This window comes from Ceratotherium simum, chromosome Y (genome assembly GCF_057802395.1).
Source record: "Ceratotherium simum simum isolate JZ-2026a chromosome Y, ASM5780239v1, whole genome shotgun sequence".
In the NCBI taxonomy this organism is placed as follows: Eukaryota; Metazoa; Chordata; class Mammalia; order Perissodactyla; family Rhinocerotidae; genus Ceratotherium; species Ceratotherium simum.
Genome location: NC_141941.1, coordinates 1,486,494 through 1,773,842, shown reverse-complemented (window position 1 = coordinate 1,773,842; position 287,349 = coordinate 1,486,494). Strand labels below are relative to the sequence as shown.

At 46.9% G+C, this 287,349-nt stretch overlaps 2 protein-coding genes and 1 long non-coding RNA gene across 7 annotated transcripts; 2 read left to right on the top strand and 1 right to left on the bottom strand.

Annotated features, from left to right (window-relative positions):
- Nucleotides 1-21,366: 21,366 nt before the first annotated feature.
- Nucleotides 21,367-24,851, bottom strand: LOC147911601 (uncharacterized). The gene is made up of 3 exons (XR_015550805.1): nucleotides 24,396-24,851; nucleotides 21,707-21,793; nucleotides 21,367-21,585 (listed from the first exon to the last, which is right to left on the bottom strand). It is a non-coding gene; the product is annotated as an uncharacterized LOC147911601 (long non-coding RNA).
- Nucleotides 24,852-100,789: 75,938 nt separating this feature from the next.
- Nucleotides 100,790-279,005, top strand: DHRSX (polyprenol dehydrogenase). The gene is made up of 8 exons (XM_087427830.1): nucleotides 100,790-100,800; nucleotides 107,282-107,967; nucleotides 144,944-145,051; nucleotides 152,835-152,903; nucleotides 233,305-233,406; nucleotides 245,304-245,511; nucleotides 259,710-259,917; nucleotides 278,393-279,005. The coding sequence occupies exons 1-8, from the start codon at nucleotides 100,790-100,792 to the stop codon at nucleotides 278,687-278,689; spliced, it is 1,689 nt and encodes a 562-aa protein (XP_087283956.1). The 3' UTR covers nucleotides 278,690-279,005.
- LOC147911600 (E3 SUMO-protein ligase ZBED1) lies at nucleotides 107,868-117,964 on the top strand. 5 transcript variants are annotated; one of them, XM_087427809.1, is made up of 3 exons: nucleotides 108,442-108,475; nucleotides 112,433-112,544; nucleotides 114,159-117,964. In XM_087427809.1, exon 3 carries the CDS (start codon nucleotides 114,209-114,211, stop codon nucleotides 116,297-116,299), a length of 2,091 nt encoding a protein of 696 aa, XP_087283935.1. In that variant the 5' UTR covers nucleotides 108,442-108,475; nucleotides 112,433-112,544; nucleotides 114,159-114,208; the 3' UTR covers nucleotides 116,300-117,964. The 5 variants fall into 5 exon arrangements, with proteins under 5 accessions (XP_087283933.1, XP_087283936.1, XP_087283934.1 ...); XM_087427806.1 differs by having other exon boundaries at nucleotides 108,443-108,475; nucleotides 114,156-117,964; XM_087427807.1 differs by lacking the exons at nucleotides 108,442-108,475; nucleotides 112,433-112,544 and adding an exon at nucleotides 107,868-107,967 and having other exon boundaries at nucleotides 114,156-117,964.
- Nucleotides 279,006-287,349: the final 8,344 nt, after the last annotated feature.

Genomic DNA, 287,349 nt, shown 5'->3' with positions numbered 1-287,349 from the left:
GAAGCTTGGAAATATATGAGCAAAGCCTCCTCCAGGAGTTGGCAGAAAATATTAAGCATTGCTCATGAGAAGGAAGGAGCTCAAGTTGGGTTCCGCAGAAGCAGAACCTGGGATGCGGATTCTTGGGCAAATGGGTTATTGAAGGAGAGTCCCAGGAGGAGAAATGAGAGGGAGCCAGGGCAGGGCTAGGGAGACAGCTGAGACAGCAGGTGGTGTCAGCTGGGCATGATGCTCAGCCCGACCCCGCCAGGCACTCGGGGGCGTGCCCCAGGAGGCAAGAGACACAGGAGCCTTTTGTCCACCCTTGATGGCCAGTCGTTGGCCATGGCCTGCCTGCCATGAAGGGGATATGAGTATACTCTTTAGGGTGAGGTGGCCCAGTTTCAGGCCAGCACAATTCTGTGGAGAAGGGACAGCTGTGAGTTGTTAACAGCCAACACGCAGAGCAGTTGGTGGATGAGTGCCCAGCCTCGGTGAGCAACAACAATGTCCACTTCAAGACACCAAGGGACATCTGATTGGCCACCAAGAAGCTTGGCTTCTTTGGAGGCAAGGATTGCTTGTCAGGCCTTGCCATGCTGTTAGGTAATTCATCTTCAGACTTTTCTTACCCTTTGAGCTGATGTCATCTGTTATGGGTTAATTGTGTCCCTCAAAAAGATATGTTGAAATTCTAAGCCCCACTACCTGTGAATATGACCTTATTTGGAAATAGGGTCTTTGCAGATGTGATTAAGTGAAGGATCTGAGATGAGGTCATCCTGGATGAGGGTGGCCCCAAATCCAATGACAGTGGCCTCATCAGAGACAGAAGAGCAGAGACACAGACACAGAGGAGAAGCCACGGGAAGACAGAGGCAGAGATGGGAGGGAGGCGGCCACCGGCCAAGGGATATCTGGAGCCCCAGAAGCTGGAAGAGGCAGGAAGGACCCTCCCCTGGAGCCCGCAGAGGGAGCTTGGCCCTGCGACACGTTGATCTCAGATTTCTGGTCTCCAGGACCGGGGGAGGATGAATTTCCATTGTTTTAAGCCACCGAGTTTATTGTACTTTGTTACAGCCACTGCAGGAAAGTGACATACCATCCTGACCACACTAACTTTTAATTAATATTTTTGTCCCAATGACATTGAAGGAACTGGAGAGAGATTTCTTTAATTGCAAGTTGCTAGATGGACATTTTGTTGGTAAATGCAGTCGTGGAAGTGGACTTCATTCAAGAGAAGAAGGTTTGAATGCAGTTCTATTCTTATCAGAGCCTTAGTTGTTTTAGCCAGCACAATGGCATCCCCAGTACAATCAAAGACCCCTTACTATGGAAGAAGGTAGAAGGGATATAGAATGGGCAACCTGCAGTCTCACATGTACGCAAAATGGATGGATGCATGGATGAGTTGGTGGGTGGCTGGGTGGACGGGTGAGTGAGTGGATGAATGGATGGAAGGATGCATGGACAGAAGGATGGATGGATGGATGGATGGATGGATGGATGGATGGATGGAAGGATGGAAGGAATGAAGGACGGCTAGATGGGTAGGTGGGTGGATGGACAGATGGATGGAAGGATGGGTGGATGAGTGGGTGAGTGGGTGGATGGATGGATGGATAGAAGGGAGGACAGAAGGATGGCCAGATGGGTGGGTGGATGGATGGATGGAGGGATAGGTGGATGGATGCATGCATGGATGGTTGGGTGTATGGATGAATGGAAGGATGCATGGTGGATGGCCAGATGGGTTGGTGAATGATGGATGGATGGGTGGATGGATGAATGGAAGGATGCGCAGTGGATGGCCAGATGGGTTGGTGAATGATGGATGGATGGGTGGATGGATGAATGGAAGGATGCGCAGTGGATGGCCAGATGGGTTGGTGAATGATGGATGGATGGGTGGATGGATGGATGCAAGGATGGGTAGATGGATGGTTGGACGGATGTTCTGAGCCCCGTGGTCACACCAAATCATGTCCACCAGACTTTCTCCTGATGTCTAAATTATTCTTGGCTAGTCAGTCAAAATGGACAAATTTGTAATCTGATATGTGTATAGCTAGTCCATTAGCTTAAAGTTTTGATCTTCAAGTCTGGGCCGCACCAGACCTTGTGGTCAGGTGCATCCACCAGGGCAAAGCCCACCAGCATTTCCCTCCTCCACGTCCCCACCCACCCAGCTCCTGCTCCCTCTCCTCAGTCTTGTCTCCCCAAGTTCCTTGGGTGCTGTCTTCTCAGTGATTCCTTAGCACACTCAGTCACTCAACAACTTCACCTGCTCTGTGGGATACAGTAGTGAAATCAAACAGCCATGACCCTGCCTCTGAGAGCAGTAAGGGTTTATTTTAATAACCTTTGGTTTACGTTTATTTATTTGTGCTTATCTGGGTCTCCCCAGAGTCTTTGAGCAGTATTATCTTTGTTTCTACTTCAGCACCTGGCTGAGAGCCCAACATAGAGACTGCCTTTCGGCTGCTTAATTACTCAACTGAATGCATACAAAACAAAAATGAACTCCCCACAAAAGTCTAAGCATTTAGATAATGAAGTTTCTTACCTTTTCCTTTGTCCTACAAGGATACACACACACACACACACACACACACACACACAGAGTATATATGTATATAAATGTCTACACCTACATTTACACGTATATCCCTATCCATCCATCCACTCACCCATTCATTCATCATGTGTACATGTGAGATTACAAGTTGCCCATCCCATATATTTGTTCTACCTGGTTCCATACTAAGAGACCTTGATTTTATTGATGTTGGCAGTATGTTAGCTAAAAGACTATTTCCTCGGTCTCCTTTGTAGATAGGTATAAACAAAAAGTAAGTTCTGGTCAATAAAATAAATGTAAGAAAAATTGCTGGGTAAAACTTCTGAAAAGTTCCTTGAAAGGTAGATAGGTGGCTCGCAAGGGCCACTTTGAGCCTCCCCACTTCATCTTATGCTTGCCTGGAATACCAAGACGATGCCTGGTGTGGGGGATCAGAATTGTGTCTCCCACCCCAAAATATGTCTCTTTGCCTTGATTATTTTTAAGAACAAAAGACTCTGAAAGAAACTTTGACCTTCCCCCTAACCGCCTAAAAGAATTTAAAATAAAAGACCTGTTCCGGAGGAAGCTAAAACCATGAGATAACTGTAGTATAATATGAACTAGGTGTGGTAGACACAAAGGCACTAGCAAGCCCATTTTATCAAAGTTCTCTCTTTTGGGTCTCATTGTCTATAGATGGCCCAGCAAACACTTGTTTACCAAATATTTGCTTTTCCATCTCCCCGTGAATTGCCTTCATCCCCTTTCAAGTCCCAAACCACTACCCCTAACATCCTCCTTTGTCTTTAGTTGAAGGTGATATTTAAGGTGGTGGCTTCCTCCATTTTGGTGAGTTACTCAGTTTTCCTGGATTTCTTCTGTGTGTACATGCTATTAAACTTTGTCTGATTTTCTCGTGTTATTCTATCTCATGTCGATATAATTTTTAGATTAGCCAGAAGGACCGAGAGGATAGAAGAATAGTTCTTCCTCTCCAACACAGGTGTCCTGGCAGCTAGCCTGGAGCAGGAAGTAACATAGAGGATGGAAGCCAGCCTTGAAGGATGAGAGAACATAAAGAGAAAAGAAGCCATGATTGTTGAGAACACTGCAGAACAGCTGTACCAGCCCCTAGATTGACTCTCTTGACTTCTTTTATGGGAGAGAAGCAAGCTTTTATGTTACCTTTTCTTTTTAAAATCAGGTTTGCTTCAGTCTTACTTAAACCACTTTTATTTCTGGTTTTTGTTACCAGAGGTTGGGCCCAATTTATGATAGAGACCTGCTGCGAGGTCCTTGGGGGCAGCCAAAGCAGCTAAGAGGTGTCTGGGCACCACACATGATGCCTGTTGTACAGATGCTTGAGAGAAATTTCTTGAGTCAGTAGAATGGTAGGTGGTTGGTTGTGTGGATGGATGGGTGGGTAGATGGATGGACAGATGGGTAGTCAAATGAATCAGTGGGTGGATGAATGGATTGATGGATGGATGGATGGATGCATGGATGCATGAATGCATGGAGAGATGGATGCGTGGAGAGATGGGTGGGTGGGTAAGTGGATGAGTGAATGGATGACAAATGGGTGGATGGATGGATGAACGATGAATGGATGATGGGTGGGTGGATGGATTGGCCAATGGAAGGACAGATGGGTGGGTGGATGGGTGGATGGATGGATGGCTAGATAAAGAAACAAACAAGTGAATCTTTTACCAGACATCTGTGTACTATTTTATAACTAACTGAGTGTTCATACACTGCGAAACAACTATGAAGGAGGGATATTGGATTCATTAGCCCACTTCTGCTGATGAGGAAACTGCTGGGGGCCACAGAGCTCGTGAGTGGCGGGCTGGGATTAGAACCAAGAGTCCTTTGATTCTGAATCGAGGCTGTTTCTACCTCATTGCCTCTTAACTGCTTCCAAACCACTGACATTTTCCTGAGAGTGTTCACGGAGGCCAAAGATAAAGAACATGTTGTAACCTAGAGTTTATATATTGGAAATTTCATGGTTTATGCCCCTCAATAGTCCAACCCATTTTAAAAACAGTAATTTAATTAATTTAGCAAAAACTTGACATGTGAGGCTTATATGTGTGTTTTTTTTCCCCTTTTAAACATAGCATAGAGTGGGTCTTCTGCAGAAATTAAGAGATGTAGGAAGCTACATAATATACAAACAATGACTTTGTTGATGGACCTAAAGCTTGCGGTGAGTCTGGCTCAGAATCAAGAACCAACTTCCCAGAATCCTGCATTTCAAACACGAATCCTGTTGGTCTCTAAATCTGCTTAAGTGATAAACAACCTTGTGTGTTAGAACGGTGTGTCCGGGACCTGGGGTGGAGTCGCACCCATGACAAGTGTTGGCCCTGGTGGTCATGATGATGAGCCAGAGGGAGCCGTCCTACAGTGGGATGAAACACAAAATGTACAGAAGAGCTGTTTGGATTTATGTCTGTTTATTTGTGTTTATCTGTGTCTCCTAATAGGCTGTGAGCAGTCTTAACTTCGTTTCTGCCTCAGCACCTGGCTGCAAGCCGGCCACAGAGAAACACAGAACTTGAGATGCATAATTACTCAACCAAATGCATGCAAAGCAAAAGTGAGCTCATTAGACAAAGCTATGCATTGGGATAATGAAGCTCCTTATCTTTTTCTTTGTTGTACAAGGACATACACATGGTATACATGTATATATATGAAAATATGTGGCAAAAGTTAACACTCATATCAATTCTATAATTTCTAATTGCTCCAATGACTATGTGCAACAAATTACCCCAAACCTTAGTGTTTTAAGGCAGCCACTCACATATTTGGTCACAAATCTGTAACTTGGACTGGGGCCCCTTGTCCAAACTTTATTCAGAATTTCAAGGGGCACACAGATATGGTGATGGATAAAAACTAGACTGTTGGTGGTGAACACGATGTAGTCTATACAGAAACTGAAATATAATAATGTACACCTGAAATTTACACAATGTTATAAGCCAATATAACCTCAATAAAATAATTTAAAAAAAAAAAGGAATTTCAAGATGGCGGCAGTGGGGCAATAAACCAAGAATGGTGCCCCCTTCTGAGCACAGGTCCAACTGCACAGATTGTGAACCCACAAAATCAGCCCTGTGAGATGTTTGGGGAGGCTGTCACACAGACATCTGTATGCGGCCTCTCCACGTGGCTTGGGCTCCCTCACAGCACGGTGGCTGGGTTCCAAAGACGAGCCTCTGGAAAGAGAGAGAGAAAACCAGGTGAAAACAGTATCTCCTTTTATAATCTCATCTCTCAGGTCATGTTGCATCACTTATGCAGTATCTCTTCATCAGAGGCAGCCACAAATACGTGCCCAATTTCAAGAGGTTGGAAATTAGATTTCCCGCCTTGATGGGGAATGGCAAGGATCTGGAAGGGCATGTGCACAGACATAGCCCTGTAGTCATTTTCAGAAAAATATAATCTGCTCTACCAACAACAGGTGCACCATTGCTGCAGAGCTGGCTTGAGCATGGTCTAGCATCCTAACGCCATACCATGTGAAAATTATGTTCATTTATCCAGCACGCTCTTATTTAGCATATGGCTCGTAGAAGATCTCATTCTAGGTACTGACCATGCAAAGGCAAATAAGTCATTTTTTCTGTTATCAAGTAGCCGTTCGGTCTATGAAGGAATACTAAAAAACTGTTATATCCTACACAATAAAATCTGTTCTACAAATGAGGAGCACAGAATACTGTGAGAGGGAACCCCTACGTCAGAGGCTTCAGAAGTGTTTCACTAGCGAGACAAGATTGAAGCCAGGTCTTGGAGAACACTTAGGAGTTTCCAGATAGGGAATGGGTAGGGATCCATTCCAGAAAGCATACCTGAATAAGCAAGGACATGGATGTTGGGGAAAAAAAATCCATGACATGCACAAGTAGAGAACAGGCTGGGAGGTGACAATGGGAAGGTAGCCTGGGACCAGATGGGGATGGCCATTGCATGACTTACAAAGTAGAGTCGCCTTCTTCCTTAGGGAGGTGGGGAACCCTAGAAAGATTTTAAGGTGGATGACTGCAGGCAGAGATTTGGTTCCAAAATGTGGCTCTGAAGGCCGAATAAAGTGTGGTTTCATGGAAGGAAAGAGGAACAGGGGAAAATCTGGGATGTGCCTGTGTCTCTTCAGAGAGATTCTGAGATCCCTAACTACAGGCGTGGTGGGCAAGGTGGTGAGAAGGCGATCATTTCCAGAGACTGCTGGAAGGAATGAATTTATGATTATTTTTTTTTTGCTCAGATCATGGTTCTTTATGAGCAAAGTAAACGACGTGAGATTGTAAAGACACAGAGGCTGTTTTCTCCATTTTCCAGCTCTTTAGAACTTTCACTTCCTCCTCCAAAAAGTAAAACCCTCATTTGTTACTGCCACTTCTTCTGGTTTTTCTAGAACTCACCAAAGCAGTCGACCTGGGCTTGATGCATGTCCTCGTTGGGATGCTGGCTGGTTGGAGCCTGGAGTTGGTTGGTTGGAAGATCCTTCTACACCCCAGGATGGTCATAAATCATTTACAAGGGTGGATGGTTTCCTGAGATATGCCCTGTGAGCAGAAAGGGTTTGCCAGGAATGTGCCACAGGAAACACAATCCTCTTTCTTCATAACTGTCTTCCTCTGAGGTCTTCCTGGCTCAGGAGTACCAACCACACTCTACCCTTTGTGGTCACAGCCACTGGACCAGAACCGAGGGTTTTGAAATCGGTCCGTTCACACCATTGGATCCCCCTTCTCACCCAGGTCTCCTGGATCCCAAAAGACTGGCCTTTTTTTTAAATTTTTTTTGTGTGTGTGTGAGAGGAAGATCAGCCCTGAGCTAACATCCGTGCCAATCCTCCTCTTTTTGCTGAGCAAGACTGGCCCTGAGCTAACATCCACACCCATCTTCCTCCACTTCATATGGGATGCCGCCACAGCATGGCCTGACAAGCGGTGCATCGGTGCACGCCCGGGATCCGAACCCGGGCCACCAGCAGCGGAGTGCGTGCACTTAACCGCTAAGCCATGGGGCCAGCCCCCAGACTGACAAAATTCATTATAATAAAGCTTCAACTTGAGAAGTATCTCAGCTTGGGCTGCTGTAACAGAATGCCATAGGCTGGGTGGCTTATGAACAACAGACATTTATTTCTCCCAGTTCTGGAGGCTGGAGGTCCAAGATCAAGGTGCTGGCAGACTTTGGGTCTGGTGAGAGACTGCTTCCTGGTTCATAGGTGCCGTCTTTTTGCTGTGTCCTCACGAGGTGGAAGGGGCAAGGGAGCTCTCTGGGGTGTCTTTTTTAAGGGCACTAATCCCATTCATAATATGAGGGATCTACCATCATGACCTGATCACTTCCCACTGACCCCACTTCCTAATAGCATCACACTGGGGGTTAGGATTCCACATATGGATTTTGAGAGGACACAAACATTCAGGACATAACAGTACGATTCCTTGATGGAGTTGTTACTGTCCATCTCGCCGACAAATGCACAAGCGTAAATCCACCAGCTTACACTAGATAAAGCTTATGCCAGCGCACAAGACTGATCCTATGCTGAGAAGTTGGATGCCATTCAGAAGTTAACAGAGAGCTATACGAAGATCATTTACCTAAGTGAGCACAATTAACTCCCATCCTGTATCAGCATTTTTCGCAGAGTAGCTTTCTGGCTTCTCCCGTTGACAAGTGGGGTCCATGTGTCCACCTCTTCCATCTGCATCATTGCTGTCATGTGCTTTGGCAAGTGGAATGCATCAGAACACCAACATTGCTGACCTTCTGAGCTCCCTGTCTTGGAAATCTGCGTGGCCGCCATATGCATAAGACTGAGCTGTCCTGCTGAAGGCTGAGAGCCAAGAAGAGCTGTCTCAGCTGAGCCATGAAACCAGCCTTCCTCATACACCCAGCAGCTGACTACTGACTCGTGAGTGAGTCCAGCTGACACCAGAAGGACCGCCCATTGACCTCAACCCAAATAGCCAAGCCACAGAACTGTGAGTGAAATCCGTGGTTATTGTTTGAAGACACCAAGTTTTGAAGTGGTTTGTCCTGCTGCAAAAGCTAACAGCTGCACACAGAACGAGTTGCTCAGGTGTCCTAACTCTGCCTTCCAAGAGTGACCTTACTGAGAATTTACCAAGATGTCGATGCTCTTGGGGGACTCAAAATAAACTTGTCCTCAAGGAGTTTTCAATCCCTTTGGGTTTGGAGGAAGGGGAGGTGTACTGTATGTTCAATTCATCATTGTGAACCGTCTCCTTGGCTTTCATTTCCATGTTTAATCATCTGCTGGAAGCCAACATCACATGAGCTGCTCTGTGATTTATGGGTTCTTCCTAGATTTGAGGAATATTCCTCTGGTTGGTCTATGCTGGCCATATCCATGCAGAAAAAAATCCAAGAGGATCCAGTAAATGGTTGCTAGGACCAGAAGCCACATAGTTCTCTTCGTCTCTTGCACTAGCTCTTTAAATGTGGGTGGTATAGAGCGATAACATTTACAATGCATTTTACATCCTCTATCCCTTTGATCCTTTGAGGAAATTATTAACATCCTTATCATAACAACAAGGAAATGAATCCAGGGCAGAGGACTTGCAACTTGACATGGAAAGAGCTCATTTTTGAAGGCACATCTTCCCTTCTGGGGTCAGATACTGACCCTGGGACATTCTACGTGCATGTTGTTTTGATCCAAAAGTAAACAAATGGGAGTTCTGTCAATGTGCTCTGGTGTGTGTGTGTGTGTACATATCCATTACTTTATTCTATTCTCGTTATGGATTCTAGTAAATGATTAACCCTCATTCCAAAGAAGCCAGGAAGTTCAGAACTCAACACAATAAAATTGCCCCTCCTTCACAGAGAATCTTGCTACATCAACTTCAAAGACGAGCAGGTGACACCTTTTTGGTTACAGACACGTTACTTCAAGATTCCCAGGGGAATTTAGATTTTGAAATAGACCGTGAAATGTAACTGTTTGCAGTATGATTTTACAAACCGTGATTTTTGGAAAAAACTTTTCGTTTTGAAATAATTATAGACTCACGGAAAGTTGCAAGGGCACAAGATCAGAACCTGGAGTCCCATTCACCCATAGCCCAGCTTCCCTTCATAGGAACATTTTACCTGATGGCTGTAGGAAAACATCAAATCCAGGACATCAACACTGGTACACTCCTGTTTATGTAACTACAGACCTTAGTCACCTGAAAATTTCACCAAATCAATCATCTTAAGTCAACCCATTTCCATCATCTTCTACATGCACAAAACATTGCAAAGAGTTTATCGTTTATCAGCCAACCAAGAAATAGTTTTGGAATGCCAGCTGTCTACGAAGTTCTGGGAGAAATTCTCAACAAACATCTAATACGTTCATGGTCCCAAATCCTCCATCTTGCTGGATTAATGAGCCTTTTAGATTTATGATAAGGGTCTTTTTCTCTGTACCACATGAAGTGGGAATCCTGTGCTGTATTTACAGGAATGCTTGAGAGAGGAAAAGGGCTTACATTGTTTTGAATCCCTTTTGGCTGGTAGTCCTGGTTTGTTTGTAGAGTCACAAACTCAACTTGGATGTGAAAGTGTTGAAGGCCTCAAATTGGCCCCATCAACACCATCCCACATCTGGGAATGTATGAGGAAAGACATTCAGGATGTGAGTCCCTGAGAAGGAGAAGGGGCCAGCCCAGGTGGCAGGGAGTCTATCAGGCATCATCTGGGTGGAAACAAGAGATGAAGGGAGCACAGCAAAGACTCCCGGGGTAAGCAGAGCTAAGAGATGCCATCCGAGGATGGGGAATCAGGGATGGACACCCGAGGGCTGATCCCTGGAGCTGAAGAGAGCTGAGCTGGGGTGGCTGCAGGGGTCTGGGCTCAAGTCAGGAGCTGTGGCCACTGGTAGGAAGGATATTAGCAACCTGAGGACCCCAGGAATGGAAAAAGGTGTATGCATGAATTTCCTGTGGCTGCCATTAACAAAGGACCACAAACTGGGGTCTTAAAACAATGGAAATTCATCCTCCCCAAGTCCTGGAGACCAGAAGTCTGAGACGAAGGTGTCTCAAGGCCGCGATCCCTCCAGAGGCTCCAGGGGAGGGTCCTTCCTGTCTCTTCCAGCTTCTGGGGCTCCAGGCGTCCTTGGGCTGGTGGCCACCTCCCTCCCATCTCTGCCTCCGTCTCCACGTGGCTTCTCCTCTGTGTCTGTGTCTCTCCTCTTCCCTCTCTGATAAGGATGTTTCTCATTGGATTTATGGCCACCGTCATCCAGGATGAGCTCATCTTGAGCTTCTTAACTAATTACATCTGCAAAGACCCTTTTCCAAATAAGATCTCATTCTGAGGTTGTGGTGGACACGAATACTGGGAGGATGCTATTCAACCAGCAATATGGCATGTTGCCCAAACTATCTCCCCAAGGTCGGCCAACACTGCCCAGAAGCCAGCAGGTCCGGGGACTTTTAACACAATCCTAACAGTTGACTCCTAGGGTAGAAGGTATGGTGTGGATGGTTGGAAAAAGGATCCAAAGACCCAGGACCAAGACTCAGCACAAAAATTAAACATGCTGAGTGAGACTGGCCAGGCTTGAAATTCATAGGAGTAATGAAAAGTCCTTCACCTGAGGTTTACCCTGAAGGATCGTCAGGCCAGAAAAATTCAACTCCTAAAAACGGATGACTCTAAAAATGCATTTATTTCTTGTGCTGATTCATAGAATGTTGCAATTTGTTTTGAAAGCCCAACTAAAACCATTCCTTCTGAAAGCCTTCACAAATGCTTTGTGGAATAAATAGAGTAAGAATAACAACGTGAATAAATAAAACATTATTCTAGCAGAGGGAAGACTCTACTTCAAGTTATCCTCAAGAAGAGTGGAAACAAAATATCAAGGTGAATTTGGAGGAGTATTTTCTTCCCGTGTGGTTTCAGTGGTTGTGTGTTCAATTTTAAACTGGACTAGAATTAGATGTAAAAATATGCAACTTTATTTCTCATAGTCAGCATTTCCTGTTGATAGGAATCATTTTCCTCCCAGTCTATCTGTACTGGAGCTGCCCTGGTGCCAGTTCCTTCTGGAAAATCGAGATTTTAAAACAACGTACATAAGAGTGTTTGAAATATTCTTTAATTATATCTGAAATATTGGTTTTTCTTCATGTAAAGAGAGTGTAGGGAGGGAAAGAAAAAAAATGAGAAAAAAAGCATCAGTAGCCAAAAGTCAAAGGAAACATTTTTGAGTTAGAACTGTACTTTTTTCCTGTTTAAATGCCACTGAGTGGAAATGATGATGCGTCAAAAAGATTTCATTTTTAGTTCAACGAATTAAAAAACAAAGGGCAGCGAGAGAGTTCATGTGGCTTTAATTTTACATCCGAGGCCACTTCGGGAATGGAAAGTTGTTGACTGACTTTTCAAGAGAGCTGGAAGCCAAAAGAATGAGGCCAAACCCCAGTGACGACAGACCTGGGTGACAGCCTTGGCTGGGCCCGGCTCTCCCTGGAGTCTCCAGCAGGGCTGCCTGTGAACCTGGAAGGGACACAGTGGTCCCCCCATCATGAATCGGTGGACTGAGTAAAGCAGATGGCCCTCCCCAATGTCATGGGCCCCATCCCATCCACTGAGTGCCAGAGGAGAAACACAAAGGTGGAGGAAGGAGGAATTCGCTCTCCCTGCGTGAGCTGGGACATCCATCTTCTCCTGCCTCGGACATGGGAGCTCCCGGTCCTCAGATCTTTGGCCTCAGACTGAATACCCACCAGCTGTCCTGGGTCTCCAGCTTGCAGAAGGCAGATTGTTGGCCTTCTCAGCCTCCATAACCCCATGAGCCAACTCCTGTAATACTTCTCCTCTTACATATATCTCTGTGTATCCTGTTGGTTCTATTTCTCTGGAGAACCTTGTTGAATACAGAGGGCAATGGATACAGCAGGTGATGGGGGTAGAAGATGATGGGCAGGAGGTGCCCCAAGATGACTTCTCTGAAGACAGGGGTGGCCTCTGAGGCCACGTGAATAAACTGGGGGCTGCAGCCTGGAACAGGTCTTCCCCTAGAGCCTCCAGAGGGACTCAGCCTTGCTGATCCCTTGATTTCAGAGTTCTGGTCTCTAAAACCATGAGAAAATACACGTCTGTGGTACTTAGTTATGGCAGCCCCAGGAAACCCATACAAGAAGGATGGCACACCTTCTAATTGTCTTTCCTGTAAAACAATTGTGAATCTCTGCTCTTGATGAAAACCACTCTGCACCCACATATTTTTCTTCATGTCATGGGTCCCTTGGTGCAGGAGGGTGGGGAGACACGTGAGAGTCAGGGGCAGGAATGAGTAAGGCACACAAGTGTAGTTTTGGGTCAGTCTGCTGCAGTGTTGATCTGCTCTCTGTCAATGAAGTTTCTTAGGAGGAAGCAACAGAATAGAATTCTGAATGATTCTGCAAAAAGAAAAGGAACTTGTTAAAAGGATATTGGATACTTGAAGAATCGCTAAAAGAGCTGATGTGGGGCACGAGATCAAAAGTGCCCACAGTCTTGCAGAATCATCTTCCCTGGAGTGTGGGCAGGATCTGAGACTTGCTTCTCACCAAGAGAATATGGCAAAGGTGGTGGGCTGTCACCCCCCTGATTATGTTGGGGAAGAGGGAGAATCCCCCTCTGCCCTTTCCTTTAAGGTTTTTATGGCTGGCAAAATAATTAAAACACAGGTTAGCAGGAGAAAATAATACCAAGTTTAATAACATGTATACATGGGAGAAACCAGGGAAACTGAGTTTCTCAACAAAATGACAGAGATTCTCATCTTAAATACTATCTTCTGCTAAAGACAAAGGAGGATGTTGGGGGTAGGGAGACTTAGTTACAGGAGATTATCAGAAAAGCTCATAAACAAGAGTAAGGTTATTATGCAGATTTAAGTCCTCACCTTCCACATTCATAAGATTCTAGAGATGAGGTCATCCTCCCTCTTCCGAGCACACAGAGGGAGATACCTTTACAAATGGAGATTTCCCTTATAAATGTAAATATTTGTCTGGCAACCCTTTGTAGGGTCACCTAGAGAATGTGGCCTGGGAGAGACAGAATTTTTGATAAGATGGGCTTGTTGGTGCCTTTCCTATTGTAACATCTATTTTACATTATATTACAGCCATCATATGATAGTGGCTCCTTCCTGAAACAGGTCTTCTATGTTAAATTCTTCAGGCAGTTTGCAGGAGGTCAAATGTCTGTCAGAGAAAATAATCAAGGCAAAGAGACAGATTTTGGGGTGGCCAAATATTGATCTCCCACAATTACATTACATTGGGCATAGTTTTGTTAGCAGAAACCCTCTAGTCTCCCTTTCTCTCTCCATTGCTGGCTTTGACAAAGCATCTTCTACAAGGTAAGTGGCCAAATTGCAGGAGCTGACACAACACAGAGCATTGGGTGCCCTCTAGGAGCTGAGGGCTAGTTCCAGCCAGAAACCAAAACCTCAATCCTGCAGCTGCAAGGAGATCAATTCCGCCAACAACCTCAAGAAGCTCGGAAGTGGATCTTCCCCCCGTGGAGCTTTCGATGAGCACACAGCCCCAGCTGACACCTGGGTGGCTCCCTGGGGAGACCCCGATGCCAAGAACCCAGCTCAGCTGCGCTGGGACTCCTGGCCCATGGAAACAGTGAGATTATAAAAGGGTGTTTATTTAAGATGCTAAATTTGTGGTAATTTGTTAGGCAGCAACAGAAAACTAGTGCAGCTGGAGAACCAGTTTTGGAACTCTGCAGCCAGGAAAATGCCCCAAACCAAACCATAGGGCTGGTCTATGAGGATACCTCTCTGGCCACTGCAAGTGCTGGAAGTGGAGTGTGCTCTCCTCACACCACCTAAGAACTCAGCCTTGCAGTCCCATCACAACCTCCAGACAGAATTGCTTGCAGTCTCCACTCAGCTGTCTCCTGAGCTCCCCATGAAAAGCTGGGGGCAGACGCCTCTGGTCATGGATCCCAGGACTCAGATCCTCACCTGGCTGCAAGAGAATCTAGAAAATGAGCTTCTGAGGTTGCTTCTACAGTCGGGCTCATGGCGGGGGGAACACCCAACCCATGGGAAGCTTGTCCACATCATCTTCAGCCCCCAATGAGCAATGGGCTTTATGAACTACTTCATAATGGTCCTAAAGTCATTAGGACTTGTGAAGGCATCGCCGAGCCAACTCGCCCTTGTGACTTGGCCATAGAATCTCTTTTTCAATATTTCACTTAAAACAGAAGGTTCTTCATGTCCTGGGACAGGCGAATCTGCTCTTTGAATGTTTTCAACACACAGCCAGTCAGGAAACATTTGTGAATAATCAGGCAGGGAGAATACTCAAGGCGTCTTTCTTCTTTGCCTTGAAATTCCATGTCCTTTCTCAACACTCCCTCTGCTTAAAACACTGAGAGGCATCACCCTCGTCTTTGAAGGTTCACAACGTTTCAACCAATTAAGGACCAAAAATTCATGTAAGCAAAGGCGACTTTTACTCAATAGAAATGAAAAAGCACCCATATACATCTTTATTTTCTAAGGACAAATTAGATTTCAAAAAAATGGAGTCACACTGGGATGAGTCATTCAACATCTGGAACACATTTGGACTCAGCAATTACATAATAATCATGCATCCTTCATACTTTGTAGCAGTATGTACAACCCATATAATGCAATAAGAATGACACCCGTCCATTACACCCCCTGAGAGAAAATATTTGCAAAGTTGAGGAGGTGAGGGGAATTTCAGATTTTATGTATTTATAGTGATGACAAAGACAACGGAACATGATGACTTCTTTTCTTTCCATTTGCAGTTCTGTCTTGATGTGAACACAGCACGTACAGGTAACCAACAGGAGGGAAACCAGTCGGGGGTGGGTCATTCGAAAATAGGAAAAATGAGGATGGCAGAAGCCATTGTCTATGGCTCCAGGTAGGAAACTCCGCCATCACTAACATTTTAACTCATCCTCTGGACCTCCCTGCTCCTGACCAGGCTCAGGCCCTCACCACCTGGGCTCCTGGGCTCCATCTTCCCAGCTTTGCTACGCAAGGTGTGGTCCATGGACCAGCAGCATCCACATCCCTTGGCTTCTCGTTGGAGATGCCATATCTTGGGCCCCATGCCCCGGATGTAATAAATCAGGGTATGCATTCGAGCAATCTCGCCCGATGATCTTTGAACACATCAAAGGTTGGCCACCCTGAGATTCATCCTGGCAACCCATTGGATCCCCTACTGACAGGCTGAGCCTTCAAAAACAGGGGCTCCATGGCTTTCGGGATATAGTCTATGCATGGTTCAGCACATCACTCATAACTCTGGACCTATGCACTACTTCATCTTCCCCCTTGCCTTGTCTCTGTCTGCCTTCTGCATTCTGCATCCCCAACACTGTCTCTGCCATCCCAATGCCCTTACCTCTGACCCACTTTCTCCCCTGGCTAACCTTTGATCCTTGACCCACCTCCCATCACCTGAGACAAGGTTACAGCTTCTAATTTTTTCCAATGTACCTTGATCGTACTGGAGGGAACCAGACACACCACCCCCACATATGTCTCTTTGGCATATGGATTATCTTGAGCTAAAGGACATTGAGAACCAGCAGATGTAGGAAACAATCTAAGAACAGGGTACAAGTGTTCCTTTTGTAAAGGAAATTCACACTGGTAGACGAAATGTCCGTCTGCAAGAGAAGGCCTCTTTGCAACTCTTGTCAATGGAGAAGGTGCTTACTTGAGTCTGCATAACAAACCCTACTAATCACCCTTGTTCACCATCCTTTCCTGGTCACCTTCCATAACTTGCCTCCCCTGCCCAGAAGCCCAAACCCCTTTCCTTTGTTGGTATTTAAACCCAAGTTCTAACCACCTCTTTAGGTTCTCATCTCTGGGAGCTCCCATGTGTCACATCCGTGTTAATAAATGTCTGGTTGTGTTTTCCTTGTTGATCCAGCTTCGGCCAGTGTCACTTATGGGCCCCAGCTGGAGAACCTAAGATGGGCAGAGGAAAAGACTTTTTCCTTCTCTACAATTTCCTGGATGAATTGTTAGTCTGTCCTCACTGATGTCACCTTCTTTCTGTATCTCAAGGACTCAGATGGCCTTGATGGCCACCAAGCAGGCACCAAAAATAAGATCTCTGAGTGAATGAAAGAATCCATCAATGACACTTCAGGGGTCTTTACAGTCAACACTAAGCTACATGCAGGGTCAGCAAACTAGGGTCAGCCAGTGAAATCCAGCCCACTGCCTATTTTGCACACCCCCTGAGCTGTACAAAGTGGTTTTCACATTTTCAAATGGGGGAAAACAAAATGCAAAGAACGACATTTCATGACCTGATAGGAATATTATATACAATTCAAAGTGCAGGTCCATAAGGAAAGTTTGAGTGGAACGCAGCCACCCCCGTTCATTTTCCTGCTATCCATGGCTGTGTGGGGGATCAGAATTGGCTGCCCCAAAATGTGTCTCTTTGGCTTGATAATTTTTAAGGACAAAAGACACAGAAAAAAAACTTTGACCTTCTCCTAACTGCCTAAAGGAATTTAAGATAGAAGGCCTGTTCCAGGAAGGAGTTAATCCCATAAGATAACTGTAGTACTATGTAAACTAGGTGTGGTAGACAGGGAGGAACCTAACCAGGCCCATTTGATCAAAGTCCTCTCCACCTCTCATTGTCTTCACAAGGCCTGTCAACATTTGTTTACCAAACAGTCCATCTCCATGGGAATTTCCCTCCTCCCCGTTCAAGTCCCAAACCACCCCCGGCAACATCCTCCTTTGTCTTTAGCTGAAGATGGTATTTAAAGTGGTGGCTTCAGCCATTTTGGTGAGTTACTCAGTTTTCCTGGGTTTCTCCCTTGTAAACATGTTAGTAAATATGTTTGACTTTCTCCTCTTATCCTGTCTCATGTCAATTTAATTCTTAGAACAGCCAGAAGGACTTAGAGGGTAGATGAATAGTTCTTCCTCTCATACAGCGGCTGAGGTGACTTAGTTGCAAAAGAGACCAGATGTCCTGCACATCCTGAAATATTTACCCCTCAGCCCTTTACAGAATTGGCCCTTTACAGAATTGGCCCAACTAGGACCTGCGTGAGCACATCTCATCTTCCCACTCACTGACACGGGTGGGAGGCATTGTGCTGAATCTTTTCAATGGAAAGAAACAGACAAGTCGAAAGCCTTGCAGCTGATCCCTTGTCAAACCAGCAGAGCAACTTGGGGCAGGCGCGATTGGCTGTCTATGGTATTGTGATTTATAATAAGAAATATATGCTTGGTCTTCCTCCCTCTGTCTGGCACAGAGCTCTTAAAACCCTTGGAATTTCCTAAGTGAGAGAGCCATAAAGGTGTTTGGTTGTTATGTTAATGAGGAGACTTTGGACAACCCCTACGGATGGGGGCTGGTTGCCAGGGGAACCAACTGTGATTAGAGGGTTGGAGCTCTCAGCCCCACCCCTGACCCCGGAGAGGGGTGAGGGGCTGCAGATTGAGTTCAGTCACCAATGACCAAAGATTTCTGCCTGTAAGTGCCAGTCAAGCCTATGTAATGGAACCTCCATAAAAATCCGAAAGAACAGGGTTCAGAGAGCCTCCTGGTTGGTGAACACGTGGAGACTTGGGGAGAGTGGTGCACCCAGAGAGAGAGCGGAAGCTCCATGCCGTTTCTCCACACCTTGCCCTGTGCATCTCTTTCATCTGGCTGTTCCCCTGAGTTACATCCTTTTGTAATAAACCACTAACCTAGTAAGTAAGAGGTTTCTCTGGGTTCCGTGAGCTGTTCTAGCAAATTAATCGAACCCGAGGAGGGGTCGTGGGTACCTCCCATCTGTAGCGGGTGGGTCAGAAGCACAGGTGACAACCTGGAGTTGCGGTGGGCGCCTGAAGTGGGGGACAGTCTTGTGGGACGGAGCCCTTCACCTGTGGGATCAGCCCAACCAGCTACCATCCACTGCAGTACATCGGCTCCCCCCGGATCCTAGTCACCTTCTGAGCTCCCATCTTCCTGGCTTCTGGCTGCTTTGCTTCCTGAAACCTGAGACTCTCTCCAGAGGCTGGCATTACTGGAACCATTGAGTCCACTGAGGCGGTGAGCTGGACGTGCCTGGGATCTTGCGACCTGCTCTCAGAGGGCCCTTAGCGGCTGACTGACTGTAGGTTCTGCTGTCAGCATGTCTGATGAGCTCCAGGGTGGATTTGTCCCCCAGAGCCCCCTGCTGCCACACTTAGGGCCACACCTCAGGGTCTGCTTCTAGGCCCAACCCCACACACATCCTTTCCTCCTCACTTGGAGAGGTCCAATTTTGGGAGATGTACGCAGCCCTCGTCAGCGCCCACGCAACTGGTCTTCACTCCAAGGTAACTGAAGTTATGTGGGTCCCTTCCTGTCACCCAGGGTGGCAGCTCTGATGAGTCAGAGGGTGTGCCCCACACAGAGACCACTGCCCTCCCCAATTCCAAATCCCGTTTTCCTCTTTCTTCTTTCTCAGAGCTTGCCGTAAGTCCCATGGAAACATCCCAACTACATCATTCTGAAAACACACAAGTACATCTTCAAGTCGTAAAATCAGTGGTTGTTTCTGGGGGACACCCCTACTGCTTCCTCTTCATCTCTAAACATGGTGTGAAAATAACCTATTTCCTGGTAGAGGGCCAGCAGCTCTCTCTTAGGGTCGGAACAAATGAAGGTGATTCTGCAAGATTTTCTTTGCTTGACTACCAACTGGAAAACAAACAAGACGGCTGGTGAATTTACAAAAGCAGCAGGAGAAACCCAGCCCAGGAAGTGTCCCCAGGATGTCCCCCAGCTACGACGTGGCTCAGCTCACGGATTTTTGCTGGCGCCTCTTCTGTTGTTGTGTTTCAGCTTCTCCAGGGAGACGGGCTGCCGTTCTCTGCAACCGCCTTGCACCAACCACAAAGAACGAGGTGCTGAAGCTTAGCAAGATTTACTGCCCTGTTTGAGGTTTATAAAAAACAATGAGGAACTGAAAAGTTTTAGAGCGAATAGCAGATTTCTATTTTCAAAGCGATTTGCCATGGCAATGGCTATTTTTAAAGACTTAACACGGAATCAGGCACGAGAGTAAAAGGAGAAAGAAAAACAGTGTGTATCTACCCCGATCCAGCTGCCACGGTGGGGCAATTCCATCTTTCTTGGGCGTTCATTCCATCTTTACCCCTCTGCCCAGAGTTCTCAACAATGCACAAGTCGTTCATGTTCCTGAGTGCACGTTCCTCAAACAGATGAGACGTGTTTCCCGTCTTAACACTCTGAGTCTTCATGTGCACATCTCAGACCTAAAGAAAGTCGGGTACAGGCCGGGACTATGTGCGCTGTGACATAGACAAACACCCCGCCTGTAAGCCTGGTGCTTCTTCCCCTCGGCATAGAAGAGATTGTGTGCACGATGCTTTCTTCAAGATGCAGGAAGAGAATATCCCTTTATTCCTCATCTTCACAACCCTCCATATGACTCCAGGTACAGGGGGGCCAGGATGGCTCTGTCCAGTGGACACCAGCACGGCCTCCATCATACATATGGTACCCACTGGGCGCCTCCATCATACATATGGTACCCACTGGGTGCCTCCGTCACACACGCGGTACCCACTGGGCGCCTGCGTCACACACGCGGTACCCACTGGGCATCTCTGACACACACGTGGTACCCACTGGGCGCTATGGTACCCACTGGGCGCCTCCGTCACACACGCGGTACCCACTGGGCACCTCCGTCACACACGCGGTACCCACTGGGCACCTCCGTCACACGTATGGTACCCACTGGGCATCTCCATCACACACGCGGTACCCACCGGGCACCTCCGTCACATACGCGGTACCCACTGGGCATCTCCATCCAGGCCAGATCCTTTACATAGACCCCAAGTTATAAAATTCACACGACGGCAACCTTCTTCCCTCCCCCAAGAAGGAAATCTGCCTTCCCTCTCACATCCTGACAAATGTCCCCTCTCACGCCTCTCTCTCTCCATCTCTCTCAATTTCTCTTTCTCCCTCTTCTCTCCATCTTCTGTGTCTTTCCTCTCTCCTCCTTCTCTTGCTCTCTGCCTAGACTCCCACATCTTTAAGCCCATCCCCTGTCCTTCCATGCACACACACACAGACACACACACACATGCACACTGACTGCCTGCTGCTCACACAGGGCCACCAGCTAAGACTCCACTCCCCCTGCACAGCTTTTTCCAAACCTCAAAACCTGCAGTACACCCAAGCCCTTCAAAAACGTTTGCCCATGTTCCTCCAAACAAATTTCAAAAGCGCCCCTCGTGCATTTTAAAACATCCATCTACATGTCTTAACCGTGAATTAAAATACATTTATTGTTAATATGAGCTAGAAAATCCTAAATATCTTATAACATGAAACAGGAATGTTGACTGTAATTTGAATACAAATGTCATCATATACTTTTATTAGGAGGATCTTAACTACCTAATTGAATAAAGAATGCTGAATCTGGAAAAAAAAAAAAACCTACAAGTTTTACCCATGGATTTCATCCAGTGAGTCTGGAAAAATCAGGTCATCTGGCCCAATATTGTAGCTCCCTTGAAAAGAGTCACTGTGTTAGCCTAGACTGTTTTGGTGGGTTTGGATACAGAACATCCCAATATAGTCAAAACACACCATTTCTCAAGCCCAGCTGCGTATCATCAGAAATACGGGTCAACCCTGATGGGCTGAGGGTACCTCGAGTGACCGCTCATGGAGACACCCCAAAACCAGTATTTCATTTTATTCTTTTATTTGGGGGGAGGGGCTCATGACAGTAGGGGAAGGAATGGGTGTCCAGGATGAGTCTCAGGGTGACCAAACTTTGATGGGTTCAAGAATCATTCGGCGTGCTGGCTCAAATGCAGACCCTGATTTATTACATCTACGGCTTGAGATTCAGCATCTCCAACGAGCACCCAGGGGATCCAGATGCTGCTGGTCCATGGACCACACCTTGGGGAGCAAGATTGAGAAGATGGAGCCCAGGAGCCCAGGTGATGGGGGTCTGAGCCTGGTTAAGAGCAGGGAGGTCCAGAGGATGAGTTAAAATGTTAATGATGGCGGAGTTACCCACCTGGAGCCGTAGACAATGGCTTCTGCTGTCCTCATCGTTCCTATTTTTGAGCGAACCACTCCCAATGATCTCCCTCCTGTGGGTTACCTGTGCGTGGCGTGTTCACGTCAAGGCAGAATTGCAAATGGAAAGAAAAAAGGTCATCACGTTTAGTTGTCTTTGTCATCGCGATAAATAACTTCTCCCACCTCCAGACTAGTAAGCCACCTCTGCAAGCCATGGAGCACAGATGGTCTCAGGTGCTGATAACCTGAAAGTTCACACTGGTGAGGTTGTCCGTGGGAGTGCCAGCCTGGAGCACCTCAGCAGACCTGTGTGCCAAGCCTGCTCCTGTGTGTAGACCCCGCCTGGGCAGACGTCCCATGCCATCCAGCTGCACCCGACTATTGACTTGTGGCCGGGCTGTGAGCTCCTTCAGGGCTAAGACTTGCCTGCCAGGTGCCCAGCCCAGGTGGGGTCTCCGTGCTCACCTCCAGGTGAAGCTATGAATGAGTTGATAACGGTGACCCTCGGTTATCTTTTACACTTTCCATTGGGTCTCATCAACTCTGTCACCATTGTGACCTTGTCACCTTCACACTCTTCCCCTCCCCCATCCTTCAGACCCCATGGCCTTCTGGACACACTGTTGCAACCCCAATGTGGCCCTCCTCAAACCCATCCTTTGTCCCCAAAGCAAACTTTCTGAAATGAAAATCCACCCCTTCCTCCCTGATCACATCCCTTGGGTGGCACCCACTGACATGACTCATGAGGATTTGTCTCCTCCTGTGGCCCCAGTCAGCCCCTTTTCTTCTGCCCCAGCAGCTCTGGGTCACTTCTCTGAAGAGAGATTTCTCAGTTGCTATTTGTTCAATGCGTCATTGTAAAACAGAGGAGGACAAAGAGGTTAAAAATCGTCCCAGGGCTAGAGGAAGACTACAAAAACTCTGAGATAAGCTTTGCTAACTGCAGCTGTGCATATTCAAGATAATCAGCTGTTGTTCAAAACTAACCGGGTCTCTCTGTCCCTCCTTAGTATACCGTTGCGCTGTCTTTCCCAGAAAGTCCAGGGGTGGACTTCAGGGTCAGACTCACAAGGTCAAATGCAGCGTGAAGATGAAAACTAACCAGCAAAGTCCAGACAGTCAGGGGAAAAGAAATTCAGTCTTCAAGGCCAAACACAGGCTGGTGGGAAGGTGCCAACCAGCAAGGTCACGTGATGCCCCTCCCAAGCCTAAAACCCCAGCACACTCTCCCCCTTCCCTCGCTAAAACCCTAGCAGACACTCCCCCTTCCCCACCTAAACCCCAGCACACGCTCCCATCCACCACCTAAAACCCCAGCACACCGTCCCCTCCGCAACCTAAAACCCCAGCACATGCTCTCCCTCCCCCACCTAAACCCCAGCACAGGCTCCCCAACCCCACCTAAAACCCCAGCACAGGCTCCCCAACCCCACCTAAAACCCCAGCACACCGTCCCCTCCGCCACATAAAACCCGAGCACATGCTCCCCGTCCCCACCTAAAACCCCATCACATGCTCTCCCTCCCCACCTAAAGCCCAGCACAGGCTCCCCTCCCCACGTAAAACCCCAGCACATGCTCCCCTCCCCACCTAAAACCCCAGCAGACGCTCCCTCCCCACCTAAAACCCAGCACACGCTCCCCTCCCTCCCTAAAACCTCAGCACAGGTTCCCCTCCCTCCCTAAAACACCAGCACATGCTCCCTCCGCCAGCTAAAACGCCAGCACACTCTTCCCTCCCCACCTAAAACCCCAGCACACGGTCCCTCCCCACCTAAAACACCAGCACACGGTCCCTCCCCACCTAAAACCCCAGCACACTCTCCCTCCCCACCTAAAACCCAAGCACACTCTCCCTCCCCACCTAAAACCTCAGCACAGCCTCCCCTCCCCACCTAAAAGCCAGCACAGGCTCCCCTCCCCACCTAAAAGCCAGCACATGCTCCCTCCCGTACCTAAAGCCCAGCACATGCTCCCTCCCTACCTAAAACCCCAGCACATGCTCCCCTCCCTACCTAAACCCCAGCACATGCTCCCTCCCCACCTAAACCCCAGCACATGCTCCCCTCCCCACCTAAACCCCAGCACATGCTCCCTCCTACCTAAAACACCAGCACATGCTCCCTCCCCACCTAAACACCAGCACATGCTCCCTCCCTACCTAAAACCCCAGCACATGCTCCCCTCCCTACCTAACACCCCAGCACATGCTCCCCTCCCCACCTAAACCCCAGCACATGCTCCCCTCCCTACCTAAAACCCCAGCACATGCTCCCCTCCCTACCTAAAACCCCAGCACACGCTCCCTCCCCCACCTAAACCCCAGCACATGCTCCCCTCTCCTACCTAAAACCCCAGCACATGCTCCCCTCCCTACCTAAAACCCCAGCACATGCTCCCCTCCCTACCTAAAACCCCAGCACACGCTCCCCTCCCCACCTAAACCCCAGCACATGCTCCCCTCCCCACCTAACACCCCAGCACATGCCCCCTGCCCCACCTAAAACCCCAGCACATGCTCCCCTTCCCCACCTAAAACCCCAGCACACGCTCCCCTCCCCCACCTAAACCCCAGCACATGCTCCCCTCCCCACCTAACCCCCAGCACATGCTCCCTCCCCTCCCTAATACCCCAACACATGCTCCCCTTCCCTACCCAAAACCCAGGATAAAAACCTCTACCTTTTTCCTTTCAGGAATGTGGATCTGAGTCCTAACTCCCATCTTCTCACACAGCTGCCTTTTCATAACAGTAAATCTCTTTCCTTGCCACAAGTCTGGTGTTTCAGTTTTTTTCTTTTTGGCCCTACTCTGCAGTGGGTAAAGGAACCTGTGTTTGGTTCAGTAACAATTGGATGAGTGAGGCCATCCCTCATAGCCAGCCCCTCAAAGAATTAGCAGAAACCAGCTGCCTGAGACGTTCTGCAGTCTTCCTCTGTGGGTGGGTCCAGGGCCTGACCTTCGCTCTCTCAGCAGAGCTTGCTTCCTCCAGGGTCTTCTTCCCTCTCCGGTTCTGCACCATGACCAAAGTAGATTGTTCTGCACCATGACCAAAGTAGATCGGCGTAGGATTTCAACGTAAACGTCTTTGGTAGATGCTCCTGGTTGCCTCCCCATCCCTCCACCCTCTGGTGACAAGACTCTGGTTTTGTGCAGGTGTCCGCGGCTCCACCTCCAACACAGGAAGTAAAACCCCTGCTTCTCACAAACGTTTCTCACCCCCAGGAAGTCAGCTAAAATGGTTCAAATGACAACAAAACTCTACACTCAGCAAAACTCTGTACTCTTGGGGAGACCGGAACTGTTAATGGTACCCTTGCAAAATGAGTGACCCGCAGGCTCCATCTGTGGGCAAAACTGAGTTTGACCATCCATCTCTGAAGTCCACAGTGACTGACAGAGTCAGTCTCTAGACAGTCTCTAGACAGTCTCTGGACAGAGGTCTAGAGAACAACAGATCATCCTCAGAATCTGGAAAATTCTCATTCTCACTGTGCATCACCACCAACCTAAAGATAAACCTTTGGGAGGATCAAAGACGCTCCAGAAAAGCGGAATGCCCACATTCAGGACATGGAAGCTTTCTGGTTAAACAGAGATGAGCTCAGTAATGGGCTCACATCTTCTTCCGGCTCTTTATCGTTAGGTTTGCACAGAAAGTGGAGACACAACTGTGAACAGAGAGAAAATGGAATGTGTTTGGAGTAGGGTTTATACAGTTCTTTTTCTGGCTAAGCCTGTATTTCTGAATCACAGGGAATTGACAGCATTTTTTCATAATTATGGGTATCCTATGTGAAGCAGAACTTCAGATACTTTGGTAGATGTCTAATTTCTGGAAAGTGGTCCATTTGAGAACACAGTTTCAAGAACATCATCCTCATGTTTATTCTGGGGTAAAGCAGCTCTTCAAAAAGCAATTCAGTTTTCAATACATTTTAATCCGCACTTAAATTCAGGCTGCACGTGCCCCATTGGGTCTAGCCAAGATGGTCCCAGGTCAGCTCGGACCTTGGATCTCTTAGAAACTGATGTCAGAATAAAGCAGAAATTGCAAAAGAAGCACACTCTATTTCCATATCCCTTCCTTTTTAGGTGAAGATAGAAAAGAATTGCAAATTTTCATACGCGCCCAAGCTAACTGACGCTAACTACTGAGAAGACCATACGGTTCTGTCCCAACCTAAGATCCATCTGCTGCCAGACACCTATTTGGTATTTTACAACCAATTCTACAGTCAAGAGTTCCCCATAAAATCAGACAGCAAATCCTACCAGATTAACTCCCACGTGTAAAATCCCAATATGTAGGGGATTTTTTGAGATCCTGAATGATCCCTGTTCAGAAGTGGTCCAATTCACCTGGGCAATTGCTAAATCATTGCTTCATTTGGTGCCATGGAAACACTGTTGTGGCCAGCCCTGGGGGTCTAGTGGTTAAGATTTGGTGTTCTCTCCATTGCCTAGGTTCGTTTCCTGGTCAGGGAACCACACCACCCATCTGTCATTGTCATACTGTGGTGGCTGCATGTTGCTGTGATGCTTAAAGCTGTGCCACCAGGATTTCAAATACCAGCAGGTCATCCACGGTGGACAGGTGTCAGCAGAGCTTCCAGGCTAAGGCAGACTAGGAAGAAAGACCTGGCCACCAACTTCCGAAAAAATTGGCCATGAAAACCCTGTGAATAGCAGCCGAGCATTGTCTGATAGAGCACAGGAAGGGCAGAGAGTGATGCAAAAAGACCGGGCGGGGTTCCGCTCTGTTGCCACCTGGGGCTCTAGGAGTCACAATCATTGACCATACTAACAACAACAACAACAAAACAGTTATGCATTTAGATAGTCATTAAATTAAAAGTTCCAGAGGCAGATCTAATGACCATGGTGACTTTAAAGTGATGACGGGCATAAAGGATCATTTAAAATATCGTCCCCTCCAGTAGGGTAATATGAAAATACAAAATATCTTGTGGTTATAATTGGTGACAAAACCACAGGAGATGCTGTTTCTGCTGTGGCTTGTTGCCTGCGTCCACAAGGTAATGCCAAATTTAGAAGTCAGTGAATGTGGAGATGTAGATATTCTCCCGTCCAATTTGCAGACTCCTTGGAGTCTCCATGCATAGCAGTGCAATGATCAAGACCTCAAATACAGCATGATGGAAGGGAAGTGCTGTTAATCCTTTTCTTCCTGAAACACCGTTTAAATCCCGCACTTACAACGGAGATGATTAACGTGAAACTGGTTGTTTGACTACGCTCTGATTCAGCCTAAAGTTTGTTTTTCCAGAATAGCCTGACGTATGGCCCGCCAAATATGCATTGTGCATCTCCTTCAAGCATTTTCCCAAAGCAAAGAATGCTCTCTATAAAGACAGGGATGAATATCTCCCTTTCTCTGACACTGATACCAGTGCTTCTTTGAAGATACCCTTTTCTTCCCAGAGAACCAAGGTCAAGTTGCCTGCTGTGTATGTGCTAAACTGTGGCAAAACATCTCCCGTGGCCTTGGAAAAGAAATGGTCTTCCCATCATGCTTGCTGTATGTTCTTTGTTCTGGAACAGTGCATAACCATATTGTCAGCCACACTTCCCCGAGTGCTTTCTTCCTTGCTGAAGAGAGTGCTTCTCGGCTAGTCCTCACCTTAGGCTCAATAAATATCACTCCATCTTTCTTATCTATAGATTGGTTATTGATGATTTGCATCGACACAACCTTGGATGAACATGGCTATCAGACAATGAGCAAATAGCTGTACCTTCCAGGTAAAAAAGACCATGATCTGTTCTGAGCTGAGGAACACCTCTGTCTATGCTGGACCCAGACCTAGACACCCATCCCTCTTATGGCTCATCTGGAACCCAGATTCTTTCAGAGTTCAGCATTGTCTTTCTGTAAGAAGCTCTTTGTCCGCATGGATGGTGGGATAATCTGCTCCATCTCGGCTCTGTCAGTCCAGCTGAACTTGGCTCAACTTCTTTCTTGTTAGAGCCCTGTTGCGTGTGCATCAAAGGGCAGATTTGAAATGAAATTGATTGCAGAGAGGGCACAGATGGGGGACTGTGTGGTGTCTCCCATTGCATTAGAACCACAAACACTTCCAGGGAAGGCACATGGAAGAAATATCTGCAGATTGTTCTACGCGGAATATGATTGTGAATGACGTTTGCAAATGTAGTCCGTGCATGTTCTTTAAGTTATCTGCATAACGACGTGTCATCAGTCAAAACAGTCAAAATCGTAGAGTTTGGGATGTGAAAAAGAGGAATACACAGCCCAGGGCCTTGGGGAAGCTCCCAGTTCCAATGTCAACTCTATGCTTTTCCCGCTCACTGCCGGCCCTCCGCCCTCTGACTTATCCACCCCAGTAGAGAGAGAGAGATACAATTAGGGAAGTCTTTAATGTTTGTTGAATGACTAAACAAACAAATGAATGAAAGAATGAATGGGTTCCTGTCTGTGGCCACATGGCTCTCTATCAAAATCCATTTCCTCCAACATAGCTTCTGTCCAGACATCTCTGTTCAGTCTCCATCACTAGGACACATCAGCAAAATTCTAACTCCTACAATAATCCATCATTTCACCAGTCATCCCAAATCCTCTCTTTTCCAGATTCACCCTCATCGCCCATGGGCGGCCCCCTGGAAACTCTCAGAAACTGCATTTCGATTGGGGAGACCCAGAGGAAGGGGTTGCTGAGAGCTGGACCTGAGCCACAGAAGTAACATCTCCTCCATTGCTCCCTTCTCCCTCGCTCATCATCCATGCTCACCTCTTCCTCCCCCCACACCCCTTCTCCACTTCTCAACCCCTCTTTCCCCCTGCGTTGAGTGTTTTCTGACATCTTCCCCCCAAAGCTGGGCTCGTATGAAGGGCAGTCTCTCTGCTCTACTAGGACTGATTTCGCCCCTTGTATCTGAGTCATCACCCAACCCTCAAGGCTTAAGAATTCCCATGAAAGTGTCGATTTTTCCAAAAATAAGCAAATCCTTGCATTTCACCCCATTTCCAGAAGTAGGAAGAGTGTGGGAGCTGGATTCAGCCGGACCTGCGCTCACCCCCCGTTCCCAGCAGTGTGAGCTGTGGGTGGCCCTGAAGGAAGGCAGATGCAGCCAGCCTCCCCATGCACAGATATTTCCAGAAACAGGGGGCCTTCCTTGGGCAAAGTGTCTCTGATGGCCATGGGGAAGCCCCAGGTGACAGGCTTAGAGTAAAGAAAACACCTTCAGAGGGAACTGGAAGGGAGGGTTATGACACAGAGAAGGGAGTGGAGAGTGGTAGTAGGGAGCCATGGTGCTACATTCAAGAGGAGGGTTAGAGACAGCATCTTCCAGAAGTTTCTAGAAGGTTCTGGAAGGTGATGTGCGAGAGATGTGGCTGGGGGCTTTTGGTACAGGATAATTTCCTGGAGATGCTTCTAGGAAAGACAGGGGCAGAAAGAACCCGTAGATGGCTCTGGGGCTCTGGGGACTGAGGCAGGATCTGGACAGGATGGAGGCAGTGGGGGCGACGGGGCCGGCAGCCACAGGACAGTCAGAGATCAATGTTCCATGAGCAAACAGTGGTCTACTAGGCCTGTGGCCAATGAAGAGGACAGCTCTGTGGGGCTAAGGAAGGGCTGGGTCCACCACGCACCCAACATGTAAGTGGAGATTTCCACACGTCAGAATTTTTTCTTTATTGGGGTAAAATTCACATAATATGAAATTCAACATTTTAAAGTGTGTAACTCAGAGGCACTGAGCACATTCACAGTGTTGTGCAACCACTACCTCTATGTAGTTCCAGAACATTCTCTTCACCCAAAAGGAGACCCTGTAGGCATCAGCAGTCACTCCCCATCCGCCTCTCCAGCCCCTGACAACCACTAATCCATCTTCTGTCTCTGTGGATTCATCTGTTCTGGACATTTTATATAAACGGAATCACACACGATGTAGCCTTTTGTGTCTGGCTTCTCTCACTGAGCATCAAGTTTGCAAGGTCCATCTACGTTGTAGCCTGTGTCAGTGCTTCACTCCTGTTCATGGCTAAGTAGTATTCCACTGTGCAGGTGGACCACCTTCTGTCTATCCATTCATCTGTCCACGGATTTGGGGGTTGTTTCCACCTTTCAGCTACTTTGGATAGTGTTTCTGTGAACCTTCATGTACAAGTTTTTGTTTGAACACCTGTTTTCCATTCCTTTGGGTCTATACACCTGTGAGTGGAATCACGGGATCATTGGGTAATTCTACGTTAAATTGTTTGAGGAACCACCAAACCCTTTTCCACAATGGGTGCACCATTTTACCTACCCTGCAGCCACGTGGGAGGGTTCTAACTTCTCCACACCCTCGTCAACAATTCTTACTTTCCAGCTTTTAAAAAAATTATAACCATCCTATTGATATGTTGGAGTCTTAAAAGTTGCTCAGAACTCTGGTCCTGAGCATCTGAAGGTGTAGAAGACAAAAGCTTAGTTTTTATTTCTATTTTTTGTTCTATGACCCGAACTCAAAACCTTGGACGGCAGATGGATAGAATTTATTTTTCTTGCTAATTTTACAGATCTTGCTCATCTGAAACCCAATCTACTTGAAGGGCACATGAAGACTCTAGTACCCTGAGTTGGCACAACTAGCCTGAAGAAAGGCTGTTTCATATATAACAAGAAAGAACCCATAGTTTGCAATTTATGTTTTATCACACTTTTGTAAGTCAGGTCACAGATGGTGCATCCTGAAATAACAAACCAGAAAAGTAGATGAATCCAGTAATGAGGACACGATTTCTGCAGCCACCTCTGCAGCGAAATCCTTATCGCCCGTTGATCCCATCGCTCTCATTAGGCTAGTTTCCATTGTAGGCACCGCCGGGGAAAAGAACACACACCTTCCCCAAGGAATCTGGGTCTCCTGGTCCGCGTACTGTCTTTCTTATTGAGTGATGGGTTGACATCTGGGGGGCCAGCCAGAAGCAAATACATCCATTGCCCATCAGGGATGAGAAAAGACCTGGAACCCTCCAGGAGAACCCGGACATGAAAAATGCAATCTAATGAGGCAGGAAAATGGCACCCTAGCCCGCCAACTCTCCCAGCACCTCATTTCATTGCTTGCCAGCTCAGTTTCCACACTGGTCACTCCAAAAATCAGCTGGCTGTGCCCCCGCGCGCCAAATGCCTGGCTTCTGGGAGACACCAAAGCCCCAACCCCTCCTTTGGAGGGTGGCATGTCTTCAACCACCGCGTAGGCAGCATAAACAGCCCCCCCCCAGTTTGGGAAAGGGCAAGAAGGCATGTGCCCAGTGGAGAGAAGAGAATGTGCAAATGTGTTTGCAGACAGGATGTAAAAGACCAAGAATTTGAATGACTTTTGAAACAATGTCCTACAGTCAGTTGTGCCTGTCTGGGTGCCCACTCAGGAGACAGCGCCTACTCAGCAAGCCCCAAACAATGGTCCCTGTGTCAGGAAGCTGCCAGCAGGGGCAGCTGGCTGGGCAGAAAGGAGAAGGTGAATGGGCAAGGGAAGGCATTTGTGGGTGGGGGCTCACAAAAATGGCCCCGACAGAGGAAACTGAGCCCATTCTGGGGTTTCAAGTGTGGCCCAATGGGGCAGGAGGGAGGAAGAAGGGAGCCCTGAGAGGCTGGGCCTGCCCTGCCAGATGCTGGAGAACCACACGTCACAGAGAAGGAGAAGCCCAGAAGCCACTGGTTGGCAAAGGAGGAGAAGGAGACCCAGGACATTTCAAGGATCTGGCGAAGGTCACCCTGCAGAGGAGGTGGCCGTGTCTCAATGCCTAGGGCTACTCTACGTCTGCATTGGGTTTTTCTCTGGACACCAGGAGACTGGGAGGAGAGCCCCACTATCACTCAAATCCGACTCAAATAACACAGGGCTGGGGTTTTAATTCTCCCTTTCTGACCCAAAGAGGGAAATCCTAGGTGTCATTTTCATAAACCTACCTTTCTCTCTCTGTCCGTTCATTCACCCATCCAGCCATCCAGCCATCCAGCCATCCACTGAAACACTCATCCATCCATCCACCCAGCCAGCCACCCTTCCACTCAAACATCCATCCATCCATTCACCCATCCATCCACCCGTCCATCCATCCATCCATCCAACCATCCATCCACTCAAACTCACCCATCCATCCATTCCTCCATCCCTCCCTCCCTCCTTCCCTTCTCCTAGCATCTCTGTGTGCGTTCTGTTCAACTTGCTGATGCTGAAACCATTTTCTTTCTAAGGAAAATCCTGGGTTACCTCTCATTGCAATCACGAGACCCCATCTGGTCACACATCCTTCACCTGGCACCTGTCACACCCACTCTGCCCCCAGCCTTTGGGGCCCCTAATTCCGGAGACCTTGGACACTGATACAGGGAGTATCTCATTAAGTGGGGGGCAGGAAGGGTTTGCAAGATTAAATGGTCAGAGTTCCATGACAGCTGTGGTAGGCAGACTAATGGAAGTCATAATAGTGATGGAAGTCGCCATGTAGAAATAAACAGTGCTTGCTAAACCTAATTAAGGGAGTGGAAGACAGCATAACCCCACATAGGGTGTGGCAGGCTGAATAATGTCACCCCCAAGAGTCCACATCCTAATCTCCAGAACCTCTGGATATGTTACATGATGTGGCAAATGGGAAATATCATGGCAGAAGGAATTGCAGCTGCTGATCAGCTGGCCCTGAGATGGGAAGATGATCCTGGACGATCCAGGTTGACCCAGTGGAATCACAGGGGTCCTTAGAAGCAAAAGTGGGAAGCAGGTGCATCAGAGTCAGAGTGAGAATTCAAGATGCTTCCTTGCTGGCTTTGAAGACAGAAGAAGCAGCCACCACAAGCCAAGGAATACAGGAACGTCTGGACACGAGAAAAAGGAAGAAAAGGAATTCTCTCCTGGAGCCTCCAGAAGGAACCAACCCAGCTGACACCTGGGCTTTAGCCCAGGGAGACCCAATTTGGACGTCCGACCGCCAGAACCATCAGAGAATAAATCTGCGTAGTTTTAAGTCCCTATAGATAGCGGCAGCTGCAGGCAACGTGCATTTACAAGAGGGAGAGGGCACGGCCGTGAACGCCTGCGGTCCAGCACGGCTTCCAGGAAGCCTGGGGGCTGCATGAGGTGATGAAGGGATGGAAGGGGTTGTAGAAATGTCAGGGGAGGCATTCCAGGTGAGAGGAGAGAAGAGAGGAAAACATTGTGGCCAGAAGAACAGGCCCCCACCCGGGGCACAGGTGTACCCAGGGGTGTCGGTCCAGCTGAGGACACCACCGAACGCCCAGGGGCCGCACGGGTCAGCAAAACTCAGCCAGACACCCAGCCTCATGCTGATTCAATGTCTACAGGAGAGACTGCTGTGAACCAAACCTCCAACAGAGTATATATGTGCCTCTGTCTGACCAGCACCAATGGGCAGCTGGGGCTCTAGGTGCTTCCAAAGTGGACACCTGGGGGCCTGATCAGGGCCCAGGTGGGAATCAGAGGGGTTCCTCAGGAGGAGAAGTGACAGGTGAGCTGACAGCTGAAGAATGAGGTGTCACTAAATGCTCAAAGAGGGGACAGAAGGGAGTTTGGGGAGGTGCGAGTTGCATGTGCAAAGGTCCTGTGTAGATGGGACTGAGGATACCTGTGGGGCTAAGTGGAGAGAAGAAGAGGCAGTATATGGTGAAGTTGAGCCGACTGAGGCCATCCTTGCTTTCCATTCTATCGTCTTTCTCTCTGCCTGCTCCCAAGAGTCCCCTCCTGCCACCCAGATGCCCAGCCACACAGCTCTCTGCTCTTGGCTTGAGCTGTCACACTTCTGTTCCTGCCCCCATTGCTAACGTCCTTCCCCTGAGCATTTCAGTGCACAGTTCATTTTCCCATCAGAAAAGCGGACGCTCCTGACAGACAACCAGGAAAACCAGAAGAATACAAGAAAAGGAGAACAATCACTCAAATTTGCCCTTGGAAGGAAACCACGAATCTTCTGGCAACCGTCTCCTTGACGGTCAACTTCTCCACTCGTGTGTAAGTTGCTTAGACCGGATCCCATTGTAGCTTTCCCTTTGTATGGAGATGGCGCCCTCTCTCGGTTGGAGGCTCCCAGAGCCTGTCCACAAATCTCTCCACTGTGCCCCCACTGCAAGGGCACCTCACTTCTGAGAACATCGTGCCCTTGGGAGTAACCACCTTCCTGGACCACCTCTTCCAGCAACGTCTTTCTTGTGGACCCAGCCCCACAGGGGAGTCCCTCCTCTCCAGGATCTGGATCCCATCAATGATCCAGATCTCATGTGGTGGGCTGAAGACTGGCCCCCAAAGATGCCCACTTCCTTATCCCTGGAGCCTGTGAAGGGGTTACCTTCCATGACAAAGGGGGACTTTGCAGACGGGATTAAGTTAAGGATCTTGAGATGGGGAGATGATCCTAGATTTTCTTCTGTGGAATCACAAGATTCCTTATAAGAGGGAGATTCGACCACAGGAAAAGGGGGCTGTGCTGATGGAAGCAGAGGTCAGCCTGATGCCTTTTGAAGATGGAGGAAGGGGCCGTGAGCCAAGGAATGCAGGTGGCTTCCGGAAGCTGGAAAAGGCAAAGGATGCATCCTTCTCTAGCAATTCTGGAGAGAACATGGCCCTGCCAACATCTTGATTGTAATCTGTGAAACCCATTTCAGACTTCTGAAATGCAGACATGTAAGACGGTCCATTTGTCTTATTTAAACTATGGGTGATGGTTACAGCAGCAACAGGAATCAGATACTCACTTCCTCCCTCATCCTTCTTCCTCTGCCTGCTCTATCCTGAGGCTCCCTCCACTTTCAAAGGGGTCTCCGGTCCATGAGCAGTACGGACACAGCCACCTTGAGGTGTGGGCTTAGGAATGAAAGATTTGTTTGAACCTGTTGTTAACCAATATTTAGTCGTTACGTACTACATGACAATTCAGCCCGAATGCCAGTCTGCTCAGGACACTGATCATCGTCGGAGTTTCATGCACACCTGGGGATTTGATGACAAGGCTAAACCAAATACATCAGAATCTCAGGGCAGGGGGACAGCCCAGCGTTGTTTTTTTTTTTTTTTTAATTTCGAAAATGAATTTATCTTTTTTTAAATTTTATTGAGGTCATGATAGTTTATAACATTGTGAAATTTCAGTTGTACATTATTATTTGTCCCTCACCATACACATGTGCCCCTTTACCCCTTATGCCCACCCCCCAATGCCCTTTCCCTCTGGTAACCACTAATCTGTTCTCTTTGTCTGTGTGTTTGTTTATCTTCCACATATGAGTGAAATCATGCGGTGTTTGTCTTTCTCTGTCTGGCTTATTTCACTTAACATAATACCCTCCAGGTCCATCCATGTTGTTGCAAATGGGACGATTTTGTCTTTTTTTTATGGCTGAGTAGTATTCCATTGTGTGTATATACCACATCTTCTTTATCCAATCATCACTTGATGGACACTTGGGTTGTTTCCATGTCTCGGCTATTGTGAATAATGCTGCAATGAACATAGGGGTGCATAAGCCTCTCTGAATTGTCGATTTCAAGTTCTTTGGATAAATACCCAATAGTGGGATAGCTGGGTCGTATGGTATTTCTATTTTTAATTTTTTGAGAAATCCCCATACTGTTTCCATAGTGGCTGCACTTTGCTAGCTTTTAAGCTCCCCATTGAGCAAGCAGGGCTGGGAGTGACCATGGACAAGTTGATGTGTGTCTGAAGAATCACCCTCAGGTTTGAAAGAATAATAGGAACAGCAGAGCCCAGCCCTGACCTGGGAGCCAGAAATAAGTCCTGCGTGCAATCATCTTTGCTGCTTTCCAGGTGGACGCATCACTTGTCGTTATGCGAGGGCGGGTGCCTGGGGCGGGGCTGCCCAGGGCGTTCCGGTTTCACTAGGAATCAGCTGTCACTTCTGATGAGCCTCCCTCTGACCTCAGGAGACTCAGAGCATCTGCAGAAGCAGAGGAGAAAGAACATGGTTCCTTCACCTTCGGGATTCCAGCACGGATGGGATACATATCCGAATTCTCATAGCTTTCCTTATTCCAAAAGGGAGTGTGGGTTCTTTAAAAAGTGCAAAAAAAAAAAAAAAGAATTGCTTAAATAGATGAAAAAAGAAAGGTGAAGGGATATGATATAGAAAATAAAGGTGGAGTGAGGATGAGGTTAGCATCTTCATGAATGCCGTAGGATGCTGCACGTTGTTGTCCAGAAACAGGTGATGTACACAAATGTATGGTTTCTAGCAGCCAAAGCAGAGAGGGAGTGTTTTCCATAATTCACTGTGACTCTGGGGCACACAAGCCGATGGCTTGGGAAATGCATATTGATCCATGGTCCTGGGAGAAGACATTTCTTCTAAGGGCCGTCACTGGGCAGGGACATAAACACCATCTCCCCACCCACCTCCTCCAGTGCAATTTTTAAATATTGTTCCCATTTCTCATCTCTCCAGAAATCGAGATGTTTGACCCACCCCCCACAATGTGATTATTCATTTTAAGTGTTCATAAATGAATAAAATTGGAGGGGTCTCATTTGAGCTGCAGGACAGTGACAAAAGATTTCTTCTCGAGCTGATAAAAAAAAATGCGTTACAATAAGAGGATTGTGTCGTCAACTAAATTAGATGCTCCCCAAGAGAGTGACTTATTAATCCCCCCCATGCTGGACCCAGGCGGTAAAAAGCCACAGATGTGGCCCATTGCTGAGTCACAAGGAGCGGCCCCGGGCTGTGATGATATTCAAGGCATCCTCCAACCTCACAAGGACTCGGCAGGTAGAACTTCCTTGGCAAGGGACTCACACGAAACCTGAGACTCCAGCTCAAAGAAACCGTCCCAATTACAGTGGCATGCCAGCCTCTCCTGGGAGCATCTCAGAGTGTCCACAGATGAACGGTGAGAGTTGGGACCTCCTAAATGAACAGCTGCACTGTTATTTCCTTCAGTGAATCGACTAATCGGATGTCTTCGGGTGAGAAAGTTTGCCAATCCCTGCTAACACACAACACACACCAGAGCACAGAACAAATGATTCCGTGTGCATCTGATACAAAGGGCTTTTTCTTTTTCCTTTTGAAATGGACCTCAAAGTACAAGCAGATGCATATCATTAAGGGGACTGGGATGGAGAATTGTGAGGAAAATAAAACAAAAAATGAATATCCAAGGGCACATATTTCCCCATTCATCCCTGCTCTCCAGAGCCAGCTGATAGCCCAACGCAGCAAACCCAACTCAACTATGCGGAGATGAAGGAAAACACATGAGCCACACACATTAGGGCTCCAGGAAATCTTATTCTATATCTGTCTGAATTCCAGAACAATGCTCACAGCACACCAATCCCTTACACTTAATGGGCGGCAGCTTTACCTCTGATTCTTTGTTTCTACGTATTTCTATGACGTTTATGTTATGTTTGATTTTGGACCTTCATGGCTGAGAGTAGATGCCTCATGGTCTATAGTCGAATCCAAAGCAAAATTATCAAATTTCCATTACTCTCAAGTTGTGCGTTTGTGTGTGTGTGTGTGTATTAAACCCTATGGCAAGAATTTAAAACACCTTGCAATAGAACTTTGCAAATAACCATGGGTTAACATACTTGCACTTTCTACTGGCAATGGATGGGGGAAGGGAAGAGTATTTTAGGAAAGGCTATTTTGTTTGTTTGTTTGTTTTAATGCTACAATGATGGGAAGGAATACGGCTTGAAGGATAAACAATTTTATATGTGTTCCACAAAGTTTTATCCACCCAGAAAAAAAACAATAACAACTAGGCAGGCATTTAATGCTCAATTCACCCGAGAATCAGGCATTGGCCAAAGAAGGATAAGCTTAATAATTTTATAAGGTAGTCTGTGCATTTCTAGTATATATTAAAGCTTTTAATGTGTTTTGGGTCAATTTTCCTGCTACCAAAACTGCCATAGATATAATTTTATGGATACCACTTTTAGTAACCAATCATGTCTTTTGCAAACAATCTGATGAACATCTTGTACAATAAGGATTTTATAAGGAAAATAGAGATATCGATAGATGAAGAAACACACAGAGGCCGGAATCCTAGTTTGACCAAAACTAGGTAGACACCTCTTCTCCCCTCCCCAGTCTCTCTCTGCAGTCAGATTCGTCTGCCCGGAATCTCAAGGAACCTGGATGACTCTGCCAGCTAATAGCCCCTCCCAGTGGGCCATGTCTTCTAACTCAATGAGTCTGAAGAGCTCTGCTTAACTTCCCCAACCTTTGACGCTTCTGACAAGGGATGTGGTTGTGGCCATCTCATTGGGTTTGGGGAAGATTCAAAGAAATCTATGCAAACAGCCCAGTGCTCAGAGGGTTCTGTATGAATGTTAAGTATGCTTCTTCTCTGAGTGCCATGTATGAGCCCAGTTAGTTCCGGAGGACGCCAGGAGCCTTCGCCACCTGAGGAGCTGGCCTGGCTCTTGGCTCCCAGGCAGCCGGCCTTTGGGTTGGGATTCTTTGTTGGTGAATACCACTTCAGCCTTCCCAGTGTGGTCCTCTTTCCCTCCATCTATCTGTCTATCTATCAGTCTATCTATCCATCCCATCTGTGTATCATCTGTTTATTCATCCAACCATGCATCCATCCATCCATCCATCCATCCATCCATCCATCCATCCATCTACCCATTCATGCATCTATCTCTTTCTATCTATTTATTTATCACCTATCCATCTATCACCTATCTCTGCATACCACCCTCCCTCCATTCATCTATCCATCTATCCATCCATCCATGCATCTATACCTATCTATCTATCTATCCATCCATCCCATTATCTATCATCTATTTATCCATCCATCCATCCATCCATCCATCCACCCATTCATGCATCTATCTCTCCATACCTCCCACTCTCTAATCCTCCATCCATCCATCCACCTTTCCATCCCTCTCTCTCTGTCTATCTATCTATCTATCTATCTATCTATCTATCTATCTATCTATCTAACCATCCATCCATCCATCCATCTATGCATCCCACGTATCTATCATCTATTTATCCATCCATCCATCTACCCATCCACCCATCCATGTATCTATCTATCATCTGTCTCTCCATATCTCCCTCCCTCCATTCACCCATCCATCCACCCCTCCATGCATATCTATCTATCTATCTAAACATCTATCTATATTTATTACTTTATTGACCACAAATAACACAGATGAGATTAATTCTCAAATTTTCTGGCAGCAGACCTCAAGTTGTTCCCAGGAGATGGCAACCAGAAAGAGAAAGAGGGTCTTAAACCCACATGAGGAGGAACTTGTCTCCTTTGATGAAAGACCACAGGGTGTGCCTTGCAAGTCAAATTGTCTTGCAGGATAAGGACCAGAGGGAAGAAAAAAGTTCCCTTGCCTGAGATGGGAGGCAGCAAGAGCACTTGCTTACAAGGAGATTTTTAAATCCTTTAAATGAGTGTGTGGTCTTTTCTGCCCAATGTTCTCCCTACCTCTTAATTTAAATTGACTTCTAGACTAATGGAACAAGGAAGCTCTGTGAAGCTCCTTTCACTTGCGAGCCATCCTGGGAGAGGTGTCCTGTTTAACCGCATTCTTCACTGGAAGAGAAGACAGAGCCAGCCCCAAAGTCAACGCTCAATGTGAGTCATACCATTTAGTTAATATATGATTTGAATAATTAAAAAATAAAATTTAACCAATAGCCAGCCATCCTGGCCAGAGGCAAGCTAAGCCACTGCCCCCTCTCTGCTCCTCAGTTGGTGTCTCTTGAAAGTTCCCATTTTTAATACAATGGAAATCACCACAATGTTTTTAGGGGCTAATGAGAAGTCAAGAGTTTCTTTATATTTTTAATATAAAAGAGAACATCTTCTGCCCCTGGGAAAATATTTATGAGAAACATAACTGAACGAAGAACCAGGTTTCCTTTTCATGTGCCTTCTGAGTAGCAGATTTTCCCATTAGTCCCCAGCGCCGACTCATTAAATATTTAAAGCCGTCGTCCTGTAGAGATTTACCTGCCTGAAATGTTTCAAGAAGCTGGAAAAAGGGGAGGGTAGGTTGCTCCCTCCCACACAGCCGTGGAATTAGGAATTCTGCCTGAATTAGAGGCTTGTGGGACTTGGCTGATTCCACACGGACTGGTAACGTCGCTGAGAACATTTCCAACTCTGAAGGTTTATTTTCCAACTCCACCTTTCCACAGGCTTCCGGGGTGTCCTGGTCCCTTAGGGAGCTGGCCTTAGCAGGTCCTGTTGATTGTAGATGACCAAGTTGGCCATCTACTGTGCACGGAGGAAAGGACTGGCTCCTTGGGGTGTTTTAAAAGGGAGGCAGTCGTAAATACGAACTCCAACAAGCCAGCCAAAGAAACCACCATGAAACTGTGCAGTTTTCCTAGTTTTTGACCACAGGTTTGTGCCTCAGAGAGCAACAGACAGATGACAGGGAAATCCTAAGTCTTCTTCCCAGGAACACAGACGGTAAAATTCCATAGATGCTGACTCAGAGTCAGGTGGAGTCCAGCCTCTCTGCAGAGCTTCCCTGTAAAGAGACAATGAGGAATTTCTTATTGGAACGGACCAGGTAAAATGAAACTTGAGTTTTTTGAGCTCACTTAAAACCCCTATTGTAAGAAACGCTCGGTGTTTCTCGCTGTTGGTGGCCAAACCTTGTAACCGTCAATCTGTCCAAACCCGTTGATGTCACGTAGCCACAGTAGACCTTGAAGACGGGCTCGGCTGTTGAGCGTCTTCCCTTTTCTCCATCCCTTTCATCCTCTCAGCAGAGCCAAGAGTTGAGGCAAAGTCCGGATGGGAGGAGAAAAGCAGAGACCAAGAGGCTAGTGTGTGTCAGACAGGCAGGCGTTGACATCTTCCCCTAACACATGTGACGGAGTTGAACTTTTAGACCTGCTGTGCCCACCTGAAGACCAAGAACTCAGAATAAATTAGTAGCCCGGATAAATGCTACCTGTATGCCTTGTCCTGATGACAGCCAGGGGAAGCAGAAGAGGGAAGAAAGGATTTGGGAGAGGGGAGGTGGGGATATAACCAATGGGGAGATTGTGTGGTCAACTGCATCCCTGTAGGTGCTTTCCACAAAAGAATAGTCTAGAATTTCTCACACTAAACAACCTCATTGACTCTCTAAAAGAAATCCAGTTCATTCCTTCATTTATCGTTTCTCTCACATTCTCCTCCCTCTGACCATGGCCGCATTGAACAAAGAGGAGACCCCTCCCTCCCCCACCCTGCAGCACGAGGGGAGAGGACGTTGTCAACACTGGGAACAGAGAGGATGGCTGAGGGGGCATACTTTGCTCCTGGAAGGATGCAGCCAGCACAGGGCAAGACTGGAGACATTCCAGAACCTTCCACAGAGGGAATGCCTTTGGGAGCAGGGCTCAGAGGGGCTTATTCTATTGGATCTAAACCCAGCTGCCCTTGGAGCACATGACCTGGAATGTCTGAGACAGTCTCCACTTCAGGGACTTGTTAAATCATGTGTGCACCGATCAGGTAATTTTATAAGTCATTTTCTTGTAGACCAAAGTCGGAAGGGAAGAGGAAGGTGTAAGGGTATCCTGGGGCTGTAAGGACACTGTCATTGGATTTAGGGCCACCCCCATCCAGGATGACCTCCTCTCCATCCTTCACTTAATCACATCTGCAAAGACCCTGTTTCCAAATGAGGGCTCATTCCCAATCACTCCCCACATAAACTCCTTGGCACTTGAATCCTGGTCTCAGAGTCTGCTTCCGGCCGAAGCCAAACTATGACACACGTCTTCTGGAAAGGTCTGCCGGGTAGTCACCATGAAGAGGCATGGAGTGACTAAAAACGTGTCTTGGCAACATCTCCTCTTTCCCAGCTGTGGTCTTTGCTGTCGGGCACCATGGAGGCGTGACTAAGAAGGAAGTTCGCGAAGACAGTGTGTTTCTTCTTCCCTGCCATCCTCCCGCCTCCCCAGCTGTGCAGCACACAGGAGAGTCACCCACAGCCCTTGATCTCACGCTGCAGGCGACTCCCAGCAGAGTCCAGCCAAGGGCATCCCCGCCGGACACATCACTCTGCCCTCAAACCCCAGAAAGGAATCAGCTCCTTGTAATTGCAGAAAAAAAAATCTGAAAGGTTACTTGTAAACGAAGTTCTGGGAAGCCCTGCCCATCACATTTTGAATCTCACGGCAAAGTGCACAGAGATGGCGAACTTCGTTCACACTTTACAGTCCCTCTCGTTCCTAAATCCAACCCCTACATTCTCATGAGTTAGTTTCCATTCCCTAAGGTACAGTCACGGAAAAATAAAAGAGAGGGAGATGAGGAACGCACACACAGCTTTGCATTTCTATTTCAGAGGTTCTGAATGGGGGCCCAGATAACGCGCTTAGCATCCATGAATTATGAAAGAGGGTATTTCCCATCTTCTTAACACATTCCACACTACCAAGGGGCTTCTAGGAACCTGAGCAGCATTTGAACAATCCCACAGCTTAGCACACATAAATATTTACATCTCCCTCAACAGGGAATAATATGTATGTGTGCCCTTTTGAAAATGGAGTTAATTCACTTCTTTCTGTTAGATGTTCAGAATGATTTGTTAAACAGAGAGGGACTGTTAATCCTTTTTTTTTTTTTTTTTTTGGTGAGGAAGATTGGCCCTGTGCTAACATCTGTGCCCATCTTCCTCTATTTTATATGTGGGATGCCACCACAGCATGGCTTGATGAATGGCGTGTAGGTCTGCACCCAGGATCGGAAACTGCAGACCTCAGGCAGCCAAAGCCAAGTGCGTGAACTCAACCACTATGCCACCGGGCTGGCCCCTACTGTTACTCCTTTTAATTCCTTTTGGGAAGAGGGAAGTAAGGGTGGTGACAAATAGTCACCATAAAATCAGAACATCTCAGGACGATGGGGATTATTCGGCACGCGTGGGCCAATAATCCCCAACGTCGCCTCATGAAGTTTCCTCACGCCTGGAAGGAACAGAACACCTGCCTCGCGTCCTTGCTTCCTGATGGAACCCGCAGGAATTTCCCACCTCAGGAAGATGGGCATATCTGAAGGAATGAGCAGATGAAGACTCTGAAGCTTCCTTGCTTGGAGACATGGAAGTAAGGACCAGATTTCAGACAGCGTGGGGCAGAACGCCAAAGAGGATGTGGAGATGGAAGATGGCGCCAGAAACCATCCCAGGTGGCGGCACCTGCTGGTGGAGGAGGGAGCCTGGAGGCAGAAGGTGCTCCAGGAACTCAGCCCCAGAAGCAGAAGAAGAGCAAGCACAGGGGACCAAAGATGTGTGGTCCCACAGCTGCCAGAAGCACAGAGTCAGGGAACAAGCAGTGTGGCCGAGACTGGTGGGCGACAGACACAGCAGGACCACGTGGGAACCCCACATCGGGAAATCCTGATCCCTTTGGGAATGTGCCAATGGACTCCCGAATTCCAGCTGATTGTCAGGGAGCCTGAGGGGCAGAGCCACCGAGCAGAGATTCTAAATTCGGGATTGGCAGGAGACAGAGAGTGGTGGATGGAAGTGCCAGATGGAAAACGGACATGGGCGCACCAACACAGAGAGCCGAACATCTGTGGTGCCCCAGGAAGGCAGCATCGTTTATTTTCTGCAGTCCTGTGCTGTGTCCGTGGGCATTTGGCCAATGATGTCAGCAGTGTGGAAATAAATTAGATTAGGACCCTTTCTGTGCTTGGAGACGTCCTGCAGGGGGACTACAGTTTCTTTAAAGCCACCAAGAAAAGACTTCTCTTGTTCCAGGGTATGGATACTCTAATGGAGGGCAGAGAAGGAGCCCTCTCACTTTTCATGTTGGCTAGAAGATAGGTCAAGATAGGGTCAAATAAGGAAGCAGTCAACCAAACAAATGGGGTGTGCTGGGGGCACTGTCTTTAGGGGCAAGTGGAAATGCTGCAGAAGATGGTCCAGAAATTTCCAAGAGCATATGAGCAACCTGAAGTGGACATAACAAAATACCAAAACTTAGTGGCTTAAAACCACGATTTGATCCTCCCCCAGTCCTGGAGACCAGACGTCTGAGATGAAGGGGTCGCAGGGCCACGCTCCCTCTGGAGGCTCCAGGGGAGGGTCCTTCCTGCCTCCTCCAGCTTCTGGGAATCCAGGCGTCCCTGGGCTGGTGGCCGCCTCCCTCCCATCTCTGCCTCCGTCTTCAAATGGCTTCTCCTCCGCGTCTCCCTCAAAATTCCCTCTGCTCCTCTTTTATAAGGATACATATGAGGGCATTGAGGGTCCATGAAGAAAATTCAAGATACAGTCATCCTTTCAAGATCCTTAACTGAAGGGCATCTTTTGCCACATAAGGTAATAGTCACTTTCTCCTCATGTAAGATCATATTCACAGGTTCCAGGGATGAAGATGGGGACACATCTTTGAGGGAGCCACTGTCCAGCCTACTACAATTGCTTTTGACCTGTAGGAGGAATCAAACCTATTATCACATCATTTTATTATTTCCTATGGGAACAGTCAATTATTAACACTAATGATGGTTAACATTTACGGCATTGTTATAAGCACCGGGTACTAAGCCTTGTACATGATCTTATTTCATTTCTACTACAACCCTATGAAGTTCATCCCTTATCTCCATGATATAGACTGTTTTTCCCTACAAATTCATATGTTGAAATCCTAACCTGCAGTGAGATGGTATAAGAAGGTGGGGTCTTTGGGAGGTGATTGGGTCATGAGGGTGGAGCCCCCATGGATGGAATCAGTACCCTGATAAAGAGACCCCAGAGAGCCCCCTCGTCCCTTCCACCATGTGAGGACACAGCGAGAAGATGGCATCTATGAACCAGGAAGAGTGTCCTCACCAGTCACCAAATCTGCAAACCCATTGATCTTGGGACTTCCAGCCTCCAGAACTGGGAGTAATAAATGTCTACTGTTTAAGTGCCCCAGTCTGTGGCATTTTTGTTATAGTAGCCCGAAAGTACTAAGACACTGCATTTTATAGGTAGGGATATGAGGCTGGGAACTCCCTAGGTCATCCAGCCTGGAGATGGAAGTTGGGTCATCTCCCAAGCACACAAACTTAACCTTCCTGGGATTGTTCTGCCCTCCTCCCAAGATGCAGATATGCATTTACGGGGCTCATGGCACACCCACCTCTTGGAGTTATCTCAAGGACCACGAAGACACTGACTCTACGGTCATCACATTCCTTATTAATTAACTTGAGCTGTCCCCATTCTAAACGCCACTTTACTATCATAATTGTCAGTCTCACCCAATTTAAAATCATTTGAACATCACCAATTAGTTTATTTTTCCCCCATGAAAACTCTTCTTGAAAAATAAATGAGCAGTTCCGGAAAACCCATCAGAGAGCAGCAAGCCTCCAAAAACATACGTTTTCCCCCCAGGCTAGACCCAGTTTGGAGATGTTAACGTCGTTAATGATTTTTACTATTTTGCTGTGAGTAACGAGCCTTGTTTTCCCTGCTGGGCTCATGCGCAAAGTGAATGATGCTGGGGTGGGGGGGTGCAAGGTTATTCTGGGGGACAAACCGTCAAACCTCAACAATCTCGGAGGAACCACCGGAAGCCAAGCAGAAGCCAGGTTGGGAACGCATTCATCATTTTGATGGGGGCACCATTGCACTCACTGTAGCACAAATAATAGACATGAGACTCCTCACGCTGCTGTTGGAAGTTGCAAAGAGCAAGCTGTGGGAATATTCTGGTCCTCTGCCCAACGCTAGAACGAGCAGTTGAAAAACCCAGATGCTACGCCATCTCCCAGTGGTGGAGACCCTGCACAAGCCACTTAGTTTTCCTGGTCCTCAAGTTTCTCATGTGCACAGTAAAGACAGACTCAAACGTCTCTAAGGTCCTTTTCCAACAGACCAGATGGACACAGGGTCTGCATCTCACCTGCATGGCCAAGGAGACTTGGGCAGCCACGGATGCCGCCAGAAGTGAAGTCCTTCATCCACCACTGGAACCTGGTTTTCATTCACAATGTGAAATGTGGGCTGGTTCATGACCATCCTCAAAGTAAGACACACCAACCTGGACACACAGCTTTGCTTCAAGTATCATCACGACGAATAAAAACCAAGATTGATCATAGAATCTTAGAAAAGATCCTTAACGCCCAAGACTATATAGATATCACCTAATGTCCATCAGTGGAGGAATGGGTAAAGAAAGGGTGGTCTATACCTACGATGGAATATTCTTCAGCCGTAAAACAGAAGGAAATCCTGCTGTTTACAACAAGGTGGAGGAACCTGGAGGACATTATGCTCAGTGAAATAAGCCAGACACGGAAAGACAGATTCTGCCTGATCTCACTTATATGTGAAATCAAAAATAGTCAAACTCATAGAAGCAGAGAGTAGAATGGTGGTGGCCAGGGGTCGGGGGAGGGAGAAATGGGGAGCTGATGGTGAAAGGGTACAAAGTTCCAGTTATAAGATGAATAACTTTTGGAGATCCACTATTCAACACAGTCACCACAGCCAACAATACTGTATGGCATGCTTGTAATCTGCTAAGAGCGTAGATCTTAAGTGTTGTCACAAAAAAAAGAAAGAAATTGCTAACTGTGTGATGAGATGGATATGTTAATTAGCTCGTGATCATTTAACATTGTGTATCAAAACATCACATTGCATACCTTAAATATTTACAAGTTCTATTTGTCAATTATCCCTCAATAAAGCTGAAAAAAGGGCAAAGAAAACAGCTTCCTTCACTCTGATGCACTAGGAACCGAGCCTTTTTATCGATGGAATGCCATCTGGACTCCACACACTGTGACTGGCCATTTTAAGTGTGCCATTCAAGAGTCTGTAGTATATTTGCAGAGCTGTGCCACCATCATCACAATTTAAAAAGAAACCCCATTCTCATTAAGCCACCCCTCCCAGCCCGTGGCAACCACTAACCTGCTTTCTGTCTATGGATCTGCCTGTGCTAGACATTTCATATAAACGGAATCACACACTAGGTGTCCTTTTCTGTCTGTCTTCTCTCACCAAGCATCATGTTTTCAAGGTTCATCCACATTGTAGCCTGTGTCAATGCTTCACTCCTTTTCATGGCTGAGTAATATTCCACTATGTGGATGCACCACATTGCATTTATCCATTCATCCATCAGTGGACACTTGGCTTGCTTCCACTTTTTGGCTGTTGTGAATAATGCTGCTCTGAACATTAAGTACACAAGTGCACACGTTTTTGGGCGGACATGTTTTCATTTCACTTGGGTCTATACCGAGGGCCCGAATTGCTGGGTCATGTGGTAAGTCTACGATTAACCTTTTGAGGAACCATCAGATTGTTACATACCTGTATCATTTTAATTTCGATTTAAATGGGCTTAAATCTGACTCCCACACTCCACCCCACTGGGAAATGTAATCCTGGCTATCATCATGCTTCTCTTTCCTCCCTAGAGTCTCAAGAATTTGGGTCATGCTCCATTTTTAGGCGACTTGGAAACAGGTCCATCAGAGTCCACACCGAGGGCTTCACTCTCCCCTCACCCCCTCCACCTGCAACCAGCATCCCTGATACCCTGGGGATGCCGTAATCTATACCCACACTGGGAACCCGGACGCCAGCCTCCCTGGGCATGCACGGCAGAGCCAGCTGTCTGTGCACAAAATCCCTGCAGGATTTCATGCTGCTGAGCCGTCGGCACTGGGAGATGGCCAGCTTGTCAGGGTCCTCAGTCACTGTGGTGTCCCTGTCATCCATGAGCCCCTGCATTGGACCATTAGAGGAGTGAGAAATAAACATTCAACACGCTAAGCCACTGAAGCTTATATGTTACAAGTGGTCATTTCACAGTAACGAATACGGTAGACAGCTTGGAGCAAATGGGGCTGCTGCTCTTTTCCTTTTGGGGGAAAAGAATCTCCATTGGTTTCTCTCTCCCTCCCCCTTTCCTCGAGCCCTCCATCTCCTTTCTACCTCTCTAAGCTACCCAGCACATCATTAAAAAGTTTACATTATTATAGAAGCTTAAATGTAACACTTTCCCACAGGGAGCAACCTCTAAAATCCTAAACCCCACCGGAACACAGAGGGCACGTCCTCCTTTGCACTCTCCCAGCCCCGAAGGAGGAGCCAGGTGGCCACAGCGCACAGCCCCCCAGGTGCAGGTACACAGGTGTGCACACTCTGCTTCTCCCCGGATGCACACCTCCGGGACAGGCAGCACGTGCCCTCGAGGACCAGCAGGTGGCGCGAGCAGACAGGCGTTAATTTGGCTCCAGGCTCGGCGCCGCCTGCTGCAAACACGACCCTCCCCATCACGGCTCTCCATCATCCAGAGCAGAACCTCCACCTGGGAGCTTGGTCAGCTCCAAACGCACCTGTGATGATTCCGCGGCAGCATCTTCCCAGGATCTTCCCCCTCCCCGAAGGAAACCAAGCTGTGGCGTTACAAACCAGCCGGAGGAAAACTCGGTGAGGTAGGCATCCTAAAAACATCAGAGGACCATCAAAGAATTAAGATTCGAGGACGCACATCATGGAGAACGTGAAACACTTTGCATTTCATCATTGAGGAGTTCAAGGACACCCCACATGAGCCCCCAAATCTGCCTTGCTACTCGCAAATTTAGGATTTGTGTTGAAGATGGGGGAGATCTCAAAAGTCACACTTCTGTTTGACCCATATCTTGCACCTTTTTAGAAACAGAACATATTTCTCTACTAATATTGAATTATTTCTACAATTCTCCCCCGAGTAATGGCTGGGTTCAAACGCCACAGGTGACTTTGGCTCACTGCCCCCAGCTGTCTCATTTGAAAAGGGGGCATAATAATTCCTACCTCAAAGGGATCAGATTTATGTAAAATATTTTAACACACAGGAAACACCATCCAGGGGAGTTGGTTAATCCACGTTGTCTGTCTGAACCCCCCAAATCCTGCAATCCCACATTGTTCATAGTGGGACCCTCTCACCTCACCTTACATTCACTGTGACAGTCAAGGATGTTGGCCACTTGGGGATTCCTACATCAAAGGATATGATTTTTACAAGGAATACAAAATTGCTTGTCAAATACCCAATTGACAAAACCACGAGACTCTCTTTGCCCACCTCGGTTTTCCCCAAATCTTTGGAAGAATGGGGGGTGGTGAGATTGTCACAAAAGTGGGCACCTTTTACTTTGATTTTCCAACTCACCATTTTCATACAAACTGACCCAGGACAAGGATGTCACCCTATTTTTGCAGGATTTCTCCTGATTTTCAGCATGTCGGAGACCCATCCCATATAATCATTGTAGAAAGTCACGTGATTCTTCCTAGACATAGAGACCTCCTCTCCTTCCTCCCACGACTCAGAAACGGGTCGTAAATTTTTATCAAGCACCCACTCACTGGGAGGCGAGGACCCCCGTCTACATAAAGGACAACGCTGTAAAATATGAAGTCGGTTTTTGACATCTTGTATTGAAGAGTGTTTCAGATGTGAATGGAGAAACTACAGAGCTGCATGCAAATTGCAGGAGATTCCACGTTCTGTAAACAGTGTCCTGATGAATGAAACATGATCGATTATTACATAGATCTTATAGCAGTTTTTAAGGCAGAGAATATAAATTTAACCAGCAGGACAGCCAGATCAGAAAACACGAATCCTAAACAGCACGTGGATGCTCATGAGCCCAATGACAAGAGGGTGTTTTGCACGGCTTCAGTCAAATCCCTCAACATGTTTTCTAGATTCTCAATGTAGCATAAAGAAATTGCTGATAATAATTCATCCTCCCCAAAGCGGAGGGCTTTCCATGTCCAACACATGGAGGCAGGGAGAAACTAACTTATTTGAGGTGAACATTTAAATAACATGCCACTTGCAAAACGCACCCCACAGCCACCCTTAACAAAATGTCAAAAAAGAGACACCGATGTAGTTTCAAAACTTTAACATCTCAATTAGAATGCACGGTCAACTTTGTTCCTTTTCCCCAGCTGTCTGGACTTCCAGATTTTTTTCCCATGAACCAAATGAAAACGAAAACAAAGTTTAAAATAGAGACAGACCAGCGTCGACCGTCTAGAGTACATAAGAGCTGTCCTACGACCACCCTCATGGGAATAATGCCGAGAGAGTTTGCCCGCGTGTTTGGGTATTTTCATGATCCTGATGCCATGGTGGACTGGCCACTGTCATCTTAAAAAGTCGTATGCTCCTTTCTCTATAGTTCCTATAGTTGTGTCACCAACCCACAGTTGCTGAAATAAAATTTTAATAGAAATATGCGCTCAAGTCTGAACTTGCCATGCGCTCTGCTAATTTATTACCACTTTTCCAAGGCAACAGAATTTAATGAACCTGTTTTTTGGAGCAAAGCAATTCCTCCCAGAATTTGAGGAAGTCTTCCTTTTAAAACCACCCCATTCTAAAAAGCAGATGGGGTCTCTCTGCTTCCTTTAAACAGAAGTCTTTCTCTTGTAAATGCTTCTGTTCACAGACAAAAGTGTGATAAATCTAAAGTATTACTTTAAATTTATTAAGGGCATCTCCATACAACCTCAGCGATTTTCCACTGGGCTGCCCCATATCAATTTCGAAATGACATGAACGAATAACAAAAAGGCGTATCCTAAAGCTGTCAAAGCCAAGAAACTCAAGAAAAGCGGGAACCATCAATGGAGAAGGTGAGATGGTATCCAAGCCTGATGGTGTCATCCTACTGCTATGGGAACATCCAAGTTTTAGTTCATTGACTTTTGCTGGTTTTTATCATTTGCTTTATTTTTTGCCAAAATGAGCAAGTCTGTTTTTGCCTAAGTCAACACGTAGACTTAACCAACCCAACCATCATCATCATCACAAAAAACCATCAAGAAGGAAAATAACCAACCTCTCAATACTCCCACCTCCACCCCAACACACAAACACGCTTCAAGACACACGGACCGGCCACAGATTCAGACGGCAGACTGATGGTTTGCAAATCGAGTTTTATGAAAATGAATCGTGGAACCTAGAAACCGGAACGCCTGACCACGCTTCAAGGGTGCTGGATGCTGGGTGGAGATTCAGGAGATGAGGCCCCAAGATCCACAGTCCTCCAAAGGAGATCAACCTCGTGGAGAGTTTGGGCAAGCTTCCTATGATAAAAATATATGTTTTAGCGTTCAAAGCAAAGCAGAGGGACAAGCAATTATTATTGGATTACTTTAGGCAATTGAGTCAAGCCAGAGAAAGACGCCGTCCAAAAACTCGCAGGAAGGATGTGCAATCTTCTATATAAAACGCTGGATCCATCCCAACTTCCTCTAGGATTACCCTGAAGTCTTACAATCCATTCAGGAAAATACATTTCTTCCACAAACTGACCTAGACATAGCTGTTTGCCTGGGGTCCACACCAGACTCTGGTTGGTCCACAGCCAACTCTTGGTCAGCCAGACATTGAGCCAGACGATCAGAAATTTAAGGAAATCCTATTCCCGTTTCTCACAGTTATGCAGAAGAATCTGGTCATGGGGGGCCCTTCCCTGCTCTCACCTGCCTGCCCCAAAGCCCCTGGGTCTCCTTGCACATGAGTTTCTAAACGCTACCCCGAGCTCAAACGAAAACCAACGCACTGGGCTCACCTGGTTTCTTGTCTCGCTTAAAGACATTCTGGGACCACTTTGCTTGACCAAGAACATTTGTTCATTCCCTTCTATCTAGACTATAGTAAGTGGACCAGCTCTCCCCAGCTCTTAACTTCTGCACCTTTCAGTGCCTCAGCTGCACAGAGCGGTCTCCTTCCAACCCTTTTGACATACTGTTTACACTGGCAGGGAGCACATGTGTGTGCAGGCATGCACACACGTGCAGATGAAATGAAAACTTCCTCATGCAATACTGAGGCGCGTTGCACACAGCGCTCCCTGGTATTTTAAAATCCACTGGATTTTTTAAAATGCTCATTGCATCCACTCAATCGACTTTATGATCCTTAATTGATCGTGACACCACCAAAGCAGGGATGGCGGTGCATCAATTTATCGACACCGGCTTTCCAAAGTTCAAATTCCCCGGCAGGGTCCGACCTGGAGTTTCAGGTTGCTTTACATCCTTAGGAGGAATAAAAGGCTCTGGCCAAGAGTTCACAGGTTACAAAGGGGAACCCCTAATCGCTCAGAGCGGATCCACAGATTCCCATCCCTGTCCAGAGCCCTGCCGTTCGGGGCCAACAACGTCGAGCCACACATAGAAAGAGGTTTTAGTAGCTCCTGAGTTTTGACTAGGAACCAACCATTTGTCTGGTTCCAAAATAACTCACTCCAGGGAGAGCAGATTCATTGGTGTGTTGCCAGCCTGGAGGACTCAGTTCAAGAAGTAACCAATGATGGAGGAGGAAAAGGAAGAGTGGGTACCCCAATGCAGGATTAAACAGCAATGACAACATTCCATGAGAAGTGATGGATGAGCGGGGGCCTCCATGGGAACGAGGATTTCAGATGAAGCCAGGGGGTGTGCAGAACAAGGGCTGAGTGCCCAGGAGGCCTGGGTGCAGTTAGGTGACCCAGAAGAGGGGTCAGACAGCCGGCTGGATCTGAGGGGTCAGAGCCAGGGCCACATTGTGAATTTTACTTTAGGACAGCAGCCAATAACAACTGGTCTTCTTTACATTGCATCCTCTTCCTCACTAAGGCGACTACGGGAATTCGATTAAATTAAACCTGTGCACAACACGTCAGCACACGGTAACCAACCTGAGTGCACAAAAGCTGACAACGATGGGGATCTGGAAACCGCCCCGTGGACTGAGTTCACCTAACATTAAACATTAAATTCCACTTGGTGAGCAAAGAATCATGACGCCTCTCTTCTGACGCCTGTCTATACCTTCACACCTGGATGCTCTTTCCTGCTCTGGGCTCCGTGGTGGGCGTCCGACAGATTTGGCAGACAAAATGAGGTTTTAATGAACTATGTCAGAAACTGGCTCTCCTCTCTAGCGTACTCCTGAGGAACAGAAACTCTTTATATGCATGTGATGGGGGAAGCGGGTGTATAAATTCGGTTATCCTTCGTGTTTCAGCCAATGAACAGCTAGAGGCTGGTCATGCAGACGCATTTCAGAATCGGAAGCTGCAGCCGTGGAAAAATGCACAGCATTGCTGCCAATCAGATACTTCAGGAGTGAGACCCACAGTTCACTGTGCATGTGTGTGTGTGTGTGTGTGTGTGTGTGTACACTTAGCATCCTTCCCCAAGTAGCATTGAGAAGCCCCCTGTCTGCAAGTCCTGCTGAGCTGGGTTGTCTCACCTGCAAGGACCCCGCTTCAGCCCCCTGGCCTGATGGCCGCCCCTTTCGCAGACTGCAGACTCACAGGAAAACCACTGCAGCCTCCTCCTGGCGGCTGGGAGCCCCTGATGTGGGGCTCCCTCTCTGCCCCCAGCAGGAAGGGGTCCCATCCCTCCCGCCTGTGCCATCCTCGGGGGAAGCCGACTCTGGGGTGAAAGCATTGGGCAGCAGGATGAGGACCCGTGACTCCAGCACAACTCTGCTGCCTGGTTCCTTCCTCCAGGCCTGCAGCGCATTCCCCTAACGGCATGGCACACCCTCTCCCTGCGTCCTCACTCAGCTGCGGCCTGACGGGATGCTGTTTCCACCTGGGTCTTGATTGCGCCAAGCTCCAGAAGTCAGGGATGCCCGTACCTGTGGGGAGCCAGGACAAAGACTCTCCAATCTCCCCTGCTTCTCCTGCCCTCCAAGGCACCAGAGAATCAGAGACGGGGCCGCTGTGTGCTGCGTGCATTTACACAGTCTCCCTCCCGCAGCTCCTCACCCTGCACACGTGAGGGCTTATGTCAGGCATGGTGGGCCACCCCCCCGTTACTGGTGTCAGGGGCCACAGTGGTGGACGCAGGAATCAGAGCATGCTGGGCCTGAACTCTGTGTCCTCTGGGAGTGGGGTTGTTCTGGTTCCTGGGTGGCACGGATTCCTAGTCTAGGCCCCAGTACCCCTGTCCTGCACCCCCAACTCACTCCATCCCAGACTCGTTCCATCTGCAGGGTACTCAGCTGGGTGGAGACCACCTCCTTGCCCACCAGGCATCAGCCTTAAACACAGCCCAGCCGGCAGGAAAGGTATGTGTGTGTGAGGGTGGGAGTAAGATCTCTCCCCTCATCCACATGGCCCAGCCAGCCAGGGAGGGTGAGAGACACGTGCATATGGGGGGCTTCCTGTCATGCAGGGCAGAGCCTGGGCCTCTGTTCCAGGAGGTCCACTGCCGCCTGGCTCTTCATCTATTTACCCCATAACTGTGAGCCCCCCCTCCGCCTTATGTAAGGCCTGACTCTGCCACTCCAGGTCTGAACCTTCCCTCTGCCTCGCCCCCCCCCCCCCCCCCCCGCCGGAGATCAGCAGCGAGTTGGATGCAACCTGCAGCCCCTTCCCTCGGAAAGAGCAGGAACGGGCTGCCCCTCTCTCGATGGGCATGCCCCCTCCTCCATTTCCCTGTAATTACAGCGCAGCAGCGCACCAGCAGCGGGGTGAGGGCTGGGGGCTCCGGAAAGAGGACAGCAAGGGGACCCCTAAGAGGGGCCGGCATGGGGGAGAGGGACGAGCCAAGGCTGAGATGGAGCGAGGGGACCCGGAGGAGCGCAGAGGCGGGAGGGGTCGCGCGCAGGGGTGCGAATGGGGACGCCGCTCCCCCTCCTCCCCCCGGGTCTGCGGCGGGAGCCCCCCCAACCCCACGCCGCAGCCCCTCCCGCGCTCGCCGCCGCGCCTCCCTCCGCGCCCCCCGCCGCCCGCGGACGGCTGCGCGCTGCGCCCCGCGGGGCCGGGCTTCCACCTGTCACCGCGCGCCCGCCGCCAGCCCGCCGCCGCCGCCCAAGTTTGCGGGGACTTGCCGGGCGCGCCGCCTCCTCGCGCTCCGTCCGCGTCCGCGTCCTCGCCCATGGCCGCCGCCCCCGCCCGCCCGCCGCCCGCGCCCCCGCGCCGCCCGCCCAGCCCCGCGGCCGCCGGGCCCGGTGAGCGCCAGGAGCGGGCGCAGTCCCCGGCACGGAGCACTGCGGATGCGGCGCGGGGCCGGCGCGGGGCTCCGGGCGCGCTCGGGGGTCGTGAGCGCCGCGCCCCGCGCCCCCGCGCGCCCCCCGCCCGCCCGCGCGCCCCGCCGGGGCCATGCAGTCGCTCATCTCGCCGGTGACCAAGGCGATCCTGGTGGCCCTCTTCATCTTCGCCATCCTCCTCATCTTGTACGTGATTCTCTGGTACATCTGCCGCGATGTGGACTGCGACCACGGCATCTGAGCACCGCGGGCCCCGGGGACCGCCGCGCTGAGGGCGCCCCCGCGCCGGGCATGGGGGCTGGGCGGCCCGGCGGCGCCCCCCGCCCCGGGCCCCGCCGCGCGCCCGCCGCCCCCTCGCCTTGACCTTCAGGGACGCACCGGGGAGAGCCGGTGAGTGCACTCTGGCGGCCGCCCTGCGGGGCGAGGGGGGGGCAGCCACAACTTCGCGGAGGGCGCGGGATCCGGGCACGGGACCGTCCCTGGGGTCGGCGCTGCGCCCTGGACTCCCCGCGCGGGCGCACGCGGCGGCGGGCTGCGGCAGGTGGGCGTGCAGGGGGCCGGCCCGCTGGGCCCCTCCGGGCCAGTCCCGCCGGGCGCCTTGGGTCGGAGGACGCCAGGCGCTCCCGCCTTCGGTCGCCACCTGCGCAGTGGCCCGGGGCCGAGTGGGACCGAGTGGGACCCCAGTACCCGCTGCGTGCCGCTCGCAGCGGGTCCCCAGCCCTTTGCCCGAGGGCTGAGGTCCCTCGGCAGCCCCGCCTGTCTGTACAAGGTGAGCGCGGCGCGGGGGGCCGAGCGCATCCGCCGCAAAGGGACACCTCCAGCGAGCAGTTGAAAACAGGTCGGGAGGCTGGTGCGCCCTCCTCGTACTCCCAGGCGCCCCCCGCCCCCCAGTGGCGCAAAAGCTCGGGCAGGGGGCTTCCTTCCAAGCCCCCTGACCCCTGCCCCAGAAGACAGAGGGAAAGATGGAACCAGAATGAAGCTTCGCCGCCCTCCACCGAGTGTGCCGAGCAAGTTTGTGACTTAAATAAATATCTTGTTAGCAAGAAAAATGCCTCCCTCTGAACATTCCTCTGCGAAAAGAACCTGTGAAGAAAAACACCGAGTTTAAATAGGCTGCCAATTTATGCATCTGCAGATCGCTGGGTTGTCTTCCTGCCGTAATGAGGGCAGACAGGGGATGTTCGGTCCCGGCTGGCTCGCCTCTGGTCTGGCTGAGCCCTGCTTTCTGCAATTCATGTTCATTTATTCCCCTCCCATCCACCGTTACCAGCCGCTTGAGGGTTAAGGAGGCAGGAAACGCAGGGACTCCTCATCCCCAGGAATCTTCGGAAACCCAAGGGGACCGAGGCTGTCTGATGTGGGGTGATTAGGGTTTGCATGTGTGTGGTTTTCCTTCTGTAGTTAAAATTCGGGTTGACACAGTGAGTGATTCCTGCAGCATGAAATGCACGTCCCCAGGATCTGTGAGTGACCAGGAGGGCAAAGAGGAGGGGACCCGTTTTGATGATGATCAACATGATCTGAGAGAATAAAGAAAATTTGGAGGAGCCCCCCATATTCTCAGTGGAAATGCATTTTAGGGCATTCTGTGGTGCCCGGGCCATAGATGCTCTCCCCAGATGTAATGTGCATCTTCAGAAGGCCCTGCCCACCCCAACCTTCCCCCCAAACTCAAGTCCCAAAAGCCTAAGATTTGCCCTAAAAAAAACCCTCTGACAACAGAAAGGACAAATATTCCTGATGAATTTCTGAAGCCCTGAGCGCCAGGTCTTAGCAGGTGAATTAGCTGAGCAGAAACAGGATGAGAGCTCCATGGTCACATGCAGAAATGTGATGCCTTGAAAACTAGTCCCACAGAGGAGAAAAGGCCACCCGAGCCTCCCACATCAGTACCCCACGCACAGCACGTGAATTAGCATCCAAAATTATACCAAACACATACCCTGCCGGCTGGGCCATCAGGAACTGGGAGATGCCTGGTTCTTGGGTGAGCATTTGGGAAGACATTGGTCACTAGTGGGACACGTCTGAGAGGGAGAGGAAAATACGGTTACAATGAAAATAGTCAAAAATTACATAACTGACACCATCCAGGATACTTGCATACGGCCGGATGGTCGGGCCACACAAAGAATGATGCTAACCATACACACAGTAGCTGAGGCCTCATTCAAATCTGGTGATTTCCTCAATGTGTGCATTCTTGGTCTCCCTCTGATTATTTTTCTCACACGTGATTTCAATCCCAATAGAGCAATGTTTATTGAATTTCCCAGAGAATGTCTTCCTGTCATTTAGCAGCTAGCCCTATGCATGTGGGTTCTATGAATGATTAAATTTCATCCCTGTTTAATAGTCATCACCACATCGGCTGAAATGTTGGTGACAAAATCAGAACAAAACGTGGGGTCCAGAATTCAGATTTTGCAAGGCACACATGAAGTGGACAGCTCATTAACGCTCATGCTGAGAAACAGTAACCTCCGGAAATAGATAGACCCCCAAATAGGACCAGCACCCTTTAGACAAAATGAATCACAAGCACTCACGTTCACGCTGCTCTCTGTGATCTACAAAAGACCTCCCCAAATCTAGATTCTCCTAGATCTATGCCACCATCCTGGGGAGAGGCCAGGTCATCGCTCACATCCTCAATTCAGGTACAGAAACCAAGGCAGGGAGAGGCGGTTTCTGGCCCAAGGTCACACAGCTGGTCAGAGCAGAGTCGTCCCTGGAAATGACAGACTCACACCTGGAGTTTCGGGCTGGAGAGGGGGCATGTTTCTCTCCCACGGGAGACCTCTCTCTGCTTCCGTGAAAGGAACGCCCGGTTCCCCTTTCTGCCCATCCTTGCATGTCTTGGTCCATCAGCTCCCCAAATGGGCCACAAGAGCGTGGTGACCATTTGGGTATTTCCTACCTAAAGACAAAGTTCTTCTATGTCAGGACAGTGCTGTCCACTTAGAATCATGCTCTGGGGTCCAGTAAGATGAACCCGGAATCAAAGGAGAAGGAAGTCTCAAAAATCTTGAAAGGTGTGACGAGACAGAAATATCTGTCTTATCACCTTCGTCATTCTCCACGGGCAGCAAGAAGTACAGAGTGGGGTGGACAGCTGCCAGAGGAACCGTGGTTTCTTATAAACAACAATTACATCTGAGATTTGCAGAGCGTGCTACTAAGTATCAGACACGAAGATAAAATGATATTATTTACATTGCATTGTATCCTCCAAACAGGAACATGGATATAATTATTATCCCAATCTTATACAGAACAGAAAAATGAGGCTGAGAGAGAAAGGTTATGTAACTTTACCAAGATCACAAGGAAAGAAACTCCATCAGCAACCGTCTCTGAGCTCAGACCCACAGACCTGCGTGCATGCATGCGTGTGTTTATGTTGTGTGTGTGTGTGTGTGTGTGTGTAAGTAAAAACTCACATCCATTGCATTTCCATTCAAAAAAGTTTAAAGTTGCATTTCTAGCTTCAGCTCTCTCTTAGAGTTTAGGAATAATATTTTTCTTTTAAGTTTTTTTTAAAATATATAACAGCTTAATATATATTTCTAAGCACTGCCCACACAGGTCTCAATTGAAAAAGAATTTGGACCTATTTCATTCAGTTTGATAATGAATATTGACATTAGTTTATTTGTATTCAGAATCAGCCATACAAATTGAAAAAGAGTGAATTCAAGAATGTGTCTATATTTTGGAAGTTATCAGTTATGTTCCTAGTGTAAGGAAAACACATGACCGTGTCGTAATAGACTTTCTGTCTTTGAATCTGAGAATATTTTTATAAGTCCTGAATGGATGGTGGTTTGGATCCCATGTCGTGTAAAGACCCTCCCAGAAGCTCCCTCATGTGGCCCCCGCATCCTTCCCAGACTGGAGGGTCTCCAAAGCGGCAAAGAGGCTGGGAACTTCAGCTTCTTTTGAAGAATAGTTGAGAGAATTGAGTAAATTCGACCTGCACAGAAGCCTCAGACGTAGGGAAACAGAACAGCCAGAGCCCAGAAGGAGAGGAAGTAGACGACGCTTACAAGGAGGCCGGTCGTCAATCAGATAAGAGAGAACTTCCTAAAACTTACAATTCAGCAGCAAAGGAGCAGGCGGCAGCCGAAGTGGCCAGAGGTGTTTGCTTGGTTGGCAGTTTGTTTTTGCTCAAGAGGGATGTGTAAGCCGGGGGACGAGGGGACGAAGAAGAAAGTGTGGATCACAGGGCTTAACTACTACTCGATGATGCACCAGCCTCCGTATCCCCCTCAATCCACATCCCTGAAGAACAAGATCCTGGGACAGAAGTGCACATTTTAAAATTCAAGATCCGTGATGCTGGGAAAAAGAATAGGCTGGGGCGTCTTATTCTTGTTTCCAAAGCTATTTGCAGTTAAAAAAAAAAAAAAAACAGAACAAAACAGAGACAGAGGATGCTTGTCAGATGAGCATGATGCCTCTTACAATGGCAACAGCCTTTTGTTTCTAAGTTTTTTAAGGCCCACTCCACAGATGTTCGTATTTAAACGTGTCTGCACCGCAGGGGCCTCCGAAAACACGTGGGCACGAAGAAAGAGGGGAGAAAGCTCGGAGATGGTGGCAGATGGAGAAAAGCCAGTCCCACTCTGACCGGCTGGTTGCAGGATGTCCCAGGCGGAGGCCCGGTCGAGCTCCGTCACGTTGACAGAATGAGATGGGAAATAGATGTGAATTTAACCTGGAAGGGGCGGTGGTGACACAGATGAGATGGAGGGCACTCCAGGGGAAGGGGAGGCTGTGCTCTATCCCCGTGCTCCGTGCCTCCAAAGCTGGTCCCCAGGCTGGGATGCTAACAAAACGGCGCATACACAGAGGAAAACAATCCCGTGGAAGCAGCCAAACACCTTCTGTGCCTTCTGAGTCATTCCATTTCTGAAAAGATCGTGTTTCTATAAGTTATTCTCTCCACCCCCCCCCCAACAGATTTGGTCCAGCAACCTGCAACGCGTAAATATAAAGGAAGCATGAATGGATATGGGGCGTGACCTTATGGTCAGGCGCAGACTACGTGTGCTCTGAGTGTCTTCCAGAGGGGCCTTCCAGAGAGGGGCGTTGTCCCCTGACGGCTGGCGTGCGTGTTCCCTGTGGTCTGTGCACCTGCCTGTCTGACCCGGCCCCGGCGCCTGGGAAAGAGCGGCCTGTCTTTCAAGTAATGCCAGCCCCGCTGGTGAGCCTGGTGCCTTCCAGGCGGAGCCCGGGACTTTTGAAAACACCGAAACCTCCTTTGGAGCCAAGTCGGGGGAATGACTTTAGGAGCCAATTTAATAAATGCGGCTTTCAGCTCGATATAGTGTGAGCGTAAGGTGAGGGCCAGACGGGCACTTGGAGACAATTCCAGAAGAGTTCCGAAAAGAGTTTAAAGCCGACAGAATGCTCCGAATTGGTGGGTGGCCTTCCGAAGCGCGAGGTCCGGCACACTTGTGTGCATAAGGCCCGCGCCATTTCTTTTGGGAACTCATCCTCACCTACCTCCCAAATAGCATCTTTAGAGCCTGGGAGCAAGCACCATGCATTTATTAAGCACCTCCTGTGGGGTTAAGATGGTTTCACGTGATTTTTACAAAACCCTGGAGGGTGCTGCTGTTTTCCTCTGCACCAGTGAACACCGGGTCCAATCGCGTGGCTAAGAAACCGTGCACTTGGGATCTGAAGGCCAGGCTACCAGGGGGTCAACAGTGGCTGTTTGCAGGTCATTTTTCTCTCTCTCACCATCTGACCAGACCAAACCTTCCATTCCATCTGCCTTCACCTCCTGTAATTCATTAGATGTCTAAGGACTTGCATGCAATGGTGGTGTTTGCATGGATACGGTGATGGGAGCCACAGGTGGACCAGTCATCCAAGATGATCACAGGACAGTCACCGGGGGAAATTGGCTGATGCAATTAGAAAAACAGAGTCCTTGAAGTCTACCAATCCTCGAGGGTCCGAACAGAAGGTCTTGGTGCTTCACTCTTCATTGCTGCGTTATTACCACCTTTGTGATGCGTGAATACCATTACGTTGAAAACAAAATAATCCTTTTCCCAATATCTCATCTTTTAATGTTTGGATACCAATGGGGCCAGTCTCATGGGGATGAAGACAACGTGGACCTTGGACGTTATCAACTGTTAGCAAAAAGTTCCAAGACAAAAAATGAGTGTCCAACTGAATAAAATGGTAGAGGCGGATATAAAGAGACATGAGAATGAATGTTGCCCCAAATGGACGCCTAAAACAGGGTGTATTGCATAAACTTTTCTTCTAGGGAAAAAAATTATATAACAAATAAACAGGAGTTTGCATTTAACAATCATGAGTCGATGAGTTGAACTGGAGGCTCCCGGAAAGTCAGTTCTGCTAGAACGCTTGTGTTGAAAATGTCAGCTTGTTCCAACGCGATTGATGGAGGGAATAATCTGATCATAGTGCGGGGTTGTGTTTTCTTGTGTGTGGTTTCATCTGCAAGAAATTCTACGTGAACCCAGAAAACGACACCCAGCAGGACTGAGCCCTGCACCAAACACGCGCTAGCACCCCCTCCAAAATCTGCCAGCCCCTCAATTCACACGTGGGGTGCATGAGTAATACTCACCCACATCTGTTATTACAACTTCCCCTTAGATTCTCAGTTTACCATCACCCACAAGCTGAAACACTTCCGACGTCCAATTCCACAAGTAAACTTCTCCAGGTCGATGGCCATATTCATTTCAGAACTTGTGTATACCTTAGCCATTAACACTTGTCACTCTTTGCTACCACTTGACTATAACCATATCTCTTCTTTACTATAAGTAAGTTCTCCAGTGACATGACCTTAATCCTGGTTTTCCCCTAGACTCTGATTTTTGTTCTTGATTTGCACAGCTCCGTGATTTCCAGCAACAGGCATGTCACCTTGTCGAAGAGCTGACTGTAATTAAACCCCTTCCCCGTTTTCATTTATTTTTTAATGGTCTGTGTTTCCTTCAGGCAGGTTTCGAGGGCTTGGCATCTTGATGCTGCAGAGAACCTAAAATCGTATTGTGAAGAAAAGAAATTAGGAGTTTGAGGTTTTACTCTGTGTTTTTTCTTCTTCTTCTTTGCCATCTTTTTTTCTTTCTCTCTCCAAGTGTTTCTAGGGTGCAGAGCCATGAGGAGGGACCATCTTTTACCAAAGGAATTATATTTAGGAAATAATTATCCTTCGCCTGGAAGAAAAAAAGTCCCCCAGGCCTATTCTAGGTGCTCAGGGTTTTATTTAGTGCCGTGTGCTATAAAGAGAGTCTGCTTTCTGTCCGAGCCGGGTGACCTGTTTCGGGGCCTATATTTCCCCGTCCTCGGTGGCATCCCCAGCACCGGAAACTTCACTCAGCTGTTTTCCAGCCAACCACGTCTCTGTTTGGGAATAAAGCAAAAACAAGGAAGGCCCAGATATCAACCTTGAAATCCTCCCAGATGTCACCTTTAGCCCTTAGTTAGATTCCAGAACGATGATTTCTTTTTATCCCAGGGAACATGTCCAGGGTTATATTTTTTGACTAGTGGTTTCGTGGGCTCAGGGAGTAAGACACAGGATGCCAGGCTTCCACAAAAGCTTCAGGAACTGGATGCATCCGGATCATTTCCACACAGTGGAATTTTTTGTGGCTCCCTGTGCTTGCAAATTTGGAGATGTGTTCATTAAACCCGGAAAACGAAACAAAATGAAAATCTCGTGTTGGTCAGAAGTATGGGTATAATTTTCAACTTTCTCACCTGGTTTCGTTGGATAGTTATCGAAGAAAGAACCGTATGCAAAAACGCATGGGATCTTTTCTCAAAAAAGAAAATCCATTTAGAGAAAAAAGGGCAGGGCTGGAAATTAGGCAGGAAGGTTGCCTGCTCCCATGTTTTGGGGCAGTGAGAAATCATGTCATCTCACCCCTGTGGTCTGGAGGGTTCGAGACTGGCACAGCACGGCCACAGGGGGAGCCCCCTGCCCACACACATCACACGTCTCCTCAGTAGGACGAATTTGCCCCAATTTGAAAGGCTGCTCCAATTCTGAGATGGTGCGGTGGTGACAAAGAGCTCGGAGGGATAGTTCTATTACAGAACACCCAACTGAATTATAAAAGAGAGGCATGGACCAAAATTTGATCCTTCCCATCACATCATTCCGATGTTCCAGAGGGTACCGGCAGTGCCAGGCCAGGGTCTGAAATTATATCATCTGCATTCATTTCCCGTGGCTGCCGTGACATATTGCCACAGTGGAAGTTCTAGGAGAGCATCCTTTCAGGCTTCTTCCAGCTTCTAGAGGCGGCCACACCCCTTGGCTGGTGGCCACACGTCACTCTGAGCTCCGCTTCCATGAGCACATCATCTGCTCTTCGTCCTGCCTCCATCTTATAAGGACCTGTGTGAAGTCATTGGGTCCACCCAACGATCCAGGATCATCTCCTGTGATGCTGCATTTTGAGGAGTTCTATCAAGTTAATCCTGTAACGATGTCTATCAAGGGACATCATTTCAAGCTGGCGACACCCGCCAAGGGCCTCCATCTGGGGACAGCTGGGAGGGGAACACGCCTTCTGAAGTGCAGACCAGACCAGCAGTGCTTCCTTCAGGGTCAGAGGAGAGGAATCCCACCAAGAACAGGATGGGCAAGCATTGAGAAGACTCTGGACCTGCTCTGTCCAGGACAGGAGCCACCAGCCACACATGGCTTCTGATTATTTGCATGTGGCTAGATTCAGTGAGGGCCTGGACTTTTCGTTGTTTTGAGTTTTAATTATTTAAACTTAAGTAGCCACATGGCTAGTGGCTACCATATTGGACAGTGCAGCTAGAATTTTAATTCGCGTACTATTTGATTCATTCATTGTGTTAAGTTGCTAGAGGTGCTGTGACAAATTACCCCAGTCTGGGTGACTTAAACGTTTATTTATTGTCTCACAATTCTGGAAACCAGAAGTCCGAGATCCGGGTGTGGGCAGAGCTGGTTTCTCCTGAGGCCTCTCTCCTCGTCGTGTAGACGCCGTCTTCTCCCCGTGTCCTCACATGGTCGTCCCTCTGTGTGTGTCTGTGTCCTCATCTCCTCTTCTCATAAGGACACCAGTCCTGTTGGATCAGGACCCACCCTCACGACCTCATGTTACCTTCATCACCTCTTTAAAGACCCATCTCCACATACAGCCCCATTCTGAGGTCCTGGGGATCAGGACTCCAACATACGAATTTTGGGGAGGACACAGCTCAGCCCAGAACACTCAATTACCAAATCTCTCCTGAGCGTCCTCCATGCTCCAGGAGCTGCAGTATTTACCAGATGTGCGTCGTCTTCTCTGAGAGTGTAAATTCCCGGCCGGGGAGACGGCAAGGTTATTTGATAATCGTGGTACATTTCGATCCGGGCTGGAACAGAAGTCTGGGCAGGATGCCACGGCACACCTGGTGTACAGACCGCTCCGTCTCCGTGCTGCAGAAACACGGAGGAGGAACCCAGGCCCCACTGGGGTGGGAGGCAGGAGGAGGTTTCTCAGGGGCCATACCCTTGACTGAGCTCCGAAGGGCAAAGAGGAGTTCTCCAGGGGAAGTTGGGGAGAAAGTGTGTTCCAGGCAGAGACAGAGCCCACGTGCTTGCACACAGGCCCACACACATTTCCATACCCCAGGACAGGAAACTCTGCAATAGAGGTTGTATTCCAGAGCCCCCCACGGATGGGGTCCACATGTGACTTGAGACTTCATTATCACTCAGCAACTGCACCTTCCTGATGGGTCCTCCCTCCCTCCCTCTGTCAATGCTACGCCCCTGAGTCCCACCTGTGGGGTCTGCTTCTCGGGACCCCACCCTCAGGTGGCACCTGCTCCGCACCAGGTGGGTACCATTACCGTCGCTATCTTAGAGATGCCAAAGTCTCCAGACTGAGATCCACAGCTGCCGTACGTGCGTCATGATTCTCCCCCCTCGGGCTTCCGCCTCGGGGATTCAAGAAGGGAGAAGGAGAGTAAGGAACCGATGAAGGTCGTGGTTCATAAGTCTCGCAGATCTGGAAACAGCCTAAAAACCACGCCTGGCACATGATCAGTCAAGGTTGAGAGCCAACCCACGGTCCTGGCTCCTGTTCCCTGGGGCTCGTCTTCCTGCTCCTGCAGGGAGCTGTGCTGGGGGCAGACGAGACCGTGTGGATGGGTGTATTTACCCCTCCTTTGCCTATTTTCCTAGAATCTTCCAGAATTGCTGCGTCTGAAAGCCGGGATGACTTTGCAGTGGTGGAAAGCCAGGCTCCAAAGCCAATCAGAAAGGACACCCTTTGTGCCCCTCACATTCCCCCAGCAAATTACCCACCTGACTCAGCCCTGTTGGGAATGTCAGCCTCCTAGGGAGACACAGTAATGGGCAGCAGATATCCACCCGTTCTTCAGGGTAAGACTTAGGAATTCCGGGCTGGAAAGAACAGATATAAACCTGGAGCATGTGTTTTGGACCAACACGGATCAGATTCCCTGCAAAAGTGAGATTCAGCAGTGCCCGGTACAGGGGCTGGGGAGCGTGACCATCCTTGTACGGTGTGGGGATGGTGCCTAGGATGGTCACCCATCAAATGCAGTAACTGAGAAGGTGCTCCATGGAGTTTCCAGCTGGAAACTGGAGTAACTCAAGAGGGGGAAAGCCCTTTTCAGTAGATATTCATTGACAAAGGATGAGGGACACCCCCACACACCCCAAGCTCCATCCCTCAGCTCAGAATGACCGGCCACCCACTTCCAAGTGGCCCCACCTAGAGCAAGGTGGGACCCCCAGGCACTGGGTCTGCTTTGGTCCCAGAGAATCCCCACTGGAAAAGACTTGGTGCCACTTTCTGCCAAAGGTGGAGGGGCTGGTGGTCATCGGGGATGGGAGTGGGCAGCCACCTACCTGGCCGGGTGTCCTGGGAGAGCACAGGCCATGTGGATACAGCCCTACCTAGCACTCCGCTGAGGTGCTGGGGACCCCAATTCTGCATTTTCCCTGGAAACCCCATTTTTCCAGCGTCTAGAACAACTGCCGTCCAACAGAGATACAGCACGAGCTGTATACCTAATTTAAAATTTCCTGGGAGCCACATGACAAAGTGAAATGAAAGAGGTGACATCAACTTTAATAATACATTTTATTTAATCACTATATCAAAATGGTATCATTTCAACAGGTGTATGTATGTGTGTGTGTGTGTGTATACATGCATATATAAATTTATATATTAATAGAAATGTGTACTTTATGTTTTTAAATTTATAAAATTTGTACAATTTTTATAAAAACTTGTATTTATACGTGTAAATATAGTTACAAAGTTTATAAATGTGTATGTCAATTTTATAGGTATATAAATAAATGTATGCATATATAATTTGTTAAAATTATATATTAAAATTATATACATATATACATGCATTTGGAATTGTCTATATATTCATATGGCACATGGTGGACATGCTGTTTTTCAGACTAGGTCTTCGGATCTGGCGTGGATTGTATGCTTACAGTGTATCTGAATGCAGACAAGCCATATTCAAGTGCTCTGAAGCCTCTTGTGGCTGGCGGCCCCCGTGTTGGGCTGCACAGGTGCCCAACTGCCTCTCTGCTCACCTGTCCTGTTCTTGGCAGGATTCCTCTCCCTGGAAGGAAGCATCCGCTCTCCCATCGGCACTCTCAACCATTCCTTGTTTTCTAAACGTAGGATTATTCAGCCAGAACTATCCCTGGTTGGGGGAACATGCCCACACAACCCGGGCAGGTTTACGTAAGACCAAGAGTCTGCTTCTTTGATAGATGTTGCCTTTTGGGGTGGCTTGAGAGTGGCAGGGACCCGGAACTCCCCCCGATGCAATGCCGAGCATCTCCTCGGGCTTCAGGCACCCCAGATGCCTGGGTCTTGCCTTGTTCCACTCGGTTCAGCCATACGCAGAATAGAAATAATCCATGAATGGAAATTTTTATTCATGCAGGCACATTCGTGAAGACCCTCCTGCTCTTTTTTTTTTTTTAAAGTTAAACTCTAAACTTTATTTTTATTTCAGTAGTTCTTCTCTAATGACCTTTTTCTGTCCCAGGACCCCATCTAAGACCCCACATTACTTCGTCATCACATCTTGGAGTCCTCTGGACTGTGACAGTGTCTCAGACTTCCCTTGTTTTGGATGACCTTGAGAACTTTGAGGAGGACTGGTCAGGCATTTTGTAGGATGCCGCTCTGTTGGGATTTCCCTGATGTTTTTCTCATGCTTAGTCTGGGATGGTTGGTTTTTGAATGGAAGACCATGCAGATGAAATGCCCTTCTCATCATGATTTATCAAAGGTGTATCCTTAGGCACATTTTATCACAGGGACACATACTATCAACATGACTTACCATTATGGGCATTGACCTTGGTCACCTGGCTGAGGTGGCATTGGTCAGATTCCTCCACTGTCAAGTTACTTTTCCCTCTTTCCATACTCGATGGAAGGAAGTCACTGTGCACAGCTCACACTTAAGGAGTGGGGACTTAACTTCCACCTCCTTGAGTGTCTACACAGATCATTTGGAATTCTTATGCTTGGGTGATTAATTTCTCTTACTTCATTTAATTATCCAATCATGAATTTCTGTCAATGTGGACTCATGGATATTTATTTTATATTTGGGGTTCCAATCCACCACTATTTTATTTCCTTGCTCAAATCGTTTGGCCATTGAGATCTCTTCCAGTTTGCCTTCTTCATCCCTCTGACATGCCCCAATCATTTTGTATTTTGAACATTCCCCACTTTCTGGAACTACAAGATGCTCCAGGAACATCCTGTGTCTTCCAAGCCCTGGTCCTAGAATCAGCCATTTCTCTAGGAAGCCCTGGCTCCTTCTGCTTAAGTGTGTTAATAGGGTCCAAGATCTGGGTTCTGGGTGAAGTGGCTTCTCAGTGGTATTGAAGAGTATTAGCTTTCTTCAGGTCACCATTGATTTTTCTTCTCCTTATGCTCCTTTTTTCTTTCCTTCTCTTTACATCTATGTAGGGTTCCCCAAGGGTCAGAGAACTCCGGCAGCTGTGGACCCCTCCATTCACCTCTTCTCCAGGTACAAGCCGAGATGTTGTGAGACCATCCCCCTCGTGGGCCACCGGCGGGCCAGGACTCCAATGTGGAGGGTCGGATCCCTGGAGGTCACTGCTCAGCCCTTCTCTGGAGACTGCTGACCAGCATGCCATCCCAGCCGCACTGTGGGGGTGAAGGGTGGGGTGACCACCCATGAGGATTAAGGCCATTCCCCATCACCCATCTTGCCAAGCCATCACAAGGCAGTCAGGACCCATGGGCAGTGTCACCTCCGGGGCCATGCTGGCATCTGTAACCTCCATCCACCCTCGTGGTCCCATCCAGCCATCCCTGCCCACCCGCCTGGCCCACTCTCGTTGTGAAGTTCCCATCAGCCTTTTCCTTGTGTGTAGTCGTAACCCACAGAGGTTCAAACGCCCATGGGGCAGCCCAGCGGAAGTGTTTACTCTTATTCCCGGCTAGAGAAGTCCAGAGGACAATCAGCTTCAGAGTATACCATTGTTAAGGTAGGTGCAGATGGGACCTGACCCATTTAATCTCAGATGCAGTCCATGCCGTAAAACTCACACAAACCACGCCCAGTGCTTTATGGCTTCCTCCCGTGTGCTGAGCAGATGCACTCAGGAAGAGACACAGGGGACTCCCCATCATTCTTGTCGCCAAATTACCCCCAATGTTTTTATCCGTCTGTTGCCAGGAGAAGGCACCGTGCTCTGGAAGAAAGAAATAACTCTATCCAATACAGACTAGAGACTTTGCACATGGAATAAGAGAGTTCTGGAAAATTCTAGACACAGATCTAGCGTGAGCGACATTGGAACTCTAAACAAAGCATCGGGCACTTTCTAAATTGCATCACGTGTGAGAGTCGCACTGCCGGGTCCGGCAGCCACCGAAGACTTTGCGCTGTTTTTCCTCTGTTTAACAATCGAGGGGGCCAGGGTGAGAATTCCGGGGGGCCCTGTGGTGTGGGGCGTGTACGTCTCGGTGAATGTACTAGGCAGTGTGCAACCCGGCCACACCCACCCCCGTCCTGTCAGTTTGCACCCTGGTGAGCCTTTTATACACTGTCCTAAATGCTACTGTCATTCTGTTTCGCGGGTGTGATGTATGGCGCCTCGGTCTTGTCTCGTCACGGCTTCTGCCTCCCCACGTGGAGACAGGCAATCAAGACAAAGCTGAGACATTATGGCTATCCCAGAAAATAAAATATTTTTGAAACTGCATGACATGGGTACAGCTCTTTGTCTCATGGCAGGAACAGAACACCGGCAAATACGTAGCTGGCATAGTAGCACTTCAGGACACAGAGAATTCACCGACGCTGAGGATGTGGAGGGCGGGAATGCGTTTATCACATGAGGTTGGCATAGTGTGGTCTCTGTGTGTCCTGTAGAATGAGACTCGCAAAAGCTTTCGATGTGTATTAATGGGTGTTGTTTCTATGAAAACAACGACAACAACCAAGCAATGGTAAAACTTGATTATGATTTAACACCTGAGTGATTTTGAGGTCATTTCCCTGTATCTCAGAAGGATTCAGGAAGGTCCCCACCCCTGCCCTGGAGAATGGTCTTCTCCAGGCCCACTGATCTCAGTTTTCGTGGGGCACATGCCTAATTTGGGGGCTGCCCCACTAGGCAGGTAAGCCTACCATAAGATGCAGGGTAGTCACTGAACCCAGCCCAGAACAGTGTGGAAGGAGTAAGGAACAGAGTGGGAAAAGGCATATTTAATAAGTACAATTTCAATGGGATAAAAGAAAAAAATTCTTGTGCTTATAATGCACTTACTTTAATATTAACCCAAAGAAGGAAAATATGGGAAAATCTGGGCTAATAGATAGTTTTGGTATCTACACTCATTCCCAACAAAAGGATTCAGTGTGTGAAGGGGCTGGGCGGGGGGTGGCATGTCCCCTGGGGAAAAGGCTTCAGAATCTTGGGGTGGGGGATGGCTGGTCCAAGAAAGCAGAGGGAGATGGTTGAGAAGCAGCTGCCTTGGTGGTGATGTAGGGGATTTGTTAGGGACCCAGAGCCCAAACATTGGCAGGGGAGGACCTGTGAGGCGGCCAGCCCCTTCCCCATGTTATAGGAGTACATTATACTGAGACACCAGGGAGGGAAGCCTGAACACAGAGTCCTGGGTGTGTCTCCTTCATATCACTACCATGATGCAGACCAGATCCCTCTACTTTCCATGAGTATGGGAGAAGATAAGAATCCCCCTCAGTGGACAGGCTTAGGTCATCTCAGCATAGATTCCTGGCTAAGATTATGGTTTCGACTCAGGATGCCTTGGCTTGAACCCCGGTTTGGCCATCTCATCAGTGAGACATCCTATGGTGCCCAATTTGAAAAATGAAGCCAATAATAATGCAATGCCTCTTGTACGAGGCCATTGTGATGACTATGTTAGTAGATGTAGATTGTATTTAACAATTAGGGCATAATATAAAAGTCCTTGACACATGCCAGTTACCAAGATGCTGAATATTTTCAGTTCCCCAAGGAACAAACTTAGAAAAAATTGGACATGCATGATATTAAGCGAGAAACTTGTTGCATTAAGAGGGCAGGATTGACTAATTAAGTCATAGGCTATAAATTTATCCTGGAATGCCAGCTGACAAGATAAGAATTGACACTCTTCTTTTAAACCTTATGTTAAAAAAAAGAAAAGATCGTGGACCTTGTCTGAGACTCTGAATGGCAAAGGCATGTTTCTCTTTTTAAGTGGAAAAGGCTCGGTTAGAGGTTGGAGCTGTGTCTGCTGTGGCAGCTGTGATAAAATGGGAAGACAGTTATCTTTGAGATTCACGTGAAAACTCTGCACAGGGATGAAAAATGCACACACTCACACCAACACCAAATCCTTCACGGGTTATCAGATCAGTGGATTCTCAGAAACTCTACCTTCATCCACACGCAACCCCTCTGTTTTGGGGACCCCCACATCCACTTGGCTACAGCATACTCCACATTCTTGCTAAAATTTCAGAAACGACCAAAGGAAAAAACTTGTTAAGGGGTTGCTGTTAAGTGTTCGGTAGCTTGGAGAAAAATGTTACATGTCAAGAGTATTAGTACATTTGGAAAACGCTCAGTGTTATGGGAAAACATGCCAACACACTCCTCGCTTACTTTAGAAATGAAGGAATAGAGGAATCCACCTTCTGGAATCGATTCTAGGAGAGTCAAGCAAGGCATCAATCTGGCATAAACATTTCCGCTTAGCACAGGCTCTGTTGTAAGGCAAAGCCAAATAAAGATATATCATCAACACAGCGGAATAGTCAGCACTGCCAGGCTGGACATCACCTTATTCAATCCTTCTCGCCCCCGCGAATGAGGGAGGAAGGTTGTTGATCTTTCACAGATCGAGCAGCTGATGAATGTACGGCATTTGGCCCAGGTTAGCACAAGCAAGGGGCAGGCGTGAGCCAAACTCTTGGGAATCTAAATGCAGGTCCCATGTGCTAACCCCTACGACATTCTCACTTGCTTTTCCCTTTGTTCTGTTCATCAGTCTGAGCGGGGATAGCTCATTGTTCTTCTCATGTTTTGTGCAGGGTTCTCCATCGTCCCCTTGTTGATTGACATGCCCGCATTTCTGTGACACGTCTTATCGTTCCAGATCACCGTGGGCTCCAGTTTTTCTTCCTGGAAGAGCTGCAAACTTAACGCTGAGGTCATCTAGTTTAAAACTATAACCCATCTTACCGAGTTTTCAGTTGGAAAATGACTGTTTTTGAGCTACTCAGGAGTAATGGCCTCAAGTACGTTTGGGAGGACACATGTAATGATCACTCTCTCACTTGTCGTATCATGTATGGAACTCCCACTATGCCATCTGGACCTGGATTTTCTCACAAAATCCTCATGATGACCCTGTGAGGTAGACACTGTGGATATCTCTGCTTTAAAGACATGACAGTGCAAGAGCAGAGGTTGAGTTGCATGCCAAAGATAACACTGCTAGTGCCTGGGGCTGCTGACAAGAGCATACCCCCTCATACCTCTGCATGGGACCACTCACTCTGCCCTCTCGGACCAGGAAACAGCCTGACGGATGGAAAGGGGTTGGCAGTAAGCCAGGAATTTGAGACTCTTCCGTATATCCATCCATTTGTCTATCTACCCAACTATCTATCCATTCACTCATCCATCCATTCATTTATCCATCCACCCATTCATCATCCATGCATCCATCCATCCATCCATCTGCCTGTCCATCCTTCCATCCATCCATCTATCTTCCCAACTATCTAACCATTCACTTATCTGTCTAACCATCCATCCATCCATCCATCCATCCGTCCATCCATCCATCCATCCATCCTTCCATCTATCCACCCATCTACCCAACTGTTCATCCATCCATCCAACGTCCATCCATTCATCTATCCATCCATCTATCTATTCATCCATCTATCCATCCAATCACCTATCCACTCATCCATCCATCTATTTATCCATCCACCATCCACCCATCTATTACTTTCTGAGATCAGTTGTTTACACTCACATATACACAGGCCTCCTTCAACACTTGGCATAGTCTAGGCAATCAGTATTCATTAAATGAATGAATGCACCCAAGAATGAATGAATTGGCTTAGTCTAGATAATTCTGCAGACTCTTTACAGGGCTATTCTTAGTTTTACCAAGGAGTAAATCCAGAGGATGAGAACAAGTTGAGTGGAAGAGGCCTGTGTTCCCCGTGTCATTGGGGGAATCACATTCCCCTGGAAGAGAGACAAGCTCACCACGCAAAGAAATCACAAAACACATTCTGAGGAATAGGTGTAGATCTCTTTACAGTTCTCTCTGCTTAGCTATTTGTTCCAAAGAAAAACAATTCTATTCCAAGGAGTTTCCATGACTTTCTATAGAAGACATTAAATGCTGGGCACGCGTAATTGTAATATTGATTCAAAAGTTACAGTTCACCAATAACACTGAACAGAGGGATGATATTCTCCTGATGGTTCAGGAAATTGGAAACGGCGGGTTCCAATACTGAATGTTACTCACTGTTTCTTCTCGGCCCAGTTCCCAAGAATTGCAACACAGTCTACTCTAGAAATTTGGAAAATGGAGGAAAAATTCATCTACTCCCATGTTGACAAACATTTGAAGGAGGCTGGGATACTTTCTATTCTAAACATTGCTCATTTGATAATTCCTGGGAGATCTTGTGTCTTTTCTTTTTTTAAATAAAAGACATCTTTATATGATAATATCTTTATTTTTAGAATCTCCACCTTGATTAGATCTACAGGGCTAGCTATATAAGTTTAAGTAGCCAATTATCTCAGATTAAATTAATCATTCCACACCACCGAGGTTGACAGATGCTAGGAAGATGGTGAAAGGTAGCTTTTGAGCATCCATTTAGCTAGAGAATTCCAGCCTCACCTACTGGCGCTGGTGAGCACTGGCCTTCTGACTTCCATTTTTAAAGCTGAGCCCTGAGCCCACTGGGCAAATGCACTTTGCTCCGTGCAGAGCGGAGCTTTGAATATCCTCTGCAGAGGTCCGGAGGGAGCTCCCCACACAGACTCGGCCTCTTTCAACCATGAGTTCTAAAAGCATCAACTTAGCGAGACTCATTTTAAAATGCAATGACATTTTTAAAAAATCCCTTTGTGTCTTCATTTGCTGTTTACACAACAAATTACTTAAAACTGGTTGGGGACTTCATCAAAGGTCCTTTTCCCCCCTTCTTGGCTAAACCACATTTGTAACTTCTCCCTCTGGCTTGCTTGAGTCTGCCCTCAGTCAGATGAGCTGTTTCTGCCTCGGGAACATGCCATACACGAGCACAGAGGAAGGTCATGGAATCGCACAAGTAGACCGATGGTTGTTTTTGGTTGTACTGGTGCCTTCAAGCTGACCCATCTGGGGAGTTCACCCCATCTTCTCTGTGATAAATTGCCTGGACGTGTACAATTCCTACAGAAGGTCAGGGAAGTGGCTTCCCCAAGCCCCATCCCCATCTCCTGAGTTAAGCAGACCCAGGGACCTCCAAATTTCATTCCGCCACCATTTCCAGCCTGGGGTGTTTCCTGCAGCATGTTTAGATAAATAGCCACCTGTGTCATCAAACCTTGAGACTCTGCGTGGGTCCACGGACCAGCAGTTTCAGCATTGCCGCAGAGCCAGTTAGACTTGCAGAGTCTCAGACCCCACCCAGACCTGCTGAACCAAAATCTGCTTTTTAGTACATTCCAGGAAGTTCACAGACAAGACACTCTAGGAAGCACTGTGAACCCAGAAACAGAAAAAAGCGGGTAAAAGCATTGTTGCTTCCTTATGAAGATACGCATGCAGAATTTTACAGGTCAACCCAAAGCCATCATTATCTCTTCTGCCCCAGACCACATTGGGGATGCAGGAGGAGAGATAATAAAGACAGAACTGAGGATAAGGAACACGCATTAGGTGAAGATCAAAAAGTACCCCTTGGACGTGCATGGCAAAATAGCACCCCCAGCTGTTTTTGATCTTGGGCTTAGAATGAATTAGCCTCATGTCACCTCTGAAGAAGGTTCTAGAAGGACCTAGATGAAGAGTGACCAAAGGAAGTCCATTCCAGGTCCGGGGAGGAGACGTTTGGGTGGTGTATGCCGCAAGACCTCAGTCATTTGCAGAGAGCGGATGTATTCATTAATACTTGGCTCCCTACTGCCCTTGACTACTTGCACTAGGCAGGGATCCACTCTTCACAGGTGTGTGCAAGTTACACACCCTGAGCCCAGTGGCAGCTTTAGGTTCAGATCCAAGACTTGGCTGACCTACACCCTTCTCCCTGACAACCGCAGCCTGAGTCTTCCATCCTAGACTGGATGGGTGGATTCCCTAATCCGAGACATCTTGTAATAATGTTTACATGTGGAACAGAAATATCTGAGATCAAAGGGGCTTAACTTTGTGGTTGGAAAGTAAATTAGGTAGTCATTGAGCCCGTTGAGGAAAAAAATCCACTCTGGACAGAATTGGCGTAATGAATGAACACAGCTATTGAGTCAATTCTACATGGGGTTGGGTTTGGCTTTTTTTTTTTTTTTTTTTTTTTTTTGATCTGGAGCCTTGAGAGTTGTGTTTTGTTTGGCCAAGAGTTCTAGTCTAAAAGGCAATGTGGCAGATGTAATTCCAGGCCGTGCCTGAAGTTTGCCTCCCAAAGCTAGGGAAATGGGTGCATTTAAGATGATCATCGGTTTTCGGAAAAGAATATTGGAACCCTATCATGTTTACATGTTGGTTCCCCTCCATGCTGACCCAGCTCTTTCTTATTAACATCAATTGCCCACTGATATTATTGATGCTAAACAATTAAAATGCAGACTGGGGTGAAAGACAGTTAACTGCATGACTTTCAATGGGGAGAGACCGAAATAAAGGCTTTGCTCCAGGAACTCAGTCAAGAATTCATCCAACTCTCCTTCCCCTTTATTTCTAGTGAGGTCACAGATGGCTGGCCCTAGTTGTTGAAGCTTAAGGATATTATGAAGTGCTTTTCAGTGATGGAGCAATGGTTCTACTAGAAAGCGGTAAGGTATGGATGAAGAAGACTGGACCATCTTCCAAAGATCCAGGTTGTTATCCAGCCCAACACCATGAGACTTTGGGCAAGATGCTCCATCACAAGTGTTTTCTTAATTTGTTTAGTATTTTGTTTTTTTTTATTTTGTTAGATCAGGACACACGATGTTTGCCTGACACTTCACAGCTTTCCACATGGGGCTCTTGATCTGAGCTCCCCACTAATCTTATCTGCTAGACAAAGTATCGTGTCCCCATCTTCAGTTCAAAGCATTGTGGCTGAGAGTTCATCACTCTCACAAGGCCAGTAGGTAAGCCGCTGAGTTAGGGGGATTCTCTACCATGATGAGTCCCGAATACACTCCAGATTCTGAATTTGCGGGATGGTTCCTAGAGACGATTGATTATTCCCATGAAACACATGTAGAAACCAAGGACCAGGACGTCAGGTCCTTGGTCCAGTGTGATTAGCTACCAAGTGGTGGTGCTGAGACCAGATATCTCTGACCCTTCCCCCAATGCTGTTTACTCTTGTGGTAGAAGAATAATGTCCCCAAAGATGTCCACATCCTAATCCCCGTGTGGTAGAGAGAATAATGTCCCCAAAGACGTCCACATCCTAATCCCCGTGTGTAGACAGAATAATGTCCCCAAAGATGTCCACATCCTAATCCCCGTGTGTTAGACAGAATAATGTCCCCAAAAATGTCCACGTCCTAATCCTGGTGTGGTAGACAGAATAATGGCCCCAAAGATGTCCACATCCTAATCCTCATGCCATAGACAGAATAATGTCCCCAAAGATGTCCACATCATAATTCCAACATGGTAGACAGAATAATGGTCCCCAAAGATGTTCACACCCTAATCTCTAGAACCTATGAATATATTACCTTACATGGCCAAAGTGACCTTGTGGGTATGATTAAGTTAAGGATCTTGAGGTGGGAGATGATCCTGGATCATCTGGATGGGTGCAGTGTCATCACAAGGGTTCTGGTAAGAGGGAGAGTGTCAGAGTCGGAGATGGAGATGTGATGATGGAAACAGACGTCCGAGAGGGGAGAAGGTGCTGCACTGATGGCTTTGAAGCTGGAGAAAGGGGCCATGGGCCAAGGAATTCAACAGCCACTAGAAGCTGGAAAGGGGAAGGGAACAGCTTCTCCCCTGCACCCTCCAGAAGGAACCAGCCCTGACAACACTTGGATTTTAACCCAGTGGGGCTGATTTCAAACTTCTGACCTCCAGAATTGTAAGACAATACATCTGCATTGTTTTAAGCCACAACCTTGGCGGTAATTGGTGACAGCAGCCTTAGGAGCTGAATACACCTCTTTTAAAATATGACAGGTCAGAACAAAGATCCTTCTAGAGTCTTCCTTTTCACATAGTAATGTGCATGTGAGTCACCCAGGGGTCTTGTTAACCACAGAGTCAGCTTCTGCAGGTCAGGCTGGGACCAAGACACTGCATTTCTAACCAGCTCCCAGGCAATGCCCGTGCAGCTGGTCCAGGGACCACACTTTGAGCTACAAAGTCAAAGATGCTTTTCGACATTGTGTTTTTTCTTTTGTAAAAAGTGTCCCCGGTTCTCCAGGATTTCATGTCCGGGGACCTCGATGGTGGACTCTGAGCTCATTCATCGAGAACAAGGAGTTTCTCAAGTCTCTAGAAAACACTCATCATTTTCCCCAACTACTTGAACAATTTACACATAAGAGGGTGTGCCGCCTCTTCATTCGTGAATCGTTCGTGAATTCATGAATCATTCCCTCTTCATCGAAATTGTACATATGTCCAGACAAGTGGAACGATTAGAACACTAATCATTGGAGGTTTTCCTTGGCTGAAGTCTAAAACCCTCAGAGCGTGTCATACATACCCAAATTTAGTCTATCACAAAAACGGGGCTGCTGTGGGATTTTCAACATCACCTGTGTCCTTTTCAGAAATGCCACAGTTCAGAGGAGTATTTAAAGGAATGTTTATTGAATGTATCATTTCTCGGATCCGAACACGGAGAAAGAGAAGCCCCTGAGCCTCTTGTGTTCATTCTCCTGTTAATTTATTGATCAAACATATCTGAATGAAGGGCTGGGCTCTTTCTTGCAGGGAATTCAAGTAGTAAATATTTTAGTCGCAGGCTCTCGGGTGACCAAGCATTGGGACTTTCCCGGGATTCTCTGAATTTCAGCACCACGCATGCAGAAAGTTAGTGGAAACCTCAGTGTCACTTTCTTAAATATTTTAGGCATAGGCAGAACTTCTGGAGAGTTATAAAGACCTTGATCTAGACTAGAGACAGGGTTTTCTTGGAGGAATAAAAGAAAGCCATGGGTCAGGGGAAAATGTCAGTCTCCGATAACATAAGCTTTTAGCATGTGAAAAAGTTCATATATGTATATATTTATACGCCGCCTGCCACTTCCTGGGAAAATGCATTCTACTCCTGTCAACGTTGCTGCAATAACATCTGTTTAACGCTATTTGAACGCTCTTCTTAGTCTACCAGGTAACAAGTTTAGGATTTTAATGGTTATATTTCCTGGAATGTGACTTGATTGAAATGTTAGTAAATGACCTTAGCAAAAAAGAGTTCTGTGGTTAAGTAAGTTGAAGAAGGTGGTGAGCTTGCCCCAGCTACATCCTCCTAGGATGCCAACAAGACTCCTAAGACTGCATTCCACAAATACGCATTTTTATTTACAAAAGTTCTATGTGACAGCTGTCAAATAAATAGATATTAAAATATTTGATAGACAAACATCCCTCCCCTTTGAAAACATCACACGTACCATGCGCTTAATTGTGACTCCTTCCTATGCACATGACCCATTGTCTTAGAACTGTGGAAACACAATTTGTTTTCCGAGTTTATTTTTTTACAATCTTGTAGAGTGTCTGAATCCCCTAATCAAAATGAGTGCCACATTTTTTTTTTTTTATCTTGCACAAACCTTTCCTGTGACTCTACAACTAAAAGTAATTTCTGTTTTGACAGAGTTTTCTTGTATGGCTAGCGTCTTCGTCTGGTTGACCAGATATCCGTGTTATACACCAAGGATGACACACTTTCCTCCAAGGAGAATAGCGTGACAAGGCAGCTGAGAAAGTGTCACAGATCCAGACATCCAGTGCACGGTGACGGTTGTGGATGGAGCTTATCTGTGAGTTTACCATGAGGCGGGACACAGGGAGAGGTCAGCTGTCACTCGCCCAAGTCTTTTGCTTCAACTTAGTTGCACACACTCTTAAACATCCCTCAGAACCCCTCAAGGGCCACCACCTCCTCGGTCTTGCAGAACTTTTCCAGGCAATGTTGAACCTCCCTCCAACATCCCCACAGTATTTTGTGTGCATAGCCAGCCCCTGGCCACAGCACGTCCACTGAATTACCTGTGCTTGTGTGGGGGTTGGGACACGGGACGGCTGCTCTGTCCAGCCCAGGTGGGGCCTCCATCCAGCCCAAGGAGCAGGCCCTGTTCGCACTTTCTCCCTCTCATCTCCTAACACGGCCATGACACTCAACCCAATGGGCACCCGAGGGAGTCTGTTATGCCGAGGGCCACACGCGAGCTGGAGGGGAGCAGATGGAATCTGCCTCTTTCATAGACCCTGAGGATCTTCATTCCAGAGCATAGGGGAGAGGAGGGACTTAGACACTGCAGGATGATTCTGTAGAGTCACTGACCACTCTCTCTCACTCAGGCAGTTTTGTTTGCAAACATAAAGGTTCCAGTCTTCCAACTACTCTAAAAAAAAATGTTGATGGAAAAAAAAAAGAAAACCTCACCCCCGTACATACAGAGAAAACTCTGATCAGGAAAGAGATGCTAGGATCATTGGGATCTGAGAACATTCCTATAGAATCATACTCTTTACTATTATCGAAGGACTTCATGGTAACCATCCCAAAGAAGAAGGACGCACACCAAGAGGCTATGAACAGCTTGATTTCTTACATAACGGCGCTTTCTGGGGAGAGTACACAGGCTTCCCACACCAATTCAAAAATGTGCCAAGCGACCAAAGAAAAGGGACCAGCTTGGGTGTCTATTGTGGTTACGGGGTGGACAGGGCTGAGGTTCCCATATATCCGGGCGGGGGCTTCCATGGTTCCATGGAGGGAACACAGTCCTTTCTTGCCATCTTGTCAGGACTGGGGCACAGAAGGAAGAGAGGGACATGTGGCTTCAAAGTAGTCAGCAGTCAAGCATCTAAAGATAGGGTCAGAGTCTTCATTACAGACGCTCGCTCTTGTGCATCCCCATCTGATTCCTTCAACAAGCCCAAGAAGAAGGCCAGGAGGGTGGTGTTCATAACGTGTGGATCAATGAGGTGAAAGGAGTCCCGAGAGCTAGAGGGGGACGTCTCCCATCTCAGTGGGAGATGAGGAAGGTCGACACCCATCTTCCCAGGGGCATCGAACTCGGCCTCATCTGGCGTTCCGAACTCCGTTGTGCCTTTGAACAAACAGCCCATGGGGATGAACTGTGTCCCCTCCTGAGGTCCACTTGGGTTCCTCATCTGTGCCCACCGTGGACAGCTTCCTGTAGAGGTGCTCTGGAGCAGCCCATGAGACCCAACAAGGCTTATCTCTTCCCGGTGCACGGCCCATGACTGCACCTCGGCAGTCACCCATAGTGGGAGCGTTTACAGCACAGAAACTGGCACGAGAGACGGACCAGTGTTTCTTTTTGTTTCTGGAGAGTCAGTGGTTACACTTTCACCAGTATGCCGCTGTTTTAGCAGTATGAGTCCTCCAAGGGGAAAAGGGAACATGGGGTTGAATGCATGCGTGTAAGAAAAAAGAAACTTATTAAAAGGATGAACAACTATTCGAAGGGGAATATACTTACGAAAACCTAAATGGTACTGCTGGTGGGAATGCAAACTGGTGCAGCCTCTATGGAAAACAGTATGGAGATGTCTCAAAACATTAAAAATAGGAACTCCATATGACCCAGCAATCCCACCACTGGGTATTTACCCAAAGAACTTGAAATCAACGATCCAAAGAGCCTTATGCACCACTGTGTTCATTGCAGCATTATTCACAGCAGCCAAGATGTGGAAGCAACCCAAGTGCTCTTCTACGGATGAATGGATAAAGATGCGGTGTATATATGCAATGGAATACTACTCACCCATAAAAAAAGACAAAGTCATCCCATTTGTGACAACATGAATGGACCTCGAGGGTATTATGTTAAGTGGAATAAGCCAGACAGAGAAAGACAAACACCATATGATTTCACTCACATGTGGAAGATAAACACACACAAGGACAAAGAGAACAGATGAGTGGTTACCACAGGGGAAGGGAGTTGGGGAGGGTGAAAGGGGTGAAGTGGTACATACATATGGTGACTGACTAATAATAATGTACAACTGAAATTTCACAATGTTATAAAGTTATGACCTCAATAAAATGATAAAAATAAATAAAAATAAATAAAATATGCTTTATAATGAAAAAAACAAAGAAACAAAAAAGAAAACACTAACTGATAAGCAGCCTAGGTAACCGTGCAAGATGCACTGGACGGCTTTCCATGGAGTTCCCAACATCCTGGCGGGGTGTTTGTGAAGACCAGCCCAGCACTATATGGGGACGCAGAAGAAGATCTCCAGCTGGGATCTCATCCATGCCAGGCGGCTTCAACTGAGAAAATTCCCGTGTGCAAAAACGTCATGCCAGCACACTCGCCAGTTTCCCCGTCGCTGAAAGGATGGAACTGTTTTGCAAACACCTGAAGGCCTTATCGAGCTGAAACAGCTTTTGCAGTGCATGGAAGGATAGGTCTATTTCCAAGTTTTTTTGGCCACCAAAAATCTTCCAGCCAAAAATGAATGCATTTGAGTAAATGTTTGTAGTAAGAGTACAATTTTGATTCCAAACTATTTTGGGGGTAATGGAGGAATGGACACTTCACGGACAACATATTTAAGTTTGATAAAATTGGGTGTCACATTATGAGTTCATTTCAAAACTTAGGCTGGAAAGAAAGTAAACCATTAGTGACAAACACGGGTTGGAGATTATTTTTAAGTGTTTAAAATGAGGAAACATGCTCAGAATAGACATTCAGGCACTGAAGTATTCCCATTGGTTGATTTTTATTGATTTTCTATATGAAGGAACGCTAGGAGGTTGTATAATTAATAGATGGTGATTAAAATTGGTAAATGGGGTGCAGGAAATAAAATACACCTGTTTGGGGACAGTCATTCACCAATGAAATTAGAGTTCCGTAAACCCAGAAACAGGTGAAAGATATTACAGCTGGATAGACTACAAAGTAAAGCACAGAAAGAAAAGGAGGATTTTAGGGGAAAAAATGATGGCAACTCCATTGTCACTGAAGCCTGGCTTTCAATGAACCATGAGGAACACAGCTCAAAAACCAAGAAAAAAGCCCCGAGGAAAAGGTGCATCCATTCTTCAGTAGTTTATTAGTAGTAAAACAACTCAGATGGATAAATCATTCTTCAAATATATCTGGAAGCCTTCATTTAAACGTCGCTTAAACGTGGTTGGAGGGTGTGAGAAGAAGAGCCTGGCGTAGTTTACTCTTGAACCAAGAAAGATACAGATTACTTTTGGCTCCCACTTTCATGTAGTTTATGGCACAGACATCTGAATCAATCTAAAAGGTCATCCTTCCATTCTAATTAAAGGAAGTAGCAAGTCATTTGAAACAATGACTAATAAAATGTGCCCGGCTTTTAGAATGAATACTTAAGAGCAGCTATTGCAGATCTGTGATCCAAATTCCATTTTAGAAGCTATTATCAGTGTTCAAATTCCGTGAATAATTGCCCAAACGGGATGACCACAAGGCTTCCTGACAGGTGATTGGAAGGGGAAACCTGGAATTAAATTGCACCACCCCATCACTAAACATGAAGAGTTGGAAGTGTAGAGTTGTTTCTGAATTCTGCTATTCTTACCCTCCTCAACCACCTCCTGGGAGTTTATATCTATACCACATGTGGGATTCAGAAACTAAACTTTCCGAATAATCCCCCGTCCAGCAAATGAGCGCCAGCCTCACGCAGGTCATTTTGGATGACACATATTTAGCCACATGCCTGGTACAAAATCACTGACCATGAAAAAATAAACCAGTGTTTCACCAACTACAAACTTAATCTTGTGCAAATTAAGGGTAAAAGAGATATCAGAGTTGGGAAAGGTTTGCTTCAAAGGATTCCTGCAGGAGGTAAAATTTCAACCGGGTCTTCATGGCCACCTGTACGGCCCGCCAGCTTAGAACGGTTTTCACATTTTCAGACAGTTTCATTTTAAATGCAACCGACGTAAGAGCCTCGATTTTCCGTCTTCGCCTGGAAACTCTTACTATCTGGCGCTTAGAGGAAAGTCTGCAGACCCCCGCCGTGGGGAACAGCCATTCCTAAAATTATTGGAAACTTCTTTTATTCCCAACTACCTAGTCACGTTTTGTGAGCCAGGATTCTGCATATCCAGAGACTCTCTGAGGCTGTGGCCCTCGTTAAATTAATCTGAGAAACATTGTAGCAGAGAATAATGTCCTAAACCAGACGAAGGCACCACCACGGTGGGGAGAGGGTCCTCAGAGACCAGTGGGGCGGTTCCGTTCGCAATGTTGGTGAATTACGAGAAATTAGTTGGCGAGTTACGGGAGAGGTTGGTGTTGGCCCTTGAAGGCTGGATGGGGTTTCAGGCACCAGGTCAGGGAGAGTGAATCGATGAGAAAACAGTTATATTTGAAAGAAGCTGTTTTTGAACCTTTATTTGAGATGGATAGAGGCAGCACGGCGGATTTGGAAACACAAAGATGTGATAGTATGGGTTCTCCAGAGAAACAGAACCAGTAGGACATATATGTATGTAAAATAAAGAATTGGCTCATGCAGCTATGGAGGCTGAGAATTTCCACAATTGGCCGTCTGCAAGCTGGAGACCCAGGAGAGCCGATGGTTCCAGTCCGAGGGCAGGAGAAGACAGATGTCCCAGCTCGAACAGTCAGGTAGAGAGAGAAAATTCTCCCTTCTTCCTCCTTTTTATTCTATTCAGACCCTCAACTGATTAGATGAGGCCCACCCACACTGGGAAGGGCAATCTGCTTTACCAAGTCCACCCAGTCAAATGCTAACCTCATCCAAAAACACCCTCACAGACACACCCGGAATCATCTTTATCCACATATCCGGGCACCCCGTGGCCCAGTCAAGTGGACACGTACAGTTCACCATCCAGAAAGGAAAGGGAAGATTTCAAGTGTTTAGGAAAAAGTGCTTCCATTTGGTGAGTTTGGGACAGGAGGTGACTGGGGCGGGGATTCTGATCACGGTTTGGCGGGATGTGGTCACAACCGTGAGAACCGGTCCCCATCTTGCAGGAACCCATGGAGAGAGGACGAGGGCTGGACCAGCTCCTCCAAAGGATGCTGACAGAGTGGGTGCAGGAGGGGGGAAATGAACAGAAAGAACCATCAGAGGATGGACAGGACAGGAGGGAGCAATACCATAAAAGCCCGTGGTGGAAGAAGGTTCCACGGGGACCATAGCGGGCATGCTTGGTGTCCTTCCTGCATCCCCTTTTACTGGACTAATGCATCCTTGTCCCAGACGCGGGTCTCCATGCTGATATCCCAGAACCAGGCTCATTTCAATGGGTGCTGCCTGAGGAGGTCACCCCACACATGCCCACCCTGGAGCAGCAACAGACAACGTGCAATTGTACAAAAGACCAGCCCAGTGGTGCCACCCACGCTGCAGAGTTCCCCACGGGATCAGGCTGAGTTCAATTCCTGCAGAGACCACCTCCTTGCTGAGCTGTTTCTCCAGCCCTGCTCTGCTTCTCTCTCTCCCTTTTCTCCTGAGAGCTTTCTCTGGAGCCCCCACCCTCCCAGAGCTCTGGGGCCATAATGCAGAGATCAGGGAGGAAGAGTGGGCCTGTTCGCCCCTGGACCACGGACAACCCCGATTGCAGAGCAGGTCCCAGCCTGAAGCCGCAGCTGTGCAGACAGGAGTTTGCTGGCTCCTGACCTGGAGTACGGAGCACGTTATCTGCACTCCGGTGGGCTGAGCAGACGCTTCACCGAATCCCTTAACACCTCAGGTTAAAACACCACAGCGTGTGCGTGTATGTGTCTGCAGTATTTTTCCAGTTGCAAAATATACCACCTCTTCTGCACATTTTTTTAACCCACAACAGCCAAGGAAAAAAAAAAAAAAAAACCCACCCGTGAGTGTTCGTGAGATGCCAAATTCAATTCTCCTGCCCCAGAGAAATCTGCGTCTTCCCGGGCACGGAGGTGAGAGGAGCTGGCACAGACTCACTGCCACGGGCATAATTCCCCATTATCACTGGCTGGGTAGGGATGCTCGCTGACACCCTCATCTCCAGGGATGTCTGTTGGAGAGCAGAGAGCTGAAATCCGGAAGGAAGCCCAAGTTTATGAGACTCAATTTAAACAGACCAATGCAGAGGATACAAGAATTTGATTGACATAAGAGCTTGCCTTAAATTTTGGGGTACGGGCACTCCCCTACAAATCTTGGGATAAAATGTGGCAGCCAGCGGGACGGGCCAGAGCCACACAAAGACCACTTGGCTGAAAAGCTTTGTTTCTTTGAGAGGATTTAATCCAGCAGAGAATACTATGTGGAGATCTCCGGGGCCACACAACCTAATAGGAGGCACCAAAACTCTAAAAAAACTACACACGTCCTCCTCTTTACTTCTATAACATGCAGTAAAAGAACTTGAGGCTCCTTTCAAGACTCTATCTCCATTCTAAGCACCTCGACTTTTGTATTAGTCATCTCTCGCTGCTTAACAAATTACCCCCAAACTTAGAGGCTTAATCAACACATCTATTATCTCATGGTTCCTGGGAGTCAGAAATGTAGGCATAGCTGAGCCGAGTTCCCTGTTTCAGGCTGTAGACATGTAAGTCAGGGTGGGGTCTCCCCTGAGATGGCGGGAGGGTCCCCTGCCTCACTCACATGGTCGGTGGCAGCCATGGTTCCTATGGCTCTTCAGACGGAAGTCTTCAGTTCGTCTCTGGCTGTTGGCTGGAGGCCACCGTCCGTTCCTTGCTGTGTGGGCCTGTCCATGAACAGCTCATGACACAGCACGTGGCTTCCACCAGAGCCAGCAAAGAGAGTCTACAGATCTAATCTCAAGGTTCCATAACTATCATTTTTTGGAGATCCTCCCAACGATCAGCTGTGGTTGATTCCAAATGGTGTGGCAGAAAACCTATAAGCTTGCTTTATCTTTCAGTGATGTTTTTAATAGCTGTGCCTTAAGGCCAAATCAACAATGATTATGATTTAATTTTCTTTGATGTTGATTTTATCCATGGCTATGAGCTAGCAAGGCAGCCTAGTCAAATAACGGGGAGGAGGCAGCCGAGAAGGACAAACCAAGATGGCAGCACGTTGACTGGACTGGGTGTGATTTCTGGCTCTTCCAACTCATGAAAGCATAAGCAGACAAAAAAAAAAAAAAATGAAAGAATTCTCTGTGTGTAAAAATAAATTAGAAAAACCACACACCTGTATCTCGTGTAGATTCAGGTCAAATATTTATACAGAGGCAGGCTGCGTTCCCAACTCCGTGTGCACCACAGTCTCTTCTCTTTAAAAAGAAGGCTGGCTTGAAGTGGAAGATGTCAAAGCCAAAACAGAAAACAAAGAGGAGTTGTGGAAAATTGCAGCTGGAGTAGAAGAGCAGATCTGAGACCCAGTCGGGGGGCCGACTCACAGGACACAAAGAGGGGAGGAACGCCGCCCCGGAACCCACTCCACAGGATCCCGTCCCAACAGCCGCAGACACAGCTGGATGTTGACGAGGTTGAAAGAGCTGGATTCACCACAGGAGGAGTGAGGTTTCAAAGGCATAAATCCTAATAGAACGAAAATTCCTAAACCGTGAGGCCAGTTAAATGTGAGAAAAACACAGCCTATAGGGGAAAGCTTGACAGAGAGCAATGAGAAGCAAAAACAATAATGGAGATGGCTGAGAAAGATGCCACTCTAGTAGCAGTTCAAGAGTTTTTAAATAATACATGTCCTCTGCAGGAATTACTTTTTATGTTAAAAAAAAAGGGGGGGAGAAGGTCAATACAAAGATTCCCCCTATTTGAAGGAAAAGACATGAATAGATCCCATCAAAGAATTTCACATTTTTTGACTTTACTCTATGCCAAGAGTCTTATGATGAGAGTTTTAAAAGTTCAATTATTATTGCATTCAAAAGATAATTATTAGAACACTGTTATTAATAGATAATAGATATTAATAGATAATAGATAATTAGATAATAGATTCTTTATTATTAATAGATGATTAATAGAACACTATTAAAGTACCAACAGGTAGCAGACCAACAGGTACCTGATTTAGCTCCTAGAATAAAATGACGTATAATTAACTTTTCAAATATGTTGTCTCATTGTAGTGAATCACATTTGATTTTTTTTAAAGAGTTTACTAAGTCGGGTGATTTTACATGTCTCTCCTACTTCTTGGAAATCCTGTGAAGGTTCCATTTTCTCCACACCAAGAGGTTCTTGGGGTCACGATGGAATGCTGTGAACACACCAGGAATATGTCAAAAATAATAGTAAATATTGAGCTGTCGTATTGGAATTTCAGTGGGATTTTGTACACTAAAATTTTCAGAGCAAGGTGCATGGGTAATTTGTTCATAGGCAATAGACTTAACATCAGTTCCTGATTCTTAACCTTGTGCAATGAGAGTTCCCAGTTCAACCTTCCACGATGTACTAAACTAGATGAGAACCACATGCGATACCATGGATTTGAACCATGGTTAAGCCAACTCTGAGGAGATAAAATTCAAACTATCATACACACAGCACAACGGTAGCTTTGAAATGAGTGCACACGGGGCATGCTACCAACTCAACTTCAGAGAACTTCTAGAAGACAAGCCACTTTGAATGGACGCACCCACTTGGTATCTGGGATTGCGAAGTCCTCACTGAATAATGCGGAAAGAGTAAGTGGACGCAACACGTCAGCCAGTGTTGGGAGTTTCCATCGAACCTATTTTCTCAAATATATTGGCGATCCCAGTGGCCAAGCAACCAACGGAATGGAATACCTCCCTTGGTTGGGACGGGAGCCACACAAAGTTCAGGATGACTATGGAAGGGAAGAGTCTTCACTCAACTCTTGGTGAGAAATAAAATAAAAATTCAAAAATGACCAACAGGAAATGGGAAAGACGGCTTGGACGTGTTGAATTTTCTTCCACATTTTTGGGCTGTGCAAGACGGTGTACATGCATGGTGTGTGCTGGGGGATGACCCTGGGATCATATTTTGTGGGTCCCAGGTACCACGACGGTCTTTATCCTTTGGAAAGTGGAGACGCCGTAGGGGCTCATGCTCTCTTGAACCCCACATCACCTCTCTTGATTTTCTTCTCCACTTCATGCTTCTATATCTTAAACACCTGTATGTCTCACCTGCACGTGGAGAACCCACCATTGTGTGATTCTCCTGTTCTCTGCTCCTTCTCTGGGTTAAGATGAGTCCCAATTTCTGAGGGACCCCCTCCTCCTCCTGCTTCACGCCCAGAGCCTTTGTTTCATCCACAACCAAGCTGCATTTTCCTTGGTGCCCACCCAAGGGAAAGCCCACAGAACCGAGGAGGTCCCCACTTAAAGGCACAATTTCAACAACATCCTTTAATCAAAATAGGAAAAACCGATCCGACGTGATGAATCAGCAAGATCATCTGGTAGTCGGGAGATGAATAACACCCCTAGAAGATGTTCTGTTTCTAAATCAAGGGTGCATTTTAAGACACACTTGCTTTCTCCCTCTTTTTCTATAACAGAAGGAGATACACCAACGGAAAGCAGGTTTCAGGATGTCAAAATATTTTTGCAGCTTCCCTGTGAGCAACAGAACTTTTTAAAAAATTTTATTTGGTGCCATGCCACCATGGATGATAAAGTTGCATGGTTTATTCCCAATGTAAGAGGCCTGTGTATTTCTTTAGCATCCGAGTGGGGGCGTCCCCATACCTAAAACGCTTCAGGAATTTGAGGGGTGGGGCCGACATGGGCCATGAATTGATAGGCCATGAATTAGAGAATGAGAGAGACATGCATTTGTATTTGTTCTTCTTGATTTTTTAAAACATACATCCTTTTAAAATAGAAGATTTAAAGGCACAAAAACAAGGGCGAAAAATCGAGTTTGGACCTGCCATTTTAACCGGAAGGCAGGGCACGTAGAGACGACCCATCTGGCAGTCAGATCTGTTATATCAATTAGCTCTCATCTCCATAAAAACACTCAGAACAGGAAAGAAGCTTAGATGAATAATTTATCTGTTCAATTATAAAAATTGAGCCCTTCACACACATGCCCCAGAGACCAAGCTCAAATAGTTAACACGGTGATCAGAAGTGAAACAGGAGAGCACGTTACACACACATGGAGAACAGCGCCGGAATTGACGTTCTCTCTCGGTGAGCAGCCCGGTTCCTAAAGGATGCTTTGTCCATGCTTAACAGTTGAGTGACAGCTGTCTCTTCAAACTACATATTGATTTTCTCTTTCATTCTCACACACCTCTCTTCCAAATTCTGCTTTTTCCCGAGTATGGAAGATCCAGTGATTTTAAAATCAGGATAATCTCTGGCCACAGCGACCCGTTGGAAGCACCTTTCCCAACCTCTTCTGTGAGAAATGAGTCTGTTGTTGAACCTGCCCAGTCTATGGTGTTCTGTGACGGCAGCCGGAGCTGGCGAAGACTCTGGGCTGAGGTGAACGGGTGAAGACTCCCGCAGACAGGTGGAGACGAGCGTGAGGAGCTGATTGTTCTCTGGACCTTCCTCCTAAGGCACCTACGTCCACCAAGGACCATTGTGCTCATCCACCAAGCACATTCACGAGTCTGCACCCATTCATGGCTCCTTGGAGGGGAAAGAATATGCCCTTCCATTATTTATAGGGATTCACATCCTCGAGCCTGACATTGGAAAGACATTTAAAATGATAAACATGAGAAAGAACCAGGAGGCTCTACGAGGGGGCTTCTGACTATGGGGCTGCTGGGGAGGGGGGCTTACATCCTGGGTAGGTTATGGTCCGTGGTGCTTTTACCTTGATAGGCCCCTTCCTCCATTAGAGAAAGTTAAAGATTATATTGTACGATTGTGTTGGTGTAAAGATGAATATCATCCAGCTGAGTTCTATTCACACTTTTTCTTTTCATGTTCAAAGAAATGAAAGCATCAGGGGGAATGCAAACTGGTGCAGCCACTGTGGAAAACAGTATGGAGATTCCTCAAAAAATTAAAAATAGAAATACCACAGGATTTAGCTATTCCTCTTCTGGGTATTTATCCAAAGAACACGGAAACACTAATTTGAAAAGATACGTGCACCCCTATGTTCATTGCAGCATTATTCACAATAGCCAAGACGTGGAAGCAACCCAAGTGTCCATCAATGGATGATTGTATAAAGAAGATGTTGTATATATACAATGGAATACTACTCAGCCATAAAAAAAAGTATCTTGCCATTTGCGACAACATAGACGGACCTCGGGGGTACTATGCTAAGCAAAATAAAGCAAACTAAGAAACACAAATACCATATGATTTCACTCATATGTGGAAGTTAAACAAAGAGACAGAGAGACAGACAAGTGGTTACCAGAGGGGAAGGTGGTTGGGGGGTGGGTGAAAGGGGTAAAGGGACACATATGTATGGTGAGGGATAAAAACTAGACTATTGGTGGTGAGCACGATGCAGTCTATACAGAAACTGAAATATAATAATTTACACCTGAAATTACACAATTTATAAACCAATATAATCTCAATAAAATAATCTAAACAAAAGAAATGACAGCATCTGTATGGGCCTCTAACAGTTCATAGACCCTAGGCATCGTGCCTCCTTATCTGACGGATGAGTAAGTTGGCCCTGCTGACACATCAAAACTTTTTTTTAAAAAAGAGGAGCCTATTGTATGCAAACTTGGTTTTGATAGTCAAGAAACATCCAAGACAGTAGAAAAAGTGAAGTAAAGTCGACCCAGACCAAAGCATCTTGGAGAAGAATATGTTCTGACCTGGTCATCTCTCACCCTCTCACACACAGGCAACCTTAGCCTTGTGGATGGCCTCAGTCCCAGCTCTGTGTGGATCTGCATCCCACCCACCCATTGTCCAAGATGCAGCTCCAGCCCAGGTCCTTCCAGAGATGCTTCCTGCCTCCCATCTTGGTCCAGGACCTGCCTCTACGTTGACCACGGGCAGCCAGGGTCTCCCCTCTTCCATGCATTATAAGCGGGCGTCCCCCTACTGTGGGTGCTAAGGAATTTTGGCTTGCAAAGAGCAGTCAGGGCTTCGTCCCAGCTCCTGGGAGATAACCCCTAAACTCTCAGAATCTCCTAAGTGACAGGAGTGTCTTCGTTATTCATGGTGACACTTGATAGTTTATGCTACTGAGGTGACTCATGTGGGCCCCTAGATAGTTTAGGCTAAAGAGATGACTCAGGATGGGGGCTGGCCATGCCTGGAAGACCAACTATGTCCTTAGAGGGTTGACACTTTGGGTCAGGTGATACCAGCCTGACCTCTGGGGTGGGAAGAGGGGTTGGAGACTGAGACCCATCACATGGGTAATGAATCAACCAATCAATGCCTACCTAAGGTTTCATAAAAACTCTGGACACCAAAGCTTGGGTGACTTCCCTGATTGGCAATGCTCTGTGTGTATTGTCATATATCAACACATCCTATGGACACACAAGCTTCATATTTGGGACCCCTCCCCCAGACTTCTCCCTGTTCGTTTCTTCCTTTGGTTGGTCCAAATTAGTATCTTTTTGCTATAGTAAATCTATAATGGTAAGGATATCACTTTTCTGAGTTTTGTGAGTCATCTAGCAAATTATCCAGCCTGAGGGTGGTTTGGGGGACCCCTTGAACCTAAGGGCAGGCCTGTGGGGACCATTCCCTCTGACTTTGCAGTTGGGAAACTCGCTGTGGTGAGTGTCCAGCTGGCACTAGTTTCCAAATACTTAGCGAGAGCTAAGGAACGTTCCACTTTGCTTAGTAGATACACATACAAAAAGGCAACATTTGAAAAGCATTATTGGTTCCACTCTCCAGGAACAATTAGTCCTCAATCCTAGAGAGTGATCTGGTTTTTCTTTCTCTTTTCCATAGACCTATCCTGAAGATGTTGGTCCATTCTCCATCCAATCCATGTTGACTGTTCCCAAATCGTGTGCAGTGGAATTGCCCCTAATACAAAGATTCACCTAAGTCGGCTCAGAAATGGCCTAACTTTGGGGAAGCAGGCATTTGTGCATTTCTAGAAGAAATTTTGAAAAGGAAAGCCATTGTCTTGAAAATAACCCAACAGAAAGTGAAGCAAGCATGGATGTGAGACGAGCTATAAGAGGAGACTGATGTACATCGTCTGGGAATGTTCACCAAACCTGTTCACAGAACCTGCATGTCCTTGGGCTGTAGATGAACTGAGAACTCAGGAAGGACATTTAAGAAAATGGTCCAGATGTTATCATTTTCAGCCACCAATGCCGTGGCCATTTTAGAAGAAAGCAGTACACAAACTCTGCATAAACACGTCAACAAATGAAAATCCTTTTGTGACTTTGCTGCCTCAGGAACAACACCTTAGCTTGTAGCTTGACATCTGATACCAAGTTGGGAATCACGGTGTGCATTTTTCTTTTCATGCTCACGTTGAGAATGCAGCTCTGATAGTGAGATGCTTCCGGAAAAGGTGAGAGCAAATTTAACTTGCCTGAAGATGAATGCCCTACTCTGAGGAAAAGCAAAGTCATAGCCAAAAGGAAAATACACAGAATTACTCAATCCTTGAGTTTGTGTGCGTCTGCATTGTGTTGTATTTTTTTGCCCTTTTGGAGGTAGGTTAGGGAATACTGAAAAGTAGTATGTATTTTAAAAAATTTTTATTGTGATAATATATGTAAACATTATAAATATATACTGCACATCTAAATATATATCTATCAATATAAATAACATAAAATATGCCATTTTAACCATTTTAAGTGAGCAATTCAGTGGCATTAATTACTTTTATGCTGTTGTGCAGACCACCACTGTTTCTGAGTATTTTTAACGTAAGTAACCCAAGAGGAAAAACGCCTGCTTTCTAAAAATGTCTTTGGACAAATGCTTTGAGAACTGATGCCAACCAATCTTTCTAAAAATGACGAAGTGGTTTGAGTCAACTCAAGTCCAGTGCGGTAAGGAATTGATATTCTGTGCTTTACCCTTGATGGTCCTGGGGTCCAAGGCAAGTCATGGGTAGATCTGGCACTTGACATCTCTGCTGAATAAATGAATGAATGAATGAAATTTTAAGACAGTAATAATCATCAGTGTGATGTAACCTGGGATTTCAGGCTTCCAGCTCCTCAAGGTGACTTTTATAATCTGCAGTGTATTTTATTATTATTTTAAGTAGCTTTAAGTGTTGTTACCATGGAAGACAGAAAAAGGGTTAATCCATGACAACCCTCCAGAGCCCTCTGATGTTACCCACATATACTTCACCGTCCCTGTTCCTCTCTATCTCAGAATTATCTGGGAAGCAGAGACCATGGGAACTGCTGACACGTTTTCTCAATCTCTTAACAATCGTCACAAGTATTTTAGGAAAGAACGAATCTTCAGATTATAAAAACACAATGTCCACCAAACAGGATATTTGTTAAGCCTTTCTGCACTTCTGTGAGACAAGTAGAGAAGATATAGCTTGGTGACACTTGGTTTCTGTCACAGCCTGGAGGATGACTAACTGGTTTTCTGGGACTCCATCGGGGGCACCCAACTGGAAACCCCTCCAAGGTGGGGGCGCCCCTAGAGAGCATGGAGATGGCCACAGACAGAGGCTTGATTTAGGTGTCCATACCTAATAACAAATAAGCCAAAAACCAAAGGTGTGGTCCATGGATGAGGAAGACAGAAATGTCTGTAATTGGTTCCCACTCTAGTCTTCATGGTTAAAGGAGATTAACTCTCATAAGGGTCTTGTTGAACTTAATTAGAAAGGGATGCTGTGGTGTGGCTGAATCAATACCTTTTCCATGCCTTTATTAAATCCATGATTCCTTCTTCCCTTCTTTCCTTCCTTCCTCCCTCCCTCCCTCACTTCCTTCCTTCCTCTCCCCCTCCCTCCTTACTTCCTTCCTTCCCTAGTTCCTTCCTCCTTCTATTCTTCCTTTTTTCCCTCCCTCCGTCTCTCCCTCCTTCCTCCCTTTGCTTTGTTCATCCTTTCTTACATACTAACTAGGATTCTTTCCTTCCCATCTTAAAGTGCTTCAATGACACAAAGCATGACAAATCTTTTCCCCCAAGGCACCCTGTCACTTTTCTCTAACCCTTGAGCCTCGTTACCTCCCTCTGCTCCTCCAGACCCCCTTTCTATGCTGCTCCACCTTGCTCAGCTGGAAGTGGGGGGCTGACCCATGTGGACCCCATCAGTGGGGTTCCTTGCCCTCTGGCTGCCATTTTGGATTCCAACAATGGAGAACCCATTCAAGGTTGGAGGGAGGAAGACATTGAGAGCGGCGTTTCTCTCATGCAGCATCCTCCTACCCAAGACCATGGCTCCTATCCAGTGGCCTTGTCCATTTAGCTCTCCTTTGCTAGGTCTGGTGGCTGTCCCTTCCCTCCGCCACCACTGCCTGAGGTGGTACAGTCTTGCCAACCCCTGGCTCGACCTCTGTAAATAGCCCTTCATTAAACCTCTTCTACTTCCCAGGTGTCTCTCTACCCATCCCCTGCTGCACCCTCCCACACAAACACACACTCCCTTCCTTCCTCAGAACCCAAAGCCTACCCACCACGCAGCCCTTGGACCATCTCTGAGGATTGTCAGGAAGCCAAGATCCACACTCATCCCTAATCTACAAGTCACTCAGACATTGCACGCCAGATGCCAGTAGAAATGCTGGATGTAGCATTTCTTTATGGGGAAAAATGCAAGAGCCATTTGATTAATTTCAAAGTGAAGCACTGATATATATCACAAATAACAAAAAATCTCATTTACTATTTATTAAACACTTACCCTATGCAGACATATGGTATATATTTTACACGTATCCTTTTATGTAATCCTTCCAACCCCACAGTTAGGTGGCATCTACATTTTAGGGGCAAAGAAATCAAGGCCCCAAAAGGATATACAACATGCAGGTTCCCCACAAACATGGGCCTGAAATATTGCATTGTTACTATCATTATTATTGCATTAATTTTTGCAGAAGGATACTGGAATAAAGTGATATTTTAAACACTGGGGGTGTTCTGTGATAGATCATATAAGATTGTTTTACAGGAAACCATCTTTCCTTCGCGAGGGGCCAGTTTTTAGGAAGCTGAAAGCAGTAGGGGTTCTGAAGGCAAAATCAATCTGGAACATTCTTAAGTTGAATCAAAAAAAGAAGAACAGACATATGACCTCTGTAGCCAGGTCTCCTTAGGCGAAGTCATTCAAGGGCAGTGGATGAGGCATCTAGGATGGCCATCAGCCCTTTTAGGGCAGTGCGGGGGCTGACAGCTGATGTGATATTACAGATTCCCGTGAATGAAATAAGAGGATATTGAGGAGGTAACATAAGATGTGTTTAATCTGCAGACCATTGAGAGGAACTTGAGTTGTAATGTCGATTCTTTAACAGACGCGGTATGATTTTTAAACAGGTATTTAAACTAGCTTTTTGTTTCAGATTTACAAAAGTTGCAAAGATAGTACAGGAGTCCTTACATATACTATACAGTTTCCCCTTTTATTAACATCTTATCTTGGTCTGATACATTTGTTACCACTGATGAGCCAATATTGATACATTGTTATCAACTAGTGCATAGTTATTCAGATTTCCTCGATAGTCCTTTTTCTGCCCCAGGACGCCATCCAGGACCCACATGACATTTTGTTCTCATGTCTCCTTGGGCTCCTCTGGGCTGTGACAGTGTCTCAGACTTTCTTTGTTTTTGATGACCTGGACAGTTTTGAGGAATGCAGTTAGGAATTTTGTAGGATGCACCTCTATTGGGATTTGTCGGATGTTTCTCCCATGGTTAGACTGAGATTGTCGGTTTGGGGGAGGAAGACCACAGAGTTAAAGTGCCTGTCTCATCATATCCAGGGTACGTGCCGTCAACATAGCTTATCACTGTGATGTTGACCCGTTCACTTGGCTGAGGTGTGTTTTTCAGGTGTCTCTGCTGTAGGGTTACTTACTATTTCCCCCCTTTGCACGTTCGGTTCTTTGGGAGGAAGTCACAACACACAGCCCGCACTTAAGGAGTGGGTAATGTGATTTTTTAAAAGTAAGCATTTCTCTGATTCAATGTCCTTATTTAAGAAGTGGGAGAATACATACCCTTTATAATAATTGTAGGAAAAAATATCCACTATCGACCCTGAGGAGCTCTAACAATGAACCAAGTTCTATATAATAATATATCATTATAGAATTTTCCCCAATCATCTCATTTCAAAGGCTTCACCATATAAGGAAGTAAGTCACAAAATACAATGGAATATTTTCACGACAGATACCAGTGCTGGGACTCCACTTCTGAAAGCAAAGTTCTCCTTTTAACAACTTGACGTCGTAGGGTTGCTCTTAAGTATCAACTTCTATTTTCAGCAGTTGCAGAGTAGCTTATATTGGACTGAACAGCCTAGTGATGACAATTATAAACGCTGGAGGAAATCTTTAAAAAAACTATCCAAAGGCACTGAATGACCCCAAAGAGGCAGAAACTGGAGGGGAGGAAGTTCCTGGAAAAATGAGGAACTGTGCTGTGAAAGATTTGCATCTTTGCATCTTTTCTTCTAAGGACTACTGTCAGTCAGCTAATTTTGGGGAAGCTAGAATCTCTGCAGTTTTATTAGCCTACAAGTCAGAGGACGGCGCTGGCAGCTGCCAGAGTGCCTGAGAAATGAGATAATTCCTAAAAGAGATTCGAGAGGATGCCTCAAAATCCAGGTATGAACATTGCCCAAATCCTCGGGTGATCTGGACTATGCAAGTGTAGGAAAGCTCCAGAGAACTGGAGAGGATGCATCAGCACAAAGCAGAGATTTCAGCCACAGCCCACTGCAGGGAAGGCAGAGTTCAGAGTTTACATGGAGCTGAGTTACCTGTCTGCTGGGTTCTTCAGAGGAAGGTAACTGACTGCAGAGTCTCTACAGCACACCATCCACAATGTCCATGACAAAAACAATCGATAGACGTGACGAAGCATGAAAATATAATCTAAAATCAAGTTGAAAAAGCCATCCACAGCAACCAACCCCAGATGGCATAAATAGCAGATACAAACTTTAAATATGTTTCCAGATCAAAAGGAAAACATAGTTATAATGAATGAATGGATGAGGAATTTGAGTAGAAAATTTGAAAATGGTAAACAAAGAACCAAAGAAAATTTCCATGACTGAAAAGAACTATGACTGCAATGAAATATTCACTGAACAGGCTTTGTTGCAGGCTCAAAAATGGCAGAAGAAAGGATCAGCAAATTTGAAAATAGGGTAACAGAAAGAATCTCATCTCAAGAAGAGAGAGGAAAAATGATATCAAAAAATGGCCAAAGGCGCAGTGACTTGTGGGACGATATTTAAGTAGTCTAGAATAGTTGCGTGTAGTTATATATAATGTATATAACTGTATATATAACTAAGTATATGTATAATTATATAACTCTAATATATAACTAATATTATACATATGTAGTTATAGATATAATATTGTACAGATATACAATATATATTAACATATATATAATATAGAATAATAAATTATAATATATAATGTATATATTAAAGGAGAGAGATAAGATGCAGAAAGATTTTTGAAGAAAGAATGTTGAAAAATAGCTAAAAACCATAAACAACCCAGACGCCCACCCACAGGTGAATGGATACACAGATTGGGGTCTGTCCACACAATGGAGTCCTACTCAGCAACAAAAAGGAACCAGCTACTGATACGTGCACCGCCATGAGGCATCTCATTATGCTGAGTGAGAGAAGCCTTTAACAAAAGAATACATACGTGTGATTCCATGTATGTAAAGTTATGGAAGAGGCAAAACTAATTTAGCATGCAAAAAAAGTAAAAAAAAAAAAAACAAGCAAAAACCCACTTACCGGGGCCGGCCTTGTGGCATAGCGGTTAAGTTCACTCGCTCTGCTTTGGTGGCCCGGGGTTTGCAGGTTCAGATCCTGGGAGTGGACCGATGCACCACTTGTCAGGCCATGCTGTGGCGGTGTCCCATATAAAGTAGAGGAAGATGGGCACAGATGTTAGCCCAGGGCCAGTGTTCCTCAGCAAAAAGAGGAGGATTGGCAGCAAATGTTAGCTCAGGGCTAATCTTCCTCATCAAAAAAAAAAAAAAATTCTTATTGGCAGAGGACTGACCAGAGAGAGAACGAACGAGAGAACTTCTCAGAGCGATGGTAGTTCTCGACATCTTGACATGACGGGCATCAAATGGGCGTGAGCATTTGTCCAAACACCTTGAACGGTGCACTCAAGACGGGTGCCTTTTACCGAATGTAAGTTTTCTCTAAAAGAAAGAACTCTAACAAATAAAACATACTTGATGACTTGTATTTAACAAAGGCAGGGCATGTGAAAGAAACAGCGTGTAGACTTATATGGCAGCATACGCTGTCATTGCATTTCTGAATAAAACATGGTATTCTGAGAGTCAAGTCTGTGTCCTAAATTATCCTAGAGTTACCATTTTTAATGGAAACTGAAGGGGTTAATTTTGATCTCTGAAGCTCCCAACACTCCTTTTATTCCCAGTAATTTTATTGAAATCATAATGGTTTATAACATCATATTAATTGTATATAATTTCAGGTGTACATTATTATTTATCAATTTCTGAATAGACTTCATCGTGCTCACCACCAATAGTCTAATTTTTATCCATGACCATATAAATGTGCCCCTTCACCCCTTTTGCCCATCCCCCCAATCCCCTTCCCCTCTAGTAACCACTAATCTGTTCTCTTAATCTGTGTGTTTATCTTCCACATATGAGTGAAATCATGCAGTATTTGTCTTTCTCTGTCTGGCTCATTTTGCTTAATGTCATACCCTCAAGGTCCATCCATGTTGTTGCAAATGGGAGGATTTCATCTTTTTTATGGTTGAGTAGTATTCCATTGTGTATATATATATATATATATATATACCACATCTTCTTTATCCATTCATCAGTTGATGGGCGCTTGGGTTGCTTCCACATCTTGGCTATTGTGAATAATGCTGCAATGAACATAGGGGTGCATAAGTCTCTTTGGATCATTGATTTCAAGTTCTTTGGATAAATACCTAGCAGTGGGATAGCTGCTTCTAATAGTCTATGCTTCCCTCTCAGGCAAGCAAGAGTATCCATAAGAAAAAACAGCACTTGGTTCTTATGTCAATGGGGGACCCACCACGGAGAATGACAGGAAGGCAAAAGTTTGGGGCTGGGTGTGGGACACATTTCTCCCAAATTCCTGGCTCCCTCATCTTTCTTCTGCTCCTACACAACTTGGCTCCATGAAGATGTTGGGGATCATTACAAACTTTCCAAGCCACCGACTTTGACATCTAAGACACAGATTTTCAAGGAAACAGAGTCATACATTTTCTCAGCAGGAGAGGATTTTGTCTCCATCTTACAGAAATAAAGAGGAAAATGGAACAGAGATAAGACTTTAAAAATGCCCCCTGAGAAACAGGGCTGGGGTCATGATTTGAAGAAAAGGCTTAAAGTGAAAGAATTTAAGGAATGACCTTTAGGACCTTGTCAAATGCAAGAACATGATGCTTTTCCCTTGGTTTTTAGAATTCCAACAGGAGCAGAAGACGTCCGAGAAGTGTCGCCTTTTCTAGATTCGATACGCTAAACACACGACAACATAAAGCAAAGATATGTTTTCCCACGATTTTACTTCTCCAAACATGTTGTGTAATAGCCTCCATGAGGGTCAGCAGTAAAAATCAACAGGATTAGAATAAAAACCCAGACTTCGGAAAATAAAGTGGAGCAGAAACTAAAATGTAGTCATCCTCAGCGATGTAAAGCACCCTGGAAAGGAAAGCAAATAGGAGATTTTCTATGGGGTTTAGTGACAGCCAAGACTGGCCCCAATTCTCACAGAACAGCCTGCTTTGCAGACGGAACCACAGGCAGGTGGCAGCCCGGGCCTCTTCGAACACACCTGAGTTCTGTATCCTGCTGCTCATTACAGCAGCAGAAAATAAAATCGGGTGGTGGATTTAGAAACAGATTTCAGTGACACCCTCTCTCGCTTTCCTCCAGACGCTTCAGGTAATCACATTATCCTGTGTGCGCCCACATAAGCACCCACCGCATCTCAGCTGCTTCCAGAATTCAGGACCATGAAAGGCAAAAAAAGAAAAAAGCCTGTACAATGTTCATTGTCTGGAATTTTCTAAGGAGACTCGTGCAGAGTTTCTCACCAAGACAACACCAGAAGGTGATGAGCCCTGCCCCAGGATTCTGGGCGGAAAACACCAGGAAACCGGACTTTGAAAGGAAAAGGAGAGACTTTATGATCACCTTGATAGCCCTCATTTTCCTTCGATAAACACCAGGGGGGAAAGGGATATTTCACAGGGACCCTCTCCCCTCGTGCCATCCTCTTCCATGTTCTGACTCCGCACGAGCAAAGCAGTCTCATGAGGAATGTGTGGACCTCTCGGGTTCTTGGAATATAATTGCACATCCCTGGTGCAAAGTCCCCAAGAGCACCCTTGCTTCTCACACCAGCTACAATTTCTGGGGTCCTCAAGACCACCCTTAGCTTCCACTCTGTGGACACAGAGAACTCTGCAAGCTGTTATGCTCATTGCTATGGTTTATTACAGTGGAATAATAAAGACTGAAAATCAGCAGAAGGAAGACGTGCATGGGGCAGCGTCCAGGAGAGACCAGGCGTGAGCTTCCAGCAGCCCCCTCCCCGTGGAGCCATGGAGGGCGCTGACTTCTCCCAGCAAAGACGTGTGACAACACACAGGTGTGGCCAACCAGGGGTCGGTCCTGGAAGCATGGCTGACCTGGGTCCAGCTGATACCACACGCCCCAAGGCCCCCACCCTAAATCACACCATAGCAGAGACCACCTGCTGTGGCCCCAGACCCCAGGTAAACAGTCTCTCTTATCAGGCAGGACATGCAAGTGCTCACAGGTGACCTTCCAGGAGCTGAGGGCCGAGCCCAAACCCATCTTTGGGCAAAGTTAGTTCTTTACTGCACACCTGCCTGTGCAAAGAACATTCTCCATCTGGACCAGAAAGTTTGAGGACTTGGAACAATGCAAGAACGGTACGGAGATACCCTCCCCAGAAGCATCCGGTCCCCCTGGGGGCCGCTGAGCATCCTCCAGCGCACAGGGCAGCACCCCCCCCGGAGAGCTCTCCATCCCTCAAGTCGTCCGTGCCCAGGTCAAGAAACACTGCTCCGAGGCAGGCCTCTGAAGTCTCCTCTCTTGGTGCTGAAGTGGATGAGATATTTGCGCCTTTTACTGCATTCGTCTAGGCATGCTTCTTTCCCCTACGATAATTTATTTATGTTTGTTTCTGAGGTGAAATAACGAACTCCAATTGCTTGCAAAATATCCACTTTGCCTTGATCACGCGTGCCCTGAGTCTGAAATGAAAATGCGGGGCCCCCTGATCGAACCCTGTGAAGGATCTCCAGATGGTGACAGTCGAGAACTAAAGAAGCGCAGGGCCCTTCTGAGCGGGGATCCCGTGTGACCAGACAGGCCTAACCTGCCCGCGAAGCCAGCCCTAACCGCACGGCAAACAGAGGACCGAGCACAGCCCCACAGTGCGTCCGTGACACTTCACTGTCCTCGAAGTCACCCCCGTGGATGTCTCACTGTCAGCCCGGACTAGGAGCTGGGAGGATGGGACACAAATGTCCCCATCCACCTGCCCTGCATTTCCCGACGCTCAGGCACCTTACGTGGTCAACTGGACCGTGATGTTTTTCTCTTCACTGGCTTTTTAAAATTTATTTTTATTTACTTAATTTTTAAACGATTTTAAGTGAGGTAAAATTCACGTAACATAAAATAAACCATTGTACAGTGAATAATTCAGTGGCATTGACTAGATTCACGCTGGTGTGCAAGCATCACCTCTGCCTACTTCCAGAACATTTTCAACCCCCCAAAGGAGACCCTGTACCCATTAAGAGTCACTTCCCATTCCCCTCTCCTCCAGCCCATGGAACCATTACTGTGCTTTCTGTCCCTATGGATTTGCCTATTCTGGAAATTTCATATAAATAGAATCATGCAATAGTTGTCCTGGTGTGTCTGGCTTCTCTCACTGAGCATTGAGGTTCATCCACATTGTAGCTGTCAGTGCTTCATCCCTTTTCAGGGCTGAGTAATATTCCATTATGTGGCTGGACCACATTCTGTTTATCCATTCATCCATGGATGGACTAATGATTTTGTAAGCACTTTATACGCCATTACACTGAGAGTTCTTTCACACGATTTTATAATAATGATTTACAAGCAAACCTATAAACACCCTTCACACACACACACGGCAAACAAACTCCAAAAAGCAAAAAACAAAACATGCACACCTTGGAGTCCACACCAGCTTTCTCTCCAACCTCCTGTGTTTGCTCTCATTTTCTCTTCAAGGATTCAGCAGTAGACTCTGACTCAGTGGGTCTGAGGTGGTTTCTGAGAATCTGCATTTTTAACAAGTGCCCTATTTTTGTTTTGCGATTTCTGGCAAGTTTGATCACACCTCCTGACGTAAGCTTTAAACCCGTCTCCCCGGACTCATGGGAAAACATCCCTGTGGATCCCCACCTGTGCCCAGCATCTGTATAGGCTCCTGCCCGGGCTTGCACACTCATTAAAACACGGGGACTCCCCCCTCCCCGACACACACCCCATCCCACTCTCCCAGTCCTACCGTGGCGTAAGGGCTAAAATTAAGGCCAACACCTTGTGCTTCCTTGGTGTCTGGGGGCAACGAGGAGGGCCTGAACTGGCCCGACCACCAGTTCTCCTCCCACTCTGCCCCCACCAATAAGGTTCCTCAGCCCAGCACCCTCCGTATCACGGGGACCGCGCACAGCACCTGCTCGTCCCCGAGTGGGCGGCTTCAGTCCCCTGCCGGCTCGTGGAATTACTCAAACAAGCCAACCACGTCCTCCCACAGGAACCAGGGGCCACCTCACGCTCTTGCTGCTTCAAAGTCTGCCTCTGGTGGTGAACTGTGACCTCCAAGGTGACCTTGTGGGTTGTGAGCACATGTGACCGCCCATCTCACCTGACTGGTGTGAGGTGTCACATATACGGTCATACCCATAACCCTAGGATGGGGATCCCTCCCTCACCAATAATTGATCTTGAAGAGGAGGCGATCAACACACACACTCGTACCCCACAGTTAAATCGCTGATAACCCACGTTAACTCTGAGCCCATTCTTCATGTGGGACTTCAAGCGGGAGAAATCAGCCGATACTTTCACGTTGAATCAACAAGGAGCTCCAGTTCCTTGTCATAGATTCTTATCTATTCTTATCTACGAGACGAGGGATGCTGCCTTCCCAGGAGCCTGGGGGCACCTGCCTATTTGTCCTCCTCCTGCTGGGCAACTGAACTCGGGAGCCACAAAGACCCCAAGAAGGGTGGACACCCAAGGTCTGGAGGAGACTCAGGCTCAGCGGAGATGATTGATGAATCCAAGTTTAACTGATGGACCCTAAAGGGCTGAGGACATCTTAGGGTGGCCACAGGGCTCATGTGGCCTATTTCCTCAAATAGAAGGATTTCAGGGCTCAAACTGTGGCTGGGGTCCTTTGAGGAGAAAACTTTTTTCTTTGGCATCTGGATTGGGTTCCTTGACAAAGTACCACCAACTGGGTGGCTTAAAATAACAGAAGTCTATTCTCTCCCAGTTCTGGAGGGCCGAAGTCTGAAATCAGGATGTGGGCAGGGTTGGTTCCTTCTGGAGGCTCTGAAGGAAAATCCATTCCATGCCTTCTCCCAGCTTCTGGGGGCCGCTGGCCACACGTGGCGTTCCTTGGCTTGTAGACGCAACACTCCGATCTCTGCCTCTGTTGTGACATGGACTTCTTCCCTCCGTGTCTGCAAGTCCCTTGCCCTTCCAAGGACACCAGTCATTGGATGTAGGCCCCGCCCCAACCCAGTAGAACCTCATCTTAACTTGGTTACATCTGCAGAGACCCTATTGCCAGACAAGGCCACATTCACAGGTACCAATGGTTAGGATGTGAACACATCTTTGGGGGGGATACAAGTCAACCCACTACCACATCCAAGATTGAGGATAGCAAGAGGAGACATAGATGCGGGGTACCATAGAATGCCCAGGCTAACAAGACCTGGGCTCATTTTTGGTACCCAGCAGTGGGTCCTGTTCTGCCCTGGTGTTCTCTCAAGTCTAGTTCTCCGCTGACTCAGCATCCCCGATCCTCCTGCCCCACTTTTTAGAAGAAAGAGGAAAAGAAACGAAAGGGAAGAAGATGTGTATCCTTAGGACATGAAGAGGAAATCAATGGGGGCTGAAAATGCTGATTTCTTGGTTCATGTCTCCAGAGCTGCTAGGAAGAAGACCTTTCACGGAAACTAGCAGAGCAATGCTGTCTCCACTGTTTCAAGATAGGGATATCGTTTATGCTGGGAACAGCCTTATCATTCCTGCTCTGAAAATACGCAGTCTTCCAGGAAAACATCGTTATTATCTAAAGTTGCCCAAATTAATTAGAATTTCTGCATAGGAAATGCCTCAAGGGTCATTGGTGGAGAACGCCATCTAAGACACCCATGAAAAGATGTTGGTTTTTTCATTAACTTATGACTCTACGCAAGACAAGGATTTTGTACGGTGATGTTCAGAATACACTTAGGTGTCATACAAGTGGGAGGGGTCCAGCACACTGGAGCATCCTATAAGACGGGCGGCGGACAATTCAGTTCAGTATCATCCAGTGCTCAGAAGACACTGTCCTATTCTGAACTCCACGAGGGTCACCCATGAATCCACCGAGCACACCTTGATGAGGATTCACCCTGTTTCTGGTGCTGTGGAGACAACCTCTGCCTACACAGCTGCAGAAGCCCAGCCATGGGCTCAGCGACTCTGGGGCATTAAATGCTGAAATAGAAAACACTCATATGTAAGAACATAAGTCACAGGTAAGACCAACCGGCGCATCATAGTGAATGACAACAGCACACCCTACTCTAGCGAAGTCCACAGTTATTCATAGGGAGTCTAGTCTTTGCAAGAGACCAGTGTTGACATCAGGAATAGGAGAGGAATAAATCAGAACGTGGCCAGCGTCACCGAAGCCCTCTTCTAGGACCAGGTGCCTATAGGAACTGGCCGCCCCACGGTGATGTTTCAGAATCTGGCCTCCTCAGGGTGGCTCTTTCCCTCTTCCATAAAAGAAAAATACAAAAAATTACATTTTACAACAGTGTTGAAGAAAAGACATTTTCTAGGCTGCATGCATTATGTATATTATTATCCTGATATTCTCTTTTTTTTCTGATTTTAAAATAAATTGAACTGAAAACATCATCATGGGCTGTTGGATTATTATCGTGAGCCCTTTGCACTGTGTGGAAGGGGCCTGATGGAAATGGTGGCCCCAAGTCAACCAGACGGCTGCTCTCACACCCTGCTGGGCATCCACTAGGGGACCCCATCCTTCCTAAACTTCTCTAGGGACTGCTATGTACCCACCCCTGTCTCCTCTGGTCCAGGTGACTCTGCCTTCAGTGGCGGAGACATAAAATCCTCTAAGCGACAAGAATTTGTAAGCCACGGTGGAGAAGGCCAACCAAGAGCCATCGGAGATGTCCACGCCCAAATCCCTTGGAAGCTGACTATGAAACGTTATATGGCACAGGGACTTTGCACATGTAATTAAGGTTATGAACCTTAAAATAGGGAGATGATCCTGGATTAACCTGGGGGGTCCATTCTAATCCCATGAGCCCTCAAAGGCAGAGAACTTTGGCTGGAGCGAGACAGATGTGGCAGAGGAAGGTGGAAAGATTCCAGGTGTGGTACGCAGGGGACACTTGCAAGGGCCACGAAGAGGCCAGTAGGAGCTGACAGCCAGCAAGGAAACAGGGACTTCAGCCCTACAACTGCAAGGAACTAGAGTCCACCCACCACCTGAATGATCCTGGAAACAGGCTCTCCCAGATCATCCCCAGAGGAGCCCAGGGGGTGGACATCTTGATTCTGACCTTGTGAGATCTGGAGCGGGAGACCCAGTGGACTTCTCACCTACAAAACAGTGAGATCATGTATTTGTGTTGTCTTGAGCTGCTACCTTTGGGGTGAATTCTTACAGGTGCGATCAAAGGCAAATGCATGTGGAGTGGAGCATCAACCCTTTCATGAGTCTCAGAGAGGCTAAGTCAAACCATTCCTGGAACCACCCAGTGGAGCCCTCAGCTCTCAGCCCCTCAACTCATGGCTTCAGAAACCACATTAAAACATAGGCACTTGGGGAGACGAGGCAAGAGGAGAGGAGGGGTCTTCAGCGTCACCCCTAGATGACGGCCGGCATTGCTACGCACCCATGGATAACATGCCACGGATAACCAGAAATCCCACCTCTCCCGTGGGGGAGGGGCATGGAGGGCCAGGACAGGTCCACCCCCCACTGCTTCCTGGTGGAGTCCCTGGTTCTAGGTCCTTCTGATGGCCACTGGGGGCCACAGCTTCACATCCCACATACCAGGGTTACCCTTGTGGGTAACCCTTTAGGGTGGGGAGAGTGGTGGCGGCTACTGTGACTTCCCCTGATGCTCTTTGCTAGGCACATCTGGGCACACCTGAGCACACCTGGGCGCACCTGCCCAAGCAGGGCAGCTTGATACTCTGGTCTTGTAAGGGATCCTGGGCAGGCTTCCTGGCCTCAGTTTTCTTATCTGTAGAACAGAGGATGGCAAAGGCCAGAAGGACCCTTCCTAACCCAGCCTTGGGCTGCACCAAGTAGGTCGGTTATCTCTAGCATCTCAGATCCACACCAGGGCCCAGGGAGCCTGAGTGGAGGGGTACAGCTTGCCTACTGGGGGTGCCCCTCCCAGTCCAGGCCTGGTGCGTCCACTTCTTATGGGAGTGGGGGAGATCAGGGTCCAGGTGGCTGTGCAAGAGTGTGGCATCCTGGGTCCCAGGCGGGGCATGAGACCGGGATGGGTTGGGGTGGAGCTCCTCCGTCCTGGATCTTGGCAGGGGTTCGGAGTCTCTGCTGGGGTGTGCGAGGCGTGCTGGTCTGGAGTCAGAGTGGGTCTATTAGAATTGGGGTGTGTGTGTGGATGGGGGCCCAGGGTCTTGGTAGGCACTGAGGTCTGGGTGGGGTCTGGTTTGCCAGGTTTAGGGTCTCTGGGGGGGTCTGGTAGGTGTCTGGTGAGGTTCTGGGTAGGAGTCTGTGGGGGGTCTCACTGGGGATCTGGCTGGAGGTCTGTAGTCCCTGCCGGGGTCTGGATGGGGACTAGTGGGGTCCAGGGAGGAGTGTGTGCGGGTGTGGGGTAGGGGGTCCCAGCCATGATTGGGATGGGGGGCTGTGATCCCAGTCAGGGTCGGTCCCCACAGTGGCAGGTTCGGGGTGGGGGTCCTCGGTGGTGTCTGAGTGGGAGTCCAGGGTGGGTCTGGGTGGGGGTCCCTGTGGCCTCAGTGGGGATGTGGGTAGGGGTCCCCATGGTGGTCTAGGTAAGGATTCTATGCTCCAGCGGGCGTCCGGGTGGGGATCTGTGGTGTGGGTGAGGGTCGTTGGTGCAGGTGGGGTGTCAAGGTGGGGGTCCTGGGGTCTGGGCGTGGGGGTCCTGGTGTCCAGGACGGGGGTCCGGTTGGGGGTGCTTTAACCCGAGTGGGGGTCCGTGTGTGTGTGGGGGAGTCCGCGCTGTCCCGGTGGGGATCCGTGGCCCGGGCGGGGGTCCCTGGAGCGGGAGTCCGCGCTGTCCCGGCGGGGATCCGTGGCCCGGGCGGGGGTCCCCGGAGCGGGAGGACGCGGTCGGGGTGGGGATCCGTGGCCCGGGCGGGGGTCCCTGGAGCGGGAGGACGCGGTCGGGGCGGGGACCCGGCGGGCCGGGCGGGGGTCCCTGGAGCGGGAGGCCGCGGTCGGGGCGGGGATCCGTGGCCCGGGCGGGGGTCCCCGGAGCGGGAGGCCGCGGTCGGGGCGGGGGTCCGTGGCCCGGGCGGGGGTCCCCGGAGCGGGAGGCCGCGGTCGGGGCGGGGACCCGGCGGGCCGGGCGGGGCGGCGGGCGTGGGCGCGGGGGCGGGCCGGCGCGGGCGCGTTTCCGCCGTCCGGTGCCGGCGCCGAGTCCCGCGGGCGGCGCGGAAGCGGCGGCCGGGCAGCCATGTCGCCTTTGTCTGCGGCGCGGGCGGCCCTGCGGGTCTACGCGGTGGGCGCGGCGGTGGTCGTGGCGCAGCTGCTGCGCCGCCTCCGCGGGGCTTCGCGGAGCCAGGTCAGCGCGCGGGGGCGCGTGGGGCGGGCGCGGGGGCCCGGGCGGGGAGCTCACGGCGGGCCGGGCGGCGGCGGCGAGAGCGCACCCGGGGCGCCCCCCGCGCTCCGCGCGACCCCCGGCTGCGGAGCCCAGGCGCCGGGGGAGCGGAGCGCCGGGCCCCCGTGACCTTGACCCCGGGCAGCCGGCCAGTCCGTGGCCGCGCCTGGCGCTCCCGGAAGGGGAGGGCGGGCCGGGCCGCGCGCACGGGGTGGGGAGGTGGTGCGCGCCCCGCTCGGCCCCTCCCCTCCTCTCCTCTCCCCTCCCCTCCAGCCCCGGCCTCCCCTCCAGCCCTGGGCCAGGGGGGGCGCCCCGGGAAGCCCGCGTCCCCCCACCCCCGGTCGTGGCCGGGGTCCGCCGGGGCCCGCGCGCCCCAGACCGCAGGCGGCTGGGGGTCCAGCCGTGCCCGCGCGCCCCGCCCCGAGAGGGAGGAGGGGGCGCCCGAGAGAGCTCGCACCCCGCCCCGGGAAAGGTAGGACGGGCCCTCCCGGGGGGACGCGCAGAGCGCGCGGGGGGCCCGGGGTTGCTTCTGGGGCGCTGGGGAGCCAGCGCGGCCTGGCGGGGAGGGCGCTTCCGCTCGTGGCAACTTTGTTTCTCTGGGCTCTGCTGCATCCTCCAGATCTCCCCTCTCAGACTTTCTCGTGTCAGGCCCCCTTCACGCTCCTAAAAATGATCGGGGAACTCCAAAGTGCGTGGTGGCATTGGGGCCGGGTCTATCCTTGTTTACATGTTCAGGACTTAAACCTGAGAAACCTGTGAGCATTTATTTACGCCTTGATTTGCAGAAAATAACAATAATAATGATGATGATGATTATAACAACTCTTGCCTATGTCAGCATACATGGCATTTTATTTTTAGGTGAAAAATAACTGTTTTCCGAGACGAAGTATTCAGTGGGGAGTGTGGTGGTGTGTTAGGTTGTAGCTAATCTCCTTACTGTCTGGCCTGAGAAAGTACTATGGTCTCAAGTATGCTTCCAGACCGTTGTCATGGCAAGGTCTCATAGCCTCTGGAAGACTCCACTGTCCACCCCTGAGATTGGGGTGACGCATGGCAACTAGCGTCTGCCTGTTATTGTGACAATACTTTGGAATTCCTCCACTCCCCCGTGGAAGGGGGGTCCCTGGGCCACACTCTGACAACCTGTAGCTCTGAGCAGGAGCAGATATTTTAAAATGAGCCCCACCCTGCAGACCTCCACCCAGGTAAGTGAATCTCTCTACCTGAGCTAAGCTGTCATGCTATGTGAACTAAGTTGTCAGCTTTCTGATAAACAGGATTTTGGTATTTTTGACGGTGAACTGTGGAGAGCCGCCCCACGTTGTGGAGCCCTGTAGGTCATGCGTACCCAGGGCCTTTCCCCTTTCAGACAGGCCTGCTCACCTGCTCCGGAGCCTGCTCCTGTGCTCACGGCAAAGACAGAATGAAACTTGGCAACACAGCCAGATGCTTCTCTGGAAAACTTGTTTGCGGTGCCTCACGCCTGAGGGCTGGAGCAGTTCTTTCCACTTGTTGATTTAAAAAAAAAAAAGTTGTTAAAAGACAGCGTTGGATGAAGTCATCTGTCAGCCTAAGGACACCTTATTCTGTGCCAAAAGAGGGTCATTTTATGTAAAGATTAACTTCACTAACTTGCCCTAAGCGAACAACCTTGTCTGATGGGTTAGAAATAACTTTAGATACTAGTGGAGGAACATTCCTTCCATTTGTCTGCTGGTGGCAGGCATCCCAAATGGCTTTTAACCTCTTTTCAATTTGTTCCTAACTGTTCTTAACTTTTGGGGAGAAGCATTTGAACTTTGCCCTGGGCCTGGAGCTAAACAGTGACAGGGAGGCCTGGTGCCCATTTCAGGTTCGAAATAGCTGGAGTGTTTTCTTAGAACTTTGAGGTTGAGTATGCTCTGGTACATTGTATCCAGAACGTAGAGGTTGAGTGTGCTCTAGTACGTATTATCCAGAATGTAGAGGTGGAGTGTGCCCTTGTATGTTGTATCCAGAATGTGGAGGTTGAGTGTGCTCTAGTACGTATTATCCAGAATGTAGAGGTGGAGTGTGCCCTTGTACACTGTATCCAGAACGTGGAGGTGGAGTGTGCCCTTGTACATTGTATCCAGAACGTGGACGTTGAGTGTGCTCTAGTACGTATTATCCAGAATGTAGAGGTGGAGTGTGCCCTTGTACACTGTATCCAGAATGTGGATGTTGAGTGTGCCCTTGTACATTGTATCCAGAACGTGGGGGTTGAGTATGCCCTTGTACATTGTATCCAGAACGTGGAGATTGAGTGTGCTGTAGTGCGTATTATCCAGAACGTGGAGGTGGAGTGTGCCCTTGTACACTGTATCCAGAACATGGATGTTGGGTGTGCCCTTGTACGTTATATCCAGAATGTGGAGATTGAGTGTGCTTTTGTACCTTGTATCCAGAGGAATCCATGTGGCAGGCATGATGGGTGTATGGTATGAAAAGAAGGAAGAAGGTGGTAAGTTGTCTGAATGCCATGTTTTCTTAAGATGCATTATCTACAAACAAGATAATTACAAAGTCACGATCGATGTTGGTCAGGCCTTTACAGAGACGATTTAGAAGCAAATTAAGAGTTCCTGTACAAGAGTCTAATCCGGGTTCTTCATGTTCTTGAGGCTGTATCCAGATGGCCTATATAGTCAGGCATGTCTGTCAGATTTCTAAACATGTGATATAGTTAATGCCTTTAGTATCCTAATGAGACATCAACACTGAAACATTGGCCTGAAACCTGTTGAAAATTGCCGTCCTGCGTAAAGAAAGTCTCTACCGGATGCTGTTAACAAAGGGCTTGTCTATTAGAAATTAAACTTCTCTGATGCGTCAGCGAAGTTTGAAAACGAAAGGAAATGGGACGAGATGTGTTTTAGAGGGCAGCCCTGCTATTGCACAGAATTGTCTTGAAAAATTCTGTTGTCAATAGGAGGCAGGCTTTCTGGTGTGGAAAATGGACTTCTACATCAGTCCTGGCAGCTTGAATACCCACCCCAAAATATGTCAACCGGCCCACTGACAAAGCTATTTTAGGAGGCATCCTAGTTTTCAGACTGTAGGGTTTTAAAAAACCTGTAAAGAGAAAGTTCATTCTCGTGGGTTTTGCGCACATGTGGACCGATGCAAACCGTGGCCAGGGGGAGGTGAAATAGCGCTCTTCAAACTTCATGATCTTGGGGTCTTTTTACTCTCAAAAAATGAGGACTTGAAGGAGCTTTTCTTTATGTGGCTTTTGCTTGTCAATCATTATCCTATTAGGAATTAAAACAAATTTAAAACGTATTTAAGAATGTATTTAAAGTAACAACCTCAAGCCAATGACAGGTTGTTACCAGGAGGATATTTTTTTTCCCCAATGAATAATAACAATATTCTCAAAAACAAAAAAAATTAGGAAAAGTGGTGGCCTTGATTTGGTTTTTTGAATTCAGTCTCTTGACTTACCGGCTGAATGGAAGGCCCCTGGGCCCTCTGTTCTGCTGCTTCATCCTGTGTCTTGTGCGTATGAAGAACTGGGCCACTTTCACAGACGTGATGTTGGAAAAGGCAGGACCTCACTGCAACCCCGGGAGCATCTTGGGGACAGTGCCCCAGAGAGACTCAGGCCGCCTGGTGAGAATGATCTGTGAGAGGCTGCTTTGAAGAAACCTTTACTCATGACCCCGACGGAAGCCGTCCGTGGACCGTGTCCTGCAGACAGCTCTGCCCAGCTGCCCTAAACGTGCCCTCTCCCTGCATGTCACCTTCTTTCCTGGGGGTCTGGAGGTTCTGACGTAACTGTCTACACCGACGGAGATGATGCCGGGGGGGAGGGTCCTGCTGGTAGTGCCTCCTTAAGAAGCCACTTTGTTAGGGATTCTTTGTGCTTTGTGTACAACACTCTGCTCCAAGTCCCGTGACCCTCTTCAGCCAAATAATAATTAATAACAATAATAGTGTAGTAGAAGGATCTGATAGAGAAGAATTGTGTCGCTCAGGGAGCATTTTACAGGTCATATTGCAGACGGGTGTGGCGTTGTGGGGTTCTTTTCAATTTTTCCTTGACTGCCTTCCCCACGTCCAGGTACCCCATCCTGACTTGGCTGCAGAAAGTGCAGCTGTGGGGTTTCTCTTTCTGGAAGTCTCGGCCCTGGTAGATCCCCTCCACCTGTTCTGGAGACTCGGGTCTCACCTCTCAGCTCCCGACCCAGACTTGGTCACAGTAACACGTCCTTCTGCCACACCCCTGGCCACCGAAATGCCCCATTAATCAGGCCCATTGGGGTGTCTCCCTGGAAAGCCTCAGGCAGGTCCTATTGACCACAAGCCAGCATGGCAGGGTGTGACTGTCTGTGAGGACGTGGGGGGCATTCAGAGAACCCTATCCCGCATTGGGGGTGATGTCAACACTTAGTATCTTTTATAGTTTCACCCTCATCGTAAGAGTGCCCTGGAGTGGCTGTAACCAAGTACCACTGGCTTAAAACCACAGGAATTCATCCTCCCCCAGTCTTGGAGACCAGACGTCTGAGATCAAGGTATTGCAGGGCCGCGCTCCCTCCGGAGGCTCCAGGGGAGGGTCCTTCCTGCCTCTTCCAGCTTCTGGGGCTCCAGGCGTCCCTGGGCTGGTGGCCGCCTCCCTCCCATCTCTGCGTCCGTCTCCACGTGGCTTCTCCTCTGTGTCTGTGTCTCCTCTTCTGTCTCTGATAAGGACACTGTCATTGGTTGGATTTAGGGCCACCCTCGTCCAGGACGACCTCATCTCCCTCCTTCACTTAATCACATCTGCAAAGACCCTATTTCCTAATAGCATTCCATTCTGAGGTTCTGGGTGGACATAAATTTGGGGGACACTGTTCAACCCACTATACTCATTATTGAGATTTGGGTCTGAACACATTCCTGACACTCAGAAAATGCCTAGTTGGTGCCGTTTGTCATCAAACCCCCTGAGTGCTGTACAGCACGTTGAAAACTTGCACGTGTAACAAACAGCGTTTAAGGAAACCCAGCTGCCCTGGTGGGCGTCCCATCTTCATTGGCTGCTCCAAGGGGCGACCGGGTTTGTGGTCATTCTGCCACAGTGGGAACCCTGGGGGCTGGCTCCTAGGTCACCAAAACTTCCCCACCAAGAACCTGATAGTGCTTGCACCCTACACAGTAAATATGTATTTCTGTACCCAGGTGTGACTGCCCCTGGTGGGCATTTTGAGAAGTTCCAGGGATCGAGAAATTCTTTATTGCCCCAGTGTGGTTACCTATCATGGATGCGTCTATGATTAGAATAGAGCAAGCCACGTTCAAAAAGGCATCATTTAGGGGCCGGCCTGGTGGCATAGTGGTTAAGTTCACATGCTCCACTTCAGCGGCCCAGGGATCGCGGGTTTGGATCCTGGGCATGGACCTACACACCACTCATCAAGCCGTGCTGTGGTGGTATCCCACATACAAAATAGAGGAAGGTGGGCACGGATATTAGCTCAGGGACACTCTTCCTCAGCAAAAAAGAGGAGGATTGGCAACAGATCTTAGCTCAGGGCCAATCATCCTCACCAAAAAAAAAAAAAAAAAGAAAAAAGGCGTCATTTAAAAACATAAAATTTGAAGAAATTTTCATGCCTTTTAGCCATCCTGAAGACCGCTAGGGCCAAATTAAGACCCCGTTTTTCTTCTTTGATGTGCTTGAGCGACCTCAGGTGGCGTGTGATGCCCGTTCTTGCTTACAACGAGCTTTAAGGCGGTGGTGGGTCTTCTTGGGCTGGCTGGGCTCTTGTGAACATGGGTGCATGCTCGTGGCCTCCAGGCATCCAGTGAACAGTTTCCCCAAAAATGACCCTGCCCTGTGGGTGCCGGGTCAGTGGACCTTCTAAAACAGTCCGTAGTAAACGTCTCCGATGAGGAGAGAGCTCGCAGGAGCACAAAGAAATTCAAAGCAATGCATGTTTTCAGATGCGTGGAATCACCCCATACGTGGGATGGGCCTGAGCAGAAGCACGCGCCCATGGGCAGACTCTCCCCTCCACTTTGCAAAAGCCGTGTACGAGGAAAGGCCGCCCGATGGGTGACTGCACCCTTTGTTTCCGAGCGGAGCGTCTTGGGGGCCGTGCCCGGGTCCCTTCTCACGCTGTGTTTGTCTTGCTGCTTGTTAGCAGGTGCTCAGGAATGAGCGGAGGCCCGGGAGGCAGGCCCCGGCGGAGGAGCGATGGAGAGTAAAGGCCTGGACGGCTCCCAGACGGATCTGAAGCTTGTGGCGCACCCCCGTGCCAAGAGCAAGGTCTGGAAGTACTTTGGCTTTGACACCAACGCCGAGGGATGCATCCTGCAGTGGAAGAAGATCTACTGTCGCATCTGCATGGCTCAGATCGCCTACTCCGGCAACACCTCCAACCTCTCCTACCACCTGGAGAAGAATCACCCCGACGAGTTCTGTGAGTTCGTCAAGAGCAACACGGAGCAGATGCGCGAGGCCTTCGCCACCGCCTTCTCCAAGCTGAAGCCCGAGTCCTCCCAGCAGACCGCGCAGGATCCGCTGGCCGCCAAGGCCGGCCACGGCCACGAGAGCAAGAAACAACAAGAGCTGACGGCCGCCGTCATCGGCCTCATCTGCGAGGGGCTGTACCCCGCCTCCATCGTGGATGAGCCCACCTTCAAGGTGCTCCTGAAGACGGCCGACCCCAGGTACGAGCTACCCAGTAGGAAGTTCTTCTGCACCAAGGCCATCCCTGAGAAGTACGGCGCTGTCCGCGAGGCGGTGCTGAAGGACCTCGCCGAGGCCTCCTGGTGCGGCATCTCCACCGACCTGTGGCGCAGCGAGAACCAGAACCGGGCCTACGTCACGCTGGCGGCCCACTTCCTGGGCGCCGGCCCCGCCAGCTGCCTGGCGGTGGGCTCCCGCTGCCTGAAGACGTTCGAGGTGCCGGAGGAGAACGCGGCGGAGACCATCACCCGGGTGCTCTACGAGGCCTTCATCGAGTGGGGCATCAGCGCCAAGGTCTTTGGGGCCACCACGGACTGCGGGAAGGACGTCGTGAAGGCGTGCTCGCTGCTGGACATCGCCGTGCAGATGCCCTGCCTGGGGCACACGTTCAACGCGGGCATCCAGCAGGCCTTCCAGCTCCCCAAGCTGGGCGGGCTCCTGGCCCGCTGCCGTAAGCTGGTGGAGTACTTCCAGCAGTCCACGGTGGCCATGTACATGCTCTACGAGAAGCAGAAGCAGCAAAACGTGGCCCACTGCATGCTCGTCAGCAACCGCGTGTCCTGGTGGGGCAGCACGCTGGCCATGCTCCAGCGTCTCAAGGAGCAGCAGTTTGTCGTCGCCGCCGTGCTGGTGGAAGACAGCAACAACCATCACCTCATGCTGGAAGCCGCCGAGTGGGCCACCATCGAGGGGCTGGTGGAGCTCCTCCAGCCCTTCAAGCAGGTGGCCGAGATGCTCTCTGCCTCCAAGTACCCCACCATCAGCATGGTGAAGCCCCTCTTGCACATGCTGCTCAACACCACACTCAACATCAAGGAGACGGACTCCAAGGAGATCAGCATGGCCAAGGAGGTCATCGCCAAGGAGCTGTCCAAGACCTACCAGGAGACGCCCGAGATCGACATGTTCCTGAACGTCGCCACCTTCCTGGACCCCCGCTACAAGAGGCTGCCCTTCCTGTCCGCCTTCGAGAGGCAGCAGGTGGAGAACCGGGTGGTGGAAGAAGCCAAGCGCCTCCTGGAGAAGGTCAAGGATGGCGGCTACCGGCCGCCCGAGGACAAGATCTACGCGCTGCCCGAGGAGCCCCCGGTGAAGAAGCTCGTGCTGGCGTCCACGCCCCCGCCCACCAGCGTCATCAACAGCATGCTGGCCGAGATCTTCTGCCAGACGGGGGGCGTGGAGGACCAGGAGGAGTGGCACGCCCAGGTGGTGGAGGAGTTGAGCAACTTCAAGTCTCAGAAGGTGCTGGGCCTCAACGAAGACCCCCTCAAGTGGTGGTCCGACCGCCTGGCGCTTTTCCCCATGCTGCCCAAGGTCCTGCAGAAGTACTGGTGCGTGGCGGCCACCCGCGTCTTCCCCGAGCGCCTCTTCGGCTCCTCGGCCAACGTGGTGAGCGCCAAGAGGAACCGGCTGGCCCCGGCGCACGTGGACGAGCAGATCTTCCTGTACGAGAACGCCCGCTGCGGCGGCGGCGGGGAGGCCGAGCCCGAGGACGAGGACGAGGGCGAGTGGGGCCTGGACCACGAGCAGGTGTTCCCCCTGGGGGACGCCGTCCACGGTGGCTTCTTTGGGATCAGGGACGGCGGCTTCGTGTAGCGGGTGCCGACGGGGAACGGTGCCGGGGGTCACCCCGTTGGACGCTTGGCTATAGGGGCGACCCCACAGATGGTTGCGGTGGCCCGAAACAGGGATGTGAGAAGACGAAGGAGACGGGGGTTTTGGGGCCGGAAGTTGGAAAAACGAGCGTTTCTTCTGGGAGTCCACGTACATCCAGTGGGAGGGAAGTAAATGATCTAAGAAAGCCCTAAGTTCGGCTTCTGGGGCTCTCCTACAGATTGCAAATACTCAATATTTGCAAGACCGCTTCCCCCACCCCGAGGCAGAGCTGGGAGGGATGGTTCACTTCCCAGATTGTTAATTTCAACCCGCACCATTCGTGTTCTCCGAGGGAGGGTTTGAGGTCAATTAGAGAGAAATCGAAACTTATGGGGAGATGAGAATGAAACCCCCTCCCTTCCCTCCCCCAGGCACCACCATCGGGACTGTAGTGATCTGTCGATGGTGGAAGACACAGTTAAGTTTTCATTCGAGTGGGGAACCTTGCCTCTGGGAAGTCAGGAGATGTTCTTGAGCCAGAATGCCCTGTTTCGAAGAGAGACAAGTTCTCTGTGTGGTGGAAAAGGTTAAAAGCCAGCACTTTTAAAAACGCAGAAAAGAGCTGTTGAATGTGTTCTATTTTCTGCTTCCCCGTAAAGCTCCTCTCTCCCCTTGCCAGACTTGGCTTGGTGGACGTGGTCCTTGCAAGCCTGGTCTTTCTTTTGTGTCCGATGCTTCAAAAGTCCGGTTTCCCCAGAATCATTTTCCTCGGGGTGGTGGTGAGGCTCCTCCTTTAGATACACGCAACCCTCAGGTGCCCACGGTGAGTCAGATTCGCTTACAGGAAAGGACTCTCGAATTCTCTCAAACTCAACACCATGAGACCCATTGATTTAAAAAAAATTACCACGGATGGTTTTACCTCCGGGGGTCATTGTAGATGGCTTTGGCTGCTTCCGGGACTTAGAAACTACTTATTTAACTCACTGCCTTTCAGGAGGCACAGCACGTGTCTTTGATCCCTGCGTGAAGACGCCCCACGTCTGGGAGGACGGGATGTTGGGTTGTGGGCGTTTCCAGATGACCCGACTCAACTGTTGGCAGTATTCTGCCTGGACCCCCACCCTCATCGCATCCCGGAGGCTTAAGGAGGGAATTTCTCCATGTCAATGGCTGGTGACTTTGGCGGCCTCGAGCAGGGCGGAATTTTATCTTGATGTCACGAGTTGTGTATGTTTTTAGGAATTCCAGAGTGGAAGACGGCCGCTCAGCCTCTGCTGTCTCTTGGAAGGAAAGCAGTTGAATGCTTTCCAAGCCCTCAGCTCTGAGTGTCCCCAGGAACGGGCGGCCGGAAGGAGCTGGTGGACTGGCTTTATGACTTGTCCCCCTGTGCTCCCGGGTTGGAAAAACAGGCTCAGAGACGCAGGACCCACCTACATGGGGTTAGTTCTGTAGCCGCACAACCGACCCCCTTCACGTTGCTGGAAATCACTGGTTTTCTGTAATTCACTATGAAAACGTGTGTTGCTCGAGCCAGCCACCTCTCTGCATTTCTCATCTTTCTTTCAGCCCTCGTGGCCAGGCCTCCTCATTGGTTGTGCTTTTATTTAATGCTTTGGACTTTGACTCCTGTTCACTAAACCAGAGAAATAAATAAGGTCCGGATTTCTTGGTCTGATGTGTGTTAATCACACCTGCGCTTTGACTAACCTCTTCAACCACGAGGGAGGTTTTCTTTTGTGTGAAGAGAGTTTCCAGGCCACCAAGAATGACTCCCCTGTGCTCTCCTCGTGGCTCCTTAGAATTGATAAAGGGTATGAAACACTTCTGGATTTTTTTTGCATCAAAACCTCCACGTGAATAAAGCTGTAACTGGGGAAGCCTTGCCTGGGAGAGGAGATTTTGCATTTTGCTCCCCTGGGTGTCTTTACATTGGGCGTAGTGACGAGGCAAACGGTTTTATAAACCCAGGCCTCTTTGAGCAGTGAGCGTCGACCGTTTATGCCTAAGGGAATGTGACTTTTCTCCATCCTTCCTCGCTTCCCTCTCTCCTCCTTCCTACCTCTTTGGAAAACAAGGTATCCCAGACCAGCATCGTCCTGCCTTTCCCTTCCTGCATACGACTGGTTTCTTCTCTTCCTGGGCGGGGTGTAATTAAAATGTTTAATTTTTGTACACAAACATTTTGAGTTTACATGGGGCTGTTTTCACTCACGATAACCCAGCGATTCCGTGGCGTTCTCCATTTTCATAAGCGGCATGTGTCAGTTAAACGTCTCGGAGGACCCGTCACGGCAGGCGTCGATAATTTCTTATAAAGACTCACTCCCTCGCCGTTACGGACTGCTCTTATCTGGGTCTGCACAGCTCCCAGCTTCCGCAGTTTCGCGGGTCTGCGTTTGTTTGATGCTTTGATCTTGGTGCAGAGTCATAATTTGGAGCTGTCTATGTGTGTGTGTGTGTGTTTTTCTCCTCTGCAGAAGTTCCTTATTTTATCTATTTTCAGAGCAAGTAGACTGAGAACAGTAGCTGGGGGGAACGATCGATGGGGGTTTTCAGTGTTCGTTTTTGGTGCCGGGGCATATGGCAGAAAGCCCGATATCGGGACGTTCCGGTGGCCCCAATTCTTGAGTGTGGCCAGACAGGCGGGTGGGGACGGAGGCTGCCCTGCCGGGCGGCTGCCCCTTGCTTCTGCTTTTGTGCAAAAGGCTCTGTCGTGCGTGGAGTTCCAGACAGACGTACGTTTCCGTATTCCGACGGCAGTCTGGGGAGGGAGCGTCTTCTCTGAGTGGTCCCGGCCCTGTTTATGGTGGGGGTCCCACCAGAGCTGTGTTCGCTCACGTAAAACCTCATCAGCTCTGGGCTTTTTAAACAGATTCTCCTGTGACCTTCACTAAATAACAACAGCATTTGCTTACTCCTTCCCGTTTCTCTGATTCGGTTCTTTCCTCTGGGGGTTATTTGCAGGATCCTTTCAGATTTCAGTCCTTGGAGCCATAGTTATTCAGTCTCAGTTGGTGTCCCTTGGCTTCAGAGCCAGACACATGGGGCAGGAACCAGCCAACTTGCTCAGAGAGTCTACTTCTGGCCGTGGACCGTGAGATCCCGTAGATCCTTCTTCAGTGGGCTGGGTGCCCATAAAACCATGTGGATGCAGAGTGTCCTGTTCAAATTTCACATCATTTGTATGCTGTGAAGTATTTTCTCTTCTTTTGACTTTCCCAACCACTTGGAAACGTGGAACTCATTTATAAACATCAACTCCATCCTTAGCTCACGGGTCTTGTAAAAATGGGGGCCGAGGGCCATGGCTGGCCCTTCCCGGAGCCTGGACCGCTGTGGGGTTTTCTGCCATTTCCTCGTCCTTTCCCGAATGATCTCTGGATCCACCCAGCTCCCTGGGTTTGAGAAACAGTTGCGTCTATCTGATGAGAGTTCAGACCGTTTTCCCTCAATTAGCTGAGTTCACGGGGTGTGCATTCTCCGTCCAGATTACCTTCTCAGGAGAGGAAAGCCTTTCTCCTGGGTGACGACGCTCAAGTGGCCTTCAGGTGCGGGGTCGAGCTGCAGGTGCACAAAGCACACTGGCCTCCTGGAGACGTGGGCTGCCCCCAAATGCACCCTCTCTCCTGTGAGCTGGCACCTTGGGGCCTCATTCATCATCTTCCTCTGCTGGTGTTAACTCTAAGAAAGCAGGAAACAGACTGTATCAACCCCTCCGTTATTGCAGGATCTTTAGAGTTTAAATCACTGCCAGCACTGGATAGAAAAAGAGCCCACTGTGCTTATTTTCATACGAATCATGTAAGACGAACCTCATGCCTAGCCTCACCCCGTGGCCCCACACCCCTGACTTTCAGAAGTCCTTTCTTCATTAATTCTTTGTCTGGACCCCCAATCCATGCTCGGTTTCTTCCCGGCCGGCTTGTTTTCAGACCTGCTTGCAGCCAGAGCTCTCGCGTTCCATTTGCACCTGCTCCCGGAAGGCAGGCGTTACAGCGCGTCTGTGAAATGAGATCCCGGTCTCCGAGCGCGGCCTGACACGCCCGGGAATGCAGAGCGACGGGAACATCCCCGGCTTTCCGAGCTCCCTGCACGGATCTGCTCCCAGAGCTCGTTTTTCTCGGTTCTGGGTGCAGTCTGCACAAATCCTGGACTGAGAGCTGGAATCCTTTCCCGTGGCAGCCCTGTGGGTCCTCGAAATTGTACTGAATCGAGAGGAGACTAAGTCGGGTATTTTGCAGCTGTCCTGGCTGCCGGAACGGGTTTTGCAGCCCTGTCGGAAGTGCAAGCCATTCTGTTCTGACATTTTGCAGACTGGTGGCTTCTACGTGGGGGCAGCCCCTCGGCCACATTCTTGTGAGCCTTCTTATCTGCGTGATTCCTGCTCTCCGGGTGGGAGGCAGCCCTTGGTTTTGGGGGTCACGTAGGCGCCCGCCATCCTCTCACTTGGGGTCCCTTGAGTGCCTGGTCCTGTTTGCACGTGGTTATCGCAGACGTGCCCACCTCCAGGTCTACTGCATGGTCAACAACTTCCTTTCTCTGGATGCTGGTTCCCCAGAGATGGCTTGCAGCCATCTCTGCATGGCCAGAGACGCAGACTCGGGGTGCCCCCCAGACTGCGATGCGGAACCTGCATTTTCACCGGATTCCCGGGGGGCCCGTGCACAGCAGAACTTTATTGTCCTTCTCTGCGTTTCGGGGTCCCATGGGCACCCCTGTGGGGGCTCTTTGCCTGTTTTTTTTTTATCTGGGAGGATTCTTAGCATATCCGCTCAGAAGTCAGACCTCTGGCTTCACGTCAGTTCGAGAAGCCTTGCCCACTTCTGATTTCAGGGCAATTTGTTCTGCTTCTAAATTGACCCAAACTCACTTGATTTTCTTGGTGACGTGACACGAGACGGGACGTGCAGATGGCATGTTGTGGGGGCACATTCCTTAGGAGGTGCGTCCTCAGGGAAACGGGCCATGGCTTTATCCGCCAGAAGGACGGAACGCTGCGGACTCTGGAAATGTCTTGAAAGAGGAGCTCTCCTGGGAGTTTTTGTTACATGGTGATTGGCAGCGGATGCTTCCCTCCCCCTCAGGTGTTTGGGGTTCCGGGAGATGGTCCTTGGTGGGGATTCTGGGGGCTTTTGTTTCCGGGAGGATCGTGGCTGGGTTTTTGTGGGCATAAGGCAGTGACTGGAGAGAAGGTGGGAGTGCGAAGATGCTGTCCTGTGTGCGGTGTTGGGAACACGGCGCTGTTGTGGGCAGCGTTTCAGCTGAGTGGTGGACGATTGGTTGCAGACGTGCTAAGCTTGATTTGTGATTCGTGGCTGCATGGAATTGATTCTATTTATATACATACTATTTATATCCTATTTATGTAGATAGTCTGTTTTATGGTCTATCCATCTGTCAATCATCTATATCTATCTATGCTGGCCCGAGCCAGCAACAGGGCTGCATGGTGGGCATCTGTGTATCTGTCTATTATCTATCATCTAGCTAGCTATTGATCATCTGCATATTCATCTCTCAATCTATCCATTTACCTATTTATTATCTATGTATTTATCTATCTTCTATTTATCATCTATCTATCTACCTATCTATCATCTGTCTTCCTATCATCCCTCTATTTATCTATCATCTATCTACACAGATAGGTCTATCTATTTATATGTCATCTATCATCTCTCTATTTATCATCTCTCTATCCATATCTATCTCTCTCTCTCTCTCTCTCTCTATCACTCTATCATCCATCCCTCCATCCTATGCTTTATGGTTAAACTGCAGATGCCTTCAATAGCTTTTATTCTCCTCACATGAAATTTCATGAGTGAGTGGTTCTTCCTTAAAGGATGGCTGTCACTATATGAGCTGCCATGGAGTCACAGTTCTGCCCGTTCTATAAAACACTCTGGAAGGGACCCTGGGGTTCCTACAGTCCGACCTCCTCGCATCACAGGGAACATCCAAGGATGGGACATTTCAGTCTCCTCGCCCTGGAGAGCTGGGTGGAGCATCACCCCACGCCCAGTGCCTGGTCCCCTGCCTTGCAGGCTGGTGTGGCTCCAACCCCTTCACACACACTTGATTGGGGAGACGCAATAGTCCCCTGAGGGCCGGGTCAGCAGACCCCGAGGCCAGCAGCCTGCAGTGGACGCTAAGGCAGGGCCTGTAGGAGATGGGCAGGGTGGACACTGGCCTGTGTGGGGGCACACGAGGGCCTCCCTGAGAAGGAGCCCATTCCTGGCTGAGCCATGAAGCCCAGATAGGGGTCCTCCAAGTGGGCCTGTAGGGGGGCTCCAGGCAGCAGGAAGGACGTGGGGGTCCAGCCATTGGGATGCACGACTGGGCTCATCTCTCTTCCTGCTGGCATCCGAGAGTCTCACACGCTGGGCCACGAGGGCCAGTCCTTGGTTTGTAGTAGGATTTGTCTGTGGCTGCTCACCCTGCATGGCCTGGGGAAGGAGCCCGGCCGGGATGACGGAGTGGGCATAGTAGGTGCCCGAGCCAGCAACGAGGCTGCATGGTTGGCGTCCGGCACGAGGGGCACGCCCTTGGAGAGGCCGGCAAGGGTCCGGGTGGTGGGCTGGCTGTGCCCCACCCTGGCCGTCTCCTCCTGTCCTCACCACCCCAGTGGGGAGTTGGGATGAGTTAGGGTTGGGACGAGGGAGGGGATGAGGTGACAGGCGGTGTAGATACCCAGTTGGGAGTCATGGTGGGCAGAGGGGGGAGCGATGCACACTGAGGAAGCCGTGTCTCGACTGCCGACAGGTGCGGGAGGAGACTGTGCAGGGAGCTCTCCCCACCTGCCCTTTCTCCTTCACCTCTGACCTCCCTGTGTGGACGCCTCTGGACCAGGTGGTCTGAGCATGCTGCGGACTGAACATGTGTCCCCCAAATTCATGTGTGGAAGTCCTGACCCCCAGTGGGATGGTATGAGGAGGTGGGGTCTTTTGGGGTGATTAGGATTAGATGAGGTCATGAGGGTGGGATGGAATTAGTGTCCTTAGAAGAAGACGGGGAGACCAGAGCTCTCTCTCCTCCACGTGAGGACACAGCAAGCAGACAGCTGTCTACAAGCCAGGAAGAGGGTCCTCACCAGACACCAAATCAGCCGTGATCTTGGACGTGCAGCTTCCAGAACTGGGAGAAATAAACGTCTGTTGTTTAAGCCCCCTAGTTCATGGGATTTTGTTATAGCAGCCTGTGTTAGGGTTCTCCAGAGAAACAACAAACAGGATCTGTCTGTCTGTCTGTCTGTCTATCTATCTATCTATCTATCTATCTATCTATCTATCTATCTATCTATCATCTATCTGTCTGTCTATCATCTATCTATGTATCTATCAATCATCTATCTATCTATCTATCTATCTATCTATCTATCATCTATCTACCTATCTACCTATCTATCTATCTATCCATCTATCTATCTATCTATCATCTATCTACCTATCTACCTACCTATCTATCTATCTATCTATCTAGTTCCTATTGGTTCTGTTTGTCTGGAGATCCCTGACTAATACAGATATATATATATATATATATATATATATATATAGAGAGAGAGAGAGAGAGAGAGAGAGAGGGAGAGAGAGAGAGAGACTGATTGATTGGAATTGACTCAAGCAGTTAGAGAAGCCAAGAAGTGCCACCATCTGCCATCTGTAAGCTGAGGACCCAGGAAAGCCAGTGATGTAATTCAGTCCAAGTGTGAAGGCCTGAGCACCAGGATCACTGATGTCTGAGGGCAGGAGAAGATGGACGTCCCAGCTCAGGCAGAGAGAGCGAATTCTCCCTCCACCTTTTTGTTCTATTCAGGCCTTCAACTGATTAGATGAGGCCCGCCCACACTGGGGAGGGCAATCCGCTTTACTCAGTCTACCGATTCAGATGCTAATCTCATCTAAGCACCCCCACAGACACACCCAGACATAGTGTTTAACCCCATGACCCAGCTAAGTTGACACATATCATTAACCATTGCTCGGCCCTAGCTGGCTGACAGAGCGCCTGAGTCCCACCTGGACGTGACCAGGGCGGCAGGGCCCAGCGGGCAGGGCTCTCAGGTCCAGTCTCTTCTCTCCCCTTCACCCACGCGGCTTCTCTGATGTGTTCATGGGCTACCTGGGTCCTCTCCAGACTCAGGTTTGGGACGTATATTCCAATACAAAAGGGTGCTACTTAGAAACGCCCTCCATGTCTTCCATGTGACGTGTGTTTCCCCTTTCTTTCCCCGAGCTGCATTTATTCTTATGACCATTGGGGCTCCTCCCCAGACAGCTCAAAATCCTCTGTGCCCCGCCTATTCATCCCTCCTCCTCCTCCCCCCACCCCGGCAAGCACGGACCTCCTTACTGTCTCCATAGTTTCTCCTTTCCCAGAATGTCTTAGAGTTGGAATCACACAGTCTGTAGCCTTTTCAGACTGGCTTCTTTCACTTAATAACATGCATTTAAGTTTCCTCCATGTCTTTTTATGGCTTGATAGCTCATTTCTTTTTTTATTTTGGTGAGGAAGATTGGCCCTGAGCTGACCTCTGTGCCCATCTTCCTCTATTTTGTATGTGGGATGCTGCCACAGCATGGCTTGATGAGTGGTGTATAGGTCCGCACCTGGGATCTGAAGCTGCGAACCCCCGGCCACTGAAGTGGAGCACGTGGTCTTAACCACTACGCCACCGGGCCGGCCCCTAATAGCTCATGACTTTTTAGCACTGAATAATATTCCATTATGTGGCTGGACCACAGTTTATTTATCCATTCACCTCCTGAAGGACATCTTGGTTGCTACCATAATCTTTTAAGGAGAGCAAATTCCGTCCTGGTCCCTTTGGGGTCAGAACACGTAAAAAGCCGTTTTGTTACAGCCTGGTTTTCCTGCTGTCGGAGGCTCTGGACGTCCAGGGCCTGCCGACCCTTGAATCATTTCCTGGTCGGTTGACCAGGGAGAGTCCAGGGGCTTGAACCCCGAACCCCAGGGCGGCTCCTGAATGAGCTGTGCTCCCTGGGCCGAGACTGGGCACCTGGAGGAAGCACGGAGCCCCGGACCCTGTGGTCCACGTGGAATCTGGCGCAGAGCCTGGGCCTGGGGTGGGGGGTCCGTTATGGAAGTACCTCCTTCATCACGTTCTCCCTGCACAGCCCGCCTCTTTCTTCTAGAAAAGCGACCCTGTGATGCAGAAGGGGAGATGCGGCCATCCCTCGTTGGAGGCGTCCTCTGCTGTCGTCCACATGATTGCCCCATTTTGGCTTAAAGTCGGTGCCTCAGCCCCGCTTCTCTGGCCCAGCTGGCCCGCCCCTGCCCGGCTCCCTGCCGGTTCTGTTGCTCATCTCAGGCTTAGCTGCACCTGTGTGAGTCAGCCGGCAGGTCCCACCTTTCCAGGGAAGCCTAGTGGGCGGGGAGTCGGGGCCGGCCCTGTTGGTTTTGGCTGCTGTCTGGCCCTCGTCTTGAGATCCCAGCTCCTTTCTCTGGTTCTTGGCAACGGCTCGGCTCACGAAGGACGTCACTCCCTTCGCCGGGTCCGAGCTCCACGTGACGGCCATCGGCAGCTAGTTAGGGTTGTTGGTTGCAGGAAACCTCTTATACTTTGTGCTGTTAATTTTCTTTTTTTGAATTATTTTACTGAGGTCATATTGGTTTATAACGTTGTGAGATTTCAGGTGTACATCACTAAATATCAGTTTCTGTGTAGACTGCATCATGCTCACCACCAATAGTCTAGTTGTTATCTGTCACCCTACACGTGTGCCCCTGTACCCCTTTTGCCCACCCTTCCACCCCCTTCCCCTCTGGGAACCACTAATCTGTTCTCTCTATCCGTGTGTTTGTTTATCCTTCACACATGTGAAACAATACTCTGTCTTTCTCTGTCTGGCTTATCTCGCTTAGCATAATGCCCTCAAGGTCCATCCATGTTGTTGCAAATGGGATGATTTTGTCTTTTTTAGGGCTGAGTAGTATTCCATTGTATATATATACCGCATCTTCTTTATCCATTCATCACTCACTGGACACTTGGGTTGCTTCCGTGTCTTAGCTATTGTGAATAATGCGAATAATGCTGCAGTAAACATAGAGGTGCATAAGTCTCTTTGAATTGTTGATTTCATGTTCTTTGGATAAATACCCAGTAGTGGGATAGCTGGGTCATATTGTATTTCTATTTTTAATTTTTTGAGAAATCTCCAAAGTGCTTTCCATAGTGGCTACATGAGTTTTCACTTGAGCTGTGCTGGTTAATTTTGTGTGTCATTTTGGCTGGGCCACAGATGTGTGGTCAAACGCTAGTCTAGGTGTTACCATGAAGGGATTTTTTTTATGAGATTAACATTTAAATCAGTAGACTTGGAGTAAAAGAGATGACCGTCCATAGTATGGGTGGGCCTTACCTAATCAGTTGAAGATCTTAAGAGCAAAAAGACTGAAGTCCCCTGAGGAGGAGGGAATTCTGCCTCCAGACTGGAGATGCCATATCAGCTCTTCCCTGGGTCTCCAGCCTGCTGCTCTACCCTGCAGATCTACAGTTGCATGAGCCGGTTCCTTAAAATAAACCTCTCTCTTTCTGTGTATGTGTGTGTGTGTATGTTTTTTCTTCTTTCTTTTGCCGTGAACATTTGGTTTATTTTCCTATAATATTAAGCCTCTTTAAGCCTAACCATAAATTATATAGAACTTTGTATCCTTTTTTTTTTTCCCCGTTGAATCATTTCTTTGTGGTTTATGGAAAACCAGCTATAAATGACTGCAAAATACTTGGCTTTGTTTTTATGATCACTTCCTTGACTGCGAGGTTATGAACACTTTATATTGTGAAGCTTCATCACGCTGGCCTCCAGGTAATGCCCTGTCTAGTTATGCACACCCCCCTGTAATCACACTTGTTTTCCCGGTTTTATGGAGATTCGTTGACATATAACATTGAGATTAATTGACATATAACAAGGTTAGTGGTGGACCTGATTCAATAGAATTTCGGGAAGTTCAGGGCGTGTCTGAATGTGGTAGTCGTTTTTTCCTCCCCTGGAGAATCTGTGTACTTCTTGATGCTGGCCTGGACCATCTCCACTGAGGACGGCTGGGACCACAGGTGTTCCAGAACTTGAATGTGTTGGAATAGTTTCTGGGGAGCCCCCGAGCTACCAACCCTGAACCAGGACGGCCCAGGAGCCCTGAGCGGTAGCTGCTGCTGTCGCCCCCATCGTCTAAGGCCTCTCCTTGCTGACTCTGACTCCCAGCCGCCTCTGGATGCGGGTCTTTCCATGACACTAGTCTTCACCACGTCTGTTGTTTGGCAGCTGAGAGCTGGTGCTGTTGATTTGGGGTCCCCCATCTCTCAGGTCTCCTGCCTTCAGCTCACGTCAGCCATCGCCCTCGCCGAGTCCCCTCCTCGCTGGGGAGTGGCAGAATCTCCACGTCTCCAGCCATCCCCCATGACCCATGATTAAACAAGGTGTTTCCCCATTTTCCCATTTTAAACCGCTTTCTTGAGAAATAATTCACCAGACAGTACACCCATTAAACTGGACAATTCAGTGGTTTTTAGTGTATTTGCAGAGTTGTACAAGCAACGTCGCTGTGTAATTTTAGAATGCTTTTATCACCCCCAAAGGAAGCCCTGTACCTATTAGCCATCACTTCCCATTCCCCGTCCCCCAGCTCCTGGCAGCCACTAACCTACAGTCATGCACCACATAGCGACGTCTCAGTCAACAATGGGCTGCATATACGATGGTCGTCCCGTAAGATTTGTTCCCTAGAGCCCAGGTGTGCAGTAGGCTATACCATCTAGGTTTGTGAAAGTACAGCCTATGATGTTCACACAATGACGAAAGTGCCTGATGACACATTTCCCAGAACCCGTCCCTGTCATTAAGCTATGCATGACTGTACTTTCTATGCATTTGCCTGTTCTGGACATTTCATATCAATGGAATCACACATCAAGTGACCTTTTCTGTCTGCCTTCTCTCACCGAGCATCACGTGTTCAAGGTCCATCCGTGTTGTAGCATGTGTCAGTGCTTCACCCCTTCTCATGGCTGAGTAATATTCCACTGTGTGGATGGATCACATTCTGTTTATCCACTCATCACCATCCGTGGGCATGTGAGTGGTTCTCACTTTTCTGGCTATCCTGAATAATGCTGCTCTAAGCATTCATGCACTCGTATTTCGGTGGACACATTTTCATTTCTCTTGGATAGACACACACCTAGGAGTGGAATTTCTGGGTCTTTCGGTATCTCCATGTTTAACCTTTTGGAGAACCACCAGCCTGTTTTCCAAAGTGGCTGCACCATTTTACATCCCCACTAGCAGTGTAGGAGGGTTCAAGGTTCTCTACATCCTTACCAACATGTATTCTTTTCTTTTTTTTTTGGAATATAATAGCCATGCTAATGAATGTGGAGCAGTATCATTGTGGTTTTTATTTTCAACTATTTTATTGAGTTCATATTGGTTTATAACATTGTGTAATTTCAGGTGTACATCATTATACAGCGGTTTCTGTATAGACCGCATCGGGCTAACCACCACCGCTTTGGTTTTTATCCATCACCATACACGTGTGCCCCTTTACCCCTTTCGTCCACCCTCCACCCCCTCCCCTCTGGTAACCGCTAATCTGTTCTCCTTATCCATGTGTTCGTTTATCTTCCACATATGAGTGAAATCATATGCTGTTTGTCTTTCTCTGTCTGGCTTCTTTTGCTTAGTGTAATACCCTCAAGGTCCATCCATGTTGTTGCAAATGGGACAATTTTGTCTTTTTTATGGCTGGGTAGTATTCCATCGTGTATCTATACCACATCTTCTTTATCCATTTCATCCATAGAAGGGCACTTGAGTTGCTTCCACGTCTTGGCTATTGTTAATAATACTGCGATGAACACAGGGGTGCGTAAATCTCTTTGAATTGTTGATTTCAGGTTCTTTGGAAAAATACCCAGTAGTGGGATAATTGAGTCATATGGTATTTCTATTTTTAATTTTTTGATAAATCTCCACACTGTTTTTCACAGAGGCTGCACCAGTTTGCATTCCCACCAGCAGTGTATGAGGGTTCCCTTTTCTCCACATTGTCTCCAACATTTGTTATTTTCTGTCTTTTTACTTATAGTCATTCTGACAGGTGTAAGCTGACATCTCCTTGTAGTTTTGATCTGCATTTCCCTGATGATTAGTGATGTTGAACATCTTTTCATGTCCCTGTTGGCCATCTGTGTATCTTCTTTGGAGAAATGTCTGTTCACATCCTCTGCCCATTTTTTGATCAGATTGTTTGTTTTTTTGTTGTCATCTCATTGTGGTTTTGATTTGCATTTCCCTGATGGCTAATGACGTCGAGCGTCTTCTCCCTTGTGTACTGTAAAGAGGAATGTTGTCATTTCCCAATGGAGCACACGAACAAATGATTTAATGATGAGTCAAGGAATGAATATACGACCCTCATGCTTCCAGAAAGAATTTAAGGCGGCTTACATGTGTCTGCCTAAGGTAGGAAATATGGAGCATAAACTGAAATCCAGAGACCTACTAGATGAAGTGGGAGGTGCTGGTGCCCGTGGTCTGCATTCAAACAATGCCTGTACCTGGCGTCCACGCTGGCTCATGACAGCGGAGAGAGTTGGCCGTGTCTGCTGCCCTCCATATTTGATAAAAGAACCGGGGCGTAGAATCATCAGCAGTTCAAAAGGGAGCTGTAAACCACATGGATGTTTTCAAAAGAACCACACAGGAGCCCAGAAGGCAAAGCCTTCTTTGTTTTTCTTTTTAGTTGTTTTTGATACAGAAGGCTATATTATATGGCATATACTTAGACATTTTTGTGGTTGTTCATTGGTTTTTTGAGACTTTTTTTTTATCTTTCTACTTTGACATCATTGTCGATTCACATGCAATTGTAAGAAATCATATGGAGAAATCCTATGTCCATTCGACCTGGTTTTCTCCCAATGATAACATCTTGGAAAACGATAGTACGTGGCACAAGCAAGACGGTGTTGTAGGAGCCCTCCATCCTCTTGCTAAGATTTCCCTTGTTTTAACCTGCATTCATTGGTGTGTTTGTGTATTGAGTTTGGTGGGATTTTGTTGCATGTGTGGGGTTATGGATCCACCATCACGGTGAAGACACAGGGCACTTCTGTCGCCCCCAGGATCCCTCTGTGTGGCCCTTCTATAGGTCCGCCTGCCTCCTTCCCACCTCAACCCCCCAATCCACTCCTTAACCCCTGGCAACCCCAAATCTGCTCTCTGTGTCTATAATTTTGTCATTTCAAGGATGCATATCCATGGAGTCCTACACACTGTCACCCTTTTGAAGTTGCTTCTTTCCTGCTCCCATAATTCCCTAGAGATTCATCCAAGTTCTTACCATAACAACAGGGCTTTCTTTTGAAGAACACCTGTGAAAAGTCTTGCCTGAAACGACAATCAAACTAAAGATCTCTCTTTTATAAACAAGACTGCAATGAATGTTTTTGTTCGTATGTCTTTGCATACCCGTGGGAGTGCGTCTGTGGCATTCATTCTTAGAAGCAGAATTGCTGGGTCGAACAGAATACACGTGTCAAGTTAGACAGCCATTTGTAACTCGCCTCCTAAGAAGATACGGCCTTGGTGGGATATTAATTAAGTGTGCGAGCATCCAGGTTTTCTGGGTAGGACCCTGCTTTTTTTTTTTTTTTGCTGAGGAAGGTCGGCCCTGAGCTAACATCTGCCAATCCTCCTCTTTTTGCTGAGGAGGATTGGCCCTGGGCTAACATCCATGCCCATCTTCCTCTATTTTATGTGGGATGCCGCTGTAGCGTGGCTTGATGAATGGTGCATCAGTCCATGCCCGGGATCCAAATCTGCAGACCCCGGGTTGCCGAAGTGGAGTGCGCCCACTTAAGCATCATGCCACGGGGCCGGCCCCAGGACACTGCTTTCTGACTTGTATCTGACTTAAGAACACTAGTAACTTCCTTCACCTTTTGCTTATTTAATTTCAAGTGACTTGGAACATCGTTTCACAGATCTATATTTTATTCAACATCTGTGAATTCCTTGTTCGTCTCCGTTGCCCATTTTGGGGGAGTATTAGATGTTTTCATATTATTTTACAAGGGCTCTTTACATACTAAGAACGCATCCGTGTGTTGCAATTTGTCATGTCCCTTTTAATGTTATTTGGGGCTGTTTTGGTTCTCCAGAATTAAACATTTTTTATGTGGTCAGTTACAGAACTTTCTCCTGCACCACGTCTGCGTCTTCCTTAGAGAAGCCGTCTTCACTGTGCAGTCGTCCATTAAAAAAACACCACCACGATCGCCACCACTACATTTTCTTCTATTTTTGTGATTGCAGTTTTCCGTGCTCCACTCTTTGAGCCGTCTCTAATTTATTGCGCTGCGGTCGGTGAGCTGGATATACAGAGGGCTGTCATTTATCATGTCCCCGAACGCTGGCCGTTGCTGAGGCATGAGGTCAGCCCTCCACATTAGATGCTTAAGAAAGAACAATGACCCCAGAGCGTTCCAAACATAGTCTGGCCAAACGTGTGACTGTTGGAAGCTTTCCTCACCTTTCCAAAAACGAACCCGGCGGCGAGCAGCTGCACGTCACACAGTCGGACCGTGAGGCTGCGGAGCTCACTGCCTTCAGGAGGAACGTTGCCGGTGGGAGCTTGTCCCGTGGTGGCCTCGTGTACAGCTGCTGGGATGGGGCGGCTGGCGGAATGGTCCCGGGAACAGCTGGTGTGGTGGAGGTCAGGTGACAGCCCGAACTTACAGAGCCCACGCTCTGTGATCTCTGTTGGCGAGGAGCTGACACGGATGAGTTGGTGACGGACCTGACACAAAAGATGTAGATGGGGTGGGGAAGAGAGGGTTACACTCCAGGTTATTTTAGAGTGATACCCTGTATCAGTTTGCATCCCGGTTCTGGGGGGAAGGCAGCAGGGATCTGCCACAGAACAGACCCCTGTTGGGGAGACAGGGGAGGAGAGAGAATGTCCAGCTCGCCCACCCTCCTGGGGAACTCCCTGTGGCCAGGCTGCCGTGTCCTTCGTGGATGTGTGTGTGTGTGTGTGTGTGTGCACCAGTTGTGAAGATTTGAATTGTGCCCCACAACAAAGATATGTTGGAGTCTCAGCCCCTGTGAAGGTGACCTTATTTGGAAATAGGGTTTGTGGAGATGGTCAAGGTCAGATGAGGTCACTAGGGTGGGTCCTGACCCAATAGGACTGGTGTCCTTATGAGAAGTGGAGATGAGGACACAGACACACACAGAGGGACGACCACGTGAGGACACGGGGAGAAGACGGCGTCTACACACCAAGGAGAGAGGCCTCGAGAGGAACCAGCCCTGCCCACACCTGGGTCTCGGACGTCCAGCCTCCAGGACTGGGGCAGACAGGAAATTTCTGTCGTTCAGGCCACTCAGTTTGTGGTTCTTTGTTGCAGTCGCCCGTGGGATCAGGAGGGCTGCTGGAGCAAATATCTAAAAGCGTAGAAGTGGCTGTGGACCCGAATCATGGGCAGAGGCTGGAAGACTTTGGAGGTGCCTGATGGAGAAAGCCTAGACAGCCTTGAAGGACTGTTAGTGGGTATAAGGATGCCGAAGGTGATTTTAATGAGGGCTCAGAAAGAAAAGAGGAGAAGTGTAGGAAAACTTGTCTCAGAGGTGGACGTATGTCATCATGACCAGAGTGGAGGTAGACACAGGAGCATTAAACGTGCTTCTGGTGACGTCTCGGACAGAAATGGGGAACAGGTTGGAAACGGGAGGGACGTGTTATCAAGTGGCAGAGAACTTGTCTGGGTTGTGCCCAGCGTTTTGTGGAAGGTAGAACTCCTACGTGATGCGATTGGATGTTGAGCTGAGGAGATTTCTGAGCAGAGGCTTGAGGGAGCCGTCTGGTCTCTCCTCGTTGCTTAGAGCAAAACGCAGCAGGAGAGGCGTAAATTGAAGAGGGAATGGTTAGCACAAAGGAGCTGGAACTTGAAGATCCAGAAAAGGTCTCACCATGTCCGTATTGCCAAAAATGAGAAGCTGTGCTCTGGAGAGAGCACCATGCATGTGGCCGGACAGCCGTTTGCTAAAGAGATGAGGTGTGTGGTGTGGCAATGCAATCAGCCATCCCAGCAGATAACGCTGTCAGCTGGGACTGAAGTTTAAACAGCGTGCACAGTTTTAGTAGAACCGTCTCCTAAATGTTGTGTGGGCTACACTTACACTAAAACATGGCTCATTGATTATCTGAAATTCCATCTATGTATATAGCTAAATATCTAAATCTATATATCTATATCATATCTATATCTATGTCTATATCATATCTATATCTATATACCTATACCTATATCTGTATCTATAAGTATATCTATGTATCAGATCTACATCTATAACTATATATCTATATCTATAACTATATCTATATTGATATCTATATATCTATAACTATAATCTATACCTATAGATCTGTATCTATATCTGTATCATATCTATGTATCTATATCATATCTATAACTATATGTCTATATATCTATATCATATCTATATCATATCTATAACTATATCTATATATCTATACCTATATCTGTATCTATAAGTATATCTATATATCAGATTTATATCTATAACTATATATCTATATCTATAACTATGTCTATATCTATATTGATATCTATATCTATATATCTATAACTATAATCTATATCTATAGATCTGTATCTGTATCTATATCATATCTATGTATCTATATCATATCTATATCTATAACTATATATCTATATAGCTATATCATATCTATATCTATATTGATATCTATATATCTATAACTATATGTATATGGATATCTATAACTATATGTATATCTATCTGGATATCTGTATCTATCTATATCTATAACTATAATATATGTCTATATAGCTATATATCTGTAACTATATCTGTATCTATCCAGAGAGAGAGAGAGAGCAAGAGAGCTTGATTCATTTTAAGGAATTGGCTTCTGCGATTGTAGAGGCTTGTTACATCCGAAATCTGCACCAGCAGCTGGACCAGCAGGCTGCAAACCCAGGGAAGACTTATAGTTTGGGTCTGCTGGCCGTCTGCTGGAGAATTCCTTCTTGCTCAGACAAGATCAGTCTTTGTTCTATTAAGGCCGTCAACTGATTGGACGAGGCCCACCCACATTAGGGAGGGCAGTCTGCTTTACTCAAAGTCCACCGATATAAATGTTAATCTCAGCTCAGAAAACGCCTTCACGAAACATCCAGAATAACGTTTGGCGATGTATCTGGGCACCGGGCCCAGCCACGTAGACACATAAAATTAACTATCTCAGGAGCTGTGTCTGACCTTCGTGCCCTCAGGGGACGCCTGTGACGTCACTGTCCTGGGGTCTCAGCAGAAGCCAGAGGGCAATGCAGCTGTAACGCCTGGGTACGGGGATTTGACAGCCTGGCTCCTGGACCATTTCAGGTGGGGGTGTCAGCCTCCTGCTTTGGAAGTCAGCTCTTGGGGAAAGGCCGGGGCTGGCCCACGGCTGGCCCGGCTGCCCCGCATCAGGGCGTTAGGCTGGTCCTCAGCACAGGCAGATCCTGAAGGACCGAGTCCCTCAGCCTCAGATCCACGGCAGTTCCTCCGCCCGCTCTCCGTGGGGTGTGCCTTGTCATGTCCTCCTTTGCTTTACGGCCTCGATGGCTTGTGTAACGTTTTGTGTGCATATGAAAACCCGGGATGCAGATGAAGAAGATGCAGACCCCAGCTTCTGGGATCTGGGAGGAGGCAGCCTCTGTCTTGAGCATGTCTTCCTTCTTCTGGGCAACGCCCTACGGCCAGTTCAGCGATCTGTGAGAGCCGGCCGCTCCGGGAGAAGAGAAATGTAGACCTGGCTTAGCTTGTAGCAATAGCATCTTCGCTGTCGCCTCCCATTAGCCATAGACATTGGGCCGAGATGAGACTTCGGGGTGTTGCAGATACCTACAGGAATGTGTCTCCAACTGATCTTTTCATTCAACATTTTTTTTTCCCTTAAATCTTCCATTCCTTTTTTGGCAAGGACCAAGGGGTTCATTTGGAAGCTTCCGTGAGAGAAATTGAACCTCTCTTCCTGAGCATGAGAACAAGGACCTTTGTTCTCATATAAGAAAAAGGCTTCTTGAAACTGAGCTGTCGCCCAAGGTCGTTAACTGTTAAGCTCTTTGCAATAAATTGCAATTTATCAAGGCAATAAATCAGCACGGGGAAGAGGTCTGATACATATGTTTAAATGCACGTGTATATACGTTTGTATCATTTAAGTATCTATCAATGGTGGCAACCATGTGCAGGAGCGGTAATTAAGTTTAGAAGCTCCTGAGAGCAGTTTGCTTGTGTGTCTGCGTCCACCGTCGTCCCTGACGGTCCAGCTCCAGCCCACAGTGTTTTTGGCTGTCAGCTGGGCTCTCTGTCTTTGTAAAAAATCCTCTGTAGGGGGCAGAGTTGACAGTAATGCTTCTAGGGCTCGTGTCCCGGAGGAAGTAGGATGCACATTCCAGAAGAAGTTGACCGCGTGTAGCGGGACACCGTGGTGTTTGCATTGATGGACACGTTCGTGCTGTGAGGAGGCGGACGCAGCAGGTCAACGGGGATGCAATCTACTTGGGACACAAGGGTGAGCCCTGAACACTTGGGGGGCCCCACCGCGGGCAGCTCTGGCCTCTCCTGCCTGGTTGGTTGCATCCCGCCTGCCCATCGGGCCCAGCAACCCTACTCTTGTTTTCCAGATGCTTCCTCAGCATTTCCTCCTGGTGTTCATCCCTCCCCTCGAAGGATGCTGGCTGCTCCTTCCCCTCCTCCGTGGAAACGAGACGCATCTCCCGGGACCCCCACATCCCTGCATGCATACTTCCTTCTGGACCTTCCTCACCTGCTGCCTTCTCTCTGGGTACCGCATCTCTGCCTGGCCCCCATTCTGTCCATCATTCAGGTCCCTCCCAGGCCCCCGTCGTCCGAGCAGCATCTCCTTCCTGCTCCAACACGAATCCTTGAATTCCTTTCAAAGGCCGCGAGGGACACATCTCCCAACTGCCATCTCCAGGTGCCCCTTGTGTGGGGCGAGGAGGGAGGGAGTTTGCTGGAGTGCCATCCCGTCCAGGTGTATCCTCATATACCGACCCAGATTTGGAAAATTCGCATCTACAGGAAGGCATAAAGCTTAGGAGAGACGAGGGTGAGAACAAAGGGCACCCGTCCCTACCCTTCCGGTTGTAGCTTCGGCAGGTCCCGGGAAACACGGCGTGCTTGCGACAGAAGCGTGTGGGACGTATTGCCTCACCCCCGATCCCAGGCGTAAGGTGCATTGTAGTGTGTCCCGGGGGCGGTGGATGAAAGGTTTCCCCCTTATTACAGTAAGCCTTCCTACTGCTTACCCACGAATTGTGGTGCCATCAAAGTTTACCTGGGCAGCTTCTGATGCTGAAGCAACTGGTTTCCTAATGTGTGATTTGCATTCCTAATTAAGTGTATTTGAGCTCAGCTTTGTCGGGGCGTGATATGGTTTGCTCTTGCTGACGTGGGTTGCATGCGGAGGTTTTTCCAAAGATTGCTGTGTGCACGCTGTCTCCAGCTGCCCAGAAAGGCACATATTTGGGACCACGCCTGTGTCCCCGTCTCTCTTTTCTCTGCTGTGCCTCTTTGAATGCTCTAAGATTCTCCTGGGATGTTTTGCAACAAGACCTGTGTTTGTGTCATTGTGGCCCCCGGGCTAGCCTCGATTCTGCAGCTCAAAGCTGCAGAGCGGAAAAGCTGGGGGTGTCCTCGTGTGTGCAACGGATGTGTCTTATCGTAGAAGGAAATGCTGTTTTTAGTAATTTTAAAAAGAATCCTAGAGCCCCTGCAGAGGTGTTCCCAAGGCCCCCCGTCGCCCTCCAGGTTTTGGGATGGTGCCCTTATGTGGAAGGAGCTTACACCATCTGTCTGTCCTGAGAGGACGCACCCATCTCTGACTTGCCCATGGTCTTGCTTCTTGGTCATTCTCCATCCCCCTGAGTGCAAATCTTATTTCCAGAATGGCGACAATGCTTCCCTTCTATTGTAAGAAAACACGAGAAAAGCAAGGTGGATATTTCAGGAGGAAAAAATAAAACGCGTTAGTTTTAAGGAGTTAGAAAGAACCAGGGACTGTCGGTAGTAACTCCTCAGCTCTGGATTGCATTGGCTTTGCTGTTTCTGTCCTGGGGTCCTGTGAACGCCTGCCTTGAGCTCGGCTTGGGGGACACGGAGAGGACCTAGCTCTGGCCGTGAGGGACAGGCAGAAGGTCTGCATTGCCCTTTGGCGAGGCCGGCGTCCAGGGCCGGCGTGGACGGCTTTGGAGCAGAGGGCGGTGTCTGCACGGAGCCCAGAGCTGGAATGAGCAAGCTCTGTGTGAGCAGAAGGCAGATCCGTGCCATGCTCTTACTCGTGCGGGCTGGGGGGACAGGACGGACCCAGTGAACTGAGGGCTCCCATCTCGTGCCCATGGGGCATCCAGGCTGGATGGGGCAGAAGGAATTCCTGTGCCACTAGGGTGTCCATTCTGTCTGTCTTTCTCTCTTTCTGTCTCTCCGTGTCTCTCTCTCTCTCTCTGTCTCTCTCCGTCTGTGTCTCCATCTCTCTGTCTCTCTCTCTCCATCTCTCTGTCTCTATGTGTCTCTCTTCATCTCTGTCTCTATATCTCTCTGTCTCTCCATCTCTGTCTCTGTTTCCCTCTCTCTGTCTCTCCGTGTCTCTCTGTCTCTATATCTCCATCTGTCTCTCCATCTCTCTCTGTCTCTTTTTCTGTCTGTCTCTGTCTCTCTTTCTGCCTCTGGCTTGGCAAGCCCAAAACCTGAATTTGGCTAACATAAATGAATGCCCGATGCAACTCCACATCAATATGAGCTCTTCCAGTGAGAGAGGTCTCAAGCAATCTTGATGGGAGGGGAGATTCTTGAGCTGGACATGGAAGGATGGCCAAGGCTTCCCAACACAGGCGAAGGAAGGGCTATTCTGTTGAAGGGAACATCTGTGTAGGAGCCCAGTGATATAAAACAGCATGGAATTTTGGACCAGTATGAGGCCAGGGTGAGGGGAGTGGTGGTTGGAGAGAGGGACTCAGACAGAGAAGCAAGTGCCTGAGGGAGAAGGGATTTGGCTTCCACGTTCCCGTTCAATCACACATCGCACACAGTCACTCTCATTGAGTGACGTTTTGGTGTTAGGGCCTCAGCTTGCGTAGAGGGATGTTATTATAAAAATCTCGTTTGTTACTGTGTTTGGTTGAACGTTCCCATCATCCCATCAGTGTCTTCAAAAGATGCCTTCAATGGAAAATTAGTTTTGAGTGACTTGCAAGGAAACCTTTGACGTCTGGTAATGAAATAATACCCTTTGATCCTAAGGGTGCTGACAGCCATCTCTGACATTGTTTCCTTTTCTCTTTGGCTGCTAGGAAGCTCAGAACTAAATTTGAGTTCATGGCTCAATGTGAGGGATCTTATGATTGGCATATCTGCAGACTATTTTATTCTTCCTGGCTGCTTCAGATCTATCTCTGGGACTGATTTTTAGGACTTGGTTTAGGTTTTTCCCCTTTCTTTCATTCACGTGCATCCTATAAGCAATTTTTGTATACTGACTTTGGTACCTTTAACATTTAACCTGAAGATTTTATTGTGTTTCAAACCTTTTATGTTCATTTGACATAACCCTAGGGGGCTTTAGTCTGGGGGAATAAATGCGTTTAAACTTTGAAGATGGGAAAATATAAGTGCTTTTTTTCCAAAGGGCAAGTAAGATGTATTTGGGGTAGGAATATTGACATGAGTCCCTTAAAGATGTCTTGCAAAATAAGGTTTACACTTTAACTTAATGTTCAGAAACAACACTCATGACCTAAAGCTGCTAGTTCCATTTATCACGCTTTTGGCGATTTTTAAATTTTGGAAATCGGAATTATTTTTAGGGATAGTTCATGCGTGTGTTTATATGGACCTGGCAATTTATATCACGATATGGCTGTGTTGGTTTTCCCTGTAAACCAATCTCCTGTGTCTTTATTAACCGGGGCATTTATTTCTGGGGTAGAGTACATCATTGCTTGGTTTGGAGCACACCATCCTCAGCTCTAAGTCTCTCGGCCTGATTTTGTTCTACGGTTTTAGTTTGTAAGAAGCATCTCCCACAGGCCAGCTTCTGACTGTTGGTGCTGTGGTTCTGTCCTGTGTCTTCCTGTGATCACGTTCTGGGAGTTGAATAGGACGAGTTGATACAAAGTGTCCTGGCCCCCAGTGGAGTCCACGTCCTGACTCCTGGAACCTGCAACTATGTTGCATTATATGGCAAAGGGAAGTGAAGGCTGCACCTGGAATTGAGATCATCCATCAGCTGGCCTTGAGATGGGGGAGATGATGCTGTATTATCTGGGTGGGCTCCATGTAACGGTTCTTATATGAGTGAGGCGGGAGCGTCAGGGTCAGAGAAGGACGTGTCATGGTGGAAGTAGATGTTGGCATGATGCACTTTGCAGATGGAGGAAGGAGCCTCGAGAAGCTGGAAAAGTCGAGGCAATGGATTCTCCGCTGGAGCCGCCAGAAGGAACCAGCCCTGCCCACACCTTGACTTTAGCCAGTGAGACCCGTTTTGGATTTCTGACCTCTAGAACTGAAAGATAATTTGTATTGTTTTAAAGCCACCAAGTCCGTGGTAATTTGCTGTCTCAGCAGCAAAGAGGAAAGTCATACAACGTGTATTTGCCTTTTGAAGTCTCTTGGGCATCAACGTCTCCTTAAGGATTTGCCTGAGATTCACCTTGTCTTGGTCCATTTTGGCTGCTGTAACAAAAATACCATAGACTGGGCGGCTTAAACAAGAGACATTTATTTATCACGGTTCTGGAGGCTGGAAGTCCGAGATTGAGGCACCAGCAGATTCAGTGTCTGGTGACAACCTTCTTCCTGGTTCACAGATGCCATCTTCTCGCTGTGTCCTCACATGGTGGAAGGCGCAAGGGAGCTCTCTGGGGTCTCTCTTATAAGGGCACTAATCCCATTCATCGGGGCTCTACCCTCATGACCTTATCGCCTCCCCAAGGCCCCACCTCCTAATACCATCCCATTGTGTGTTAGGATTTCAATATATGAATTTAGGGGGACACGCACATTCAGTCCATAGCACATCTCTTTTGCCTTTTCAGGGTAGAGGGTAGTAGCCTTACATCTCTGATTGATGCATCCATGCATCAGTTCAGCTCATTATCAGTTGGCTCATTAGAGCACGCCATTTAGTCCATGAACATGCATTGAACACCAGCCTTACACCCAGCCCCTTGCTAGGCTGGGAAGCACAGACACCCCACAACAAGGTGCGTGCCCTCTGTCAACATTGGCCTCACACGGGAGCCAAGCTGGGTGGCCGGCCAGCCCAGTGTGCAGACCCGGGGAGTTATTCCTTCCAACGCAGAATAGACCACCAGCAGAAAGGCGCATCTCTGGGCCCATGTGTTGGAGACAAACTCTTGAATGGAAATACCTTCATATCACACGGGGGTTCTTGTCAACAGCGTGGAGACCTTCTGCCTAGTGTGAAATGAGAGCGACATGGGATGACGGAAATGTTCATTTACTGGTTCCAAGTTAAATTATAACCATGCACTGCATAACCATGTTTCAGTCCATGACAGACTCCATAGATGATGGTGGTCCCATTGGATGAACACCATACAGCCTAGGTGGGTAGTAGGCTACACCATCTAGGTTTGTGTAAGTTACTCTATGATGTTCGCACAACGACGACATTGCCTAACGATGCATTTCTCAGAATGCATCTCCATCATTAATTAATTAATCTGTGATTCTATCTTACAGATCCATGAGCTCTTTTGGAATATTATTCAGTGAAACCGTGGTAGTTTATTTTAGATGTAGCGAAAGTACCAGTAGAGACATCCGTCAGACTTTAAGTACACAAATGATTGCCTTTCAAAAGTTATGTATTTGTTCATTATCTGCCGCACCAGGTGGAGCTTTCTTCTCAGATTAATGTGAAAAATCTTGTTTGTAGATGCAAATTAAAATATGTGTTTGTAAGGCTTTCCTCACCAAGAACGTGATTAATTGAAAGGGAAGTAATTCATGTGCTCTTTGATTGAGAAAATACACAAACCCACAAAGAAGGGAATTAAGATCAAACTCATTATTCTTGTGTCCTCTCTCCTGCTGCAAAATTTTCACCTGTCATCTCTTCAAAGATCCCCTCTCTCTCCTCCTTCTAGGAGTGCAGTGATGTGGATATTAGACCACTTAATATTGGCAACTCCTGGAAGTTCTGTTTTGGGTTTTTTTTTTCGCTTGTTAAAAAATGTTCTCTTTGTATTTTAGCTTGACTAGTTTCTATTGACCTAAAGTTTCCTGTTTTTTGCCTAAATTGCATTGTCTGCTAATGAGCCGTGGAGAGAATTATTTATCTCTGATACCAAGTTTTTAATGTTTACTTCTAGCCTTTATTTATACATATTGTATGCTTAATATTTAAATATATATTATACATTTCTTACATGGGTGGTAAAGTTATTTTTATATGGTTTATTATTATTAAATAATTATGTTTATTTTATTTATTTTCATATATTAAATATATAAAATACTTAACATTTTAGATGTATAAATATAATTTTATATAAATAAAATAAAAATATAAACTTTATGAACATTAACATATTTATAATATTATAAATATTTAAATTAAATATTTAAATATAAATATTTAATTTGTATTTGTATAAATGTATTTTATTAAATATATATTATAATATATTACATATAATGTAATATATATAGTATATTTTGTATGTTACTTGTATATATACATATATATACACACATATATATACATATATACATATATATTATATATATTATATATTACATATAATATTATATGTTGTATTATATATACAAACTAATGTAATATTATATATAATACTTGTTTTCTTTCTTTTTTCCCCAGCAGTGCTGCGAAAAAATTTCTGAGCAATGAGTGTTCTGTGAACCAAGAAGGTCTGGGGACCTCTGTTGTAGTCTGTTTTCACTGTTAAGTTTTACCCCTCAGCCTTGTTTTGAGATGAAACGTTAGCAGGGCTTATGAAGATTTTGTTGTGGTTTGCTTTTTGTTGGCAACTCTTGGAGCATAAGGTGGTCCCTCCAGGTAAAGACGGGAGGTTGCAGAGACCCCGGTATACAGTCGACACTGCACAGCGCTTAGGGTGCAGTCAGAATATGTCCCTCTGCATTTGCAGGAGGCACCAATGGTGTCAAGAGGCCGAGATGTGAAGCTGTGATCCACTCTGTGTGGAAGCCCCCGGGAAGTGGGGTCTTGGTCGCCCCATTGGGACACCCAAGCTCCCCTCGTCTCTCTGATGTTGGGTCCTCACAATCCCTCATCTGCAAGAGGAGGGTTGAGTTGGCTCTTCTCTCATGCCCCTTCCTGCAACCCCCTTCTGGAATGCGTCTGTAGGACCTCAGTAGCCTAAGAGAATAGCGTTCTCATGAATGCTGTGGTCTTCCCAGGAACTACACCCAAATGAGAGTAAGGATCCCTCTTAGTAGAATCAAACCTGGCTATCTGGAAACTTCCTGGGTAGCCTGAAGGAATCATTTGGGGTCCTACAGTGGTGTCGTCCCAGCCAGGGACACGCTCTTTCTGATGGATGCAGTGGTGGGAAACATTGAACTCAGGATGGGGGTGGGGAGATATTGGAGCCTCAGCATCACTGTAGGGGCTTCTCTTTGTAGGGTGATTTCTTCATTTTATGAGCAAGGATGCCTGACTGCGGTGGTGGTGCAATGGAAGGGAAGCATATGTTGTCTCCACTTATTGGAAGGATTTTCTAACAAGTGGATCCCACCTGGCCCCTGGCCAGCAGGTGGAATTTCTCAGATGAACTTGGGCCACTCAGGTCTGCTCATCGTTCCCTGCATGATGGCGACACTAACAATGGGCTCTGATATTCCATGGCATGGATGTATTGAGGTCATTCATGCATTCTCCTCCTGAGGAACAGATGCTATAATGAGCAGCCATCATTTTGCATCGGCAGTCTACCTTGTATCATCAGGGTGGATTCTTAGAAGTGATTTTTCTGGATCAAAGAATAAATACTTATGTAACTGCACTAGATATTGCCAACTAGATATGGGGGTCCCATCCCAACTACATGCCTGGTCCCCATCGCCACGCCAGAAAAGTGTGATATCAAAGCATTAAAATTTTTGCCAATCTGATAGATGGATGGTATCTCAGTGCAATTTTAATTAACATTTCTCTTAATAGATGTAAAGTTGAACAAGTGTTTTTAAGGACCATTCGGTACATTTTTACATAAAGAGTTATTTTTGCCGACTTTCTCTATAGGGTGTTTGGTTTTTTTCTTGATTTTTAAGAACTCATTACATATTAGGAAAATAGCCCTTTGAATGTGATAGGAGTTGAAAATTTTCTCCTAGTTCATCGTTTATTTTTGACTTTGCTTATGGTTTATTTTTTTACCTTGTAAAATTTTTTTAGTGAAATGTGTCTATTTATTCTTTTCAATTTTGACTTATAATTAGGAAGGCATTTCTTATTCTGAGGTTAAGAATAAATTTATTCCTGGTTTCTGCTCATATTTTCACTGTTTGACTTTTTCCCCTTTATTTTGATGGGTACTGTGAGATATGAGTCTAATTTTATGTTTTTCCAAGTATCTATTTAGGTGTCCCAACACCATTTATTGAAAAGTCCATCTCTGCTACCTTTATCATATCTTCAAGTCCCCAAGGCTAGCCAGTTCCTACAGATAGCAAACAACTCACCCTGGGGCGTGCCTTTAAAATGCAAACTGACCAATGCAGAGCCCACACCCCACCCGCTCCTCTCTGGGGCTCCCACACTCTGAGTCACCATCCACCTGCTCTAATCTCCCAGGACCACATACCAGAGAACTAGAGACAGACCGTACCCCCCAGAACCTGCTGAAGTTATTCACACTAGCCCGTCCTCAGCCTGCTCACTCTGCCTCACCCGATCTTTCCTGTGGAAACCACAATAAAATCTCTCGTCTACCTTTCCCTCCTCTCTCTGCCTCCTGACCCACCCTGGTGCATCCCCGTGTGGCCCTGCATGATATGGCATACTCCCTTCTCTTGGGAGCTCTGAGGAACAAACCCTCTTTTCAATGGTAGTCATGTCCTCGTCTGTTGGCCTCACCATACCTAAATAATAATGAATCCTACATTTAAAACACAAACCAACAAATACATCCTGCCCAGTTCTGCCCGAGAGGGTTTATCCAGGACTCTCACCCATGGCTGTCAATGGTGTAGGTTGTTTGGACCTTTCTGCAAATCCTTTTGGCAGCGTATTCCTGCAAAGGTCTCAGCTGGGGCTGAGCGAGAGTTTACCAGGTGTCTCTCCCAGGCTGTCTGGACTCAGGGCTAATCCGCCGTATTACGTTTATGCATCCAGAGCCCGCAGGAATCCAAGAGGGACGAAACCGCAAATATTGAACCACGACTCCTGTTGGCATCACCCACTCTCTTGTCGCTTCATTCTTACAAACGTGTACTCTGCTATGAAACCTTACTTTCGTATATTTTTTTTCTTCTTCTTCCACAGTTTTCTCCCCACAACCCGACCGGGTTGCTATAGTGACCGGAGGGACGGATGGAATTGGCTATTCCACGGCGAAGCATCTGGCGAGACTGGGCATGCACGTTATCATAGGTGATGGTTTTTACAGTTGTATTTTGTAGCTAATGTAAGATATGCAGTTGTTTGCTTATAAAGGTATGTAAATATTTATTTGCTTATAGATAAAACAGATAAGCACGTGAGGATTAAAAACTGAAAAAAGGCATGAATTGGGGACAGCTCTTTTGGACATGAGTATAAGTTCTGCTTTAATATTGATCATATATATTTTTCTGTGTGGTTCACTGGAAAAAAATAACAATAAATCTGAATCAATTTGCCAGAGCTTCCATAACAGAGGATCACAGACCGGGGGACTTAAACAACAGACATTGATGGTCTCACAGTCCTGGAGGTGGAAATCTGAGATCCAGGTGTGGGCAGGGCTGGTTCCTCCTGATGCCTCTCTCCTTGGTGTGTAGATGCCGTCTTCTCCCCATGTCCTCACGTGGTCGTCCCTCTGTGCGTGTCTGTGTCCTCATCTCCTCTTCTCATAAGGATCCCAGTCCTATGAGATCAGGACCCACCCTCATGACCTCGTTTGATCTTCATCACCTCTTTAAAGACCCATCTCCAAATACAGTCACACTCTGGGGTCCTAGGGGTTAGGACCTCAACATATGACTTTTGGGGGACACACAGTTCAGCCCATAGCAGAATCTGAACAGGTTTTTAGAATATAAGCTTCTTCTACAGCTGTACCCTATAGACTATATTTTCCATTCTTCTTTTTGAAAATTTCTCTACTAGCTTATCTTGGTCCATAACTCCTCTTTGAAAATGAAGAGACTTTCTTTGGCTGGGGAAGTGGGGACAGTTCAAATTAACCCATGTTATGTTTGTTAGTATTCCCAGCCAATTGCTTACCTGGAGTAGAAGTTTCAGTCAGCTGGCAAAAATGATATGTGGAGATTAGCTTTGGGAAGGAAACAACTTCATGTTTATTATGCCTGCTATTATCATCATCTGATTTAGTTAATACCTTTCACATTGTTCGTCTTTATAAAAATGGTACTATAGGTCTGGTTTTAGGTGCAAAGGATTACTTTCATGTAAGACTTTCTAAAACATTACCCACAGTCATTCATTTATTCATTATCTATTCATTTCCTTCTTTCTCCATTTCTTCGCCTTCTTTTGCCCACCATCATTTATTGCAGGATGATTACCGATCAGATGCGATGCTTGGGGCTGGGGTTTTTAACACAAGTGCATCTCACTCCTTCCAGGCTCCCGACAAGCTCATCCACAGCTGGATTTCCCCTTTTCTGATCTTTGGCCTCCTTGGCGTCTGGTGACGCCTAAAAGCACAGACTAAAATCCGTAATATTATCAACAATTATATCGATATGCAGATATAAAAATATGTAAGAAAAACACAAACTTGCCACGTAATCACATACATTAAATCTTTATATGGCAAATAGCATGATTTTCTGTTGAGTTGAGTAACTTCTATGGTTTGGAGCTATGATCAGCGTAAACTTTATTTCAAGTCATCTTCAACAATTCAACCCTAGTATGAACAGATCTGTGGTTTCTGTAGGTGGCCAAGCCGTAGATCTTTCCGTACCTCTGTGTCTTGTCCACATTCCATCGGAGTTCAGCCACAATGATGACGTCGATTCCTCCCCATTGAAACTCACAGACCCCCTGAGTTCCATGTGAGACCTCTCCAGGGGTCTCTTGACCCAGACAAGGAACCCTAGGTCTGGCCAGTGTGGCCTTCTGCTCTCCTCAGAGGGATATGGCTCATGTGGGTTCACCGAGCTCTTCACTCAGTCCAGTAACCAAATTGGACTCATGTTCTTAAATTTGAACCATATTTTTACTCTGTTTTGAAAGAATGCAGTTTCTTAGAGTGATTCCCTTCCTCACATATGTGTCTTTCTCTCATAAGTGACAAAGTCTTTAGAATGGCACACATTTGTCAGCCTTTGGGAGCCGTAGATCACTTCTGGGTCTGCTTCCCTGTTCTTTTTCCTGAACAAAGTGTTCTTTTCTTCTGGAATGTGTGTAAGTCCCACTCTCTTCATAGATGTGGAAATGTTAAAAGTTTTTGACAACTCCTGATATTACCAACTTTATCAATGACTTCCATAACTTCCCCTAGATGAAGATGGGTTGGTTGCAGAGGAGGAGGTCTTGTGAGAGAGGGGGACGCATCCGAGGGGGTATTTCTGGAGCTTCTTTTCAACTTTAGCACCTCCATTATCTGTTTATGTTTCCCTGGGACCTGAGCAAATCAAGGAGACAGGGCTTGGGAGCAGAGGGGCTGTGAGAGTTAGCTGGGAGAGTCTGAGATGGCGATGGATTCCAGCCACCTGATTTTGACTTTCCCTGGCGGGTGGCCCTCTGTTCTATTATTAAAGACGTGACAAGCTCTCCAGGGCTTTCCATGACTTGGATTTCTTCCTATATTTGGGATGACTTGATGAAAGTGATGTCAGCTCTCAAACAGATAGAGTAATAGGTCTCCCCTGAGGGCCTGCTGGACCTGGGCTGGTGGTGGAGAGATGCTCGTGGAGCAGGGTGGGGAGGGACCTTCCAGTCCGAGCAAAGAGTGGGGACTGGTATCCACTACTGGTTATTTCTGTACCCCTGACTCCTCCTCCTCTTATCTTCATCTTATTAATTCTTAGTAAAACTAGGCAATGTTGGAATGCAAAAGAAACAAAAGTCCCATTTCTCTGTACTTTTTGCCTCAGTGTGCTGTTTTAGGTCATGAGAAAGTCTAGATGGGTTAGGTCCTGGTGAGGTCTAGCTGGGTTAGATCACAATGAGGTCTAATTGGGTATGTCATGATGAGGTATAGTTTGTAGGTCATGGTGAGATCGAGTTGGGTTAGGTCAATGATGAGGTCAGGTTAGGTAGATCATGATGAGGTCTAGTTGTGTTAGGTCATGATGAGGTCTAGTTGTGTTAGGTCATGATGAGGTCTAGATGGGTTAGGTCATGATGACGTCTAGTTGTGTTAGGTCATGATGAGGTCTAGATGGATTAGGTCATGATGAGGTCTAGTTGTGTTAGGTCATGATGATGTCTAGATGGGTTAGGTCATGATGAGGTCTAGTTTTGTTAGGTCATGATGATGTCTAGATGGGTTAGGTCATGATGAGGTCTAGTTGTGTTAGGTCATGATGAGGTCTAGATGGGTTAGGTCATGATGAGGTCTAGTTGTGTTAGGTCATGATGAGGTCTAGATGGATTAGGTCATGATGAGGTCTAGTTGTGTTAGGTCATGATGATGTCTAGATGGGTTAGGTCATGATGAGGTCTAGTTTTGTTAGGTCATGATGAGGTCTAGATGGGTTAGGTCATGATGAGGTCTAGTTGTGTTAGGTCATGATGAGGTCTAGATGGATTAGGTCATGATGAGGTCTAGTTGTGTTAGGTCATGATGATGTCTAGATGGGTTAGGTCATGATGAGGTCTAGTTAGGTAGGTCATGATGAGGTCTAGATGGGTTAGGTCATGATGAGGTCTAGATGGGTTAGGTCATGATGAGGTCTAGTTGTGTTAGGTCATGATGAGGTCTAGATGGATTAGGTCATGATGAGGTCTAGTTGTGTTAGGTCATGATGAGGTCTAGTTGGGTAGGTCATGATGAGGTCTAGTTGTGTTAGGTCATGATGAGGTCTAGTTGGGTAGGTCATGATGAGGTCTAGTTGGGTAGGTCACGATGAGGTCTAGTTGGTAGGTCATGATGAGATCTAATTGGGTAGGTCATGATGTGGTCTAGTTGGGTAGGTCATGATGAGGTCTAGTTGTGTTAGGTTATGATGAGGTCTAGTTGTGTTAGGTCATGATGAGGTCTAGTTGGGTAGGTCATGATGAGGTCTAGTTGTGTTAGGTCATGATGAGATCTAGATGGGTAGGTTGTGATGAGGTCTAGTTGGATATGTCATGATGGGGTCTAGTTGGGTATGTCATGATGAAGTCTAGTTGTGTTAGGTTATGATGAAGAATAGTTAGGTAGGTCATGATGAGGTCTAGTTGGGTAAGTCATGATGAGGTCTAGTTGGTTAAGGTATGATGAAGTCTAGTTGGGTAGGTCATCATGAGGTCTAGTTGTGTTAGGTCGTAATGAGGTCTGGTTTGGTAGGTCATGATGTGTTCTAGTTGGGTAGGTCATGGTGAGGTCTAGTTGGGTAGGTTATGGTGAAGTCTAGTTGGGTAAATCATGATGAGGTCAAGATGGGTTAGGTCATGATGAGGTCTAGTTGAGTTAGGTCATGATGAGTTCTAGTTGGGTAGGTCCTGATGAGGTCTAGTTGGGTTAGGTCATGATGAGGTCTAGTTGGGTTAGGTCATGATGAGGTCTAGTTGTGTTAGGTCGTGATGAAGTCTAGTTGGGTAGGTCGTGATAAAGTCTAGTTGTGTTAGGTTGTGATGAAGTCTAGTTGTGTTAGGTCATGATGAGGTCTAGTTGGGTAGGTCATGATGAAGCCTAGTTGGGTAGGTCATCATGAGGTCTAGTTGTGTTAGGTCCTCATGAGGTCTGGTTTGGTAGGTCATGATGAGGTCGAGTTGGGTAGATCATGATGAGGTCTAGTTGGGTAGGTCATGATGAGGTCTAGTAGGGTAGATCATGATGAGGTCTAGTTGGGTAGGTCATGATGAGGTCTAGTTGGGTTTGGTCGTGATGAGGTCTAGATGAGTTAGGTCATGATGAGATCTATTTGTGTTAGGCCATGATGAGCTCTGGTTGGGTAGGTCATGATGAGCTCTGGTTGGGTAGGTCATGATGAGGTCTAGTTGGTTAGGTCATGATGAGGTCTAGTTGGGTAGGTCATGATAAAGTCTAGTTGTGTTAGGTTATGATGAGGTCTAGTTGTGTTAGGTCATGATGAGTTCTAGTTGGGAATTTGAAGGGATAATTGGATACATTCTGAGGGGGCAGTTTTTCATTTTGCAGGACAGTTTGATTCAAGGTCACTTAATGAAACATTGTCATTGTACACATGCATTTTATAAGAGATGGGTATGTTCAATTTCAAATTTCTTAATCCTAAGGCTATTATATTTAAAGAATAATCAATTACTAGCTGAAGAATTGAATTTATAACTTGAGGCCAACTGAAACGCGTTAATGTTGCTACCAATACGTCAATTATTCAGTTTCCCTTCTGTTCACAATATCATAGTTCTTACTGTTTCAAAATATTATTTTAGTGGGAAATCCTTCTTCTTCATAGTTATTAATGAACGGTCATCTAAAGTTTAGACCAGGCATCAGTAAATTTTTTCCGATATGGGCCAGATAATAAATATTTTCATAGGTCTCTCTTATGATAATCAGCTGTGCCTTTGTAGTGAGAAAGCAGCCATAGCCAATACTTAAAGAAATGGGCATGGCTGTGTTTCAATAAAACTTTATTGTTCAACATCAAGTGGTGGGTCAGATTTGGCACCAGGTCCATAGCTTGCTGGCCCCAGTTTGGACTCAGCATATTTTTCTTTTTAACAAGTGTAAGTTACATTGCTTCTTGCAGATCCTTAAAATTTGGTGGATAGGGTACAGTCCATAGGGAGGGGACTTGTTTGTCAGAGATTGTCCTTCCAAAGTGACTTGGTGCCCGTTAAACCCTGTATTGCCCATCAGTAGGACATGTGCATGTATCAAACTTAACCCCCCAGTACAGAGGATGAGCAGAAGGCTGACCTGTGGAGTTTGTGCCCAGCTTCTATCATGGCCCAGTTATTTCCTGGTATGCAGTAGTTACTCAGTAAATGTAGGTGCAGCTCTGGCAAGTGCATGGGGTCAAGCATTCCATATCCAGCTCTGAGGAGGCAGCTCCAGGTCCGAGGAGGCAGCTGCTGAAGATGACCTTTGCCAAAAAAGTGCCCGTGCATATGTCTCATACAATGCCAGTCGTGGCTGCCTGGATACGAAGAGTGAGCTGCCTGTCGAGGGGAGCTGCCAGCGATGACCAGTTTGTCCTGCTGGTCATGCCCCCAGCTTCCTCTGGCCACTTATTTCTTTTTCAGGAACATAGAGCTTCTCTCTCACATCATCCAGGCTTCCACTATGAGGCCGTTAATGCCAAGATGGTCATTGCGAGAGGTGCAACCTGGTATCAGATGGCTATTTAATATTTAAAAATTGCACAGGATTTCAGAAAGAAGGTCATACGGGTACATGACCCCAAATTAGCCATGAATATATATATTTTTGTCTTGATGCCTAGAACGTTTAGAGATGGAATATAGCTTTTGGGTGATCCCTTGTATGCCATGCTGTCCCTGCTTTCCCAAAGCTGGAAGACTCTCCAAGCAAAAAGTCTCATCACCACGTAAGGTTCTATTCCTTTAAGGGAGCGAAGGCGCGAATTGCCTTTGCAGCCGCGTCTCCTTGATGTCTGCAACTTTGAACTTCTTCAAGGCAGTGACAGTTTTTATGTTCCTTTTAGTTCACCCCAAAAGATGTCCTCCGCCGTGTTTACCTTAGATGTCCCCAGCTAGAGCCGAAGACGTTTCCAATTCTGCTAGGTTACCGCTTCTCTTCTCTTATATGTTTTTTTTAACTCTTTGTTGTAAACACTTTTTTTTTTCTTGGAAAGGGCATTCCATAAATTAATTTGGGGCACTTGTCAATGACACAGATACGGAATAAAATGGTAGGGGATACAATAGCAGGGACCCTTCCTGTTAGTGAGAATGTGTAAATGAAACAAAATATAGAGAAACAGCAGGCAGAAATGCCTAAGGAAAGAACTGCTCGGTAATATATTTTCATCAAGACCTCAAAATGGTTCTACCCTAGAGAATGCCTGTCTGGCAGGGGCTGGACCAGGTGGGAGGGTGATGTAGGCTGGCCCCGCCCCTTGGGACCCGTGGCTCCCAGACCAGGTGTCTCTGGCTGGTGTCCTCAGGCCACCTCTTGGCTCTGCGGGCACCAGTAGCTTCATGAGCACGCCTAAGTTCTTCAGGTGCCAGCTCTAATCTCCATTTCTGCAAAGCTCTCCCATGACTCACCCCTATGGGGGGTTTTGGGCTTGGCTCGCCCTGCAAAGAGACTGTCAAGCTGCCTCAGGTCCAGTTGTTGATGAGTGACGGGTGGTGGTGCCTGGGAAGAACAGGTCTTCTGAGCTTTTCCATTAGGCAAGCCTTAAACTTAAGGCTGTGGTCAGAGACATTTGGAAAAACAACATCCCCGCCATTCAAACTCCACCCTTACCCTCCATGCACATTCACCTACTAAGACATTAAAGAAACCTTCATAACTTTATTGAACCCCAGTCTCCTCATATTATTTAACTGTGACATCCCTCACACCCAAAACGCTCATCACCATCCTTGCAAACTAGTGTTCCCGGAATCGCACCTGCAGATGTTTACGGAGTCGGGATAACGGGCTAAGCATCTCCAACACGCGGAGGGGATGTCTGTGGTCATTTTGACGTCTTGGTCCATCCATGAATGGAGGGTTGTGCCTCCACTAAAAGTTTCTTAGAAAGTTCTGTGTCTAGCCTGACATTTCTGCCAACGTCTTTATGCTTGCACTATTTTTGGCTTCCACCTGCTAATTATGCCTCTGTAATGTGTGCCTCACATCCCCGTAATCACTGGAAAGTAAAATGTCAGATAAATGCGTACCTTTTGCCAATCCAGGCTAGAGAAAATGTGTCTTAAATTGATGGGTTGGATCAGCCAGAATTGCTCTGACGGCCAAATTCCACGCCAGAACAAAAGGAGAAACCCTGCCGAGCACATCTCTGGGATTATGTTTTGCATCTCAAGAAAACATTATTTTTTGCATTTGGGAGGTTCTGGATGACCTTACCACTAATTGCCTCTTTTCTTTTCCTTTTAGCTGGAAATAACGAGGGCAAAGCGGAAGAAGTTGTCAGGAAGATAAAAGAAGAAACCTTGAATGACAAAGGTACTCTTGGGTCCTCAAATGGTTCTCTTTCTTGGTCTGAGTCCGTGTTCATGGCTGAGCTACAGAACCCGACGTGGAATTACGTACAGGATGGTGGACGTGCGTTGAGGGGGAGATGTCTGCTTCTTGCACTTTTCTTTTGGGGATTTCTGGTCCTCACTGGAGAGGGGTGGCGTCATGCATGCAATCACGATAGCATTGCTCAGCATAGGCATCAGCGCAGGAAGACGTTGGGGTGTGCTACTTGTGTGCATCCGTTGTGAAATCAGCACTCGCATTCATTCATGGTCCGTCTCCAGTGCCGAGGGCTCTCTGAGGCACATCTTTACTCAAAAATTGTCAGATGCATGGGCCAACAGGTGCATCTGCTGATTGCGGGTTCTTGACTGAAGATAAGTGAAACCGGAACCTGCCTGACCTAAGGATGGTCAACCTGCCCCGTAATGAATCCTGTAGTGCTCTCGCTACCTATTTATTCAACCTGAGGAATGTGCACACATCCCTCCATCCTTCTTGATTCCAAATGCTCTTGAGTGCTTTCTGAGCAGTGCTTGTGTGTGTGCCGTATATTTAAAGGAAAGAAAATGCTTGTCACTGTTTTGGTCCATTGGATCCAAGATGGCGTTCTGAGCATATCCCAGAAGCTGGGGATTCCCATCTTGGGGCTTACCATGATTTTTGAGAGAGAAAGGAAAGTTGCAGAGGGCTAAGTTCAGTTAGTGTCTATCCTGTTGTGTCGTTACGCCCCAATCTAGGTGATGCAAGTACATGCTGTCTTGTCCTCTGGGAAGGCTGGGCAGTGTTGGAAAGTCCCAGCCACCTCCAGTGCCCTTGGTGGCAGGTTCCCTTTGATCTTGGGACAGAACATGAAGGGGCTTCCCTGTTGCTTGCAGCCCAGCTCTCTGTGCAACCCCAGGCAGCCTTTGCAGATGGAGGTATTTCCCTATGTCTATTATCTGCTCCGGGGCAGAAATGATTGATTGTTGTGACAGCCAATCATTGTCTCCTCCCTGTTTGCTGTGGTTCAAGGATGCACAGTGGATCCAAATGTGCATTTCCTGACTCGGAGCACGGGTGTCACTGGGAACAGGTTAGAAATGCAGATTCCCAGCCCTCTGCATCAGAATCTCGGGGATGCGCCCAGGAATCTGCATTTCCACATGCCCTCCTGTGGTTCCCGTGCACCCCCATTTAAGAATCGCTGCTGTCATAAATGCATGAAACCACACTTTCCAGACCAAAAGAGGAGTCTCTCAGGAAACAGCCAGATCGTGTGTTCCTTTTTCCATGACTTTTAAAAAAATCGGAATGAGTTAAAAAACATGATAGTTTAAAGAATAATTCACCAAAACCCGCTCATGTTATAAACCTAACCAGGAAAGGAGCAAAGATTTGTTTGGGGGTATATGTGACTATGTAAAAAGTTTAAGAGCTTAACATGTTCTAACAAAGCTGTAATAAAGAGCCCAGATTTATTGGAGGAAAAAACTTTCTAGAATGCCTTTTTAAAATTACATGGTGGCTTCAGTTCTGTATGTTGAGATTCAGGTTTCGGTGTATGGATGAAAGGGAAAGATCTTAGGCAGCTCCTCTGGGCCATAGAGGAGGCCACTGGGGGCCAGTGGTAGGGGAGGCAATGATTCTTAATCACTGGGATGATGGTGTCACTCAAGGCTGTGACATATTCACTGCTCATCTGCCTTTGTTTCTTCCTTTCTACCAAATGACACGAAGTTGATCCATGAAATTAGCCTGTGGGAGAACTGACCGCTGGGGTAGATAACCAATCAGGTGCATGCACCTGGAGCAGAGAACCAACAGGTGCTAAAAAGCCGCCAAGCCCTCAGCCATCTCCATCCTATGCACGTTGCATCTCTTTCTCCTGGCTGCCCCCCAGCATCTGAGTTTTATGAAAAGGGCAGACTCTTTCCGCTGTGCATTCTTGGCTGGGGGTGGCCGGCCATGGTTTGATCCTTCTGCTTCTCAGAGGCGTACTCTTGAAGGACCTGTGGGTGGTCACCGGGTCTCAGGCTTAGCCTGGCTTGGAGGGGACGTGGGGGTCCAGGGAGGTGTCTGGACACAAGCCGGGGGAGCCCTGATGTCTGCAGCACAGGATTCCAAGTGAGGAGCCATTCCTGGTGGTCACTCACATCCAGAATGACTGGAGGAATCTGAAGGGTGAACGGGGGGTCTGGTCTCAGCTGGTGTGAGCGTGGTCACTCACATGGGGTCAGGAAAGTCCAGCGAGGAGGTGAGCCCTGGATTACACACACACGCCCACACACGCAAGCACACGCATGCACACACACTCACATACATACACATACACTTTTTAAGTTAATCTTGTGTGCATTGACCAAACTTGAAAGCAGCGCCATATTTGTTTTGCCACATCAGAAGGTCGATCAGTGGAGGCCCCAGCACGTCCACTCCTGGGGTGACCACCACGTGACTGGTGGAGGATGCTGAGGTCTGGCCAGGCGAGGGCAGTCTGGTGGTAGTCCTCAAACTGACATTCTCCTTGGTCAAATCTGCATCCGAGCTCAGGAACCCCCAGAGCCGTGGTCCAGCCAACCCTGGGCCACTCCCTGTGTGGTGGGACCAGCTACCCAAGGGCACGGTGGGGGCAGCAGCGGCTCCCGCAGGCAGCCACCTGGGGAAGCTGCATCTCTCTGCCCCTCAGTGGCCGATGGCTGGCACCCACCCTTCCTCTTGGCACATCTCCCTGCAGACACGGCTGGATCCCCTCCAGGTCACAATGCTCTCCAGAGTAGAGCTCCACACCTCTGTGGAGATGCTTCTTTCTGGATCAGCCCCACCCGCTGGAGCCCCCGAGATTCTTATCCACACAGCCCCCAATTAGCCCACTCGCCACAAGGCCAGAGGGAGACCCCCTTGTTCGTTGCTTGTGGGTCTTTCCTGATTCCTGCATCATTGAGTAGTCTTAGCTGTGTGGATTCCTTTTTTTGGAGCAAGTAAGCACACATCCTAACAACATTGGCACATCACTGTCAAGAACACAATTATTTCTAAACGCCTAATACCTCTCTGCCTACTGTTCCCCTCCCCTCCTCTTCTCTGTCCTCAATCCTTTTTTCTTAGTTCTTGGTTGAATGCTTTAGCTTCTTGGTACTTTCTGCCTTTGAAATCACGGTCACTTGAGGTCATATTTTGGGTGCGGTTGGAGGGTAGCGGCATACCAGGGTACAGCTAATTGAGCTCCTGGAGTGAAAAATTTATGAGTGTTGTCAGGAACTGAGACGATAGGGCTCATTTCCCAACCTAGGGATTTTCCAAGGAAGAGTTTTAATACCTTATCATTTCGTATCCATAGTAGCAAAACTTTTAATGCTCTTGGGTAATTATCTGCCGATGAAAGCTTTCTCATTTGGAGCAAATAGTCTTGCTAATTTAGTTTGAAAAATAAAAACCCAACAACACCACAAAAACAAACAGGAAAATGGCATAACGGTGTTCAAATGAACCCAAGTGGGAATAGGTAACTATTTAAATACTCTTAAAGGGACTCGAGGAAGGGAGATTCTGGTTTGCTCATTTTGCCAGAGTCACACAAGCCATGTTGGAATTTGCTGAATCCTGAATCTGCAGTGTGATCATTGGAAATGCGGCGTCTGTCTTCTTTAAAAGGGAAAAGGCGTCCCTTGCTTTGGTGACCGTTCCACAATTTCCAGCGTCAGGAGTGTCTTCTTCACCAATTTAGATCTTTCCTGAAGCCATTCCACCAGCAGTAGCTTGCTCCATCTCTATTGAGAAGAGGGACCAGCTGGTTGACTCATGAGCCCTCAGTAGGTAATGCTTCTGGTTTGCTTTTATTGAAAGAAAACAGTGGTCAGCTCCTCAAAATCTTGACTTGTGTCCAGAAAGTCAACTGTGTGGCCTTCCCTGTCAGATATTTGGAAATATGTCTTGGTGAACCATAATTTTGGGGTTATCCAGCTAAATATAAAACTCTTAAATTGGGCATGAAAACAAAAAATACTGGGAAGTCGGTATTCACCATGGTAATAGGTAATAAAGTCTCTGGAGAGGCATCTATTAGTCTTCGTCATCCAATTCATGCCTTGAATGTGGACCTACCTTGGGGCGAGTAGACACCTAGAATTTTTGTTTTACCCGTAGACGCTCTGATTTTGTAGAACGATCCCACGGGAGCTTGACGCATTTGGAGAAACTTGAGTGAGTGTCGATTACGTAGATTCCTTTTTCTCTCCCCAAGTATCATTTTTCTTTCTTGCGTAGAGTTCTTGATACGTAAATTCTATGATGAAGCCTTTGACATGAGGATCTTGGGCAACAGTTAATGATATTTTCAAGAGAAGTTTCAACAGTATTCTGGATGTATATTTGGTCCTGTACGTGCTCAAGACTACCTTTATCTTCCTTATTTAATATAACATGACCCTGAATCACTTTAATTTTTCATAGTCAAGTCTTTTTTTTTCCGCTTTCGATTTTAATGTATTTTTCTGAGTTAGCCAGTAAGCAGGCATGCCTAGATAGATAGGTGCTAGACAGGTGGACAGAGAGATGATTTCCTGTGGGTAATTAGAAGGTCGAGAAGGTCACTGTGTCTCTTCTAAAGGTATGGAAGGAACAGCGCAACCCTTTCTGAAAATTTAATCTGCTCTTAGAGCTCTCACTGTGCTCCTTGTATTAAAGGCTCTTCATTTCTCAGCGTTGTAACGATTAATTTTAACCTTTCGAAGCCCTAGCAAGGTGAGTTCCCTGAGAAAGGGCGATTGTCTGCCTGGTTTTCTTAGCCTCTCTATAAATACTTATACGATTTTTTAAAAATCCCACAAGGACGAATTTTCCTTGTCATATTGCCTGCCACATTCTATTTCCCCCACCAATAATTTGTAGACTGTTTTCACTCCCCACCACATCATCAGTCATTTTGTTCTTGTGTTTTGCCTCATTGTTTTTCTTTCGTTCGTGGGGTGGAATCGTCGCAGGGGAAATTCATTTTGATTGGTTCCTTTGAACACGTCTCAAGATGCTCCGTGCCTCTAAGCTCGGTAATTAGAGATCATCCACATGTTATAGTCTCTAAAAAATTATTCGGAAGTGGTACTTCCATAATACTTTTCCCTGGGGGAAATGAAGTCAACTGTAGTTGATATAGAAGATAAACATACAGTAGAAAAGTTTGTTTTTTTTAAATAAAATGTGAAGTATTAGGTAATGATATTTCAAACACTTGCATAAGACCCGGAGGTATAGCCGTTCCCGGAACGGGCTTCTCATTCAACGAGAAAGGACAATGTGTCTATGAAATGATGCATCTAGATTCTGAGGCAGGACAGAGGCTGGGGCAGCTTGGGCCCGATCCCGCACATGTCTCGTAGAGGCTGTGCCTGGCAGCCACTTCCCTTCTCACGTCTGTGGTCCTCTGCTTCCTGTTGTCATCCATATGTTACATGGTTTGGGGTGTGCAGAACCCGTTGCATTAGCAAGTTAGAAATCTGCTAGATCCACCTTCTGGTAGACACTTGAAACACTCACAGCCAAGAGAGTCTCCATAAGGTACCGTCATATGCCTTGAAGATAAATATTTATATTTCATTTATTTGCAGGTTTTGTTTTAAAGGCTTTTCTATTGGTGCAAAGTTGTACTCTCTCTAGTGAGCACGGTGGGGGGATTTGCATGATCCTGAGTATCTGCAGATAACGGTGATTATTCTCCACTCCCCATCCTTGGTCCTCATTTCTTCCTGTAGATTGAAATTTCCACTTGGTGCCATTCCCCTCCCGCCTGAGGAACTTCCTTTAGCATTGCCTTGACTGTGAGTCTGCTCCTGACAAATTCCCACAACTTTCATCCATCTGAAAATGTCACCATTTTGCCTTTGATTTTGAAAGCTTTTTCAGTGGATACAGAATTTTAGTTGAAAACATCCCCCTCCCCCCAGGATATTAATTTGTGACACAGACTTCTTGCCTTCATTGTTTAGGATGAGAAGTCACCTATCACTATCGTCAATATTTCCTTGAATATAATGTGCCTTTTTAAGTTCTTTTATTATTTTCTGTTTTTAGAAGTTTTATAATATTCCCAGGTGTGTTTTTCCCCTCATGTTTACCCTGCTTGGGTTTAAAAGGCTTCCCTATATCTGTGGGTAGGTGGTGTTGACAAAATTTGGAAAATTTTCAGCCAATTTTTCTTTAAATACTTTTTCTGTTCCGTTGTTCCCGTCTTGTCCTCATGGGTCTAAATTACACATACGTTAGATTGCGTGACACTCTCTGACATTTCATTGAGCTCGGTTCATTATATCCAATAATTTTTTGCTCTGTGCTTGGGTTTGGATGATTTCTATCGACGTATTTCAAGTTCACCAAATCATTTTTCATTTGTGTCTAGTATACTTTTAATCCCATCACTGGAGTGTTGTTTTCAGCAAAACAAACTGTCTTTTTCAGTTTTAGAGTTTGCATTTGGTTATTTTTAGTTTACAAGTCTTTTCCTAACATGCTTCTTGACTCCACCCATGACAACCATCTTTTCCTGTAGACTCTTTAGTTTGTAATAGTTAATAGTTATTTTAAAGTCCTTGTCTGTTAATTCCAACATGTACATCATCCCTGGGTCTGTTTCTATTCATTTTTTTCCCTCTTGACTGCAGGGTACATTTTCCCATGTCTTTGCACATGGAGTCATTTTTATTGTGTATTAGGCCTTGTGACTGACACATCGTAGAGAGTTTGGATTCTGTTATCTTCCTCTGAAGAGTGTTGAGTTTTGCAGCAGGCAAAGATATTCCTTGCAAGACGCCTTGATCTTTGGAAGCTCAGCTAAAGGTCTTCTTATGATGAGTCTATTTCAGTTTTGCTGTCCGGCTTTGGATGGAGCTCCTAATCTTGAGACAGAAGATTTTTTTCTTTCTTCTAAGACAGCCCATCTCAGGCTTCAGGTGACAGTCCCAAAATGTTCACCATGCCCTTCCACCTTGCCAAGACTTGAATGTCACCCTTTCTCCCCAACACCAGTCAGCAGCTGAAATTTCCACCTCTTTCCACCTTCCAGCTGTCATTTGCCTCAGAGCTCCGTGACTCACGGTGTCTTTACAGTTCAGTAGTCAGCCAAGGGTTTGACGGGAGATTCTACCCAGATTTTGGTGCTCTGTCTCCTGAGGTCTTTCAGTTTTGGGATTATACTCTTCAATTCTAGCTGCCCTAGCAGCCCCGAACTCTGACCTCTGACTCCTCAATCCATCCGTTTACTACTTTCTTCTGGAGCTTTGCACCTGTGCACTTTGCAATCTGAGAAGTACCGTCAAGGGAGAGGGAAAAAAAAAGATAAATGGGGACTGTCTTTGGCAAACCAGTGAGGCCACTCTTTAATAAGCTACTGAGGTTGGAATACAGAGCCCCAGCGACCCTGAACTGCTTTATGTTAGAAATGACGATAATTATCGCAAGAGCTCACATCGTGTTGGATTCTTGGTATGTGCCGGGTCATGTTTTAAACTCTTTACATGTACTGACTCATGTGGCCCTCTCCCTTGAGGTTGACATTATCACTGTTCCCGTTTTACAGATGAGGAAAACAAAGCATTTAGAGAATTCTCTCAACTTCATGCAGTTAATAAGTAGAGAAGTTGGAATTTGAACTCAAAGTCCAGGAATGAACCCAGAAGTGGCGAGGCCCTTGGAGATGGGGAGAGGTGGAGAGAGACAGAAGGCGGTGGAGAAAGAGAGAAAACAGCTCAAGCATCTTGGCAGATGAGAGTTGGGTGGGTGTTGATGGCCTGGGGTCTTTTAGGAACACTGACTTGTATGCTGTAGTGTGTTCTGTCGTGAGGAAGATTTGTTACACACACACTTTGCCTGCAGGTGAGTGTGTGTGCATGTGTGTGTAAGGACAAAGACAGCATTCCATGCCTCCATCAATGGAGGGATGGAGATGGAAAGGCATGGTGGTTCCATAACCCTTTCCTCCTTGGTACCAGCGGGAACTCAGCAGAGCAGATTACCGGCACCACAAGAGAATGCCCATGAGCTGGGGAGCTAGGGTTGCCACCACCCATGGGAAGGATATGGATCCTTCAAATCCAGACCCTGACCCCAAGAGGAAGCCTGACCCCACCTGTCACCCGGGTTCCATATGCATATCCATTAAGAACCATGGGCCCCTGTTCTTCCTTCTGCCTAACACCCGGCTTTTCCACGTTCCCTTGGGACATCTTTCTCTGTTAATAAATAGAAGTCCTCATTTTTATGGCGACATCCTCTTCCATTGTCAGGATATACCAAGTTATTTGCGTAACTTCTCGTCGATGCGTGCTTTCTATTACTGTATGTGCTTGGTGCCCTGATGTTTGTATCTTTGCACACTTATTCATTTTTCCTCTTTAAGATGCATTCTGAAAAGTGGACTGAGGAGCCAAAGGCATTGAATGCGTGTTGGGAAACTACTCTCCGGGAATCTGGCACCAATCATGGCTGTCCACGAGTGGGCCCCCTTCCCTCCTGCCTCGCTGTGTGTTCCCACCCTGAACTGTTCATCTGGGCCATCGTTAGGTCACTCAGTGAAGCCATTTAGGCCTGAAGAGGAATGGCAAGGATGGCACGTACCCACGGACTTAGGACACAGATGTTGCAACACGTGGTTCTCTGGAGCCCGAGGCAGAGATGCCCGTCTGCCGGGTTATCGGATCACCTGTCTCTGCATGTCCCGAGCTAGCCTTTCTTGCCTGGAATTCACCTACAGATACCTGGCAGGTCATGCTTGAGGTTGATTCAACTCTTTTTTTTCTTTCTGCTTCTCTTTTCCATTACTCTGCAGCCTGATGCACGCGGATAAGCCTGGGTCTGTGTGGGATGGGCTTACCTGGGGGTTTTTCGGGGTTGATACCCTCTCCCTTGGGTTATCTGCCTAATCGCCATCCCAAGTGTGGGCTTTGCCCGCCAGACACCTGCCCTGACCTGTCTTTAGAGTGCCCTGTTTCGAGGACGTAATTGGTGGTGCGTTTTCATGCATCTATATTGGAGAGATAATGAAGAGGTTAATGTGACAGCCCAGGATGGCAAGGATTTCTTAAATTTATCATCTCGTAGATGGCTTCCCATCTGAGGTTTTGGGGGTTAGACTGGTCGCTAGGAATCTCACCCTACAGAATGACCTTTCTTTTCTTTTTTTTTTCGTGAAGAAGATCAGCCCTGAGCTAACATCCTCCTCTTTTTGCTAAGGAAGACTGGCCCTGAACTAACATCTATTGCCAATCCTCCTCCTTTTTTTCCCCAAAGCCCCAGTAGATAGTTGTATGTCATAGCTGCACATCCTTTTAGTTGCTGTATGTGGGACGTGGCCTCAGCATGGCTGGAGAAGCGGTGCGTCGGTGTGCGCCCGGGATCCGAACCCGGGCTGCCAGTAGTGGAGTACGTGCGCTTAACCGCTAAGCCACGGGGCTGGCCCCCCCAGAATGACCTTTCTTATTCGGAGCTAATCCTGTGGATAATCTCATAAAATTAAAGATGAGAATGTATTTTTTTAAAAGATTATTTTGTTGAGGTCATATTGGTTTATAACATTGTGTAATTTCTGGTGTACATTATTATATATCAGTTTCTGTGTAGAGTATCATGCTCACCACCAATAGTCTAATTTTTATCCATCACCATACATATGTGCCTGTTTACCCCTTTCACCTTCCCCCCATCCCCTTCCCCTCTGGTAACCACTAATCTGTTCTCTTTGTCCATATGTTTCTTTATCTTCCACATATGAGTGAAATCATATGGTATTTCTCTTTCTCTGTCTGACTTATTTCACTTACTGTCATACCTTCAAGGCCCAACCATGTTGTCACAAATGGCACAATATTTTCCTTTTTATGGCTGAGTAGTAGTCCATTGTATATATATATATATACCACATATTCTTTATCCATTCATCAGTTGATGGGCGCTTGGGTTTCTTCCACGTCTTGGCTATTGTGAATGACACTGCAGTGAACACAGGGGTGCATAAGTCTCTTTAGATTGTTGGTTTCATGGTCTTTGCATAAATACCCAGTAGTGGGATAGCTGGGTCATATGGTATTTCTATTTTTAGTTTTTTGAGAAATCTCCATACTCCTTTTCATAGTGAATGTGTTTTTTAAAATTGTTTTTGGGAAACTAGTCATAAAAACCCCTCTTACCTCTAACACACATTCTTTCTTTCTACCCAGGGGTGGATAGAGGGGGTCACCATGCGGTATTCACTCACCTGGCAGGTATGGCCAGACCTGTTTGTCTCGATATGTTTATTATTATTTTTTAAATTACTAGACTTTAATTTTGGTGCAGTTTTAGGTTTACAGAAAATTGAAATATTGATTTTAAATGCCTATGAATCAGCATGTCCACATACAAAGCTACATGGTAGATGGGTTTACACAAAGGAGGATGAATTACAGTCTATGATGTCTCCACTGTCTCAAAATTCCAGCTCTCACATTACCCTCAAGGAGGGTCAGCGACTGGGTCAGGGTTAGAGGTTGGAGGTTAGATAGAATTTAGAGCTTAGAGGTATTTCAGTCTGATAGCCAGAGTCTTGAGCCAAGGGCTTCCCTCTCCTCTGCCCGGCTGGAGCACCCGGAGGAGGTTTAAGAAGAGCCGGGAGCTGAATTACTGATCTCCCATAATTTGCTCTGCAAATGCAGGTCAGGCGTATTTCTCAATTCCACCCATAATGAGGACAGAGGTTGTTTTACAAGTTAATTACCCAGAAGATTATCAGTGGCTTTAGCGGTGCATAGTATATGCGCTATTTCACAGATAAGAAATAATGAGTGTTGTTCAGAGAGAAAAAAGATGGCTTTGTCAGCCGAGCGAGATGTCCATGTCCTGGCTCTCTTGGCTCATCTGCAAGAGAGAACTGGGGCGCTGGAACGGGGCGGGCCCCTCTGAAGGCCACTGACCCAGCCTGCCTGGACTTGCTCCCGCCCCAACGCAAGAGATACCACGCGCGGTGGACGCCCGAACTAGAAAACATGTGTCGACAGCTCATTCCCAGCTGCGTGTCAGGATCTGAATTACAGCTGGTTGCAGTCTCTCCCTTTATTCTACAGATGCCTCTGCACTCTGTGATAGCTTTTAAAATGATTAAATACCATGAGTAAAGCTGTCTTTTCTGAAATGGTGGCAAGGCGGAAATTTGGGGCTGCTTGTGGTCTGTTTCTCATAGTCTGGACCCCAAATGCCTCCAGAAAGAGGTGAAGTGGCCACAAGAGTTTATTTACCTTTTTTTTTTTTTTTTTTTTGTAAAAGTTGTAATACAGTCTGCCGGGGTGAAGACTGGGTTCTCTCCTGACCTAGCCAGGAAACAGGAGGGAGGGTCCCCAGTAAGTTGCTGTTTGCTCAGGTCAAGTGACCCCTTTGCTCAAGGCAGTGGGCCCTGGGACCATGGCTCTGCCTCATTTTCCATAACTAGAAATTTGCAAGTATTGTTATCATTTTCTTAGGGAATGATGAAGGCCGTGGTGGGGTCTGGATGTGTGCAAGAGCAGATGCATTTGAGCAGATCCTATGAATTACTTAGAGATGCTCTTCTGGGTTGATTTATGGCCCCCAAAAAGATATCATCAATGGATGAATGGATAAACAGAATGTGGTCCATCCACGGAATGGAATACCACTCAGCCATGAAAAGGAAGGAAATTCTGACACACGCTACAACATGGATGGACCTTGAAGACATTATGCTTGGCAAAATCAGCCAGACACAAAAGGACAAATACTGTATGGTTCAACTTCTAGGAGGTCCCTAGAGGAGTCAGAGTCATACAGACAGAAAGTAGAATGGTGGTTGCCAGGGGCTGCAGGAGGAGGAATGAGGAGTTAGTGTTTAATGTGGACAGAGTTTCAGTTGAGGTGATGGAAACAATTCTGGAGATGGATGTGTGTTTTACCACTTGCCATTGGGGTCCCTCAGCCCATCCTGGTGGCCCCTTTGAGTGGGACCAAGGATGACCCCGTAGGCCTCGCTATCCTGTGTTGTCCACAAGCCTTATCCCCCCACAAGCCCTGGGGGGATGGCCAGTCCCCATGGAACTACCGCTGTCTTCCTGCCATGGCTGGTGGCTTCTGCAGGAGTGAGCCAGGCACCTGTGTCTCCCCCTGCAGGTAACAAGATTCAGGTTCGGGGGGGGTCCCTGGAGATTCCTTCCCTTCCAGGAGAGGATGGGGGTGCAGAGCAGGCAATAGTTTCTCCAAGTGGTTGTCCCCTCTGAATTCACCCTCTCCCCTCATGGTGGCCCCTTTGTACATCCTTGATCTGGCTGTGGTCTCTGTGTGGTGGGACCCACCCCCTCACCCCACCATTTCCCCTGTAAACTTCTGCATTCGAGGTGAAACCCATTTTATATCCCTCTATCTATCACCTTGGTGCCTCAGCTGATAGTGAGATGAGAGGAGCCCCCTTTTAATAGTTAATCTTACTGATTAAAAATGGAATTTCCAAATGCCTGAGCTCATGTTAATTTTTGAAAGCTGCCCCTTTAAAGCCTGTAGACAGAGGGAGAGAATTCATAGCCAGGAACAAAATATTTTATAAACAATGAAATGGAAATATATAAGGTGTCCCCATCTATGGAATACAGCCAAAATATTAAGAGAATTGATGTTGCTCTAAGTTCTTGAACTAGTAATAAAAGAAAAAAATTATGACCAGGCACCCAGGGAATGAGGTATAAATTAGGAAGTAGGAATGTGAAAGTAATAACATTGTGCAGAAGTAAAATACAAGTTGAAAGAACAGAGAAGCCACAAACAAAATCAATAGTAGTTTCCTTTAAAAGATGAAAGAATAATGACCCACCAAACAATTATTCATCTTTCATCCCATGAGAAAACCAAGAACAAATGAGTATGCCTTGGAACAAGAAGAGGAAATATCTCTAATAGAAATGCGATTTACATTTGGGTGAAAAGGAATTTATTATTGACTTTGGGCTCATATATTTGATTATCAGTTACAAAAGAATGTCTCATTCCAAAAAACTGATTCTCTCAGGTTGATGCAAATAGAATTAGAGATCACAAACAGATCAACCACGTGGTGAGATAGCAAAAATCAGGGTTCTCTACCAAAAGGCTCCTGTCCATAATAGATTCTGTATAGTTTTCCCAAACCTCCAAGGATGATGTGGGCCAAGAGTCTGCAAACTACAGACCCTGGGCTAAATCTGGCCCCCGACTTGTTTTTGCAAATAAAGTTTTATTGAAACACAAGCACCGCCATTCATTCTCTTGTTGTCAATGGCTGCGTTTGCCCTGGGACAAGAGTTGAGTCATTGCAACAGAAACCATATGGGTCACAAAGCCAAAAATATTTACTTTCTGGTCCTTTACGCAGAAAGTTTGCCAGCCTTTGATCTGTGTCGTTCAAAGTGACCAAGCCAGCGAGCTTACTTTGTGAGATAACGATAATTTTCTTCCCAGATGGGCAATTTCTAAAGCAAAGTCGTAGACTGACCCTACTTACCACCCTAGATAGAGAGAGTCAACTTAACGTTAGCTGTGGAATAGACTTCCAGGTTAAAAAATGCCCTGATGCAGTTAATCTTCATTCCCTTACACAAAAATCACATTTATGTCAGAAGATAAGAGTAAAGCATACAGGATAATTCAATATCCATTCATTAGTAAACCTCTAAAGAAATTAATTTTGTAGCAGCAGCTAGAAGGTAGTAGTTGCTGTGTCTACACCTGCAGCATGAATTGGATGGATAACAAATGGGTTTCCAATCCTACGACTGGTTGATTAGTTCTGGCTGCCTGGCACCCTGATGAGAATGATCCTGTACAAGGGATTACTCATTGATTAGTGATGTCTGCTGTGGATATGGGGAAGGGATTGTGGCTCCTGTGCTAATTTCTTGCCCTTTCTGTTAGTTGTCTGGTAACCACAATAAACCTTTGAAAAGTGACGACAACCACCACTACCCTTTGACTGGTTCAAGGAGGCAGTCCCAAGGCTTAGTCACCACTTAGTACTCACTTCGCAAATAAAATTTTAATGCAATCAGATAAGTTTGGTTCTTGCCCACGTGGAATTTGTATTGTAGCTGGAGAGGCAAATTAAATTACAGCCTACTTATCTCAGTTAGCAAAACTGTGACAAATGCTCTAAAGCAGTGCCCTTTAAGTAGCTATCTTCAAAGATTCACTTCCATCATCTCCCATGATGCCACATCCTCTGGTTTTCTGCATCCAGTTGGCAGTCTCCTCTGTCTTTACTGCCCCTCTTATGGTGCATCCCTCAGCGTTTCATCCTAGCATCTCCCACCGTACACATCCCCCGGGCATTGCATCCACAACCATGCTTGTGGTTCTCACTTAGGTATTTTTCTCCAAAACTCATGCCAGCTAGAGCTCTCTGCCCGCCCAGCATGGACTGAACTCAGCATCTTTCTCCTCCCTATTTTGGTCGATGGTGCCACCACCTCCCAGCTGTAGGCTACACCCTGTGGGTTTTCCGATGGTTTCTTCCACCTCATCATTTCTCTTTCTCTCCCCAATCAGTAACTGAGCTCTCCCCAACCTGTGTCTACCTCCTCAACATCTCCAACCACCCATTCCTTTTCTGTGTTGCTGTCACTACCCTACCCCAGCTCTCACCTGTCACTTACCTGGTCCATAACACAGCCTCCTAGCTGGCCTCCCACCTTCTACATTCTCCTCCTTCTGGGCTGCCCACGGTGTAGTCCAGAGTCATGCCACTGCCTTACCTGCTTAAACCCATACAGGCAGAGTGCCCTTCGTGGCTCCTCCCAGTAGCTTCAGACTTGCACATGTGGTCTCTGCTTCTTGGCTGTTCTCCTTCTGACCATCCAAATTCTATTCCCCCTAGACTTCTCAGCTTTAACAACAGACCCTGAAGGAGCTGTCTTAAAGTTAGGTGCCTCTACTTTTTGTTCCCTTAACCTCTTCTATGTCACCGGTCTCACACATTGTGCTGTGGTTTGTTCAACTGTGGTACTGATTTCCCCAGCCCTCAGCGTGGTCCCTGCCACATTACAGGCCCGTGAAAAACACTGGCCAAAAGAACAAAATGTTGGAGAATATCTTGAATGTTCTGAGATCTCAATGAATGATAGCTGCTGTGATGATGATGTAGATAATGATGACAGTGATGCTGATGCTGATAATGGTCATGATGGTGGTGGTGATGATAGTGGTGATGGTGGTGCTGATGATGGTAGTGGTGATGATGGTGATGATAATGCTGATGATGGTGATGATGGTGGTGCTGATGGTGATGATGGTGGTGGTGGTGGTGCTGCTGCTGATGGTGATGATGGTGGTGCTGATGGTGATGATGGTGGTGGTGGTGGTGCGGCTGATGGTGGTGATCGTGGCCATGGTGATGCTGATAATGATGATGGTGATGGTGATGATGATGATGATGGTGATGATGGTAATGATGATGATGGTGATAATGCTGATGGTGATGGTGATGGTGATGATGATGGTGGTGATGGTGGTGGTGGTAATGGCAATGATGATGGTGATGGTAATGGTGGTGATGATGATGATGGCAATGGTAATGGTGATGATGGTGATGGTAATGATGATGGTGATGGTGATGATGATGGTGATGGTGGTAATGGTGATGGTGATGATGATGATGGTGATGGTGATGGTGATGATAATGATGGTGGTGGTGGTGGTGGTAGTGGAAATGATGATGGTGATGGTGATGATGATGGTGATGGTGGTAATGGTGATGATGATGATGATGATGGTGATGATGATGATGGTGATAATGCTGATGGTGATGGTGATGATGATGGTGGTGATGGTGGTGGTGGTAATGGCAATGATGATGGTGATGGTAGTGATGATGAGGGTGATTATGATGAAGGTGATGGGATGATGATGGTAATGATTACTGCTCTCTTATCCATCATAGTTATTATCTCATAAAATCACATAATTTTGGAGGTGATGCCCAGAGATGTTAATGGGTTCCCCAGGGATGCCCAGCTAACTGCTGGCACTGAAGGTCACATTCATGTCTGTCCCTCTACAATATGCTTTTTGCTCTGGGCTACAGGAGAGACTCATTAATTCTGGGCTTCACTGTGACCTGTGTTAGGATCATATTTAATTTAAGATAATTGTCAGAAGGAATATCTGGAGAAGCTAATCTGAGCTGTCTGTTTCACCTTGGACGTGGTGTTTCCTTAATTTTTAAGTCCTCTCTCCTGAGCTGAAATTTTGCAACTTTTACTCCAAACTGAAAGCATGGTCTTTTCTTCTGCCGCTACGAAAAATGAATAAATTCATGTTCATATTCATTTTCCTTGACACCTCTGTCACTCGGTAAGGAGGTTTCTGGTAAGAAATTTTATCTAACATCACCTTTGTCCCTTGGCAGCCTTGCTTTTGCATAGAGCATTTATCAGACAGCCTCAGAGTCACCACAGTAGCTGGAGACGCTTTGTATGGATTACAATACTGTTTCTCAGGACAACATAGAAGAAACCCCTCAATCGCTTTGCAACTTTCTTCTATTAGAACCGCCATTGTAATCCCACCTCTCTATTCTTCTTGTGGCTGGAGTTTGCATGTGCTAAAATACTTATTTTTAAAACCCTTTCTCAATGAAGTCAATTGCATCCCAGGTCACTTTTGCATATGGACACATGGGCCCAGAGACAGGACACTTCGTCTATGGAAATGTGAGTCAGAGAGAATCAATTTTGTCTTTCTTCTGTCCAGGAAAGGAATGACCTGAAGGTTATAAAGGGGTTCAAGGGGGATGTTTGGTTCTCTCTTTTTTTTTTTTGAGTCCTATTTTATACAAATCTGAATTATGTGAATTCTCATAAACAAATACCTCCTGTCTGACCTCCCTTCCCACTCCCCGTGGAAAGTGTTCAGCAGGGAAAGAAACTCTGCCTACGTCCCTTACCCACATTTCAAGTACATGCATCTCTTCACTGGCTCTTTTCTTTGAGATGTGCCAGCTGTTACACCATGGATAGGTAATGACAAATACACTTCCCTGGGTAATTCATGAGGTCCGCTCTTCACTGGAAACATCTCTGCTGTACTTAATTGTGTGTAGACTGTTCTGGGGTCCCTGAATCTCTGTCACTACCACCTCCTCCTCCTGGGGACCTAGGGAAGCTGGCTGGGTCCCACAGTCTCCTCCCTGCCCATCTTCCACAGCTGATGCCAACCCTCACACCACCAGACTCACAGGTCCTGCCTTCATTCAGCCAAGCCAAGGACCGTGGTTGAGGGAGCTCAAAGAACCTTCTCCAAGGAGTGGAGGTTGTGTTTCTGAATATTTTGGTTAAGCCAGATGAGTCAAGGAGGGCCCCCAGGACCTCTTCAGACATCTTCTAGTCCGCATTCTGCCCTCTGCAGGAGAAGGCGATGCTGTTGGCCATCCAAGCCATGGGTGACACAAGAACATGTCCCCACCAAGCTCACCCTTCCATGGAGCTGGCAGCCTGTGAAAAACACCACAGCTCTGCCAGCTGCCACTGCTCCAAATTCACATGTCCAGACTCTTAAAATAATCATTCACCCGTTGGGTTGGAACGTTCCAGGAGAATTCCATCATGCCAGGTGTCTTGCTTGCTCCCATGTGGTTGTGGCTCCTTCCTGGGAACTTGCGATGCTATGACCTGTTGGTGATGTAACAGATGCTGTGTTACTCAGGTGTGTGTGTGGCTCCTAGGGCAGCTGTCATGAAGGACCACAAACGGGGGGGTTTAAAGTCAGAGGAATTCACCCTCCCCCAGTCCTGGAGACCAGACGTCTGAAATGAAGATGTCGCACGGCCATGCTCCCTCCGGAGGCTCCAGGGGAGGGTCCTTCCTGCCTCTTCCAGCTTCTGGGGCTCCAGGCATCCCTGGGCTGGTGGCCGCCTCCCTCCATCTCTGCCTCTGTCTCCACGTGGCTTCTCCTCTGTGTCTGTGTCTCCTCTTCTGTCTCTGATGAGGACACTGTCATTGGATTTAGGGCCATCCTCATCCAGGATGACCTCGTCTCCATCCTTCACTTAATCACATCTGCAAAGACCCTGTTTCCAAATAAGGTCATATTCTGTGGTTCTGGGTGGACGTGTCTTTGGGAGGGCTATCATTGCAATCGATACACAAGGGAAGATGAAAAAGGGTTTAGATGAAGTCATGGGGGATTCCTGCCCAAATTACATAAGCCACTGATTCCTCTTTACTGATTTCGGCCGGATATAAAGTTGACTGAAGTACAGTAAATCTCTCTCATCAGGAAATGAGGGCACATTGCTCACTTGCTGTGACCAATGGAGGGAAACCATTTTTTAGGTTTACAAATAATTCACTTCCTCATGCACGCCTCCTCCTATCCCAGGCGGTAATCTGAGATAGTCAGATGATTCAGATTATCTTTTTAAATGAAAGACTTAATTTTCCTTACTTGTGAATTCATCTTCTCTTTTGATGTTCTCAAGGAGAAACTTGGAAATTTACTTAAAAGTGTCTGTGTCTGTATGAGTCTGTGTGTCTATCTCTCTGTCATCTCTCTCTCTATCATCTGTCATCTATCTATCTATCATCTATCTATCCAATCTATCATCTATCTTCTATCTACCTCTATGTCTATGTTTATATCTATCTATGTATATGTAGATACTCATACGGAGAGAGTTATTCATTATTCTGTATATTTTTTATTGTAACAACATGTTCTAAGTAATTCAGAATCCTTAGCTTTGCCAGGTTTGTACAGAGAAGCTGTAGGATGATAAGAGTGCATTTGCTCGGGGCTTCCTGAGCCAACACACGAGGCTGAGCATGGTCACGGCCCGTGTGGGGTCTCTTGACTATAGGGTGCGTTGCTGAGCCACTTTGGGTCCTAAACGTCCCAGAGTTAGGGCTTGGGCTGACATCCTGTCTGTGGTAACACCATAATAAACAAATTCAAGTCCTTTTATGGTGTTGGGTGAAGTTCACTGTCTTGATAACGTGAGCAAGACCCAGTATTCCCTTAGGAACAGTCCATGAGTGAAGACGTTGAATTAGGTAGAGCTCTCATACGAAATCCAGGTATGCCTCCTCCTTCCCCACACCTGTCAGCTTTAAAGCTCATCACCTCCTCTTTCCACCTGCAGTTGCTTCATTAATTAAAAGAGCCCAAGATGGAGTAGTCAATAGAGTTTACCATAATTCACTAATTTACTAATACAGTTTCCAGCTAACTGGGAAACATCTCAGGGTCAGACTGTGCTCTCCAATTCTTGTGTGTTGTCCTGTAGTTTTTTCATTTTCCATTTCTTTTCTACATTTGGTGACACAACTTTTATTATTTAAAATATTTAGAAAACATGTACAAGGATGTGCTTCTAGCTACCTACTTGGCATCCGATGCAAGTGGGTTTTAACATAAAAACCAGTATTTCGTATCCTGGTATGCGGTGGATTTGCTCCTGAGAGAAATAGCAGATGCTCTTGTGTATCTGTCAAGTTCTGACAGAGCCTCTGATGAAAGGCTCGAGATTTCAAAACTCTCGACCTTCCAACCTTGGCAACTAGATGCAGATACTTTTACCTGTGGCCCATCTTGGTTCTTCAATGGCAAATGGTTTTGAAAGCCTCGTTTTCATCCATCGTTCCCTGTGACACAGACATCCGCCTACATCCAGGCTGCTGCTCTACCAGTTGGGTGGCTTCTGCGTATGCTGACGAGTCTCCCAAATGAGAACGGTTAACCTTGTGCTAAATTTCCTTCTAGAGCCTCCCTTGCTCCAAGTAGATTACAGCCGCCACAGCACGAAACCACACCAGGCGATTTCAGGATTAACGTGCTTTGATATTTTACAACACGTGTCATTCATGCCTGTAAGAGTTCTCTATGTTCTCACTATAATTTACTTTAACTTGTAGAATTGACTTTGTGAATTGGGAGGTTTGAATTTTCTCTTGATGCATCCTAACTTCCTTAATAGTGTATTTTTGTAGACTGTCGTTCAATTAGAACTTGGGTCAAGATAATACATCCCTGTTATGGACTAAATGTTTGTATCCACCTGAAATTCATATCTTCAAGCCTAAACCCCCAATGGGATGGTATTAGGAGGTGAGGCCTTTGGGACATGATTGGGGTTAGTTGAGGTCTTGAGAGTGGGGCCCCCATGATGGGATTAGTGTCCTTATAAGAAGAAGAAGACACCAGACCTCTTGGGCTTCCAGCCTCTAGAACTGTGAGAAATAAATGGCTGTTGTTTATAAGACTCCCAGTCTGTGATAACTCATTATTTAAGCCCAAACAGACTAATACCTTTATTTAAATTCATAAAGTGCATTGTTGTTTGATAAAAAATAAACTGGAAGACCTGTAAAGAAATTTCCATGGGATGGAGCAACATACAGGACCGTTATATGTATTAAATGATTGTTAGAATCTACTAATAACAATTGTAGTTAAAATAATTGTTTTATACATCAAGGAAGTTTGGCATCTAAAGAAATCCCACCATATTTTATGGGTGTATAGAAAGAAAAAGTTATTACAGGAAACTCAGTGAGTAGCTGACTTTTAAAAATATACTGCTCAGAAGGGGAACTAATAAGACCCACAGAATACAATGTATCCATTAACCATGCAATACATTGTAACTATGTGATTTTTTGAACTGGATGATACATTGTAGCCATGTGAACCACTGTAGTCATGTGACCAGTGACCATGTGACACATTGTAACCAGGTGATACCTTGTAGCCATATGATACATTGTAATCACATGGTGCATTGTGACTATGTGATACATTGTAACCAATAACAATACTACTTGCAGGGCCTCACAGGCTGTACTAATATTCTGTTGCTGTGTAACAACGTCAGCACAATCTCAGCGTCTTGAGCAACACACACTTACGATCTGGTGTTTTCCATGAGTCAGGAGTCCAGGCACAGGTTCACTGGACGCTCTGCTTGGAGTCCCACAAAGCTGAGTCATGGTGTTGGCCAGGGTTGCAGTCTCGTTTGAGCTTGAGAATGTGGCTCTTGGCAGAATTCAGTCCCTTGAAGCTGTCAGAGTGAGGTCTTCATTTCCTTTATTTCAACTCCTGGAGAACACCCTGGGATCCTTGTCACCTGGCCCCCTCCTGGGCAGTTCACAGCTGTGCTGTTTGCTTTCTTCCTGGCCATCAGGGGAATCTCTCCTGCTGCTTGTTCTCTCTTTATGGGCTCACCTGAGCAGGTGAGGACCATCGAGGATAATTCCCCTTTTGATTAATTCAGAGTCAACTGATTAGGGATCTTAATTGCATCTGCAGAGTTTAAATTGTTACATTATAACATAAGCTAATCTTGCAAGTGACATCTCATTTTCCTACACACTGGCCCCACCCACACTGGACACTGTTTGTGGGGTTTATCCAGGGCATTTGCTTGCACCAAGGGACAGGAATCTGGGGCAACATCTGAGAATCTTGCTACCACACAAGCTAAATAGGATGTATCCATCCGCTGGTGAATGTAGGTGGGTTCCAACGTGGGGCATCTTTATTCCTGCTAATGTGACATTTTAAGAATTTCAAGTATAGACATCATTTTGCCTCTTTGTGGTCAGAAGTGGGCAGCGTAAAGGCCCCCAAAAATGTCTACATCCTAATCCGCACGATGTCTGAAAATATTAGGTTACATGGCAAAGGGGAATTAGGGTTGCAGATTCCATTAAGGTTGCTAATTAGCAGACCTTAACTTATGGAGAAGGTCCTGGATTGTGGGGTGGGCCCAATGTAATCACAAGCATCCTTTTAAGAGGAGGCAGAAGAGAAGACTCGTAGAAGGAGAGCTGAGAAGGGAATAACGGTCGGAGTGATGCATCCTTGCTGGCTTTGCAGCTGGAGGAAGGGGCCACCAGCCAGCCAAGGAATGCAGGAAGCCTCTAGAAGCTGGGGAAGGCGAGAAAATGGATTCTCCCTTAGAGTCTCCAGAAGGAACACAGCCCTGCTGACACCTGATCTTAGCTCAGTGAGACTCATGTCAGACTTCCGACCTCCAGAGCTACAAGAGACCATATCTGTGTGTCCGTTGAATTTACTGCTGTTTCTCTCAAGTCCTGTGTCTCCATGAGACAATCTGGCTGCTTTTCTCAAAACCTCCCAGTCCTGCAATGCCGTCTTTTAGAAGGAAAACCACCCCTACTTTCAAGACCAAGAGAAAAAAAAACTTTTGGTCTTAGACTCCAGCCTGCCTGCTAGATGAGATGGCAGTGTACTCAGTCAGTCCATTACCTTCATAATTGGTCTAATGGCTTTTATTCTGCAAATATTTCTCCAGATTCATTAGCATCCCAATTAAGGCTTAGCTCCAGTTGGTTTAAGGGAGCGTCCTCTAGGCTGCAGACACGATTTCCATTCAGCGTGAGAGAAGGCTTTCTCTCTTTGTCTTGCCTTAATTCGTTTTGCATTCCTGCGAACCCAGGGGGTTACAGTTCAGAGACCGCCCTTGATCAAGTCACACGAAAGGTCAGAACCCGTTCCAAGAAACTGTGACATCATAGGAAACCTCCAGCACCAGCTCACAAATCACTAATTTTATTCACAGCAATAAATTGCAACCGAATGAAAATGTTCACTGCGGTGGAATTGCACATCATCGTTGATCATCCCATCGACCTATTTAAGGTGATTTCCAAGCAGCGAAACAATCCCGCGCCTGTCATTCAGGCAGGCTCAGATTCGTCCGCTCTTTGCTTATCTGCCACGTAGGACTGATTAGTTGTCAGCAATCTACAGAGATATCATTGGTGCGATTATGAAGAACCAGGGCCTCCGTACACGTACACTTACAATGTGGGAAGGGGGCATTAATAGCCCCTGTGATATATTTCCTCACTCCGTTGTAGGATTTTGCACTCGTTCGTTCATTACTTTCTTCCTTGATCGCTGGCCCAGGCTGAAACAGTTCGGTCCCCACGGCGCCTTCCATCATGAAGAGCTAGTGTGATGTAGCTACAGCTGCAGAACTGACTTTATCTTAACTCGTCTCCAGGTGGAGAAAGCCACAAAGAGCGATGGCTCCAACAAAGGTCACCGTGCCACGAGGGCTAAGCAGGGGTGTGCTGAAGACCAGATTATTTTTTCCTTATTGGAGTCCTGGGGCTGCCATAACAGAGCGCCACAAACCGGGGGGCTTAGCCAATAGAAACATACGTCTCCCCGTTCTGGAGACCAGGTGTCTGAAGGCAAGGTGTGGGCAGGGTTGGTTCCTTCTGGAGGCTCTGATGGAGAATCTGGTCCGTGTGTCTCCCAGCTTCTGGGGGCTGCCGGCCCTCTTTGGCATTTCTTAGAAGCATCACTCTGCTCTCTGCTTCCTTTGTCACTTGACCTTCTTGTGTATCCATGCTTCTTCTTCTCCTCTTCTTAGAAGGACACCTGTCATACTCCAGTAGGACCTCATCTTAACTAATCACATCTCCAATGACCCTAATTCCCGTAAGGTCCCATTCTGAGGTCCTGGGGGTTCGGACTTGAATGTATCATTTTGCGGGGACACAGTTCAACCCATCACACCCCCTGAGCACTTACACTTTCTAAGATGCCACGTATTTCCCTCTCCTTATTAATTGCTTTTCTCTATTTATTACTGGGCTGTAAGCCATGTGTGCACAGGGGCATCTGCCTTCTCACTCCTGTATTTACAGAGTGGTAAATGGTGCTACCTGTAACAGGTCCTCGGGTGATATGGATGGAGTGAAAGGATGGGTTTTCTGCAGTGTGGAAACATTCACACACCATTGTCTGTCTTTGAGAGGCCTCAGACTGCTCCTGCAAAGGGTCAGATTGCCGGGACCTGCCTTGTAGACAGGGTGGGATTCACATCCTCAATAAAGAGGTTTAGACAGGCTGGAGGACGAAAGGACTGGTAGAGAGGTCATCCAAGGCTTCTGGAGATGGTCCACTCCAAACTAATAAGTAACAGGCCCCGAGAGCCAGGAGAGATGAGAGAGGGATGTGTTTGGAAATCAGAACTGGGGAAAAGTGCACATTCATTCGTGGTCCGGAATTGCTTTGTCAGAATGTCAGCAGAGCATGGGGAATACATTTTCCATGGAATGACTTGTTGTTGTTTAACTGTGTGCATTGAAGGGGAATCTGACCTGTACGTCTTTGGTGAGGTGTGTCGGGGGAAGAGGGGGAATCTCCCTCTGCCCTTTTCCTTAAGGTTCTTATGGTTGGCCAAATAATTAACAAGAGAGGTTAGCAGGAGAAAATAATACCAAGTTTAACAACATGTATACATGGGAGAAACTCAGAAATGAGCAACTCACCCCTCTGTCTAAGCTGCTTGCTTAAGTATTGCAGCTAAAGGCGAGGAACGTGTTGGGGGTGGGTAGTGGCCTGGGACTTCAGAGGGCAGGAGGACAATTCTTTTCGGGGTCATCTATAGATAATGTGGTCAGGGAGAGACAGAGTTTTTGATAAAAGGGGCTTGGTGCCCCTCCCATTGTAACATCTATTTTACATTATCTTTATAGCCATCATGATAGAAGATCTGTTCCAGGAAGGAGACACCATGTCAAATTCTTTAGGCAGTTAGTGGGGGAGGTCAAATGTCCCTCAGAGAAAACAATCAAGGTAAAGAGATAGATTTCAGGGTGGCCAAATCTTGATCTCCCACAGTCCCGCCTTTGAAACTATAAGTTTCACAGTCCTTTTGAAACTTAAAGAAGTTTCATAGTCCAGAAGCAGAGTTGGTAGATTGTTTCATCTCACTGAACACATTTCTTAGTCCTGATAATAGATCAGTTCAATTAAGTTCATTTCAGAAGGTGGTGATGCAGGTGGGCTCTCAAGGTTACGCTTATATTGTGGAAGCAAGCAATCAAGTATTTAATAGAAGCATTTCTGTGTAAACAAAAGAAAAACAAGGTTAATGGTTGGAGCAAATTGTAAAGCAGTTTCTGAGTTAGAGGACAGCCAGTTAAGGTTTTAGATGTCAGCGTCAAAGCATCTTTTGCAGTTTAAAATGTCTCTGATGGTGTCGTCAGGTCATCTGTTAAGTTTATATCAAGTCCATCAGCTTCAGTTTGTAAGGCTTCAGGAAAAAGGGCAGGTTTAGTTTTCAGTGATTCCAAATGAAAATGATGGAAAAAATCAGAAACGTTAGTTTGGACATCTGTAGCCAGATTTTTCAGGAGACAAGAAGAAATCACAATCCAGTCCAGTCAACAGATATAAAACAAAAACCTCAAAAGACAATTAACAAAACTAGGATCTAATATCCGCAAATTTATACTGAAATAGTTTTTACTGAAATATAATTTTTTCTCTCTAAAATCACCCTCATTTTTATTAAGATAGCAAAATTAAAACTAGTTTGCTAAATAAGTCTAGTTCCAATAGAGTTGGCCCAATTATTTACATAAGTACAGCAAGAATAGCAGTTGATCACATAGGCTCTTTTAAATCTGCTTTGCTGGAACTTTTTATAAGGAATCTCACATTGAACTTTAAAGGTCTCTCGAGGCCAGGAAAGCCAAGCCAAGGATTTTGTCATCAGACTTTGCCTGCAATACCTATAGATTTGGGTGAATTCCTCTCTTCCGAGGTTTCGCCAAAATATTTCGAGGTTCCTTGTACCTGCCAGATAAGTGACATTCTTTACTTATCCTGGTAAGTGCTGCTTGGAACATAAGGTACCAGGCCAATATTTCCACGTGGCTTTATTCCATAAAGTCGAATCTTCATTCCTCAAAAGCTGTATGGTTATATCGCAAATATGATGTTCCAGTCACAACCTTGGTAATATAACCAGTATTTTCAATTGTGTCCTGTTATAAGGAGAACAGATTCTTATTGAACTTATGCAAATAACTATATTGCCATGAAAACAACAATACTCACTTACTAAGAGTTTCCAAATTCGAGGGATCAGATAGAGAGAAAAAGATAAATATTTCAATTTTACTTGCAAAAATATCATTTACCAAATTATTATGTCATAGCTAGCTCAGGAGAAAAGAGAAAAAGTTTTCCTTAAATCTGAAAAAAACAAAACATTAAAAATTCAGCAATACTTCAAACGAAAAATCATAAAAATTATAATCATCCTTATCAGTTCATTCAGTCCTGAGTAATCCATTCTTGATCCCCATCTTTTTGTTAGGAACTTCATGAAGTCATCAGTTTCTCCATCGGATTTCTGTAATTTTTTTACCAAGTTCAGTTTTATGATCAGAAAGTTTGTCAGAAACTTGTATTCTAGAGTAAATGTTAAAGTCCTTTCCATGAACTTCTCTGAAGATGAAACATATTTTGCAAAAGCATTAGTGCAAAGAAATAAGTCTGTAAACAACAAGACCTCAAAATGGCAATTGACAAGGAAATTTGGTTAATTTTGTGACATACAACACTTTAAAATAATAATAACCAGGGGCCGGCCCGGTGGCGCAAGCGGTTAAGTGCGCGCGCTCCGCTGCGGCGGCCCGGGGTTCGCTGGTTCGGATCCCGGGTGCGCACCGACACACTGCTTGGCAAGTCATGCTGTGGTGGCGTCCCATATAAAGTGGAGGAAGATGGGCACAGATGTTAGCCCAGGGTCGTCTTCCTCAGCAAAAAAAAGAGGAGGATTGGCGGATGTTAGCACAGGGCTGATCTCCTCACAAAAAAAAAAAAATAATAAAAATAAAAAAAATAAATAAATAAAAAATAAAAAAATAATAACCAGAATTATGACTGATAATCAGGACAGATCAGCATTTCAGTAATGTTATACAATTTTAAAACACCTATATCAATAACATTAACCCACAAAATACCACCTAAGCAGGCTTATCATCACTTGTCTGACAATGTTTTCTATGTAATTTAACATACTGAATAAGCCTAATAAGTTAAGTATCTTTCTCCTTATAGGAAGAGAGCAAATTTCTTTGAGAAGTTCCAGGGCCCTTTGAAAATTCTCAAAGAAAAAAAGACTTTATTTAAGATATGAATTTTGGGGAGCTTGTCAAAAATATAAAAAGTCAAAGCAAACAGAGCATTAACAGTCCAAAAAGCCTGAATAGAGAGACCTCAGTCTTTTGAACACAGGAAATTAACAGGTTTTTTTTTTTTTTTTCCTGTCTTTTAGGTAGACTTACCCAAAGGTCAAGAAAAATCTTTTGTAACCTCTTTATCAAGTTTAAGCAAATTATCCTTTTGAGAGACAGAAGACCAAATTATAATTTTGTACCAGCTTACTTCTGCTATTAAAACTCATTTATTTAATTAAATTCATTTTAATCTTAGCCAACTTGACCATGCAAAAACTCTTTTTCCAGAATTTCTCTTCCACAAACCTATAACTTTCTTTTTACATTCAGAATTTGTCCCATGTCTTTCTTTTCCCTCCTAGTACTTGAGGACAAATTTATCTTTCTTAATCAACCAAACAAAACATTTCCATTCTTTGTACCTTTATACATCTTACTTTCCTTGTACACAGACATATTTTTCTTAATATTTAGTAGCTTCAATCACATATACTAATTAGAAATTTTAACCCTTAGAAACCTTAATTTGTAAGTAAAAACTAAACAATTATAAACTTTCTTTTACATTAGTATCTTGTGGCTTGGAAAATTTATGAACACTTCATAACTTCTAGAAATATGTTACTTTATAGTACAATCTTTTAATAAAACACATGTTTACCAATAGACCCAAGACACCTTTTAGTTTTCCTGTAATGAAAAGCCAAAAGTAGACAAACGTATATTTAGCAATCACTGTCTAATATCTTATCTTATTTGGAAATGATGATACTCAGAGAATTTTTTCCATAAAATTTAGCAAAACTCTAAAGGTCACCAAAAAGAGTTTGGAAGCTGTAACCACCATAACACATAATTATTGTTTAAAGTTCACCCAACATTCATCTTTTTCACAACTATTTAGTTACTTATTCCCAATAATTATTTAGATTGACTACAAGACTTCATAAGACTTCAGATAAAATTAGCCATCATTTAAATTACTATTTTTGTTAACCAGTTCTGTAATAGAAATAACATCAGTTTTTCTACAAAATTTCATGTAAATTTCATCACCTCTTATACCTTTAAACATAATTATCATTAAGATTTTTACCAATAGGTCTTCGTCTTCTAATTTTGGACAAGGGAAGCATTCCCAGTCAGACATTTTAAAACATACTCAGGCAAAGTTGATGTAACTTCTTTATATAAAATTAGCTCAAACATTCCAACCTTTATAATCTTATCAACACTTACACTTTTACATGTTCTCAATTCAATTGTAACCTGAGTCAAGCTCTTAAGGCTAGTCAAATTTTTTTCCTTCCTTTTTCTGGCCTTTTTTTAGGTACCAAATAAATAATTATGTGAGAGCTGTCAAAACAATTTTTTTCCCCTAATTTAGAAGTTTTTCCAATTCAAAGGATCCGTCGTCTGGCCATTGACGAGTAGGATCTTCATTTGTATATTTATTCCAATAGTGACTCAAACCAATAAGCCTTTTTAAGGAAAGACCCGGAGGTAACTTTCCACGCTTAGAATAAATCTACCATGGATGCAAGAGGCATCCCTGGTGAGGGCGCAGATGATGTAGCCCCCATGATGCACAGAATTCACTCCCAAAGATATTCAGAGAAAGTAAAGACCTTCGTTGCACAGGCAGTAAGGATGGTGTCTCCAGTCTCCCACAATAGTGTGGGACGCCTCCAGTCACAGACCCGCTAATCTGTGACCCCGGGCAGGCGATACTGGAATGGGATTTTTCTAGCACTAACGAGCAACAAAGGTTAAGACGACAAAAGCCCTTATGGACTGGGCCTTTTATGACAAACTCCCCTGAGAACTTGGCACAGCGGGACAAAGAGACAGTTCGGAACCCCAGTCTACTCGACTGGCCACCAAGGTGCACCCCGGTAAATGCACCTTCCATATGGTGGAGACCAAGGAGAATATTCTCACTGGTCACAAAGCCAAGTTCTCAGGACACAGAACAAGACAGAGACTACTCTGGGAGGAAAAGGGATCAAGATCAAAACCAAGAGTACTCTACCAAATTTAAACCAAGAGTCACTAAAAGCACAAGAAACTAGTTTCCCAAATATTTTCTCCTGCCAATCTAAATTTAGAAAGAGAAAAAATTCTCACCATTTCCTTCCACCGGACTCCGCAGATAGAGATTCCGGGAGGCTGACGTGGTAAGATGTCTTACCTTTTGCCGGCTTTCGTCAGGTATCCCGTATCGCACCATCTGCAGTAGTCTAGGGAGAAGGCAGGTCTTCCAGCCAGAGAAGGCAACTTGCCAGCCAGTGTGGCTCCTGGCGACTACACCAAAACTGTCGGGGGAAGAGGGAGAATCTCCCTGTGCCCTTTCCCTTAAGGTTCTTATGGTTGGCCAAATAATTAACAAGACAGGTTAGCAGGAGAAAATAATACAAAGTTTTATAACATGTATACATGGGAGAAACTCAGAAATGAGCAACTCGTCCCTCTGTCTAAGCTGCTTGCTTAAGTATTGCAGCTAAAGGCGAGGAACGTGTTGGGGGTGGGTAGTGGCCTGGGACTTCAGAGGGCAGGAGGACAATTCTTTTCAGGGTCATCTATAGATAATGTGGTCAGGGAGAGACAGAGTTTTTGATAAAAGGGGCTTGGTGCCCCTCCCATTGTAACATCTATTTTACATTATCTTTATAGCCATCATGATAGAAGATCTGTTCCAGGAAGGAGCCACCATGTCAAATTCTTTAGGCAGTTAGTGCGGGAGGTCAAATGTCCCTCAGAGAAAACAATCAAGGTAAAGAGATAGATTTCAGGGTGGCCAAATCTTGATCTCCCACAGGTGCAAATGGGTTTCTTAAAATTTTCCACATTCTTACAGCATCCTGAAAGAAATTCTTCTTAATTCCCTCCGTGAATGTCTTTGTGCAAATAGAACTGGGATTATTTGTGCTTCCAGGGCCCGGAAGGGTCTGGAGGACCATGTGTACTGCCCCCTGCAACATCTGAAAAAAATCAGGGTGGAGTTTTCAGATGCAACTTCTGGATGCCTTTGTTCGACCCAGGATTTGCGACACAGGAGGCTTGCTTGCGAGGGAGCTTGTGGGGAATCCATAGGTAATGCAAAGAGAACTACAGAGACCCACAGCGTGGGTAGTCAGTGGCTACAGAATGCTTTCCCCATCAAGATATTTAGCTTCAAAGAGTACACAGCTCACCCCACAAGGATCTGTGAATCCCTTAGTCCACCAGACTTGAAAGCGTATAGTCATTTGAAAACTACACTTCTGTTTTTTTGTATGCTTCTTGCTTGAAAACTCTCTCTCTCTCTCACACACACACACACACACACACTCTGACAAGTAGCCAAGACCAGGGACTCATGACCCCAAAGGTTTTGAGCTTCACTTTCTATACCACAGACAAGTCAAAACTGGGAGAATTGTAGCATTCATTAAGAACACACCATTTCCTTATGAGATGAAGCTCTGAAGGGTCATCAATGAGCCGACCAGAAGAATGTCCATCCCTGGGTGAGGACTTGAAACTTTTCTGAATGACCAAGACCCATCTAGGGTCCAGCATAACCCTGAGGTGACTACGAGCTGGTAGGGCACCCACCACTCAGAGCGCCTTACAACTCCAGCCATGACTTGGGAGATGGCCAGGGATTCTTTTTCAGACAGGGCTAGCTCTTCAGCACCTGTGGGGTGGGGAGGAATCCGGGGTACACGTGGACACAGGGACTTCTCCCATGGACCTCCCAGTCAAACAGCATTTTGAACCCAGAGAAGTCCATCCAATTTTTCAAAACCGTACCACCTTTTCAAAACTTGCCAAAACTCTTAAAAACATATTATTGCGTTCCATTAGCAAAAGTCACTTTTCAGTCTTGTTCCATGAAGGTTGTGTGCCTTACTATTCTAAATTTAACGTGTGTAGAAAAGTTTCCATGACCCCATGGCACATGATGTTAAAGTGACATGAAGCTTGGCAGACTGTGATGGGCATGGGCTTCTTGGGTTGATTTGGCCATGCCCTTTGGTGACAGGAGGGCAATGGGTGAGCAAATGCTCAGCCTTTCTGAGTGACAGAATGATTGTCTTTAAAACGAGCCTGGTTCCACTTATACGAGGTATCTAAAATAGTCAAACTCATGGACACAGAGGGTAGACTGGTGGTGGCCAATGGCTGGGAGAGGGAAAGGGGAGATGCATATAGTTGGTCAATGGGTGTAGAGTTTCAGTCATGCAGGACGGATACGTTCTAGAGATCTGCCGTACAACATGGTGCCTATAGTTAGCGATACCATATTGTTCACTGAAAAATTGGTTAAGAGGGTAGATCTCACGTGACATGTGCTTATCACACAAAACAAACAAACAGAAACAGAAGCACAGAGGAACACAAGGACGTCCTGGGAGTCATTTGGCTACGTCTAGTCCCTGGATTGCGATGATGGTATCATGGGTGTTTGAGTCCAAACTCATCCACTTGCACGCATCAAGGATGTGCAACTCTTTGTATATTAATACCTCAATAAAGCTGTTAAAAAAATAAGACTTCCAAGAATGCCGTGGGACGCCATTGTACTTGCCAAGTGCTCACTGAGTTTTTTTCTCAACTTCTCCCTCCCATCATGGTCATCAATTGTCCATAAGTAAATGCGCTGGCTTGAGCAAAATACCTTCCACTTCACGTGGGTCCCTCTGGTTTTCAGCTCCTGCTCATTCTTCCCCTGGGTGACCCACAGCCTTGAATGTCATTAACAGTGAGGGAGTTTTCTTTGCCTCTTGGTGGTTATGCCTGGTGAGGATCCAGAGACAGGTAGGAAGGATCTAGACTGCCCGGTCTTTCCAAATTTTGTTCTCTTCTGTTTCCATCCTACATTTACCAAACAGTGCTTCCAGATTCTGCCTTGTTTAGACTGCATTCTGTTTGAAGGGAATCTTTGCCCCCCATTTTTTTCCCCATTTTGCAGATAGTGAATGGTTAATGGGAGACCTTTGTTTCTCTGGATTCCGAGCAAGTTGATTAGGTTATTTCCATCATGGCGCCAAAGTCTTGATGGCGAACGCACGGCTGAAGATATGGAGTAGAGTTTTATCCCACTGATCTTTCCTTACGTTTAGGTCCAGTGCAAAAAGAAGCTCTATTTTTTAAGGCTTTAAGACATTTATAATGAACATGTTAAAAGTTTATGTTAAACTTCTCATCCTCCCAACTATAATAATATTAAATGAGTTGCACAAAAATAGCATCAATCCTGGGGCACCCTTTATTTATTATTCAATATGTTAAAATATATGCTTGATATCATTTTTCATCCTTTCTCTGCCACCTGCGTTTTTTTCTTTCCTAACCGTAGGTCTTCATACAGTCATACAATTTTAGAGTTTAAAGGAACATTGCAGCTAATTTTAACAGCAAATTGAAATGTCTGTAACCAAGAATATTAGTTTCCTAAGGCTGCTGTTAGAAAGTGCAACAAACTAAGTGGCTTAAAACCACAGGAATTCACCCTCCCCCAGTCCTGGAGACCAGGAGTCTGAGAGGAAGGGGTCGCAGGGCCGCGCTCCCTCCAGAGGCTCCAGGGGAGGGTCCGTCCTGCCTCTTCCAGCTTCTGGGGCTCCAGGCGTCCCTGGGCTGGTGGCCGCCTCCCTCCATCTCTGCCTCCGTCTCCACGTGGCTTCTCCTCTGTGTCTGTGTCCAAACTTCCCTCTTCTTATAGGGACACCAGTCTTTGGGTTTAAGGCCCACTCCAACCCTGAGGGTCCTTGCCTTATCTAAGAACATCTGCAAAGACCCAATTTCCAAATAAGTTCTCATGCCCTGGTCCTGGGTGGACCCATCTTCTTGGGTGCCAAGTTCAACTCACTACACCCAACATCTGGGCTGCAATCAGGGTGGACATTAGGTCTTCAGGCTTTTGATTTGGAAATGTGGGGTCAGAGCCTTTTTCGATCCTACTGTTTTTGTAATAAGATATCATCCTATTTAGATGACAAACAGCAGCCTTGTGGAGGCTGCTGGCTTGCCTTGTTTTTCCGTCTGACAATTCTCTTTTGTACTTTGGTTTATCAGAAGAGTAGACACACACACACACACACACACACACACGCACGCACGCACGCGCGCGCACACACACACACACACCCCTACAACTTACAATGCCTCCAATGCATGCTGCATTCAGCCCCTGCTGCCCCATAGAATTTAGGCTTTAGCATAAAGGAGTCACATGGTCACAGGATTCTGTTTTTCCATTTGAATTGGAGGCACCTGCAAAGAAGGAGGAGGGAACTCTTTCTTCTACAAGAAAGGAGCCCCCGGGAAAATTGCCCCTTTTATTTGCGTTTTGGTGAAAACATTGTGGCAACAATGGTGGCTACGGGCAAGTTAGTAAAAATCACAGAGAGGCATTTTTGTATGTCCAGGGAATACGGTGGACTCTTAAAAGCCCACTGAGCTCTGCTCTTCCTGGACCAGCATGAAATAGCAAACCAAAAATCAAACACACAGACACACCAAAATAATACAATAGCTGAGGACTGTCCCTGCGGGGGATAGAACTGGGGACACACACAGGGTTTTCCAGCCAAATGCAAATAGCACGGGCAAGAAAGGAGAGTGTTATGGAAAATGCCAACCTTGACTGCAGCAGAAATAGGTTTCATTATTTTCTCAACGCGGTCCTCAAAACCAGAAACACAGAATGCCTTTCAGAGTCATCATGGGCACACACGGCACTTTAATTTATTATTCGGAAGCTTATTCTTGGTGCTGTGTGAAGAATTACCTGCTGGAGAATTGAGAGCTCCTCTAGTGTTGGGAGACTGCCTTCCCACCTGGACGTGAAGCTTCGTGCCCTCACGAGATGCCCTTTGAAACTTGCTCAGTCCTTTCCATGACCGCACGGTCAGCCAGCCTCACTGTGGTTAGCATCTTCTGAAGAATGCAGGTGGCCTGGTCTATTTTGGGAACACTCTGTTTATTTTTAAATGAGACCGGATGTTGGTATTTCAGAGCCAACTGTTATATCAAGAACATCTATCCCCTGGGGGGATGGTGGGCCATCACCTGGGCTGGACAGGTGCGTGGGAGGGGGCAGGTGAGCAGGCACAGGGAAGGTCTTTTTCTTCTTCACTCGCTGCCCACTCTGTCTCAGATTTGCTCTGCTTAATATAGCAGATGAGAACCTCCTGATCGAGGCGCTGTTGACCATTTCTCTTCATCATTGGCCCTTCCTCCCTGCTACTTTTTTCTCCAACGCGTTCTTACCTGTGTGCCATGGTTTTTTCTGTAATTCCTGCATCCCCCATCCTGTGGTCCGTGGGCTCCACAGGGGTGCACCCCATCCACACCGTGCCAGGCACCCAGGAGCCCCTAAAGGTATCACATTTCGATGGCCACCTGGCGGTCAGGTCCTGGAGATCTTAGCTTGAGATTCAGCCTCGTCCCCTTTTTGCTAGTTTATAGCTCCACGGAGACTCGGTCTGGCCACAACCTAATTGAACAGCTCTTCTTTAGACCAGTCATGCTTTGGATGGGCTGCTAAGGATTTCCTGCTCATAAGGCAAGGCGTCAGAGCTTGAAGGACTTTGGAAACCACTTCTTGTGATAGGAGAAGGGAGTTACTGCTATAAGGGGCAATCCCCAGCCGTGAGATCTGCATGCACCTAAACTCAGCAGAAAGGACTTTTCCTTTATATCTGAGTCTAGAAAAAAGCAGGTGTCAGCTGTGGGATGAGTGGGTGCCATAATTGAAATGTTCGAGCTGCAAACGTCTTTCCTCGTAGACAGCTGATTTTCAGAGGGGTTGTTTGGAGGGACTGTTCCCTATTCCACTGCCGGCTCAGGCTGAGGGCGGGCTGAAGTCCAGGGTCCTGTGGGGGAGGCGGGAGGAGGGAAGCTGCACCAAAGTTTGATGGAGTCAGGTTCTTATCCAGATTGATCAAGGGGTGCACGCAGTTCAGCTCATCATTCATGAGTCCAAGAGTGGGAATTGGAGGGTCTGTGTCTGACCTTGTTCTGGGTGAACAGGGGTCGTGTGTGAGACTTACCTAACTCATGGCGTGGGAGGTTCATTGCAGTAAATCATTTTCTGGAATACAAAAAGAGTGGGAGGCTTCTCGACCTTCTCTCTTTTCCAGGAGCGCAAGGTGTTCAAGACTGAATATTTGTGTCCCGCAAATCCATATGTTGAAGCCCTGACCCCCAATGGGATGGTATTAGGAGGTTGGGTCTTTGGGAGGTGATTAGGGTTAGATGAGACCATGATGGGATTAGTGTCCTCATAAGAAGAGAAGATCAGCGCTCTCTCTCCACCATGGAGGTCACAGCAAGAAGACAGCCGTCTGCAAACCAGGAAGAGAGCCCTCACCAGGAACCTGCCATGTGGGCACCCTGATCGTAGACGTCCAGCCTCCAGAACTGAGAGAAATCAATGTCTGTCATGTAAGCCGCCTCTCTGTGGTTTTCTGTTACAGCAGCCCCAGCGGATTAAGACAGCAGGACTCAGGTCAAGTTTAATGATGTCAGTAGGCGATGGTCCCAAGTGTAAGGTGTATGAAGTTGTTTCTATGGCACAGCCCATCTGCCATTGAATTCTTCCAAGTCGTTCCACTCTTGGGGCCACGGAAAGCAACATTCCACGCTGCCCTCCCTGAATGTCCTTCAGGACAGAACCGTCTTGTCCTACTTCTCTCCTCGCGTCCATCTGGCAAAGATAGATGGGCCCAGGGTTTCACCCGTCTTCTCACAGGCCAGTGGGGTTCTCAAAGTAGAGGGGTGGTCCCCTCGGAAGACGAACCCATGCTGCACGCTCTGCAGGCTCCATCAGAAGAAGGCTCAGCCTGGTTTGGCTGTGCCCACTTGCAGGCTGTTTGGAGAGCAAGCCGGTCGAGAATCATTGATCCGGAAGAATCAACTCCCCAAGGTAGGTCTGATGAAAACGAAATTCTTCCAAAGGGCAGCTCATTTGCTCATTTCTTTTTTCATCACCAGGCGGATATTTGTACACGTTTGGCACAAGCACAGCATCCTTTGCCTACAGTTCCAATGTAGACACCACTCACCTTCAGACAAAATTCAGTTTGCTCTTTTTAGTCATTGTCTCCCAAAATGGAATATTGGCTTGGATGCCTTATGAAGCACTGACGCAAAGTCTAATAAACTCATAGGAACATGAAGCATTTCCTGCTAGTAGGTTAATGAAGGCTCTTGAAGGGGTGGTGGGTTGGCCTCAATGGAAGAACATCAGACCCCACAAAAAGCGAAAAGCAGAGAGCTTTCACGGGGTTTTAGTTTACGTGGCAGGCGACGTGCGTTGTCAAAATGTTCTTAAAGAGTAAATACATGTGAGCATTGGATTGACACAAATTATCTTCTTCGTTTTGTAGAAAATCTTTGAATTTCAGTGGGACTTTAAAATTTTTCATTATGAGATATTTCATGTGTTTAAAACATCTAGAGAATAATCTAATGATACTTGCGTACCTGCCGTGCAGTTTTATCAAATCTCAACATTTTGCTAAATTCGTTTTAGGCTGTGAGTGTAGGTATGAAAGAACACATTTCAGATACTGTGTGTTTGTGTATATCCTCTCCCATTTTTGTGTCAGTGCATGAAAAAATGACTGTATCTCAGGTCAGTAGGAGAAATTTAAAATCTTGTTTTGTTCAAAAGAAGATGAAGAAGAAAGATGTATTTTCCTCTTCTTATTTTCAGTGCCCAAATGATGCTTCAATTTAAAAGTAATTACCTAAGGAAATAGCATCTCTCTCTCTCTCTGCTGAAGCAAGTGGTGCTGTGGGAGCTTGCCTTGTGGTGTGGGCAGTTTCTGGTCCTCTCTGAGGCGAGCTGTGTTATTCCCTAATGGGGTGCCTTTCTCCAAAGCCTGGGCGGTGTCTGGGCGTATGTGAAATGGCCACATTCAGACCAAAAATGTGTCATGGGCATCTTCACCAAACCTCAGAGTCAGCTCTCTGGCGGCCGAGTTTGACTCTGCGCTCGCTTACGCTTTGCAAAATGGTACAATGCGTTGAGAATATAGGAAATACAAATGATCCAGGATGCAGGCAGAGAGTCCTGTGATCTCTAGATTAAATCCCACATCCCAGTCACGTGTTGATAATAATTGTAGTCTCTTTGTGGGTTGTAGAAATACAATGGTAGGGAATTATCTTCAGCGTGTTTTGGAACTCATACTTTCTGCTCCGTAGTCTGCAGCAGTAGGCGTTTGAGATCCCTCCCGCATGTTCCAAGGGCTTAGAAGAGGGTTTGTGATCAGGAAGCTGAGTGGTGAAGAGATCCCAGTGCAGGGCAGATCCTGGGGGAGGGTGGGCTGTCTGTGATGACAGCTTTCGTGTCACGTGGGGGCAGTGGGGCAGACCACTGTTCTCGCCACACCACGTTTCGCTTGCTCTTCTTCCCAGGAAGTGACCACGTAGAATGGTCTACAGTCCTGGGGTCTATAGGACTAATGGTCTATAGTCCTCATGATTCCCTGAGCCACCTCAGCTTAACAGTCATGCGTGTTGGGATTTGCCCATCTCAACCCAGTTTGGGGAAATCCCGGGTCCATGCTCAGAGCCTGGTGGTCCTGAGGGTTCGCTGAAGGATGGAGGATGGAAAGTTGCATATCCTGTATGTGTTTTGGGGCCAAGCTCTTAGGATGAACTCTTTGAACATACAGGAAGGAAGCAAAAATTAAAGAAAGTAGAATTCAAAACGAAACATAAACCCAGCATATTGACAGTGCACAGTCTTGTGAAAGGTCTGCCATCTTTCTCCTGGGACGCCGTTTCTGTTCCTTCTTTCCACACGTGGACAAATGACCCGTTCCGAATGCTACCTAGACCAATCAATCTTAATTGAACAGAATAAGAAAATTTCATTGATGACGATTCCAGATTCCATATTGCAGCTTAGCCATTACAGAATGACCAGTTGTTGGGTTTTGGGATAATGCCAAAGATAATCCATAATTATCTGAAAAAAGCATCAAAAGCATTTTCCAGCTACGTATCTGTGTGATGTTGGATTTTTTTCAACAGAAACAACATATTGCAACAGATTGAAGGCAGAAGTCAACGGGAGAATCCGACTATCTTCTCTGAAGCCCCACATTTGCAAAAATGTAAGACATTTTGAACCTTCAGAAGACTGAGGACTTGAATCTTCAGTCTACACACAGAAGCTAGAGGCTGTGTCTTCAACGTGTGGCGTCCAAGGAGACAGCTGGGTTCTCCTGTCCACTTCTGCATTCCACGTCTTGTGATAGGTTCTCTCTGCTGAAGAAAGTCCAGCCTCACTCAGATACGTAGTTGGAAAAGGGAGGAGCATTTTAATGGCTTTTTTAGACAGTTGTGGATAATCTTGGGGTGACTCCAAACCCAATAAGTGTTGGTTTTGCAAAGGCTAGTTGCCCCGTGGAATCTGGAATCTTTTCCCATGGCAGTTAGAAGGACGCGTTTGTGAAATTCAGCCGGCAGACCTGCTATGGTTTATGGTCACTGGGGCAGGTCCAACTGTCTTTTATTGGTGAGAAATTCCTTAGGAGTGAAGAAGGAAGTTCTTAGAGCCTCTGTGGTGGATCTCAGCCTCCTACGCAGAGAGGAAAGGCTTTCTCTGCGCTCAGACCACAAATGTGCGGTGAGTATGCTCTACACACCTACATCATGTGCAAGGGAGCAGCCAGCCCCATGGTCCCTGCTTTCATGGGGCTCCAGGCTGGGATGACAGACCTGTGAACCCCTCCTCAAGATCTATGTGGTGGGGCTGTGCAGGAGGAATGAGCATATGGAGGAAGCATGGGCTTAGTGTCTCCATTTCAGACAGACCCAGTCCCAGCATGGTCTCTCATTTGATCTCTGCACCCGAGCTCCTGTACCTGCAAAATAGCCCATTGCCCACCTTGCAGAGAGTCTCTGTGCATTAGAGATGGTGCGGGCAAGGCAGCTGGCACAGAGAGCTGGCAGCCTGGTGCACTATAGGTGCCCAGAAAATGCTCATGGTTAGCATGACGGGAAGGTGCTGAGGTTACCTGGAGCTGCCATCGCCATGAGCCGCCATATGCAAATGGTTTTATGTATACCACATGTGGCCATTTTGTATGGCTTTATCCACAGAGGGAGGGGTTCTGTGGTGGTTGGAGATGGTCCTCTAAAGAAGTATGGCTCACTGGAGGGGCTCAGAATGTTCTGGAAGAAGTTGGTTCAGAGAAGACCTCTGGAGGGAGAAGATGGCCACGTAGAGGGAGGCACCAGATTCTACATTATTGGTCCAGAATAGTTGACTGGGTATTAAGAAATAACAACTTGGGTGCACACTATAGTCATGCACGTGTAGGGAACTTGTTTCACTGGAAGTTGCTGTGATGTGCAGCGGGGAAGGGGGGCTGTGTTGTATAACTTTCACAGGGAGAAGGCAGCCGGAGAAGATGAATTCAGCATATGTGATGTGCATGACATAGTCATTTTATTCTCTTTTCTTTCATGAACTCATTCTGTGTGGCTCATTGCACTCCCTGAGGATGTGGAGGGGTCATTGCTCCTGGATCCAATATGAGTTTCTCTGCAGAGTTAGCTTGGAGAATAACCAGCTGTAATGTTCATCCTCCAACAGACTCCAGCTCTTTATCTTCTTATTTTGAAGTGATTTCTATGACAATGTGGTGGGAAAACGTGCTTCTGGGTAACCGTCCTATGAGTACTGCAGCCTTTATAGGCTATCCCATTTGGTGTGATACCACAACAAAAAACAAACATACGCACACACAAAAACCACATTAGCATAAATGACATACTTTTTATGAAGGCAAAACCACGAAACAAAAATTCAGGGAGAGAAGTGGCATTGTTTTACATTTTTGCCCGCGTCTTACATTTTTGCAAATGTGGGGCTTCAGGGAAGACAGCCGGATTCTCCCATCGACTTCTGCATTCCATCTGTTGCAATATGTTGTTTCTGTTGAAGGAAATCCAACCTCGCACAGATATGGAGCTGGAAAATGGAGGAACATTTTGATAGCTTTTTCAGATCATTATGGATTATCTTTGACACTACCCCACAACCCAACTAGTGGTCATTTCCTAATGGCTAAGTTGTAATATGAACCTGGAATCATTATCCACAAAATCTTATTCTGTTCAATTAACATTGATTGGTCTATGTATCATTTGGAACAGATCATTAGCCCATTGGTCTTTTGGAAAATACTGGCTCAGCGAATCACGAAGGTCTTCTAAATGTTGACACGTTTCATTATCCAACATCCGAAAAAAAAAAAAATCACATTTGTTGGTATAACCACCGATCTCGTCGGAAAAGTCTTCAAGTATTGGGAGGCTGTCAAGCTCACAGTGGCAGACACAAGGTTCCCCAAATTCTCATTTTCTCTGGAAAGCTCAGATTGTGTCCTTGGCTGTAAATACTGTCATTTGTTTTTTTAGAGTGACAAGCTCACTCTGTTCATTTTCAAGAAGATATGTGCCAAATACCCAACGCACCATAACCGGAGTTTGTCTGTCAGTTGTTCTTTAAAGCAAAGCTGGTGTTCCAGGGGAACAAGCAGCTAGTTTAGCTTGCCACTTAGCCGGCCAGCCGCCATCCTTCGGTGTGCAGAAATGCTTAATTTTTACTTCCCGTTGTGTCACGCAGGGCATTGAAAATATAGGTCCTTCAAGGTCAGAAATAACTAAATTAATTCATAAAGGGCGTTTTTAAGTGAAACTGGCATTCTTTTTGCTGTAGGAGTGCCCGGTGGTGAAGGATTCAGCGCCGACTAATACGGGGGTGGGGGGCACGACCTGGATGCATGCTAAGGCACCCGTCGGTTGCCCTCTGTAACTTCTGCACCACTGGTGCAGGCAGCAACACAGTGCAAAGGGAAAAAACTCTTTTAGGACGATTATGACAATAGTTTTGACCTCATGGACCCCCCAGGATGCATGGCCCCACTTGGAGAAGGCTGATCCGATGAGTAGTAGGTTTCAGTTCAACCTCACCCATACGCGTCACCGTGGACAAGCATTAGAACTGTGTTGCCCTCTACAGGCACTAGGAGAAGACCCTCCTTGGAAGGACACGCCCTTGGGGACTGGTTAGGACAGCTTCTGACTGTCTTTCTGTCCTTCTGTTCCATGCCTCTTAGTCTTTACATTTGGTGTCTGCTTTTTCTTACCACCGAGAGCTACCCGACGTTCCTTTTAGCGACGTTTACTTGCTTGAGTCTGATCTTGTCACCTCTTTAATTTGCTTCCACCCCAAGGCACTGGGTGCTTCCAAGAGTTCAGTGATGTGTTTTATTTTAGGGGGTTTTCTGCAGGGAGCCCTGTGGCCGCCCTCACTTACAGTGCCAACAGACATTTGTCTCACTTTCCCCGAGTGTGTGGTGTGTGTCCACGCATTTGCCTGTGAGTTTACTCTGCACCATTATTGTAGGTGTGGGCTTTATGTCATGTGGGGAAAAGACCTCCTTTGCCCTTCATCTTCCCCAGTCTGTCTGACAGAGACAATCTGGCCAGTCTGGGGATTTGCTTCCATTGACTACGTCCCATGATGTTTTGCCTCTCGCTCTCCCGTGACATGATGTGCTGAGAGATATGTCGTCCATCCTGTCTTGTGCTGTGGCTAGGGTATGCAATTAAGCTGGAGGATGCTGTTTCACGGTCACATCCAAGGCAGATGCATTGCTCTTTGACCATATGGCTAAAGTTTCACTCCTTTGTTCCAATTGGGAAGGCCGCCATTTTCTTCTCATCTCCCTTTCTGCCTGCATTTTGTCGCACTAAACCCATTTAGGTGCTTGACGAGGATAATCTTCAGCTCCTCAAATTTGGGTTGAGCATCTAATGCTTAAAAAAAACCCACAAATTCCTAACGACCACATGATAATCCTGAGTCTAAGAATATGGAAGGCTTGGCTGGAAGAACTTGGGTGTCTACTACAGACATTGGTCACCTTCTCTGGAATGTCACCAGGCAATCAGGGACTTCAGAGTGGCTGTCTGCTTCCCAGCCCTACTGCCACCCTCCACTGGGTCAGTGCTCGCTGAAGCTCTTGCAAATCATGGTCTGCATTTGGAATGGAATAGGAGGACGTGTCGACTTGAGTATTCAGACTCAAGCTGGAGAGTCGTCACTCATAATTAAAGGCCCTGATGAAGACCTGGGTCCAGAATACCCATCAAGTGTCACGTAGGTTTTAAAGAGGGCAGGCTGTCCTGTCAGACTTGAAATGCGTATATGAACCTGTCCAGAGCTTCACCTAATGACGCAGGGTCCCCCACCTCTGAACCGTCCTAGGGTTCCATGGGTGGAGGACGGTGGGGCATCTCAGTGAGAAGGCGTGGGTCCAACCCGGCTGTGGTTTTGCATGGTCATCATCCTCCGGTCACTGCAGGGCGCCCGGGGTACCCTGGGCGTATTTTAGGATGCTGACTGTAGAGGAATTTGTAGAACCAGAATTAGTCATGGGGCTCAGTCAACCCTTTCAGGACGTGTCTGTGAAAAGGTCACTTTGGTGGCCGACAGACCTAGGCTGTGCGTCCCCATCAGACATGAACAAACCAGGACAGGAGGTAAATGGAAGTTGTCTGCATCTCATACAGTTGCTCTCTCTGGTTTTTCTAACAGACTAAGGAGATTTATTGTTGACAGGGAACAGTAGCCTCAGCCGTGGGGGGACAGCTGTGGGACTTTGTAGTTTTGGGTGCCCGCTGAAATCCCCTTTGCACCTCGTTATGTGTGTAGCAGGGATTATAATGGCAGAAATGTTTACAGAGGCAAACATACTTCAACTGGTGTTCGTGGATGGTCCAGCTGAGATTCTGATTCCTCTAGAACAGGGTTTCTCGATCTTGGGACTATTGACGAGTCTGGGGGATCCCGATGTAAACCAGGGAAGGGTCTCCAGCAGGCGGAAGCCCTGGGGTGAGGGCGCCACGCCGAGGGAACGAAGGAAGGGATGGAATGTGGCTGTGGCTCTGGACCCTTCGTGTGAATTCAGAATCCTGTCCACACGACACAGTGCACGTGGGCAAGGGCGTGTGGGAGCAAAGGGTGGGTGTGGAATACGAGAATGGTGGTGTGGTGGGGAGAGAGGGGAGGGGAGAGTGGAAGAGGGTGGGGGTAATGGAAGGAAGGAAGGAGATGGGGGAGGGAGGGAAGGAAGGAAGGAGCGAGGGAGGGAAGGAGGGAACGAACGGAGGGACAGAAGGATGGAAGGAAGGAAGGAGCCAGGGAGGGAAGAAGGGAGCAAGGGAGAGAGAGAGGAAGGAAGTTAATTAAGAGTAAAATCAGGGGACGGGCTTTGCAGAGACCAGTGTTGGTGAAGTTCTATGAACTGAGGATGAGATTAATTCAACCCTTTGCACCTGAATTCCAGCCTAAAAAAAGACAGACCCTCGCACACATCTGGGCCAGGCGTCACATAACCTCGGAGCCTGAGAGCCGCCCCGACTTCCCGCCGTCCTTTTTCCTTCCTGGAAGTAGAGCAGCCGGCTTTCCCGAGGGCCGCTGCTCTCGGTGACGCGGGAGGCGACTGAGACGTTGTCCTCACCCGGCTTCTCCCTCGTGGCGCCCGTGCCTCAGCCCTGGTTGCAGCTCGTTTTGGCAGACGACGCATTTAGAGGAAGGTTGGTCTGAGTCTGGGATGCCGTCTGTGGCCGTGGCAGAGAGAGGAGAGGCGAGCCGCCCGTGTGGGCTGGGTCCTCATCATTTTGCTTCGCCCAGTTTGCCGTAACAGACACGTGTGTCCAATCTGGTGAGACAGGACCACGTGGGTGCAGCATCCTACATCGTAATGTTTAGGATTTTATTGGCCCCGATGCTCAGTGTTCTCACCAAGAATAACTGAAGAGTCAGGAGGAAGAGACCAAGTGGCATAGATTTCCTCCTAATATTTATGTCAGTGACATCGGTGGCTCTGAATATCTGCCCCAACTCTTATTTCTGTCAACATTGGTACTGTAATAAGTATGATTTAGGGAGCATCTCCTCTTTCTCTTTCCAGAATACATTTCCACAGAAATACATTAACCCTTGACAGAGAAACACAATGGGGGTTGACAGCATCTTGCAGGAAAACCCTGAGCTGTTTGGAAAAATAAAAAAGATAAACTGCGCTGCAGACTGAGGTTATCCTGGGTGTCTTCATAACTCCTAGAATTTAATAGGGTGGAGACTCGGGGGGAAAGGCACAAGGAGGTGTCGCCCCATGGCATTCTGGATGAATTGGTGTTTGAGCATTAAGGATGAGGTATTTGAGTCAAAGGGTATCTTGGTAAGAGTCTAAAAATTCTGTGTGCACGTAGATTGCAGTGCAGATGGGGAGGAGTCAAAACTAAATGGGGTTGTAAAAGCTATTGTAGAACCTGGATCCTCTGCAAGTTAAATGGGTGAGTTGCCATGTCAGCATGTGAGTTTAACATATAGGTTAAACGTGAGTTACCATAGGAGCAACAATTTCACTCCTGGGTATTTACACAAGGAATTGAAAACAGGTGTCCCAGTGAAGACTGTGTGCCGATGCTGGTAGCAGCCTGATTCACCACAGCCAAAAATGTGGAAACAACCCAAGCATCCATTGATAGATGAATGGGTAAACAGAATGTGGTCTATCCACACAGTGGAATATTACTCAGCCATGAAAAGGAGTGAAGCACCAACACACACTACAACGGGAATGAACCTAGAAAATGCATTGCTAAGTGAAAGAAGCCGGTCACAAAAGACCATGTGTCACATGATTCCTTTATGTGAAATGCCCAGAATAGGAAATCCATGTACACAGAGGGCAGACTAGTGGTTGGCAGGAGCTGGGGGAGGAAGGAATGTAGGGTGACAGTTAAAGGGTTAGGAGGTTTCTTCTCGAGGTGATGAAAATGTTCTGGAACTAGATTGAGGTGATGATATTTGCACAGCCTTGTGAATGTACTAAAGGTCACTGAATTGTTAAAATTTAACAATTTTTGAAAATGACTATTTTGTTGTTAATAGCTTTATTAAGACATAATCATATACCATTAAATTCAGCCTTTAAAGTGTAATTCAGTTATTTTTAGTATTTTCACAGAGTTATGAAACCATCACTGCTATCTAATTTCAGGATATTTTCATGGCCCCCTAAAAAACTTGTATGCCCATTAGCAGTCACTCCTCATTAACCCACTCCTACCCCAGTCCCTGACAACCTTCAATCTGCTTTCTGTCTCTGTAGATTTGCCTATTCTGGACATTTCGTATCAATGGAATTACACACTATGTGCCCTTTCTGTCTGGCTCAGTGTTTTCCAGGTTCATCCACACTGTCACATGTATCAGAGCTCTATTCCTTTTTATGGCTGTATAATATTCCATTGCATGGATATACCACATTTGTTTATCCATTCACCAGTTGGTAGACATTTGAGTCGTTTCCACTTTAAAGAATTAACCTAAAAATGGTACATTTTATGTTATGTGCATTTTGCCTCAATGAAAAGAAGCCTGAGTTCTGAGATCTTTCAACATATCAGGCTCTGTTGCTACTGCCTTCCAACGTGAGCAGTTTCACCCCACAATGACTCTTTGAGTCAGGCACTTTTATTATTCCTCCTTCGTAGGTGAGGAGATGAGGACACTGAGAAGCAAATGAGCTCAAGATCCCCCGGGGAGTAAATGGTGGGGTTGGGAGTGGAATCAGCCACCTTTGGTCTCCCCAGGGGACGTTCCCACTCCCCTACAAACAGGAGGCACGTGGCTGTGGACTATTTCATAAAACACACATATTACTGTCATCGTGACCTCAAGAATTGAGCTGGGTGCTTAAAGGGGGGAGAACATGGGCCCCAACTGGCCAGACCATGAGTGGACAGGCAGTTCACATGGTGGAATGTTCCGGAAGGAAGGCTAAGACAGCACCTTAATGAAGGATGAGCCATTAGGACACATTGGGGGGATATTGTGAGAAGGAACACAGGAAGAGTTGGGCGTGTACCATGCCGGGTCTTGGTGACTCCTGGTGGAGAAGCTTCCAGAAGGTCATGAGGAAAACCTATGTTCAGTGGGATACACTGAAGGCAAGACGCCCCCGGGTGGAGGAGGGTTTCTGGGAACATCTTCTCTGTCACGTGTGTTCTCTTCCCTTACCCATTCCTCCGCTGCTGTTTTGGGGGGACAGATGTCCCAGAATCCTGGACACCCCCACACTTTCATCTCAGGAGCAGATCTCCTGGCTCCTGAGAGCTAAAATCTGCTCTGAGCTGGGGTGACGAGAGCCAGATCTGCTTTTCCGCTCACATTGAGAGCAGGGCCAGGTTCCCACGTGCCTCAGTTTCCCCATCTGTCACCTCTCAGGGTGGCTCTGAGGATCAGAGGGTAGCGTTGATCTGAAAGATTCTTGCTGCTGCCTGTGTGCCTTTTGTAGAGCAGCTGTCCTCATGATCGTATGTCTACAGAGGAATCTTGGGGCTGGTTAGCATCCTTCTGCTGCTGGCTGAAAACTGGATCCAAAGATACAGCAAACAGTTGTTTGCTCCTTAAAACATATTCCTGGATTCTGTGACATCCACGGGACGTATGTTTGCATTACAACGTCACAATGTTTATTTTAAGCTCGTAGCCAATAGTGTCAAAGATAGACCGGCACGGTCGTCGTCTTTACTCACGTGATCCCATCTTTTTTGACACGTGGTCCCAGTAAGCATCGTTAACTGAAGCACGCCTCAGAGAACGGATGTGTCCCCTAGGGGAGAAAATTAAGCGCTAATGGAAGAAAGAATTCCAAGCGCTGCATTCACAGAAATGTGGTCGCGCTCAGTCATTAATCTTTGAATGAAGAAAATTAAACGCTTTGCCACTGGTGAGCATCTCTGGCGTTTTCATTAGGTTTTGCATTTTCTGGGTATTCAATGAAAAGGGCCTCTCATCCGCCCGTCAATCTAAAGCACTTGTCCAGCTCCTCTCTGTGGTTCTTGAAACATTCTCCCTTCTGTTTAGGAGAGAGCCAGGATGGTACCGAGAAGACAGGATGGGGCTGGGTGTGCACCCATAGGGATCCCTCATCCGGAGTGAATTGACCGAATGTCAGTCCTGCATCTCCTTCACCCCTCGTGATGCCTGAGCAGTTTTTCCCCCTCGTTACAAATTCAACTCGAATTCAATGAAAATTGCAAGATTTTTAAAGACCCCAATAAACCACAGATTAGGATCTTTGTCAGACCTTTGTAGACGGGAGTCGATTCTCTAATGCATACATATAAGCTACTATGGTGATCATTGTTAGCATTACTAGCTGTCTTTTAAAAACGTCTATTAAAATGTGTATGGGAAGTGTCCCCTCTTTAAGTGGGGCATCTTCTCCAACTAAAGCCAACACCTCGTTCGCCATATGGCAGAAGCTGGTAGGAGTTGGCAGGGCTGGTGTTACCTTTGTAATCGCTAAATGTGAGGACAGTGGGGAGCCGTTTCCTCTGTCCCCAGATTCCAGCTCCATCCTCCCCCTGAACGTGCTCTGAGACCCACTATTCCTGACTGTAGATAGTTATTGGGTGTTTAGTCATTCAGCTATCAAATATCTACCGTTGGCAGTGAGGGGGAAGAATGTCAAGATTTTGGCATTCAAAGAAGAATCAGGATTTGTCCACAGCTGCTAGCAGATTTTAGGTACTGACTCCACCGACAGACGGCAGTAACCAAGCAGAAGGACGTTCTAGCCTGACTTAGTGAGAACCTGGCTGCATCGGTCCCCTGGATTATAAACTCTTAAGTGACCTGTGGGGTCAATAGCGATGCCAAGACCCTTAGAGTTTCATGGCAGAGTCTGCCCTTCATCACCGTTCAATGTTTAACATTTTTTGCCTTGAATTTATTTTTATCTGATAATAAGATTTTGATCCTGGATCTCTTTTCACTTATATCCACCTGCAAATCTATTTTACGTTCAAGCCAGATCATTCTTTTATATGTTTTTTTTTATAGGTGCTACATTGATTTTTTCATTCTGCTTGTGTGATGTAAGGTTAATCTTCCCTTGAATAAACATGTTTATTCCATCAACATTTAAAATATACATATTTGTGACTCCCTCTGTCTTCTGATTTTACGTTTTATATCTTTTGGTGCTTCTACGTGATTTTCTCAGTTTTTGAGTTTTGTGACGTGGTGCCTTGTTTTGTTCCCGTGGAACCTACATACCTCATCACCCCAACCCTCGGCTAATTCTGGTTCAGCCAGTCGAAATTCTCCCAACTTTAAACAAAGTGCGTTTCTGCATGGATTATCTTTGGAAATGAAGCCGCGACTGTGGGCCCTATCCCTTGAAGATAAAAGAAATCGCATAACCATACAACTCCGCCAAACTCTCTCTCTTGATTATGGCGGGTGTTTTGAGCAAATTTTGTCCCAGTCTCTAATAGTTTTAAAAAATGAACATAGTTTCGATAGGGTGTTCTTTTCCCAAGAGTTATTCTGTTCTCGCTGTGTTAGCTTCGCCCCAGTGATGCGGATGTGGGTCTCCGTTCAAGAACCCCAGTTACGTTGGCGGATCTCTCACTCGATGCTCACTGCCCATCTTGGCCTGTGGGTGACGTCTTGAGTTACATGGACCTCTCAGCCTGCTGGAGCGAGTGTCTGACTACATTTTGTGGAAAATAAGTGATGACCTGTTCTGATTCCTGAAAATTTTGACAGCATCTTTCTTTCCCCCCTGAATGAGCAGTCCCTGGGGTCTAGAAGTATTGGCTTAAACCTTTTGTAATTCAAGAATCCATAGATGTTTCTTCATTCTTTACTGAAATCTAACATTGGGGAAGAGATCTCAACCTTCTCTGATTTTCCGTGATGCCCTGCCTTTTCTTCCCTTGATGCATTTAGGATTCTCTCTCCATCTTGAAACCTCAGCGGTTTTACCAGGGTGTGGTTGGTGGACATAAGAGCACTTAAGAATAATTTGTATGGCTTATGTCAGCTCTTTCCACTGCAGACTTAGGTCTGTCTTTATCTCAGAGCTGTTTCTTTACACTGAACCTTTCCACACATTTCCAATTTTCTTTTGCCGGTTCATTTCTTTGGTGACTCCAATGATCCTTACGCTGAGTCTCAGCTGTCTGCCTTCCGTTTCATTGTTTCCCCTCATCTTTTTCTGCTGCGTTCTGTTTTTCTACAAGTCTTCTCTCCCTGTCACTGAGTTGATTCTCTGCAATGTTGATTCTGATCTCTCCTCTGTTGAGCACTGTCCCAGAGCTTGATTTGATAATATCCTCCATTAGTGCTTTCATTAGAACATCTCATTACATGACCCTGTTCATCTCTCACTGTCATTGAGATGGCAAAGGAGGGTTGCCAGATCTTATCCTCCCTTGTCTTGTGTAAATCTTCATTTGGACTGATGCTCCTCATCTGTCTGTTACATAGTATTTTTATCGACATGTTACATATTATTTCCTTTTTTTATATTTACCTATTTTTTGCATGGGTCTCAGGGTTGTATTTTTTCCCCCCTCCATATGGACAATTCTTTTAATGGTCACTCTTTGCCCCTGAAGGGTGTGGGTTGGTTCTCTTTTCCTTCCTTCTCTGTTGACCTCTGATGTGGTCACACTTCTCTGTGGTTTTGATGTTTTTATGGTAACTATTCAGTCCCCTTCAGCTGCCCGAGAAGGGAGGGCAGGGGCCAGGACCTGTCAGAGGCCACAGCCGCCCATGACCTCTGTCTGTGGGCACTACTTCTGCTCTCCGAGGTCATGGAATCCCTGGCATGGGGACCAGCTGTGGTGTGGTCCCTGCTGCTGTGGGACAGGTACATGGTTCAAGGCCGGAGTGGACGGCCTTCCAATGATGGTTTGAGCCAGAGTGGACAGCCATCCAGTGATGGTGGGTCCTTTTCATCCCACACCAGTGTCTTCTAGGATACCTTCCTCGTCCATCTCTTCATGCTCTGGGTCAGCCACCCCAGTGTGGCTGAGGTCCTGCATTCCCTCGCACTCCATTCGCACAGCCGTGTTGGCATTGTGTAGAGAGGGCAGCCAAGGGGGCTCCCAAGGGGACCCTCCCCTTCTTCCTGGTCTCCCACCGGTGATCATTCTCCTTCCAAACTGAGGAGTATACATGAGTGTGTGTCTAATCTGTTGGCCCTCCCTCTTTTTAAAGCAATTTATAAACTTGACTACAAATCCCTCCCTGAAATACTAGCGTGTTTGTTTTGTGACTCATTCAAATATTACCCAAAAGATGAATGATTTGTTAGGGAGTCCCTGTCCTAAGAATTATTTTGTAAGCTTTATGAATAAGTAGAACGTTGTGTCTCAATAGGACGAGAAGCGTGTCTTAAACCCCCAGGATTTTGTTTATTCTGCACAGATGGGCTGGAGGATCAGAAAGGGCAGTGTCTGAGTTTTCTGGATGCCCTCGAGTTCCCTACAGCCCTGAAAGACCCTTCTGTGCCAATTGCTGACACACACATGGCTCTGGGAAGATGGTGTTGGACCCATCTTGGGTTCCACCAAGATTTTGCAGGTTCAGATGGACGTGAATACATTGTAGGAGGGATTGAGGTTTTAGGACTTCATTTGAACGGCTGTTCTCAATCCCGATTCTAGTCCCTAATGCCCTCAATCCTCGGGGATGGCGACCACCTTCTGGATCTCTTCTAGTTGGCGAAGGTGGCTTTGCGTCTACTTGTGGTGACCCAAGTGGTATTCACCAGGCTTCTGCTGAGTCTCCTGGAGATGCCAAATTGTCAGATTCTCACCCTAAAGAGCTTCAACTCTGAAGAGTTCCCACAGGGCAGCCCAGGAGCGACACCTCCAGAAATGTGTCTGTATAAAGCGATGTGAGGTGATTTCTAGCTTCCTGGGTTGATCCTGCATGTCAAAAACTGAGGACTTTGAGGGGTCCGTTGTTGGCAAGTGGAGTGCAGTGGAATCGAGGAAAGGAGCGTCAGCCGTGAGCTTCTGGGGACGCCACCCCACAAGTAGGAAGGTGTTTTGATGCCACAATCGGTGGAACACCTCAGGCAGCTCATGTCTTTGGAGACGGTCTTGTAGGAGTCTTACTTTAAGCATAATATGCTTCCTCGTGACTGATGTTTCTGTGACCCATGATTTCTGCAAAGCGAGCAGATGTTACCCAGTTTCCTTATTTCCTAGCGCTCAGGAAACCATGCATTTTCTTTTTGAATGCTTCATGACACCGTTTATTTTCCTACAGAGTCGTATCGTCATGTAGAGTTGGGTGTTCCTCAAAGAGTTGTCATCGAAGCTTCTGTTCTGCAGGTGGAGGATAGGGAAGCAGGTCCAATTCTCTTGTTTTTACTTCTAGCTTCAGGTTGTGGTCTCCCAGTGGTGCTCTCAAAGGACATCAATGCACAATTGTTTATTGAAAGAGTGGGTATCCCACATGGCCTGGGAGAGAGAGGCAAGAGGCCAGGGAGGGTGGAGAACAACCACTTGGCACATGGAATAGTCTACCTAAGCAGTCTCAACACTTGATGCTCAAGGCCCGTTGGTTGGTGTCATCTTGGTCAGAAAGGTGGCATACCACTTGCCTCTCCCACTCTGACCCTGCCCTATTTCCAAAGCAAGACGGGCTCCTGGTCTGGCGGCCCTGCCCAGATGGACAGTGCTTCCAGCGTCAGAAGCCAGGTAGCCGAGTCCTGCATCACTAGCTGCCTCTTCACTGGGGCAGCAAGTCAGGGCTGGTCCCTAAGCTTAATCCCAAGACCAGACATGTACGACATGGTCTTCCCCATGTCTAGGACGCTGGCCTTCCATTGAATGGTGTTTCTTCCTGCTTCTGTCACCGGATGTGGTCGTCTGCATTGCTCCCTCAATCTAAAGGTCGCTGTGACAGCAACGGAATGTCCCATCATTGGCTCACCGTGACCTCTCTAGGTTGGTTGATAAATGCCAGAGGCACAGTTATTAATGCATTTCCTTTTTTTGTAAGCACTAATTTATATTCAAATACTTAATATACGAATTATAAGTATTCTTATCTACTCATCAAAGCAGATGTGGAAAGTTGGTCAGTCTCATTTTGAATTATATATGTATTTGAACATAAAAACTTCTTTGGTATTCTTTTATTGAATTTTATTTTCTTGTGATGAGAACACAACATAAGATCTACTCTCTTAACAAATTTTTCAGTGCATGATATGATATTGTTAATTATGGGCACTATGCTTTACAGCAGATCCCTAGAATGAATTCATCTGGCGTGACTGAAACTCCGTATCTGTTGACCAAAATCTCCCCTTTCCCCCTCCCAGCCCCTAGCAGTCACCACTCTACTCTCTGACTCTGAGTTTGGCTATTTTAGATACGACATGTAACTAGAATCCTGTAGCGTTTGTCCTTCTGTAACTGACTTATTTCACTTCACATAATGTCCTCTGCATTCATCTGTGTTGTCACCTATGGCAGGATTTCCTTCTTTTTTAAGCCTGCATAATATTCCATTGTAGGCGTAGACCACATTTTCTTTATCTGTTCATCCATCGATAGACACTTGGGTTGTTTCCACCTCTTGGCTGTTGTGAATAAGGCTGCAATGAACATGGGGGTACAGATATCTCTTCAAGATCCTTCCTTCAAGTCTTTTGGATAAATACCCAGAAGTGGGATTGCTGGATCATATGGTAGCTCTATTTTTAGTTTTTTGAGGGTCTTCCACACTGTCTTCCACACTGACTCATTTCTGCAGGCAGCAGCTGGCCGAGAAACACAAGTTCCACTTCTGCTTCTGTCTCCCGGTGCATGCTGTGTGTCCCCATACCTCTTCTCCTCTCTTTGCAAGGTGAGAACATCATGTAAAAATCAGGCATTTTTTTCATTTGGATTTTGCTTCTTCCCACATAGTATCTACACACACCTCTTATCTTTGGGAGGTCCTTTCGTACCTATCATACGTTTGAATCCCCAATTCTTTTTAAAGAAAGTAGATAAAGCAAACCCACACATCCAGAGTGAATGAACACATACCTCAAAACTCTGGTTGCAAAGGACTGACCCCAGCGTGAACCAACCTAAGCCAGAAGACGGATGCCTTTGCTTCTACCTCCAGTCTGCACCAAACTGAGTGCTCACTTCCCTCTCAGCAGCTGGGATAGGATCCCAGGGACCCCCAGGATGCTCGCTTCCTCTCTGTCAGGTCTCTATTTACTGCAGGTAAACCTCATCCTCCCCTATGGGCTTCTTGTCTGCTCTCCTTGCCCTGCTTTGCCTCCAGTGCTGACAAACAGCACTTTCTGTTTTGAGAAACAGCGCTTTCTCATTTGCATTTGGACCATCCCAGGGAAGGGGTCTGATGGCCTGGCTTGGGTTCCATGACTGATCCTGTGTTTGAACTTGGAGCGATGGGGTGTCCTGGCTGACAGCTCAGGGTGACTGGGGGGAAGCTGCTCCCTGGGTGAAGCCAAAATGGTTGGAGATGCGTTGGGTGGACAGAACTATGAGTGTCCACCAGGCGTGGGGACCCGACAGGGAGCTTACAATCCAGTCGGGGACAGATACCGCCATTTTGCACATGACACATGCCACATGGGGGTGCCACTGGAAGACACAGTGGGAAAACTGGAAAGCAGAATGTTATTTGATGCAGGGGGTGGTTCTCGGGGCAAGACAGTACCTCCCTACAAAAGAGGGTGAACATTGGGGGATCTCGAGACAATCGATTGTTGAATTTCTTGTGAGGTGAAGCTAGAGGACCCTTTCCGAAGGTGATGGGCGGGACTTGAACTATTTCGGGAGATTAAGCTTGACAGCAGCATCAAGACGGCTGGCGGGAGGGGAAGCTAGAGGTGTGAGACCCAGGTGGATGCAAAATGAAGTGATTTGCACAGAAAGTGGTACCAGCCTGGACTATGAGAAAGGAGATGAGGAGAAACACCCCCTGCCACTGGTTGTGCACAGTGTCCATCCCTGATGACCCCTTCTACCCTCCCATCATGTCCTTACCCATGCTGTTCCTAAGACATTAGCAATCAGGCTGGGGAGATGATTCCTTCCCAGGGACATAAAGCCGCATCAGATGTACCTCAATGGATGTGTGCATAGACGCTGTGGGGCAAGACACCTGGTTTGGCCTGTGGTAGAAACATCATCATCTATCAGATGTATCTGAGCTGGATTGGAGAGGGTGAGCAGGCATTTTTTGGGTGTACACGAGGGCAAAGGCTTTCCTGGCTGAGAGGTCAACCTTGGTGTTCACCTAACCTTATTTATAGCCTACAAAATGAGGATGTCGTGGGACAAGGGAGCCACAGGACATGGATACCATGTCTAATAGTGAGGATTCTCCAGGGAAACAGAATCAGTAGGATGTGTGATGGGAAGAAGATAGCTAGGTGAGAAAGAGTCCCATTGACATTTCACAAGGAAGTTGTTTCTAGAAGGCCGGAGTTACTTTGGAAGAAGGACAGGGAGCGTGTGTTTCAGGCTTTCTCTCTTTGTTCTCTGGGCTGGGGCTGGAAGATCCGTTTGGCTTGTCTGTGTCATCCACTAAGTTACCTTCTCAAATTTAGCTCAAGCCTCCCCCGGTTGTAGAATTCACATTTGCCTTTTCTGGTGGTCCCCAACACTTGGTGTATTGGGACTCACCTTCTTCAAGAACCTTATTATTATTTTTGTATCCCCATTACATTAACTGAGAATGACTGAATGTTTGAATTAAGGGATGGCGGGAGAAGCCAAATACACCTTCCAAGGGACAGATCGGAAGAACAGAGCCTTGGGGCTCCATGAGCAGCAGTGACAAGTGGGCTCGAGCAGGGGGCTGGAGCTGGTTGTGCCCAGTCAGTGCCATGAGCATGTGGGTCGTGTAAACTGTGAATGAATGAGAATGGGTCTCTGCCAGTGGCCACCTGCTGGGTTTCGGGCAGGCCCAGGCATCCATGAGTGTCCAGGAGGAACACACGGCTCATGTGCTGGTCACCTGATGAGGTGACCCAGTGGCTATTTTTATGCTCCAGGATTTGGGAGAGAACCCAGGCTGTGTGCCCAAAGGCAAATAAGGGCCAGCCAGACGGACACTGCCAGACACTTGGTCACCTGCCTTCCCAGGAGCTACAAATAGAACCAGCCCCAGGATAGCTGGTGAAGGATCAGAGGGCTTACAGCCCCGTAAAGGTGAATTAAGGATAACAGGGGTGGTTATGCTGTGGCACAATGAGCAAAGAGCCAGATCAGGGCTGTGACCCCATGGGGACATGATGCTCCTATTTAGACTGTCAGGATTCTCTCCTCAGGATTGATTGTCAGGGTCATTTGCCTACAAATAGCCATCTCCACTCACCACCATCATTTTGTAGAGGACAAGGCTGGAGAAAGCTCTTACCAGACCTCCATGCCCACAGATCCAAACCCCACTCCAGTGTCTGTCAATGGATGATGAATGGATGAAGAAGATGTGGTCTATGCATACAATGGAATATTATGCAGCCCCAAGGAAGAAGTAAATCCTGCCATTTGTGACGACATGGATGGACCTTGAGGACATTATGCTCAGTAAAATAAGTCAGACAGAGAATGATAAATACTGTATGATCTCACTTATATGTGGAATCTAAAAAAGCCAAACTCATAGAAACAGAGAGTAGAATGATGGTTTCCAGGGGTTGGGAGGGGGGAGAATTGGGGAGATGTTGGTCTAGGGTACCAACTTCCAGTTATAAGATGAATTAGTTCTGGGGTCTAAAGTACAGCGTGGTGACTATAGTTAACAATACTGTATTGTATACTTGAAAGTTACTAAGAGAGTAGATCTTAAATGTTCTCACCACAGAAAAGAAATGGTAATTATGTGAGGTGATGGAGGTGTTGGCTAATGCTATCATGGACATCATTTTGCAATATACAAGTGTATCAAATCAACACATTGTACACCTTAAAGTTACACTATGTTATGTGCCAATTATATCTCAATACAGCTGGAAAAAAATACTATTTTATTTGTTCCCTTTCAGCCCCTGTAGTGGATTGAATGGTGGCTCCTCCAAAAGATATGTCCACCTGGAATCTGTGAATGTGCCCTTATTTGGAAATAGGGTCTATGCAGATATAATTAAGTGAAACATCTCAAGGTGAGATCATCCTGGATGAGGGTGGCCCTAAATCCAATGACAAGTGTCCTTATCAGAGACAGAAGAGGAGACACAGACACAGAGGAGAAGCCACGTGGAGACGGAGGCAGAGATGGAGGGAGGCGGCCACCAGCCCAGGGACGCCTGGAGCCGCAGAAGCTGGAAGAGGCAGGAAGGACCCTCCCCTGGAGCCTCTGGAGGGAGCGCGGCCCTGCGACCCCTTCATCTCAGACGTCTGGTCTCCAGGACTGGGAGAGGATAAATATCTGTTATTTTAAGCTGCCTAGTGTGTGGTACTTTGTTGCTGCAGCCCCAGAACACTCATCAAAACCCCTGCAAGCCTTTAAAATTTGCGGAGCCAGGGACCAGCTTGCAACTCTGCCGAGGTTGAATTTCGTGAACATGGCGGCCGAGAGTCACACGTTTCATGGCCATCCGCCTTGTGTGTCAGTAGCACTGATTGTCTGAAGAAGCCAAGACCCTGGATACCCGAGGACCCTAACTTCTCAGGACCCCCCCACGGGAGGGTGGCAGACGTGCTCTCCTTCTTCTTTGCTTCGTGAGCTCAGCACCGCCTCCACCTCATCTTACTGCCCTAGGAGGCTAACTCGGTGGCGTTCCCATGCCAGAGTCTCCGTTCCTCCCTCCACAATGAAGGCAATGTCCTTGGGAGAAATCCTTCGCTCGCTCATGTCAGCTCCATATTTCTTCTCTCTGCTCTCTATCCCCAAAACATTTTTCACTCTTTCCCTGGGGGTGCCCCCCTCGGGCTTTCAAATCTTTGGCTTGGCTTCCTAGGATGTTTTTCCTTCCTGTCTTTGCCCTCAGCTTCCTCTGACGTGCCTGTCATCCATCGTCTGATCTCATAGACCTTTCATTGTCCCAAGCCCGGTGGATACTAACCATTTAAAGCATCTTTGAGTGACAAGAAAGGTCCGGGATATTAAATTTGCAGTCTGGGGGCTGCAGTTTGTACCGTTGGTCCTACGTGGCCGGTGTCCAGTGGGGACTCCAGTGGCCTGACCTTGAGCCCGTTATTATCCAAGTATTGGTCATTCTCTGGAGCCTACAAGATATAATGCCCATCAGACCTCCATGCCCACAGATATGAGCTTCTAAACCACACTCAGGTGTCCATCGATGGATGAATGGATACAGAAGATATGGTCTATACATGCAATGGGTTACTGTATATATTGGTCATACTCTGTTGTTGGTCACTCTCTGGAGCCCACAAGATGCAATGTCCATCCAGAGTACCTGGGGATCATGTGAGAAACTACAGCCCTAGTTAGCATCCCATTGTGGAAATTATAGGAGTTGCCATTACGTGGGTGCACCAGCTTCCTGAGGGTTCTGAGCTCATGCAGCGGGTAGGGAGCAGCAGGTTTCCTGGGAGCTGCAAGGCTGAGCCCTGATCAGGATGTTCATCTGTAGCTAAATAAATACACTGTTGTAGAGAACTCTTGGGTGCTGAAGCAAAATGCAGAGCATTCAGGGCTCATGGTCTATATCACCATGCCACCCACGTGCACACAGAGAAATTGTGATTATTACTTTAGGATGACTCCAGGTTCTTGGCTCAACTGAAGTATATGAAGTATGTTCTCCAAGAGAGAACACTGAATCTCTTCTACCTAAACCATATTTTATCATCATCCACTTGCTACTTGCGTCCGTTAAGGACTTGGAAAACCAACGGTGATCTTCAGCATTCTTGCATAGACCCGCATTGGGCAATCAGTGAAGGTGCAGCCTCTGGCTTAGAAAGCCTGCTTTGAGCATCACTTCTCTGCTTCCAAAGGAGAAGGAAGCTTTACTGAGCAGGCAGACCTCACATACTTGTTAAATTTTCATCAGTAAAAGAATAGCCCAAGATACAGCCATACTCCAAACCTTCATTATACATTCATGCACATCACTAATGATGTTCAGTTCCCGCTGACACTTACATTTTTATTTCTAGGTAATTCGATGTCATTATCTCCAATTAAAGACCCACCTGTGAGGCACACCTTTCCCAGACCTCAGTGCTCAAGTATCTCAAAGTCAGTTTTAAGTTTTCTTAAAATGGTATATTTCCCTTGCCTAGAAATCAATTCGCAGCCTGCAAAACTCAGCTCTCTCCTTTGGTTTGCAAAAAGTATTTTAAAAAACTAAAAGTAGATTTCGTATGAGCAACCATTTTATTTCTTTGCTTGGTTTGCTTCTTATGCACTCTGTGAATTAAAGATAATTATATCAAATTACCTTGAAATAAAAACCTAAGTGTCTCTTAGAATAAAGCAATACTACTTGAATGTGAGAATGCATAATGAAGGTTGGAAATGTGTGGCTATAATTTTGCTTCTGTGTGTTTTTTTTTTTTTTAATATACATAGAGGGAGCAATGAGGTGTTTATTTTAGGGGATATGGGTTCTGATGATCATGGTTTGAAAAATCACCCTAGTTACTCGATAGCCTGTTAATAGACTGCAGTAAAATGGAAGTAACCCTGTTAATATTGAATACAGAAATGTTATAAAGTCAGTAGGTATGATCGAAAGCACTGTGACTTTATAATTATGTTTGGCATACTTCCATGTAATGACAATTCTCTGACAATACAAGTTAATAGCTACAAATTGCAGATGAACTCCCAGGGCGGGGAGACCACAGAGGAACATTCTCTGTTTATTATGGATGCTGGGAGTTCTCCCATCCCCTGCCTCATTTCTACAAGAGGTCATGACAGTCACAGGAAAGTCGTGGCTTGGGGCAACATTGTTTTAAAATATAGGCACACCTCATTTTATCATGCTTTGCAGACACTGCATTTTTTACAAGACCTTCCACCATCAGAAAGATTTCAACTTGCTGAAGGCTCAGACGATGGTTAGCATCTTTTAGCAATAAAGTATTTTTAATCAAGGCATGTACATTGTTTTTTTAGACATAATGCTATTGCACACTTAATAGACTACAGTACAGTGTAAACACAACTTTTACATGGACTAGGAAACCAAAAAATTTGTGTGACTCACTTTACTGCGATATTCACTTTATTGCAGTGGTCTGGAACGGAACTGGCAATATCTCCGAGGTCTGGCTGTATAGAATTTGTTATTATTCAGGGATAGCGAGGCCAACAGATCAGGAAATGACTACCATTGAAAAGATTTTGTCCCTCCCAGTTCCCAAGAGGAGAGGGCATGCCACATGCCATGCAGGGCCACAGGAGGAAGCACCAGGGTTGGTCAGAGTCCGAGGGAGGAAGGAACAGGTGAGGCAGTGTGAACAGGCTTAGAATTGGCCAGTTTAAATAATTTCACCAGCTCTGGGGCATGGGACTGCCCCTAGCTGTCTGGTACTTGGTCCTGGGGAGATCAGGGCAGGTGGGTGGTGGCCTGGAGTGTGAGATCTCCTTAGAGGAGGGGATTGCGGTGTGGACTCTGGATTGGTTGGTTTGCATGTGAGAAGCATGTTCACAAGCTAGTTATTTACTATCTGTAGGAACTGGCTAGCCCTAGGAGGGGGCAGTCCCTCCATGGTTAGCAAGACCTGAGATGTCAAAGCATCAGAAATACAGACAATAAAAGACAGCATTAACACAAAGGTGGGGACATTGGAGATGATGAGAAGCCAATGGATCCGGGATATATTTTGAATTTTCCACTTGAATGTAGAGCATGAGAGAAATTGAAAGAGCCTAGGATGATGCTATGGCTTTTGTTCTAAGAAGCTAGAAGGATGAAGGGTACGTTTACTGAAATGGTGGGCATATCTGAGGAAGGAAGGGTCCACAGAAAGTTGTTTGAACTGCAGGACCAAAGACTAGGGAGACCCAGCATGAGACTAGGGAGACCCAGCATGAACAGATAGTTGTGTCTTCAGTTAAGGATGTATTAGTTTCTTAGGGCTGCTGTAACAAGTCACAACAAACTTGGTGGCTGACAGCAACAGCAATTCACCCTCCCCCAGTCCTGGAGACCAGACGTCTGAGATGAAGGGGTCGCAGGGCCACGCTCCCTCCAGAGGCTCCAGGGGAGGGTCCTTCCTGCCTCTTCCAGCTTCTGGGGCTCCAGGCGTCCCTGGGCTGGTGGCCGCCTCCCTCCCGTCTCTGCCTCCATCTCCATGTGGCTTCTCCTCTGTGTCTGTCTCTCTCTCCTTTCTCTTACAAGGACACCAGTCATTGGATTTAGAACTCACTCTAAATCCAAGAAGACCTCGTCGTGATAGCCTTAACTTAATTATCTCTTCTAAGACCCTATTTTGAAATAATTTCATATCCACAGATACCAGAGGTTACAACTTGGAAGTATCTCTCTGGGGACACAATTCAACCCACTACCAAGGCCAAACAGTAGAAAATGTTGGGTTGATGGGGAGAGGGGCATTGAGGGATGTAGCAGTTGGGGGATTTTGGAGACTGAATGTTTATCCTGATTTTCGTAAATCCTCATCAGCCTTACTGTGCTCCTTTACCTTTGAGAGGGTCGATGAAATTGCGTTGTTAAATGCTCACCGTCTTACTTTCAGTGTTGACTTCCCAGCACCTTCCTAGGATCTACCAGGTGTATTAGTTCAGACTAAGTGGATTATGGGACACTCATGGGAAAATGAAACTCCTCTGCTCTTTCAAGGGTGAGAACCATTTCCTAGAACTGGCTCCCATGTTACTCCAGAGTCACTGGGAGCCTCGATGAGCTGATGACACCTGTCACACGTCCTGTCATTGCTCTGCCGGAAGAATGTAAGAGCACTTCGCACCGCCATCCACTCTTTCTCGACCAGCCTCCCAGCCAGAGAGGAACCACCCAACATCCAGACCAGAGTCAGAACACAGGACACCTGGTGGCATTCAGTGAGGATGTGGAGGGCAACAGAGGTGATGGGTCCCATCTTCCTCCATGGCCAGTGTGGACACAAGTGGAGGGACAGCCGGAGTTCACAGCAGAGGCAACTGCATATCTTGGGATGTGGTCTCATCCAGTGGCTCTCAGTGTGATATCCCTGGACCAGCCATATTTGCATCCCCTGGGAACTCCTTAGAAATGCCACTTCTCAGGCCCCATTCCAGACCTGTGAAGTGAGAAACTCTGAGCCCCCCACAACCTGAATTTCCACAAGCCCTCCAGGTGACCCAGTACACCCCACAGTTTGAGGACCCCCAGTCTGCTCCATCTGTGTGTCCCTCCAGGGAGAAGAGGATGTCTGTTGACTGTAGTTGGTGTTGGGTCCACCTGAGACTTTGCCTATAGACAACTTTATAAATTATTCCAAGAGAAAATGAAACGCTGGTCTGAACCCCCAGGCACATGTGCAAAACGAGTACACTAGAGAAGAGAATTCCCTCCTTATTTCTCATTCTCATTCTCTGGCGATACAATCTGCTTTTGTTTATTCAAAGGCAATTAACCTCGTTGCTCCATAGGTGTCACCACAATGTCTGACATAATAAGGATGCATTGCCCATGACAAAATGATTTTTATAAAGAAAACCCACAGGGGATTTCAGGGCAGGGAGAGAATGACTAAGGCTCGGCGCCTCCTGAAGATTAAACTCTCCCACTGAGCAATGGAACAAGCATCTAAGGCAGAGAACACTGACAACAGAGCAGCGAGGGAAGATTTCATGTGAAAAAGAAGACATCAGCACAATATTAAAAACATTGTATTCTGTGACTCAGAGCTACTGCGAGGAACCTGCAAATGATTCCTTGACTGATGTCACCTAAGTAAATAATAATAAAGCCAATCTAGGAAGGACGAGGGGTGAGTACATGAAGGTGCAATGATAAAGTTAAATATTGATGGACTGAACATCCTTATTTAAAAACATGGCGCCAGATTAAGAAATTAAAGCCAAAGAAACTATTTCTCACAAAAAGTCTGCTTAAATCCCGTGCAAATCTCGGCGTGGTTTGCGACGGCCGTTCTTGATCTGTGGCAGGACTTCTGGTTGTCCAGAATGTTTCAGGAGTGGTATGTATGTGAGCACATTCTCAGGGAAGGTGTGCGGGAAAGGATTAACTTTGCCGAGATTAACTGTTGCCCCTGGCTCCTGGGAGGTCACCTCTGAGCCCTTGGGCTGCACTGCTTGATTGGAATGTCTTGGTTTACCTGGGGGTCTTGGGACGTGTCCAATAGCCTTTGTTAACAATGTGATGTATGGTGGAGACCTTGGGCCATGTGGTATCAGCTTGACCTCTGAAAGAAGTGGAGGCTAAGCTGTGCCATGCAGGTGGTCGGCCATGCATACATGACCGACCCCAATAAAAACCCTGGACATCAGAGCTCAGGTGAGCTTCCATGGTTGGCCATGCTCCATGAGTGTTGTCAGACGTGGTTGCCGGGAGAATTAAGCACCGTCCACAATCCACTGTAATAACGACAGTGGCATAGAAAAGCGTCTTCTTGCGCTTTTGAGCGGTCATCCTCCTGGCCAAATCAGATGAAAACTGAAGTCCTTTCTGCCACACCACCATTTTGGTTATTGGAAAGAAAACTTATTATTGAATATTCTTGCCAGAATTCAAAGGAGGAAAAGCCAAGTATCTTTGTCAAATGCCTGAAACTGAGACTCTGGTTAGCTGGGCTGGATGGGCGTGGGCTGTTCTCAGGTGGTGCTCATGCCCCGGAGAGAGGCGGCTGGGTACCAAACGCAAATCATATTTCACATGCACAGTATCATCGTTTCTTCTTTGCCCGTGTGTGAAACTATGTTTGGTGTGATGTGTTGGCCCAGAATCGTGGCTGGCACAGGGCGGCTAATCCTCACACGCTGTCACCCAGCCAATGGCTAATTTGTCCAATTAGCAACCTAATTTTGAAAGCGTTATGAAAATATCACTGCACATGCTATGTTGCTTTTGCCTTTCTCTCCCCTTCCTGATAGATTTCTCCAGAATAATTTTTACTCAGCGTCTCTGCTTCCTCACGAGCTACTCACTGCCTGGGGGCTCGTTATAGCTGTTCAGTCCATCAGTCTGCTCTTCTCCACTTTTGCGGCATCTTCTTTCTCACCTCTCCTGATGGTCCATCATCCTCCTAGATAATAAAAACAGGGCTTGCAGAATGAATGAAGTAGTTATGGAGGACTTAGTGTATGTCGGGCATTAGGCTAAGAACTTTGCTTATCTTCTCCATACAACATCCCAAAGATAGGTGGGATTCTTAGCTCCATTTCACAGATGAGAAAACAAAGGCTTTTCCAGGTCTAGGGTCACAGTGACCAAGTGTGGGAGCCTGGACTCCAACCCACTGCTGGACCTCTCCTGAGCCTCTCCTCCCATCTTCCAAGCCCTGTTGTCCCCTCAGGCATCACCTTGGGTTCCTTTTGTAGCATCTCTTCCTCCTCCTCCTTCATAAGCGTCCAACATCTTAGAATGCCCTGTACCACACTCTTCCCTCCTTACTCTCATTCACACCCAGGGCTTCCCATATTTCCTCTCTGCCGTTGACTTCCACATCTACACTTCTGGAATCAAAATGGCGCTCTCTTAGGTCATTGTGTGCAAACTGCCTCTTGCCCTTGGATTGTTCTGCCTTTTGTATCCGTTGTGGTTGGTTGTGCGCGTGGTATCAACCAGAGCGTTTTCTCTGTGAGGAGGGCGGCCATCGTGAGCTGGTTGCTGTGTGGTGCGTAGATTACCGAGGGTGGCTTTTATATAAGGTGGGTGTGAGGCATTCACTTGGATTATGAGAAAAGCAGTTCAGGAAAACAAAACTAAAGGAAGCTTCTTTGAGGTCTAAATTTGAAGATCATATTAATGTCCTTAAAAGAGTTAAATGTCCAGAATTGGTGTTACTATACTCTGTTTGTATAACAAAGGAATGATGGTATCATACAATTGGCACTTTATAGGTTTACTTTTCCAATGATGCAAACAGCAGACATGAGAGACAGTCAAGGCAGGCTGGGCTGAGTCCAGTTTTCAGTAGATTCCCCATCCCAAAGTAGTTTTCCAAAGGTGAGGAGTGCGGACGTTCATCCACCCATCCATCCTGGTCAGTGTTGGTGACTGGGATGAACCAAGCAAGGTGTCCACAGCCTTAGCCCACAGCCAGTGCTTTTGGTGTTACTCTGAACTGAACTTCCAGCAGCATCCTTGTCCTCACCACCATCATGTTGGCCATGGGTCCAGCTTTGGACACTCAGGTCTGGCTCAATACTGCTGGAACAGGAGAGCTGGAGGGAGACCAATATGGCGCGTGGGCCACCAGACCCAAAGGCATCATGGGAACTGCAATTCATGGCACCTCTTCAATGAAATGATTTCTGGATTCCTCAAACAAAGCCTTCTCAGGGAGCCTGTGGTCCTTCGAGTAGACCGTCATCATGAGCTATTAGAACATAGCTTAGGCGGTTCAGGTGCCTGTGAGTAACCACCGTATGTTACTTATGTAGAGCCTCAATGCCTCGTATGTTCTCCTGGCATAAATGTGGGGTTCCATAAATACCTGGGAGCAAAATGCAGGAGCTCCGTTGGAAGAATGCAGTGCATCTCTTATTTTCTTTCCTCACTAGAGAGTGAGGGAAGAGAAGTGGAGAACGTGTCTTGCTTGACCTCCTTTAGTGGAACTCACCTTCCATCACGCAAAGATTACCATCACTCATATGGCTTTAATGCTTTGGAGTAACCACCCAAAGGTCACAAAAAGCAAACACTCCTCTGGGAACACAGCAGTTGTTGAGGTTCCTCATGACACCACCTAAAGATTTTGAGTCTGAAAATCCGTTTTGATAGGATTTGAACCCATCCAAACATGTTTCCCAGAGTCGTGACCCTGGGAGACATGAGACGACGTTTATTCTGACTTTTGGTTTTTTGAAGTGTGCCCCTGAAAGTCGACACCGTGGATGGCTGTAGCAGCACCTATGTACATAGTCAGAGTCGGTCACCACGAGGCCCCTTCATGGATCATCATTAGCTTTGAATTAGAAGCAGGTGCAGAAGCGGGTTCTAAAGATAAATGAGATGAATGCCAGGAGCAAGCGAATGCCAGGAGCAAGCCAGGCCATGTTGGCACACAGCCTCCCTGCTTGAGAGATCCATGCCCCAGAGAGGCAGGAAGACGATGCTCAGCACTTTATAGAGTTTGGCACATCCAGGGTTACTTAACCCTGCAGCTTGACTGAGATTTAAAAACAACACTGATAGCTTCTGTGCCGTGTCAGCAGAACGGCCTCAAGACCTGACATCCACACGGTCCTGGATTTGTGACATGGCCATAAATTTGGGACCAAAGTATATCCTCGTATCACAGTGATGGAAGCTCTTATAACAATAAGTGTTCGAAGTGATTACAGCACTTCCGTGCTGGGATGGCCAAAGAGCTTTGTGGGCGATGACAATCAGATTTAGTGTCGTGGCTAATGTTTATGGATCCCTTGATAAATTGCACACACTGCCCTGAGTTCTTGGCACACTGTGGCATTAACAGCTCATGCCAGCCCTAAAAGAAGAAGGTGTTATTATCCTGCCTTGCAGATGAGAATCCCTGCTATGGGATGAATGTTTGTCCCTCCAAAATTCATGTGTGGAAGCCCTAACCCCCAGTGGGATGGTATTAGGAAGTAGAGCCTTTGGGAGGTAATTAGAGTTAGATGAGGTCATGAGAGTGGGACCCCCAAGATGGGATTAGTGTCCTTAGAAGAGGAAGAGACACCAGAGATCTCTCTCTCTACACTATGTGAGGACATACCAAGATGGTGGCCATCCACAAGCCAGGCATCAGGTTCTCACCAGAACCCAACCCTGTTTACGCCCTGATCTCAGATTTCCAGCCTCCAGAACGGAGAGAAAATAAATCTCTGATGTTTAAGCTTTCCAGTCTGTGATACTTGGTTATGGCAGCCCGGGCTGACTGTTACAACCCCAAAGCTCAAAAGAGGTCCAGGGACCTGGGCAAAGAACCCAACCAACAAGTGCCTTGGAGGTAGAATGGGAGTCAGGTGACCAAGATCCAAAGCCACTGAATGATGGAGTTATTCTGCCCCATGTTGATGAACCACATCCTTCAGGAGAGAAGTACCTGAATTTGGATTTGTGCATTTGAGAACCTCCATGGATGATCTGGAACCCAGTGAAGGGAGAGCCCTTGCTGATGATGTCCCCTCTCCAACATTAGCATGTACAATTCTCCAACCAGAGATGAGGAACCTCACAGGAGACCAAGACCAGGAAGAAGCACCTCCATAAATCAGAGACGAGTGTGTTTTCTTCTAGTTGATAGTTATGAATTTCACAAATAGGAGTCTTCCAATGTCTGCTCTGGTGCATAAAGAGCTTGGAAGCTGTCACCCCTGTCCTCACAAGAAAAAAGCTGAAGAGACTGAAAACCAACAACTCTTCCTAGATCCCTCAGAGAACTGAAATCACAGGGCACACTGGTGCCCTAAAAACTAGAGATACAGGTGGATACAGAGAATCGTTAATTTACCACCAGCAGAAGCTCCAAATGGAGCCAGCAAATGGTGGGATCACTTACAGGTAACTGATGGACTTCTAGAGGCGGAGTGTGGACCAGTCTGAGAATTTAAAATTCCCAGGACCCAGTTTTATCAGAGGGAATGGGGCTGCACTTTTGAGAGTTTTACCTGCAGAAGCCCCCCCCGGCCCCGCCCGGGTTCTAATGGTGAAGATTGGAGAAATAGCGCCTCCTGCAGGGGAAGGGGAAAAGGAACCATTTTGGAATTCACCCAGAGAGTTCTTTTCTCCTCCTTCCCCCAAGGGAAACTATTTCACTGTGCCTAACAAACCTAGAGGGAAGGAAGCACTCAATTCCAGCCCCCTCTATCCTTCCTGAATTTGAAAAATACTTTGGGTGAACAAGGGTGATGGCGTTGGCTCAACAGTTCTAGCCAGGTGCTAGCAAAGCCATATTGGTGACCTGTGTGGTCCAGGTAGCATCGCCTAGTTCTCAGGCTACTGGCTCTCCTGGTCACCCTGCCCAGAAGTCCTCAGAGTGTGGGTCACTGGTCCCAAGGATGACCAAGCCAGGCCATCTGATTGGAGGAACCCAAGTGTGGAACACTCTCAGCACAGGTAACATGAAACTCACAGTCGATAGGCATTATGGGCTAATTATGTACCCCAGAATTTACATATTGGAATCCTGACCCCCAGGATCTCAGAATGTGGCTGTATGTGGAGATGGGTCTTTAAAGAGGTGATGAAGGTGGAATGGTCATTAGGGTGGGTCCTGACCCAATAGGACTGGGATCCTTATGAGAAGAGATGAGCACACAGACACGCACAGAGGGAAGACCATGTGAGGACACGGGGAGCATCTACACACCAAGGAGAGAGGCCTCAGGAGGAACCAGCGCTGCCCAGACCTGGATCTCAGACTTCCAGCCTCCAGAACTGGGAGAAATAAATGTCTGTTGTTTAAGCCACCCTGTCTGGGGTACTTTGTTATTTCAGCCTAAGCAGCCTATATAAATAAAACAAGAAATCCCCAACAGCGTCTTTATCTGAAGGACACTGTTGCTATAATTACCACTATTTGAGTACCTTAAAAATGGCAAGAATAAAGAAATTAGGATAGGCTGAAGGCAGAAAGAAACGACTCATGAAAAAGCTGGGTGGATTGAACCAAATATTATGACGAATGAGAACATTTTAATTGTGTACCTTAAAAAAGTTGGCAGATCCTTATAAAATAAGGACTTAATTGAAATTAATTTCTAAAATGATAACCCAGGACTTTTTTTTCCTTAAACGGGAGAACACTTTTTTTAAACACATTGCGTATTATTGGCTGTTTGGATCTGAGACCAAGGAAGGGACCGTGCAATCTCTTTTTTTTCTTTTCCTTACCTGTCTGTTGGTCTGCAGGGAGATGCCATCTCCATCTTCCTAGGTTTTTCGCTATACAAATACTTGAAAATACAGTCCAAAACAAAGGGTGATCGGTGCCTCACAGGCAGAAACATGAGAGACCCACAGAGCATTTTGTCCCAACACAACGAATCTGCCCATTTATAGAGCCAACCTCACTGAGGATGGGCAAGTCTATTCTTGCTGTGTTGCTGTCTCAAGTTCACGTACATTCCAACTGCTTACTTGCTCAGTCGAAGATTCCAGTTTACCTCCTCCATCTCCCAGGCAGGCAGATCTCTTGATTTTATGAATTTCCTAGAGAGCCTCATTTCAAGGCTGATGGGCAGATGTCAGAAGATCAGGTGCTAGAGTTCTTAGTATTTCTGGAGTCTTCAGTTCAAGGTTTATTCTAGGCAGATCACATAGTTATTTTAACGTCCTGATAAAATTTTTTTGCTATTCCAAATATTCATAAAACTACAGAAATCATATACATCCTTTGGTGTTTCAAATGTTTGTGACACGACACTATAAAAGGGTTCAGGTTAGCTAATATTCTTGTTATTTTGTCTTATTGCTGCATTAATCTAAGAGAATAATAAAGCAATGTTTATATTATTCAAGATATTTTGAGGACATGACTGTACTCTGAAAGATTATATAGAAGCACACATCTCAGCCTGGGGTTCTGTGTTCTGCATGGCACAGAAGGGCTGCATGCTGCTTAAGACCTGCATAGCTTGCAGCAAAGTGTACATTAGTCACATTGCTCTGGACTTTGCTATCATCTATGGGAATGTCTCAGTTGTGTTATACAGAAGGAAACTGTTTCTTGAAAACAAGAAAAATATAAAAGACTCATAAAAGACATCATCTGCGTCAAAGAAGTCCACTGTCGGGCAGAAATGCAATCATTTGGAGAAAAACAAAACACATTTTGTGTCTTGATGCTGCGTGTTCTTTGGGAAGGTTTAGCAGCCTTGACGAACAGGTTCTGCCAAATCTTAATGTGTTCTTGATGACCATGGAAGGGAAATGATGCAGAAAATCGATGTGGCACCACAACCAAATGATAGTCATTACCGTGCAGATGTGGGGACCTCATTCCCAGAGCTCAGCATCAGGCCCCGGGGCGTGCTGCTGATGGAGAGAGGGCAAGGCATTTTCCTCAGGATGAGGAATGCAGTAATTCCAAAAAAATTGGGATCTTTTCATCTTTCCCTTCATGACACACATAACAGATTAAGAGGCAGTAAGTGTTGGAAGCAAGTGCTCATTTCAGTTCACCTCCTTCAAAAAATATTTTATAAAATAAAATGGAGCACTGGGCACCAGCATTGCTGTTTGCTTGCGTGTCGGTGGAGTGGGGGTATAGCAGAAAACAAAGCAAAAAACCCTGAAACGTTTCCTTTTCTTAGATAATGCAAAAACACGAAGACCTATTATTGAAACTATTCTCTCCTCCTGTTTTTAAGCCTGAGGACTTTCTAAAAGTGCAACTGTGGTAAACCATAAATGATATTGATGAAGGTGGTGAATTCTGCAGTTTCCCATGGTGCCAAAAGAATTTTAAAAATACTGAGATATTTAGAATGTTTCATTCTCTCTCCTATCTCAAACTTGAGCATAACTTATAGGGCAAATCAACTCATTTAGGGGTTCCAGAGTATGGATTTTTTCAGGGGAGCTTATTTAAGGAAAAGAAGGTAGGCAGAATGATAAGATGAAATGTGAGTGTGTTAACGGGAAGCTAGGTATACGGTTCACACACTAGAATCTGCAGACAATGACTGAAATGGGCATATTGTATGGAACTGGGGATAGGGTGGCCACCTGCATTGAGTACCACCAGGTCATTGCTTAGGAATGAGATTGAGCAGCCATATGCATTGGGCAGTGCCAAGTCATTGAATAGGAGTGGGATGGAGCCACCATATGCATTGAGCAGTACCAACTCATTGAATGGGACTGGGATAGAGCCACCATATGCACTGGGCAGTACCAAATCATTGAATGGGAGTGGGATAGAACTACCATATGCATTGGGAAGTTCCAAGTCATTGAATGGGAGTGTGATTGAGGCACCATATACATTGAGCAGTGCCAAGTCATTGAATGGGAGCGGGATGGAGCCGCCATATGCATTAGGCAGTACTAAGTTATTGAATTGGAGTGGGATAGAGCTGCCATATGGCTTGAGCAGTGCCAAGTCTTTGAATGGGAGTGGGATAGAGCCGCCATATGTATTGAACAATACCAAGTCAGTGAATGGGAAAGAGAGTAGAAGCACCATATGCATTGAGAAGTCCCAGGTAGTATGGATCCTGGCACACATTCACAGGCAGAGGAAGTGGAAGTGGAGCTTTTACAATCTTCTTATCCTATTTATAACAGAATTCAGTGAGCGGGAGGGTAAAGAAACAACTGGTCACCCCACAAAGGAGAGTTCAGTGAATGCCGTCATGCCTGTGTTTGCAACTTCTCATCCAACCAATAATTCCGTTTTTAAGTATTTGGGAGGTTTCATGAGTAGATCTTCAACAAAAAAGGTAGTTTTTACTCTGACCATTCAGCATTAGCAAGCGCGTATTTCGCACACTCACATTTATTGTAATAAATGGCAACCACACAATGGCAGCTGCACTCCAGGTTGGTAGGGATACATACCTACTTTAGACACTGATAATGTAACTTTGTCTTCCTCCTGACTCCCTCCAGAGCAAAGAGCAAAACCAAGAGGGAGGATCTCCTGATGGAGATATGTAGATGGAACCCCAAATAAAGGAGCCTTGATGCCCAACCTCTCTGTGATAGGCATTATACAAAGGCGGCCTCAAGATTCCTGCCCCCTATTGTACACCGATTTACATGGCTTGTATAATCCCTTCCCTTTGAGTGTAGGTGGGGCCTGGGAACGTGATGGGTTGGCACTCTTGTGATTAAGTTATGCTGTACAGCAAAGGTGAAGGGACTTTGCAGATGTAATTAAGGTCCCAAATCAGGTGACGTTGAGTTAATCAAAAGAGAGGTCGTCCTGGGTGGGCCTGACCGAAACAGGTGACTCCTTAAAAGAGGCTTGAAACTGCAGCAGAAATTCTCCTGCTGGCTTAGGGGAAGCAAACTGCCATGTTGTGAGAGAGCCATGTGGCAAGGAGCTGAGAGTGGCCCCTTAAAGCTGGAGCCACCCTTGGCTGACAGCCAGAAGGAAAATGAGACTTCAGTCCTACAGCTGCAGGGACTAAATTTCACCTACAACATGAATGAGCCTGGAATAGGATCCTGAGTTACAGATATGACCCCAGCCCTGTCTGACGCCTTGGTTTCAGCCTTGTGGGATGCTGAACAGAGGATGCAGCTCACCCCCACCCAGCCTTCTGATTTAAAGAACACGAGATGATAAATGGGTGGTGTTATAAGCCAGTGCATTTGGGATGATCTGTTATATAGCATAGCCAGCTCCTACAGACAGCTCCTCAAGCAGACGATCCGGGGCAGAGTGAGGAGGACCCTTGAGGTAGATGGGCATCCGTACTCACTGGGTTCAAGCCGTCAATGCTGCTGTCTACACCTGAGTAACCACACTACCTTCTCACCAGGGAGCAAGAAAGGGGAGGCTGAGAGCCACCGAGGAGGTCAAACATTTTCATCTTAGTACATTTGTCTGTGTTCTCCTGGTGGGAAGTCTTTTCACCTCCTGGAAAGCTGCTTATGTAGAATGTCATCACTCTGCAGCTCACATTACTGATGCTTATCCTTCCTCAAGCTGTTGTCTTTGCATTTCTAGCAAACAGATACCACAAGTTAGAGAGCTTGCCACATGGACAGAGTAGGGGGTTTATTGGAATTGGATATTTTCCCCCTTTCTATTTCTGGCTGCCAAGCATTATTCTTTAAGTATTTGATTTTTTATTTAGTGACTGAGATATTTAATTAATTAATTAATCTTAGATTTTACAGCATGATGTTTTGGGTTTTTAAAAAGATGTACGTGTATACCACATCTTCTTTATCCGTTCATCTGTTGATGGGAGCTTGGGTTGCTTCCATGTCTTGGCTATTGTGATTAATGCTGCAATGAACATAGGGGTGCATCTCTTTGAATTGTTGATTTCATGTTCTTTGGATAAATACCCAGTACTGGGATAGCTGGATCATGTGGTATTTCTATTTTTAATTTTTCGAGAAATCTCCATACTGTTTTCCATAGTGGCTGCACCAGTTTGCATTCCCATCAGCAGTGTATGAGAGTTCCCTTCTCTCCGACACTTATTATTTCTTGTCTTGTTAATTATAGCCATTCTGAGGGATGTGAGGTGATATCTCATTGTAGTTTTGATTTGCATTTCCCTAATTATTCGTGATAGACAACGGAATACTATTGAGCCATAAAAAAGACAAAATCGTCCCATTTGCAACGACATGGATGGACCTTGAGGGTGTGATGTTAAGTGAAATAAACTAGACAGAGAAAGACAAACACTGTATGATTCCACTCATATGTGGAAGATAAACAAAAACATAGATAAAGAGAACAGATTACTGGTTACCAGAGGGGAGAGGGGGTAAGGAGAGGGTGAAAGGGGTAAAGGGGCACATGTGTATGGTGATGGATAAAAATTAGACTATTGGTGATGAGCACAGTGCAATCTATACAGAAACTGATATATAAGGTGCATCTGAAATTACACAATGTTATAAGCCAATATGACCTCAATAATTAAATAAATATAAAGAAAGGTGTACAATGTGATGATTTCATGAACGTATACATTGCGAAATGATTACCACCTTCAATTTAGCTAACGTCTCCTTCACCTCACATAGTTATCATTTTGTGTGTGTCATGAGAACATGAAGGCTCTCTTCTCTTAGGAAATTTAAAGTATATAATAGAATATTATTAACTAGGGTCACTGTGCTGTACATTCCATCCCGAGAACTTATTCCTCTTATAACTGAAAGTTGGTACCCTTGGACCAACATGTTCTCATTTCCTCTTCCCCCCAGACCCTGGAAGCCACCTTTTTACTCTCTGCTTTTGTGAGTTCAACATTTTCAGATTCCACATACAAGTGAAATCACATAGTATTTGTCTTTTTTTATCTGGCTTATTTCACTTAGCATAGTGCCCTCAAGATCCATGTGTGTTGTCACAAATGGCAGGATTTCTTTTTTTCTCGTGGCTGCGTAATATTCCATTGTGTGTGTAGACCACATCCTTATCCATTCATCCATTGATGGACACTTAGGCTGTTTCCATATCTTGGCTATTGTAAATAATGCTGCAGTAAACGTGGGGGTGCAGATATCTCTTTGAGATCCTCATTCCATTTCCTCTGGATAAATACCCAGAAGTGGGATTGCCGGATCACATGGTAGTTCTATTTTTAAGTTTTTGAGGAACCCCCATCCTGTTTTCCATAGTGGCTGCACCAATTTACATCCCCACCAGCAGTGCACAAGGGTTCTCTTTTCTCCACGTCCTCACCAGCATTTATTATCTCTTGTCTTTTGATAACAGCCGTTCTAACAGGTGTGAGGTCACACCTCATCGTGGTTTGATTTGCATTTCCCTGATGATTAGTTAGGTAAGCACTTAAGTTTGGTCCCAGGAGGAAACTGCTTCTTAGGAATTAAGTCTTAAAAGGTACCCGGTGCTGGCTACCAGGCGTGCAAGCTTGCTAACTTCATTTTGATGTTCTAATACATAAGCAATGGGGAACATCCCCACTACACCGATGCTAATTAAGAACCTGTGATTATTTGGGCTGAACTCAAGTTTGCTTTCAGCCCAGCCCTGTGGGTGGATAAAGTAAATAGGACCCCCAGGAGGACCATTTCCCTCCTCAGAGAAAGAATTGTTTTCAAGCTCTTTAGAAGTCTGTTTCCATCCGACACACTGAGATCTTGCAACCGGCTGGCTCAATAAGTTAATTCAAAGGCATGATTTTTTTCTTTAATTTAAAGTGCTTTTGGGGCATCTGCTATCTGTCTTGGGGTAGATCAAGGATGTTCTCATTTTCATTCCGCTTTCCTAATATTCTTGGGAGTCGTAAAAATTTTAATACTCTGTAATCTGAACATTGCACAAATTTCACCAAACTTTTTTACCAAAGCTTATTACTTACATTGCTGTTGTTGGCTTTTTTGGGGTAGTTTTCTTGCTTTATACTTGAGCAACTTGCGTTTGCATTTACAAGGCCGTCTGGGGATGGCTCGGTGCTTTGGGTATCTCCAAAGAGAGAGGAAAAGGCAAACGGGGAAACCTAAAAAAATGGACCTCCCTGGAGGTGGCGTGAACACGTTTGTCTAGACAATCTCTCCCAGGGGGGAGGGTCCATGTCCTCTGAGGACTGGGGCTTTTCTTGGTAAGGATGAGCTGATGCTTAAGTGAGCACGGAAGGAGACAGGATTGTGCTCTCCGGCTGGTGATTCTAAGACAACATCCCACCTCCAAGACATCTTTGGTTAAGAAAAGGGAATATTGAAATGGGAACCATGAGAATAGTACATCGGAAGTTATGAAAGAAGTGGCTATAATCTCCAGATAGTACAGTGGAATTTTGTAGACGTGGATTAGGGGAATAAGCTGGATCCACGAGCAGGTGAATTAGAACCTGCAGCCGCCCCTGCCCGGCTGTGCCCACGAGGACGGCCGGCCATCGCACGCCAAGCCGGGCCTCGGGGACCGAGTGACCAGGGTCCCAGGGCCTCGGATGCTGGCCGGCCGTACAGGTGTCTCGTGATGGTCTGATCCTTTTAGGAGTACCAGTCAAAGAGAGTGCTTCGGAAAATAAAATGCCTCCGTGGCGTGGAGTAACAGCTATCAGAAAGAAAGAAAGCTGCACGGTGTTTTTAGAACGCCGAGTTCATTCTCTGAGATGCCTGCCGTGGGAGAGAGGCCACGTGGGATCATAGCCCAGGGAAGCAGCCCCATGGAGGGGCGCCTGGGGAAGGAAGTCTCCACGCAGTTGATTCCAGGTGGAGGTCGGGGTCCCGAAGCAGAGCCCCCTCAAGATGCTTTCTGAACACAGCCTACTGTTCCAGGAAAAGTACCTAACTCGAGACGCCGCCCAGAAATACATCCCACGTGTTTGGGAGGGATAGAGGGGCACTCAGAATCCACAAAATGAAAACAAACAGAATCATTCATTTATTGAATTTTCTCACTCCATGCCAGGGGTCTCTTTCTGGCTCTCTCTATCTCTTTATGTCTCTTTCTGTCTCTCTCTCTCTCTCTCTCTTTGTCTGTCTCTGCCTCTCTTTTTCTCTCTGACTCTCTGTCTCAGTCTCTATCTGTTTATCTCTCTGCCTCTCTCTGTCTCTATCTCTCTCTATCTCTTTATCTTTCTATCTTTGTCTCTCTGACTGTCTCTCTCTCTGACTCTCTCTGTCTGTCTTTCTCTCTCTCTCTCACTCTGTCTCTGTCTCTGTCTCTATCTTTGTCTCTCTGTCTCTGACTGTATCTCTCTAAGTCTCTGTCTCTCTCTCTAACTCTCTCTGTCTCTCCATCTCTCTGTCTCTCTCTCTTCTTTGTCTCTCTGTCTCTGACTATATCTCTCTAAGTCTCTGTCTTTCTCTGTCTCTCTGTCTCTGTCTCTCTGTCTCTGTCTCTATCTCTCTCTCTGTCACACACACACACACACACACACACACACACACACAGAACCCTCTCCCTCCATCCCCTTCCACACCTAGTTTTAGGGGCAGGCTCATATCTGCTTCATACAGAGAGAATAGGAGTTCAGGTCTCAACACAGTTGTTCAGTATGTTCCTAATGGCCAAGAGATACATATATATCACCTGCATTTTTGAAAATAGAGATACGTAGGAAAATGTGACAGGTGTAGAGTCATAACTAAACTACTCTCCTGGGAAAATCCCAGTAGCTTGTGGGTCCCTATTCCTTCCTTCTGGAGTGAAGAGAGGGCTGGTCCTCTGACAGGTGCATCCTTGCTCGAGGATTTGCATGAAGGAGATGCAGCTACTGGCAGCTTGCAGAATTTGGCTGTTATGTAGCAGAAAAGCTCTTGCTTCCCCCACGTACAGGAAATTTCTGGCAGTTTCTGTTTCCCGGCAGGAGCCAGAGGGGCAGACATCTGGGGACCTGCTGACTGTGGTCGGGGGACATGTATGGTGTTGGAAGAGGTTTGAGAGCGGTCCTCTCTTTCAGCTGAACCTCCTCCCCACAAGCAATGCCTCTCAGCCTTTCGGGGTCTTAATTGTCCTAAAATTAACCCCGTTAGGTTACCAGGTCCACTGGGACCTGACTCTCCTGACCACTACGGAGGTAGTGGTCGTGGAGAGACTTACAGTGTCAATTCTAGGAGCTCTTTCGTGGTGGAAAACATCTCTGAACAGATAGCCCCCCTAAAAATTATCTCATCTTTTTTCCTAGTGTTAAGTACACTTGTTCATGTTTATTCCAGTGGAAGTTTTTAATTTACATTTCTGTTTATGATTTTTTCACCTGCACGTATAGATGTTAGGGGTCAAGTGGTCCCTACTCCTCCCCTCCCCTTCTGGTGCTCTCTCTCTGCAGATTTTTGTATCAGAACAATGCAAACTTTCTAAAATGCATCAACTCAGCGTTTTTTCGCCCGTGTTCTGAATCTGTCAGTAGAGGTGGGATTGTCTGTTCTTTGAAAGCCTGAAAGAATTGGTTAAAAATATTCTGGACATCGTCCTGTCTTTTCTGCATGCCATTCCCTCGTAATTTTTCTATTTCTCCCATATTCGTTGGTCTCATTAGTCCTGATTTCCCTGATTAGATTGTAATAATCAGTGTTTTTCTCAGGAAAGAATTCATTTCCCTGAGATTTTCATATATTAATTATAAATTTAACATATTATTAATCTATAGCCATGTGCTGCATAATGCCATTTTGGTCCATGATGGATGGCATATACAATGGTGGTCCCATAAGATTAGTACGATATCATCCAGGTGTGTAGGAGGCTATACCATCTAGGTTTGCATAAGTACACTCTGTGATGTTCACACAATGACAAAATCGCCTAACAATGCTTTTCTCAGAACACATCCCCATCATTAAGCGACGAGTGACTGTAGTTAGAATTACAAACCTATAATTTACAAATCTTCTTCACTCCATAGACGCGTTCCTATTTGTAAATTTGCATCTTCAGCCTTGTCAGATTTATTATTCACAGCCGTCTCTGGGCCCCTTTTTCTTTTTTGTCTCTCAATCTGTCAGATGCTCAGAGACATACCCTCAAGTCTCCCGTTAACAGTCTTGGTTCTGTCCATTTCTCCTTGCGTATCCAAGAGTTCTTGAGAAATATCATCGGATGCTGTGTTATTCCGAAGAAAACGCTGCAGGGAATGGCACATAACTATCATGGCTTCTTATCGGTTGAGCGTTGGGCCATTAGTGTTTTAGTCTTGAATTATCCCTATCTTGCGTGAATGGGGCCAGACGTGCTTTATTTTTGCTTGTTTGCCTGATAATGTTTGCCCTTTCTATTTTTAATCCTCACTTAAAAAAAAAAAAAAACTCTATAATCAACGTATAGAGGAATTCTCCTTTTCCACACACTCTTGAGTGTGGTTTTCCAATAGGGGGCTACCATTTTGGTTCTGTATCATGACCAGCGGCTCAGGGGTTGTTTCTCCTCTTTTAAGCTGCACCCCCTAGCTGTCTCCTGGGACTCCTGTTTTTGCCACATGGACGACTGGTCTGCCTCCTCTTTTCCAGTCATCTGCATGGCAGACATCCTATTTCTTGTCACCTAGGGGTCCATTGACTACTCTCAAAACATGGTAACCTCCATTTCCCTAATTATCCAGACACACGTGAAGGTGTCATTGATGGCCCTCCAGGTAAAATGGAAAGTGTCATCTATGTCTCCCTCTCCCCTTCTCCCCAAGGGGCTTGTGGGGGGGATGCAACCCCTTTTTGGGTTTTATGTGGACGTGGCAGCTGAACTCCTGGCAAGCTGGATTCCCCAAGTCCTTTCTGAGGTCAACCCTGGTGCCTGTGCCCAATGGGGGTGAGGCTTCACGCTCTTAACTTGTCTTGCGTGTTCCTGCTCTGAGGGATGGAGCCCATGAAGAGTTACAGTCTGCAGGGAATGCTCTGCCCTCCCCAGCGGTAGGGCTTGATTTAAGGGCTCATATTCCCTGTGCGATGTCACCCCTCCTCCTCCATGTGCTGCTTCCCCATCCTCCCAGCGATGCCCTGTGGAGGTCAGGGGCTGGAGGGGAGGGGGCAGCTCCTGAATGGGTGTAGAAAGCAGATGCTCATGACAAGAGTGGGCAGAAAGGGCGCAAAGCACACTGGCTGCCTCACGAACCAATGATCTCAAAGTGGAACGACAGCGCTCATGCTTCTGGTTGGCTAGGATCCTTTCTCCTCCAAGGAGCAGAGAAGAAGCATCTTCTGGCTTTCCAAAAATCCAATAACATTGCTCTGTTTCTGGAAGCAGAGTGTGTGTGTCCACCAACCCTGTTATCATCGGTTCCAATTATTAGCTTCAGTGTGGACTTTGCTCTTGTACATCCTCGTGCGTGTTTTAGGGGAAAATCAGAACGGCATGTCAGGAGTTCCTATCCAGATGGTCCTGTATTCTAGAATGACACTCCCAAGCTCTCTGTTGGGCAAAACTCCCTTTTCCCCAATCTGTCATGGACTGATACTGTTGTAGATAGCATAGAAATGAATTACTAGGAAAATAAAGTTTAGAAACATGCAAAACGGAAGCCCCCAACGTTGGTTTTTTTTCATCAGCTGATTCAGTAAACATAAAATCACTGTCGATTTTTTTTTAAGTTTATAACCACTGTGACTGTCTGAATGTATCTTATGGCAGACCAGTAACAGACAGTTCACAGGATGGCATCCATATGTACACCATACTTTGAGGAACTCTGACCCAGGAATAAGACTATTCCTTATACGTCTTTAATGGGAATAGTGAAAATGCACACTCCCCTGTCCTCGGGGGCTGTGTGACTTGGCACACATAGGATTCATTCTCCACGTCAAAGAAACTGGGGACTGCAGATTATCTTTTTTCTTTTTTTTTTTATCGTGGAAACATTGGTTTATAACATTGTATAAATTTCAGGTGTACATCATTATATTTCGATTTCTGCATAGATTACGTCATGTTCACCACTGAAATACGAATTACAACCCATCACCACACACACGTGCCGAATTATCCCTTTCGCCCTCCTCCCTCCCCCCTTCCCCTCTGGTAACCACCAATCCAATCTCTGTCTCTATGTGTTTGTTTATTGTTGTTATTATCTACTACTTAATGAAGGAAATCATACGGTATTTGACCTTCTCCCTCTGACTTATTTCACTTTGCATAATACCCTCAATGTCCATCCATGTTGTCACAAATGGCTGGATTTCATCGTTTCTTATGGCTGAGTAGTATTCCATTGTGTATATATACCACATCTTCTTTATCCATTCGTCCCTTGATGGGCACTTAGGTTGCTTCCAAGTCTTGGCTATTGTGAATAACGCTGCAATGAACACAGGGGTGCATGTATCTTTACGCATTGGTGTTTTCTTGTTTGCTGGATAGATACCCAGCAGTGGAATAGCTGGATCGTATGGTAGTTCTATCCTTAATTTTTTGAGGATTCTCCATATTGTTTTCCATAGCGGCTGCACCAGTTCGCGAGTGCAGATTATCTTAACATGTCCCTCCCAAGTGAAGGCTAACGTATATGTTCCAAAATATATACCCTCCCAAGCTCCTGCTTTTGGCTGCCTCTCGGGTGTTGCGATATTTAAAATGTCCTAAAGCAACCACAATCAGCAGAACCTTGCAGATGCATCTCGCCCCTGAGAAGTGAGCCACAGTAGGTGCTGGTCCTTGGTGGGTGGGAGCTGTTCTCCCCTCTGTTCTGAGGTCCTGGGACCACAGACATCGACATGAGCATGTTACCAAGAACCGGGTTGGGGGAGACCCAAAGCAAGCCTTCTGCAAAGCCAGATGTGACAATACAAAGACCATACTGCTGCCGTCTGACCCAGCACACTGCTCTCAGCTCTGAGGGGTTGTGTGGCCTGGGTTCCTCTCGGAAGCGTAGGGTCTTCTTCCAGGCTCACGTGGTTATCTGACAAATTCAGTTCCTTGAGGTTGTCTTAGGTTCTGACTTTCCCACTGGCTGTTATCCAGGGGCTTCTCTCAGCTCCCAGGAGCTGGCCTGAGGGTCTTGCCCATGCATGGCCCCCTGACACCATGGCAGCTTCCTTCTTCAAGGCCAGCGGAAGAATCTCTCTCCCTCTAGTCTGCTAGCAAGAGGGAGTCTTCCACAATGAAATGTAGTCAGGGAAGTGGCGTTCCATTATCTTTGCCGTACTCTGTTGACTGGAGACCAAGTCACACGTCCACGCACGCTCAAGGAGAGGGGGCCGTCATTTTAGGGTACGTTCCCCGCCTTGTACCTTCCGCATCTTGCTGATCCATTGCTACTTCCCAAGTGAGATACAAGTTAACTGGTTTAGAAATCATCTCAGTTTCCGTGGTAGGTTGGAAGATAACCCCGTGTTTCTGTCCCTTTCCAGTGGAGTTTTTATACTGCGATCTGGCGTCTCTGAGCTCTAGCCGGCAGTTCGTCCAGAAGTTCAAGATGAAGAAAATCCCTCTCCACGTCCTGGTCAATAACGGTGAGTTCCAGTGAAATCCAGAGGTTAATTCTGACACAGACACGAACTCTAGCATTCCCATGAGACAAGCATCTCGGGAAAGTGGGATTTCCGGGGAAATTCATGAGTATACGTGCTGTTTGTTGCCATTGCTTTGGTGCATGGATGTGTTTGGCTTTTGTTACTAGCGTAATCGATTTTAGGATGTTATTTTGAAGTGAGGGTGTGATGATATATTGTATGGAGTCAATACTTTGACTAATGCACTTGTGCTAAGGTGTATTAGAAGCATGCTAAGGGGTGGGTGTTTGCACATGATTCTTCCCCGCAGCCAAAACTCCTCACACAAACATATGGAATCACCATCTCCCCTTCCCCTGCCTTCAGCCTTCTCACTGGTCTATCTTCAGCACAATCCTTTCAGCCCCGCTGAGCTCGTAAGAATGTCGCAAACACTTCTCCTGCCTCCCCATGGAGGCAGACCCCGTCTCCTGCCCACGTCTCTCTTCCCCTGCTGCAGTCAACTTATTTCATAAACATTCATCCAAAGCCTCCACAGTGAGGACGTACAGTCATGAATGTCTCCAAACTGAATAAATACACGCAACTAACCTCTCATAAATATGCCAAAAACTTTTAGAATTTAACACATCCCTTTCGGACTTGGAGACCAAATGGAAATATATAGAGGGAGTAAATAGTAAAATGAGTACAGTGGATGGAATAGACGTCATTCAAACAGTGGACTTCAGGGACTGTATCTTCTTCCCAAGTATTTAAAGCGTTTGTTGAATTATTCGTGTTTTGGATGGCAGAGAAAAAGTTACTACAGAACCCTACTGGTGATGCTGAGTCCCCGTGGATAATCCAGGATGATTTTTGCATCTAAAGATCCGTAACTTTATCCCTTCTCCAAAGTCCCTTTTGCCATCTAAGGGACCATATTCACAATTGCCCAGATTAAGGTGTGGACGTGTCTGCAGGAGGGATGGAGCGTATGTCTTCCTCCTGAGGCTGTAACACTTGTCCGTCTGACTCCAGCTCCCGAAATTTGGTGGCTATCATCTCCTCTCTATTCTCCTTGTCTTATGTGTTTTATCTTTTTCTATAATATTAATGGGGTTGGCAAGCAGGCAGTGGGGTCAGATAGATGAGCTTTTGCTCAATCCACTTGTTTAATTAGAAAGTCTCACTTCAGGGAAAGACATAGATGATAAAACTTTGCGTAGGGTGTGACTCCAATGGCACATGAATGCACAGCAATGTGTCCACGTATGGCTGTGATGTGTGGTGTTGAACAAATAGCTCAACTAACACCATTCCCGGCTACTTAACTGGAGAAGAAACCCTGCATGTTATTAATGCTGGTGGCTCTTCTTGGAAGGTTCAGAATGATTTTAGTTTTTATTTCTTCTCCCTAGAGCTTTATTGATTATTTTTCAAGTTTCCCCAAAGAGTCATGCCTTAAACGCCTTTGCAGACATAAATGATTTCCCAGTAAATCACCGTTTGGGATTCCTCCATCTGAGCACTGGTGTGGGCTTCCTTTGTCGAGCATTTATCAGTGTTATAATTGATTAGAATTATAATAGTATAAATCAGCAAAGGTAGCGACGAGCTAGAGGCACCATAGAGATCCTGTCTGACCGTACATCTTATTTCCTCATTATAGTTAACACCCTTGGTAATTAGTGCTCTGCACTTCATCACAGAGCAATTGGGCGATGGCAGGACGTAAATGACATCTTGCCCTTGTGCAGAATTCGTGCGCTTTCATAGACATGCACACGACAGAACTTTGTATCATCTTAGGATCTTTTCTGCATCCTTCTGGCATCCTTTTGGTACAGGTTTTCATCCGTCAGGTGTAGAAAAAATTTTGCAGCTCACATCTGTTACCTCTGTCTGACACCTCTTACTCTGCTCTGGGTCCACAGAATTTTGGTGGGGAGTATGTATGTAAACCACCTTTGCTGGAGTGGGCACAGCTCGATGGTGAAAACACCAGCAGAAGAAGGCTTGTCAATGTGTACTCCCTAATTCACCCTTCACTTTGAGATGACGCCAGTGATGCTACGATCGTCCAGTGTTCTTTTAAACCAAGCATGCATGGCTCTCAGGAAAATAGCAATTTTCAAGAGACCAGGACACAGTTGAATTTGGACCTGGGGGGCTTATCGCTGGACCCTCTCTCTTCTCTCTGTAGAGAAACTCATCCACGTGTTGGATTCACTTCTTCCTAGACTTTCTCCTCCACCCAGAACTTTCCTCTCTGCTCAGGACCTGTGATCTCAGCTCAGAGCCCCAGAGGCACCTCAAGACAACGGATCCAGTGTGGAATTCCTGAGCCCCCACGTGACATTGGCTCTAGGGAAGAATCCATTCCTTGACTTTCTCAGATTCTAGAGGCTGTCTGAATTCCTTGGCTTGTGACCCCGTCCTCTATCTTCAAAGCCAGTAGTGTAGCATCTTCGAATCTCTCTCTGTGTCTCTGACCTCTGATTCCATCATCACACTTCCTTCTCTGATTCTCACCATCCTGCTTCCCTCTTATAAGGACCCAGTAATTGCATTGGGCTCACTCAGATAATTCAGGATCATCTCCCCATCTCAAGATCCTTAATCATATCTGCAGAGTGCCGTTTGCCATGTAAGGTTACCTGTTCACAGCTTCCAAGGTTAGAACATGGGCATCTTTGGGGGTGTTATTCTGTCTACCACGTGGGTAATAGGACATGGACATCTTTGGGGACATTATTCTGTTCACTAAAAAGGGATTAGGATATGCGGCTTGGGGGGTCATTATTCTGTCTACCACACGGGGACTAGAACATGGACATTTTGGGGGCCATTTTCTGTCTACCATACGGGGATTAGGACGTGGACGTCTTTGGAGACATTATCCTGTCTACCACATGGGCATTAGGACGTGGACGTCTTGGGGGACATTATTTTGTCTACCACACGGGGATTAGGATGTGGACATATTTGGGGACATTATTCTACCACATGGGATTAGGACATGGATGTTTTAGGGGACATTATTTTGTCTACCACACGGGGATTAGGACGTGGACATCTTTGGGGACATTATTCTGTCTACTACACGAGGATTAGGACGTGGACATCTTTGGGGGCATTGTTCTGACTACCACACGGGGATTAGGACGTGGACATCTTTGGGGACATTATTCTGTCTACCACATGGGGATTAGGACATGGACATCTTGGGGGCCATTTTCTGTCTAACACACAGGTATTAGGACGTGGACATCTTTGGGGACATTATTCTGACTACCACACGGGGATCAGGACGTGGACATCTTTGGGGATGTTATTCTGTCTACCACACGGGGATCAGAACGTGGACATCTTTGGGGATGTTATTCTGTCTACCACACGGGGATCAGAACGTGGACGTCTTTGGGGACGTTATTCTGTCTACCACACGGGGATCAGGACGTGGACGTCTTTGGGGACGTTATTCTGACTACCACACGGGGATCAGGATGTGGACATCTTTGGGGACGTTATTCTGTCTACCACACGGGAATCAGGACATGGACATCTTTGGGGACGTTATTCTGTCTACCACACGGGGATCAGGACGTGGACATCTTTGGGGACATTTTTCTGTCTACCACATGGGGATTAGGATGTGAACGTCTTTAAGAGAGTTCTCATTCAGTCCACCACACCTACCCTCTGTGTCCCTGGGGATTCCCAGGCGAAAAATAACAACGATAAACAAGAGTCTTTGACCTCATGGAAATCGCACTGCATCAAAGGAGGCAGACATTAAACAAATAATTGTTCCAAGAAGCACCTCACCCTAGAAAATGCCGCCTGCAATGTGACAACACCATCGTATTAAATATGGAAAAGATTGCATGGCAGTTATGTCTGTGGGAGTTCCCCGCCTGTGCTCTTCCCAGCACCATTTCCAGGAGATGGTAATGGGAGTCCACACTTGTGACAGGATGGTTACTGCTCTGTCCTCCTGTGTTTCTGCTCTCCATCTTCCAAGATGGTGGCCAGGCTGTGGCTGCCCTTGGCTCCAAGGAGGATTTTGTGGCTGACTGAGGACAGGTCTGCTCAGTCCTTCATCTGGGGTCACTGTTGGGACAAGCCCGGTGGTGTAGGACTTGGAAGTAACAGCCTCTGTAGGTTCAGGCAGAAGCTTCTAGGAAAGGAGACATGCGCGGGCTGGAGGTTGTGTTATGCTCATAATGGATAACCATTGCCCACACCCCATGGCGCCCCGGGCAGGACGGCTGCCTGATAGATACAGCGAAGAAGGCAGAAAGGGAATCCTTCCTTGGCAGAGCCTCATGTCCCTCAGAGATGCAGCAGAACCACAGAGCTCCTGGAGACCCGTGGACTTAGGAAGGTGCATCCTGTGATACCCAGGGTGGCTGGAAGGATGAAGGACGATGCCCCTTGGGCCAGGGAGTAGCCAGGATGATGCACTCAAGACTGAGAATGAATTCATCACCAGCCCAGTGTGCTGGGGGCTGGGGTCAGACTTACCTTGATTTAGAGGCAGTACAAGATTTTCTCATTTGTCTCATGCTTGTGTGTGTGCACAAGGATTCATCCTTGCTGTGTGCAAATGAGAGTTCTGAAGTCTAGTATATTTGGGTGGTGCTGGAGTCAACAGATGCAAACAGGTTTCCCAACCACACGACTTCTCAGAGAGGGGCCTCGGAGATGGTATTGTTAGTGTCCAAGAGGGTCTGCAGAGTTTCCCAAAATATTTGCCCAGATACCTCCTCTAGGATATTAACCCCTCCCACCAAGATCACCTTGGTTGAAAGGAGTTGGGTTAATAGGACCCACTGCTGTTAACCAATGACAAGCGTGGAGTCTCATGGAAAACAACCCCAGCTGTGCTCCACAAAGGCACTTCCAAGGGCCAAGGGAAGCTAGACTCTGTGTGTCTTTTTTCTTTTTCCTTTATTCTTAAAGAAAGCTATCAAGATTTTGCAAGTGTTAAGCATTTCAGACATGAAGTGTTTTCGCATTTGCTAGCGTGAGGAAAATAGAACCAGGCCGCCTCTTTCTGCCTGTGGGAAGCTCATGAGCGAGGCTGATGATTTATCAAACACAGGCATAATCAATAGTCGACCTCCTGCAGAGCTGGCTCAGTATTTATGGTTTATTCACATCAACATTGTAGTTACCTGGCTTCCCAGCCCCGGGTCTGAACACTGATAGATTTGTAATAACCCCATCGGATTTATATTTTATCGCTGTAGGACTTCTTCTCATAACTCTAATGGATGAATTCCCCAAGATCAAGAATTATGAAAAATGATGTTTCCTACCAAAAAACAAAAATGAGAGTTAAAGAAGGCTCTTCCCAGGAGAGGCTGGTGATGGATGTTGCATCAACAGAAGACCGAGGAACAGTTGAGAAAGTAGAAGTCAGCACCCGTTTCTTGGTGGACAGATGCCTGCACAGTTTTCTTATTTATGCGCTTGGTGGTTTTTATGCAAAACGGGCTCCTCAGGCATCCGCTCTGCCTCCTGGGAGCAGAGACTGATGAATCACTGTGCGTGCATTTGTCAATGGATTATTGGATCTGAATATGTGTCGACCACTTACCATCAATACCTTCTGCTGGCTTTACAATGTTTCTCTCTGCCGGGTAGAACGATTTTCCGTTGTGTGATGGGTTTCCGTAGAACAGAAGGAAACTGGATGTTCCTTTGGTGGTGAGAGTTTGCAGTGCTGTTTGACAGGATTTTCTCTGATGCCACCACTGCCAGAAGAGTAGGCTGGAAGTTAAGGATACACCTCCCATCTTCCTTGAGCACCTCCATCCTTCCAAATGCCCTCCGTGAGCTTCCAGGAAGTGGCTCAAGAAATGACCCACATCCAGTGACCCCAGATGCTCCAGAAGTGTTTGACCCAGGAGCTCCTAAAAGAGTTGGGTGTTTAAAAGCCCCTGGCCTCCAGTGTCCTCTACTATGCATATGGCGGGTCCCGCTGGGTGGTACTCTCCGTCACAAAGCGTTGCTAGTTTAAGAAACACACTCAGTCGATGATCCCGTCTTTGCCATCATCATGGGATGTGGTGCAGGCGATGTGAGTCTACCCTCTGTGATGACAGCGAGAAAGTTATCCTGGAATGGAAATGTTGGCCATATGGTGACTGAGGGCGATATGTGAACCCATCCACATGATGCTCTCGCCAATATTGTCTCCAACGATTTAAGAATTACTTTGGACACACTTAATTGCCCCTTTAATTTCGACATTTTGACTGGCCCACGGTGTGACTGTGGCTTCACTACCCTCTAATCGCTCAACCCCATACCCGTATCCTGCCGGGTGGATGAACATCCAGGTTCATTGCCACCCCGACTCTTATCTTGGATCACTGACTTTCGTTTATCTACAGCTTTTTCCAGCAATCCTTCCCCAAGACATCTGGACTACTCTTTTCCCATTCATGTTTTATAGGCGGATTCAGAGCCCTCATGGCTCTTCCAGAATGTTCCATTCTCCTTTCCTCACATTTTCATATTCCTTTCTTGACGGACTTGGTTGCCACCTTCCAGAGGTCTTCAGGTTTGCATCCCCAGAGTTCCACTCATGCGCATGTCAATGGAGTCACAAGCTTGGGCAGGGACCCTGGCTCCAAAGAGAGATTTAGTGGTCAGTCCTCAGATGGTGGGATGTTTGCAAGAGTTTTCTAAAACCTTCCTCATGTTCTGGAGTTAACCCTTCATCCAGCCATTTGGCACCAGCTAGAATGTGCCCTGTCTCTCTCTCTCTGTCTCTGCCTCTCTCTCTCTGTCTCTGCCTGTCTCTCTCTCTGTCTCTGTTTATCTCTCCATTTCGCTCTTCCTCTCTTTTTTCCCTCTTTCTTTCCCTCCCTCTCTCTCTGCATCTGTGTCTTTCTCTCTCTGTCTCCCCGCTTCTTGCTTTCTCTCTCTCTCTGTCTCTGCCTCTCTCTGTCTCTCTCTCTCTCTTCCTCTCTCTTTTTTCCTGCCTCTCTCACTCACTGTCTCTCCCTTTTGCTCTCTCTCTGACTACCCCTCACGTCCCCACCACTTTTCTTTCTCCTGCAAGACAGAGATCTCTCTCTCATCCTCCCCTGATTAGCACATACCTTTGTTTGCTCTATACAGAATAACACGTGGTTCTGAGCGAATGTCCCCGCACCAATCAAATGCATAGTCAATGAGCAGTTATTATGATTGTTCCTTGTCCACTTTTCATTTGGCAGAGGGAGGTATTAAGATCTCATGGATGCTCATAACAAGGGGTGGCCATCTGAAGCACTGACATGACAAAAATATCTCTTTGCCATTTAAAAAATACAAATGCGTGGGCTGGCTCGGTGGCATAGTGGTTGGGTTCGCACACTCCGCTTCAACAACCCAGGCTCACAGGTTCGGATCCCAGGCACAGACCTACACACCACTCATCAAGCCGTGCTGTGGCAGCGCCCCACATACAAAACAGAGGAAGATGGGCATAGATGTTAGCTCTTGTGAGGGACAATCTTCCTCACATACACACACACAAAATGCAGCTGCACTGGTTAACAATTGAAATTTCTCCCTCAACACATGTCAGACATTCGATAAATATTATCTGAATTAGATGTGCTACCCAGGGAGATCTCCAGGATATGTTGCTTTAGAGTAGAGAAGGATGTGATTATTCTCAGCATCTCACGTAATAATGGATTAATAATACGCGGTGACCCCAGAGAGATTTTGATGCAGCCTCCACGGTGCCGGAATCCCCCACACAGCTTCTCTGCTGGATGAGCCCCGGAATAAGTTCCATGAGTCTGGAGCCTGGGAGCTGGCCAACTGTATGCATGGCAGCAATCTTCTCATTGCTGTTGTAAAAATATGCTTTCCCCAGTGATGCTGTTTGCACCAAGACTTAGCTCCGATAACCTTTTTGGATTTCCTGAGCGACCTTGAACTCATTCTTTGCCCAGAGCACCATCATTGTCAAATTCTTGGAGTCTGGGTCACTGAGTTTGTGCTGTAATCTGTCACCAGAGCTTGGATCGAACAAAGATCCACATTGGCATTTCCCTCTGGCTAAGCAGTGGCTTCACGTTGAGTTGTCTTGTACATTATCACTAGGAAATACATAATAGACTTGGAATGAAGAGGATATTTTAAGCCTTAAGGAGATTAGGCAGTGGTTGTCCTTCAGCTCCTGTTTACCTGGCCACTGGTGCCCCCGTGAAGATGAACACTGATGAGTCTGGCTGTTCAGTCCCAAGTGGGTGAAATCTGAAGTCACTGCCCTGCACCAAGGGCTGGCTGACCAGAGGCTCCTGGCTATCTTCTCTGCTACCAACATGCAAGGAGTCAAAAGCCATCGTGAGAAAACCAGCAACAGCTATTCCTTGGCTATTGGATAACAGATTATCCTTAACTAACCAGACTGAAGTCCTAGGAACTCACCGCAGGTTAATACCCCCAAATTGAAGAGCAACCGTCCACACTCCATTAGATGGGGTATTTTCCAGCAAATTTTGGTGCTCAGAAGACTGTGTGTAGTGGCTGTTAGTTTGTCCCATGAGATGGGACTCTCTATCTTGGAATTTATCATTTAGGCATGCAGTGATATTCTAGCAACTACCACTGTGTAACAAACCACCCCCAATCCTAGTGGCTCAAAATAACCCTTTCATTTTGCACACAACTGGGGGCGCAGGAATTTGGACAGTTCCAGCTCTGGGTCTCTCATGCTGTATTCCAGCTGGGACCACCGTTATCCAGCGGCTCAACTAGGGCCAGACATCCAGGATGGCTCCGTCTTGTGGTGGGAAGTTGATGCTGGGCTCAGCTAGGATGGTCGACCAGAGGACCTACACGTGGTCTCTCCAAAATGGCGGTCTCAGGGGCGCCAGCCTTCTTAAAGGAAGCTGGCTCTTCCCATAGACAGCATTTTGAAGAACCAGGCGGAAGCTCTATGGTTTTTTTCTGACCAAGCCTTGGAAGTTGTACGATATTGTCACTGCTGCTGCCAAGATTCAAGGCAGCCAGATTCGAGGGATGGAACACAGGCTTCATCTCCCGAGGAAACTAGCGTCAAAAGAATGTGCAGGCGTGTTTTGCCGCTGCCTTGAGCTCCAGTTCCTGCTCAGCCAGCCTCGCATAAGCTGAGTGTTCATGATGAACTGGTCTCTCTCCTAAGCTGAGGGCTCCCCAACTAGGAATTTACAATACATGAGGCGTGAACTGAGCTCTGTTTAACTTCTTTGCACTAAATAAGATAGTCGATATAATGACATCACCCCAGAGATATTTACATTTTCTCAAAATGCCAAACTTCACGTCCATTTGAAGCAGCCAATTCCCGTGTTTCTTCCAGATGACTCCTAAAGTGGACCCTGGCGTGCCCTGTGGAAAGGTTTTGTTAGCCGACTTTTGGTGACTGTAGGTGTATCTGAATACACATTTCGTTGGCTGTACAAGACTCGTGTAGCTTATTTTCCTCACTCATATTGACCCTCTCCCTGTTGGTCCACACTGGTGATGTTTTACAGTAATGAGCTCAGAGGATGCATTTTCAATATCCTGGAAGTTTGTTGAGAGAGCTGGGTATTAAGGGAGGAGGTTGGAAGCACTGAGTGTGGCCAGAAAGTGTGTGTGGGTTAGAAGCTGTGGACTTGGGCTTTCCCTCTTCTCCACGTCACTGTTCCTCTTGCGTCATTCTCTGTGAAAACAGCAGTAAGCCTTCATCCACATTTATTTTTTAGATGTTATGTGCCACTTGGTATGCCAAAGCACTACACCTGTGCTGTGAAAGCCACAGTCTGGATCAGACATTTCCTTTGTCTCAAGAACCTCACAAGGAATAAACCTGCATTGGGGCCAGGGATGTGTGGGGTGTTGTAACCACAGGTGCATCCTGCATGGGCCCTGGCTGTGATGGGGGAGGCAGTGTGGCCTGTGTGTCCAGGGAGGGACCTCGCGATCCAGCTGGAAAAACTGTCTACACATACACAAATGCATATACATAGGATATTGTATACAGAAATGCATACACATGCACATACAAATACAAACACATAGACCTATACAAATACATAGAAAATACAAACATATGCGGTCATGCTTGGCTTAACAATGGGGACACATTCTGAGAAAAGCATCGTTAGGCAATTTTGTCATTGTGTGAATATCGTTGAGTATACTTACACAAACCTAGGTGGTATAGCTTGCTACACACCTAGGCTCTATGGTGCTAATCTATGGGACCCCTGTTGTATATGCAGTCTGTCATGAGCTGAAATGTCATTATGCAGCATGTGACTGTATATACACACATATATATAAAATACACTCACATAAGCACAAACACATGTACATATACAGATGCATATACATAGAGAAATGTATACACATTCAGATACAAACACATGTACGTTTCCAAATGCATACACAAATAAATGTGCATATGTGCATGCAAATCATAAACATATCCAAATGCATTTCCAAATGTAAATATATACACTGCCACAAAAACGTGTGTAATGCATATGCAAATAGAAATACATATATGCATGTATTATGTATAAATACATATGAAAAACAATAAGCTATGAATATTTATGTATATGCAAATATGCCTGCTTTTATACTTACAAACACAGGCATAGTTATATATACGAATACATATATAAATACATATTCATATGCATGTGTTATATGCAAATACAACCATGTGTGCAAATGCATATGCAAATTTATCTACACATGGGAATTCATAGACATGCCTATAGTGTATATGCCAAAAGAAATACACATATAAATTCATCAGGCATTTACAAATACATGTGTGCATGCAAATACACATGGAAATACAAATGCCAACACAAAAACGTATATATGTATAAATGTGTATTGTGATTGTATGTGCATATATATGCAAATACATACAGATAAATGCATACAAAAATACATATGCATGCCTCATACATCTGCATGCATACATACAAATGTATCTATAATTAATGTATGAATACACACAGTATTACATACATGTATAAAATACACATGCACGTATACACGTTCGAGTACATATGCATACAAGTACATATTACACACACGTAGACACATACACATCCAAGCATGCTGGCCTGCTTGAGATGATGGAACAATATGGCCAGTCACATGTCTTGCACAAGTCGTCGGGTCTCCCGCCTCCGAGGAAAGGACTCCGGGACGAGGATTTATCTGAGCTTTGCCCCTGCAGGGAGGGGGACATTCTGAGCCCGGGAGGCAGAACTCACGAGCACGGACCATGCTTTTACGATTGTGTTTATGGAATAAGCTACCAGTGGGGCTGGAGTGGGGTCTGCGGTGCGGACGGCAAATGTGAATACTTGGGTCACCATTTCCCACAGGGTGCCCTGAGGAATGAATTCATTTCTGGGGTTCCCTGTGAATGAGGCGGTGCCATGGCAATATGAATTTGGGGGACACGGCTCTCTCTGCCCCACCCTGTGGGCTGCAGAACGTCGGCCTCCCCACGTGGCTGAGCCGTGCTTCCCGAGCTCATGAGACAAGGGGATCTCGATATCTGCAGACAGCTGTCCCATCCACAAGAATTAACTTCCCAGGGGACACCTTTGGGTGACACTGGGTGACCTCACTTTAGAGTGAGTGCTGCTATTTTGTCATTGCTGCTGTCAGTTTACAAGATCCAGGCGTGAAAGGATAGACTTTGAGGAAAGGAAGGATCTTGTTGGTCTCCTGGCACATCCCCATCACATACAGAGTGGGAAACTGAGGCCCAGGGAGGTGAGAAGGCAGCCAGCTCCTGATCCCGCCCCTGTGGTGCCCAGGACTGTTTCCATGACCCCCTGTGGCGACACCTGTGCCATCTCATCTCATCTAACCCTCCCTGAAATTCCCTTTGTCCCCAGCCGGGGTCATGATGGTCCCTCAGAGGAAAACCGTGGACGGGTTTGAGGAACACTTCGGCCTGAACTTCCTGGGCCACTTCCTGCTCACCAACCTCCTCCTGGACACCCTGAGAGAGTCGGGGTCTCCCGGCCGCAGCGCGAGGGTGGTGACCGTCTCGTCGGCCACGCACTACGTCGGCGAGCTGAACATGGACGACCTTCAGAGCAGGTGAGTGGGCGCTACCAACGGTCCGAGGGGCATCCTGGGAAGATCAAGGCTGCTCATCAAGTGTCCACAATGCACTGGACACGATGCTCTGGACCACTGACCATTTGTTTTTTATAAACCTGTCTCATAGCAATAATTATCCTGACTAATATCTACTTATTGTTTACTATTCTGCTTTGACACATTTGAACACTTTCTCTGTATCCGTCCATTTATGCATCATAAGAATGCTTTTAGGTAAATATAATTATCATCCTCGTTTTACATGTAGAAAAAGTGAAGCATATGTTATTTTTTAAAAAATATCTTCCTAATATCACTAGGCAATAAAGATAGAGCCAAAATTCCAGCCCAGGAAACATGACTATGGGACAGAAAAAAACCACCAAGTGAGAGTTAGCTGTGTTGTCAGCATCGCTGAATAACTCTATGCAAAATTTTGTAGTGTTCTGTTTTAATGCATCCTGAAGTGCATGCTGTTTTTTTGTTTTTTAGCATTTTTTTTATTGAGGTATCATTGACATATAACATTCTATTAGTCTCAGGTGGACAACGTCATGATTCGGTACTTGTACATATGGTGAAATGCCCACCATCATAAGTCTGCTTAACGCCCATCATCATCAACCATTTCCATCTTATCCTCGGGCAGCTTGGCTGTGTGATATTATTATTATTATTTTTGTTTCTGAGCAAGAGACAAGAAAGACAGAAGTCAGACGTAGAGAGGGATAGCAGAAATATTTAAGTGTTTTCTTTTGGACCCAGTTTCGAAGGCACTGAACTAGCTCCTGTGGCCCGTTCAGCTTGACTCTTGGCAATGCACAATGCAAATATTCTCAGCTTCCCTCTGTCCCCTCGTTGAGGACAAAAGACTCAGTGTGTGTGAATAGGATGTGTGTTTATTTCTCTGTACGTGTGTAACAACTGTGCACGACGTTAACGCGATGCTTGGAACGACCTGGATGCCTGGTTGACCTCGGCTTTGATGCCAGGACCAGGCTCTGGGATTAGCAGCTCTGGGTGGGAATCCTCAGGCTGAGAGGAGGGCAGCCCAGCTGTGCAGACCTCGGGGGCCCTTTACAGTGTTGATGTCCCTGCACAGTGAGAGGCGGCTGGGAGGAAGAAGGGCTGGGGTCCTCCCAGGATGCTGTTGTTGATCTGGTTACCCAGAGCTGGCTCCTGGGTGGGGGACCAGGAAGACCCCATCACTGGGATTTGCCAGTAGGGGCAAATTCTGCGGAAGGGTGGGAGAGAGGGTACATGTCTGTGACCTCTGGGAGCTTGGGAGAGGGCTGTCAGGCCCTCGTCTTCCCGAGGCGGCTGCAGCTGGCCTGGCCCGTGCACAGAGGAAGTGATGAAGCAAAGGCCCGGGGGTGGGTGGTGTGCTGCTGAGGGGCTGCGAATGGGATCTTATTAGGAAATCCGGTCTTTGCAGATGTAATTAGTTAAGAATCTCAAGATGAGGGCGTCCTGGAGGAGGGTGGCCCTAAATCCAATGACAGTGTCCTCATCAGAGACAGAAGAGGAGACACAGACACAGAGGAGAAGCCACGTGGAGACGGAGGCAGAGATGGGAGGGAGGCGGCCACCAGCCCAGGGACGCCTGGAGCCCCAGAAGCTGGAAGAGGCAGGAAGGACCGTCCCCTGGAGCCTGTGGAGGGAGTGCGGCCCTGCGACCCCTTCATCTCAGACGTCTGGTCTCCAGGACTGGGGGAGGGTGAATGTCTGTTGTTTTAAGGCCCTAGCCTTGTGGGTCCCATATTGCAAGGCGGGACTGTGTGCTTTACAGAGTACCTCGTCGTTGCATGGACATTTTCTTGCAGTTGGCGGGGGACCTGTGTCATCTACCCCGTTCCGTGACCCAACTTATCCTGACACGGGAGTCTTCTGAAAGTGGCGAGCACCCTAATGGCTCTTAACTGCTTGACCCGCGGCCACCAAATTTGCGGCCTTTTTGGCTTCCAAGATGCCCTCGGCAATGGCCTTCACTTTATGTGCATAATAACCCACAGCAAAGTTTGTAGACGCCGGTCTGGTGAGACCCGCAAACTCACCAGTCTGTGGGGCCGGCCCGGACAGCAGGCTTGTAGGGCCTATGCCTGCGTCCTACCCTATGGTATTTCCTTCTTATGACAAAGGACACAGACAAAAGAGAAAAACAGAGACTACCTCTGGGAGGAAAAGGGATCAAGATCATAACCAAGAGTACTCTACCAAATATAAACCAAGAGTCACTAAAAGCACAAGAAACTAGTTTCCCAAATATTTTCTCCTGCCAATCTAAATTTAGAAAGAGAAAAAATTCTCACCATTTCCTTCCGCCGGACCCCGCAGATAGAGATTCCGGGAGGCTGATGTGGTAAGAAGTCTTACCTTTTGCCGGCTTTTGTCAGGCGTTCCCGTATCTCACCATCTGCAGTAGTCCAGGGAGAAGGCAGGTCTTCCAGCCAGAGAAGGCAACTTGCCAGCCAGTGTGGCTCCTGGCGACTACGCCAAAACTGCGGGGGAAGAGGGAGACTGTCCCTCTGCCCTTTCCCTTAAGGTTCTTCTGGCTGGCCAAATAATCAACAAGACAGGTTAGCAGGAGAAAATAATACCAAGTTTAATAACATGTATACATGGGAGAAAGCAGGGACACTGCGTTTCTCAACACAATAGCAGAAATTCTCGTCTTAAATACCATGTTCAGCCAGTGACAAAGGAAGATGTTGGGGGTGGGGGGAGTCAGTTACAGGAGATTACCACTGAAGCACAGTAAACAAGAGTAAGGTTATTATGCAGCCCCAAGGCCTCACCTTCCACATTGATAAGTCTCTAGAAATGAGCTCATCCCCCCTCTCTTCTCCAAACAGAGAGGGACATCCCTTTACAAATGGAGATTTCCCTTATAAATGTAAATGATTGTCTGGCAACTCCTCGCAGGGTCATCCAGAGAATGTGGCCAGAGAGACAGAACTTCTGATAAGAGGGGCTTGTTGGTGCCTTTCCTATTGTAACATTTACCCTACGTTATCTTTATAGCAGTCATGATAAATCTGTTCTAGGAAGGAGCCACCATGTCAAATTCTTTAGGCAGTTAGTGGGGGAGGTCAAATGTCCCTAGAGAAAACAACCAAGGTAAAGAGATAGATTTCAGGGTGGCCAAATCTTGATCTCCCACCTGTGCCGGGGCTGTACGAGCCCTTCAAGGTCTGTGGGGCTCATGGAGGACCAACCCTGTGGTCACTGAGCTGGGAGGTCCAGCCCCGTGAATTCTCTGAGCTGTGCCAGGACCCACCCCACGGATGCTGTTGATGCCTGAGCCGTGCTAGGGGTCGTGTAGGACCCCGAGGGATGAGCCGGCTTCCTTCCCTTGCTGACATTTCTGAGTTTTCTCCCTTTACTTCTCAGCACGCAAAACGCACACAGCCCTTTGGCAAATGCCAGTGGTTTCCACAAGAGACACGAATGCCAAGGAGGAGAAAGAAAATGACATTTACTCTTGAGAGCGTCTCATTTTGCCTGGAGTACTCGCATGGAAGAGCGAGCCTGTTTCTCTCCCTGGACTCTTTGCCCTGCATTTTAACCCCCAGAGTCGAATTATCCTGCCGAGACGCCTCTCGGAGGCAAGAATTGTTCTCTCATCCGCATGGGTGCAGGCTCAGAGCCCGCAGAGCATATCTGATCCACAAATCTTTGCTGAATCCAATACAGGCATGAATTTACGTGGCATACACACAAGAACACGTGAAGAATCATGTCATGCCAAGTGAACATGTGTGTGGGGTGGGGAGTGTTTCATTAAAACTTCGATCTTTTCTCCTTTAAATAGGAATGTTTTTAAAGACAAATAATACAACTATAGAAATATATATATGCAGGAGAGCATGCATACGTGTGTGCACCCATAACTTGCTTTTTCTCAAGTGATACTCTTTACATTATGACACAAAATCCCGACCTTTGTAGAGAAGGGATTCTTGTGGACGGCCGTAGCAGGTGCCTCAACATTCTCGTGTTGACTGCCCTGCTATATTTGTTTAAATTTTCCTATATAAAACCGAATAACAGACGTGTAGTTCTGTCACTTTCTGTTCTTAATGTTTATTAAAAGGAGTTGAAGCGGTTTAGAGTGGAGGTTTTCCAACTGCGGTCCCCAGGCCCATAGCATCAGGACCACCTGGGACATCGTTAGGGATGCAGACCCTCAGGTCCCACCCCAGACCTGCTGAACCCAAACTCTGGGGCGCGGCCAGGCGGTGGGAGCCTACTAAACCCTCCGGGAGATTCTGATGCAGGCTAAAATTTGAGAACCACTTGGCTTTCCACCATACTGCTTTTCTGTGTAAAAAGAGTTGGTTCCCGGCTTCCCCTGATATAAACACCGCTGGTCATTACCGTTAATTGCCAAGAGTGATGCGCTGGCTTGGAAAATGAGCGCTCTTCTCAAGACATAAATCCCCACATCGTAAAGTGTTCTGAAAGCCGAGTGGGTCGTGACACATGAGGGGGCTCGTCTGCTCTGCAAGACAGCACCGGAACATTCCACCAGAGGAGAAAGTGGGAAGAATCTGTTGAAAATTGTTTGTAATCAATGGCGTTGACTCATGAAGAAATGGATAGCTTGGTTAAAAAACAAGTTTTATTTTGGGGGAAGGGGGTTAAAAAAGCTATAGGTTATTTAATTTAAAAAATTATATATATTATATTTATATTATATATAAATACTATATTTTTATAATTATAAACATTTTAAAATTATAAATGTAAATATACATACTATTTTTTATAGTGTAATAAATATGATGTATATGAATATATATAATATATATAAACAAATCAATCAATGTATCTATATATACATGAGAGAGAGAGATTGATTTATTTTAAGGAATTGACCCACATTGGAGGGTCTGGCCAGTCTGAAATCTGCAGGTCAGACTAGCAGGCTGGAGATCCGGGTAAGAGTCGATATTGCAGTCTTGAGCCTGAAGGCTGGTAACTGAGGCAGAATTTCTATGCTGCGGACTGGAAGCCAAATTCTTTCTTTCTGGGGGGACCCGAATCTTTTCTCTTCACGCCTTCAACTGATTGGGTGAGGCCCACCCTCACTATGGAGGGCCGTCTGCTTTCCTCCTAGTCTACTGACTTCAATGTTAATCACTTCTTAAAAACGCAGCAACATCTAGACTAGTGTTTGACCAAAGAATTGGGCACCAGAGCCTGGGCACGTTGACACATAAAATTAACAATAACAGGCACAGGTGTGGGGGAGGAGTTCTGTAGGTGGCAGTGGTGAGTGACACCCCGTGGTGTCCAGGAGATGGTCAGCCTACTATGCCCGGCACCCTGACTTGTCTGCATGCCCAGCGTCCTGTACCCATTGGTGCCTCAGGACCAAAGGGGTCCTCTATGGGTCTTCTCAGAGCCCCTCCAGCTTTGGTCCTGCCCTGCGGGTGACCTCACGGGAAGAGCTCCTTGCACCTCTCCTCGGAACACCTCATCCTGACCGTCCTTCGACCCTCAGCCCTTACGGCAGAGGGCTGTCTACTGGGATGCCCGGGTGAAAAAGGAAATGGGGTCGTCCTGTCCCCCCTCCTCGGCTCAGGCGAGGCCCCGGTCCTGGGTCTCGTCGGAACAGATGAGGCTGCTCGTGGTTGCAAAGGTAGTGGGACCTGCTGGACCAAGACATGGCTACTTGCTGTGCCGCTAACGAAGATGCTCCTTGGGGTAAAAGCGATGAGTGTCCTTGGGTCTCTTGGCCTCATCCCCAAAGGTCCAGCTGGGGAGCAAGACTCAGTGTGGACATTCATAGTGCCCCCTACTCTGTGTCCTGCTAAAGGGTAAGGATGCCCTCCTCACGGGTTCATCTGCCCCCAAGAAGCTTGCTCCTATGGGCTTGTCCTCTGAAGCTGGAATAGTCAGCTTATTTACATGGCTTCCCATCTGCTCTCTTCTTTGGTGGACCAAATCAGCATCACCAGGGAAGTCCACATCTTTACGGTGCATTCCGGGCTTTCTGAGAACAGCGCTTGCTCACCGTATGAGTTTCCTGGGGCTGCCGTAACAAATTCCGCCAACTGGGGCGCTTACAACAGCAGAAATTTATTTTCTCCAAGTTCTGGAGGCTGGAAATCCAAGATCAAGGTGTGGGCAGGGCTGGTTCCTTCTGGAAGCTCTGAGGGAGCATCTGCTCCACGTCCCTCTTCCAGCTTCTGGGGGCTGCCAGCCATCCTTCGCGTTCCTTGGCCTGTAGGCACGTCGTCCCATCTCTGCCTGCGTCTTCACATGAGCGTCTTGTCCCCGTGCCCTCTCATGGTCGTCCCTCTGGGCACGCCTGTCTCTGTGTCCTCGTCTCCTCTTCTTACAAGGGCACCACTCACCTTGGATTAGAGCCCACGTAATGACCTCATTTTAACGCAATCGCCTCTGTGAAGACCCTATTTCCATGTCAGGTCATCTTCTGAGCTCCTGGGGGTTAGGACTTCAACATATCTTTTTTGTTGGTAGAGGAACAATTCACCCCATGATGCTGACCATCCATCCTTCCCAAAGTGCTAGATCCTCCATCTTTTAAGGAGTCCTTTATTCCACCCTTACATTGGAGACTCAATAATCATGGAGGTGTCACAAGCATGATGAAAATAGCCATTTGGTTTGAGTTTCCAAGACTCATTCAACCTTGGAGCCATTATTCATTATTTTATTTGTAAGCACACACGTCCCGTTATATTCTTGTCTGTGGAATCAATGCTGTGTAACATCGAGCGATGGATATGCTGCCCTACGTTGATTTGGCTTTCACGAAAGGCTTAGCCTGTTAAGTCTGTGTCCTGGGATACGTGGCACACAGCCAACACACCCGCCATGTTTTTATCACCAACTCTCAGGTGTGTGGACGAGGCTGGAATTCACAAGTGACCGCCAACGTCCTGGGCTTCTCCGTTGACTTCCCTGCGCGAAATTGTGAGAAAATTCACCACATTTTCTGAGCTCCTGGTGGGTGCCCCATTTCCGTAATCCTCTGGAATATTACACCTGGGAAGCCAAGGCAGAATGCAGTGCAATCATTTGTGTTGTCAAAGGAAGACTTCAATTTGGAGATTCACTTGCAAATGTGTTGGACGCCGGCCATACTTGTTCCCTGAAAGACTCATCATTATGGGACTCAACGAGCTTCCAGAAACCTATAGGACCCCAGCTTGTGGGTCATAGATGGGGTTTCTGTAATTATGGTTATACATTCACGTCTCAGAACTGAAATGTAAGAGAAGCAAATGCAACTTGTTAATATGGAGTGAGCATACGAGTGGGCACCCTTTTCTCATGGGAGTGGGTAGATCGTGTAATCCTGCCTGTTGATGCACATAAGAGGAATCCATCTACCGGGCTGGGTCGGTAGGATTTCAGCGATGAGACACACACACACACACACACACAGAGCAGAGCGTCCATCAACCTAATTAATGATAACCCCTTTCTTACAATGAAGTGTCAACATCGGTTCGGGCTTCATGATCTCTAATGGCAAGAAAAGAATAATGTTTTATATAATAAGCTGAAAACGGGGACCTCAAATACCCTTAATAGTATCCCAATTCCATGGACCGTATGTTTATTTGGTTTTTCATTCAACAAGAACGCCCGATAAATTATGTTTTCAATGACCCAAGATATTATAAATTGCACAGTCACATGCACAGACAATTTCTGGTATAATTGAGGGAATTCTGTAAACCTATTCCAACTGGAACCACTGAAATAATACAAAAGGTCCCGGGTTTTCTGGGACAGGAGGGCGATGATTTATTTGTTCTGTGAGATATCAATGTGCAGTATTGGGCGGCTCTGCTGAGAAGGAGTCTTGACCACTGGCGTGGAACTAGTTAAATAATCAGTGGAACCAATAGAAAGCATATTGATTGATACGGTGTGTGACCAAGATGGCGCAAAGCCAATGGGAGAAGCCACAACTAAGTTGGGCTGGATACACACACTCACACACACACACACACACACACACTCTCACTCTCACGGTGTTATCAATGGCCATTTCTTGCAGGGAAGAAGGTGGAATCACCATTGCTTTTCAATTCTTCTTTGAACTTTTACAGTTTTTTACAACCAATATGTATTTCTTTTATAAACAGGAAAAATTAATATTGTCTTTAAAAAAGTTCTCCCGAGGTACACATCTGATCCTACCGAAGGGCATCAGAACATACCGCCCCAAAATGTGCCCCTGGGGCGTGTGGATCATTTTGAGCTAAAGGCAGTTGAGAACCAGTGATGCAGAAAAAGCTCTTTCCTTCCCCCTAATTGTCTAAAAATAAAGTATAAATTTCCCCTTTTGTAAAATAAGTTTGCATTTATAAAGGAAATTTCCATTTGTAAAGGTGTCTTCATACCAGGAAGAGAGCTAGTCCTGGAGACAACTCTTATCACCGGAGAGACTGTCATGTATATAACAAGACGACGCTTATTTGCCACACACCTCCTCCCCTCACCTTCTCATAACTTGTGTGTCCCACCCAGAAGCCCCAAACTCCTTTTCCTTTGTTGAGCCTAAGAAGGAATATAAGCCTCAATTATCTAGCTGCCTCTTTGAGCCACATCTTTCTTTTTGAACTCCCATGTGTATGTACTAATGAAAACTAAATTTTCTCTTGTTAATCTGTCTTCTATCAGTTTTATTTGCAGGCCTCAGGTACAGAACCTAAGAGGATAGAGAGAAAAAGATTTTTCCTTCCCTACACTCTCTATTAAAATGTAAGCCTTACATGAATATTTTTCTAAATAGAAATATGTGGCTGTGTCTTTACTCTCATAGGCAACAGTAATTTTTTCTTTGACGAGAACCTGAAAAACTCATTTGCTCAGCTGGAGTGTATCACCTACTACATTCCTGGCGTCTTGCTTAGAGTGAGGCCCTCGCTGACCACGTCCACTCTGCAGCTGGCCTCAGGTAGCTTGCAGGCAGCGGTGTGATGACTGCAACATGGTTAGATGGGCGGTCAGAGCAAGGCCAGACCCAGACCAAGCAAAAATCCTCAGTCCTGGAAACACCACATACTGTTTACGTAAAATGCAGGCGTCGAAATACCCAGTGTCCTCTTCCCGCCAGAAAGCAACTCTGTTGCAATTTAGGACAGGGTTCCCCCTCTCTAAGTAATGTGGTCCTAGGTTTTTAATCAATAACTGTTTGGAATTTCCCATATATATATTTACCTTTTCACAATTTACTCCCTGTAGAAGCCCACCATCCCCATTGTTTTCTCTCTCCATGTCTTTACAATTTAGCAACCTTTCTTAAATGGCGTATAAGCCCCTGAGTCTAATTATCTCTTTGCAGTTTTAACTTCCTTCCTAGGAAGCCCCCTATATGTGTAAAATTAAAAAATGAAATCTGTGTACATTTCTCTTATTAATCTATCTTTCATCAGTTTAATCTGCAGGCCCCAGTCACAAACATGAGAGTGTGGAAAAAAGATTTCCCTACCCTACTAAAGACTGTCACGTTACTCTCTCTGCTTTTGTTTCAGATTGAGCTTCAAATTATTCTTGAAGTAGTTACGTCAGTAAGTTATTATTTATTGAAAATAAAGATATATTTTTATGGGTTCGGTTCTTTTGACACCACTCAGTACAAAAGCTACTTATTAAAAATTCCATGTTTAGAATCAAGCCATGTAGACATTTCATGAGTTTCTTTTACCCCTGCGTTAGTTTGCAGATTGATTCTCTCTTTCTGCCGCCTTCTTTCCGTTAATATTGCAACAATGTCTTGATTGTTTCAACCCCAACTGCTTCCACCAGTCCTCGGGGTTTTCCTTGTGAGCCTTAATGGGGAAACATCTCTCCCTGTTTATTTGCTTTGATTCTTTTCCATTTCCTCTGTGGACGCTTGTTTCTCCTTAAATCCACCAGGGAGCCTCTCCTGAAATTACTTGTACTCTTTGACTTTTTTTTCCTGTCTCATAGAGACAGGTATTGAGTTTCTCCCACCTAGTATTTTTAAAGGATTTTAGTTCCGTCTTCTCCATGCTGCCGTATAAAACCAGAATTCTATAGCTCATCAATTTGTCGTTGAGAAATCCGCATATTTATGGTTCACTCTCTTCTTTTTAAAGTCACCATTTCTGTTCCCTCCCTAACGACCCTGGTAGTTCAGGATGAGACGCTGGTACGTGATGTTTAAATGGCCCAGTGCCGAGAGGAAATCTCAGGCTTTACCTCCCTCCACTTAATAACTCCCTGTTTCCTGGAGCCTTCTCTCCCCCGCGGGGAGGAGACAGGAGAATTTGCCAAAAACAAGTATCTTGACAATAATCAGGGGGTTTCGGCTTGTCTTGGTTCAGGGGAGGGACTTTGAGCTCAGAACTGCCCTAAATCTTTGTTTTAATTCCTCCCTCCAAAAAAAGGCATTTTGGGAATTCTTTTGGCCAACGCTGCATGGCCGGCTCCTCTGGTGTCATCCTTGGCTGCCCTGTCCCCACTCATCTGTAAGACAGAGGACCTGGGGTTTATCTTCCAGCACAAACTGGATGGACCCCAGGCCAATCCTCAGACTCTGCATGTGGACTCTCTTGACAAGTGGGTGTGTGACGGCCGCCCCACGGGGTGCGTCGATGAGGAAGAGGGGACCGTAGGAGGTGGGACCGAGTCCCTGGGCGGGTTGATGTGGTCGTCGCCCATTAACAGGCACGCGTCCACGTGTGCACTTTTGAAAATGGCATGAGAGTTGTCAGGAAATCTCCCTGGTGAGATGAGTGTATGAAAAGATGCTCCTCCCATGCCGTCAGGGAAATGCAAATTAAAACAGCAGTCAGATGGCACTGCACACCTATTAGGGTGGCCAAAATCTGGGACACTGACAACACCCAACGCTGGTGAGGATTTGCAGCAACAGGAACCCTCATTCATTGCTGGTGGCAATGCAGAATGGTGCAGCCACTTTGCAAGACAGTTTGGTCGTTTCTTACAAAACTAAACATACTCTCACCATACGATCCAGCAATCGCATTCCTTGGTATTTACCCAAAGGAGTTGAAATCTTATGTGCACACAAAAACCTGCACACGGATGTTTATAGCAGCTTTATTCATAATTGCCAAAACTTGGAATCAACCGAGATGTTCTTCAGTGAATGGATAAATAAACTGTGGTGCATCCAGACAATGGCATAGTATTCAGCGCTAAAAAGAAATGAGCTATCAAGCCATGAAAAGATATGGAGGAACCTTAAATGCATATTGCTAAGTAAAAGAAGCCAATCTGAGAAGGCTACGTACTGTATGATTCCCACTCTATGACACTCTGAAAAGGCAAAACTATAGAGACAGTAAAAAGATAGTGGTTGCTGGGGGTATGGGGAGGGGAGACAAATAGACAGAGCACAGAGGATTTTTAGGGCAGTGAAAACACTGTGTGTGATATTATGATGATGGATACACGTCATTATACATTTGTCCAAACCCATAGGATGTACAACACCAAGAGTGAACCACAGTGTAAACTAGGGACTCTGGGTGACAATGACGTGTCAATGTAGATTCATCCTTTGTAACAAATGCACCATCTGGTGGGGGATGTTGATAATGGGGGAGGCTGTGCACGGGTGGGGACAGGGGGTAAATGGAAAATCTCTGTGCTGTCCGCTCCATTTCGCCCTGAACCTAAAACTGCTCTAAAAAATAAATCCTATTAAAAAATATAATCATCTTAACAGCACATTATAAAGCTATAAGCATCAGACCCTTAATGTTCTCATCAGCTCAGATTTTGGTTTGTGTCTATTTACTGTGAAACTTAACTGCATACTTCACTGTTTAAAAATAAAAAATCAGATAACCTTCAAAAGCAAAGTATCTCAACCTCAGGCCGGGGTTTCATTTGCCCCAAGCTCCCAGAGCTGGGCTCGCGGCTCTGTTCTCCCCTTCGGGGTTAAATGCGGACAGAAAGAATCGCCCGTCCCTAATATCTCAGAAACGTTTGACTTTCTGTTCCTGTCTCTTCCATTAAGGACCTGGCTGACCCACATCAAGAGCTTTTAAGACAGAGAGAGTGTCCTCTGCTTGGATAAAGGAAAACATTGAAACCATCAGAAATGACAGTGGCTAAACCATAAATTCTGCAGACATCATGTAAAATGGGTGTTTTGTCCGTGTTCAGTCGTTTACTCAGTACATCTAATTTTGATTTTAAACCATTTACAGTTTTTCTTGCTCATTAACAATAACATTAATTTTGTTATTGTTATAACAATTAGTTTTATTATGGTTATTGTTATAACAATTTGTGTATAATACAATTAATATTGGTATAACAATATTAGTTACAATGTTGTTAGTTCTAATGTAACAATAATGTAACAATAATAGGTAATGTAACAGTAACAAATTGTTATTGTTTTCTTAGGATACATTTCAAACACTGAAGTTACTAAGTTCAAAGAGACAGAGTTTTAAAGCTGTAGATACGTGTCGTCTAGATGCCCATCAGGAAGATACAGTAGTTGGCTCCCCAGGCAGATGGTCTTCCGTTTCGTGCCTGGACAACTTCCCCACATTCTGCAGCATCGGAAATGATGATTTCTTTGAATTTTACCAGTGTTATAGGAAAATAAGCACCTATCATCGCTTTCATTCATTTATTTTATCAAAAACATATGTTAGCGTACGGGGCATGTACTGTATGAATTGTTGACAGTTTTGTGGTCTTCTCTGTATACGTCTTTATGTTCCACCTCTCATCTGGAAATCTCACAGTGTATCATGGAAATGTTACAGGGGAGACGATTAAAGAACCAGTAACAGGCTTTCTCTCTCAATAATATATATCATTTCTACTTATACTATTGTCTATATTTAAGTAGTTCCCTTCTCCTTTTACCGTCCTTTTTTCTTTTACGTGCTTTTCTTGGTAACATTTCTTTGTTTCACTTTCCAAATCATTTGGACAAAGTTTAGTTCACTTATGTCAATTTTTTACTTCAAGCCTTGCCGACACGAAGTGTTGAATTTCAATGAGTGGTTTTTCTGCATCTAATGTGATGACTGTACGATTTCTTTCTTTTAATCATTGCGTGTGTTAAACTCTCAATAGGGTGAATTACATGTGTGAGAAAATGCATTTACATAAATGAGAAAATAACTTGAGACACCACTCAAGTCTAAGGGTAACAGAATATTGACCACATCAAACCAAAAGAAAGCTGTATTAATATCAGATAACAATAACTTGAAGGAAAAAAGAACCATTGGGATGAAGACAGTGACAGCTCCCAAATGACAAAGGATGCGTTTGACCACGAAGGCATCCCCGTTTTCAATATGTGTGCACCCAAGGAAATCACCTTGAGGTGTAGGCAGCAAAAATTGACAAGGAGAAGGCAGCCGGCCCAGTGGTTAAGCAGTGGTTGAGTTCACGTGCTCTGCTTTGGCAGCCCGTGGTTGTGAGGATCCCAGCCTGTCGATAGTGATGCTGTAGTTATCAACGCCCGAGGCACTCGCCCGGCTGTCTGACTGTAGCAAGCCCATGGGGGCCAGTGTTGTGGCTGGACCTGCCCTTATGGGTCTTATTATGATCGCAAGATACACCTGTGCAAAAACCAGCCGGCAACTTTGAGAAATAAGATTTATCACTCACAGAACCTACCCTGCACACCTAATGGCCACACAGCGAGGCTGTGGTTTCAGAGAGAGAGGGAGGGAGTATGCACCGGGGGCTCTGCCTGTATTAGGGTCGAGGGTAGGGTGTCTAGGGTTTCACTGATTCCCTCTTTATTAGCTCATTGAAAGCTTAAGAGCCGGAGTGAGGGTGTGGGATGGGGAATGGGGGTCCCTCTGGTCCCCAGGTCCCCCAGGGGGTTCCGAAAGAGGGCCTTTCGTGGGTGGGGGCAGCCTCCTTCATCCCCGGGTGGTTTTGCTGGCGGCCGTGTCCTACAGCTGCCAGTATGCTTATTAGAGATGGATGTCTTCTGAAATGGGTGCTCCTTCCATCAAAAGCTTAATGGCAGACCCCACACAACACCAGGGCAATTAAGCCACACATCGTGATAAAAAATAAGCTCTAAAAATCCCCACACGTAGAGAAACCACCAGATTCCCCATGGGTGATTGAGGGGTGGCTGCGAATGGACAGGGCGAGGGCCAGGGTGGGAAATCTGGGCGTGGACGTAACCGGCTCTGTCACCGTCTCCTTCTTCGCTTCTGCAGCAGGTGGTACTCCCCGCACGGAGCCTACGCCCAGAGCAAGCTGGCCCTCGTCCTGTTCACCTACCACCTCCAGGGGCTGCTGGCAGCCCAGGGCAGCCACGTCACCGCCAACGTGGTGGACCCCGGGGTGGTCAACACCGACCTCTACAGACACATCTTCTGGGGCACGCGTCTGCTCAAGAAGCTGTTTGGCTGGTGGTTCCTCAAGGTGAGTCTCTGACTGTTCCCTTGTCGATGCCGATGGTGCGATCCTCGGCCGCACGGGGGGGCGGCCACTTACACGGAGTTGGGTGCAGCAACCATCAAGGAAGATGGACTTCTTATGTCCACACTCAGAGGTGTGAACATCCCAGCATCCCTCATAGCCGAGATAAGATGCTGACTGACTAAGGGTCCTCATGTGCATTCACGTAGTTGCTGGAATTACAAACCACCTGGAACCACACCTGTTCAAGATACCTGGTGTGTCTGCTTTGGGTGTTCATCCTTCTTCATTTGTGTTTGCCCAAGTGGGGTGAAACCAAATGGTGTATTATGGGGGTGTATCTGTTTCTTTATCTAACCTCCTTTTAGGTGCATTTAGGTGGTTGTCCGTTTTTCCCATTAAATGCAATAATTATAACAAAAATTAACTTCTGGTCCATCTTCCTCTAAGACACAGGCTTAAAAAAAAGTCCTTTATATGCATTTAATCCCCAGGTAACCCAATGTGGTTCATAAACACCATGGTTGTCATTATCTTAGATGTCACCAGTGAAGACACAGGGACGAAGTCACCTGCCCAGGATGGCACGGGGCCTCTGGAGATGTGGTGTGTCTGTGATTACTTCCTTAGGATAAATTCTTAAAAAGGAGATTGTTCATCCAGAGGATATGCACATGTAAAATCTGCTATTCCGAATTCCCCAGCACGTTTCCACTGATATTTTTATATTTTGTGCGTAGACCCTATGCGGTCGCATTTAAATTTGCATTGTTTTTCATTACCAGTACAATTGTGCATTTATCGGACAGTAATCTTGCTTCTTGTAAGAAGGACGTGTGTCTTTCCTCTGGCCGTCTTTCTGTGAGGAGAGCCGATCTAGCCGTGGGACGCGGGCAGATCCTCCGGCTTCCACAGTCTTGGCCAGTGGACAATATTAATTTCTTCCCCACAGCGGGGTCTCAAAGATTAGAAACGATGAGGGCCAGCCCCGGAAGGGAGGAAGCATTCGATAAATGACAGTGATTGCAATGAACACTCCACCTCTGAGTTCTCCTTGGCTCAGCCTTTTGGCCACCAAGGAAACCTAGATTCTGACAAATAATAATTAACAAATGCAACCACCGGGCGCCAGCCTCTGGCCTCCTCCAGCTCTAATTACACCTCCATCATCACGAGATCCTTTCACCGCGTCAAAACCCGGACTCCTCCTGAATCTCTGAGTCCCCTCTGCAGTGACATGTAAAATTCGACTTCCCTTTATGAACGTGACTTCTGTGTGAATTACTTGGTCACGTCCTCTGGCCGTTTCTCCACCGGGGGAGATGCTGATTCAGAAAACGGTCTGTCTATTACAGATAGTCACCATTTGTCTCATGTTTCACATTTCGACTTATGTTCTTAGAGCGGATACTTTATGCCAACACGGAGTTAAAGGAGTTACATTGTTATTGCGCTGTGTTCTTAAAGGGGTTGTTTCCTTTTGTGGTTTAACTTTCCTGGTTTCAGGGCTACTGTCCTGTTTAGAAATTAATCCCTGGATTGTTTTTACTTGTTACGACCAGATTCTCAATCTGGATGACGTTTGCATAGTGAGGAATACGGCTGGTATTGTTGTTCAAACTGGTCCCTTGTTCAGACTTGGACCCGTGTGTGTGCCCAAGACCCCATCCTTCTCTGCTGACCCCACAGACGACGGTAGCTGTTTTCTATGTACCTACGTATGCTTCCTCTGTTCTGAAGTCACAACTCATCTCCAGCAGTGCCCTCCCCATCCCTCTTAGTTTCGTTAGCTTTCCTGACCCTTTGACGTGACTATTTTCCCCCGACCACCTTTACGTGATTTGCAAATTGAAGAAAACACGATCTGTGATGAGGAGACACCCATTTATTGATCCAATCTCTCTTCTTCTGTACATTTGGATTGTTGTCATCTTTTCCCAGCTAGTATAACCATCAGAACAAAAATTAATTTGGGGGAGTTTGACTTCATTTAGGGAGTGTTGAGATTTCAGACAGAGCTGTTCCTGTCTGAGACTCGGGTGTCTCTCCTGTCGCTCACATCTTTCTTGGAGCTTGTGATAGTGTGACTTATAATAAGAAATATGTGTTTGGTCTTCCTCCCTGTTCCTGGCACAGAGCTCCTAAAAGCTTTGGAATTTCCTAAGTGATCACAGTGATAAAGGCGTCTTTGTTATGTTAATGAGGAGACTTTGGAATGTCCCTGTGGATGGGGGCTGGTTGCCAGGGGAACGAACCCTGTGATTAGAGGGCTGGAACTTTTAGTCCCATCCCCCTGACCTCCCGGAGTGGAGAGGGATGGAGACTGTGTTTCGTCACCAATGGCCAATGATTTCATGAATCATGCCTATGTAAGGGAGACTCTAGAAAAACCGGAAAGGAGGGGATTTGGAGAGCTTCCGAGTGGGTGAACACATGGAGACTTGGGGGAAGTGGCATCTGGGAAGAGCGTGGAATCTCCATACCCTTTCCCCATGCATCTCTTCCGTCTGGCTGTTCCTGAGGTACATCCTTTTATAACAAACCGGGGCTCTAGTAAGTAAGATGTTTCTCTGACTTCTGTGAGCTGTTCTAGCAAATTAATCGAACCCAAGGAGAGAGTCCTGGGAACTTGTTGGATCAGAAGCACAGGTGACAACCTGGGCACCTGAAGTCGGGGATAGTCTTGTGGGACGGAGCCCTTCACCTGTGGGCTCTGACACCATCTCCAGGTAGACAGTGTCAGGACTGAGTGGGATTGTAGGACACCCAGCTGCTGTCAGAGAATTGCATGGAATGGAGAAAAACTCCACCACGTCAGAGTTGGCGACCAGAATCTTAATGCTTTTCAGAAGTGTTTTATTAATTCTCAATAAATGCCCATACATTTCCTATGGCATTAATCCTCATGATTTTATGAAGTTGTAATGTTTGTTTCTGTTGTGAGTAGGATTAAAAAAATTGCAAACTATGCAGACAACAAAATAAATAAAATATTTGAAAGTCAGTAATAAAATGAGCACACACATAATTCCAACACCAGAACGTGTCCATGCTTTTCCCTAAATGCACCTTCCTCCCTCCCCTAGTAGGTAAGCTCTTACCTAGACGTGGTGTTAAATATTCTCTTGTTTCTGGTTATAAATGTCTCACATGAGTGCGTTTCAGAAATTTAATTTTGCATTTTCTGATCCTCATATAAGTAGAATAATATCTGTGATTTGCTTTCTTTGCTCCGTCATTTAGTTAACTGGGGCTGTCGTAACAAGTGGCCCCACACTGGGGGGCTTAAAACCACAGCAATTCACCCTCCCCCAGTCCTGGAGACCAGAGGTCTGAGATGAAGGGGTGGCAGGGCCGCGCTCCCTCCACAGGCTCCAGGGGAGGGTCCTTCCTGCCTCTTCCAGCTTCTGGGGCTCCAGGCGTCCCTGGGCTGGTGGCCACCTCCCTCCCGTCTCTGCCTCCATCTCCACGTGGCTTCTCCTCTGTGTCTGTGTCTCCTCTTCTGTCTCTGATGAGGACACTGTCATTGGATTTAGGGCCACCCTCCTCCAGGACGCCCTCATCTCCATCCTTCACTTAATCACATCTGCAAAGACTCTGTTTCCAAGTAAGGTCCCGTTCCCAGGTTCCAGGGGTCAGAGCTTCAACGTATCTTTTGGGGGACACAGTTTGACCCACCGCACTCAGTATTAAATGTTTGTAGTCTGTCCACGTTGACGCATGTAGAAGTAGGTTATTCCTTTCCTTCCCTGTAAAGTCTCCCATGTGCGTATACAACACGGTTTAGATCCATTCTCCGGATTCAGAAACAGTTGGGCTGTTTCCATTTCTTTGCTGTCACCAGCAGGGTTGGTGTGAAGGTTCCTCTGCACATCTCCACGTCCACTCCTGCATCAGTTTCTCTAGAGGACATAGCAGGCAGTGCATTTTAAGGCTATAAGGTTCACACGTGTCCACATTTTCTGGAGAATTCCTTCTGGTTTTCCAGGACCGTTTTGCCAATCCACATTCCGAGTCCTGGGAATTCCTGATGCTTTGCATCTTCATCAATTCCATCACTGACATCTTGTTATTTCTAATAGAGTTTCAGCCTCTAATTTCTTTAGCCATATGACTATTTAATCTGCAAATACTGATCATATTGCCTCCTTCATTCTAATATATATGCTTCTGTTGAAAACTTTCTTATCCACTCTATAGACAATTAAATAATAGATCCTGTAGGTGGCCCCAAGATCTTATTTATTTTGTTGGGAAAACATCTACTATTTCTTTATTTGAATACTTATATATATTATCATTTGTATATTTTGCTTTATTATGCACTATGCTGTATGTTGTTCCTGTTTTATTTATTTTTTTAAATGAAGTATTCCTGCAATTTTACAAAAAACATTTTGCTTCTGAGAGCAGGGTTAGGCAAACTCTGGTCCACGGGCAGGCCACATGTTTTTGTAAATAAAGTTTTATTGGCACACACGCCCAATCATTTACGTGTTGGCCACGGTGGTTTCCACGTTGCAATGGCAGAGTTGAGTCATTACAACAGAGAACAGATGGCCCCCAAAGCCAAAAATATTTATTATCTGGCCCTTTACACAAAAAATTTGCTGGCTCTGATCCAGAGAGATGATTATATTTTTATTTCCTTTAACTCCCTCATTTGCATAACTTGGATGAGAATGTTCCTTAGAACAGACGGTCCCAAATTTCTAGGAGTCTTACTGTCGTGAGCATCCTTCTGTAATGCACCGCAGGTTTCCGTTTTCCCGTCACTTCATTGAGGGCTTTGGATAGATATTTATCCCCGAGCTGCAGATTCCCTTTCTCTGCTGTTTTTGTGACTTTTCAATACTAAAGTTTTGATGCTTTGTAGAAGAAAAGAGAGAGATAATTGAGAAGGTTTTCTTTCTATTTTCCTTCCTATGTTTCAGCATAGTCTAATGATCTTGAAAAGTATCTGCTTTTGAAAATTGAAACGGTTGGCCTTTGAAAACTCTCTGGGTTTGGGAATTTTCAGAAGAATAATGCTAAGTCAGTTCTCAAATTTTCTTGAACGCTCATTGCTTTCTTGAGCTTTTCGACTCTTTTGGAGTCAATTTTGACAGCTTTCTCCCTAGGATAATTGTCTGTTCTCATCAAGTTTTAGAATGAACGAGCACGGTTACTCACTCTCTTCCTGGGGTCAGCCTCCCTTAGTTTCTCTGGCTTCCATCTCAAAGTCCCTAAGAAAATCAGCCGCCCCCAGGGCTCCTTGAAGAGCTTAACGAACTCCCCAACTTTTCACTTCGCTTTCTTATCAGCTCATCTTTTATTCTCCAATTCCTCAAGCAAAGGGATTTCAAGTTTTAAGTTCTTTCCGCAGCAAAGCATCAACCCTTGCGTGGACTAATTCCAATTCCACCATGAATCGCTGTGAATGACTCGAGCATCCCCAGAGAACATGTACCGCTGTTTCTATAGTATTCGGAAATGAAGGTGAAACTTTAAACATCTGAATCATTTGTTCAATTCTGTCATCATCATCTGTACATGTGGATTAAAAATAACCACAGGGCACTGTTGGAGTTATGGTGCCTTTACACATAAGAGAGAAAATTATGAAACTTGAGAGTTGTGTAGTGGATGGATATTCAATGGAAATGAAGTAAAAATGCATCAGGCTACCATGTCATCTTTGTAACGGTAATTGTGTATATCCGTATTGTTTATTACATGAGTGTGTGCATGCGTCACGTATAGTCTGCAAGGATGTGCCCTTGGTCCCTGGGGGGAGACCGTATGACTTACGTGTCTTTGTGTTCTGGCATTATTTTATATCACTCTAAAACCTCCATTCTACGCCCCATCAAAAAAACATGACCATTTGGTTTATGCTGTTTCATGCTCAGTGCTGGCGTAGATTACGCTTTTCAGAGGGTGTGCGTGCTGTTCAGACCTCTAGGAAGCGTTTGTAGCTTCGTAAATGGAAGGCAGCGCCGACAGAGAAAACGTGCATCTCCCATGCCATGTGGCCATTGCGTTGGGATGTCATCCCAGCTCCCTCTCCCGTTGCCTCAAGATCAGTGGGCACCAGGAAAAAGCACGATTCTCCACGCTAGGTGCATCTTGTGCAGGAGTCGTATCAAACAAGCCCGGGCCTCTTTGAAAATCACTTTATCTCGTCTGTAATGGAAGATGGTCAAATTCACGATGTAGAATGTGCCCACATCACAATAAAATATCTGACTAGTGATTGTCGGTTCTCTTAAACATGCATTCCAGTCAGTCTGTTGGTCCAGGGAAGGTCGATCATTTGAATGATTGGTTCTCTGATAGATGTGCCGAGAGGGTGGCAGGTTTAATTAATCAGTTGAAGGACAGACATCCGGCCGTCCTTCCTTCCCACCTCTGTATCGTGAGCTTCCCCTTTGCACGGGATCCTTTATCGGCATTCAAGCACGCTGTAACAGCATCTTAAGAGAGACAACACCCTCTGTTGATGTTCTGTCATGCTGTAGGGACCTACCACCCATGGCTCTACCCTTGCTGGCATCAGACCTCTGGTAGGAGATCCTGGCTGATCCAGGTGAGCCCCATGTCATCATAAGAGTCTTTATAAGAGAGAAGCGGGAGGGTCAGAGGCAGGGAAGGAGAGGTGGCAATAGAAGCAGAGGTGATGTGATTGCTGACTTCGAAGATGGAGGAAGGGACCACAAGCCTGGGAAGGCAGTGGCCTCTAAAAGTTGGAAAAGGCAAAGAAATGGGTTCTCACCCGGAGCCTCCAGAAGGAACACAGCCCCGCCAACATCTAGATTTTAGCCCAGTGACATTCATTCTGGACTTTTGACCTCTCAGATTGTTCACATGATAAATTTGTGTAGTTTTAAGCCACCAAGTTTGTGGTCATTTCTCAGAGCAGCCACAGGAAATCCATACACCCTCTTTCCTTGGGTCTCAGCTCTCATGGCCATAATCTTGTGTCTTTGGCAAGTTTATTGGTTTCAGCTCCTTCCTCTGTAAAGTAGGTTGATAAGACCCACCTTTCAGGTGTATCATGAAGATTAATCAGATGGGATGACATAAGAGGCACGGAGCAAGGAGTCAGGACATAATGGCAGTTCAGATTATGACGGCTCACACAACCCTCCCCACTTCAAGACAGTTCAATGGGGTGTCAGGACAGGCACTTCCCATAATTGCACCAGGACAACAAGAACCCAACTAGTTATCACTCAGTTTGTCTCTCTGCCATTTTAATAAGCGCTAACAGGAGAAGTGTGGTGGCTATGGTCTGCCCTAGTGTGGGAGACAGGAGGCAAAGGCTTCGCCAGGGATGGAGCCTTTGAAGGAAGGTTGAAGGCTGGACCAGGGTCCAAGGAGATGAGCAAGTCTGGGACCATATGTGATGCAGAAAATGGGTCAAATGCTCAGCACTGCTTTCCCAACTGGGTCCCCCATCTGAACCCCAGACCCCAGAAATGATCTGAGTTAACCTCGTCTCAATTCTCCCAAGGGTGGCTGGTCCCAGCCCTATTCCAGACGTACAAGGGGACAAGCTTATCATCTGTGATGTGCAATGACAGCCTTAGGACATTAAGGCTGGCCTCCCTCCCAGGACCCCAGTTGAGGAATATCAGCGATGAGGTAACAGGATCAGACGCGTCCAGCCTACAGAGCGTCCAATGGACTGGAGGGCATAGGGGGACCTGGGATCTGGTTAGAGGCCTTTGCAGTGGTGTAGGTGGGGCTGGACATGGTAGAGAGGGAGAGGAGGAGACTGTTTTGAAAACTAGTCCAGAGATAAAATCAACAGATCTTGACTTGTTGACTATGGGAAGTGAAGGAAGAAAGACTCAAGGATAGTTGGGGGCTTCTGACTCAGGAAATTGGGCAGGGGGTGCCTGTCCAAGAGATGGGAGAATGGGGAAATGCCCAAGTGTCTTGACCTTGAGATGTGTAAGTAGGGTTTCCTCTTCTAGAAGCCAACTGGGCTGCCACGAATGTGTGTCTGCAGCTCAGAGGAGAGCAGAGATGGACGTTGCAATTTCAATGATGAAGGCAGAGAGGGAGATGACAGATGAAGCCGTGGGCATGGATGATGGGCCCATAGGATGGAGGCAGATTGAGGAGGAAGATGGAGAGGGTTGGGGTCTCCGGAAGAACCAAGATCTGGCAAATTCCATGCAGCACCTCCCATCTCCTCTCGCCCCTCTACTATGCCCCTCACTTTTGTAATTTGTTAATTCTGGATAATAATATCTCATAAGATTGTTGTGGAAATTGCTGACACAATATATGTGAAAGCATTTCCAAAACTGTAAAGCCCTGTATAATTATGTAATTATAAGGCATTCATTTTTTCCCTACACTCGTACATTGCTTGCAGCTCTATTATAGCACACTTTAAAATCCATCCCATGTTCCATTTAGTTTGCTTATCATTTTATTTCTTTCATGCATTTGTGCCCAAACATCGACCCACCGCCCCTGCCTAGTGTAAGCTCCCGAGTGGCAAGGGCTATTTGCAAAATTATCTTCCTTGGCCCTGAGAGCCAACAAAATGTGGGTGAGCAGTTAATACACATTTTTTGTACTGAATTGCATTGAAATGGCTTCCATTGCTTTCAGCTCCAACAGTCCCCGAGACTCGAGAGTGGCTTCACGCAGAGAAAAACTTTATAAAGATGCCGAGCTCTCTCCCCCTGGCCCCCAGCAGGCATCTGGGTCTGCAAAGACTCTGCTGCCTCTGATGAAACCAGCACATTCCGTTCTTGGGTTTTGGTTCACATTTTAGACATCTGCCCCTTCCAAGTCTGTAAGGATTATTATTATTATTTTAAAGGTGTAAGTGAAAGGGGATATGTTATTTATGCCAGAGGGGGCATTGTTTAGAGCCCCTTCTTGTCTGTGCAGAAGCCGACTCTCATTTCCCGGCACGTGGCACCCAGGATACATACTTCATCCTTCGGGGAATGTGCTGGAAGACAGCTCAGATCGACTACAGCTGCATGGGGGCAGATAGTCACATTCTACTGGGAAGGGCAGTAGGTCTACAGGTTCACCATTCGACACTGGTCACCTCTCTTTGGTTTTCCATGAGGCCAGAGAGGGAACAGGACTGGTTCGAGACTTTCTGCTTATCCATCTTAATTAGGTATTTTGCCAACATTTCACCCTCAGAATGCTCATCATCGTGGACCTAAGTGCCCAGATGTTTTGAACGTGTCTGGCTATCTGGATCTCAGATACCTTCCTAGAGGGGACAGTGCCTATAGATGAATTTTAAAAACTGAAACAGAGAATCTGTTTTGCAATTCCATGCCCAGCTTACTAAACTCTAGGTAGGTAGAAACAAGCACAAAATGTGCATTTTCTCCTGGGAGAAGAGCAATGTGGAATCTCATTAACTACGTTTCTATTGATCGTTTCTCGGCAAATTGAGAGGTGCTGCCTTATTTACCTGTGCTGTTGGAAATCACTAATTGCGTGCGTTTTATGGGCCTGGAGTTGTCAGCTGGCTCTGAGCTCAGCTGAACTTCTCTAGGAGGTCAGTGACATCGCTGATCTAGCCAGAGGGCCAGCTTGGGGAGGAAGAGGGAGGTGTTAATAACTCTCTTTCCTGGAGATGAACGTCCCCAAGCTTGAGCTCTTTAGTCTTGAAATATTATCTACATCTTCACCCTGCAGGTAAGGGATTTTAGAGGTCATAGCCATGGACCACGGGTGTGGCTTCAGAGGTCCCTGACCAGAGATGTGGCCTCATAGCTCATGGACCACAGACATGGCTCTATAGTTCAGGACCACGGACGTGGCTTCATAGCTCAGGAACATGGACGTGGCTTCACAGCTCACCAACTAGAGACGTGTCTTCATAGCTCACAGACTATGGACGTGGCTTCATAGCTCAGCAACCAGGGACATGGCTTCCTTTGTTCTAACTGTATCACCAGCAATACCAGCTGTGTCGTCTTGGCCACGTTGATTAGTCTCTTCTTCCTCCATGCCCCCCTCTGTAAATTGGGAACAATATCCATACGCACCCCGTGGTGTTGTCGTGCAGATTAAATGCGCTGACGCCTATGAGGTGCTTTCCAGTATCCGGCATGCCGTGGGTGCCATGTGGGTATTTCTGCATGTAGAAGGCATCATCAGGATGGGCGGGCAATGACTCAGAAGGATTCCCTGGTGGTATTTAGGGCACTGCGTGGTACAGGGAGATGCCACAGGGGTTTCTGCTGCTCCCACCCAAGCTGCTTTCACCATTACTCCTACGAGTATTGTGTACAGGGTTCTAGGTTGAAGGGATTTAGGAGAAATGTGGTCTTTGTTTCCTCTCCATGCTTTGTTGATGACCTAGAGTGCGTCGTCATTCAAATATAGACCTTGGTGTTGGGTCATAGTCATTAACTTTGCCTGCTGTAACAGAATCCCACAGACTGGGGGCTTAAACAACAGACATTTGTTTCTCATGGTTCTAGAGGCTAGAAGTCCAAGATCAAGGTGGCAGCATGGTCATGTTCTGGTGAGGGCTCTTTTCTTGGCTTGTAGATGGCCATCTTCTCATTGTGACCTCGCATGGTGGAGAGAGAACTGTGGTCTCTCCTCCTCTTCTTATAAGGACACTAATCCCATCATGGGGACTCACCCTCATGACCTCATCTAACCCCAGTCACCTCCCAAAGGCCCCACCTCCTCACACCATCCCATTGGGGGTGAGGGCTTCCACATATGAATTTGGCGGGGACACACCTTCAGTCTGTAACAGGCCATATGCATTCACTGGGCACATATTTAAGCCTCATCTCTCACCTGCCAGGGACTTTGCTGGTGACGGAGAGACAGCCAGGCACAGATACGCACACCTGAGGAGCGGGCCACTCTCACGGGCTCACGCGGTGGCGGGGATGAGGGGCGGGACGTATCCTTCAATGACACGTCAGGTCTAGGAGAAAGGGAAGCACGGTGAGCACAGAGTCACGCAGGGCTGAGTGGTCTGGAACCATCTCTCCAATGGGTGTGTGAGAGAGACCCGAGGGAAACCTGAGGGCAGAACATTCCAGAAGGTGCAAGGAGCAGGTGCAGAGGCCAGAGGCGGAGGCCAGCCTGGGAGGGACAGCAGGACGTCACAGTGGCCCACGCATACGCATCTGTCTTCAGCCGACCGGAGCGATGGCCCGTTGGTCCCCTTTCCCACGACGTTGGGAGTGGAAACCCTCTTGGGGAAGGTCGCCGACAGAGGTCGTCTTGCACCCAGCACTGACCCATCTCAGGTGCAGACAGAAGCAGCCAGTGTTGCTTTTCCGTAAAACCAAGCAGGTCTTGAAAAAGTTCAAAGCGGAGGTCAGATGGACAGCATTTTATTTGTTGCATCAGGACACGGGCTGAGGGTCGCTGCTTGGCCTGGATGCTCTTAGAGAAACTCTTTTTCTCTCTCATTCTTTCTTTCTTTCTTTCCACCTTTCTTTCTTTCTCTCTCTGTCTCTCTCCCTCCCTTCCTCCCTCCTTTTTTCCTTCCTTCCTTCCTCCCTCCCTTCCTTCCTCCCTCCTTCCTTCCTCCCTCCTCCTTCTTCCTGCCTCCCTTCCTTCCTTCCTCCCTCCCTTCCTCCCTTCCTTGTTCCTTCCTTTCTTCCTCCTTCCTTCCTTCCTCCCTTCCTCCCTTCCTTCCTCCCTCCTTCCTTCTTCTTTCCTTCCTGCTTCCTTCCTCTCTTCCTCCTTCCTTCCTTCCTTCCTTCTCTCTCTCACTGTCTCCCTCCCTCCATCCCTCCCTCCCCCACTCCTTCCCTCTCTCCCTCCCCTCTTTCCATGCAGTCATTCATTGACCTTTGAAGACCACAGATCACACAGAGTGCTCTGACCCCGGCCATAGGTGGCACGTGACCTTGAGTGATTTCCTGGTGTGGCCAGGAGTCCGAGCAGACACACCCACCCCCCACCTGCATCTCACCAGTTTGCTGGTGTCAGAAGCGGGCTGGCTGGGTCCAGGTGTGCACATCCCAGCTGTACCTTCCAGGGAGAGGTTTTCATGGAGGAGAGAGCGGCCGATGTGGAGGCAAGGCAGGGCTCCGTGTCTTCAGGAGCAGGACTTAGTGCTCCGTTCTTGTTCTGCATTGGCGCTGAGACAGCTCACAGCATACACGACTTGAAGACGTGAGACTCTGCATCCTCCGTGACTTCCCCATGTGTGCCTCACTCTCTGTGCTGCTCTGTTGTGAAAACAACCAAGCCCTTTCAGCTGAAATGGCCTGGGTATTTCTTCAGGGACACAATTCACAAAGGCTGCAGAGAACCTGGGCATCGGACACCAAACGCCGACACGAGGACTCGACATTCGGGAAGGAGACGGTCGACAGGAACAATCACGTGAACGTGGGGACCCCAGTCGCAGTGGAGCCCTGTGGTTTTCCTCATGCACACGGACCGAGATGCAGAACCCATGAGAAACAGAGATGATCTGGGACGGGAACTTTCTAGTGAGGATGGTCTGTGTGTCGGGAGCGTCTTCCTCCCACGACGCATCAAGCAGCAGACGAGTGCATCGTAAGCACCTTCCCCTGGAGAAGGAGCGTGCACACAGCTCCTTCCTGGAATGTGCACACACCTGCCGGAGCTGGCCACCACACAGAGCCCTTTGCAGGTGTGTGTTCCCAGTCGGAGAGCAGCAATCATTTGCACACAGAATTAGTTTGCTACACTGCCGTAGCAAAGGACCCCAGACTGGGTGACTTAATCAACACACATTTATTTCTCCCAGTCCTGGAGGCTGGATTCTGAGATCCAAGCATGGGCAGGGCTGGTTCCTCCTGAGGCCTCTCTCCTTGGTGTGGGGCGCCATCTTCTCCCCGTGTCCTCACATGGTCGTCCCTCTGTGCGTGTCTGTGTCCTCATCTCCTGTTCTTACAAGGACACCAGTCCTATTGGATCAGGACCCACCATAATGACCTCATGTTACCTTCATCATTTCTTTAAAGACCCATCTCCACATACAGCTGCATTCTGAGGTCCTGGGAATTAGGGCTCCCACATATGGATTTGGTGGGGACACACTCAGTCCATTTCAGACATTCTGCTTTATCTTCATGCCCAGTACAGTGACCAGCTCAGCGGGAGGCTACTGCACAGACAGAGGCAGGAGCTGGGCACTGTGGACGTTCTCTCTTCTTGTTACATGGCTGCAGCCGCCCTCTCGCTGCACGACACACTTTCTACCCCAGAACCCACGTGTACTCGGAAGTCTTCCCACACCCACTCTCCCCTCTGCATATCCCAGCCTCCTTTGAGACATTTCTGGGAGAAGGCAGCACATGCAGTGGGTGAGAATATTGACCAAGAGCTGGTGGTCCTGGGTTCGAATCCCGGCTTCTCCACCCACCAGCTGTGTGCCTTGGGCAAATGAGAGACCTCTCTGAGCCTTGGGTCCCCGTCTGTAAAACGGTGTGTTAGCACTTCATACAATGCCTGGCACATATTTCTCAATGTCACCCTCATTGTGGTTGGTGTTTATCCTCTGCAGTCGTGTTTCTACTTGCCGAGAGCTTTTCCCTCGTATGGCTTCATTCGTTCCTGCTGGAAAAGCTGTTACTGCAAATCCCCTTTCCAAGTGAGGAAACTGAGGCTTAAAGAGGGAGGGTGGTTCAGGCTGGCTCCCACGGTTAACAAGAATGAAGCAGAAATCTGAACGCAGGTCCTGGGACCCCCAATTCTTGGATGTCTCCCCCTCCACCAGAGGATGCAGGAAAATGCCCCAAAGTTAAATTCGTGTGTGTGCAAATGTGCGTCACTGTGTGTGACTGTGTGAGAATGTGTGTGTGCATGTGGTTGAGTCTGTGTAATGCATGTGAGCATGTGTGTCTGTGTGTGCTTGTGTCTGTGTATGTGTGTGATTCTGTTCATGTGAGCATGTGTGTAAGTGAGTGTGTGTGCACATGTGGGTGAGTGTGTGTGCATGTCTGTAAGTCTATGTGTGCACGTGAGCATGTGTGTGCACATGTGGGTGAGTTTGTGTGCACGTCTGTGAGTCTGTGTATGAACGTGAGCGTGCGTGTGTGAGCCTGTGTGAGAATGTGTGTGTGCATGTGTGCATGTGTGTATGTGTGAGTCTGTGTGCACATGTTGGTGAATCTGTGTGTGCACATGAGCATGTGTGTGTGTGCATCTGTGTGAGCATATGAGCGTGTGTGGGGGGGTCTGTGTGTGCATGTGAGTATATGTGTGCACACAAGTGGGTGAGTCTATATGAGCATGCTGATACACACACATGCATCTCAGCATTCATCATGGCACCCTCCCTGTCACACAGGCGTGACTCTGATGGGTAACGATTAGGATGGTGACATCAGATATAACCAAGAATAAATGAATAAAACCATCTATTTCATGAGCTGTCAAAACATTTAGGAATTAAAGAATTACAAATGGAATCTCATTTCCTCCATCTTCATTATAAGCCCCAGGCTGTGAAATGTTCTGCAAATGATCGGTGCTTGCTTTTTTTAACCCAGCATCTATCATGTGTTTAAGCATGATAGTGAGATAAGTGGGTGTGATGAATTCTCCACAAGATGCATTAGAGCCAGGAAGCAGCTCGTTTCTTCAGCCCCTTTCTATGTCAGCATAACTCCCTGGCTGCCCAGGGCCACCCTGGGTGAGTATGTGTGTGTGCATGTGAATGTATCTGTGTATGTGTGCATGTGAGTACATGAGAATGCATGTGTTACGTGTATGTGCATGTGAGTATATCTGTGTGTGTGCATGTGAATGTATGTGCATGAGAATGCATGCATGTGAGTATACTGTGTATGTATATTGTGTGTGAGTATATGTGTATTCATGTGAATATATGTGTGCATGTGAATGTGTGTGTGCACGTGAATGTATGTGGATATATGCATGTGCATTTGAATGTGTATATTCGTGTGAGTATGTGCATGTGAATGCATGTGTGTACATGAGAATATATGTGCATGCATGTGAGTGTACATGTGTGTGCATGTGAATGTGTGTGCATGTGTGTGTGAATGTATGTGTGTATATGGGAATATATGTGCATGCATGTGAGTATATGTGTGTGCATAGGAGTATGTGTGTGTGAGCATATGTGTGTGCATGTGAATGTGTGTGCACGTGTGTGTTCATGTGAGTGTGTGCATGTGAATATATGTATGTGAATGTGTGTGCACATGACTGTGTGTGTGCATGTGAATGCATGTGCATGGGAGTATATGTGCCTGCATGTGAGTATGTGTGTGTGCATGTGAGTATATGTGTGTGCATAGGAGTGAGTTTCCTACAGAAACACCATTGTCAGACAGAATTCTTTTCATCCTGTCTCCCGGTGCTAAGCTGCATTTTGGGTGCAATGCTGTGTCCCTTGGGCATCCCAAGCTCGTTTCCAACATACTGCGGGCACCTTCTTGCCTTGTTAAATGGCCGTCCTTGTGTTCTGGTTGGACCAGCACATCACAAGAACCATTACCCAGACAAGAGGATTCTCAACACGTGGAGGAAATAGAAGCCCCCAGATCATGCCCATAGGAGGACCGGGAAGAAGAAGGCTCTATGAGAGGGCTGGAGATATCCCACTGGAGAGAGAACCTAGGGGGGTCATAGTCTGGGGCTGGAACGAATTGGGTCTCTGGATGGAGGTGACTCACTACACCAGACAAAGGTGGGGTGTTCTGGGCGTGGACCCCTGACTCCTCACCGTGGATGACAGCTGAATTAGAAATAAGCTCCTTCCAGGAGCTAATTTAAGGATTTATATGCAAAGGAGGTGCAGCACTAAATATAAAGCGATAGGACTTTAGATGCCACTGAAGTTAAAAGCTGGTTTGTGCACTAGGGAGCCAGCCGGACCTCTGGGAGGAAAGAGGGATGGAGACTGAGTTCCATCACATGGCCAATGATTAAATCAATCATGCCTCTGTAAGGAGATCCCAATAAAACCCCAGACACCAAATCTCGGGGTGAAGGGACTTCTTGGTTGATATGCTGCAAGGTGACGCCTCTTCCTCTCGGGAAAAGGGTTCAGGCATTTCCCTTTGAGACCCTCCCAGCCCACACTCTGTGGCTGAGGCTGTTTGCTTGTCTCTTCCTGGTCTGTGTCCTTTATAATAAAACTGAAATCACTGTCTGACTTATTTCAATTAGCATAATACTCACAAGGTCCATCCAGGTTGTCACTAATGGCATGATTTCATCTTTTTCATGGCTGAGTAGTATTCCACTGCATATGTATAGCACATCTTCTTTATCTGTTCATCTGTTGATGGGCACTTACACAATTTTATAAACCAGTGTGACCTCGTTAAAAAAACAAATTGAATCACACGTATAGTACTTTCTTGAGTTCTGTGAGTGTTTCTCGCAAATCATTGGTCAAACCTGAAGGGCTCATAGGAACCCCGGAATCAATAGTCAGTGGGTCAGAAGTGTGGGGCACCTGGGGACCCCAGAGACATGTGCTGGCATCTTGAGTGAGGCAGTTAAGGAGACCTGAAGCCCTAAACACACAGATGCTTTGCTAATTCCAGGTAGACAGCTTCAGAATCGAGCCACACTACGCCTGGTTGGGGTGGAAACAGGACGCTGGTCATAGCCACTGCCCCAGGAAGACGGGTAAATTCAGTGTTCTTTTCAGTAAAATAGACTCACAGCCCACATGAATTTTGGGAGATGTCTCCTATTTAAAGTAAAAGAATCCTTTTTTAATGGACTTTTTGTTTGATACATCTGAAAAGGACACACAGACAAAGAATTGAGACGTGAGAAAGCGTTGGTTAAACACTAATCCACATACAAGAATTAGCATTTTGGGGAAGGTGGGATAGATTGCCTAAACATTTTTAAAAATTGAAAACTACAACCAAAATAAGCTGATAAAATCCCTATTGACCTTAAGAGGAGTCTTCATAAGGCTCTTGCAAGATACACATGTAACAAATCAACATGTTTTACACCTGAAACTTATACAACGTTCTATGTCCATTTTTTAAAAAAGGTAATTGAATCCTGTGTGGAGAAACACAATCCTACAATGAAATGGCAGGAGATTCCTTGAGACACAGGATCCCCTTCACGACCTCATCCCCACTCCGTGCTCTCCACCCCTTCCCACCCCAAACCCAACACAAGGCATTTCCAGTAATGCTTGTTCGCCTCTCCAGACTCTTTTGCAAACCCTCAAGCTCCTCATAGGAGATCCCAGATGCCTCACGTTCTCCGCGTCAATCCGTACCTTCCCTGTAGGGCAGCAGAATCTTGCTTCCTTGACTAGGGGACCCAGTAACATCAAAGGAAAGCTTTGTCTGAGCTGCCCTCAGCTATTTTCCATCCTAGTCATGGTCATTGTTTTCGGAAGGTTGGTACCCAGCATTGATGGGAAATTGGATGCAGAAGAGCTGGTCTTCTTACTGACAATGCCTTAAAATTGCAGCTTCTATGCCGGTCAGCTGGTGCTGTGGTTTAAACACAGCTTTGCTGTTCATCTCTTTCTAACTTTCTTCAGCCTGAGCATAAATGCCCGGGTGCCATTTGTAATGACGATTTCCAATATGCCCCTGTTGAGCACGTTTGCATCCAGCAAGTGTGACCATTGGCTTGCCTCCTGGCCTGGATATGTTCCCCAAAGTCTTGGATTATAGACTTTTAGAGGCACATGAGAAGGTCCAGGGTTGGGTGACTTGAGCGGATTTCCAAAAGTTGATTACAAGAGATAAGCTCCCAAAAGGTTGTTATTGTGATGATAAGAAGTTAAGAGGGAATGCTGTTGATTTCTGGATATTGAGTTGTTGCCACGAAAGCCCTTGGGTTTCCATAATTTCTAATCCCTTGAGCTGCTCCACCTGGCTCTCAGGTGCCCACTGGTTCTTCTATCGCACTGACCACGCCTAGGGCCAACTCCCAACGCAGAAATGCGGCGTGGGGTGTGTTCCAATGTTGCTGCCTTCTGCCAGAGCAAAGCCCCCATCTTTGCAAATCTCTGCATTTCAATCTTCTCTATGAACGTTGCTTTTCCCCTGCACCTGCGATCTTAGCCCGTGCATGCTCCAATGCCCCGTTGCAACTCACCTTGCTGCATCGAAACCAAGAACCTTTCTGCTGTCACGATGTCTCATCTAATTGCTAAATATTGTTTATTAAACGCAGAGGCTGAGCACGCATCTGCCAATTAACGAGCATTTCAGTTTCCTAAAGAGTTGTTGCACTGAAGATTTACATTGGGGATTTTGATGTGCGTCTGCCGAGAGAAATGCATTAGCCCAGCATGGAAATACAACCCACATGGGCATGCATTCCTATCTGCACATGTTGAAAGGAAACCCAACAGCCTCTGAGCTCTGACTCAGCCGGGTTGCCCAGCCCGTCTTTCTGGGTCGAATGTGTAGACCCAGGCGATGAGCCTGTTCTGTCTCAGCCAACAGCGTCTGTGTGACCTCCGAGGATGCTATGCTCTGTTCTGGAAGTTGATGCATCTGACCTTCTTTCTTTCTCCCCACAGAGCCCTGATGAAGGAGCCTGGACCTCCCTCTACGCAGCGGTCAGCCCGGCCCTGGAAGGAGTGGGTGGCCGCTACCTTTACAACGAGAAAGAGACCAAGTCGCTCGCGGTCACGTATGACCTGATGCTTCAGCGACAACTGTGGGCCAGAAGTTGCCAGATGACCGGCATCCCGGACGTGACTGAGGGTGTCTTCTCGGATAGCTGCCACCTCGGGAAGACTTTGTGCCCAGCTCACCACTCGCAGGTCTGTGAAGGATCCCCTGTCTGTATTTTTCACACCCACCTGCCCTCATAGCTCTGTCCCCGACTCTCTTCTCGGCTGCCCTGCCTTGGGAGAAAGTCAAGGAGCAAAAAAAACTTTGAGTGTAATGTGGAGCAAGTGGTCCTCAGCCATAAATCTTGTGATCCCAAAGTGTCAGATTGTTATAGGGTCCACGAATAATTAAATCCTGCCACCCAAGTGTGCGGTCTTTCTTGCTTAGCACAGGCGGACAAACAGCCTTGGGTAGACACGTTCCCGGTGAGAGGAACACTTTCAAGGGAGCATTGCACGGAGGGGCAATGGTGGTGTTGAGAGTCTCCTGGGTCCTTTGTTCTCTCACTCACTCATTCTCGAGACCTGACTTTGAGTCATGGATCCCAGAAAGAGAGAGGCATGACCCTTCCTTGGTCTGTTGATTAAGGCTCATGTGACCACTCTAACTTCTGCCCCACCATCCTGGTCCATGGGCACTACCTGCACCCCTCAGAGCCATTCTCATGAGCTCTTGGCCCACGAGTCATGGAGACACAACCAGACCTGTAAGGGATACTGTAGGACACGGGCAAGAACAGGGGTCTGGACACCACTCCCCATGGGGTTCTGTAGGACAGGGACAGGGGTCTACACACCACTCCCCATGGGGTTCTGTAGGACAGGGACAGGGGTCTACACACCACTCCCCATGGGGTTCTGTAGGACAGGACAGGGGTCTACAGACCACTCCCCATGGGGTTTGGTAGGACAGGAGAGGGGTCTACACACTACTCCCTATGGAGTTCTGTAGGACAGGACAGGAGTCTGCACACCACTCCCCATGGGGTTCTGTAGGACAGGACAGGGGTCTACACACCACCCCCCATGGGGTTCTGTAGGACAGGACAGGACAGGGGTCTACACACCACTCCCCATGGGGTTCTGTAGGACAGGGACAGGGGTCTACACACCACTCCCCATGGGGTTCTGTAGGACAGGGACAGGGGTCTACACACCACTCCCCATGGGGTTCTGTAGGACAGGACAGGGACAGGGTCTACACACCACTCCCCATGGGTTTCTGTAGGACAGGACAGGGGTCTACAGACCACTCCCCATGGGGTTTGGTAGGACAGGAGAGGGGTCTACACACTACTCCCTATGGAGTTCTGTAGGACAGGACAGGAGTCTGCACACCACTCCCCATGGGGTTCTGTAGGACAGGACAGGGGTCTACACACCACCCCCCATGGGGTTCTGTAGGACAGGGGTCTACACACCACTCCCCACGGGGTTCTGTAGGGCAGGACACGTCTACACACCACTCCCCATGGGGTTCGGTAGGACAGGACAGGGGTCTACACACCACTCCCCATGGGGTTCTGTAGGACAGGACAGGACAGGGGTTTACACACCACTCTCCATGGGGTTCTGGAGGACAGGGCAGGGGTCTACACACCACTCCCCATGGGGTTCGGTAGGACAGGGACACAGACAGGGGTCTGGACACCACTCACGCTGGTGTTACTGGGCAGTGAATTGGCTCATCACTTTTTCGAGCATTGGTCAAAGGCAGGCAGCCTGGCTGTCCAGTCACTATTCAATGACCACATGTCTCCTCTCTCCTTAGCTCTGTCCCTTCCTGTCTATTTTCTGTTAATACGGCGTGTCCTCTCTCGGAGACATCAGCAAGACTTGGGTTATACTTCAAACCATGATACTAATGTAGTAATAATGATGTTGTGTGCCAATCACATTTCATCAGGGCCTTCCTGAACTGATAGTTTCCTCGTGGACCCTCCTGTATCTTCAGGTGCGGGCAACTCATCCTCCATTAGCATGAAGGCCACCTGTATGCCCTGGAGGTTGGACAGTGGCAGGAGAGTCTATGGGGTTTCATCCAGTTTGGCTTCTATAGGAGTTTGAATGGTGGTTCCCAAAACATCCGTCCATGTCCTCACCCCTAGAATCTCTGAATGTGATCCTATTGGAAAAAAGAATCATTGCAGATATAATTAAGATCTTAAGATGAAGAGATCATCCTGGCTTATCCAGGTAGACCCAATGTAATCACAAGTTTCTTTATCAGAAACAGGCAGAGGGAGCTTTGATTACACAATAAGAGGAAGTCCTGTGACCACAGAGGCAGAGATGGGAGTGAGGTGGCCCCGAGCCAGGGGATGCTTGGAGCCCCCAGAAGCTGGAAGACACAAGGAAGGGTCATCCCCTAGAGACCCCAGAGGAGCTGGGCCTGCCCACACCTTGATTTCAGACTTCTGGTCTCCAGAAATCGGTGAGGATAAATTCCTATTGTTTTACGCCACCAAGAAATTGGTAGTAATTTGTCTCAGAAAACTCATACAGTTTTTGATGCCTGTGAACATTTTGAACAGTTTAGTGGACACTTGGCTTGGCAGAAAGACCCACCTTTACTTACACACCAGCCAGGCAAGGATGGTTCAACCCTCTCTCTGAGAATGGGTATTGAGTTCTCAAATTCCAACGTGGAGAGATGAGCCATTTGAAATGCTATCAAAAGGACACCGTGTGTGTCTTGCCGGCCTGCACTCTGAACTTCGAGACCAGTGACCACTGGTCAGCTAACTGTCCATTCCCTCAACGGACAAAATTCCACTGACGTTGACTCCTGGCACATCCATGCATTGGAATCACAGCTGGCAGCTCTTCCAGTGTGGGGTTCATGGTGGACACAGGGACAGATGCTTTCTCAAGTGCTACTTGGTTGTTCTGAGATGGATGGAGTGGCGCTGTTAAGCAATTTAATAATCAGCCATCCTCGTGGAATGGAGTGTTATGTAGTGGCCACTTAATAAAACATAAAGGAGTGTCAGTGCTCAGATGTGGGATCCTTGAGAAGACTGGTAATGGATTCTCTTTTGGTCTCCTGCCTCTGAGGCATGGCACTTTTCTTGGCTAAAGGAAAACTCGAAACAAATCTGCCATCTGAACAGAGATGCTGAAGATCTTCCCAAATGTCCAGTAAGGCTCGTGGGATTTGGCTGCTCACTGGGGAAGCCTGTGAAAAGGACTGATGTTCATCTCCACCCTCAACAGAATTGCAGAGTTAACCCCTCTGGGCATCAGCATTTATTTAGAGCTCTTCAAGCCATCCTCTTGTTCAGCCACGTTCAAGACCCCCTGAGCCAGACAAGTTCAGACGACGGCTTCCAGTCCTGGGTGCTGGCACTTCCTAGAGCTGCTCAGATGTTCTGCTAAGCCTTAGAGCCCAGACTAATGTGTTTCAGAACTAGAATTACTTCCTACATTAAGCCAAATTTGAGACGTGCCTCATCTAATATTTCTGAACAGCCAGGACTATGCACCAAAAAGCAGAATCTTGAATTCTGGGAAGATGCCAATCTTGGAGTGTTTGCATGTCATCATAAAGCCCATTGATGCTTGAGGTCATCATACACAAGTGCCAGCTGCTCGTTCATCATCACAAAGGTGGTTCCCGAATATGGGCTAAGGATGGGGTGACAGGACGCATCCTGGCCAAACTGATGTCCCCCATCACTGAGAGAACAGCTTATCAGCACCTGACAGATGCTTTGACCCCTGGGCTGAGAAGACCGGCTCCCAGAGCAATTTGAATCTTGCAGGACCCTGGCCTAAGCTTGCTTCTCCTGGTTGTATGACAGCCTCTCTGTCACTGTTCCTCCACGGGAGAGACAGAACTTGATTATGGAAGTTAACACACACACCCCACCCCGACTCCTGATTGTAAGATTCCTCGGAGCTCAGAGACACTTCCAGGCAACTGGAGAAATCACGTGGATCGCTAGGTGAGTAAGGCTGAATCCGTGGCCTGGTGGACGCTGGGGATCCCGGGTTTGAGCCTGTCACTGATGTTAGGGGAGCCGAGAAGGCCTCTGTGCACCGGGATGGATGACTTTCCATCCCTGGGCAAGACTTGATTCAATGATTGGACCCTTGATGCTTGTGTTTCTCAGTAAAGTTGCTCTTTTGTTCCCTCAATGTAGCATCAATGAGTTTTGTTCTGGTTCAACAATGGGGAGGGACCACTTCATCCATTCGGCTATTCATTCATTCATTCATTCATTCATTCGGCAAATAAGTGTTAAGTATTCCTACCCAGCCAGGCTCTGAGGAAACACTGGAGCTCAGACTTGAGTGGGACGGAACTCCTGTCCTAAAGGAGCTTGAGGTCTGTGGTGGGCTGATGAATGGCCCCTAAAGATATCAGGTCCTAGTCCCTGGAACCTGCTACCGTATGTGGTAACAGGGACTTTTAACAGGAAAGAGTCAACTCTGCAAAGGCTGGTCTGTGTAGGACTCACCATAGTTTAAGCTCTCTCTGTCTAGATGCCCCCTGAATTTTGAGGGTTTCTGTGTCATAGCAGGTGGAATGGGCACCTCTCGTCTTGGCTATCAGGAAATAAAATCATATAAGAGACACTTGGCAGGACAGGGTGGGAGGCTGGATGGGGAAGCTTCTTGGGTTGACCCACGGGTCAAGGAGGGCACACCATGTCCATTTTCCATTTGGTCTGAGCCTTGTGACATGTCAAGTCTCTCATTGGGCACCATGATTAAGCTTTAGATCTCTGTCTTTCTGATTCCTCATCTATCAAATCATGTACCCTGTCTACACCTGGGTTTGCTGAGAGGACAACAAGACTGTGCATTCTATTTGAGGAATGCTCAGAGATAAATAAATACCATCCACAGTTTTGTATCCAAGCTCTGTAACCATTTGTCATTTAAGTGGGGAAATTCATTGGAGTTGTATTTTCTGTCGTCTGGATACCAGTATCCTAGAAGTTGGACCTAAATTCTTAGCTTTCCAACACGTACCCTGAGAGAGCAGAGGGGGAACATCTGTACATAGTAAAAAGCTTGGGAATTCTCCAATTTCTGAGTTTCTCTTCAGTGAAGCACCTTCTCGGGTTCAAGAATAGACCTTCACCAATCTTTGCGTTTATTGCTAATTTATCATTTTGGGTTGTATCAGTTGCATGAATTTCTTCCCTTTTTTTCCTTAAATTCTTTCCTTTCATTCTGGGATGTGTTAACCCACTTCCTGATTTAATGAGTGCCCTTTATTTTTTAGTTTTCATATTTCTAGTCATATCATTCCATGTTCCTCATTTTTCTCCTGCCACTTGGTCTACACCTCATAGATATCTAGTGCAATCCTCATTTTCATTTTTCCTCTTGAGCCCATGGGTTACTTAAAAGGGTATTTAAAAATTCCCACATACATAGAATTAAAAATAATAATTTTACTGTTGTGGGTCCAGTAACGCATTAAAAAATACGTTTGCTCTAGTTCACCCAGAACCTACATACATCTTCCTTCAAAGACTCTGTGGTCCTTCTGGTCCACCACGGGGCCAGGTGTGCGGGTGCGGTGGAAAGTTTTCATTCAAAATATCCTAGGAAAACCATCGCATGATAACTAAGAAGACTGTTTTGTTTAGGGAGGAATCTTCACTGTATTTTTCTGGCTTTATTGAGATATAACTGACAAATAAACATTGTATATATTTAAGGTGTATGACATGATGTTTCGACTTACATATACACTGTGAAATGTCTGTTGCCAACTGCATAGCTTGAGGAGAGAGCATCCCGTTCTGCTCAATGGGGCTCTGTATGGTTATGAGACTCGGATGAGAGGATGGATCTAAAAGGGTTTTAAGGCTGCAAAGGGTCTTTCCTGTGTGAGGCATGCTGCTATTGAGGGTTCAGTCCAAATCACGTGCACCTGATGGTCTGGCTCGCCTTCCCACTGGCCCGGTGGTTTCCAATGGTGGTTGTTGTCTACATGGTGTGTATGGACACATGAGGAGTAGCACACTGAGTGGACCTCCCTCTGGCATTTAGCAGGGGGACATCAGCATGTTAGACTCATTGCAAAGCACAGGACACTGCCACCCAGGGTAGAGTGTCTGCATGCCCCACATGACTTCTCAGTGTCTGGCCAGATGTCCATGTAGGTGAAAAACCTGTTTATAATCAACCCGAGCCTAGAACTTAACTCTGTTTACACATAAACACAAGAGATTGAATTTTCCAGGCACGCAACCACTGCCTTAGTAAGGCGAAGGTTGTCCTTGGTTCAATTGTTCATCATTTGGGGAAATGCTGGTGTCAGCTCATGGCATTTGAGTTACCAGCACAACATGCCTGGGGCAGCCTCCATTTGTAGCCAGAACCTTCTTGAGGACCCAACATGTACCACTTCGTCCTCTCCATGGGGCAGGGGAGGTCCAAGCATTGATATGTTGAAATGCCTATCACTCTATTATAAATTGCATTATGTGGCTATTATTACATTGTCTATAGGTGATAGTATCTATGATTTCATTTTAGGAGAGTAAAGGGGGCATTGAAAATGTGCTGTGGTACATCCATGCAAAGGAATATTATTTGGCCGTGAAAAAGGAATGAGGTACCAATACATGCTACACCATGGAGGAACCTCAAAAACATCATAAGTGAAAGAAGCCAGACACAAAAGCCCACAAGTTGTATGATTCCATTTCAACAAAATACCCAGAAGAGTTAAATCCAAAGAGACAGAACGTGGATTAGTGGTTGCCAGGGGCTGTGGGGGGGGGGAGTGGGGAGTGACTGCTAATGGGTGGTACAGGGTTTCTTTTTGGGGTGATGAGAATGTTCTGGTTCTAGATAGAGGGGATGGTTGCACAACATTGGAATTTGCTAAATGCCACTGAATTGTACACTTCAAATGGTTAGTTTTATGTTACATGAATCTCACTTCAATAAAATGTGTGTTAGGAAGAGGATACAAAGCACCTCAATGCGCACACCTTCTCTTTTCTTCCCACCCCACATGCTGGGTGCTCATGGGTGTTGCTTTCCACTGGACCAAACCAACCAATGGAACAGAAGGAGTCTGTGAGGAATCTCCACTTCTGTTTTTCCTTTATGCACAGATTTCATAAAGAATCATCCCCTTGGGACATCTTGTCTGAGCCATGATTTCCAATGGGGTAAAAGGACCACGTTTTCAGATAAATCTAGGCTGGTGATTATAGCATTAGCATAGTATGATTATGGATTCTAACGAGCCTCAAGGATCACCCTCAGTTTCCCGGAACAGAAATTGGTCCCAGTTCCCGTCCCCCTCAGCTAAGTGCTCGGCGTTTGGGTGGCAAACAGCCCGAAACAGCCAATTTGGGTGGGCTACTTGGATATTGTGTCCTGACATAGAGATTGAGCAGCCCTCGAGTTCGTTTATTTTTTGGTGCAATCTGATCAAAAGTAATTAACACAGGTATTAGTTTCCTTTCCAAAAGAGGTTGGGTAATAAGATGGAGACATGGCTTCTACCCGGGAAGCACCCGTTTCATGCCAGGATATTTCCAACATCATCTCATTTAACCCTTTGTGAAACCTGTAAATGAGGTGGTCCCGTCCTCATATTCTAGAGAAAGACACAGAAGGGGAAGGTGTTCTGCAGCCCCCCATGGGCTCCCAGGTTCCCACCCACTGAACCCTACGGCCAATATGTCCGTGCGTGAGTTTTCCGCACTTGGTGCTTCAAACAGGGCTTTCAAGATACGCTCCGTGGACGCTTGTCTTGCCCTTCAAACATGAAGACCCGTAATATGTCAAGTCGTTCATTTCCAGACAGAATCAAGGTCCCAGGAAGAAAAACATGACTCCCTTCTTCCAGGTCTTACCTGCCTTACAATAATGCTGTTTTTCATCCTTTCACCTTTACAAAGTGTAGCATTTGAGCAGTCTGATCTCAAACATGCCCATGGTCGAAACGGACCCTCCTCCCCAACCACCGGGTTAGCCTCCAAGTTACTGGGGGTAGATCCGAATAGAAATGGCTGCAGGCAACCTCTCTTTTTTCCTTTGACCTTCAGGCATCATTGGCAAAGTCAGGAATGTTTTAATGCTCCCTTCTAGCAAAAGTGCTGCTTCGATTGAAAACTGCAGCTCCTTACCTTTGAAGGGAAAAGGGAAAAACATAGGAAGAGTTCTAGCAACCTTCAAAATGGAAATGAACAGATCCAATTTGGTTTCATAATTTGCTGCAAGTCTTTGAAATTCTTTCTGTGGAAGTTTTTGTAAGCGCCAGAACAGAGTGAAATACGACAATCGATTGCCTAGGACTTGAGGGACCTTAGAGGCGCGGCATAAATGATAGTGTGCCCTTCCAGGGGCTGGAGGGAGTTATAAAACATTCCTGGGTGATTAACGCAGCTCAGGAAGCTGCCAAAACCACAGGATTTGTTTTCGGGACGTGCCTTGGGTGTTAGGAAAAATGGCTCATGGTTAACTTATGTACACAAAGTTATTCCCCAACAAAAATGACCGAAGCATTGCTGGGCCGTACAGACGGCAACTCTCTGCCCAGGAAATGGTGGAGGGAGGTCTGATGTGTCAAACCAGAGAATGGACGAGTCCCAGCAGTTTATAAATCACCAGCGTGAGGTCATGACAGACCCAGTAAACAGAAGCAAGTGGCCAGACGCCCAGACCTTGGGTTTTTCACAATATATATAAAAATGCATAACTTATATGGGATGATATTAATAACTACTCCAGTATTCTTCGCCTCGGCAGGATTGATATTCGGAGCTGGACCACTCTGTGTCGTGGGGCGTCCTGTGCACTGTGGGGTGTGGAGCAGCATCCCTGGTCTCCACCCTACAGATGCCAGGAGCACCCCCTGGCATTGTGGCATCTAGAAA

Coding starts and splice junctions, on each gene's coding strand:
- LOC147911600 (XM_087427807.1), top strand. CDS start 114,209: ATGGAGAGTAAAGGCCTGGACGGCTCCCAGACGGATCTGAAGCTTGTG.
- DHRSX (XM_087427830.1), top strand. Junction 145,052..152,834: donor GGGCATGCACGTTATCATAG/GTGATGGTTTTT, acceptor TTTTCCTTTTAG/CTGGAAATAACGAGGGCAAA. Junction 152,904..233,304: donor AGAAACCTTGAATGACAAAG/GTACTCTTGGGT, acceptor GTCCCTTTCCAG/TGGAGTTTTTATACTGCGAT.